Below are 288,358 nucleotides of genomic sequence, written 5' to 3'. Positions count from 1 at the left end.
ATCGATATTTAATGGCCATTGTTCGGCCCTCTGTTTCCTTTAGAACTATTTTTTGCTCCTTTCTGAATGCCTCGCAAAGAAAAACGGGTCATTTTGCGCCTTTCGGGCTTGCTGGGGGTTGCGCGATGAGGGTCTTTCCATTTTGGCCCATTTCCCGCAGCCATGCGCGAATAGTGCTAGGCGCTAATCGCGCATGAAAAACTGCCTCAGAATTTGAATCCGGGCTTCCTAAGCACGATTTTCACCTTCGCGCCTTTTTTGCTGATGACATCAGCATGACGTCAGCGGGTGGGACCCAGTACGGCGGATTACGTCAGCATGATGACGTCAGCAGGGTGACGTCAGCATGTACGGCGGGTGATGTGGCAGTGACACGGTGGCAGTGACGTGGCAGGGTGAGTTGGCAGTATGGTGGCAGGAGGCCGACGCAGGCAGATGACGTCAGCGGGTGACGTGGTGCTGACGCAGGAGGGCGGAAGCGGTTTTCGGTTTTGGGCGCACCGCCTTTGGGCAGACGGCGGTATCGGAGGATGGGCTCCGCCACGGCCGAGAGGGCGACGCGTGGCGGGAGTACGGCGGCAAAACCGCCCATCTCCCGGACGCTAACCATCGGCGGGTTGGGGAATGGGAAGGCCCACCCACCATTGATCTGGGGCGCGGACGATCGGACGGTTGGCGGGACGGGTAAGGCGGCGGGGGAATAAGGGATCGGGGCCCGCGGGAATATTCGCATATTAATATTGCGCGGCGGGGGTTTAAACTATGGTTTTTGTGGGTTTTTGTGTTAGTTTTAAGCGGGGGGAAAAACTTAATGTTTAATAAAACTTTTAAACATTAATCTTTGGGAAAATGACTGCAGGGGTAGAAATCGTGAGGTTTTTAAGGGCGAAGGGGTGGGTAAAGGTTGTTATTCTGACCAGGTGTCAGAGTAACTCCAGGACACGGATGGGCTAATAACAGCCCCAGATGAACTGCTACTTCCCAGACTTAGATGAATAGGGCTATAGTGCCAGGGAGGGGGTATTATTATATTTTTGGGATTTTTATATATAGTTTTAGTAGGGGAAGGGGAAACCGATAGGGAGCTAGATAATAGAGTTAGGAGTTAATATGGAGATGACAAGAAAGCGCTAAGGTAAGGGACCTTAGGCTACAGAGGGAAAATAGAACTTGTAGAAAAGATATGAGTGCCTCTAAGTAAAGCAGATCTGTTCTTAGGCAAATGTTATGAAACATGATGAGACTAAGAGGCTCAAGCAGATCTTGACCTCTTCAGGGAAATTAGTAAGTGTTTTGGGGATAAGGAAGAATGGGGAAGTTAGAGATGTCCATCTTGAGCTCCTGCAGATGAAAACTGCCTCCAACTTGTGATCTTAATAAATATGATACTTGACAACATGAAATGGATCACAAGCCATGATTCTGCAACCACACAGCTACCTACCCAGCCTACCTTCCTAACATTTTTTCTTCTTTTTGGGTGGGTGCACTTAGACTTGCAGACCCTGATTATCCTTTTTTTTTCTTTTTGACTGCCCTCCTATCTAAATCTAGCCTTATTTCTGCCAAGGGCCCAGATTAAGCAGTTGGGGTCCTTTGATTCTCTACCTATCTACAAATCTGCCAAGATTAAGCTGTTTGGACATATGTCATTCTCTATGTTCTAAAACAAGAAATTGAAACCTAGGGAGGCCAAGATTAAACTGTTTGGCCCTCCCTTTTATAGAACATTCTTCAAAAATGGTTAAGTCATCAAAATTGGAATACAGCAGTGGCACTTGGACTGGCACACTTTCATGGCCTTTTCTTTGACCTCGTTTGGAAATATGGAACCTTGTAGCATGAAAGATGACATATTTGGTATGTAAAAATGTCAATCATGAAAGATGAACACCTGTTGCAATAGGAGGCTAACAGTGGCTCCACTTGGGGATGGCTTTTCCTTGTGAAAAGCCAAGAACAGCAGGTTAGACTGCCTGATCTTCTATTGTTGTTGTAGATTAAAAAACTTCTTTATGCTGGATGTTAGATAATTGAAACTTTGTAATATGAACAACCTTCTCCTCAACTGAAATATTGTGAAATGCATAGCACTGCCTGCTTTCTTCTGCGTGCTTGCTATTATGTAGAATGTTGCTTGAGCATTGTGCCTTTGAAACAGTGTCAGAACATGGATCAAAACTGATGTGTTTGCCTTAGCCTCGGTCTAGAAACAGCTGCTGATATGAAACTTAAGACTGCAAGACTACAAACAGCTTCTTTTTGCCATGAATTGCTATGATGTGTCAGTGTTACTCTTTCTGTTTTGTTGAATTTAGTGCAGAGACAAAGCTTTTTAAAACTGGAATACTTGCATTGGCTGTGTCTTTACAAAATTTACTGCTGCTCCTCCACCATTCGGAAAAATAAACAAAGCGCTGATATATACAAATATTATTGTACAAGAAATATATACAGAGCTGCATCATATCCCTTAGAAGGGATCATGGTAATGTTTCAGCATACGACCATTAACAGGGCCTTCTTCAACAGAGTTGCCCTCTACAGATTTGAGAAAATATGTGTTATTTCCCTGAACAGCAGAAATAACAAATGGCCCTTTCCATAAAAAATCAAACTTGGCATGTTTGCCCTTGTATTCTCTTCGTGAGTCCCACCTTAGAACTTTGTCACCAATGTAGAAATCCTCAGCCTTAACTCTCTTATCAAACATCTTTTTGATCTTTTCTTGCAAAATTTGAGCTCTGTCATAAACTTGTTCTCTGGTTTGCTGAAGATGAATGGTCTGATTAATCATTCTTTGAATGTCATTTGGTTCAGCCTGAATTTCCTGTAACAATCTGATAGTAGGGATGCCCAAGGATGAAGGAAATCTGGCCTCCATGCCATATACTAGCTCATAAGGGCTCATCCCAATGGATCTCTTTGTTGAAAGTTTGTCTGCCCATAGGGCATTTACCAGCTTTTTGTGCAAGTTCTTCTTGTTTTCTTCTAGCACTTTCTTTATGATGTTGATGAGGCTCTTGTTGGATGATTCGGCCAAGCCATTACCTTGGGGGTAATAGGCTGTAGAGTGGCCCAAGGTAATATGAAATTGGTGGCAAAAATTTATCATCTTTTTGGATTTGAAGGCAGCGACATTGTCAGTCATGATCTTCTCAGGGCAACCAAATCTAGAAAGGATATTGCACTCAAGGAATTGGATAATGATGGTGTCATTGGCTTGCCTACAGGGGATGGCTTCAACCCACTTGGTGAAATAGTTGGTGGCTGTTAAAATCCATTTGTGCTAGCCTGAGGAAGAGGGATGGATTTCTCCAATGAAGTCAAGCCCCCATAGTGTAAAAGGTTTTTTGGTTGAGATGGGTTTTAGGGGCAGGGGCAACAACTTTCTTTTGCCCTCAAAGATTTGGCATTTGTGACATGACATGGCAAACTTCTTTACATCTGCAAAAAGAGAGGGCCAGTAGAAACCAGCCCTTAAAATTTTATCAGTAGTGGACTTCCAATATAGATGTCCTCCACAGTCACCTGCATGGAATTCTTTCATGATATTGCTAGTTTCACTCATGTTTAAACAATTAAGCAATATACCTTCATGATTTCTCCAAAGTAATGCGCCATCTATGACACAAAACTTTAAAGCCTTCATTTTCAAAAATCTTTTCTTGGTTCTGGACAATCCTGGGGGAGCAAACAGGTTTAACAGTACAAAACAAATATCAGCATACCATGGGGATTGCAAAAAGGTTTCACTGATCTGTGGAGTCGCCAGCTCCTGTTCATTGTCCAGTTGGTTAATGTCCAAGGCTTGAAAGTTTGTTTCGGACATTAGTTTGGCTAAACCTTATCCCTTTATCAGTTTGGTTGGTTTTATTTCTATGTCATACTCAAGGATGTTTGCAATCCACTTGCCTCTTTTGCCTTCTAATCCCTCTTGAGTCAATATGTCTTTTACAACAACGTTTGGGACATAGGCAATCACATGTGAATATAAAATGTACACTCGGAAATCCTTGATGGCCTTAACAAGTGCATAGGCCTGCTTCTCCATGATTGGGTACTTCAAAGGGGCATCTCTTAAGGCTCGGCTGAAAAAAGCAATTGGCTTTTCAGCTCCCTGTTCATCCTTTTGCAGAAGGACAACAGCTATAGTATGATCAGATGCAAATGAAAATATGATAAAATCTTTGTCAAACTGTGGGCTGGTGAGGACAGGGGTTTGGGTTAAGGCAGATTTTATACTCTCAAAGGCCTGCTTGGTTTCAAGAGACCATTTTACCTTGGCATCCTTTTTTAACATGTTGCTTAATAATCTTATCAGCTCGGCTAGATTTGGAATAAATCTCCTTAGGAAATTGATCTTTCCAAGGAATGCTTGCAGCTCTTTTATGTTTCTTGGATATGGGATTTGGAGGATGGCTTGGATTCTTTCGGGATCAATTCTAATCCCATCTTTTGATATGATGTGGCCAAGTAATTTTCCTTCTTCAAGGCCAAAGAGAGACTTCTTGGGATTCAGGGAAATGCCATATTTCCTACATGTCATGAATATTTGCCTTAAGTGTTTGAGGTGCTCTTGATCAGATTTGGAAAATGGGGTCAAGTCATCAAGGTAGACAACTAGGAAATCATGTATTTCTTTGGCAAATGCAATATCCATTGCTCTTTGAAAGGTAGCACCAGCGTTTTTAAGTCCGAATGGCATCTTTACATACTTAAATGTTCCCCAGGTGTAGTAAAGGCTGTCTTGTCTTGGTCATCTGGGTGAACAAGTATTTGATTGAGACCTGAAAATCCATCTAGCAAAGAGATTCTAGATGACCCAACTACTCTTTGTAGGATGTGATCCATCTTGGGCAAAGGATAGTGGTCTTTTAGGGAGACTTGGTTTAAATTTCTCAGATCTACACAAAGTCTAATCTCACCTGTTTTCTTTCTTGTGGGAACAAGATTGGATACCCATTCAGAAAATCTGATGGGTGCTATGATACCTGCTTCAAACATTCTTTTCACTTGCTTTTCAATCAAAGGGAGAAGCACAGGATTGATTCTCCTCAGTTTTTGTTTGAAGGGCTTCTGGTTTGGTTTTAAAGGAATGGTGTGTTGAATTACTGAGGTGTCATAGGACTTCAAGTCCTCATAACTCCAAGAAAATACATCTTGGAACTCTTTAAATAAATCAATATACTTGGGCTTTTGATCAGGTGGCAAATTTTTGGATAGTTTAATCATTTTTGGCTTCTCTGCTGTCCCAATATTGTGTTCCTCTATATCAGAATTTAATGGTTGCATTTTTGGTTTTTTAGGAACATCATTTGCATCAAACATGTCTTCTAATGGAGTTAGGCCGGCAGGTAGGAAGTTATCTTTTAAGTTAATGACTTCGGCCTCTGTTTTGGCTATTTCCTCCAAATGCATTTGTTTCAGCTGTTCTATGTTTGTTTTGTTAAAAACAGTTGGGTTCAGGATTTGTTTGGCTGCTGCAGCTGTTACAGCCCGCTCGTTTTCATTTGTTTGCTGTTGGGCATCGTTCATAGCATCCATGTCAATGTTAATATTTGCAAATTAATGCTCAAGAGCGAGGAAATTATTAATCTGGGCATCATTTTCGAACACTTTCCAATCTTAGCCCGAAAAAGGGGTAAACGTATACTGAGACGACGCCAATTCTTTTAATTTAACGAGTTCGAAAGGACAAGTACTCGACAATCTTTTCATTTTTCAAGAGTCATAAAAAAGCTTAAAGATGACTCCTCTTGGAGGAACGAGTGGTATAAAAGGATAGCAACTGGTTCCTATGATGATGGAATTGCTCAAAACATGTAATGGTCAAGAGGATGACTAATAAGACCACTCATTGCATATGTTCCTCAAGAAAGGGTAACTCAACCAAGTGAAAGTGAATGATCGACCAAAGAGATGGTGGCGATGGAATGGAACAACCAAGGCTCATCTAGCAAAAAAAATAGGCTGATAAAATGGCAGTCATGAGAGGTAAAAATAGAAATGGTTGCATTTTTACACAAGCTTGAAACATAAACAAACTATGCTTGGGTTTGGTTTCATTTTTTACACAAGCTTGAAACAAAGATAAACTATGCTTGAGATAAGTTTTCATGCCCCCAGCATAATGACTCAATCCAAGGTACATGCCCCCCAAGCTTCATCTCATTCACTAAAGTAGACTACTGGTTACTAACAGGTGGATGGAATGAAGGATCACTTACGAGATCAAGTGAAAGACTCGACTGGGATTTTATGAGATCTAATTAAAGACTCGAATTGGAAGGATATTTGTTTCAGTTTTTAACGATCTTGACATAGGAAAAGAACCATGCTCATGAAGACCTATTTCATTTTTTAACGAGGTTGACATAGTAAAAGAACTATCCTCATGGTCCTTGTTTCATTTTTTAAGGAGCTTGACACAAGACTAGGAACTTTGCTCCATGGATACCTATTTCATTTTTTAATGAGGTTGACATAGTAAAAGAACCATCCTCATATCCCTTTTTAAGGAGCTTGACACAAGACAAGGAAATCTGCTCCATGGATACATGTTTCATTTTTTAACAAGGTTGACATAGTAAAAGAACCATCCTCATATTGTTGGGTGTGGAGCCCGATTATCTTCTATATTCAAAGGTATCGCCGCATTGGACCCCAGTGCGTAATGGGGCAGCAACACCGCCCGTAAAATATTCATTGCAGGGGGGGTCTAGGGCCCCCTGGCGGGGGGATTGATGGCAGCGCCCCCGAAGCTAAGAATAGATGTAAAATTGCCTTGTAAAATCTTGTAATTTCGTAGTCAATTTGGGCCATTCATTAGGCGGAGATCTGATAGTAGAAGTTATGTTTAATTTAGGGGTTTTTTCCCTAGAAGGCAACCCCTCGCTATATATGAGTGAATTGTATTGCGTCTATGTACAGAGGTATTCTGAGTGTGGAAGAGAGAGGACATTGAGAGCGAAGAGGGAGTTACAATGGATCTGCTGTAGGTTGTATCTCTTCAGTTTGCTGGATAATATAAAAATGAGGACTGACTATTTCTCCGTGGATGTAGCCCAAACTGGGTGAGCCACGTATATCTGTGTCTCTCTTGTTTTATGTGTTCCTGTGTTTATATTTCTACAATATTTTATGTGTTCCATTGCTCTGTAATATATAATTTTCTAACACATATCCCTTGTTTCATTTTTTAAGGAGTTTGACATGGGACAAGGAACTCTATTCTAAATCCTTTATCACAACCCAAAAGAGGCCATGGCTTCTAAGAGGTTCTCATCAGATGGGAGAACAACACTCTGGAAGGGATACATGTCTAGGGATCTAAATGAAAAATTAGGCTCCAATGCTCCCAGCACATGATGTACTACATCACCTACTATATCATCAGTAGATGTGGGCATGGAATAGGTAGCCACGTAATTAACCTGTGGCGGGGGTGATACCGCTTTCATATAAGAACCATTTAGGGATGATGGTTGATGGGGAGTTGATTCAAGACCAATGAATGTAAGCTGATCAATGATCTCTATGATTCCTTCATGCGGGAAACACATCACTCTAAAGAGAGAAGAGACAAGAGCTTCCATGACATAAACATAGTCACAACCAAGGAGTAGATTAAAATATAAAGGGCCTTGGACAACCATCACGTCTATATAGATTGTCTTTCCTCCCAAAGCAATAAGTAACTTAGGAAGGTTCCATAACGGTTGACTAGTTCCTCTGTTAAAAGCTAACATGTTCTGGGTGATGGGGACAAGCTAAGGAGGACCTAAATCTTGCCAAGTATTTGAGGAAAGGATGCTAACAGATGCGCCCTCATCTATAACTATGCTAGGTATGACCATATGATAAGCCTGCACTATAATCTGGAAAGGCACATAAGTCGGAACACGATATCCTGCCAATCGACTCCAATAAAAAGAAGTGACTAAACTACATGGAGGGGGTGTCGTAGGAAAAGGAGAGCCATCCTCTTCCTCTATGGGAATAATAGAATTTCTCTCATTCACTTCAGGAATGGGAGGATTTCCCTCCATTTCATTCAAAACTAAAGAAACTAGAAGAACCTGAGTAGTATGAGGTTCACTCTCTACTGGAAAGGTACAGTTAACTAAAGGTGGAGTCAGGTCTACTGGTTTCTCAACTAATGGTTGGTCAAGAACGGACTTACGAGACTCACTTTCAGAGAGAGTGGGGTTGACCAAAGATGTCTTTTGGCCAATCACTATATCAACTAGTGAAGGATTAGGGGAAAACTTCTAATACCTAGTTGGAAGACGAGGTTGAGAAGCTTTAGGGTTTTCCAACTCTTTGGAAGCTTCATCCATAAGAGGACAAAGGTGAATGGGATGATTACCTTCACATGACTTACAGGGAAATTTCACTTTTCCCTTTTTTTCCATGGGATTTATTGTTACTAGCTGAGGTTTTGTCACCAGCATGATCGCCAGAGGCTGGTGACAAAGGTCGATGTGAACTTGTCGACCACACTTCTAAGACCTTGGGAATACTAAGACAATTTTGAAGAAGGTGGTCACCCTTACATAACATGCAAGGGAATTTTACTTTCCGGAGCTTGTTGGAAGATTTTTCTTCATTAGCTGCATTGGTAGCAATGGTTGCTTGGTTGCCTTCTTGCTTATTTTGATTCTTCTTCTTCATCCTCTTCTTGTTCTTCTTAGCTTCCTGGTTACTAGAATCCAGAATTTCACAAGCAAAGTGGAAGAATGAGGTGAAGAAATAGGAGAAGAAGGTGAGGGGTCAACTTTAGGATCAACATGAGGTTGATGTTGTTCAAGTGGAGGAGAACTTTGTTGTGTGTGGAGCATGCTTGTTCAGAGGTATTTGTTTCAGCTGGATGTATGCCCCAGGAATTTTGTACACCCCTCCACGCGGGGGGGTGCGGGGGCCAGCGGTCCCCCGAAGCTAAAAACAAATGTAAAATTGCGTTGTAAAAGTATAGTAATTTCTAGTCAATCTGGGCCGTTCATTAGGCGGATGATCTGATGGTAGAACTTATGTTTAGTTTAGGGTTTTTTTCCCTAGAAGGCAACCCCTCTCTTTGTATGAGGGTATTGTATTTGAGGCTGTGAAATAGATGTGTATTCTGTGAGTGAGAAACAGAGAGGTGAGACTGTGAGAGAAAACAGAGGATATTACAGCGGATTTGTTGTAGGTTGTGTCTCTTCATTTTGCTGGATAATAGAAAGGAAGGACTGGCTGTTCGGGGTGGACGTAGCCCAAATTGGGTGAACCACGTATATCTGTGTCTCTCTTGTTTTGTGCGTTTTCTGTGTTTATATTTCTGCAATATTTTATGTGTTCCATTGCTCCGTAATATATAATTTTCTAACAAACTTGGTTGAAAAGCAGTTTGGACACTCGGAACCTCCGAGGTTGAATATAACCAAATTGGCAGACCAATGGTTAATCCAGGAAGGGACAACATCGCCATATAGGGAGCACCAACATTTCCAAAAGAAGGAAAAGGAATAGGATTTCCGTCAGGGGGATTTCCTTGGTTGGTATACTCGGGAAATGTTGCCATTGGTATCAACCTAAGATCTACTAAGAAGTATTTCCACAGGAAGGATATTGTTCTACGGTCAATTAATTGATTTTTGAACTTGAAACAAAAACTTTGCCTTTTCATGTTTTAAGAATCAAGAAAAGGATGAAAAGGTGACTCTAGTCGCTTTTGTAGGTTTAGCGAGCTTGAAAGGACAAGTGCTCGATGATCTTTTCAAATTTAAGGAGTCAGAAAAGATTGAAATGACCACTCAAGTAACTCTAGGCAAAAAGGAGTGCCAAGTAACCATGAACTGCAATATACACCTTAACAAATAAATTTACCAAGGACTTGACTTATGTGTAGGCAATCTCCCCGAATGCTGTGTTTGGTGTATCATGTTTACAAGGTGGCAGACTCGACTTCCTATGGATAAAGGTTTGCAACCTATGAGGGTCTCCCTTTATATACTCGATGGTACGGGGAGCACAATTCCGTGCTAACATTGTCTAATGCAAGAGCGAACAACAACTTCTGAGTTTTATAAATGCTGGAACACGTCTCTAGCCTAGACCACTAAGTATGAGAGTTAATTTTTCAAATTCTCCTTAGATTAATTAATAGATTTAAAAGTTAATCTTGAAATTATGTTTCGATTTCAAGGCATTAACGATGTCACGTGTTCCTAAAATGCAGCTAAATGATGAAAAGGAGATCCTTTCATTCGATGAAGGCTACCTATTTAGGGAAGAGAAACACCCAAATCATGCATCAAACAAGAAACAATGCATCAATGACAATTTTCCAATGCTAAATGCAAAACATGAAATCTAATCTTTCATTTCATAAGAAAATGCAATGCCAAAATAAAATATTAAAGTGATCTACCTTAAGATATAATGATGATTTCCTTTTCACTTTAATGCAATCAATGTAATCTAGTGCAAAAGATCAAAATAGAATGGAAACAAATCAATAATCATGAATATCTCTTTCACATTAATGATTTTGAATGCAACAAATGCTTCGAAAACTACTTAAAAGATAAACACTTTCACTTTCGCTTTTTGAAACACAAAATTCAAAGCAAATACTTCCTTTCTGTTCAATCAAAACAAACAATTTGTAATCTATTGCTTTCCAAACAAAACTAAAGTGACCTTCAAAGAATCTACTCAATTCGACACTAATGAAAACAACTTAATACCCAAGAAATAAAATTTATTTGCAAAAGACGTCCAAACGCAAAAGAACTCTTTGAACAAAGGTAATTGATCTCTGTAGAGAAGACCAATGAGTGAATGAAGGGTGACCTAGAAACCCTAGGAACCCTAGAAAGCGAATCAAGCTTCAAACACACTTAAACAAAATCAAGAGGCAATTGTAATCAGACAAACATGTCAAGCAAGAAAAGGACACTAAAATCACACTGGTAAGCCATTGACAGAAGGCAAAATACTGAAAACAAGAAGACAAACCTTAATTTTCTTTAACCTCTAATATCATCGCACTTGTTAAAAGAGAAGCAACGATCATCGCTACTGTAATCAACATATCCGTGATGTCATCACGATTTTCAGGGACAACACCACGATGGTCAAGAAAGACAAAGAAGAAAAAAAAAATCTTCAAGAGCAGCACAAATTAAGAACCTTCAAGCAATTACTAGAAAGTGAAAATAGTTAAAGACAAGCAAACAAGTCTGGGAATGGTCGATTGGTCAAACTCATCACAAAGACAAGGTGAAGGATTGAATGGAAAGGATCATAGGCTCCCCAAAAAATTCACCATTTTTTTTGTCTAGGCAAATCCTCTTTGCGGACAGAGACGATCCCTCTAGCCCAATGAGTGGGTCTAGAAACCGAAGTGACAATCTACCAAACACTTCCCTAAGTTACAATTGAAAAGAGAAATGAAGAAGATGACTTACCTCGTTCTGATGCTATTTTGATCTCCTTTGTTGAAGACCTTGAATCACTTGCATCATGGGCTCGTTCCTGCTACTCTCAGTTTTTATGCACCTGCACAAGATATAAATACACAATAAGGCATGAAAATACACATAACATATTCAAAAGCAACATACTTAACTGATCAAGGAATGTTAAGCTAAATGATACATGAGCATACAAATTTAGGGAAAATGAACCAACAATTGTATATTAATAGAAAATAAGGGGAAGCATACAACCAAGCCTTGATGTTGATAGACTCTCCTTGAATGAATATCCGAGTCCAAGCTAAGCTCTCCGAGCACTCATTCTCCAAGCCAAATGAGTAGCATATAGGCACAATCTTAGCATAAGGGTGAAAATAGACATAGACCAACCATTTGGGAGTGGGAGAGGATGAATATGTAGGTTGGGAAAGGGAGTTAGGTTCTCTCCAAAGATAGGAGTAGGCCCTTATCTTAAGGAGGTAGCTCATAAGGATAAGACCAAGAGGAAAAGTTGGGAGAATTCAACCTCATCTATGCCAAACAACCTCAAGCTCGCCGCTCTGGAAGCTTCTAGATCACGAAGTTTCTCATCCTCTTTGGGAAAATTGCCTTTTTGGGATCATTGCAGGTATACAAGTGAACAAAGCGATGCCATCGGGGGTCAGGTGTAGTGCAATAGGTGATCATCGTTGTTTTTAGTCTCATAAGCGCGATGATTATCAAATTAGGTTTTTTGAGCTATTTCTTTAAGGGAAAGCTCAAGGCATTCTCCAATGAATGTCTTAGGAAGGATCTGAGTTGCATAAATGAATGAGTATAGTGCATAATGGTCATGTTTAGGGAACTTCGGAGTATGTCACAGGGAAGTGCAGGAGGCGTGACAAAATACTGTGTAACATGGGTGTAACTTAGAAGTTGGATCAAATGAGAAATATGGAGATAACAAGACCTAAAAAATGAGTCAGAAAGAGGGCCAAAGTTATAGAGCCAAAACTTCTTTCATATCAAACCTTGCTAAGATGAGGATGAGGTTGTAACATTGAATTAATGGTGCAATAATGAGAGGTTTATCTCAATATTCATAACATAGTAGAAGAGAAAAACATTTTATTTTCCTAATCGAAGTTAGAGGGCCATGCCCAAACTTGGTGGTAAAGCAAAATGGAGACACTTAACCTAGAGGGTGATCCCTTAATAAATAAGTGGGTGGTATTTAAAAGCCTTCTTAAGTCATAGTTCTACCCTATTGGGTAAGAAGAGGGCTAGTGAGTGTTAAAAATAGCAACAAGAAATTCCAATTTAATTTGTCCTTGAATTAAATTTTGAATTAAATCAAAATTTTATTCTCATAACCACTCGTAATAGTTAATTAAGTTAAATTGACCTAATTGACTTAGGAAATTCGAGTTGGAAGTCTCTCTAGAGTCATGTAGAGTGATCACTAAATTTTATGGGGTCAAGTTGAGCTCTTTTAAGTTGTAATTAGATAACTTAGTCTAACTGAGTGATAGTCAGTTAAACTAGTTCTAACTGTTGGAGGAACTAGTAGGAGTTTAATAGTGGGGAAGTGCAGAAATGCATCCTCTGTGCTGCACTAGTTAATCGAAGATTCACTCATAAATAACTCATGCGTGTCAGTTCAGAGGAATGCCCATTTGAGATTAGAGTTCAGGAACAAGGTTGTTGGCATTATGATACATGTGTTGTCCTTGATGGCAACTCACTCACAGGTTAGTTCATATTTGATAAAGGGAAACTCACATTGTAATAGGTCAATTCAGAGGTAACAAGCCAATGATACAGAAGATCAAGAAGTTGGAACAAAAGACTACAGATCGGAATCAAGAGGTTGAAGAAAAATGATGTTTTAAGTCACTTTAAGTTGTATATGCAGGTTCACCTTGTCAAAGTAGCATATACAAGCGGGTTCACTGTACAAAAGGAACGTATACATATGCACGCACTTTCGCAAGAGGAAAAGCGCTTATGGGTTGGAAAATTAAGGAAATTTAATATTAAAGAATACCAAGGGTCAATACGATGGTATTAGCCCACAATATTGAGCGGAGTAATGATTATTTGATCCCGTCCAAGAATACCATAGGTTCTAAGTGTTGTTTTGGTCTGAGGTATTGAGAAAGGACAAAAACTATATAAGGAGGAGAAGATCAAAGGGCCAAGTGTGAAAGTGAAAGGGTTTTTCATGAATACTTCTATCTGAAGTATATCTTATGTTGTAAGGGCTATGGTTATGATATGATCTGAAATATCTTGTGCACCTTTTGATACAATGTTGGATTAGGATCATGAGACCTGAAATGACTTATCATTGTATGATCTAATAATTGTTGGGCTAGATCTGAATACTAACACATGTTTTATCCTATAAATGTTATGATATGGGTATGACTGAAGTTTGGAGTAGCTGTGAAGTTTTAAGTTAGGATTTGCAGATATATACACTGGTTTTCCTTGGTGAAGGCACGTATACACGCTGGTTCAACTCTTCCAAGTAGCATATGCAAATCAAAAGCCTGTTATTCAGAAATGACCGATCTATCTGATCATTTCTAATGTTTTACTACTGTCTCTCAATGGTGTCTTCTTAGATCTGAAAGTAGAATTGAATGTATAAGGAGATTGAGTCTGATTGATTGATTGATTAAGTGAGAAGGGTGATCTTTGCTGCTGTCTGTATAGATCTCTGTAATTTGACAGTAGATCTTCAGAATGTTACTGGTTGATATAGTTTTGATTCAAAGGTTTTTATGAATCAATAATTTTGGAGTTATACAGGTTTGGTTAAAGGAAGTAGTGTATACACGCAGGTTGGCTTCACTAAAGTAGCTTATACATTCTGACATATGGTTTTTGAGGTTGAAATTGGTTCTGGATGATGATGCAGGTTTCTAGGTTCAGCATAGCATTATCGTGACAGTGATCTCACTTTTCAGATTAACTGATTGTTGGTTGATGAAATTATTATTTAGTTTGAGCTTCAATGTTACTGATGGGTCCAGTGTGAAAATTTTATGAAACGTTGCCTTCATATTGTGTTGTTGTGTACCAGGAGTATCCAATCCAAAAATTTATGAAATGCGGTCCCTGGAGGAAGAGAGAAGGTCGTAGCCTTCTGTAGGTCGATGCATACATACTAGTAAACATATCGGATAGTACAAGAATTAGGGGGTTGTAGCTTCCTTCGAGTAGAAGCTGGAGAACAATAGAAGGTTGTAGCCTTCTGCAAGTGGGTGCATGCGTACTTGTATGAGTTTGCACCAATACAAGATTGTAAACAAATTTTCTCTATATTAAAAATAAGGCAAAGATGACAGTAGCAGGTGGTTTTTCTCCCGCATTGGGTTTCCACCTTAAATCTTGGTGTTCATGTGTGTTGCTTATGTGTGATGGTTTATTATGTTATTACTGCACATAGTCATTGTTTGATAAAGTAATGATGCACTGATTAAAGATAAACACATGATGCATTAACTGAATCATAAGTTCATTGGATATACGTTGGTTTCCTTTATAACAGTTGCGTACACACACGGGTTCACTTCACTGAAGTTGCGTATATAAATCTGATTATGAAATGAAAAATTATTGAATTGCAAATATTTATTCAGCCCCCCTCTCATTATTATTTCCAACAATTGGTATCAGGGTAGGTCCTTTAGAAGAAGCTTGATCGCTTGAAGGGAATCTCTCAATATGAACAATCACGAAGGCATGGGATCTATCAGAACACCAATCTTCAACAAAAACAACTTAGTATATTGGAAGATAAGTACCAGAGCCTATCTTTAGTCTCTTGGAGCTGATGCTTGGGAAATTGTGGAAGGAGAAGACCAATTTCCAACAGCAATACCCACAGATACACCAGGAAAGAAGTTATACGAAACCAATGTCAAAGTCGTTAATTATTGGGAATTCTTTCAGAATCAGAATTCGTGAAAGTCATGCAGCTCAAGACAAACAAATAAATATGGGAAAAAATCATTCAGAGCTACGAAGGAGACTACCAGGTAAAACGTGCTAAGCTCCAAACTCTTAGAATTTAGTATGAAACTCTCAAGATGCATAGTGATGAAAGTATTGCTAGTTACTTTTTACGAGTAGATGAGATTGTAAATCGTATGAAGAATTTGGGTGAAGAAATAAAGGAGGCTACTTTAGTAGAGAAAATTTTGAGATCTTTGTCTTGTAAATTTGAGTCAAAAGCATCTGCCATAGAAGAAAAGCAAGGTCTCAATCTATTACTGTTGTTCAACTTCATGGAATTTTAACTGCCTTTGAAATGAGGAAAGGAGGTCCATTAGATATTAGAGAAGCTGCTTTCAAAGCTTCAAAAAAGGGAAAAGAAAAGGAATATCACAATGAATTTGGATATATTTTAGAACAAGACGAGGTAAAATTTGTAAAGAAGCTTCAATGGGGTTCCAGGAGATTTAGAGGTAAGATTCCATTCAAATGTTTTTCTTGTGGTAGAGTTGGCCATTATGCTACTAAATTTCCTCGTAAAGATAATCATGAAAAAGGAAAGGAGTCTGCAAAAGGTAATAGAAAACAATTTGTTAATAGAAGAAGTTATTATACTCATGAAGATAGTGATGGATTGTCTAATAGTGAGAATATGAATTTGAACAAGATTTTAAACTACTCATGGCTTATGACAATGATGATTTTATGGATGCCTTAGAAGAGGAAGATTTTCTTGAAGAAATCACTAAACTCAAAACCTGTTTAGAAGAAAGGAATATGGTCATAGACACTTTGACACATCAACTCACTGAAAGAGAAAAGAACAATGAAAAATTATAAAGTGAAGTAGTGGGTCCAAGAAAAGAACTTGAGAAGACTAAATCTCTTAATCTTAGATTTGCTAAAGGATTATAAACTTTAGATGAAATCATCAAGGTTCAATGTTCTCCTCTTATAAATACTGATATTGGATATATTGAAGAAACAACCCAATCAAAAAAGTCATCATCCATCACGAGAAGCTATCTTGATGCAACAAAGACCAGTGAACAGTGCGTCAATCTTCAACAAAAGCCTAAAGGTACTCCTTACGTAAATCATGCTCATTTTACTCCAAGGGTGAACATCAACAGAAGCCTCAACCAAAAGGTAAACAATACCGAAAGATTTTACCATCACAGATGCTTCTTTAATGGACAATGTTTTTCATGCCATAACTTTGGGCATAAGGCTGCCCAATGTGTTGCTTACAAAATGAAAACAAAGGAGAGTGACAGGAATAAAGAAAATATCTTATAATAACTTTTCTCCTCTCGAAGATGAAATTGAATGTTCATTTTGCAATAACTTTGGTCATGAAGAATCTAAATATAGGAGCAAATTTCGGCCAACAATTCAAAAGGAGCAAAGATCATCAAATTCCAAGGTATGAAGAAAGAAGGAATTTCAATAAGAAATATGTGGCATAGCTCTGTTTGCAGAAGGAAAATAAAATCAGTGGTACATTAATAGTGGATGCTCTAAACACATGATAGGTGATAAAGATAAACTCCTTTCATATAATGCTTTAGAAAAGGAAAAAATGTATCTTTTGGAAATGACACACCAATTGTCATTAAGGGTAAAGGTTCTGTTTATTTGAAAGAAAAGGTTAAACCTGGAAATGTTATGTATGTTGATGGTTTACAGCATAACTTTTTGAGTGTCAGTCAAATGTGTGATCAAGGAAATGAAGTTGTGTTTCGATCAAACGGATGTGCGGTTCGTAAGATTTATACAAGAAATATCGTAATCAAAGGTAAAAGAACTCCAACCAATCTGTATATACTAAAAGGAGGTCAAAGACAATGCTATCAAAGAAAAATATAAGAGAACTGGCTATGGCACAGAAGATTGGGGCATCTAAGATTTTCTCAAATAAGAAAAGCATGCAGGCTCAAGGCGTTCGTGATCTTCCAAATATCAGCATCCCAGAAAATACCATTTGCAAACCATGTCAAGTCGGTAAGAAAACCATAGTTCATTTCAATGAGAAAGAAGGATCAGCAAGCAAGCCTCTTGAACTCATTCATACTGATTTGTGTGGGCCAACAAGGAAAAAGTCACCTCGTGGAGAAGAGTACTTCATTTTATTCATTGATGATTTTTCTAGAATGTCCTGGATAGGTTTACTACAGCATAAACATGAAGAATTGAAAAGTTTAAAGCCTTCAAGTCTTTAGTTGAAAATGAATCAGATCTAAAAATCAAATGTCTCAGATCTGATCGAGGAGGATAATTCATATCAGATGATTTTTTATTTTATTTTTGTGAACAACATGGAATAAAAAGACAGTTCTCTGTTGCCAAAACTCCTCAACAAAATGGCGTGGTGGAAAGAATGAACAGAACAGTTCAGCAAATGGCTCGAGCCATTCTTGATGAATTTGGAACTCCTGCCACCTTTTGGGGTGAAGCTGCATATATTTCCGTAAATATTCTCAACAAAGCAAATGTTCAGGTAAATACTGATCAAACTCCATATGAACTTTGGTATGGTAAGCCTCCTACTATAAAACACTTCAGAGTTTTTGGAAGCAAATTTTTCATCAAAAAGACTGATGAAAAACTTGGTAAGTTTGAACCCAGAGCAAATGAAGGAATTATTCTTGGTTATTCATCTATAAGTAAAGGATACAAATGTTATAATAAGAGACTTTGAAAAACTGTTGAATGCATTGATGTAGTAATTGATGAAGCATGCAGGAATCTGGAACATATGAAATCAACAAAGGAAGATGACAATGAGGAAGATGGTGAATAATTTCCTGTATCAAATCAAAATGATATAGAGGAAGAAACCAATGAAGCATCAGAAGAAGATACAATTGACAGGGAAATGAATCCATCTAGGTATGTTCAAAAGAATCATCCAAAATCTCAAATTCTAGGATAAAGAGGGTTTGGAGTACAAACAAGAAGAATTGTTGCAGGAGCTTCCAGTTATCTAGCATTACTGTCCTCCATAGAACCACATAATGTTAATGAAGCTAGAAAAGATGAATGTTGTGTTAAGGTCATGGATGAAGAACTTGACCAATTTGAAAAGAATGATACTTGGGAATTAGTTCCTAGAATACACGATAAAAATTTTATAGGAACAAAATGGATATTCAAGAATAAGTTGAATGAAAATGGAGAGGTTATTAGAAACAAACCAAGACTTGTTTGTAAAGGGTATGCTCAACAAGAAGGTAAAGAATTTGAAGAAACTTTTGCACCTGTTTCCAGACTTGAAGCCATAAGAATGTTTCTTGCTCTTTCAAGTTTTTGAAAATTCAAATTGTATCAAATGGATGTAAAATCTGCATTTCTGAATGGAGATTTAGAAGAAGAAGTTTATATTGAACAACCAGAGGGATTCATTCTAGGAAATGATGCAAAACTTGTATGCAAGCTCAAAAAGGCTCTATATGGACTGAAATAAGCTCCAAGGGCCCGGTATTATCATCTTGACAAATATCTACAACAACAAGGTTTCACAAAAGGATCTATAGACAACAAATTATACACAAAGATTGAGAATGATAAGTTGCTAATTATTGTTGTTTATGTTGATGATATCATCTTTGGTAGCAATGAAGAATCTCTGAGTTAGAACTTTGCTTCTGTTATGAAGCAAGAATTTTAAATGTCCTTACTTGGTGAGCTAACTTATATTTCTTGGTCTATAAGTACAACAAACAAAATATGGTATTTTTCTTTCACAAACTAAATATCTCAAGCAGATTCTGAAGAAGTACGGAATGGAAGATTCTAAACCAATATGTACTCCGATGGTAATAGGATGTAGTCTCAGTTCTAACAATGAATCACCTATAGTAAATCAACCAACACACAGATCTATGATTGGAAGTCTACTTTATTTAATAGGTACCATACCCGATATCATGCATGCAGTAGGAATTGTTGGAAGGTTCCAAGCAAATCCAAAGGAATCACATCTTTAGGTTGTAAAAAGAATATTCAAATATCTCCAAGGAACTCAAGACATTGGTCTATGGTATGCTAAAGAAACAAATCTCACTCTTCATGCATATACAGATGCGGATTTGGCAGGAAATTTTGATGATTGAAAAAGCACTAGTGGAGGTGCATTCTATACGGGATCATGGTTAGTGTCTTGGTTTAGTGAGAAACAAAGTTCGATTTCCTTATCTACAACTGAAGCAGAATATGTGGCTGCTACATTTGGCTTCAAAAAATGACGTAGGTAAATCCCTGCAAACCCAGAATCATACTATGAGTAATCCATATAAAATACATCTCAGAAAAAACCTACAAATCCTGGCCATTTCACAATCGTTTTTTTCACACCAACATTGACATTCCCCTTAAACCAATGGCGCCCTCCATGAGACCGACTCATCAAACTGAGGTTCTAACATTGATTCGAATCGAGCTTTCGATTCAATCCTTTTCTTCAAGGTTCGATACATACACAGGTTTCACAAACTGATATTAACTGAAGAGGATTTCAAAACCTCTGTTCCAATACACCTTTGAAACTGCGCCTTTTTTTAACCATTAAAACACTTTCGATCGGCGATCCTGCAGCAAGCGTTTCAACCTGACTCAATTTACAGAACTCAGGCATATCTATATGACTGGGGCTAGAGTGGATATATAGATCTGCGCTAGACCATCATTTCCTTCCACCTAAAAACTGTCCACACCAAACCTCAAATCCTGAAATCTTCATCATTCTCATAAATAATATCAACATATATATATTGCTGGATTCAAAGAGAAGTGCGCCTTACTGTTCGCCTTTAATCAGAGTTCAAATATCAATCAGCAAAACATAATCTTACTGTGGACGCAGGCATATATATGCATGTTAAATCCAGATTTCAATTGGCAAATAACACAATGTAAATTACCGTGGCCGCAGGCATGCATATCAAATCTAACTCATATGATTTATGTCCAACTTATGTCACACAGCAACTGAGGCTATACATAAATATATAACAGTTATGGTTTGTAATTCATTCTCAGCCCTGGTTACACCACGAGTCCTTTCATAACCGAAACAACATATGGAGTACATAGAATATACCCCACATAGCCTACAGCCCGTAGATACGGCCTACAACATGTACATACACCTTTTCCCCATATGCCTGCATATAAGGTTTTGTAATGCGGCCTTTTCAAACTGCGTCCACACTTTAAACAGTGTGCCTGGAAATCAATTCCACGCTTGCTCAACACCGGCTGTATATTCGGCAACAACAGCTCCTACTCTGGAACTAATGCGCTGTCTGTATATTTTGTACTGGTCATATATTCGCTTCTAAGTTCTGAACCTCGGCCTCTGTTACGCTATACAGCATACGGCATTCACATGCACATACCACCGCATGGACATACAGCTCTCCCCATATATCTTTGCCTCTTGTTTCCTCCGGTCGATGTATATATAGTTGTATCTGCTCACCCAACTATGGTCTTTGATAACCAGTAACGAATGGCTCAATTAGTAATGATGGCTTCATATATATACGACACCGATTTACTATAGGCAGTCTTTGATACATGTATATATATCGGTCCTTATAAATATAAGTCGCATCTACACATATATACTTCTGCTCCTGCGCATATGTATATAATTCGCCTTGCATATGCCCTATACAATTACATGCGGCCTCCAAACTTGGACTGTAACGTGGTCATTAATGCTATCCTTATAACATTATGCTAGCCATGCGCATACCATGGACTTACCATAGATGGCCCTTTAACATATATATTTTCCACGCTATATATATGTATACGCTAAGGCATACAGCGTTACTCCTTCCTGCGCAACCGTGGGCCACGCGCTGGATGTTCTTTCCTCCCCTCTAATATCGCCGCTTGGCTCTTACTTAACCCAAAGTCTCATACATATATAGCGCAGATATAATGCAAACCAACTTCCGCTGTCAATGATGGCTCAGGCCACGACTTCCGCTGCGCCAGAACTTTGTTACACTGTATTGGAATTGAAATAATTTCCTCTGACCGGAATTCGGTGGTACACCAAGAACAATACCCAGAGTTATATATGCACCACAACAAATAAACATCAAAGCAATATAGCCATGAATACACAGTATTCATGCGTTGGGAATTAGAACCATCCGATGTCCATACAATTCGAATTCAACTTGATCATATTCACATTAAAACAATATTCAGAAGAGCTTTACATTCATGGCCAGATATACAATCTATGGCCCTTTTACACACTGCCAGAAGGCTCTCAAGGAGAACCCTTCCTTACTTCTCACACCCACTCTCTCCAACTTTTTCCTGTTTACACAATTTAAAAATATCATTAAATTAAATGCTCAATCCCTTCAATTCCTCAACAAACCCTTAAATCTCTCAACATCCCTAAAGGATAGCTCTTTATCCCTAAAATCCTTCCACTAATTAAATTCCCTCATATCCTTTTATTAAATAAAAAGATATTTACAATAGATCCTCACATTTTCCTATTTTACTCAAATTAATTTAATAAAATATTAAAAATCAACACACCCCCTTTAATCACATATTTACAATGAAAAAAATGGTCTTGATGCTCCTGCATCAGACTTCCAAGGTTGAAAATGACCATGATCTCCAGATCATGCTTTTTAAATCTCTGTCCACCTGGATCCCACACTTTATGCTGTCTTGCTCCACTTGCTGCACTTTCACAATCTGTCTCTATTTTAATTTTGCTGCTTCTGCTGCTTCTCTTCCTTGCTACTGCTGGTCTCTTCCAGGGTTCTTTTGTCATCAGTCTTCTGATACTTTCAATCTCACGGTCTATTAAATCTCCCGACTGTTGGTTTCTTGCTGCCTGCTGAGCTAAGACGGCTTGCTCAGTTTGTACTGTCACTTGTTGACTTCTTGCTTCTATTCTTGTTTCTGTTCTGACTTGTTCAGTCTTCATCGCCACCCAATCATCCATGCCCTCTTGTTTTCTAGAACAGAAAACTTCTTCCTCCTTCATTTGACTTCTCAATTGAGTCAAATGTTCTGCAACAATACCTGCATTCATAAAACACTTGTTAGAATAAAAATCAGAAGGCATCAGTGCCTTGTCCTCCATTGCCAGCACTTCAGTATGCTGTTCTGAATTCTCCTCCACCATGAGCACATCACTATGCTGATTCTCTTTGCCCAAAGAATCCTCTGAAGAATTCCCAAGACTGTCAACCAGTCTTTCTCCCACATCATCTGCTTCCATACTATCTTTTTGTACTCGTTCACTATACTGAACTCTTTCTTCTGCCATCTCCCTGTCATACTTCGAATTTTCCAACAAATATTCTAGCAATGCAATTTCTCTGTGACATTGTTGAAGCATAACATCACCATCACTTACAGTCCCTGCATTCATACACAACTTGTCAGTTTGAAAACTACAAGTTTCAACAGCCTTAACCGTCGGTTCATATACCAGCTCTTCCAGCTGATCATCTTCTTCATTCACATGAACTTCCTCTTCAACAAAATCTGTAATCACATCACAACTGTCAGCTATAAAAACACAAGAGTTCATATTATCCAGCTGATCTGGATCTGCCCAATAGTTCAAGAAATCATCAATGATCTCCTCCTCTGTTTCATCAATGTAAACCTCCTCTTCCAACTCAGCTGCCCTGAGTTCTTCACGTCTCAATTGTACATCCATTATCTGCTCGAGCTTTCTCAGTTCTTCTGTCAACTGCATGTTTATCTGTCGATCTCTTTTCTGTTGTAGCCTCTGCCACTTCACTTTCTTTCCCTTCAGTGGAAAGATCCATCCTCTATTCTGGTTTTCCTGCTCTTGCAACCATTCCTCTAGTACCTGCAATTGCACTTTCATCACTGCAATCTCTCTTTCTCTGACTTCTGTAGTCATCTCATCGCTTTGGCATTCCTTTGAACCTCTTCTTTGATCCTCCATGATCATCTTCTCACTTGCCATGAGTTGCACTAGCCTCTACGACAACAATCTCTTCTGCTGTCACTTACCTCACCAAGCCCTCCTCACTCAGTCTTTTGGTAAGTACTGGTTCACTGCCTCTGGAACCTCATTGAGCACTCTCCTCTGCTCACTCTGCTCACTCTCTAGGCTGTCTCTTCAACTCACGTTCTTCTTCAGGACACTGCAATTGTCCTCCTTATCCAGACTTTAGCTGAATGCCAGGTTCAATGCCATCTTCTCTGCAACCAGAAACTCTCATCACAAATGTCAAATCAGAAAAAAATCATTTCACCTTCAAGATCCTATTGATCTCGCTTCATCTCCCACCTGCACGGCATCTCTGTGCTGCAATCATTCATCAGTCTCAAATCTGATCTTATCACATGCAATAAATAAAAAAAAAACTTCCTCCTTCAAACAGAGCTATTCTGGCTCTGATACCAAAAATGACGCAGGTAAATCCTTGCAAACCCAGAATCATACTATGAGTAATCCATATAAAATACATCTCAAAAAAAACCTACAAATCCTGGCCATTTCACAATCGTTTTTTTCACACCAACATTGACATTCCCCTTAAACCAATGGCGCCCTCCATGAGACCGACTCATCAAAATGAGGTTCTAACATTGATTCGAATCGAGCTTTCGATTCAATCCTTTTCTTCAAGGTTCGATACATACACAGGTTTCACAAACTGATATTAACTGAAGAGGATTTCAAAACCTCTGTTCCAATACACCTTTGAAACTGCGCCTTTTTTTAACCATTAAAACACTTTCGATCGGCGATCCTGCAGCAAGCGTTTCAACCTGACTCAATTTACAGAACTCAGGCATATCTATATGACTGGGGCCAGAGTGGATATATAGATCTGCGCTAGACCATCATTTCCTTCCACCTAAAAACTATCCACACCAAACCTCAAATCCTGAAATCTTCATCATTCTCATAAATAATATCAACATATATATATTGCTGGATTCAAAGAGAAGTGCGCCTTACTGTTCGCCTTTAATCAGAGTTCAAATATCAATCAGCAAAACATAATCTTACTGTGGACGCAGGCATATATATGCATGTTAAATCCAGATTTCAATTGGCAAATAACACAATGTAAATTACCGTGGCCGCAGGCATGCATATCAAATCTAACTCATATGATTTATGTCCAACTTATGTCACACAACAACTGAGGCTATACATAAATATATAACAGTTATGGTTTGTAATTCATTCTTGGCCCTGGTTACACCACGAGTCCTTTCATAACCGAAACAACATATGGAGTACATAGAATATACCCCACATAGCCTACAGCCCGTAGATACGGCCTACAACATGTACATACACCTTTTCCCCATACGCCTGCATATAAGGTTTTGTAATGCGGCCTTTTCAAACTGCGTCCACACTTTAAACAGTGTGCCTGGAAATCAATTCCACGCTTGCTCAACACCGGCTATATATTCGGCAATAGCAGCTCCTACTCTGGAACTAATGCGCTGTCTGTATATTTTGTACTGGTCATATATTCGCTTCTAAGTTCTGAGCCTCGGCCTCTGTTACGCTATACAGCATACGACATTCACATGCACATACCACCGCATGGACATACAGCTCTCCCCATATATCTTTGCCTCTTGTTTCCTCCGGTCGATGTATATATAGTTGTATCTGCTCACCCAACTATGGTCTTTGATAACCAGTAACGAATGGCTCAACCAGTAATGATGGCTTCATATATATACGACACCGATTTACTATAGGCAGTCTCTGATACATGTATATATATCGGTCCTTATAAATATAAGTCGCATCTACACATATATACTTCTGCTCCTGCGCATATGTATATAATTCGCCTTGCATACGCCCTATACAATTACATGCGGCCTCCAAACTTGTACTGTAACATGGTCATTAATGCTATCCTTATAACATTATGCTAGCCATGCGCATACCATAGACTTACCATAGATGGCCCTTTAACATATATATTTTCCACGCTATATATATGTATACGCTAAGGCATACAGTGTTACTCCTTCCTGCGCAACCGTGGGCCACGCGCTGGATGTTCTTTCCTCCCCTCTAATATCGCCGCTTGGCTCTTACTTAACCCAAAGGCTCATACATATATAGCGCATATATAATGCAAACCGACTTCCGCTGTCAATGATGGCTCAGGCCACGACTTCCGCTGCGCCAGAACTTTGTTACACTGTATTGGAATTGAAATAATTTCCTCTGACCGGAATTCGGTGGTACACCAAGAACAATACCCAGAGTTATATATGCACCACAGCAAATAAACATCAAAGCAATATAGCCATGAATACACAGTATTCATGCGTTGGGAATTAGAACCATCCGATGTCCATACAATTCGAATTCAACTTGATCATATTCACATTAAAACAATATTCAGAAGAGCTTTACATTCGTGGCCAGATATACAATCTATGGCCCTTTTACACACTGCCAGAAGGCTCTCAAGGAGAACCCTTCCTTACTTCTCACACCCACTCTCTCCAACTTCTTCCTGTTTACACAATTTAAAAATATCATTAAATTAAATGCTCAATCCCTTCAATTCCTCAACAAACCCTTAAATCTCTCAACATCCCTAAAGGATAGCTCTTTATCCCTAAAATCCTTCCACTAATTAAATTCCCTCATATCCTTTTATTAAATAAAAAGATATTTACAATAGATCCTCACATTTTCCTATTTTACTCAAATTAATTTAATAAAATATTAAAAATCAACACACCCCCTTTAATCACATATTTACAATGAAAAAAATGGTCTTGATGCTCCAAGGAACTCAAGACTTTGGTCTATGGTATGCTAAAGAAACAAATCTCACTCTTCATGCATATACAAATGCGGATTTGGCAGGAAATTTTGATGATTGAAAAAGCACTAGTGGAGGTGCATTCTATATGGGATCATGGTTAGTGTCTTGGTTTAGTGAGAAACAAAGTTCGATTTCCTTATCTACAACTGAAGCAGAATATGTGGCTGCTGCATTTGGCTTCAAAAAACTACTTTGGATGATGCAAACATTGCAAGATATTCAAATCACATGTTCTCCACCCATCTCCATTCTATGTGATAATACAAGTGCCATTAGTATTTTGAAAAATTCAATCATGCACTCCAAGACCAAGCACATACCCATTAAATACAATTTTCTACGAGAACAAGTGCTTGAACAAAAAGTTAAATTAGAGTATGTTCCCTCCAAAGAACAGGTTGTTGATATATTTACCAAGCCACTTCCCAGAGAAACATTTGAATATCTCAGACACAAGCTGGGAGTAGTTTTTGCATCATCCTGCTATTAAATCCAGTTTTCGGAGGAATGGTTCCCATATGCGGGTTTGATGAAGAAGAATCATGTATATACGCGAGTTTCTTTGGCTGCAGGAGCATATATGTTTTTCTGATAGAAAAACAGTGGGTCAGACTCAAAATTAGTTTCTGACATGGATGTTCAGTCTGATATTGATGGTTATAGTCTACTGATATGGTTTGCTCGTTGTTATTTATTTGACTGATGAAGATGCCTTGATGAATGATTTGTTGACAATGCACATGTAGAACAGGTTTAGGGGGATTAGCCTTCAAAAACATTATACATTGTTGGTATAATGGTTGCTGAATTCAACTACGGTTTCAAATATTAACACCATTTGTTGTAAAGGTCATGTAAAGTTCTATGATGTAATGATATGTCTCTTTCTGTCACAGTCTATTAATGAGTCATTTTGGACATATAATATAATTTATACTCCCATTATTCATGGGAAAGATGATGTAATAATTGCAAACTTTCAGTCATGTATGAACATTTGGTATATCCCCACTTGGTTGGGTGATTGATGTATGTATGAGTCATTGGTGATAGGAAGGTCATACTCACATAGTTGAGTTATAGAGTCATGTTATTCTTTTGAAAAATATCTCTGCAGACTCTGCATGTACTCAGGGGGAGCATGGACAACATAGTGTATCTCAAAGGGGGAGAAGATCTTGGTCCGCCCTTTGCCCTTGATGTCAACGAGGGAGAGTATCTTGGTGTTGTTTGATATATCTAATAGGTTCTACAACTTGATGTAATAAACACAAATATGGTTCCCATCAAGTCCAAAGGGGGAGACTATTGGCATTATGATACAGGTGTTGTCCTTGATGGCAACTCACTCACAGGTCAATTCAGATTTGATAAGGGGCAACTCACACTATAACAGGTCAATTCAGAGGTAACAGGGTGTTATCAGGAAAACTAGTGTCCATTCAGAGCTACTAGTCCCACTAAGACGGGTAGCTATCTTAGAAACAAACAAACTAAAGTTACTTGTGTTTTCCTTTATGAGAGATAGATGAGAGAGAAGAAGAGAGTACCAACCTCAGTCTTTCACTTGGCTCCTTGCTTGTTTCCTCCCTCCTTTGATAGAGCTTTTCCACTCCTTCCTTAATTGTCTCGCTTCAAAGAAAAACATGTAGAGTCAAAGCAACATAATACCGTCAAAGCATAGAGATCTATAACCATAAACAATATAGGATCAGATATATATTAACCATACAAATGCATATATCAATACAAGATTCAGAAATATACAAGAATATGGAGGAAAACTCAAATAGATTTATTGATAGAAGTAGTAGAAGAGAGGATTACAACCCATTGGTCTGACCCAGCGCCATCCTCCCAGCATGAAAGCCCTCTTCACCTCATGAAAAGCTAGATCACCCAACACTATGATGTTTCACAGAGAAACCAACAGCGCTTCCTTACAAAATACAAAATTCCAGCCTTTGGATCTCTAGGATGAGGGATCCATATATAGATATTTGCAGGTGGGTGAGTCAGCTTCTGGGGTTTTGATTAGTGTCATTTCTTTGATAGTTCTTGGTTCCACTTGGAGATTTCATGATCTCTTACTCATCCATGGGCGAATTCAGAGAGGAAAGTGTCAAATGAGAAGTTTCTAGAAGATTCTCTGGGTTTCCACCTAGCAAACTGCTTCTGCCATTTTTCTGCTCTCGCTCATCACACCCTACAGAAGGGATTTTCAGTATGAATCACACCCTCTATGTGTAACAGGTGAGATGCATCACACCCTCAGCATGGAGTAGTCTGTATGGTCCAATTTTGACCAGTTCTGAGCAGTTTTTCAGGGAGAACTTCTGGGAAATGATGTGATAAGCTGACCTTGTTCCTTTAGGGTATGAAACAACACTTTTAGGAGCTTAGAAGCCCTTGGTTTATGGACATATATGATTGGGGTTCCAGTGCCCAAATATGTCTATAACAGTTGCCCCCTAAAGCATGAGTTCGTAAATCTTCTGATGTCGGGTGAAATGCTTTATCATGAGGATCCGAGGTTTTTCGAAACTGGAAGGTGACTTGTAATAAGATAGAATACAATACATCATATTCATAATATTTTCATGATCTAGCTAAGGTGTGCATTCCCATGCTCAGCTTTATTAATTCATTTTCATGTACATAGGACAGACAACCGTCTGTGTGGCAGATTGATGATTCTGGTAGAGCCATCATCCCTTAGCTTGGATGATTATCTGTGCAGCTATGATGTACATTTGATGTCTTTATTTTCCTGAATATATCGCAGCCCGGATGGATGAAACTAGATCCGGGGTCTTCAAACTCGTCCAATCTTCGCCCTAAGTACAAGTTGATCCATGTGAAAAGATGTACTGATGTTGAACATGGAAATACATCACCTTACCAGCCAATGATGTAAGCTGTTAACAGGCGTGAGAGGAATCACCGATAATGATGATGACCCTAACGGTACTGCAGTACAATTCACGTGGTGTGAATACATGAGTCGATGTTGAACACCACGTAAAATATTTCGGTCGAAGGCCATTGATGTATAGCTGTCGCCAAAAGTGAGAAACTTGCCATTGAGGCATGCAAGCTTCAAAGTACTGAAAGGGTTGTTCCTAAGTCAACTTCTTGGATAATGAGCTGATGTCAACAAGAAGTGACCCGTCGTAGGAGGGCCTTAATGAATCCCACATCTATGACACGGAACGGAGCAAATGATTTTGCGGAGGTGAAAACGATCTGATGATACAAGGTTCAGGGTGGCGGTCATGAAAGAATGGAGCGTGAAGGTATTGCAGCGGATGAGGCGTAAGCTGGGTTGGTGAATTCTCTGAGCGACTTCTCTTGAACATATCGGCGACACTGAAATGGATTGGTAGCATTAACCCCAAAAATGGATGGTACGGAGGACCAATGGTGATATGACCGGTGAATGGAATAACCCAACCCGACTCAATCATGGTGATGGAGTGAAAGTGTCATGTTCAAGAGCGACCTACTACTAATAAAGTTTCTTCAAGTTTTCTTCCCAATTTTTCCCCAGTCATTTATGAATAGTACCTCTTTATTTTTGTCAAGCTTGAGGATGATAACATATGCTTGTTCTATAATTTGCCCTTCAGGCAAACCTGTCACTATGTTTTAACGAGCCTAGTGACAGTGAAACTCGCTCTTGTCTGTAATGGACAAGTTTGTCGCTATTGTTTTAACGAGTTTAACAAAAAAGATAACTCGGTCCTTTTCAATTTTAGAGAGTTTGAAAAGAAACGGAAAGGAAACTCCAGTAATCCTTTTTCATAGTATAATCCCTTAAGTCCTAAAAAGTATAAAATGATACGAAAGGGATGACTTTTCCAATCACTTTAACGAGCCAAAAAAGACAAGTGCTTGATATTTTTGTCTAATGATCCCTCAGGTCCAAAAAGATTAAAATCTAGAGGAGGGATGGCACTTCCAATGACTTTAACGAGCTGGAGAGGCCAATTGCTCGGAAATCTTTTTATATTTTAAGAGCTTAAAAAGAGCTTAAAAGAGACTCATCTTTGAGGAACGAGTGATATTTTCGGGTGGCAGCTGGTTCCAGGTAAGGTTTGGAACTTTTCAATCATGACAGTGTAAAGAAAGTGGCTAACAGAATCACTCTTCGCAACTGTTCCTCAAAAGGGTAAATAATTAAGTGGAGGCGGATGATCGGCTAAAAAGTGCAGGTGATGGTATGAACACGACCAAGGCTCAAAAGCTGATAGTAATGCGATCACAAAGGTTATTTATCGGAAGTGGGTTCATTTTTTAATGAGCTTAAACTCTGGGGGAACATATGCTCATAACTAGGTTTATTTTTTAACGAGCTTGAACTTTGTGGGAACATTGCTTGTGCTAGTCGTATAATAAGGATATCTCTCATCAATAGGTTCATTTTTTAGGGAGCTTGTCCCATGAGCAACTTTGCTCCGGAACCTTTTTTATGCAATCTAGGAACGACCCACCTACGAGGTTAAAGGGTTGAGAGCCTATAAACTACGAAAATAAAAAGTCGTTTTTCACTTGCATGCAAAAGGTTTGCATGCCCCCAGGTATAAATAGAAGTAGAGTTTCCAGGTCACCATATGGAAGCTCTCGTATTTGCAATATTGCTCCATCTGCATTTGCAGACAAAACACTTCCTTGGCTCTGTCCATCGAAATAGACAAAGGTGAATGGTGGGACACATCCACTCACATAAATTTGACGAGGTAATATTATTCCAATCTAATCCCATTTTCCTAAATGCATGGGTCTGTCAGACTAGTCATATATCCTCCGCGGAAACCTACCCTATACCTAAAGTTTTCCTGCCGAAGCAGACCAGGGTGCATGCCCCCTGTGTTTAGTCACATTCACCGATCATCAGGTGGACGGACTAGAGGTTGATGAGACATTCCTTGTGCAAAAAGACCAGTTAGGGATGGTAATTGACTATTAGCCGTGTTTGAACCATGAAATGAAAGCTGGTCAATGAGCTGGACCACTCTGCCTTCATATGGGAAACACATCACCCTAAAGAGTGAGGAAACAATAGCTCCCATGCTATAAATATAGTCACGTCCAAGGAGTAGATTATAATTTAATGGCCCTTGGACTATCATCATGTTTAGATAAATGGTTTTCCTTCTCAAAGTTATAGGCAAATTTGGAAGGATCCCTAATGGCCGACCGGTTCCTTTGTTGAAGCTTGACAAATTTCGAATCTCAGGCAGAAGCGATGGCAAACCAAGCACTTTCCAAGCAGTTGAGGAAAGGATACTCACAGAGGCCCCTTCATCTATGATTGTACCAGCCATGATCATTCTATAAGCTCATACTATGATTCAGAATGGTACATTAGATGGTAGGTGGGGTCTCCCTAGTAGATTCCAATCGAAGGAAACAACTAGATTGCTTGGAGGAGGGACCGAATAGACGGCCGGATGAATCTTTGACGAACTTCCTTCCTGCGGTAAAGGAACAGGTAGATTGCCCCCAGGTTCATCGGATTCTGGGTTAACAAAAAGAATTTGAACGGTGTCGTTCTCAATCTTTTTGGTGACTGTATCATCTGAAGATAGACCTTCTGAAGACAAGACTGGGCCGACTGCCATCTCAACCTGTTTACTTTGGTCCTGTGTGGACTCAGAGGGTTTATCTTCAATGATAGGTGCTTCAACCAACAACAAAGGTGTGTCAATTGGATTTTCAACTAGTGATGGACTCGGCAAGAGTTTCTTGTATCTAGGAGGAAGCCGTAGCGGTGAAGTAGGACGGTTATCCAAGACTCTTTTAGCTTCGTCCAGGAAGTCACAACAGTGGAGGGCATGATCTCCTTCACACAGTCTACAAGGAAATTTAGATCTTCCTTTTTTTTCATTGACTTCGTTTTCACTAGTTGACAGTGTACTCTCAACACGATCGTCAAAGGTTGAGGACACTGGATTGTGCAAGTGGGGAGACTAGTCCCTTAAGATCCATGGGATGCAAGGACAATCTCGATGATAGTGGTATCCTTTGCAAATGACACATGGATATTTAGGTTTGGATGGTGCAGTGTGTGGATTTTTGCCAGATGATGCATGGCTACCCCCTTTCGCCGTTGGCTTCTTCTTCTTCTTCTCCTTCCATTTCTTCTTCTTCTCAGTTACTTGGTTTTTAGTTTTACTAGCTTCACCAAGTGAAGAGGAAGAAGGAGATGGAGAAACAAACGAAGTAGAAGGTTAGGGGGTAACTCTAGTATCATCTGGTTGCTGATTTGATTGCTCAGGAATCACAATGTTTTGAATGACAGAGGTCGAGAAAAGCCATATTGGCAGGCCAATTGTAAGTCCTGGAAGGGACAATGTAGCCATATGAGGTGCACCAACATCTCCCCAAGAGGTGAAGGGACTAGGATTCCCCCCAAGGGGAAATCCTTGATTGGTGGACTCCATTTTCTCAATCTAAGACCAACGAGGGAACAATGATGTTATTTCGATTAAAATAAATTTTATGATGCTTTGACACAACTTGCTTTTCCAATTTTGAAGAGTCGAGAAAAAGCTAAAGATGACTCTAGTCGCTTTCGATTTTTAATGAGCCTGAAGTGACAAGTGCTCAAATGGACCTTTTCTTTTAAGGAGTCTAAAAATGAACGAAAGTGACTACTCTAGAAATCTAGACAGAGGGATTACCAAACCAATCGCAAAACTACATAATAATTTTTACGTACGGCAGTCAATCTTCCCGAATGCTGTGTTCAGTGCATTGCGATCGATAGGGAGGCAGACACAGCTTCCTAAGGATAAAGGATATAGCCTATTGTGGTCTCCCAAAATATACTCGACGGTACGTGGGAGCATAAGTCCGTACTGGCACTTGTCGTATCAAGGAGGAGGAATCACCCAACCTACGATGAAAATGATAGTTACCAGGCTTTACGATGCCGGAATACGTCTCTAGCTTAGACTTCTAGATGTTGTGCGTTAGGTTCCAAAGAATTTTTATGTTCATTGAAGTTTATTTTACAGTTGATCTTTCTTAAGAAGTTTTCCTTTAAGGTTCACTGCGTGATGTAGATATACAATTCCTAAATATGCAATCTAAGATGATAAACAATCGTTTACTTTCTTTTTGCAATGAAAATCCTAGCTACTAAGGAAAGAGAAGTAAAATTATTTCAACATAGAGCAGAGAGCACACACTAAGATGCATTGTCCTAAATCAATTTCCGCATGCAGTCTAAATGCAAATGCACATGCATGTATTTTTTTTTCAGTTTCCTTAATGTGAGAATGACAAAAAGAAAACTAAGTACAGATCTGAACTATCTTTCCTCAAAGCGACACTTTAGCAATTTCTTTTCAAAAACGAAAGGAAGATTTAGACGACACTTTCAATTTCGACTTGAAAACTACTTTCGACACTTCAAAGAATTGATGATCCAAATAAAATACAATAGCAAAAGTTTAATCGACTATCTAAAAGAGGAAGACTTTACAACACTCTTTTCTTTGACTGAAAACGACACTTGCGACACTTTCAAATCAAAAGACGATAGTTCGATTAAGCTACTTTTTGCAAAGGAGGAATGTAAATGATAAAATAATACATAAAAAAACATTCACATTACTTATCAATGGAGGTTGAATAATGCAAAGGAAGAGAGTTTCAACAGTGGTATACTGATCACAGACAGCAAAACTACTGAATAAAGCTGAAGACAAGGAAGAGAAAACCAAAATCTGGAAGCAGAAACAATCTCACCTAATCATCGCACCTGTAATACAGGGAAACAGGGATGCATCTCACCTGCAGCACACAGGAGGTGCGATGCATCCAAACTGCCAATGAGAGATAGTGCGATGGTCCAGGGACGAGACTGAGCTTGGTTTTTGCTCACAGTTTGCAGCTTAGTTTAGGGATTTAGGCTGAGCTAATGATAGGCAATAAACACAAAGCATAGGGGCTGATCTAATGAGGTTATTTGAGCTACCACTAGGGCACCTAGGATGTTTGCAAGTCAGATGTTCAGTTCATAAACTAACCCGGAGATTGACTGAAGCAGCGTTGATCTACTTTGCAGTTGCATAGCAAAAGCAGTTTGAAGGCTATTTGGTTTAACTTCAGGCTCCGTCTGTAGTTTATAAAGCAAACAATAGTAACTAACAATCACACTATTCGCTCCCCAGCGGAGTTTCCATTTTTTTATTGGGAAAACTAGTGTCCATTCAGAGCTGCTAGTCCCACTAAGGCGGGTAGCTATCTTAGAAACAAACAAACTAAAGTTACTTGTGTTTTCCTTTATGAGATATAGATGAGAGAGAAGTAGAGAGTACCAACCTCAGTGTTTCGCTTGGCTCCTTGCTTGTTTCCTCCCTCCTTTGATAGAGCTTTGCCACTCCTTCCTCACTTGTCTCGCTTCAAAGAAACACCTGTAGAGTCAAAGCAACATAATACCATCAAAGCATAGAGATCTATAACCATAAACAATATAGGATCAGATATATATTAACCATACAAATGCATATATCAATACAAGATTCAGAAATATACAAGAATATGGAGGAAAACTCAAATAGCTTTATTGATAGAAGTAGTAGAAGAGAGGATTACAACCCATTGGTCTGACCCAGCGCCATCCTCCCAGCATGAAAGCCCTCTTCACCTCATGAAAAGCTATATCACCCAACACTATAATGTTTCATAGAGAAACCAACATCGCTTCCTTACAAAATACAAAATTCCAACCTCTGGATCTCTAGGATGAGGTATCCATATATAGATATTTGCAGGTGGGTGAGTCAGCTTCTGGGATTTTGATTAGTGTCATTTCTTTTATAGTTCTTGGTTCCACTTGGAGATTTCATGATCTCTTACTCATCCCTGGGTGAATTCAGAGAGGCAAGTGTCAAATGAGCAGTTTATAGAAGATTCTTTGGGTTTCCACCTAGAAAACTGCTTCTACCATTTGTCTGCTCTCGCTCATCGCACCCTACAGAAGGGCTTTTCAGTATGCATCACACCCTCTATGTGTAACAGGTGAGATGCATCGCACCCTCAGCATGGATCAATTTGTATGGTCCAATTTTGATTAGTTCTGAGCAGTTTTTCAGGGAGAATTTCTGGGAAATGATGTAATCAGTTGACCTTGTTCCTTTAGGGTATGAAACAACACTTTTAGGGGCTTAGAAGCCCTTGGTTTATGGACATATGTGATTAGGGTCACAGTGCCCAAATATGTCTATAACACAGGGCAATGGTATAGAAGATTAGGAAGTTGGAACAAAGGACTACAGATCATAATCAAGAGTGTTAAGGGAAAATTTAGTGTTTCTTCAAACGACTAACCCCTAGACCTAGTAGCAAGTCTAGAACAATAGTTAAAGTAATTCCAATGCTTTTCCTATAGCTAACAGATAAAAGAAAGAGGAACAAAAGAACAAACCTGTATCTCTCGCTCGATCCTTCTTCCCTTTGACTGCTTTCACCACTCCCTTCCGTACTTAACTCGCTTGGAAGGTACCTGCACACAAGCCGAGACATAAAACCATCAAAGCATACATATCGATCTGTTAACTAAATATATTATAGAATTGAAAGTACAATATACATCACATAACACGTGAATGGAAAAAAGCATAGAACTCTTTATTCATAGAAGGAAAGATTACAACCTGTTAGGATATTACGACACATAGGAAATTGTTAAGTACAACTTGGTCTAGTATAGAGTTAGGTAAAGTGTGTTTCTTTACTATGTACATTTTGTAACTTACAATCCGATGGTCACGATATGTAGTGATCCGACGATTCATTCTCTCCTCGGTATTACCGACACTTGATCTGTGGCTTAACACCCGATTGGTCCATGATCTCTATTTAAAGAGCATGGAGGGTCATTTGTAGGGTAATCCGTTTATGAGAGAAGCATATGTAAATTTTCATTCTTTTATTAATAAATTGCCTGAAGTGGCCGCATTGGCTCAGGCCGTGGACTGTTTCCCTCTTTGAGGGTTTTAACCACGTCAAAATACTGGTGTATTGATCTGTGGTCTGTTTGTGAGCGGTGTCCTTTGGTGTTCTGTCTGAGGAACTTACCCTGTAAATTCCTACATGGTATCAGAGCTATTTTAGGGCCGCGTCCGTTGGTGATCCAAATCGGAAGCCGGTAGAACTGCATCCGACAACCGTTTCCTAGATCTACTGTTTCTGACTGCTTTCGGGCCGAGAGGACTGCTATGTTGTGTTGGGAGCATCTGTTCCAGTGAGGAACCCCTTTCGTTTCACGCGAAAAGGTTTTCGGTAGCCCTAGCTGCGTCATTTTTAAGATCTGGAGGTATATAGTGCTTATTTGCAGTTTACAGTCATTTTCTCTCTGTTTATTTCAGTTTCAGTTTATTTAGCCTTTTTTATTACTGGATCTGAACCTTTCATTTCTGCGTATGCTCTTTGCCCCGCGACTCTGTGCGATCTGGGCAAATCAGAAATAGAAAGGAAGGATTTTTCTCATGCGTATGATCTTTTCCGCTGCGCCTTAGTGTGATCTCGGAAAATCAGAAACATTGAGAAAAATATTTAGTTTCCGGCTAAAACTAACTTCGAGCCGTAAGGTTCGTATTTTTTTGTATTTTCGTGTTGGGTTTTGTGTTTTTTGTTTTCTAGGGAAAAAGAGCTTTCTCAAAGCAAGCACGCAACCCAAAGCTTCACCCCCCCCTCTCTCTATCTCTCTAACTTTTTGTATAGCTCACTTGGTCCAAAGCTAATTTATGAGAGTAGAGGTCTTGGGTTCAAGTCTCCATTTTGTGGGGGCGGATTTTTCATTTCCGCACATTCCTGCACTTCGTCGGCGACTTCATCAAATTTTTTTCAAAAAGCCATAACTTCTTCATCCGGAAGCCGTTTTCAGAACCGTTTTTTTGAAACAGCCTAATTTTTCGAGATCTTTCCATTGCAACACTTAGTTTCAGCATCTATAGCTTCAAATTTTTTTAAATGGAAATTCCATGCCAAGTTATTCTTGACAGCACCAACTACTTCCAATGGTGGTCCTACATTGTGGATTTACTTAGAAGTAAAGGTCTTTAGAGAATAGCCACAGGCCAAGAGACCAAACCAAAAGATGAAGACAAAGCAACTAAATGGGAAAATAGGCAAGACCAAGCACATGGGTTGATAGGGATGTCTATTTCTCCAGATCTTAGATTCCATATTGCAGAACTTGATACTCCTGATGAAGCAATGAAACAGATTACTAAAGTCTTTGGAATTAAAAATGAACTTAAAGCCCATCAACTTGAAAATGAATTGCTTACATTGGACCCCAATAATTTTTCTTGCATTGAAGATTTTTTGTCCAAGTTCAAGACCCTTAGACTTCTCTTGGAAGGTGTTCAGGTTAAGAAAGAAGATAGTAGCCTTATCTACTCCATTCTTACTAAGTTGGGACCAGCCTATTCTGTGTTTGTTTCCACCTTCCATTCTACAAGAGAAGTCTTCATTTCTCAAGGACAAACCTACAAGTCACCTTCCTTTGATTCCTTTTGTGATTCTTTAATAAGAGAACAAGAAAAACTCTTACACCTTTGTCTTCTTCATCTTGGAAACTCTTCTAAGAAAGCGTTAGCCACCCAGAAACAACCAAATCCAAAGAATCCTAAGAAGTTGTATCCTAAAAAGAATGGTCCTAAACCAAACAAGGGTCCTAAGCAATTTCAGCCTCAAAATGAAAAATCATTTCAATAAAATGATAAGACAAATAAAAATAAAGGGAAGAAGACTGATAGACATTGCAACTTTTGTAATCGAGATGGCCACTTAGAATCCAAATGCTTTAAGAAGATGGAAGCCTTGGAAGCAGCAATGAAGAAGCATAACATCCATTTGGAGCACTCTTCAACTTCAACTTCATCTTCAGGAATGGCACTTTCTGCATGTGGTTGTCAAACATCTCGGTCTGGCTATGCACTAAATGTATCTTCTTCTTCTCATTCTCATGAGTGGCTCATTGATTCCGGAGCTTCTTATCACATGGCCAAAAACAAAGCCACGTTTTCTTCTTTAAATGATTGTAACACCAAAAATATATATGTTGGTGATGATATATCTCTTAGTGTTGTAGGGACTGGAACTGTTCATATAGACAATGGTCAGTTTTATGATGTATTATGTGTTCCAACCTTATCCTACAACCTTCTATCTGTATATCAGATAACTCATTCAGGTGAAGGTAAAATCGTTGAATTTTCACCTCATGATGTTGTAATTAAGGACCTAAGAGATCTTAGACAGATTTTAGCTACTGGCATTGCTGATGATTCTACAAGGTTGTATAAGTTTCACAACTTTGGGTCATCAAATCTTCCCTCAGTATTTGTTGCTCATAATGATGAAGTGAGCAAACTTTGGCATGAGCGATTTGGTCACTTAAATTATCTCTCTCTTCAGAATCTATGTAAAGAAAATATGGTGACAGGTCTTCCAATGGTATCTTGCAGAGATGGTGTTTGTTCCGGATGTGTACTCGGAAAACATCATCAGGACAATTTTGAAAAATGTGCCTCTTGGCATGCCTCAGCCCATTTACAGCTCGTGCATAGTGATTTATGTGGTCCACTTCCAGTTGCTTCATTCTATGGCTACAATTATTTCTTAACTTTCATTGATGATTTCTCTAGACGCACTTGGGTATACTTCTTAAAACTCAAGAGTGAAGTATTTAACATGTTCTTGGCTTTTAAGGCCTTTGTTGAAAAACAATCTGGACATCAAATTCTTAAGCTAAGATCTGATAATGGCGGAGAATATGTTAAAAACACATTCATCAACTTTTGCACTGAGAATGGAATTCAAATGCAACATACTGTTCCATATACTCCAAAACAAAATGGTGTAGCTGAAAGGAAGAATCTCACCTTAAAGGAAATGGCTAATTGTATGCTTCAATCTAAAGGACTTAGTCTTAATTATTGGGCAGAAGCAATTAACTGTGCAAATTACATAATAAATCGCACTCCTACTAAGGTTTTAAAGAATATCACTCCAGGAGAAGCATGGATCTCAATTAAACCAGATGTAAGTCACTTTTGTGTTTTTGGAAGTGAAGCATGGGCCCATATTCCAGATGAGAAACATAAAGCTTTAGAACCTAAGAGTGAAAAATGTATTTTTGTTGGATATTCTGAAGAAGTCAAAGGATATAGAATTATTCCACTTAAGTCCAAAAATGTTATCATTAGAAGAGATGTAAAGTTTGCTGAAAATATATCGGCCTGCGAGCCTAGTTCGACGGATGTGCCACCTCTCCCTATCTCTTCTACTTTTGAAAATATTTCTTCTTCAGATGATGAAAGCAAGGATGAAACTCCTCCCCCACCTTCTCAGGATCCTCCTTCAGCTCCTCAGCTTCCAAAATGGGTTCGTGCTACTCGGGATGCAGCGGGTGATCTTGCCGGTGATCCTACAGATCAACGACGTACACATTCTCAGTTCGATAGAGCCTCTTCTTTACTGGCTCAAGATTCAGTGAATTATGACCTTGACACCTTTGCAGAAGCTTCAGGCCATCCAGATTGGGAAGCAGCTATGAATGAAGAATATCATTCATTATTGGCAAATGATACATGGGATCTTGTTCCTCTACCCAAGGGACGAAAACTTGTTAGATGCAAATGGGTTTACAGAACCAAGTATGGACCAGATGGGAAAGTTGATAAACATAAAGCTCGTCTTGTTGCTAAGGGTTTTTCACAAGTTGAAGGCATTGACTACACTGAAACCTTCTCCCCTGTTGACAAAATGAACTCTATCCGCCTTGTTCTTTCCCTTGCTGCTTCTTTCAAATGGGAAGTCCATCAGATGGATGTTAAATCCGCCTTCTTGCATGGGGACTTGCATGAAGAAATCTATATGGAACAACCTATTGGCTTTATGGAAATAGACTCCAGCCTTGTATGTCGGCTTAAGAAATCCCTTTATGTTCTCAAGCAAGCTCCTCGAGCTTGGTATGCCAAAATGGATAACTTTCTTTTAGAATCTGGCTTCTCTAGGTGTCATTCTGACAATACTGTCTACACCAAGAAAGTGGGCAAGTCTCTTATCATTCTTGTTCTTTATGTTGATGATCTTATCCTGACTAGTAGTGATCCCAACCTTATAAACCATGTGAAGTCTAGCCTTAAAAGGAAGTTTGAAATGACAGACTTAGGACTCTTACATTATTTTCTCAGTCTTCAAGTCTTGCAATCCAAGGAAGGTATTTCCCTTTCTCAGTCCAAGTATGCCTGTGATATTCTACGCCATTTTCACATGGAAGACTGTAAGCCAGCCCCTTATCCCTTTTAGTCTGGAGTCAAACTTTCAGTCACTTGTACTTCTCCTGAAGTTGATGCTACCTTATATCGTCAACTTGTAGGAAAACTTTTGTATCTAACCCATACTCGTCCTGACCTTTCCTTTGCCGTTGGCCTTGTTGCTCGGTTTATGTAAAACCCACATGAAAGTCATTGGAAAGCAGCTAAAAGAATACTTCGTTATGTTCGAGGTATAGTTCAGTTTGGGATTCATTACAGTGCCGAAGCAACTCCTCTACTGGTTGGTTTCACTGATTTCGATTGGGCTGGTGACCCTGATGATAGGAAGTCTACTATAGGTTATGTGTTCACTCTTGGTTCAGGACCTATTACATGGGATTGCAAGAAACAAGGTGCCATTTCTCTTTCTTCAGCAGAAGTAGAGTATCGTGGTGCCATAGAAGCTAGTAAGGAAGCCTTGTGGCTTTGTCAGATCCTGTCAGAGTTTGGCTTTCAGCAACAACATCCGACTACACTTTGGTGTGATAATCAAAGTGCCATTCAGCTATGCAAAGATCCAGTCCAACATCAGCGCAACAAACACATTGAATTGCACATGCACTTCATCAGAAATCTCATTCACGACCATGTTCTTGAAGTGAAATATTGTTCAACAGATGATCAAGTTGCAGACATCTTTACAAAGGCTCTCACAGAGGCGAAGTTCACTAAACTTCGATTTATGGTTGGAGTTCAGGAAGTTGTCACTAAGGGGGGATAGGCTCTAGTGCCTCCTTCCTTCTCCTATTGTGTCATATTTGTAAATCCTTCAATCCTATCCCAAGTTGTTCTTAAGGGGGGATGTTAGGATATTCCGACACATAGGAAATAGTTAAGTACAACTTGGTCTAGTATAGAGTTAGGTAAAGTGTGTTTCTTTACTATGTACATTTTGTAACTTACAATCCGACGGTCACGATATGTAGTGATCCGACGGTTCATTCTCTCCTCGGTATTACCGACACTTGATCCGTGGCTTAACACCCGATTGGTCCATGATGTCTATTTAAAGAGCATGGAGGGTAATTTGTAGGGTAATCCGTCTATGAGAGAAGCATATGCAAATTTTCATTCTTTTATTAATAAATTGCCTGAAGTGGCCACGTTGGCTCAGGCCGTGGACTGTTTCCCTCTTTGAGGGCTTTAACCACGTCATAATACTGGTGTATTGATTTGTGATCTGTTTGTGAGCGGTGTCCTTTGGTGTTATGTCTGAGGAACTTACCCTGTAAATTCCTACACAACCCATGTAAATGCATGTCTGATTCAGCGTCATCCTTCTAGCTTCAAACCCTTCTCTCCTCATGGAACAACAATTTGACATGATAACATTACTCTCTCTAATAAACTCATCCAAACAACATTTCCTTAACTCAAGAAGTTTCAACCTAGACTAGCCTTTGAATGCTTGGTCCTTTTATAGATGAATGGAGGAGGTTAAGCCATTAATGGCCCTCATGAATGCTTTGCCATAATTGGGAAGTGGTTCCATGGAGGAAGGGATAATGGATTAAGGTTCATTCATCTCCTTCCTAAACCAAAAGCGAGCTCAATCCTTCTAGAAACCTATAGAAGCATCCATTGGATGAGGAATCCAATGGATTCATTTCAAAAATTTAATGGATCTCGCTCAGCGCAGGTAGGACAAGGCTAGGTGCGATGCATAGCACCTAGACAATGTAGTTCCTGCAATGCATTGCAGCTTGATAGAAGGCCACCTGCGCTGATCTACTTAGGGGCATTTTTTGGATGAATGGTGACATGGAAACTCTTGGGAGGCAGGCATGATGTAGGTTAACTTCATTAGGGAATGAAAACAACTAAATTTGGTGTTGATGGACCCTAATAATATGGATCTGGAAGTGGTACTTTCCAAGCGAGTTAAGTATGGAAAGGAGCAGTGAGATCGGTCAAGGGAAAGAGGGATCAAGAGAAAGTTGCAGGTTGGTTCCTTATAATATTTCTCTTATCTCTTGTTTACAGGAAAAATAGTGAATTGTTTTAACTATTGTTTCTAGGTTAGCTACCAAACCTAGAGGGTTAGCATTTTTTAGAAACACTAATTATTCCTGAAACAAATTGGCGACTCCCCTGGGGAACATTTTCCCTTTTTTTGTAGTTTAGTAGCCTTTCGGGAATAATAAGTGTTTCTAAAAAATGCTAACCCTCTAGGTTTGGTAGCTAACCTAGAAACAACAGTTAAAACAATTCACTACTTTTCATATAAACAACAGATAAGAGAAAGACTATAAAGAACCAACCTGCAACATCTGCTTGATTCCTCACTTGATCCCTCTCTCCCTTGACCGATCTCGTTGCTCCTTTCCATACTTAACTCACTTGGAAAGTACCTGTGCAATTACAGAAACAAAGACTCGTCAAAGCATAATGATCTATTATTCATAAATAACATAGAATCAAAAGTATGATAAACATATGAATGCATTGATAGATTACAAAGACATAGGGGAAAAATCTTGAAAAGCTTTATCAATAGAAAGAAGGATTACAACCCATGATTTTGATCCATCGTCATCCTTCTAGCTTCAAACCTTATTCACCTCCTGATCAGCGAGACATTCCAACATTACCACAATACTTAGACTTAATACTAAAACCATCAGCATCTCTTTACAACTCAGAACTATTCAGCCTCAGATCTTTTGGATGAGTGATCTATTTATAGATGAGTGAAGGAGGTTGGGTCATCAATGATGATGATGAATGCCTTTCTATTTTTATCAATTGGTTCCATGAAAGAGGGAGATAGGAGGTTGATGTTTCCTAATTCCTTTTGTCATCCTTGGGCGAACTCAAAGGGGCAGGTGGCACTTGAGAAGCTTCTAGAGGTTTCCCATGGATAGGGAATCTTCAAACCCTCCTGGAACTTTGCCCAAGTTCTCTCATCGTAGGCTAAAGAGGGACTAAGTGTGATGCATAACATTTAGTCAGTGTGGCACCTGCAATGCATTGTAGCCTGATAAAAGGCTTCCTGCAATGATCTCTTTAGAGACACTTTTTGGATGTATTTTGTGATGGAACTTCTTTGGGAGTGAGGCATTCTGATGACTAACTTCTTTAGGGCATGTAACAACTATATTAGGGGTTTATGAACCCTAATAACATTGACATATAAGTTGGGGTTGATGTGCCCAAATAAATCTGTAACAGTTTCCCCCTAAAGCATGAGGTCGTAAATATCTATGTCGGGTGAAATTCTTTATCCTAAGGATATGAAGTTTCGAAACGGAAGGCGACTTGCATCAATTACAATACAACACATCATGATAATTTGATTTTTTCTCATGAATTAGCTGAGGGAGGCATTCCCATGCTCAGCTTATAAACTTTCATTACATGTACATAGATCAAATAGTCGTCTATAGATATAGATTTACGATTCTACAGATATAGATTTGTGATCCATGATTAGGATGACCATCTGTGTAAAGCCTTTGTACATTTGATTTGGTACTCCTGAATATATCATAGCCAAGATGGATGAAACTAGATCTGAGGTCTTCAATCTCATTCAATCTTCACTCAATGTACAAGTCTAACAATGTGAATAGATGTTCTAAGGTCAAACATGGAGAGACATCACCTGATTACCAGCTAGTGATGTAAGCTGTTAACAGACGCAAGAGGGATCACCGATAATAATGATGATCCTCAAGGTACTACAATACATTTCACATGGTGTGAATAAATGATTTGATGTCAAACACCATGCAAAATCTTTCAGTCGAAGGCCATTGATGTCAACCTATTGCCGGAAGCGAGAAACTTTCCATTGATGTATGCAAGCTTCAAAGCACTGAAAGGGTGTTTATGAGTCAACTTCTTGGATGATGAGCTGATGTCAACAAGAAGTGACTTGTTGTAGGAGGGCCTTGATGTATCCCACATCTATGACATGAAATGAAGTAAATGATTTTGGAGATGAGAATCGGCTGATGGCACAAAGTTTAGGAATGGCGGTCATGAAAATGAAGGTTTATAATATTGCAACAGATGAAGTTTTAACTAGATGACTTCTCTTGAACATATTGGCGACACTGAGATGAATTGGTAGCGTTGACACAAAACAAAAGTGATGGATGGTGTGATAGACCAACGATATGATAACCATCAAGCTGAATGACCCAACCCAAATAGTCACGGAGATGAGGTGAAAGTGTCATGTTCAAGAGAGACTTGCTACCATAAGTTTTCCAAGACTTTTCCCATTTTCCCCAATCATTGATGATCAGTACCTCTTTATTTTTATCAAGCTTGAGGAGGATAACATATGCTTGTTCTATAATTCACCCTTCGGGTGAACCAATCACTATTTGATGTTTTAATGAGTCTAGCGAAGGTGAAACTCGGTCTTGTCTAGATGGACAAGTTTGTCGCTATTTTAAAAATTTTAACGAGTTTAGCGACAAAGATAACTCTGTCCTTTTTGTGTTTATAGAGTTTGAAAAGGGACGAAAATAAAACTCTATAAGTTCTTTTTCTTAAAATAATCCCTCAAGTCTGAAAAAGCATAAAATAATAAAAGAGAGATGTTGTTTCCAATACTTTAATGAGTTGGAATGGACAAGCACTCAACAATATTTTCTCATTTAGAGAGTCTGAAAAGAGTTTAAAGAGGAATCCATTTTGAGGAATGAGTGGTTTCTCGGGTATCAACTGGTTCAGGTTATGTTGGAACTTCTCAAAACATGTTGATTTATGTGAAGAGGCTGGCTAATAAGACAAATCATTGCAATTGTTCCTAAAAAAAGGTAAAACAATCAAGTGAAAGTGTATGATCGGCCAAAGGGATGGTGGGGATGAAAACAACCAAGGCTCATCTGATGAAAAGGCTGATAAAATGGCATTCACAAGGGTTAAAATGGAAATGCATTCATTTTTAGACAAGCTTGAACCATATGGAACTATGCTTGGATTCCGTGTCATGTTTACACAAGCTCGAAACAAAAAACTATGCTTGGATTTAGTTTCATTTTTACACAAGCTTGAAACGAAAAACTATGCTTGGATTTAGTTTCATTTTTACACAAGCTTGAAACGAAGAACAATGCTTGAGATTGGCTTACATGCCCCCAACATGATGAAAGGGAGAGTCTCTTGTAACCAAATGGAAGTCGCTGTGGTGAAGCACGATGGTTACCCAACACCTTTTTGGCTTCGTCCCGATAGACAAAGGTGAATGGGGTGATTCCCTTCACATAACCTACAAGGAAACTTAACTTTTACCATTAGGTGCATGCCCCCCAAGCTTCATTTCATTCAACTAAGTAGACTACTGTCGAGCAGTAAAAAGGGTCTTTTTCACCTCTATTTACCCTACATTAATTTTCAATCCAGGAACAATTTGTTATCTCAAAGAGTGTACTTAGTTTGAGGTGGTCATTTGTCAGAGTAATGCTAGTAGTATAGTGTTCTCAATACAAGAGTAAATGGATGCTTGGAATGAAATCTACTTGCAAAAAGAAACCTAGGACTCAAATTATGCATTCAGAAAGCTCCAACAATTTATTAGTCAAGGGTACAGTAACGATAACTCTTCCCTCTATAAACTGATGCAATCAAGAAGGCATTCAAAGGAAGGATCATCAAACTGGGAACTAGATAGCGTATGTCGATGTTCACTATAGTCTCAGACCTTTTGCACACCAAAGCAATGATGATCTTCAAAGGACAAGAAATATAACAACAACTATCTCTATAAATAGGATTGAACAACAAAACCTTAACCTACAGAAATGAATGCAACAATCATTATAATCTACAGGAATTAGTAACAGTTTTTGAATTGAACAACAAACAGAAATGGAACATCATACTATCAGAAATAAAGTATAGAATAGAAACTTAAATCTGAATGTACAGCAACCCAAGTTAAACACGCGACACACTTAACATTAAAAGGAATAGTAATCTGAGCTTCGCTACAATACGCATGAATCTATAAAGTAACATCAATTGTAACAAAACAACAATCCCGAATGAACAACAGTCACAGTTTAAGAGTAAATCATACAGTAGTACCAATTTAGGAACATACAGTGAGGTTAATCTGTAATCGAATGGAAATCTGTAAGGAACAACAATGTTGTATCAATTGTCAAAAGGAACAACAATGCGATACAATGCTAGAATGATAACATAACATTCTTGTTACAGATAAAATATATTTAATCAAGTATATATGACAAAGATGATATGTAAAACAATAAAACACGTCAGATTACTGAACAGAGTAAATGAAAGAAATCAAACCACACATGAATCAGAAATATGATACAGGAGCAAGTGATCCACCAGGGCCAGGCCCTTAGCCTCTAGAGACTCACTACTTAAAGCTACTCCAGAATCAATAATAGAACAACAACCAGGTTTTTATATTAAAACATTAAACAGAGTTACAATGAATCACTCTTCAAAGAGAGTCGATGATCAAAGTTCAAGTATCAAGGAAACTTTCATAAAAATAACAATAGTTCTCTCCCTCCCCAAGCTAACAGTGCTACCCCTTCTTATAACAGCCGAGCGGCGATACCAACAAAGCAGAGGATTGTTAAGATAGCGATCCCTCAGGATCAAAGGATCCTGAGGGATTTGTCATGCTGTTAATTTGCAGTTATCCTTTTGTTCTTTTACGCTGATTGGAGATCTCCTTTTCCTTTTTTTGGCTGTTACGCTCCAATTTGGATTGCCTTGTTTGAACGCGGTTCCCTGCCAAAGGGACAACAGTTAACTTGGTCTCGTTCTTTCCTTTGGGATGACAGTCTTCCATTTTCTCCTCTTTCTGCATAGAAAAAGGGTAATTATTAGTTATTTCATATTACATATAAATCTTCTAAATTTTATCATATTCTTTTGTCATATGCCTAGCTCATGATGTGAAAAGGTTGTGAGTTTTGAAGAAAAGATAGCAAAGGAAATGAAAATAACATACCTTCTCCAGTCCCCAACACACCCCCCTACTTACCCTTTTTCATGCCCTCATGAAAACATTGTAGTTGACATGCAAGGCGGTGAGAGAGTAGGCTGGAGATGAGATCTCATGAGGAGGTCTACAGCCATGATGCCTAGCTAGGTGCTCAAAAAGATGTCCTGTCTGGCCCTCAGGAATTTCGTATAAGGCTTGGTATCTTGGTGCGGGATGCCAAATGACCAAACTTCGGAATCTACAACCTAACCAAGATGGCCCTTCCCTCAAAATAAGATCACCATAGAGGCCTAAGCGATCAGCAGCTAACTTAAAGTTCTCATAATTAAACGGTTCTCTGAGTTGGATATTCGGATTAGAAGTCTGATATTGAAATTTAACAGTTGCAATGGAAAGGTATTTGATTGTAAAAAAGTATTCTATCCCTTGCCGATTGATTGCTGTCTGAATGGGTCCCAATGCTTCAATCACGCCCGGAGTCCTCATGAGGTTCCTATGTTTATTCCATAACTGTAATGGATCTCTAGGCCCAGCTCTTACCCATAAGTCTAATCCGTTTTCTTGTCTTTGGAAGGCATTATAGGCTTTAAGCCATTTTATTTGATTAACTCCAAACAAAATAAATGCCTGTAGTTGGATATCCCCAACGAAAGGGCTGGGATTCTACTCTATTTCTTGATCTAACACAAGGTTATGCAAATAGAACTCGCATAATAATCTCTGAACCTTTACCCCATAGTGCTTACAACAATTTATGAAATCATCAATAGTGTTAATTTGTATAGGGGCTCCTGCTTTGACAGCCTTAATTTTCAGTTGCAAATATCTTTCCATTAAAAACAAAGCATAATTCTTAGCAGGCGCTCTACATGCTAGGACGTTAGTGTACAAAGAGCATAAGGTATCCATTTGTTTGATAACTAAATCTAACCTATGAGTTACCTTTGTGACTCTTTCTTCTTCCTTTTTCCATCCTTCAAAAGCCTAACTTTCGGATAAATTGACATTCCTTAGCTGTTGTTGTAATTATTCATACTTTTCTCGAGAGATAGTTTGTTCTGTAAGTTTTTCTACTGCTTGCTGGGCTTGCATCAAACCCTCTCGTAGGGTTACTATCCTCGGGTCACTATCCCACATAGTAGTTGTAAGCGGGAGGTTCACTTGAATCTTCTTATTGCGTTGTTCCGTGGTTATGGTTCAAATTTCCTCAGAGGACTGTGCCTCTGTCTGAATTTCTTTCTCACAGGCCGTTATGTCATATGTTTGAATTTCGACATGGGTAACAGCTGAATGCTGTTCCTTTTGATTTTGAACAACAAGCTGGACCCGAGTCCTCTTAACCTTTTTCCTAAGGGGTTTCGTTGGAGTGGTTGCATGCCTTACCACCGAGGTCCTTTTTGCTCTCTTCCCCATATTCAAAATCTTGATTTGTTGTCAATGTCGCGCAATTACTTTGAGCAGTCTTTGCTGTTCCTTTCATAATTTTTTTGATTTCTTCCGTTTTATTGGAAGGAACAACCGTTCGTGAATTCGATCCTAGATTTTCTCCTTGACCAATTTCTTGATTTTTCTCTTGGGGTGCTTCGTCATTATTATGCTGATCGGGTCGTTCGGGGGTAGAAACCCTAGCTTGCTCTGCAATCTCCTGGGTAACTTCTTCTTCCCCCCTCTCTTCTTCATAAACTTCTTCTGGTGCGTTCTGACTTAGACAAATTGTTCCTCTTCTTCGTCCTTAATATTTTTCTTTCCAGATGCACTTTCATCACGGCTAGAGTGATTCTCTTCTTCTTCTTCCTCGTCGCATAACTCTTCGGATGCACTCTTATCGCGAACATAGTGCTCTTGTGGCAATTCTTCAGTGTGGAGGTTTAGTGGGCTGAGAGGTTGAGTATATTCTCCCATGTTGGCCAGAATCTGGGCCAATTCATCCTCTCACAGTGGATTTTGCAACGGGCTTTCCTCACATTGCTTTGTTTCTTCTTCAGCCTGACCAGATTGTTCGGTCTCTCCCTCTGTTTCTTCCTCATCATTCAATTCTCTTTCGTTCTCTCCTCCTTCCAATTGCGGGGGTTGCTCATCCCCTGAATCAACTATTTCCACCAGTTGACTGGTGTTCCCTTGGGAATTTTCCAGCCTCCCTCTGATCCATGCCAATCTGATGGATTTCCTTCGTTTCAATGGTCTATTTGATGTACTTGTAGTATGCTTTCGTTTGGGGGTTGGAAAATCTAGTCCCCCGTCTATTGTAAAAATTAGTTCTTCCCAGCTGCTCTATTGCTGAGCAAGACTGTAACTAAATATCAATCGTATCAACCTCGTGATGACTTACTACCGATTATACATGGCGAGATTTCTTCATGCTTCGGGCAACATCATGTAATAAAGAATTTAAAAACGCAGGCAAATTCATAGTGCATCTTTGTTTTAATACAGCTAAGAGCTTAAGGTGGCGTGGTCTTACCACGTCTTTTCTGCCTTCACAGGTAATGTAATTTTGAATTATATTTTCTAATTCTGCCCATGGTTCTCCCAAGGTTGCTGGTAGAATTCCCTTTCCACTTTGAGTCAGGTTCTGACCTTCATCTTGGAAGATTTTGATGGCGTCTCACAGCCTTACTTTCCTCAGAGTCCACATGGATCCAGTGGTTGGCAGTCCCGAAACTTCTGCAATTATCTCGTCGGTGACTGCTATCTATCTCCCTCTTACCGTGGAGTGATATTCTTGCAGGTTCTGCAAAAATTCAACTGTCACGGTCTCGTTGGACTGTTGCAGACGATCGAGATAGACTATCCATCCTGCGCTTGTTAGAATTTCTCGTGCGGCATCAGAGACTGTCAACACTTGTGGTTCTCTACGAATTGATCTTCCTCCCATGCTTAGCAAACTGTAAAAACATAGAGATGGCAATGGAACAACAGGCTGTTCAAGCTGTTAGCAACCACAGAGAAAATGACGGAACAACAAGCTTGTTTAGAGTTCAAATTACTGCTAATTGTTGCAGAGCATAACACAGAAATAATTTTGAAACAACAAGCCATGCAAATTGGAAAACGATATACCGTTAAGCCTTGCTATTCCCAAGTAAAAGTTCTCCGAATGATAAACTGACACGTATGCCAGTGAATTATGAGGTCACCTGCTCCCCCCCTGCAATGTGATAGGCCGTCCTCGGCCGTCAAATGAGGGAGTGGCGTGCTGGACTGACATGATACAGAGTCAGAAAGGAGCAGCGTATACCAAGATGCCATGTTTACAAGAACGAGCGGATTACCAAAATCGAGGTATATCATAGAATCGCTTAATAAATAAGAGAATGCCGTGATATGATGCAAGATTTGGAGGATAGGAAAGTTGGCGTGCACAAAAATTTTAGTGCAGTCACAATCAACTTTTTCCATCATGATTGATTGTAATAGATTTCATGTAATAGAGTTTCGAAAGAATTATGTTCATAATCTTATTTGGCCAATTACAATGGTAGAATAAGGGATTCATAAGTGCTACTGGTTAGAATGTGACCCCAATACCATCAACAGAGCTCTGTTGCCCACAAGTGTCCATAACCTTGACAGAGTTGTTTATTTCACCCATGGAACCATGATCCTTTGTGTATGCTCAGGAAAGTGCTGTGGAATGTCAAAATGGAGGCCATTATGCTGGCTTGGTAACTAGATAAATCATAATGCCATTCACTAGGGAGGAGTGAAAGGTGGGCAGGCCGGCTCGTGATGAGACCTCCTGTTCCAAGGACTTATTTATTTTTTTCTAATGTGCCTCTTGGATCATATCCCTGGTGTGGTGGCCATAATGGGAATGCCACTTCACTTTCTTCCTTATGATCATGGGTACGCTGGCTCTCAATAAGACCCCCTATCCTTCATTGACAAACCATGTTAGAAAATTATATAAACATTTTTCTTTTTATTATTTTTTTCTTTTTTTTTATAAAGTACTTTCCCTATTTATACACAAAGGATGGTTCAACACTCCTTAATAGTAGGGATGGTGGAAGAAGTCTTAACATCTCAATAGAAAAATATGCCCTTCATTCTTATTCCTTAATAATGATCAAAGAGGATTATGAGATTTTAGAAGGAACCATCATGATAAATATGACCAACCATATCGGTATTAGTAGAACAGTGACAACAAGATAATCAATAATTGTGTCCTTTCCTCTTTTCTCTTATCAATTTAGAGCAAATTCTTGTAAGGATAACGACTTTTTATGTAATTTGGTGATTTCAACATCTTCTAGTTCTCATATTCACATAAGTTATATCTATGTTTCAAAGTGATCTGAATGATAAAACACAAGAAAAAAAGAAAAAAAATAAAACAAGTGCTATGTACAAAATCGCAAGCAAAAATAAAGAAGAACTCGAAACTGCTGTGCACTAAGAAGAATATCAGCAAAGAAAACAAGCGTAAGCGAAATAATGCAAAAATGCTGTGTTTTTAGAAAAAGGAACAACGGAAAACGCAAGTGTTGTTCCTCCACAAAAAGGAACAACAGAAAACAAAAATGCGGCATGCAGAACAAAAATGTTGTTCCTTCGGGAAAAGGAACAATAGAAAACAAGAATGCTATTCCTTCGGAAAAAGGAACAGCAAAAACGAAAATGTGTCGTTCCTTCGGCTAAAGGAACAACAAAAACGAAAATGTTGTTCCTTCGGAAAAAGGAACCACAGAAACAAGAATGTGCCTTTCCTTCAGAAAAAGGAACAGTAGAAAACAAGAATGCTGTTCCTTCGGAAAAAGAAACAACATAAACAAAAATGCGTTGTTCCTTCGAAAAAGGAACAACAGAAAACGAAAATGCTATTCCTTCGGAAAAAGGAACAACAAAACACGAAAATGTTGTTCCTTTGGGAAAAGGAACAACAAAAAAATGCAAGTGTTGTTCCTTCCGAGGAGGAACAACAAAATGATGGAAATGCTGTTCCTTTTGAAAGGAACAACAGTAGTGCAAAAGTGTTGTTCCTTGAAAAAGGAATAGTAGAATGGTGAAAATATTGTTCCTTTCGAAAGGAACAACAAAGTGTAGAAGTGCCGTTCCTTGAAAGAGGAACAACAAAATGGTGAAAATGCTATATGACTGCAAAAAAAAAAATACAAAACAAAAGAATTATGTACAGTGTGTAAGAGTAGTGGAATTACTCAATGAACCAAAGGGGAGGAAGATTTATCTTCCTCAACCAGAATCTGCATGTCGGAGTCTTCGCGGAGTTGCTGGTAGAAGGATTCCCGAGTAAGTGGTTTGCGGTATAATCGAACTCCGTGGCCATTTTCCTTAAAGGTATGTCCGGATCCATCAATGGTGGTTAGAGTAATGGTGCCATTATCAGGTACCTTCTGGATTTCATATGGTCCCAGCCAGCGAGTCTGAAGTTTCCTAGGAAAATCCTGGAACCTAGAGTCGTATAGGAGCACCCAATCTCCTTCGCGGAAGACGTTCTTTGTAATGAGGGTGTCATTCCATTTGGCTTGCTGGTGTTGGATTATCAGTATGTTGAAGGGAAGAGAGCCTGATTTCATCTAGCTCATTGATTTGATGTAATCTATTAATTTGAGCCTCGTCTAGATCTAGACTGAACTTTTGTGTTGTTCGTAATGTCTGTATTTCAAATTCGATCAGAAAGATGGGTTCCTTTCCAAATACTAGCTGGTATGGTGAATAACTGATAGTACTTCTCCATGTTGTTCTGTATGCCCATAATGCTTCTGGCAATCTTGCAGCCCAATCGCGTCTGTGTGAGGCGATGGTTTTTGTCAGTATTTCTTCTATTATTTTGTTCGTGCTTTCCACTTGACCATTTGCCTGTGGGTGGTATGGAGTAGTAATTTTATGCTGAATATGATAGTTTTTTAGTGTGGTAGCAATTTTATTACCAAAAAACTGAGGTCCTCCATCCGTAATTATATCCCTTGGGAGGTCATATTGCACAAATATGTGGAATAGGAATTTTATGACAGAATCCTCTGTAGCTCTCAGTAATGCCTATGCTTCAATCCATTTGGTGACATATTCTATTGCTACCAGAATGTATGTTTTCTGATTTGACGATGGGTTAATTGGACCAACAAAATCAAGCGCCCATCGTTCAAATGGTTTAATAACTAGCTGTGGGTTCGAGGGCATTTCGTCGGCCTGTCTAGGGCGTCCTGCTCTCTGGCAGCTGTCACAAGCTTGAACGAACTTCTTTGCATCTTTGAAGATCGTGGGCCAATAATACCCTGTTTGTAGCACCTTGTGACCAATTCTCTGATCTGCGAAGTGTCCGCCACATGGTCCATCGTGACAAGCTTTCAAGATGTCAAAAATTTCATCTTCACGGACGCATCTCTTGATGTGCATATCTGCCCCTGTATGAAATAGGTAGCCCCTAATCCAAGAAAATCGAGTACTACGCTGGACAATCTGCTTTCGTTCATTGGGGGTCAGATGTTTTGGTAATTTGCCTACTGCTAAATAATTTGCAACATTAGCATACCAGGGTTTTTTAACATTAACAACGAACAAATGTTCATGTGGAAATTGATCCTTGCCTGCTGCTGCATCCACTGGTTTTGGCATTCGTGAGAGAAAATCAGCTACAGGATTTTCCTTTCCTGGTCGGTCCTTTATTGTGATATCGAATTCCTGCAATAAAATCAGCCATCTGGTTACTCTACTGTTTGTGATTGGTTTATTTGCTAAATATTTTATGGCAGAGTGATATGTATATAAAATAATAGGATATCCAGTGATATAATGCCTAAATTTATTGATGGCATGTATTACAGCTAAAAATTCCTTTTCAGTCACAGTATAGTTCAATTCAGCAGGAGACAAATTTTTGCTAATATAATAAATTGCATATGGTTTTTTATCTTCTTCCTGCCCAAGGACTGCTCCAATAGTTGTGTCTAAAGCATCTGATTAAATTTGAAATGGCAGGTCCCAGTTTGGTCCTCAGAGTACTGGGGCTGTTGACACAAGTTTTTTCAGATTCTCAAAAGCGCGATCACATTTTTCTGTCCAAACAAAGTCAACATTCCCTGCCAGTGCATATAAAGGTGCAACAATATGAGAAATATGTTCTATAAATATCCTATAATAACCAGAAAATCCAAGAAAATTGCGTACCTTTGTTTGAGTGGTAGGAGTGGGTATTAACAAAATTATTTGAATTTTGGCCGGATCTACCTGTATTCCAGCTGCTGAGATATAATGGCCTAGAATGAGTCCTTCAGTCATCATCATATAGCATTTTTCATGGCTCAGACAGAGTCTGGTGGCAATGCATCGCTGCAACACTTTTTCTAGTGTGTCCAATGCTGGGTCGAAATCATCTCCGTATGGTGTAAAATCATCCATATATACTTCAAGCCCTTCACTTATTAAATCTGAAAAGATTCTGAGGATAGCCCTTTGAAATGTGGCAGGGGCATTGCATAGGCCAAAAGGTAACACTCTGTAGGCAAATGTTCCCCAAGGACAAGTAAAAGTAGTTTTGTCTTGGTCTTCAGGGGTGATCTGAATCTGATTGTATCCATTGAAGACATCTAGGAAAGAAAATAATTTCTTTCCTGCTAACGTATCTAATACTTGGTCAATGAATGGAAGGGGAAAGTGGTCTTTTTGTGTTTCTTTATTTAGTTCTCTATAATCCACACAAATCCTCCACTTCCCATTCTTCTTTGGTACTACCACTACAAGCGGAGAGACCTATTTGCTATCGGAGATAGGGTAAATAAAGTTCACATCTAAAAGTTTTTGAAGTTCAGCTTTTATAATGTCCTTTAGGTGAGGGTTAAGTCTCCTTTTTGGTTGGCGAACAGGTCTTGCATCCTTTTCTATGTAAATGTGGTGTGTAAATAACTAGGGATCAATTCCTTTCATGTCAGGATAATCCCATGCAAATGCTTCTTTGTATTTACTCAGTAGCTGGATTAGCTTGTGTTCTTGTTCTGGAGTCAGATTGCCATTAATATTTAAAGTTTGTCCTGGCTCAATTTCTACAGTTTTACTATTTGATACAAAGGTATTAGGTATTGTTTGATCATGAGTATCTTTGAGAGGATCTTCTTCTAATTCATTATCAAATGATGCTTCTATCATCTGACATTGTATGTGGGATCTAGATTTAGCCTGGCTAAGAAAGTTGTTAATGACATCATCGTCTATTTGATCTTTGAAATCGAGGGAATCTTCTATAGTTAATGGGGATCTAATATTTTCGGTGAGGTATAATACAGGATGTTTGTTAGTTTTCATTATTGTGACACTTTGGCTGGGCTGGAGGATACAAGGCTAGATTCTTGATATTAGCTCCTCTAGTTATGGTCATACTGCCTTGTCAACAGCTAATATAAGCGTCAGTGGTTGCAAGCCAAGGTCTGCCTAAAGTCAATGGATGTCCATCAAGTCGGTTTTTGGGGTTTATTATCAGAAAGTCGGCAGGATACTCCCAAGAATCAATGGATACCATGACATCATGTAGTGTGCCTTCTGGCCTAACCGCAGATCGGTCAGCCAGTTCTAATAAAATGGAGGTTGGTTCTACTGATGTAAGGCCCAGTTTTTGACAAGCAGTGGTTGTTAGGATATTAATTGTATCCCCTAAATCAACTAAGGTATTTGCAAAAGTTTGCCCATTGATTTGTACTGTTACTATTGGATTTCCTGGGTCTTCATATTTAACGGGTGTTTCTTTTCCTGATAATAGGTCAGATAGGGTGCCAACTACTTGGACTGTTGGGTTATTTGTTATTCTCCTCGGTTTTTTTATACATAGTTCTTTAATGGTCTTTGCATATATTGAGATGTCTTGGATGGCTTGGAGGAGTGGAATTTTTATGTACAGATTTTTAAGTTCTCCCAGAATGTCAAAATCAGGATGTTGCATAGGTCGAGGTATAGTTAATTTTTTTGGGAATGGAGGAGAAGATGTGATTACTTGATTATGAGTTTTCTGCCTGATCACATCCTCTTCTTGCAGTGGTTGTTCTATAGGTAACTGATTTTCAACTTGAGCGGTTTTATCTCCCTTTGTTTCAATGATGCGCCCAGATCTTAATTGAAGGTCATTACACTCCATTAGATCGGTTCTTATTGGTGTTTCAATTATTTGGATGGATTGGACCGCTATGTTATTTGGATTAGCGTTGGGTTGGGCTGGGAGTTGCGGTCTTAAATTAGACTGGGGTTTTGTTGTAATGCTGGCAGTGTAGGTTGAGGGAGCGAAATGGTTCCTACTAGCTGATTCATCAGTCTTTGCCATTTTGTCTTCCAGGCTTGACTGTGTGAAGTAGGAGGGGACCATTGTGGTGGATATACATTGTTTTGCCAATATGGTGGGGTATAGGGAAAATTTGGCCAATTGGGTTGACTTGCTTGATTCGGCCATGGTGATGATGAAGGAAATGGTTGTTGTGAGCAATTTGATAATGGAGGTTGATTTTGCCACATAGTATTATATTGCTGAGCATGATATTGTGGAGGTTGAAAAGAAGAAGCTGGATCGAAGAACATACCTGATTGTCGTGGCTGCCATTGGTGGCGCTGATTGAGTAGGTACACCGGTTCTAGCTCTTCTTTCGCTTCCTTGTAGACTACTTTCAATCCAGGAAGTGAGGGACAACTCTCTGTAGAATGCTCTTTTGGACAAATGGTGCAAACTTGAACAACATCTAATGGACATTCTTTGTGGCTGTGTTTCTTTCTGCACCTGGGACATAAGATTGCCAAATTTTGTTCTGCCTCTGCTTGTTTCTGCTTGGCCTGCATAATATCAAGTTGCGTTGTCAGAGTCCCCAATATGTCGGTTTTGAATTTTTCTAATAAATTTCCAATTTCTGCGCGGGTTACTCCTTCCACAGAAATTTTGTTATCTCTTACGAATCGATCATGTTCTGCTGGTTTTAGTCTTGTGCTGCCTCTTGAACTCTTGATACATAAATTAATAATGTCAGCAAAATTTTCCTGATAAATATCTCCTTTTCCCATAATATTTAGTGTTTCAATCCATTGTTCCTTCATTCCTCTAATTAATGTTGTTTTTAATACATTATCAGGTAAGGGTAATGATGCATAAGGAGATCTTTGAATATTATACTGAAAACGCTCAACATATTCTTCTAATGTTTCATTTGGTCTAGCTACCATCTGAAATATTTCATATTTCAATTCTCTAGACCTGCAATAATCCTGATATTTTTTTAGAAAAGACTCTTTCATTTGATCCTAGTTATTTATAACACCACCACCCAACCCCATAAACCATCTTAAAGCAGCCCCTTTTAATGTAGAGGGAAATAATTTCAGTTTCTGGGGATCGGTGGTATAGTCATAACCTCTACATAGCACATCAAATTCAAACAAGAATGCATCTAGATCTTATGATGTAAGGCCATGGAATGTAGGGATATGCTGGAGAGGAATTGCTTTCATAGGAGCATTAGCTGCAATGTCCACAATGGGATATTACAGTGTAGAAGTTTGGGTGTTTGGCTGGTTTTGGGCCATTTGGTCAAATATGTGGCAATAATCTTCTGGGATGTCTAGGAGGGTATTCTTAGGCTGACGAGGGGATTGGCTTTAACAGGAATGGCCTTAACAACACTTCCTTTATCTGGGATGATGAGAGTTCCTAATGTCTCCGGGACTTTGGCTCTTGAGGTTCTTCAACTTCATTATGAATGATTTTTGCAGCACTTCCCTGATTTGGGCTGCTTAATGGCGGAATTATCCCAAGAGGAGATCTTGGTTCTTCAGTTTCCCCGGTTTCTCCTCTCCCTTCACAGAGGTTGCTAAGGTTCCCTTCTTGCAATGATTTTGGGCTAGAATTCTCAATTTCTTGAAAATCTTGCTCTTCGGTGTGACTATGCACCTCAGCAAAGGCTACAGATGGTGATCCTATGGCCTGAAGGGAACTAGTAGGTTGTCTAGAAGTGACTTTTCTAGGCCCTACTGAAGGCTGAGATTCTGCTTTCTTAAGGATTTCGTCTATAAAGGTTGATCGGCCAAGGGTCACCGACCCCTTAGCTTTATCAGGCTTGGGTAGAGGTTTAGGATTCTTTTCTGGCTTATTTTTCTTAGTCATGCACACAAATCAACTGCTTATTTCTACCTAAAGAAAACAACAATAAATTTGTAGGAAAGTGGGCGGGGGAGCAGGGCTATTACATGCTTCGTATGCAGGTTCTTACCTTTCGTTTTTAAAATCCAATTCTCTCATAGCAGGTTCTTACACTACTCTGTAAAAGAAACAAATGGCTACACTCTTCCCTGGCAATGGCGGAAAAATGTCGAGCAGTAAAAAAGGTCTTTTTAACCTCTATTTACCCTACATTAATTGTCAATACAGGAACGATTTGTTATCTCAAAAAGTGTACTTAGTTTGAGGCGGTCATTTTTTAGAGTAATGCTAGTAGTATAGTGTTCTCAATACAAGAGTAAATGGATGCTTGGAATGAAATCTACTTGCAAAAAGAAACCTAGGACTCAAATTATGCATTCAGAAAGCTCCAACAATTTATCAGTCAAGGGTACAGTAATGGTAACTCTTCCCTCTGTAAACTGATGCAATCAAGAAGGCATTCAAAGGAAGGATCATCAAACTGGGAATTAGAGAGCATCTGTCGATGTTCACTACAGTCTCAGACCTTCTGCACACCAAAGCAATGATGATCTTCAAAGGACAAGAAATAGAACAACAACTATCTCTATAAACAAGATTGAACAGCAAAACCTTAACCTATGGAAATGAATGCAACAATCATTATAATCTACAGGAATTAAGTAACAACTTTTGAATTGAACAACAAACAGAAATGGAATAGCAGACTATCAGAAATAAAGTATAGAACAACAACTTAAATCTGAATGTACAACAACCCAAGTTAAACACGCGACACACTTAACATTAAAAGGAACAGTAATCTGAGCTTCGATACAATACGCATGAATCTATAAAGTAACAACGATTGTAACGGAACAACAATCCTTAATGAACAACAGTCACAGTTTAAGAGTAAATCATATAGTAGTACCGATTTAGGAACATACAACACGGTTAATCTGTAATCGAATGACAATCTGTAAGGAACAACAATGTTATATCAATTGTCAAAAGGAACAACAATGTGATACAATGCTAGAATGATAACATAGCATTCCTGTTATAGATAACAATAATATTTAATCAAGTATATATGACAGAGCTGATATGTAAAACAGTAAAACATGTTAGATTACTGAACAGAGTAAATGAAAGAAATCAAACCACACATGAATCAGAAATGTGATATAAGAGCAAGTGATCCACCAGGGCCGAGCCCTTAGCCTCCAGGGACTTACTGCTTAAAGCTACTCCAGAATCAACGATAGAATAGTAACTAGATCTTTATATTAAAACATTAAACAGAGTTACAATGAATCACTCTTCAAAGGGAGTCGATGATCAAAGTTCAAGTATCAAGGAAACTTTCATAAAAATAGCAATAGTTCTCTCCCTCCCCAAGCTAACAATGCTACCCGTTCTTATAACAGCCGAGCGGCGATACCAACGATGCAGAGGATTGCTAAGATAGCAATCCCTCAGGATCAAAGGATCTTGAGGGATTCACCATGCTGTTAATTTGTAGTTATGCTTTTGTTCTTTTGCGCCGATTGGAGATCTCCTTTTCCTTTTTCTAGCTGTTATGCTCCAATTTGGACCGCCTTGTTTGAACGCGTTCCCTGCCAAAGGGACAACAATTAACTTGGTCTCGTTCTTTCCTTTGGGATGACAGTCTTCCGTTTTCTCCTCTTTCTGCATAGAAAAAGGGTAATTATTAGTTATTTCATATTACATATAAATCTTCTAAATTTTATCATATTCTTTTGTCATATGCCTAGCTCATGATGTGAAAAGGTTGTGAGTTTTGAAGAAAAGATAGCAAAGAAAATGAAAATAACATACCTTCTCCAGTGCCCAACAACTACACAAAGCTATCAAGTGGATAGAATGAAGGTTCTTTTATGAGATCAAGTGAAATAATCGACTAGGATTTTACGAGATCTACTCAAAGACTCGACTTGGAACTTTTCTCCAAGGGAACTTGTTTCATTTTTTAATGAGCTTGACACAAGACAAGGAACTCTGCTCAAATTCCTTGTTTCATTTTTTAACGAGGTTGACACAAGACCAGGAACTATCCTTGAAGACCTATTTCATTTTTTAATGAGGTTGACACAGTAAAAGAACTATCCTCGTGGGAACTGTTTCATTTTTTAATGAGGTTGACACAGTAAAATAACTGTCCTCGTACCCTTAGTTTCATTTTTAACGAGGTTGACACAAGACAAGGAATTATCCTCATAAGAGTTGTTTCATTTTTTAACGAGGTTGACACAGTAAAAGAACTATCCTCATACTCCTTGATTTCATTTTTGAAAGAGGTTGACACAAGACAAGGAACTATCCTCATTGGCCTGTTTCATTTTTTAACGAGGTTGACACAGTAAAAGAACTATCCTCATACTCCTTGTTTCATTTTTTAACGAGGTTGACACAAGACAATGAGCTATCCTCAGAAACCTGTTTCATTTTTTAACGAGGTTGACACAGTAAAAGAACTATCTTCGAAAACCTATTTCATTCTTTAAGAAGGTTGACACAGTAAAAGAACTATCCTCATAAGAGTTGTTTCATTTTTTAACGAGGTTGACACAGTAAAAGAACTATTCAAAGCGATGGTTTCTTGGTTGCCCTTCTGCTGAATTTGCTTCTTCTTCTTCTTCTTCTTCCCTTTCTTCTTCTTCTTAGCCACCTGTTCCATCAAGACATGAGGAAAATCCTCCAGCTCTTGTAACTTAGACCAGCCTTTGAATGGCTGGTCTTTTATAACTGAATGGAGGAGGTTAAGCCATTAATGGCCCTCATCAATGCTTTGCCATAATTGGGAAGTAGTTCCATGGAGGAAGGGATAATGGATTAAGGTTCATTTATCTCCTTCCTCATCCAAAAGCGAGCTCAATCATTATAGAAACCTCTAGAAGCATCCATTGGATGAGGAATCCAATGGATTCAATTCAAAAATTCGATGGATCTCGCTCAGTGTAGGTAGAACAAAGGCTAGGTGCAATGAATAACACCCAGACAATGTAGTTCCTGCAATGCATTGTAGCCTGATAGAAGGCCACTTGCGCTGATCTCCTTAGGGGCATTTTTTGGATGAATGGTGACATGGAAACTCTTGGGAGACAGGAATGATGTAGGTTAACTTCATTAGGGAATGAAAACAACTGAATTAGGGGTTGATGGACCATAATAATACGGATCTGGAAGTCAGGATTGATGTGCCCAAATTTTCCTGTAACAGTTGCCCCCTAAAGCAAGAAGTCGAAAATAAACATGTCGTGTGAGATGCTTTACCACTTGGAGAGAAGGTTTTGAAACGGAAGGTGACCTGCATCAGTTACAATACATATATCATGATACTTTGATTTTTTCTCACAATTTAGCTTAGGGAAGGCATACCAATGCTCAACTTATAAACTTTCATTACATGTACACATATAGTTGTCTACAGATATAGACCCATGAATGGATGACCATGAATGTAAGGCCAATGTACATTTTATATATTACTCCTGAAAAATATATCGTATCTTGGATGGATGAAACTAGATCTGGGGTCTTCAATCTTGTCCAATCTTTCACTCAATGTACAAGTCTAACCATGTGAATAGATGATCGAAGGTCGAACATGGAGAGACATTGTCTGATTACCAGCTAATGATGTAAGCCATTAACAGATGTGAGAGGAATCACCGATAATGATAATGACCCTCAAGGTACTGCAGTACATTTCACATGGTGTGAATAAATGATTTGATGTCGAACACCATACAAAGTCTTTCGGTCGAAGGCCATTGATGTCAACCTATTGTCTGAAGCGAGAAACCTGCCATTGATGTATGCAAGCCTCAAGGTACTGAAGGGGTGTTTCTCAGTCAACTTCTTGGATGATGTGCTGATGTCAACAAGAAGTGTCTCATCGCAAGAGGGCCTTGATGTATCCCACATCAACGACACGAAACGAGATAAATGATTTTGGAGATGAAACAATGACTGACGACACAAGGTTTAGGAATGGCGGGCATGAAAATGAAGGTTTACAATATTGCAAAGGATGAAGTTTTGAATTGAATGAATTCTCTTGAACATATCGACGATACTGAGGTGAATTGGTAGCATTGACCCAAAACAAAGTGATGGATGGTATGATAGACCAACGGTGTGATAACCTTCAAGATGAATGACCCAACCCACATAGTCATGGTGATGAGGTGAAAGTTTCATGTTCAAGAGCGACCTGCTAGCTAAAGTGTTCCCAGATTTTTCCATTTTCCCCAGTCATTTCTAACCAGTAATTCTTTATTTTTATCAAGCTTGAGGAGGATAACATATGCTTGTTGTATAATTTCACCCTTCGGGCGAATCCATCACTATTTGATGTTTTAACGAGTCTAGTGAAGGTGAAACTCGGTCTTGTCTAGATGGACAAGTTTGTCGCTATTTAATGTTTTTTAATGAGTTTAATGACAAAGATAACTCGGTCCTTTTCACATTTAGAGAGTTTGAAAAGGGACTAAAAGGAAACTCCATAAGTTTTTTTTCGTAGATTTGTCTCTCATGCCTGAAAAAGCATAAAACAATACAAGAGAGAACCTCTTGATCACATTTTATCAACAAGTACCTTTTTCGTAGTTAATCTATCTCAGCCTGAAGAAGGGGTAAAACTATACTGAGTAGATGTTGATTCTAATCCGTTAACGAGTTAGAAATGACAAGCACTTGACAATATTTTCATGTTTAGAGAGTCTGAAAAGAGCTTAAAGAGGACTCCATTTTGAGGAACGAGTGGTGTCTAAGGTAGCAACTGGTTCCGATGATGTTGGAACTTCTCAAAACATGTTGATTTATGTGAAGAGGATGGCTAATAAGACCACTCATTGCAATTGTTCCTCAAAAAAGGTAAAACAACCAAGTGAAAGCGTATGATCGGCCAAAGAGATGGCGGTGATGGAAAGAAACAACCAAGGCTCATCTGATAGAAAACACTGATAGAATGGAAATCACAAGGGTTAAAATGGAAATGGGTTCATTTTTACACAAGCTTGAACCATAGGGAACTATGCTTGGATTCGGTTTCATGTTTACACAAGATTGAAATGAAAAACTATGCTTGGATTTAGTTTCATTTTTACATAAGCTCAAAACGAAAAACTATGCTTGGATTCAATTTACATGCCCCCCGCATGATGAAAGGGAAAGTCTCCTGTAACCAGATGGAAGTCACTGTGGTGAAGCAAGACGGTTATCCAACACCTATTTGGCTTCGTCTAGATAGGGACAAAGGCGAATGGGGTGATTCCCTTCACATAACCTACAGGGAAACTTAACTTTTACCTTTAGGTGCATGCCCCCCAAGCTTCATTACATTCACCTAAGTATACTACTCATGGCTATCAAGTGGATGGAATGAAGGTTCGTATACGAGATCAAGTGAAAGACTCGACTGGGATTTTACGAGATCTAATCAAAGTATTGACTTGGAACTTTGCTCTAGGGGACCTTGTTTCATTTTTTAATGAGCTTGACACAAGACAAGGAACTCCACTCATATTCTTTGTTTCATTTTTTAATGAGGTTGACACAAGACTAGGAATTATCCTCATGAACCTGTTTCATTTTTTAAAGAGGTTGAAACAGTAAAAGAAACGATCCTCATATCCATGGTTTCATTTTTTAGCGAGGTTGACACAAGACAATGAACTATCCTCGACTTCTTTGTTTCATTTTTTAACGAGGTTGGCACAAGACAAGGAACTATCCTCATGCCCCTTGTTTCATTTTTTAATGAGGTTGACACAAGACAATGAACTATCCTTGGAGACCCTTGTTTCATTTTCTAACGAGATTGACACAAGACAACGAACTCTCCTCGATGGTCTGTTTCATTTTTTAATGAGGTTGAAATCGTAAATGAACTATCCTCATGGTCAATCACAACTCATAAGTGGTCATGAAGGAGAGAACAGGTTCCAATGCCCCCAGTACATGTTGTACAACATCATTGAATTGATCATTAGTTGATGTAGGTATGGAATAGGTTGCTGCATAATTAACCCTTGGCGGGGATGATACCATTGGTACAAAAGGACCAATTAGGGAAGATGGCTGACTAGGAGCCATATTTGGATCGAGAAATGAAAGTTGGTCAACGGTGACAATCCTACATTCATGTGGGAAACAAATCACTCGAAAGAGTGTTGAAACAATAGCTCCCATGTCATAAACATAGTCACGCCCAAGAAGTAAATTATAATCTAAAGGGCTTGGGACTACCATCACGTTCAAATAAACGATTTTTCCTCCCAAAGTAATGGGTAACCGAGGGAGGATCCCTAATGGTTGACTCATTCCTTTTTTAAAAGCCAACAGATTCTGGGTAAAATGCACAAGTGGCGACAAACCGAGTGCTTGCCAAGTAGTTGAGGAAAGGATGCTCACTGATGCCCCTTCATCTATAATAGTGCAAGATACAATCATATTAGAAACTTGTACTATGATCTGGAAAGGCACATAAGAAGGAAGGTGGAATCTTGCTAGTCGATTCCAATCAAAGGAAGTGACTAGACTACTTGGAGGGGGTACCGTAGAAACGGAAGGATTAACCCCTTGAGTTACACGAATTGGAGGATTTTCCTCCTGTATTGATGGAATAGGTGGATTTCCCCCAAGCTCATTTTAATCTAAAGAAACAAAAGGAACTTAAGTGGTATCATTTTCACTTTCTTTGGGAAGGGTATGATTTACTGAAGGTGAAATCAGGTTAACTGTTGCCTCGACTTGTTGATTTGGGTCGGGTATAGACTCATAGGATTCACTTTCAGAGAGAGTGGGCTTGACCGACAGTTGATTTTGGTCAGTCAATTCATCAACTAGTGAAGGATTAAGGGATAGTTTCCTATAACTAGATGGAAGTCGTTGCGGTGAAGCAGGACGGTTATCCAACACTTTTTTGGCTTCATCCAGATAGGGATAAAGGTGAATGGGATGATTCCATTCACATAACCTACATGGAAACTTGACTTTTCCCTTCTTTCCATGAATTTTACTACCACTAGTGGATGGCGTGTCACCAACATGATCTCCAGAAGTTGATGACACAGGATGATGTGAGGACCATTCTTCTAAGATCTGAGGAATATCAAGACAATTTCGAAGAAGATGGTCTCTTGCACAAAGTTTGCATGGATATCGAACTTTGTGAGGCTTGACAGATGGTTTCTCATCATATGTTGCATTCAAAGAAATTGTTGCTTGGTTGCCCCTTTGCTGAATTTGCTCCTTCTTCTTCTTCTTCCCTTTCTTCTTCTTCTTAGCCACCTGGTTACTAGCACCAATACTTTCACCAGGCGAAGAGGAAGAAGGGGAAGAAGAAACAAATGAGGAAGAAGGCAAAGGGTCAACTTTAGGATCAACTAGAGGTTGATTTTGTCCAGTTGGAGGTGTACTCGATTGCGGAGAAATCATGACATTTTGAACCAAGGAGGTTGAAAAAAACCATATTGGCAAGCCAATGGTAAATCCCGGAAGGGACAATGTAGCCATATATGGAGCACCAATATTTCCAAATGGAGGAAAAGGACTAGGATTCCCATCAAAAGGAATTCCTTGATAGGTGGACTCTAGATTTGTCACCATATGTTTCAACCTAAGATCAACTAAAGAGCAAGTGTGGAGAATGTTATTTGCGGTTAATTGATTTTAATGACACTTGGACACAACTTCGCTTTTCAGTTTTAAAGAGTCGAGAAAAAGCAAAAGATGACTCTAGCCACCTTCGATTTTTAATGAGCCTGAAAGGACAAGTGCTCAGATTATCCTTTTACTTTTAAAGAGTCGAAAAGGAATGAAAGTGACTACTCTGCAGACTCTAGACAAGAGGGTTTACCAGACAAATCGCAAAACTGCAATATACACCTTGGTGATAATTGAAAGAGAAATTACTAAGGACTTTACGTACGGAAGTCAATATTCCCGAATGTTGTGTTCGGTGCGTTGCGATTGGTAAGGCGGCAGACTCAGCTTCCTAGGGATAAAGGATTTCAACCTATTGGGGTCTCCCACCATATACTCAATGGTACAGGGAGCACAAGTCCTTACTAGCACTTATCGCATCAGAGAGGAGGAATCGCCCAACCTCAATGAAAATGACAGCCACTAGGTTTAAAGACGCCGAAACACGTCTCTAGCCTAGACCTCTAGATGTTTTCGTTAGGTTCCAATGCGTTATTAGATTAATTCAGATAAATTTTAAGTTTATCTTCTTTAGAATTTGCCTTTCAAGGTTCAACACGAGATGTTTTATGAAATTCCTAAAAATGCAACTAGAATGTGAAGCACTCTTTCCATTTATTTCAACAATGAAAATCCTAGCTATGAGGGATAAAGCATACAAGTACTTTTTGAACAAGTAACAAAGAGCAAAAACTAGATGCAATTCCCTAAACCATTCCTTTCAAGCATTCAAAAACTTCAAAATGCAAATTGCATGTATTTCTTTTTAGTTTCTCTTAATGTGAATGATGCAATAAGAAAAACTAATGCACAAACGATTCAGAACCTTTTCATAAAAAATGACGATTTACGACAATTTTCTTTTAAGAGAGAAAGGAAGATTGAATGACACTTTCAATTTTGAAGAAATGAAGCTTTTCGACACTTTTAATGAAATCAAATCAAATGCACAAAATAGATTAATCGATTAGCTATGAAGGAGGACTTTATGACACTTCACTTTTCAAAGAAAATTAGGACTTTACGACACTTTACTATCGAAATGAAAATCACTCAAAAACTACTTTTCTACAATGGATTGCAAATGATACAACAAATATATAAAAAACATTCACCATTCCTAGTCTAAATAGGACCAAATTAAAGAGATGAAGGGTGGTTTCAGAGATGAGAAATCATTCATATTCAACAAGCAATTCAATCAAAGATGAAAATTGAGAAAAACTTCAGTTCCTAGATGGGAAAACTGATCTTCAAGAAATCAACGTAGGCTGTCGTGATAGACAGTGCGATGCATAACACTGTGCCCATGCGGGAAGTGCAATGCATAGTAGGTCTTAGTTAAGGACAATGAGATGATTACAATGAGAAATTTTGAAGGTGTTTTTGGCTCAAATTCGATTCAATTTTCAGTGGATTAAACTTGTCTTCAATAAACAACAGTAAGTACAGTGTATTGGAATGTTCTAAGAGGCTACTAAACTACCAAAAAAGAGAAAAGGTTCCCCAGCGAAGTCACCATTTTGTTATGGGCAAATTTAGTGTTTCTTCAAACGACTAACCCCTAGACCTAGTAGCAAGTCTAGAACAACAATTAAAGTAATTCCATTGCTTTTCCTATAGCTAACAGATAAAAGAAAGAGGAACAAAAGAACCAACCTGTATCTCTCACTCGATCCTTCTTCCCTTTGACTGCTTTCACCACTCCCTTCCATACTTAACTTGCTTGGAAGGTACCTACACACAAGTCGAGACATAAAACCATCAAAGCATACATATCGATCTGTTAACTAAATATATTATAGAATTGAAAGTAAAATACACATCACATAACACGTGAATAGGAAAAAGCGTATAAATCTTTATTCATAGAAGGAAAGATTACAACCCATGTAAATGCATGTCCGATTCAGCGTCATCCTTCTAGCTTCAAACCCTTCTCTCCTCATGGAACAACAATTTGACATGATAACATTACTCTCTCTACTAAACTCATCCAAACAACATTTCTTTAACTCAAGAAGTTTCAACCTAGACCAGCCTTTGAATGCTTGGTCCTTTTATAGATGAATGGAGGAGGTTAAGCCATTAATGGCCCTCATGAATGCTTTTCCATAATTGGGAAGTGGTTCCATGGAGGGAGGGATAATGGATTAAGGTTCATTAATCTCATTCCTCATCCAAAAGCGAGCTAAATCCTTCTAGAAACCTCCAAAAGCATCCATTGGATGAGGAATCCAATGGATTCATTTCAAAAATTTGATGGATCTCGCTCAGCACAGGTAGAACAAAGGCTAGGTGCGATGCATAGCACCCAGACATTGTAGTTCCTGCAATGCATTACAGCCTGATAGAAGGCCACCTGCGTTGATCTCCTTAGGGGCATTTTTTGGATGAATGGTGACATGGAAACTCTTTGGAGGCAGGCATGATGTAGGTTAACTTCATTAGGGAATGAAAACAACTGAATTAGGGGTTGATGGACCCTAATAATACAAATCTGGAACGCGAGATTGATGTGCCCAAATTTTCCTGTAACAAAGAGGTTGAAGAAAAAGGATGTTTTAAGTCATTTTAAGTTGTATATGTAGGTTCATCTTGACAAAGTAGCGTATATAAGCGGGTTCATTGTGGAAAAAGAGCGTATACGTATGCACGCACTTTCACAAGAGGAAAAGCGCGTATGGGTTGGAAAATTAAGGAAATTTAAGATTAAAGAATACCAAGGGTCAATACCATGGTATTAACCCACAATATTGAGCGGAGTAACAATTATTTGTCCCGTCTAAGAATACCATAGGTTCTAAGTGTATTAAACTACGATATTGAGCAGAGTAACGGTTATTTGATCCCATCTAAGAATACCACAGGTTCTAAGTGTTTTTTTCGTTTGAGGTATTGAGAAAGGCAAAAAAATATATAAGGAGGAGAAGATCAAAGGGCCAAGTGTGCAAGTGAAAGGGTTTTTCATGAATACTTCTATCTAAAGTATATCTTATGTTGTGAGGGCTATGGTTATGATATGATCTGAAATATCTTGTGCACCTTTTGATACAATGTTGGATCATGATCATGAGACTTGAAATGACTTATCATTGTATGAGCTAATAATTGTTGGGCTAGATATGAATACTGACACATGTTTTATCCTATATATATTATGATATTAGAATGACTGAAGACTGGAATAACTGTGGAGTTTTAAGTTAGCATTTGCAGATCTATACGCTAGTTCACCTTGGTGAAGACACGTATACACATTGGTTTGACTCTTCCAAGTAGCGTATGCAAATCAAAAGCTTGTTATTCAGAAATGACTGATCTATCTGATCAGTGCTAATGTTTAACTGTTGTCTGTCAATGATGTCTTCTTAGATCTAAGAGTAGAATTGGATGCATAAGGAGATTGAGTCTGATTGATTGATTGATTAAGTGAGAAGGGTGATCTTTGTTGTTGTCTGTATAGATCTCTATAATTTGATAGTAGATCTTCAGAATGTTATTGGTTGATACAATTTTGATTCAGAGGTTTTTATGATTTAGTAATTTTGGAGGTATACACAGGTTTGGTTAAAGGAAGTAGTGTATACACGTAGGTTGGCTTCACTAAAGTAGTGTATACATTCTGACATATGATTTTTGAGGTTGCAGTTGGTTTTGGATGATGATGTAGGTTTCTGGGTTCAGCACAGTGTTTTGGTGACAATGATCTGACTGTTCAGATTGACTGATTGGTGGTTGATGCAGTTATTATTGAGTTTGAGGTTCAATGTTACTGATGGGTCCAATGTGAAAATTTTATGAAACGTGGCCTTCATATTGCGTTGTTGTGTACCAGGAGTATCTAGTCTGAAAATTTATGAAACGTGTTCCTTGGAGGAAGAGAGAAGGTCATAGCCTTTTGTAGGTCAACACCTACGTACTAATAAACATATCGACTAGTACAAGAGCTAGGGGGTTGTAGCTCCCTTCCAGTAGAAGCTGGAGAATGAGAGAAGGTTGTAGCCTTCTCTAGGTGGGTGCCTGCGTACTAGTATGAGTCTGCACCAATACAAGATTGTAAATAGATTTTCTTTATATTAAAAAGAAGATAGAGACGACAACAGTAGGTGGCTTTTCTCCTGCATTGGGTTTCCACCTTAAATCTTGGTGTTCACATGTGTTGCTTATATGTGATGGTTTATTCTGTTATTACTGCACATAGTCAATGTTTAATAAAGTACTGATGCACTGATTAAAGATCGACACATGATGAATCAAATGAACCATAAGTTCATTGGATATATGCTGGTTTCCTTAATAACAGTTGTGTACACAAGTGAGTTAATGTCACTGAAGTTGCACATATAAATCTAATTATGAAATGAAAAATGATTGAATTGTAAATACTGATTCACCCCTCCTCTCAGTATTATTTCTAACAAGTGTACTATTAGTTGTATAATTTTCCAAGTTGTACATATGGTGCATGCAATTAGCTGAGGGCTTATGGATGGATTGTGAAATTATGGAGAGCAGATTTCGCAATTAAATACAAACTAATTCTCTCAGGAATTGTGAAAGGAAGTAGGGGCTTGGAAGACAACAGAATTGGCTAAGTGTTGGCTTGAGCTCGCTTGTGAAGGAGAGAGTTAGATTGTACTAGTGTAGGAATTGTTCGGGTTGAACAAGAATTGTATTTTATTCTCAGATATTCTGGTTAATGCAATATAGATAGTCGGGGTTTTTAGCATTTACTTTCCCCAGAGAAATATTGTGTTATTTGCGATTGATATTCTTCCTTTTTTGCTTATTGTTTTCATCGATCAATTTTGGTTTCTGCTGAAGAGTAGAGTAGATTCTTGTCTTATGTTTTAGAACATCACATAAGCTATTGAATCTACAGTAGAAATCTACATAGAATCGAAGCTGAAGAAAATATAGAAGAGGAGAATTCAAGTTTGTTGTGTAGGTGAAATCAAATTTGCAAGTTCATACTTCCGAGTCAACAATATGTCATTCTATGGCCTGAGACTCGAGTATGCACTGGAGGGCAGCTCAAATTACATAGCTTTGAAGGACATGATGGAGGCAGTGTTGGAAGACAATGGCCTCAAGGAATCCATATATTATGACATTCCTAAGCCTCCATCATTTGATGCTAAAGATATGGATGAATGGAGAAAGTCTGTGGAAAAAGTGAGAATGATTATCCTGGAAGGAGTTCGACACTACATTGTCTCAAGTCTCTAGGGTAAGGACACTCCATACTCAATGTGGAAGGCATTGGTGAACCTATTTGAAAATAGTAGTGACCATAGGAAGTTGGCATTGAAGGAAAAACTCAGAAAGATCAAGATGGAGAAGGGTGACTCAATTCCGAAGTACTTGACCAAGTTCACCCATTGTCGAGATGAGATTCAAAGTGTCAGGATTATTGTTTCTGAAGATGATATGGTGAGCCTATCTCTTCTAGGACTTCCTAAGGGCTGACAGAGTTACCAAGACTTAGTTAATGGGAGGGAGAAGCTACTATATTGGGAGGAGGTGTGATCATATTTGGCACAAGAAAAGATTTGGCGGAACACCAAAGAAGGATCCTCATCAAAGGCTGATGATGAGGACAATTGTGCCTTAGTGGGTAAGGAATAGAAAGGGAAGGGGAAGTAATCCCCTTCTAAATCAATTTCTTGTCAGGGCAACAAGAAGAAGGACATGCCAAAAGTCAAGTGCTTTCATTGTCACGAGCTGGGACAGTTTTCCACAAACTGTCCGCTCAAGAAGCCTGGTAAGAAGCCCTCAAGAGGAGCAAAATGTGAGGCTCTTACCTCATAATTCGAACTAAAATTTACCCTCATCAATTGTATGGTGTAATCTATGATGAGTAGTGTGTGGTACCTAAACAATGGAGCTTCTTTCCACATGACCGCTAACAAATAGCTCTTCACTAACTTGGAGAAGAAGGATATCCAAATGCATATTGAGATGGGTGATGATGAGAGGTATAGCGCTACCAGGATCGATACAGTTACCATTCAAAGGTAGTCAGCTTCTCCTCTCACTTTACAAGATTTTATGTATGTTTCTGGTTTGAAGAAGAACTTGGTATCTGTTTCCATGGTTGAGGATAGAGGCTATGATGTGATCTATTGTAAGGGCAAGGCATTCCTTCAGCACATAGCCATAGGACAGGTGAAGAGGATAGGGGTTCGAGTGAAGAATCTCTACAAGTTGGAGGTAGAATATTGTGCTACCTTGAGCACGAAAGCAGAGAGGGTGCAAAGTCGAGACATCAGTGAACTGTGGCATAGGAGGTTGGGTCACTTGCACCATGACGCTTTGAAAATCATGCAACAAATTTCTACCAGCCTTCCCAAGGGTACACTTGAGCAGGTAGACACATGCAAAGGGTGTACCTTGGGAAAATACACTAAAGCTTCCTTTCATGACAAACACAATCGAGCATAGGTGATCCTTGATCGAGTTCACTCAGATGTGTGTGGATTGTTCTCTATAGAATCCACGACCAAGCACATGTATTATGTTATATTTGTTGACGATTTTCTTGTAAATGTTGGATCTTCTTGATGCAGAAGAAAGATTAGAATTTTGAAAAGCTTTGTGAATTTAAAGCATTGGTCAAGAAAGATACTAGTAGAAAAGTTAAAGCTCTCAGGAGTGAAAATGATTGAGAGTATGTGTCGAATGAGTTTAAAAACTTCTATGCAATAGAAGGCATTCGACGAGAGTTGATAAAACTTCATACCCCACAACAAAATTGGGTGGTTGAAAGGAAGAATATAAGCATTGTAGGAGCGACACAAACGATGTTGCATGATCAGGGCCTACCACTACACTTATGGGTTGAGGCATGCAACACAACTGTTTATTTGCAAAGTAGAATCCCTCATTGAATTCTTGGGATGAGTACACCAGAAGAGGATTTTTAAATGAAGAAACTAGATGTGGGTCACTTCAGGATTTTTGGTTCATCAATCTACCTATGTAATCAAATATGCACAGAAGAAGCTTGAGCCAACAAAAAAGTTGGGGATATTTATGGGGTACACTGATACACCTCACAACTATCGGGTGTACCTGCTGACCAACATGATGATAGTGGTTCGAAAGGATGTAAAATTCAATGTAGAGAAGGCCATGATATTTTCCCTTGAGAGGGAGCTTCAACTACATGTGGTTGAGGAGCTTTTAGCTACTAAGGAGGAACCTGGGATTGATGTGGAACAACCACATGCAGAGGATCAGGGAGTGGAGACATCCACTCATGAAAAGTCTTCCAGAGATGGGAGAAAGTGCACTAGAGAAGTTGACAGATTATTGCATGATGTTAGAGAGAATCTGGGAGCACCCACATCACAACGCAGGCAGAGGAAGTCACCGGAGAGGTACATTGGCTACATGGCTCTTATGAGCGGATGCGTAGAGACTGAGCCATCCTCTTTTGAGGAAGCAATGCAAAAACCAGTTTGGGTTGATGCTATGGTTGAGGAGTATGACTCCATTGTTAGGAGAAATGTTTGGGATGTGGTCCCAAGATCGACAGACAAGTTGGTGGTGAGTTCCCGATGGCTTTACTAGGTAAAGGAAGCAATGGATGGCAGTGTGGAAAAACACAAGGCCAAGTTACTAGCGAAGGGTTTTTCTCAGGTGGAGGGGATTGATTATGATGAGACTTTTGCTCTTGTTGCAAGGTACTCATCAATCATATCCATTTTAGCATTGTCAACGTAGATGGGATTGAAGATACATCATATGGATGTAAAGATAAAATTCCTCAACGACATGATTGAGGAAGCAGTGTATATTGAGCAACCTAAAGGTTTTGATAACTTCGATAGGGAATCGTATATGTGCCAACTCAAGTGAGCATTGTATGGACTAAAACAAGCACCACATGCTTCGTACACTGGGATCGATAGCTATTTCACTGGGTTGGACATCACCAAAAGTGAAGCACATGCGGAACTTTACCATAGTGTGGTTTAAGGTGAATTGTTGATTATTGTTTTATATGTTGATGATTTGATTCTGACAGGTGATGATAAGCTGATCAAGTCTTGCAAAGAGGATCTTGAAAGAGAGTTCGAAATGAAGGACTTGGGGCTCATGCATTACTTTCTGGGCATGGAAGTATGGCAAGGTGATGAGGAACTTTTTGTCTCTCAGGGAAAGTATGCCAACGAGATACTCAAAAGATTTGACATGGAGAGCAGTAAACCCATTGAGACTCCTCTAATTGGTAATAGGATGCAGGAGGATGATACTTCTGATGAAGTAGTAGAGGCTACTATTTACAGGCAACTTGTGGGTTCACTCATGTATTTGGTGAACACACGACCAAACATGTGTTATGTAGTTAAACAAATTAGTCAAGGGATGGTTAAGTCGACCAAGCTGTATTGGAAGGCAACCAAACATGCGTTGAGAACCCACAAAGGCACTACTCAATATGGTTTATGGTACAGACAAACAGAGGGGGTAAAGCTTCAAGGCTTCATCGATGTAGATTGGGAAGGGAGTTTGTCCGACGGGAAGAGCACATAAGGTGGGATCTTTAGTATTGGATCAACGATCATTTCTTGGTACAACAAGAAATAGAGATCAATTGCACTTAGTTCAGTAGAAGCAAAGTACATGGATGCTAGTCAAGTAGCTTGTGAGGCTATCTGGATGAGGAAGGTTCTTATTGGTTTGTTTGGTCAGCATATGAATCCAACCGTGATTTACTGTGACAACCAGAGTTGTATCAAACTCTCTAAAAATCTAGTTTTTCATGATCGGTCCAAGCATATTGATATCCACTATCATCATCTTTGAGATTGTGTGCAGAGGAGAATTATTTTGTTGGAGTACATTCTCACAGAGGAGTAAGATGTAGATATTTTGACAAAGACTTTGTCAAGATGAAAATTCGAGTTTCATAGAGGAAAAATTGGGGCATCAAATAATTCCTTTCTTGTTGAGAGGGGGTGTTAAAAATAACAACAAGAAATTCCAATTTAATTTGTCCTTGAATTAAATTGTGAATTAAATCAAAATTCTATTCTCATATCAACTTGTAATAGTTAGTTAATTTAAATTGACTTAATTGTCTTAGGAAATTCAAGTTGGAAGTGTATCTAGAGTCGTGTAGAGTGATCCCTAAATTTTAGGGACCCAAGTTGAGTTTTGAGTTGTAATTAGATAATTCAATCTAATTGAGTTATAGTCAATTAAACTAGTTCTAACTGTTGGAGAAACTAGTATGAGTCTAGTAGTCGGGAAGTGCACTAGTGCATCCTTGGTGCCACACCAATTAACTGTAGATTTACTCATAAATAAATCATGCATGTCAGTTTATAGGAAGATCCAGTTGAGATTAGAGTTCAGGGACAATGTACTATCAGTTGTATAATATTCCAAGTTGTACATATGGTGCATGCAATCAATTGAGGGTCTATGGATGGATAGTACAATTATGAAGAGTGGATTTCCCAATTAAATATGGGTTAATTCTCTTAGGAATTGCGAAAGGAGATAGGGGCTTGGCAGGCAGCAGAATTAGCTAAGTGTTGGCTTGAGCTGACTTGTGAAGCAGAGAGTTAGATTGTACTAGTGCAGGAATTGTTCGGGTTGAACTAGCATTGTATTTTCTTCTTAGATCTTCTAGTTAATGCAATAAAGATAGTCGAGGTTTTTAGAAGTTGGTTTCCCAAAGGAAATATTGTGTTATGTACGATTGATATTCTTCCTTTTCTGCTTATTGTTTTCATCAATTAATTTTGGTTTCCACTGAAGAGTAGAGTAGATTCTTGTCTTATGTTTTAGCATATCACATAAGCTATTGAATCCACAATAAAAATTTATAGTGAATTCATTAGCATTATTTATTGCAAAATATTATACATAATGCACAAGAGTACACCACTGAATTTAGAAAATTGGCCATTATGTTGGGCATATCTCCCAATGACCTAGATGTACTCCTCAAGTTTCTAGGTGGTCTACATAGTCATTTACAGAGGCAAGTGATACTCTCCAAACCTATAATAGTTGATAAGGTTTGTGTGCTAGAAAACTATTTGGAGAATATGGGTAAGAATAAAGGAGAACCAAGTGGTTCCAAGTAGAAATTCCATCAAGATACTTCTAAGGAGGGAAAGAGGAAGTGGAAAGGAAATGACATGAAGGAAGAAATCATTGCACATTAACATAAGTATCCAAACAATCACTGTTAGAACCATAATATCAATACACATTGAAGGTAAGTGTCGAAAAATACATTCATGGTTGAATCCAAAGCACCGCAAGAATATGCTAGAAATAATATTGTGCTATCAATGGATTCAAGAAACTAGGTAGAGAGCAAGTCAAATCTAAATGAAAAGATTATTTGCACCACTGTGAATAAGGAGATGAAATCTGAGTAGCCGCCATTGCAAGGAAGACGAGGAGATGAATAAAATCTTCCATGTTAAGATAAATGTCAATAAGACAAAGGAAAAAAAATTATTTGATTTTAGCATTGGCCAACCTCATAGTAAAAGATTTAGTTAGCAAGTTTTAATTCAAGTTCATGACCTTCCTCACCCATATTCATTGGAAAGGGTAAATAAGGACATTGAACATAGGGTTATTAAGTAGTATAAAAGAAAAATTTCCATAAGTGAACTATATTAATGAAGTAGAGGTATATGTAATAACACTTGATGTGGGTGGTGTAGTGTTTAGAATCCCCCACATGTTCTCGAGGGATGCAATCTTCATGAGAAGAGAAAACAAATACCACCTTATCAAAGATGGGAATCCCTTCATCATTATCACACACAAAGGTAAATTTGAGATCTCTACCAAGCCAAGAAGTTGAATATTTATAGTAGGGAGTATGTATTAATCTTCTCAATAGAGAATCAACTAGGGGATGAATTGGTAAAGTAAAGACATCTTTGGAGGGACCTACTAAATAGTAGAAACATAATTTGGAGGAATTTTTTTAAGTGTACAAATAATGTTCTAGGAGCCTAAAGGATTGCCACCTAAGAGGCAAGTGGAGCATGAGATACAACTGTTTCCAAACTCTCCATTGTGAAAGAATGGGATGTATAGACAATCCATTGTGGAAGCAGAGGTAGTGAAAAAATAATTGCAACGCCTATTAGTGTAGGCAATAATTCAACCAAGCACCTCACCTTATCCTTGTGGGTTACCTATCATCATAATACCTAATAATTATTAGAATTGGAGAATGTGTATTAACTACAAAGATTTGAATAAGACCTCGCCTGATACAACATCATATACCCATGATGAATGACTTGATAGATCAATTGTAGCATGCTGAGAACTTCACCAAGTTGCACCTGGAATCTACATACCACCAAATATGAGTTATAAAAGAAGACATCTAGAAGAATTCCCTCAATACAATTCAGGGTGTGTATGAATGGCTTATAATGCCTTTTGATTTATGTAATGCACTAACTACATTTCATAAATGATGTACTACATCCATTTTTAGAATCATTTGTAATAGTGCACTTAGATTATATATTAATTTATAGTTCTACCTAGGAAGAGCATTTCTCACATCTCATGTAGGTGTTCGAGACTCTAAAAAAGTACCAAATATTATAAAATATTACAAAATGTGCATTTTTCCAATAGTCATTGATGTATATAGGTATGTGATTGGTGGATCGGAACTCAAGATCGATCCTATGAAGATGGAGGCCATCCTCAAGTGGCCAATGGTTACTAATGTCATTGATGTTAGGAACTTGGTTTGGGTAACACAATACCTATTAACTTTTATATCATCCTTCTAAGCACTAGTTGCCTCACCTTATGCCATAACAACCATCGACATGAGTTTGTAGTGGGGGGACAATCAACAAAAGTATTCTAATAAGCCCAAATGAAATATTAATTGAGAATTTGTTCTTACATTGCCTGATTTGTAGAACCTTTCAAAGTGGGTATGGATGCAAGTGGATATATTATGGGAGCTATCTTGATGCAAGGATGTAAATTAGTATGTTATCATTATAAAATGTTTCATGGTGGAATCTTGAACTACCTTGCATGTGACAAGGAAGTTTATGCTCTTGCTACAATTATTGAGAAATGGAAGCACTATTTGATGGGCAAGGAGACCATAATCCATAATGATCACCTATCATTATAGAATTTGGAGGCCTTGTGCAAGCTTTAACAAACTGGACACTACAAGTGTAGAAATTATGATGTCTATTTGAAATTTCTTATGAACTTTTAATCAAAATCACATGACACAAACCTACTCTACTGCCCTGCGGAAAGTAATTTACAATCTAGAACAAAAATCTCAAACATGCAATAAGAAATCACACACATGCGAATAATATTTTTTTCCCAGGGAAAGAAAACTGATAAAAACCCCAATTCCTGCTTTCATTAATATGATTAATAGAGATGTATTACAATTTCTTTGCTCAACTGAGAACAACTTGGAAGTGCATAACCTATCTCTATGTTCACTAAAAGGCTCTGACCCAAACTTAGTAAACTTCTACCTATGCTTGAGATCCTATTTCCTTGCACTGTCCCTTGAGAAATTAGACCCCTATTATTTAGTAAATTCCTCAAATTGGTTTGGAAATTCCTCTAGGATGATGATCTGACTGCATTGTTGTGAAGGAAAATACCCTTTGTGGATAAAGGTGATCCCTCTAGCCCAATGAGTGGGTCTAGCAACAAACCAAACAATCTAATACTCACTTTCCTAGCTTATGCTTGATAAATGTAATGAGAATAGGAACCTACCTCGTTCTGATGCTAATCGTTCGTCCCTCAGTGATGGCTTTGAATCTTTCGCTCCAGGCCTTGCTCCTAAGTCATTCTTCATGTCCGGAAACCTGCAAGGAAGATCAAAGTACTATACAAGACACGAGAGCATGTACAACATACATCAAGAATTAACTACTTAATATATGAAGGAACATTAAGCTAATCACATAAATATTTACAAAATTATGGAAAGTGAACATCCGATGTATATCTTAAGAAACTAAAAAGGGAAGCATACAACCTATGACTTGATGTTGAGGCCTTCCTTTGGGTGGATTTCCAAGTCCAAGCAAAGACTATTCAAGCACTCCTTCTCCAAGCTAGAATGAGAAGCATGTAAGCATAATATCAACATAGGGATGCAAAAATAAATGAACAACCATTTGGGAATGGAGTGGGTAAATTTTTAGGAAGGGAGAGGGAGTTAAGGATCCACAAAAGAGGGAGGAAGGTCCACATCTCAAGGGGAAAGCCCATGATGATAAGATCAAGAGGCCCAAATGAGAGAGTTTGACCATATCAACAACAACCAATATCCAACTCATTGTTCCCAAAGGTTCTATTGAGCGAAGCTTCTCCTCCAGTTTGGGAAATCCTGCTAGGAGTTCAGCACGAGTGTTAATTGAGCAACCTGCCATCAACACAGGGAAGCAATGGAGAAAAACGCATTGATGCCAAAAATTAGGTTTTTAGGCAACTTTCTCCAGAATGATTTCATGACAACTTTCCTTTGATTCTTCAGGGAGGTTTTGGTATGTATATCATGATGGATATTCTGCACAGTAGTCAATGTTTTGGCACTTTGGGATATGGCATAGGAAGTGAATAGGAGACATGACAAAATACTGTGTAACATGCATGCAACACCTGAACACTCAAGACTAGTCTGCAACAGATGTTACACTGCCTTGGAATATCCACCAAGCCTAGAGAACTTGAATTATCTGCATGCACTAGCTATTTTGGGCTAATTGATTAGTTAATTGGATGATCACTGAGTTTGACTGAAGTACCATTTCTTAACTGGCCTGCCACCAGTTCCTTCAAAAGTTGGAACTAATTTAACTGAAAACAGTCTGTGATAACTGAACTGATTGCTACAAATTAGAAATCACACATGCTGAACTCAAATCTAACTCCTCCAACTTGAATTTACTGAGTAAACTGGGTGACACAAGCCATGTCACACAAGTTAACATCATCTAAGTTTTTTGTTGATGTGGAAATTCGAATTTTCTCAATTTAATTAAGGCAAAATCAAATTGAGTATTTCTTGTTTCATTTTTCAACAGTCCCTCTCAGTAAGAAAAGGATTATCAACCACACCTATCCTACACCTGTGGAACTCGAACTTCCTTCTTGACAAGGCCTTGGTCAAAATTTCAGCATCTTGTTCCTCTATCAGAATGTACTGCAACAACATTATCCGCCTTTGAACACAGTCCCGTAAATGGTGATACCGGATATCTATATGCTTGGATCAGTCATGAAAAACAATATTCTTATAGATTTTGATGCAACTCTAATTATCACAGTAGATCACAATTGGATCCATCATCTGACCAAACAATCCAACAAGTATATTTCTCATTCAAATCGCCTCACATGTTGCTTCACTTGCAACCATGTATTTTGCTTTTGCAAAGTTGAGTGCCACAAGTCTTTGCTTCATTCTGTACTAGGAAACCTCTGCAGACCCAACATTGAAAATGAAACCTGCCCAATCTTCATCTGTGATGCCAGAAAAATTCACTTCCTCTATTCGTTTGTACCATAGTCCAAACTAGGTAGTTCCTCTGATCTACTGTAAAACATGCTTAGTTGCCTTCCAAAATAATTTGGTTGGCCTAACCATAGCTTGGCTCAGTTGGTTGACTACATAGCACATATCTGGTCATTTGTTCACAAGATACATCAGTGAACCCACTAGATGTCGATAAATGGTAGCATCCACTTTCTCACTTGAAGTGGCATCCTCCTTCCTCCATTTGGTTGCTAGAGGTCATGTCTCCATGGGTTTGCAACTCTCTAGGTGAAATCTCGCTAGTATCTCATTTGCATACTTTCCTTGAGAGACAAACAATTCCCCATTACATTGCCATCCTTCCAACCCGAGGAAGTAGTGCATGCGACCCATGTCCTTCATTTCAAATTCTCTTGCAAGGTCCTCCTTGCAAGATCTGATCAACTGTTAATGACCAATTAAAATCAAGTCATCAACATATAAGATGATATAGGTTTGCATCTGCTTCACTTTTGGTGAAGCCCAAACCTATAAGATAACTATTGATCCTGATGTACCAAGCACAGGGTGATTTCTTAAGTTCATACACCGCTTGCTTGAGTCTACACACATGAGACTCCCAATCAAAAGTCTTAAATCCTTATGGTTGCTTGATATACACCTCCTCCTCAATAAATCCATTGAGGGATGTTGTTTTTACATCCATCTAGTGGATCTTCCACCCCATCTGCACATCCAAAGCAAGAATTGATCTAATGGATGAGTACATTGCTATAGGAGAAAATATATCCTCATAGTCAATCCCTTCAACTTGAGAGTACCCCTTGGCCACAAATATGGCCTTGTACTTCTCTATGATTCCATATACTGCCCGCTTAACCTTGAAGATCCATCTCAAACCCACAACTAATTTATCTGCTAGTCTTGGGACCATTTCCCAAACATTTTTCTTTATAATGGATTTGTATTCCTACACCATTGCATAAACCCATACAGGTTGCTCTACTGTTTCCTAGAAAGGGGATGGCTTAGTCTATAAGCTCAGTTATTAGAGCCATGTAGCCAATGTACCGATCTGGTGACCTTCTCTGCCTGCACTGATTTGAAGGAGCACCTACATTCTCCCTCACATCCTACCACTCGGGCTTCACTCAATGAACCTTTGACATATCACGTGTGTTCATGCCATACTAAACAATGCCCTTAATTTTACCACATATTGGAAAATACCTCTAAGAATCACCTTATTTAACCCCATACTAATATGAACCCAATACACCTTCCCAATTTAAAAAATCCCTACTTTCACTAGATATTGTAGGTATCTATTTTTTCATTAACATTCTTTATACCCCTTTATATTTTTTCATTAACTTTGAGCTCGATTTTTTATACCTGCTAATATAAAAACACTTTACCCCCTATTATATGCTCAATATATTATGTCATTTTTTCCTCAATATATATACTCAATATGAATGCATGTCGTATGATATTTCTCCCATAGTGAAGCCCCCGTGCATCCTGCACAAGTCTCTCAACTCCCCTTGTTCTTTTTCTGCCTTCTCTGGATGGCTCTACTTGAGTGGTTGTCTCCAATATCTACTCCTCAATTTGTGGCTGATCCAAAAATTCCTGAGGTTCCTCCTTTGGAGGTAAGAGCTCATTTTCTGGTGGGATCTAAATCTCCCTCTCAAGAGAGTACTCCATCACTTTCTCCTCATCAAATTTTACATCCCTTTGCATAATTGTCATTATGAGGGATGGAAAGTGCACATGGTATTTATGGGGAGTTTATGTGTAACCCACAAATACTCCCAATTCTGCTATCGACTCTAGCTTCTTCCTTACTTCTTTGGAGACATTGCAGTAAATATAGGCTCCAAAAATCCTGAAGTGCAACACATCTAGATTTCTCCTCGAGAAAGCGTCCTTTGGTGTAATCATGCCTAGAATTTGATGAGGACTTTGGCTTTGCAAATATATTTTTGGGTTAGATGCTTCAACCCACAAATGCAGAGGTAGGCCTTGGTCATGCGACATTCCCTCATTTCTCCCACAATACTATGGTTCTTTCTCTCAGCCACCCCATTATGTTGTGGGCTGTGGGGTGTTGTCAACTCTCGTCTAATGCCTTCTTTTGCACATAAATTTTTAAATTCATTCAACACACACTCACCTCCATTATTTCTCCTGAGAGCCTTCACCTTCTTGTCAGTTTATTTCTCAATCATTGCCTTGAATTCTATGAACTTGGAGAATGTAGCATCTTTCTTCTACATGGAGAAGATCCAACACTTCCATGAGAATTCATCAATAAAAACGATAAAATATTTGTGCCGGGCAGTGGAGGATGTCGAGAAAGGTCCACAAACATCAGAGTGGATCCTTTCAAGGATTGCATGTGCTTTGTTGTCCTGATCATGGAATGTGGATTTTGTGTACTTCCCCAAAGTACATCCTTTGCATACATCATGTTGCTCAAGTGATCCTTTGGGAAGGCCCATGGTTATCTGTTGCATAATCTTCAGGGTGCCATGATGCAAATGGCCAAGTCTTTTGTGATAAATTTCACCGACATCGCAGCTTTGCACCTTCTACGCCTTTGTGCTTAATGCAACACAATATTCCACATCTAGCTTATACAGGTTCTTCACACAAACCTCGATCTACTTCACTTGTCCTATGGCTATGTGTCATAGGAATTCCTTTCCTTTGTTGAAGATCACATTATAACCATGGCCTTCCAAAATAACCATGGCCTTCCAAAACTGCAATAGGGACAATATTTTTCTTTAGGCCCGGAATGAACATGAAATCCTTGAGCCTGAGGGGGGATCTTGAGTCCCTTTGAAAGGTGACTTTACCAATCCTTATCACACTATACCTTCCATCGTCCACCATCTCAATGTGCATATGCAAGTCTCTACATCTTGTCATCTTGTCATGTGGAACGATACACTTGAGTCCAAGTACCACACACTCCCCATCATTATCCTGTCCATGCATGCAATGAGGGTAAATTCAAGCTCGAAATGTGAAGACAAGACTTCACCTGCTACTCCTCCTGAGGTCTTCTTGCTTGCCTTCTCATGTGGAAACTTTGAGACATAGTGCTTGAATTCATAACAATGGAAGCATTTAATTTTGGAGAAATATTTCTTCTTGCCCCCTTACCTGGACTTGGTTTTGATTGATATTTCTTCTCTCTTCTCTTTTTTTCCTTTCCAACCAATGCAAATTTTTCTTCTTCCTCGCCGTTGGATGAAGTCCCATCTCTAGTATTCCACCTTATTTCCTCCTGTCCCAAATCGGACCATAAGCGCTCCCAATTCAGTAGTTTCTCCCTCCCATTCACCGAATCTTGATAGCTATGCAACCTCTTGGGAAGGCCCAGAAGGGCTAGGGTATTCTTCGGGGATGTGTTGAAGCCGCGAAAATCGGGTCTACAACAAGGGGGATACCCTCCCGGTCCGGACCTTGGTTGGCAGCTCCTTATCTGTTTGGTATAGCGGGTTCGAATGGGGATATGGGACCATTTTCCAAATCTATGAGTGTGTGTGTGTAGAATTTGATGTTCCTGATCTAACAGTTCTTAATTAAGATATTCTAATTCTAACTTTAATCTAATGCTATGCTATTTTAATCTAATAAGCAACAACATCTAAGTCTATACTAACCCGGGATGTAATTCTTCAATTATGCGATCTAAAAAGATTTCAAATAAAAACTGGTAATAAAGATCATTAAACTATTATGAGAAAAGAAATCAATAAGGATGAACCACTTCGCATAAAAAGTTAGACGAAACAGTTGTGAAAAACATATCGCATAATGAGCTATTCATACATTAAGCATAAATAAATAGTTATCACTATACAAAAGTGCCAAATGATAACTCAGGAATTCATGCAATAATACATAAACAACTAAAAACTGTATATCACTTTAACACATAAGCAAAAATGGTTAAGAGATAAAAGTACCATTTATAACTAGTCCTACTCATGAGCTTCAAGCGACAATTGATTTATCTCTCTTTGCTCTAACATCCACTAGGAGTACAAAAGTGCAACATCAGTAGCAGATATCAAATGCAAACATCAACAAATCCTGTTCCATTCATTCATCAAAACCTCCTCGGAGGGTGCAAAAGTGCATGTTCTGAGGACAAGTTTTTGATAAATTTCTAGACCCCTCTCTAAATGCATGAGAAGGGTTTAAATACTACTAACTAAATAACTTATTTAAAAAGATTCAGGATGCGGTTTAAATGACCGCCCTTTTTCTAAGCAAAAATAAAGCAAAACTATTTCTAAAAATTAAATCTAATATCTAACTATTTCTGCATTTGCTCCTTAACGTTGCAAGCATTCAGTATTTGCTTGAGTAGAGTCGGCTGACTGTCTTCCACTTTTGGTTGAGCTAAGCAAACAGAATTGGAAAGAGCTGGCACCATCTTCTCAGCAAAATCGATGATATGCTTGAGAGTCATCCACTGACTATGTGGCTTTACCATGTATGCCCAGTAATAATCCCAGTTCAACTTGGTTAACCCTTTGGATTGCTTCTGCCTTTTCTTTAGCTTTCTGTTTCCAGTTTGTTTTTTTATCATTGCTTTCTTGCAATTTTCGGGCTTACAGGTGACTGAGCAGTTAGAGGCTTTCCTTCTCGAGCAATTTTCTCAACGATGCGTAATTAGCGCTAGGCGCTAATCGCGCATCGGAAACTGCCTCCGTTCTTTGATCCGGGCTTCTCTGATGCGTTTTTCGCCTTTTGCGCCTCTTTCTCTTATCGGGTATGAAGCTCAAAATTTGTAAAAATAATGACCTCATGAGCTCTTGACCGTGAGCATTAAACTGTCTATCTCTGATATCAGCATCGCTCAGTACCCATTTAACCATGGTTGTATATGAAAGATCTGTAATGGATGGCTCAGTAGTATTTTGTGAATCTGCGGCTCTGTTGCATGCGGTATCTGTTTATAAGGGCGCCTTTTCTCTGTCTTTGAACATTGGAGCCTTACCCTTTTTCCTCATAGCTTACTACACATTGCTTTGTGTAACTTTTGTTCTTCGTTCCTACAGTTCAAAAGTGAGGAAAGAGTGATGATAATAAATAATGACAGGAAAGCTTTAAATGCCACGGATATGCATAAACATGCCATTTGACGTGAACTGGCTCTTCAAAAAACACAAAACCATATTTTATTAACAACTGGCGTGCAATTCATTTAATTATCATTAAAGCGCATAACCAGTCCTTGTTTTAAGGAAAAAACTTTTTCTTGAATATTGAGCCAGGAAAATCTGCGATGGAATATTTCTGCGATTTGCATCGCAGTATCGCATTTTGCTGTATCGCATTACCACAATTTCATCGTGTTGTTCTATCGCAAGGTTGTTTGATCGTAATATCGCAAATTGCGATATCGCAAGATCGCAGGTCGCTTGATTGTTTAATTGTTATGTGTATTTTATGCGACTTTGCGATATGCGATATGCGATATCACATATCAGTGATTTTAAGGTTTTCTAACGTGGGTGTTTATTAATGCATGCGTTGCGATGGAGTTCGCGTCGCAATCTCGCATTTTATCATTTTGACTCATAAGAAAATGCCCTATCATTCTTGGCGCGATGCGATATTTCTTAAGGAGTGACATATAAGCACTAATTGATTTTTTTTTTAAGTTTTTGACTAAGGGTCCCCACTTACATAGTGTTATTGCTAATACTAAATAAGGATGGGGGTTGTTGGTGGCCACAACAATTGGCGATTTACTTGGAAGAACCAGTTATCTCTGTTTTTCTAGACTTCCAAAACAGAAATTTTTTAGAAAGTTAAACTTTATTATGGAAAGATAAAGTACATTATGTTCTAACTTGTCAATGACACTTTGTTTCAACTAATTTCAACTTTAATTATTTGCTTCCTCAAGCTAGCCCTTGTATTTACATTAGTCATTACTTGGTCTTGTAAATATAAAACAAAGTCTTCTCTGTAAACAATTTTAAATATGCTCATTTGTCGTAGGTAGAGCCTCTGTTGCCAGCAGGCGTTTATAGCCTCGACAGGGTTACCTGTTACCCAACAATGATCCTGTATCCTACTTAAAGCAACTTACAACTCTCAAAGAAGAATCCACATCCACACTTATTGCTTTGATTTTCTTTTTACTCTTAAAGAACAATGTCTTGGTTTGGTAGCCAATTTATGACACAGTCATTCACTTGGTTTATAACTTTGCTGAACAAGCTGGCTCGTGATGAGACACCTTGTCTTTTGATTGCAACAATCTTGAGTCATTGCCCTGTTGTGGTGTACAGTATTTGGCAAATTCAGCAAGTTTATAATATCTGTGATTATGATAAGTCGGCTCGTGATGAGACCTCTTATTCTTCAAGATGAAGTGTATCCTTGGGTTGTTCCTCTGAAAGTTGTGATCTCTTTAGCAGGGAGGAAGTCATGGTTTCCTTAAGATAGCTTTGGACGACAATAGTAGAGTTTTTGGAAACAACTGTTCTACAGAGAATCTTTATTTTGTTATTGATACCTTTCATTGTACTGACATATGACAATTTCTTCACAAAAGGTTATTTTCATCAAACTTTATGAAGTTGAAACTAGTGTCATATCTAGGTTAGAGTCTTTAACTGTATCTATCAATAATAAAGATCAATTTTCCAAAAGATTTGCTATTTATACAAGTGAAAAATCAAAATCTGAAAGAGAATTGGTGTCTTGTTCATGAATGCCTAATGTAACCACTCACAACTCGTTTTATTATGAAAAGAAAAACAACTATTCTACAAAATAAAAGAATAATCTTCTATGGAAAATATTTCTTGAGAATTTGTCCGTTAACAGGCAAAGAGTCTTTCTTACCTGCTAAATCCTGTAACACAAACGTTGATGGACCTATGACTTCTACAATTTGAAAAGGACCAAGCCACATTCTTTGAAATTTTGTATGTTTTCCTTTCTCTTCATGAGCCTTGTCCCATTTTAAAACTAAGTCTCCCATCTGAAAATATTTTCTGGTCATTATGTTTGAATCAAAAGAGGATTTTACTAGTGCTTGACGATGAGCATGAGTTTTCTTAGTTTGTTCTCGTTGTTCTTCTAATTTGATTATTTCCATTTGTCTTAGCTGTAAGGAGGAAGTGGGTACTTCATCAATGTATTGAACTAGAGACAAAGAGGGAATTGCCAAATGAGTCGGAAGAACCACTTCTTTCCCATAAACTAAATTAAAGGGAGAAGTGCCGATAGAAGCTTTTTGCGTTATTCGGTCTGCCCATAAAGCATATATCAAAGCCTTATGCCAATTTTTATGATTTTGGTCAACTGTTCTTTTGATAATCCTGATTAGGTTTTTATTTGTAGACTCAGCTAACCCATTGCCTTGTGGGTGATAATTGGCCAAATATTTAAGTTTGAATCCTCTTTTAAGTGCAAATTCAATCATTGCATTTCCAGAAAAGTATGATGCATTATCAAACATTAAAGCGGAAGGCAATCCAAACCTGGTGATTATAAATTGATCTATGAACTCAATGATATTTTCAGCATTAACCGTCTTGAGTGGAACTGCTTCTACCCACTTAGTAAAATAATCTGTTGCTGTAAGGATATATCTATGCTGCTTAGAAGAGTGAGGAACGATCTCACCTATTATGTCCAATCCCCACTGACTGAAAGGTTGCTCAATGTTAACTGGCTGTAGTGGCAAGGATGGCTTCTTTTGTCTTCCAGCAGTAGTTTGGCAGACTTGACATTTCCTCACGTAACTCTGCGAGTCTTTAAATAACATGGGCCAGTAATACCCTGCGTGCAAGATTTTATGTGCAGTAGCATCTCCAGCATAGTGTCCGCCTGCTGGCCCATCGTGAAGTTCCTGCAAAACTTTTTCAGCTTCAGATTTCTCAAGACACCTAAGAAGAACAGAATCATAATTTATTCTAAAAAGAATATCATTTATGAGCTGATATTGTTTGGCTTTCAACCTTAGAGCTCTTTTCTTAGTATGATCGAGGTGTGAAGGAGCATACCCATTCTTAAGATAATAAATGATATCAGTGTATAATGACTCTGCATCGTTTAGGCTTACCTCGCACATTTGCACCTCTGCAGATGGAATTTCAGAAACTTGCGATGCTCTAGCTAGCATTTTGCAAAAGCCTTGGCCTCTTACAATGTTTGTTGGTTTAATCTCAATGTCATATTCCTATAAGGCAGTAACCCAATTGGCCCTTTTCTCACCCACATCCTTCCGTACTAGAAGATTCCTTACCGCTGGAAACGGTACTATAATTTTAGTATGGGTTTTGAGCAAAAAAGGTCTGAAGTATTTGACTGCCTTGAAAACAGCATAAGCTTGTTTCTCCACATCTGAATATTTTAATTCAGCGCCCTGTAAATTTTAACTGAAAAAAGCAATTGGGGCTTCCGCTTTTTCTTGATTTGCTTGAGTGAGTATCACAGCATATGACCTATCTGAGGCAAATGTATATAAAATAAAAGGCTCTGAAAAATTCGGAGTTGCTAAAGATGGAGTATTAATAATAGCTTGTTTGATAAGGTTGAATGCTTTGTGTTCATCTTGGCCCCATTTAAAATTTGAGTTCTTTTTAATCATGGCTTGCAAAGGAGATACGATTCGTGAAAAATCTGGAACGAATCTCTTTACAAAGTTGATCTGACCAAGGAAAGATTGCATGGCTTTTTTTTTTGTGAGGTAAGGATATTTCAGAAATCTCTTTGATTCTGTCGGAATCGATGTGAATTCCGGATTTTGACACTATGAATCCTAGAAGTTTCCCTTCACTTAATGCGAAAAAATATTTTTTCGGGTTAAGTGAAATTCCATACCTTAAACACCATTGGAAGATTTGTTTTAAATCTCTAAGATGGTCGCTTCATTTCTTGGAATACACGGTTATATCATCCAAGTAAATTACTACAGATTTATTGACTAAACCTTTGAATGCCATATCCATGGCTCTCTGGAATGTGGCACCAGCATTAATCAAACCAAATGGCATCTTTCGATAAGCGTATGTGCCCCATTTAGTTCTGAATGTGGTTTTTAATTGATCATCAGGATGTACCAACACTTGATTGTATCCTGAAAATCCATCCAAGAAAGACATTAATTCTGAGCCCGCCACTGCCTGCAATATCTGTTCCATAGGTGGTAAAGGAAAATTATCTTTTTGGCAGGCCTTGTTAAGGTTTTGAAAGTCAATGCAAATCCTAATATCTCGGTTTTTTTTTCTAACAGGTACCATATTGGAGACCCATTTAGAATGTCTGACGGGAAAGATTATTCTGGCTTTCAATAACTTATTGAGTTCAGTTTTTATCTGATTTTCTAAATTGGGATGGATCTTTCTCAGCTTTTGTTGGACAGGTTTTTCATTATCGATCATTAGAATAGTATGTTGGATGATGGAAGTGTCGTATGTTTTTAGTTCATCATAATTCCAAGCAAAAACATTTTTATATTGTCTCAAAAGATGAATATACACTAATTTTTCTTCAGGGGCTAGGCCGAGACCTAGATTAATGTTTTGTGGTTTGGCATCGGTTCCTAGGTTTACTAATTCGTAGTTCAAAGTTGAACTTTGGAGTTTTGAATTGGTAGACCTTTTAAACTGATCTTTCAAATCGTACAAGTATTCTAACTTGACTACCGACTTAGGTATAGCATTGTTAGTGCTATCTTGTTGCAATTGTCGATCATGTTGGTCTTCGTCAATTATTTGATTGGAGTAGGATCCTTCAGATGTGAGGAAATTTACGATATCAGGATCGTCGTTGAATACTCTCCAATTTGTGATGTTATCAGGAATAGATGGTCTAAAGATTAATTCTATTGAGAATCTATCTGGACTAAAATCTTATGAAGGAATAAGCTTAGAAGCTACGTTAGCCAAAAGGTCTGCACTTGCATTTTGGAGTCTGGGAATTGAGGAAATATTAAATGCTATAAAATGCTCAGTCAGATCTTGAACTAAGGATTGATAATGTTTTAAATGACCTGATAAGCAATGTATAGTATTACGTACTTGTCTGACCACAATCTCAGAGTCTCCGAAAACTTGAAGGTACTTGACATCTACCCGATTGCTTTGTACAACCCTTGGACCAAAGCCTTATATTCTGCTGTATTGTTGGTGCAATCAACTTCGAGTCTAAACGTTAGCATAATTTTATCTCCTTCTGGTCTAATTAGAACGCATCCTGCTCATGCTCCTTCGTTAGATTTATAACCAAAAAAAAATAATTTCCAAAACAAAGATTTATTTACAAGACTATATAAAAAATTGATACATTTTGAACTATCAGTTCGATAAATTTTTTTGACTTGGGACAAAACAAAGTGTTCTAAATAGGGTGACGTGTGAGCATTAAAATTGCCGAGGAAAGAATCTATTGAGTAATTTCCAATAATGCTACTGTTATATGCTACTGGTTCATTTTCCCCCTCTAGCTCCGTTACTATGTATTTCTAATGTAGTTCTTGTTCAACTTTTATTTGATTTGGTTTACCATTGTAGGGCAGCCACATGTGCGACTAGTCAGTTGCGAAGTATCCATGAAGTTTTTTTGACCAATCCTTGCTAAGAATTAAGCCATAAAATTCTGGAATATCAGCAACTAAAATGTCAATAACTTGACATACCTCTGGGTTGGATGACAGCGTTATGGTTACTTGATTTAGTTCGCCAATCACTTCAACTTGAGATCGATCCAGCTGAACTATGTGCACAATGGATTTCTGTGGTTGAACGTTTAACTTGGCACATATGGACTTTGGTAAAATATTCGATGAAGCACCAGAATCCACCAAGCAATTGTGCACATTTTTATTGAAAATTTCATAAGTAAGGAGAAACGGGGGAGTATGAGATCTCGATCTTCCTCCAATTAGAGCGATGTCATTTGGATCAATCTTATTGATTGCATTAGTTGGAGGTCTTCCCATGTTATGGGAAGCTTGAGAAAGTACAGCAACAGGCAAAGGTGCAACTGGCACATCATGTAATTCTTTCAACATTATCTTCTGTTGATGCTTTAACTTGCTCAATTCGTAAAGAGTGATGTTGGCCCTAGTATTTTTCATATCTTCTATAATATTGTACTCCATTTCATCCGACACGATCAGTGTTTTTGATGGAGTTGATGCATCTGTTTTGACTGGGCTGGTTTGAGTTGCTTTAGATGTTGTTTTCTTTGTTGCGACTTTATCCTTTATTGCAGAGCTTGCACTCTTTGGCTTAGGGATAGTTTGGGGAGGATCAAGCTGATTTTTACTTCGTGTGCTAACTGGGAATACTTCTTGATCTTCTTCTTGTGGGAGGATGAAATCCCACATTCCTTGTAATTATACAACTTCTTCTTCATTAGTTTGCCCTTCAGTGGCAATTTCCTCTTCCTCTTCTTCGGATTCAGCATTTGAAATAGCATTGGGTGGCTTTGAATCCGTTGAAGGGCCTCTTTTAAAAGCTCTGTAGGGCTTTTTTGAAGAAGTTTCTACTACTTGCTTCTTGATATCGACCATTTCATTGGAAATGGTCTTCAGAACTTTCTGCAATCCTTCCAAATCGAATGGATCTTTTGTTTGTTTCTTCTTGGAGTCTTCCTTGAAGGTGCCTTTCTTGGATTTCTGTTCCTCTATCGCGGATTTCTTTTCCAGGGCTATTATACGTTTCTCTACTGCTATTACTTCTTTCATGTTTTCGGCTAAGGTTGTTTTATTAGCCCTGTCCACGAAGATTGATATGTTTGATGGTAGAGCAGTGATATACCATTCACTTCGTACTTCTTTGCTGGGCTGGGAAGCAGTAGGAATTTTGTTTAGGATTTTATTGAAACGTAAATTGAAATCTTTGATAGGCTCTCTTAACTCGGCCCTAAGGTTAGATAGGTCGTTGATTAGCGTTGCCGTAGACCTGTCATCACCAAACTTGGTCAGGAATTGCTCTTGGAAGATGTCCCAACTAGTGATAGATCCAGAGGGTAATGAGAAATACCATGATCTGGCTGTTCCTTGCAGAGTATAAGGAAAAATTCGAACAACAACATCTTCATTAGTAACCCCATTGAGATTAATGGATAACATAAAGTTGTTTATATGCTCTTCTGCTAGCATGCCTGCCTCGGGATTAAACTTAGGCAACCATTTCTCAGGATGGGCCGGTATTTGACTCAAGGGTGCAGGCATTAAGACTGCCCCAGGGTTATTCCATGGAGATTGGGCCATTGCTGAACTACTAACAGAGGAAAGTGCAGAAGATGATCCCTGCGGTTGGGAAGATGAGGATACTACGATTGCAGATGATTGAGGAGGAGTTGTGGGGGTTCCAGTGGACGGATGGACAATGATCTGAAGTGGCGGAGTGGATGGTTGACTTCGCGGTGAAGAAGTTGAGATGGATGATGATGATGAAAGAGTCTCGCTATCGGACTCCTTAGGTGATTTCCTTGCTCTTTTCCTTGTGGGAAGAGGTAATTCGGTTGGTTGAACACCAAACTTTTCACTCTTTAATCTGGTCAGGGGATGAGCAGGGTTATATTGCGAAGTCACACTACCTTGAGATTTATCAAATCTTTGAGGAGAAATAGAAAATCGCTGAAGTTTGTGAATCAGAGATTCGACTTCAGGAGGTTCAATGGTAGATTGTTCTGAAATGTCAGGGTTTGTAGTAGCGGTTGATACTCCAGCGACTTCTAACTCTGAATTTAAGTGTAATGGAGAAGTCGAGGGAGATGGTGAGGGCGATTTACTCTCAGAATGGTATTCGGATTTAGATTTACTTGCCATTCATAGTTCAAGCCCTCCTTCTAGCGTCAAATATGTTGAAGCCCCAAAAATCGGGTCTACAACAAGGGGAATACCCACCCAGTCCGGACCTTGGTTGGCAGCTCCTTATCCGTTTGGTATAGCGGGTCCGACTGGGGATATGGGACCAGTTTCCCAATCTATGAGTGTGTGTGTATAGAATTTGATGTTCCTGATCTAACTGTTCCTAATTAAGATATTCTAATTCTAACTTTAATCTAATGCTATGCTATTTTAATCTAATAAGCAACAACATCTAAGTCTATACTAACCCGGGATGTAATTCTTCTATTATGCGATCTAAAAAGATTTCAAATAACAACTGGTAATAAATATCATTCAGCTATTATGAGAAAAGAAATCAATAAGGATGAACCACTTCGCATAAAAAGTTAGACGAAACATTTGTGAAAAACATATCGCATAATGAGCTATTCATACATTAAGCATAAATAAATAGCTATCATCGTACAAAAGTGCCAAATGATAACTCAGGCATTCATGCAATAATACATAAACAACTAAAAAGTGTATATCACTTTAACACATAAGCAGAAATGGTTAAGAGATAAAAGTACCATTTATAACTAGTCCTACTCATGATCTTCAAGCGACAATTGATTTATCTCTCTTTGCTCTAACATCCACTAAGAGTACAGAAGTGCAAGATCAGTAGTAGATATCAAATGCAAACATCAACAAATCCTATTCCATTAATTCATCAAAACCTCCTCGGAGGGTGCAAAAGTGCATGTTCTGAGGACAAGTTTTTGATAAATTTCTAGACCCCTCTCTAAATGCATGAGAAGGGTTTAAATACTACTAACTAAATAACTTATTTAAAAAGATTCAGGATGCGGTTTAAATGACCGCCCTTTTTCTAAGCAAAAATAAAGCAAAACTATTTCTAAAAATTAAATCTAATATCTAACTATTTCTGCATTTGCTCCTTAACGTTGCAAGCATTCAGTATTTGCTTGAGTAGAGTCGGCTGACTGTCTTCCGCTTTTGGTTGAGCTAAGCAAACAGAATTGGCAAGAGCTGGCACCATCTTCTCAGCAAAATCGATGATATGCTTGAGAGTCATCCACTGACTATGTGGCTTTACCGTGTATGCTAGTAATAATCCCAGTTCAACTTGGTTAACCCTTTGGATTGCTTCTGCCTTTTCTTTAGCTTTCTATTTCTAGTTTGTTTTTTTATCATTGCTTTCTTGCAATTTTCGGGCTTACAGGTAACTGAGCAGTTAGAGGCTTTCCTTCTTGAGCAATTTTCTCAGTGATGCGTGATTAGCGCTAGGCGCTAATCGCGCATCGGAAACTACCTCCGTTCTTTGATTCGGCTTCTCTGATGCGTTTTTCGCCTTTTGCGCCTCTTTCTCTTATCGGGTATAAAGCTCAAAATTTGTAAAAATAATGACCTCGTGAGCTCTTGACCGTGAGCATTAAACTGCCTGTCTCTGATATCAACATCACTCAATACCCATTTAACCATGGCTGTATATGAAATATCTATAATTGATGGCTTAGCAGTATTTTGTGAATCTGCAGCTCTGTTGCATGCCGTATCTGTTTATAAGGGCGCCTTTTCTCTGTGTTTGAACATTGGAACCTTACCCTTTTTCCCCATAGCTTCCTGCACATTGCTTTGTGTAACTTTTGTTCTTCGTTCCTACAGTTCACAAGTGAGGAAAGAGTAATGATAATAAATAATGACAGGAAAGCTTTAAATGCCACGAATATGCAAAAACATGCCATCTGACGTGAACTGGCTCTTCGAAAAACACAAAACCATATTTTATTAACAACTAGCGTGCAATTAATTTAATTATCATTAAAGCACATAACCAGTCCTTGGTTTAAGGAAAAAAGCTTTTTCTTGGATATTGAGCCGAGAAAATCTGTGATGGAATATTTCTGCGATTTGCATCGCAATATCGCATTTCACTGTATCGATTACCGCAATTTTATCGTGCTGTTCTATCGCAAGGTTGTTTGATCGTAATATCGCAAAGATCGCAGATTGCGATATCACAAGATCGCAGGTCGCTTGATCGTTTAATTGTTATGTGTATTTTATGCGACTTTACGATATGCGATATGCGATATCGCATATTGGCGATTTTAAGGTTTTCTAACGTGGGTGTTTATTAATGCATGTGATGCGATGGAGTTCGCGTTGCAATCTCACATTTTATCATTTTGACTCATAAGAAAATGCCCTATCATTCTTGGCGCGATGCGATATTTCTTAAGGAGTGACATATAAGCACCAATTGATTTTTTTTAAAATTTTTTGACTAAGGGTCCCCACTTACATAGTGTTATTGCTAATACTAAATAAGGAGGGGGGTTGTTGGTGGCAACAACAGGATGTTAAGACCGATCCCACCAATTTCATTAGTAAATTGTGTGAAATTTCTTAGATATTGTGGAATAGTGTCATTCTCATGGACCTTAATACGTCAAAGTTTATCCTTGAGCGTTTGCTTCCCATGGTCACTATTATTCTCGAACAACTATGTTAGTTCTTTCCACATTGCGAAAAAAGTTTATTTTTTGTGGAGATTTGAGACAATGTGATCCCGTACTCCCTCCAATATTACTGTGCTCGCCTTGGCTACATCTTTATTCCATTGAGTAATGTCCTAGGCATCAAATGCTTGTGGTTTTACAACATCTAACTTGATGTATTCTAGAAAATTGTCATCCAGTACCGCCTCCATGATATCCTTCCACGAAAAAAAATTAGAGGTGTCTTCCAAGGCATACTCAAGCCTTAGTCCATTGAATGCCATCTTCCCAGCTCTCAAGAAATCCTACTGCACTGAGCTCCAAAATTAAACCTCTTGAGAACAACTTCGAATTCCTACTCTAATTTGAATAGTGCTCTGATACCATGTAGAAATTATGATGTATATTTGCAACTTCTTAGGAAATTTTAATCAAAATCACAAGACACAAACCTAATCTATTGCTTCGTGGAAAGCAATTCACAATCTAGAAAAAAAACTTAGACATGCAATAAGAAATCACACACATGCAAATAGTGTTTTTTCCCAAGGAAAGAAAACTGCTAAAAACCCCAATGCCTGCTTACATTAATCTGATGAATAGAGATGTATTACAATTACTTTGCTCAACTGAGCACAACCTACAAGTGCATAACCTATCTCTCTGCTCACTAAAAGGATTTGGCCCAGACTTAGTCAATTTTTGGCTTTGCTTGAGCTCCTATTTCCTTGCATTGTTCCTTGAAAAATTAGGATCCTATTATTTATGAAATTTATCAAATTGATTGTGCAATTCCTTTAGGTTGATCATCTGACTACATGCAACAGTTGTACACTCAAGACTCGTTTACAACTAATGTCACATTGCCTTAGAATCTCCACCAAGCCTAGGGAACTCGAATTGTCTGCATGCACTAGCTATTTTGGGTTGATTGATCAGTTAAATGGATGATCACTTAGTTTGACTGAAGTCCCATTGATTAACTAACCTTCCACTAGTTCCTTCAAAAATTAGAACTAGTTTAACTGAACTAGTTTAGCAATCGCACATGTTGAACTGAACTCTAACTCCACCAACTCAAATTTACTGCGTAAGTTGGGTGACACATGCCATGTCACACAAGTTAACATCATGCAAGTTGTCCGTTGATGTGGAAATTTGAGTTTTCTCAATTTAATCAAGGCAAAATGAAATTTAGAATTTCTTGTTGCATATTCCAACAATAAGTATATGAGGTTTTTATAGCAATGTCATTTGATCATCAAATATAATAATGGCAACACCAATAAAGCCAACAAACATTATTTTAAGGACATCCACACCCAAGATCATAGTTTTGGGTACTCTTATGCACATGAAGCATTTCAACCATGATGCATACAAAGAGACATACATAGAATATGAGGAATTTAAATAGGTGTTTCATAAACTACAGGGCTAAGTTTATGCAAAATAAGGTAAAGCAAGATTTACTATGTTCCCTACAAGATGGGTTTCCCTACAACATAGAAAATATCTATGTTCCTATAGATGAAATATTGTAGCTTATCAGAGAGGCTAATACCTCCGAAGTTACAAGGCATTTTCACTTGGGAAGGAAAATACCAACTTACAAAAGTATGTGTATTGTCTTAGGACAGGAGAAAATGCAGTTTTCACTAGAGGATGCATACTTTGTTATACCAACAAGATTGATAATAGAAAGCAAGGTTTATACCATCCACCGCTTATTCCTACTAGCCCTTGGGAGAACATCTCCATGGATTTTATAGGTGGTTTGTGAATAAGGGACATGACTATTTTGTTTGTTTTAATTGGTAGGAATAGTAATGTGTGCATTCTCATGCCTTATAAAAAAAACATCAAGGAGCAAGATGCAAAAAACATGTTCTTTGGAAAGGTCTAGGCAAATTTTCAAATACCAAGGAGCATCATCTCATATAGAGATACTAGATTGATTAGTTCCTTATGGACTACCTTTGTGAGAACGTGGACACCAAGTTGAAAATATCCACAAATTTTCATCCACAAACAAATGGGAAAACAAAATTAGTGAATAGGACATTAGTTCATCTTTTAAGCTATAACAACCCTATGTTAAGCTTCCATGTAAACAAAATTAAACCAAGGTCATGGGACACATTTTCCAAGTTGGATGGAGGGGGAAAATATTACATTGGGAATCACTTATGGTTTATTATTGGCTATGGAAATTGGCATTGGCATTGTAAAAGGAAAAAGGAAATAAATGGTAAAAATTTAATATAAGAAATAAAGGAAAACAAGAGAAAAGGAAGATGAAGGGATAAGAATATGCATGCAAGGGAAAATGAAGGGAAAGTAAAGGAAAAAGAAAAGAAAAAGGAAAGAGTACGTTCACACACATTCTCAGATGTTCTAGCATTCACTTAGATAAGAGAAGAGAAACAGAGAGAAAATAAGCACTTGGACACAAGCAGGACTCAAGCAATCAAGGAAGGAATAAGCAAGGGAGCACAAGAGGAATATTGGACAATAACAAGCAAGGGAAGAAAATAGTTGTGGATTTGCAAGTAACAATGTGCATGTGTGATTTAGCATGTTGGGATTCGATGCATGGTCTATGAATTAGTTTAGTAGACATGTTCGCTGACATTGGCATGGGATTTTCATAGATTAATAGTGATGTACAACCTTGCCTTCGCCATTTTCTGGATAACCATGATGTAGTGGGTTCCCTGTTTTGGTTAAGCTTTGGATTGTTGGTAGATTTTGGATCCTGGTTGAGGTGGTCTTAGGAAAATTCCCAAGGGTTGAGGGCGGAGATGGGTTTCTCGTGGAACTCTTGAATGGTGGGTGGAAACAAGAAATTCATCTAGTTATGGTGAAGAAAGTATGAGGCACCCAAGATTGTGTTGGTTTTGGTGATTTCTAGACTAGTTTAGGTGAAATCACTGTCGTTGAGGGAAGAGGTGGTTTAGCCTTTGGATTCCTTGGTTGGTTCTGTTTTGTTTTATCCCATGTGATCCCACATTCATGCTTGGAATATGGCACGAGGGTGATTGACTGAAAGAAAGATTTGGTTAAGCCCGTACGAGGAAGTCCACAGACTTGGTTGGATTTATGCATATGTTAGCATGTATAATTTCTTATTGAGATCAATGAGTACATGTATTAGTTATTATGTTGATTTTATGATTGGTTTGTTATGGATTCATTCTGGTTAAATGCTGGTTATATGCATGGTACATTCTTATTATATGATGTGCTCTTGTTATGTATCTTGTTCATGGTTTGATAAGTTATTTGATGGTTATATGAATGCATGAGCTAACAAGTGTTGTTGCAACTAGTATGAGAGGGAAGTAAGCCTTCTTTATGATTTTATGATGAAACTAAGTAAATAGTGAACATATATGCATTCATGACCTTCAGTTATTATGTTTACAAAGTGTTTGTCTAAATGTTTATCATGTTTTTAGCAATATTGGGTAATATCTGGGCCTAAGTATAGATTATGTAGGCTTGTGATCATCATAGGTAGGGTTTTGAAAAGTTTTGGGCAGTGGCCAGTAGGCTAGCCCTGAAATTTTGGCACTGAATCCACAACCTTAGGCACAAAACTAGGTATTTTTGGCTGTAGATGCATGGAGAACGGATTGTACATGCAACTGGAGCCTTCTGGCCACATGGACTAGACTACCTACGTGCGGATGGGTTGTATTATTGGTAAAAATATAGTTCTAGGTGAGGGAAATATCATCAGTGGATGTTGTCTAACATCTGGGTGATCGGGTGCCCCTGATAGGTTGCATTAAGTTTTAGGATGGTAGACCCCACTTCCATAATTGGAACTTGGATGTTGGGTCATGCATAGTGATTCTTGTCTCATTTCTACCTTGGTGAGTTTGTAAAAGTAGGTAAATGTGGGGTGGGTTGTTACAGAGTGGTATCAGAGCAAAGTTGTAGCACTGGACATCAGGGTAAATGTAGATTCTTATGAATGCATGTAAGTTGTATATATGTTTTCCATGCATGCATGTTAACTACTTATTGATATTACTATTATATCATGCACATGATATGTTTTATCATGCTAATGTAAATTGGCATGTCTAGATACAATATCCTCACTAGCAGTAAGTTGAGGAATTATTTTGATTATGCTTTTATTTAGATAAAAATGCTGTATTATAAGAAACATAAGGCTAAGAGATGAAGAACATTATAGTGGATTACAGTTCATATGACTCTCCATAAAGGTCAGAAGAGACATTGGTGGGATGGGAGAGATCAGTTTGTTGAAAAATGTAATTAGGTTCGGTCTTCATAACAACATATATAATCATGATTATATGTATTTGATGTAAAGAGAAAAAATAAATTTATTATTGTCATTCTTGAGACATGGGTTTCATACTCAAGGAAATCTTTTTTATAGGTCAAGCACCCATTGAGTGCTTCTAGGGTTTATCATTCAGTCTACAAGTCAATTAAGTCATTGTCATGTATGAAAGACCCTTTTTAGGCATGTTACATATTGTAAAGAAAATTTGTGTAAAGTAAAAAGTGTTAAATAGACCATCTATGACCTTGTAATCATCAAAATATCAAGTTGGCCTTCATGAGTGGATAAGTCGGGCTACAGGCATTAATTCAACCTAGAAAGAAGCATATAAATAAGAAGACTATGACCTCATCTGAAGCATCATCCAATCAGTTCTCAAGAAGTTTGATCTAAAAGAGAAGAGGACGAAAAATGAAGTTGAATACTTAAAAAATAAAGATAAGGATAAAGCGAAATTTTTGTAATTGTTTTTGTGCTAGTATCTTTCACATGTGCAAAAGAATTAGGGCATCAATTGCAGTAGTAAGAACGAAATTACAACTACCTTAAGAAATCGAAATCAAGTGTGGAAAAGACTAAGCTTGCACGTCGAGTAATCAATAAGGAGGAGGCTATCCAAGTGAAGAGGAAAAAGAAGCAAATTCTTCATTATCATCCCACATGTGCCATGTAGGGTTTTGTAGTCAAAGTTGCAGAAGAAGTTATCGGGGGTCGAAATTGTTGGAAAAGTTGTTGGGGGTTGAAGTTGCAAAAATTGTTGGGGTCAAAGTTACTAGAAGAATGATTGACTTGGTCTTGTAGGGGACTTTGACAAGGGTTATAGGTCTTGTAATTTGTCATTTGAAGTTATATAAGAAGAGAATAATTCTTGTGGGTTTTCCTCTCAATAGGACAAGTTTTGGCCCTGGCTGATAACCTATATCTTGTGTCCTCTTGTCTCATTGTTCTTTATTTCTTGGTAGATGATAATTACACTAATTATAAACAAGTGAAATGAGAAGCTAATCAAGTTAAGTAAAAACATATCACAAGTAGTTATCAAAGTAATAGAAAACACCTAGCTACCCTAGATTTCTCAACATGGTATCAGAGCTAAGGTGACAAGACAAGTAAAGGATAATTGTAGAACGAACATCAAAAGGAATATCAAGAAAGGTCAAGGCATCAAAGAGGACATTGAATCATCAATAAGGGATACATAAGGGTCAATCAAACTAAGGAGCATCAAGGGAGACTACCCATATCATCAAAAGGATTATACCATCTAGAAGCAATAACAAGAAGAATACCAAAATAATATACTTTCAAGAAGAACTCTACACTCAAATAAAGAAGGAATACACATCTGAAGCATCTTGAAGTCCCTACATTCCAAGGAAGCAAGACAAAACATTTCCATATTAAAGGAATCAAGGTGATCTACCTCTCTTTGAAGAAGGAATCACATCTCAAGTATATTTGAATAAGAACATCTCTAGAAGAAGAAGTATTGACATCTTGAAGGAAACAATCATCACCAACTATCATCAAAATCAAGAAAGGCATCAAGTCAAAGATATCATCATCAGAGAAGCTTCTTCACTTGAAAATTAGGTACCTTTACATTTATTTTTGAATCCACTATAAAAATGACTTTAGTCTACAAGGAAAGAAACAAATTGGTTGGGTCATCAAATTTATTTTCATGGAAGAATAGGATTGATTTGATCCTCATAGAAAATGAAGTCATTGGACATGTTAAGGGTTCATTCACTAAACCACAAAAAAAAGAAGTTAAAGATATAGAAAAATATATGAAAGGGGAAACAAGGGCTCAAAGAATATTTATAGAATCAATCAAGGACTCCATCATCCCTTAGAATTATTCTCCATAAGCACTACAAGAGAGGGGATATCCTTTAAAACTAAGTTATACAAAATGAAGGTATCACAGGAAGATGGGATAGCCTCATATCTTATGAGGCTATCACAAATAAGAGACCAACTATAAGAGTTAGGGGAAATAATGTCCAACAAATAAATGGACACCATTGTGCTCAACACACTACCTGATGAATGGGCCAAATTTGCATCACATATCTATGGAAAGAAGGAAGCCACCCAATTCAGTGAACTCTGGTCATTATGTAAGATTGAAGAAAATAGGTTTAAGGAAAAAATCAATGTGGGACCAAATGAACAAGTTCAAGCATTTTTTACCATGGCTAGGAGAAAAGGAAATTTTGGGAGGTTTGGTCCTCAAAATAAGAAGATGATTGATATGTCAAAGATCCAATTCTATGGATGTGAGGAATATGGCCATTTCAAGGGATATTGTCTTAAACTCAAGAAGGACAACAAGAAGAGGAAAGAAAGGAATGAATCTCATGTCACCGAAGAAGTGGAAGAAATTGAAAAGAAGAAATCAAATAAGGAGGAAGTAAAACATCTCTAATATGACTAAGATAATATCCTTCATATAGCTACAATGGTAGAAAACATTATGATAGGATAAATCATATTAGAATATGGAATCATATTAGAAGCATACAAATGAAGCAGATAAAAACTCATGACACCATTATAGAAGCTTGAAAAGATAGTAGAAGTAGAAGTATACATGGTTATAACAGTCATCCCAATAGAAAGGAATTAGCTCCTGATAACCTCATTGAAAGCATGAAATGGACAACCAAAATAGTAGTATATATGGTTGGAATAAATCCATCTAGCATGATAAAATATAGAAAGGTCATCATACATAATCATTTTTAAGGAGCATTTGTAGAATGAGGATCATCAAGATCCTTCTCTAGAATCTTTATAAGAAGATTCAACTCAACTTGGAAGAAGCAAGTGTCTCATTGATAATCTAAATTCCATCTTGTGTGGGATCTATGGTTTAGAAATATGATGGTATGATGACAAAGTAGTGCGGTGTTTCAAGGTGGTTAAAGTAATTTCAAGAAAGGAGAGGAAGTTGTCGAAGGAATTCTAGACGACCAAAAGGAGAAAAGAGGTGTTATGCAGCAAGCTAGAAAAAAGATAGATCAATGACTTAAAAAGTATCCTCTTTGAGGAGGAAACCTCCTTTAAATTACATAAGTGAACAATTCTTGGATTATGAAAATGACAAGACGTCCTTTATATATATAGGAGTCTAAGGGGTCACAATAATTAGAGCCTACATAACAATAATAATGCAAAGGCATAACAATAACAATAGTGGGCTTCTATGGGGTACCACAATAACAATATGGGGGCTACATGGGCACAACAATAAAAATAAGGGTACACTAACAATAACAATAAGGGGGCTACACTAGTATTATAGGGACCTAATATGCCCCTATCCTTCAAAAAAGTGTTGTCCTCAATGCTTGAGTAATTCTGGATGCTTCTGTATAAAATTCTCATCCTGCTATGTGGAATCTTTAACTGGTAAGTTCTTCCACTTAATGAGATACTCTAAAATTGATCGATTTTGTAGTTGTTTCCTTCTTGTTTCTGTAACTGCTTGAGGCTCAAATATGATTTTTCCTTCTTTGTCAAGTTATGGAAAAATGTATGAACTGGAAGCTTGTCACCAATAACCTTCTTTAAGCATGAAACATGGAAAACTGGGTGTACTCAGGAAGATGAAGGCAGCTCCAATTTGTATGCCACAGTACCAATATTTTGCAACACCTTGTAAGGACCGTAGTGCTTAGGTGATAATTTTTATCCTTCTTAGGTTGCTTGAGAGACATTTGTTTGTATGGTTGTAGCCGTAAAAATACTTAGTCACCTACATCAAAACTTCCTTCACTGCGATGTTGATCTTCATGTTGTTTAATTTGATTCTACGCCATAGTGAGGTTATCCTTTAAGAGTTGGAGAAATTGTTGTTGATGCTTGATGTGATCTTCCACTGCTTGAACCTTAGAATTTTCTCTTAAAGATGATATGGTGGATGATATCCATAAAGGTACATAAATAAGGTCATTTTTATTGTAGTATGGAAGGAAGTGTTATACCACCATTCAACTAGAGGTAACCACTTGATCCATTGTGTTTGTTTATCATATATAAAGAAAAAAAAGATATCCTTCCAAACATTTTTTTACTATCTCAGTTTGCCAATCAGATTGAGGATGATAAGATGATCTATGAGCTAATTGAGTACCAAGACAAGAAGATAATTATGTCCAAAAATTTCTAGTGAAAATGGGATCTTTGTCACTTACTATAATGTTTGGGTTTCCATGAAGCTTTTGAATTGTTTCCATAAATGCAGTAGCAAATGTATTGGATTTAAAAGGATGAGATATGCACAAAAGTGTGCATACTTGGTAAGTCTATCAACTACCACCATGTTGACACTCTTTCCTTCAGACTTGGGTAAACCTATGACAAAATCCATTAAGACCTCCTCCCAATGCTGACTTGGAATCACTAAATGTTGTAACAGACTCGCGGTCTTAATCATCTCAACTTTATTTTCTTGGCAAACCAAACATTCTACCACAAACTTATGAATATCATATTTAAGGCCATCCCAAAAATATCCCTTCTTGACCATATGGTAAGGTTTTAAGAGTCCTGAGTGCCCTCCTAAGGGAGGGGTGTGCAATTCCAAAAGAATATTTTGTTTGAGTTGGGAATTCTTACAAAGATATAAGCGGTCTTTGTACCACAATGAATCATTTTTCTAGCTAAATGTATCATATGTACTCGAATCTTGCTGCAACTTTTCAATAAGTGACCAAACCTCTTAATCATTCTTCCATTCATCAAATACTTCAGTTATCCACTTAGGTTGGATACTAGAAATGGCACAAACAAATGCTTCCACATCCTCATCCTTTCTTGAGAGTGCATTTGCAACAACATTTTGCTTCCATTTTTTTGATGATTTCAAAGTCATAACTCAAAATCTTTGTCACCCATTTTTGTTGCTCTTCTGAAGATAATATTTGTTCCAAAAGATATTTAAGACTACAATGATATGTTTTAACCGTGAAATGTCTTCCCATTAGGTAAGGTCGCCATTTCTTTAATGCATGTAGTATTGCCAACATTTCCTTCTCATAATTAGGTTTGTGTAAACACATTCCTTTCATTGGACGACTTTCAAGAGAAATGGGCCTTCCTTCTTGCATTAAAACATCACCAATTCCATTTCCTGAGGCATCACATTCCACAATAAAAAAATTTGTGAAGTTTGGCGTATCTAAGACCAGTGCTTGGCACATTGCCTATTTAAGATGTTCAAGGGCCTTAATTTCTTCTAGAGTCCAAGAAAATTCATCTTTCTTCAGTAATGATGTTAGAGGTGTCGCTATTCTCCCATAATTCTTAACAAACTTGCAATAATACCCTGTCAACCTGAGAAATCATTGAATATGCTTTATGGTTATGGGGATTTTCTATTCCTTAATGGCTTTAATTTTGTTAGGGTCTACCTTAACACCCTCATGAGATACAATATGACCTAAATATTCCACTTCCTATACTCCAAAGAATAAATTTAGATGTTTTTGCATATAATTGTTTCTCCTCCAATAGTTTGGGCACCCTATCAACATGTTAAACATGAACCTTCCAAGGCTTGCTGTAGATTAGTATATCATCAAAAAATATTAACACAAAATTCCCAAGGAAGGGTTTGAAAATGGAATTCATCAAACCTTGAAATGTGGAAGGTGGATTAGTAAGGCCAAAAGGCATGACTAGAAATTCATAATGACCCTCATGAGTTCGGAATGTTGTTCTCATAATGTCTTTAGTCTTCATTCTAATTTGATGATATCCTAAACGAAGATCCAGCTTGGTGAAGTAAAGTGCTCCAAGTAATTCATCAAAAAATTCATCAATGATAGGAATGAGAAATTTATCTTTAATAGTGAGCTTGTTGATCTCCCTATAATTTGGACACATATGCCATGATCCATCCTTCTTGTGCACCAATACTACTGGAGCAGAGAAAGAAATTTGACAAGGTTGAATTATACCATCCTATAGCATTTATGCAACCATACATTCAATTTCACTCTTTTGGGCATAAGGATATATGTAAGGCTTGATGTTTGGAGGAAAACTTCCTGAAATTAAATGAATAGCATGATCATGATCGTGAATAGGTGGGAGGCCTTTGGGATTCTCAAACACCTTGGAATGATTTTCTAACACTTTTTGGAGATTTGGAGAAATAGATGATTTCGATGTTTGAACCTATAGTGAGTATAATTTTGTAATTACATTGCGTTTTTCATTCTTTAGAAGCTTTGTCATGACATTATAGATGATTATATTTCATGGTTTCCCTATGACACCCCTTAATTCAACTTCCTTTCCTTCCAAAATAATTTTTTTTTCTTGAAAATTGAAAGCTATCATCCCCAAAGATTGTAACCATTGGACTCTTAGTACGACATCAACACCACCCATTGGAATGGAATGCATTGGAATATTCAATACATATTCCCTTATGGTTAGCTTGATATTATGGAACTTCCAAAGCAATTTATAGTTCCTCCATTTACCACCATCACTTGACACTCTGGTACTAGATATAGGAAGCAATTCAATTGCTCGGTTATCTTACAATGAATAAAATTATGGGTACTATCTGAATCAATCAACAATATTACCTTTTTATTCTTGACATTTCCTTCTATATTGAGTGTTTGAGGAGTGGTAGTTCCTGCAAATGCATTACAAGATATGGTCATATCCATTTCTTCTTTCTCGGGGGTTGGTTCCTGGTGTAAATCCTCCTATTTTGATGTTTCTTGTTTTTTTCTTCCTCCTCTTCATAATCTATGTATAATAATTTCTTCTCAACACACTTGTGACCTTTAGTGTATTTTCTATTACAAGTGTAACAAATACCTTTTTCTATTTTTTCCTCCAATTGTTATGGTGTTAACCCATTAGGTTGTCGAAGATTATGAGCAACTACACTTCCATCATTATAGTTGTGAGTGGTAGACTTCCTTGTTGCCATAATTTTGCTTTCAATTTTTCTTGCCACCTTGAGCGCATTCTCCAATGAATCAGATTCCCAAAGGCAAACCTCATGTTGGATGCTATATTTTAAAGTCCCTGTGAATACATAAATTCTATGCTCTTCTGGAATATTGGTTACCCTGATATTCAATTTTTGGAAGTCTTCAATCTACTTCGTCATTGAACCCTTTTGTTTGAGATTTATCAATTGGCTAAAGAAGGTGTTGCTCTTTGTATCTTCATAATGTGTTATCATTTCCTCTGTAAAATTGACTAGGTGACAAGTGGTTCATGAGAAGAAAGCCATCTATAGCATACAAACTAATTGGGTTCTAAATATAGAGATGCAATACATACCTTTTGTGAGGGTTGCACATCTTGTAGATCACAATATTGCTCCATCTGTAGTATCCATGTTACCGAATCCTTGCCATCAAAATTCCTCATATCTATATTTGGAAGGTTCTTAAACCCCAAATTTTAGTCTCTAAAATCATAATTCATATTCCTTTTGTCCTCATAATCATTTTCATGCATTACCTTGTCACCACCTCGAAGCCTTTCTTACAACAACTTTGTCAATCCTTCCATTTTGACATTCATCATTGCTTCCATATCTACTTTTAAACCATTCATGTCACCTTTTATTTCTATTTTTAAACCATCCATGTCACCTTTTAATTCATCCATGTCCCCTTTTAAGACATCCATGTCATCTTTGGTGTCTCTTTGCGAGAGTGAAATTTGTTGCACATGGTCCCGTTATTTTTATATATCATGCTGTAATTCTTCCTCTTCATGCATCATAGTAGAGCTTTATGAGGGAATAATTGGTGTAGAATTCTTTTGGTTTGGAGGAATTTTAGAACCAAATACTGATATCTATGCTTCAATATGCCCTTTGAATCACTTCAAACTTATTTTTCAAACAAAAGTTATGCAAAATCTAAAAATACACACATTTTTCTTGCTTTTAGGAGCTCGATATTGAAATTGTGTATATCTATAGTTTTGGATTTACAAGGTTTAAAATTTGGCCTTGTGGTAGCCCTATGAATCTTCTTTCCAATGCCATAGTTCATACCAATATTGGATTCTTCAACATAGATTTATGCCAAATCTCCCACGATGACTTGATTATGGACTGGTTCAGTAGAGCGAAGTTGTACGGGATGCAACGTGTCACTTTTTCAACCTTCGGACTTGAAATTGCTACACGAAAATATATATTTTGTGCACTTTTAGCTAATTTTTATAGAATTCAAATCTAATTCCTGAAATGAAAGTTATGACGATTTTCCCTAGCTCACTTGTTTGAGACTGAATTCTTTAGCCTACAAAAACCCTAACTTCTTCAAACCATATCTTAGAGAAAATAGCGAAACAAGATCTAAAATCCTAAAACATATGTCACCAAGATTTCGGCTCTTCATGGTCACAATTTTAGATTTTGAATCTTTGTAGAAAAAAATTATAGAAAAAATTCCACAATGACCTGTTTAAAGCAGTGAAACCCTAGAATCCAAAGCCTCTGTACCAAATGTTATGTAACTAGCTAACAAAAAGATAGATCAACAACTTAAAAAGTATCGCCTTCAAGGGGGAAACCTACTTTACATTACATAAATGAATAATTCTTGGATTATACAAATTACAAGACCTACTTTGTATACAAAGGGGTCTAAGGGCCCACAATATAATCATAACTTACATAACAATAATAATGTAAGGGCACAACCATAACAATAGTGGGATTCTATGGGGCACCACAATAACAATATGGGGGATACATGGGCACAACAATAACAATAAGGGGGCTACATTAGCAATAACAATAAGGGGGCTACACTAGTATTATAGGGACCTAATAAGAGGTATCTATATATCTGATAGATTAAGTCATGTCATCATATAGTTGCAGATAACATGGGTAAATGCTATATCTCATAAGCATGATCGAAGAATACGAAACTCTTCCTTTGAAAATATGCATGAAGGTATATTTCTTGAACTAGTTCACATATTGACAAGATGAAATCAACATAATATGACCTCATATGGAATATGAGGTAGTTGATAATATGAATGACCTATGTATAGAAGTTCCTAGGAAGAAATATGTGAAGAAAGGAAGAAGAGTTCGTGAAAGATGTAACTATAGTCACACAAGATAATATAAGTGATACACATGCTAAGGGTAGAAGAATTGGATAGGATATATCCATAGAAAAGATATGAAGACCTTGATAAAGTCTATAAAGGAAGGAGACTCTTGACAGTTAGAGTCTTGGATATGTGTTTATGAATGTGCAGAATGTTGATGTTGCAAGAAAGAATATGTCAAGATGAAAGGCCATCATAAAAGGAAACTTTGATTTGATGTTCATTTTTATTTTTGAACAACATCTGGTTGGGTTGAAATAGGGCTACTGAAAGAGAATTATAGATGTCACTTACAACTAATACTCATGGTAGTGGATGAAAGATCCTAGAAGTAACATGACTTGGAAGAGGTAGCTATATGAAGAAAAGCTAGATGTGGACTAGAATATCACTTTCCAATGAAGAAAAGGCTAACATGACTAGTTATTCAACCCAATGGTTCATTGAAGGAAAGTGATGGATGGCCAATGACCTATGAATAAAATCTATAAGATGAAGGCTCCATAATAATTAAGATGGAATTCATGAAATCAAAAGGAGGAGCCCTACGAGCAACTGATAGTACCATGATCTCCACCAAAGAGTAGATAATTTCTATTGGAAACAAGTCCCTAGTTGAGAGGGAGGTTGGACAAGTCCTGGATTAAGAGGGAGCTTGACTATATTCCTTTTATAGGAATGTGTATATCCTCCCTAGTTGAAAGGGAGAGATAGAAACATCATTAATGTCTTCATGTTGTGAAGAAAGAATGAGGATTAGGTAAGCATATGATATTGATTATTATACTCTTTGAGAATGTGGTATGGAATCCAATAGCTAAGAGTAGTCTAAGAGGAGATTACTTGAGTATGTATATTTCAAGATAGGAATTGTCCTAAAAGGACATACCTTACGAACACCCGGGTGGGGTATGTTCCTTGAGAGACAATGATGACAGTGTCTATCAGTCATTGGTATCCCCAATCTTGTGCTTTGATCTTGTGGAGAGATAGAGCTGTTAGTCAAGGCCTTGATATGTGACAATGCTAGTTGGTATGATGAGATGCTATAGCATTAGCTAGGGAACTAGCTTATGGGATGGATTATCAATCTGACTCTTCTTATGAGAATTATTTAGTTTGAGAACGTCCAAGTACCTTGTATGGATTATGAATAAATCCCTAGTTAAGAGGGTGTGTTGAAATATGTAACTAGGTTCGGTCTTTATAATGAGATATGTAATCATGATTTTATGTATTTGATGTAAAGGGAAAAAATAACTTTATTATTGTCATTCTTGAGATATGGGTTTCATGCTCAAGGAAAATTTATTTAAAGGTCAAGCACCCATTGAGTGCTTCTAGGGCTTGTCACTGAGTCTACAACTCAACTGAGTCATTGTCATGTATGAAGTACACTTTTTGGGCATGTTACATCTTGCAAATAAAATTTATATAAAGTCAAAAGTGTCAAATGGACCCTCCAAGAATTTGTCATCATCAAAAAATAAAGTCGAACTAAAGGCAAAAATTCAACCTAGAAAGAAGCCTATAAATAAGAAGACTACAATCTCATTTAAACCATCATCCAATAAACTCTCAAGAAGTTCTATCTAAAAGAGAAGAGGAAGAAAAAGGAAGTTGAATACTTAACAAAGAAATAGAATGAGAAAGCGAAGTTTTTGGAAGTATGCTTCACACGTGCGAAAGGATTAGGGCATCAATTATAGCAATAAGACCAAAATTGCAGTTATCTTAAGGGACCTAAATCAAATGTGGAAAATAATAAGTTTGCAAGCCAAGTAATCAAGAAAGAGAAGGTTGTCTAAGCAAAGAGGAAAACAAAGCAATTTCATCATTATCATCCCACATATGCTATATAGGGTTTATGCAATTGAAGTTGCAGAAGAAGTTTTTGGGGGTCGAAACCATTGGATAAGCTATTGGGGGTTGAAATTGTTGGGGGCCAAAGTTGTTGGAGAAGCTGCTAGGGGTTGAAATTGTTGGGGGTCAAAGTTGCTGGAGAAGCTGCTAGGGGTTGAAATTGTTGGGGGTCAAAGTTGCAGAAATTGCTGGGGTCGAAGTTGCTAGAAGAAGTATTGACTTGGTCTTGGAGGGGACTTTGACAAGGATTATAGGTCTTGGAATTCATCATTTTAAGTTTTATAAGAAGAGAAGAATTCTTGTGGGTCTTCCTTCTTGAATTAGAACATCACCAATTCCATTTCCTAAGACACCGCATTCCACAATAAAAAAATATGTGAATTCTAGCGTAGCTAAGACCGGTGCTCGACACATTGCCTCTTTAAGACGTTCAAAGGCCTTAGTTTCTCCTAGAGTCCAAGAATATGAATGTTTCTTCAGTAATGATGTTAGAGGTGTCGCTATTCTCCCATAATTCTTAACGAACCTGCGATAACACCCTGTCAACCTGAGAAATTCTTGAATATGCTTTATGGTACTGGGGATTTTCTATTCCTTGATGGATTTAATTTTGTTAGGGTCTACCTTAACACCCTCATGAGATACAATATGACCCAAATATTCCACCTCTTCTATTCCAAAGAAACATTTAGACGTTGTTTGCATATAATTGTTTCTCCTCCAATAGTTTGGGCACCTTGTTAACATGTTGAACATGAACCTTCCAAGAATTGTTGTAGATTAGTATATCATCAAAAAATATTAACAAAAAATTCCTAAGGAAGGGTTTGAAAATGGAATTCATCAAACCTTTAAATGTGGAAGGTGGATTAGTAAGGCCAAAAGGCATGACCAAAAATTCATAATGAACCTTGTGAGTTCTAAATGTTTTTTTCATAATGTCTTCAGTCTTCATTCTAATTTGATGATATCCTGAATGAAGATCCAACTTGGTGAAGTAAAGTGCTCCAAGTAATTCATCCAAGAATTCATCAATGACAGGAATGGGAAATTTATCTTTAATAGTGAGCTTGTTGATCTCCCTATAATCCGGACACATATGCCATGATCCATCCTTCTTGTGCACCAATACTATTGGAGCAGAGAAAGAACTTTGACAAGGTTGAATTATACCAACCTATAGCATTTATGCAACCATACGTTAAATTTCACTCTTTGGGCATAAGGATATATGTAAGGCTTGATGTTTGGAGGAACACTTCCTGAAATTAAATGAATAGCATGATCATGATCGCGAATAGGTGGGAGGCCTTTTGGAGTCTAAAACCCCTTGGAATGATTTTCTAACGCTTTTTGGAGACTTGGAGAAATAGATGATTTCAATGTTTGAACCTATATTGAGTATAGTTTTGTAATTACATCGCGTTTTTCTCTCTTTAGAAGTATTGTCATACCATTATAGATGATTATCTTTCCTAGTTTCCCTGCAATACCTCTTAATTCAACTTCCTTTCCTTCCCAAAAAAAAGTAAAAAAAAGTTCTTGAAAATTGAAAGCCATCATCCCCAAAGATTGTAACCATTGGACTCCTAGTACGACATCAACATCACCCATTGGAATGGAAAGAATTGGACTATTCAATACATATTCCCCCATGGTTAGCTTGATGTTATGGCACTTTCCAGAGCAATTTATAGTTCCTCCATTTTCCACCATACTTGACACTCTAGTTCTAGATATGGGAAGCAATTCAATTCCTTGGCTATCTTACAATGAATAAAATTATGGGTACTATTTGAATCAATCAACAATATTACCTTTTTTTCTTGATATTTCCTTCTATCTTGAGTGTTTAAGGAGTGGTAATTCCTGGAAATGCATTACAAGATATGGTCTGATTCATTTATTCTTTCTCTGGGTTGGTTCCTGATGTAAATCCTCCTCTTTTGATGTTTCTTGTTCCTTTTATTTCTCCTCTTCACAATCTGTGTATAATAATTTCTTCTCAGCACACTTGTGACATTTAGTGTATTTGCTATCACAAATGTAACAAATCCCTTTTGCTCTTTTTTCCTCCAATTGTTATGGTGTCAACCCATTAGGTTGTCAAAGACTAGGAGCAACAACACTTCCATCTTTATAGTTGTGAGTAGTAGACTTCCTTGTTGCCATAATTTTGATTTCATTTTTTCTTGCCACCTTGAGCGCCTTCTCCAATGAATCAAGTTCCCAAAGGCGAACCTCATGTTGGATGTTATGTTTTAAAGTCCCTATGAAGACATCAATCCTATGCTCTTTTGGAATATTGGTTACGCTAATATTCAGTTTTTGAAAGTCTTCAATGTGATCCGCCATTGAACCATTTTATTTGATATTTATTAATTGGCTAAAGAAAGTGTTGCTCTTTGTATCTTCATAATGTGCTATAATTTCCTCCATAAAAATTGACTAGGTGACAAGTGGTTTACGAGAAGAAAGCCATCTATACCATACAAACTAATTGGATTCTAAATATTGAGATGCAATGCATACCTATTGTGAGGGTTTCACATCTTGTAGATCAAAATATTGCTCCATTTGTAGTATCCATGTTACGGAATCCTTGCCATCAAAATTCCTCATATCTATCCTTGGAATGTGGTGGCCCTTAAACCCCAAATTGGAGTCTCTAAAATCATAATTCATATTTTTTTTGTCCTCATCATCATTTTCATGGATTACCTTGTCACCACTTCAAAGCCTTTTTTGCAACAACTTTGTCAATCCTTCCATCTTGACATTCATCATTGCTTCCATATATGATTTTAAACCATTCATGTCGCCTTTTAATTCTATTTTTAAACCATCCATGTCACGTTTTAATTCATCCATGTCCCCTTTTAAGACATCCATGTCATCTTTGGTTTCTCTTTTTGAGAATGAAATTTGTTGCACGTGATCTCGTAATTTTTATATATCATGCTGAAATTCTTCCTCTTCATGTATCATAGTAGAGCTTTATGAGGGCTTATTGGGTGTAGAATTATTTTGGTTTGGAGGATTTTTAGAACCAAATACTGATATCTATGCTTCAATATGCCCTTTGAATCACTTCAAACTGATTTTTCAAACAAAAGTTATGCAAATTTAAAATATACACACATTTTTCTTGCTTTTAGGAGCTCGATATTGAAATTGTTGTATCTCTATAATTTCGGATTTCCAAGGTTTAAAATTTGGCCTTGAGGTAGCCCTGTGAATATTATTTCCAATTCCATAATTCATACCAAAATTGGATTCTTCAACATAGAGTTATGCCAGATCTCCCACGATGACCTGATTATGGTCTAGTTTAGTAGAGCAAAGTTGTACATGATGCAATGTGTCACTTTTCCAACCTTCGGACTTGAAATTGCTACACGAAAAACTAGAGTCTATTCAATTTCAACTAATTTTTATAGAATTCAAATATAATTCCTGAAACGAAAGTTATGACGATTTTCCCTAGCTCACTTGTTTGAGACTGAATTCTTTAGCCTACAAAAACCCTAACTTCTTCGGACCATATCTTAGAGAATATAGCGAAACAATATCTGAAATTGTAGCACAAATGTCACCAGGATTTCGGCTCCACATGGTCACCATTTTAGCTTTTGAATCTTTGTAGAAATGTTTTTATAGAAAAAATTCCACAATGACCTGTTTGAAGCAATGAAACCCTAGAATCCAAAGCCTCTGATACCAAATGTTATGCAACCAGCTAACAAAAAGATAGACCAACAACTTAAAAAGTATAGTCTTCAAGGGGGAAACCTCCTTTACATTACATAAATGAATAATTATTGGATTATACAAATGACAAGGCCTACTTTGTATACAAAGGAGTCTAAGGGCCCACAATATAATCAGAGCTTACATAACAATAATAATGTAAGGGCACAAGAATAACAATAGTGGGATTCTATGGGGCACCACAATAACAATATTGGGGCTACATGGGCACAATAATAACAATAAGGGGGCTACGTTAACAATAACAATAAGGGGGCTACACTAGTGTTATAAGAACTTAACAAGAGGTATCTATATTTTTGATAGATTAAGTCATGTCATCATATAGTTTCAGATAACATGGGTAAATGCTATATCTCATAAGCATGATCTAAGGATAAGGAACTCTTCCTTTGAAAATATGCATGAAGGTATATTTATTGAACTAGTTCACATATTTCCAAGATGAAATCAACATAATATGACCTCATATGGAATATGAGGTAGTTGATAAGATGAAGGAACTATGTATAGAAGTTCTTAGGGAACAATATGTGAATAAAGGAAGAAGAGTTCGTGAAATATGTAACTATAGTCACACAAGATAAGATACGTGATCAACATCTGAAGGGTAGAAGAATTGGCTAGGATATCTCCATAGAAAAGTTATGAAGACCTTGATAAAGTCTGCAAAGACAGGAGAATCTTAACATTTAGAGTCTTGGATATGTGTTTATGAATGTGTAGGATGTTGATGTTACAAATTGCAAGCAAGAATATGTGAATATGAAAGGCCATCATAAAAGGAAAATTTTTTTGATGTTCATTTTGATTTTTGAACAACATCTAGTTGGGTTGAAATAGGGCTACCAAAAGAGAGCTATAGATGTCACTTACAACTAATACTCACGGGAGTGGATGGAAGATCCTAGAAATAACATGACTTGGAAGAGGTATGTATATGAAGAAAAGCCAGATGTGGACTAGAATATCACTTTCCGATGAAGAAAATGTTGACATGACTGGTGATTCAACCCATTGTTTCATTGAAGGAAAGTGATGGATGGCCAATGCCCTATGAATAAAATCTAGAAGATGAAGGCTCCATAATAATGAAGATGAAATTCATGAAATCGAAAGGAGGAGCCCTACGAGAAAATGATAGTACCATGATATCCACCAAAGAGTAGATAATTTCTATTGGAAACAAGTCCCTAGTTGTGAGGGAGGTTGGACAAGTCACTGATTAAGAGGGAGCTTGACTATATTCCTTTTATAGGAATTTGTATATCCTCCCTAGTTGAGAGGGAGAGATAGACACATCATTATCATCTTCATGTTGTGAAGAAAGAATGAGGATTGGGTAAGTATATGAGATTTATTGTTATACTCTTTGAGGATGTGGTATGGAATCCAATAGCTAAGAGTAGTCTAAGTGGAAATTACTTGAGGATGTGTAATTTCAAGATAGGAACTGTCCTAAAAGGACATACCTTATGAACACCCGAGTGGGGTATGTTCCTTGAGAGACAATGATGATGGTGTCTATCAGTCATTGGTATCCCCGGTCTTGTGCTCTGATCTTGTGGAGAGATAGAGCTATTAGTCAAGGCCTTGATATGTGACAATGCTAGTTGGTATGATGAGATGCTCTAGCATTAGCTAGGGAACTAGCTTATGAGATGGCTTATCAATCTGACTCTTCTTATAAGAATTATTCAGTTTGAGAATGTCCAAGTACCTTTTATGGATTATGAATAACTCCCTAGTTAAGAGGGAGTGTTGAAATATGTAACTAGGTTCAATGTTTATAATGACGTATGTAATCATGATTTTATGTATTTTATGTAAAGAGAAAAAATAAACTTATTAGTGTCATTCTTGAGATATGGGTTTCATGCTCAAGGAAAATTTATTTAAAGGTCAAGCACCCATTGAGTGCTTCTAGGGCTTGTCACTGAGTCTACAAGTTGATTGAGTCATTGTCATGTATGAAGTACCCTTTTTGGGCATGTTACATCTTGCAATTTTTTTTTATATAAATCCAAAAGTGTCAAATGGATGCTCCAAGAATTTGTCATCATCAAAAAATAAAGTTGACCTAAAGGCAACAATTCAACCTAGAAAGAAGCCTATAAATAAGAAGATTATGATCTCATTTAAAACATCATCCAATCAACTCTCAAGAAGTTTGATCTAAAAGAGAAGTGGAAGAAAAAGGAAGCTGGATACTTAACAAAGAAAGAGAAGGAGAAAGAGAGGTTTTTGGAATTGTTTTTGGGATAGTATCCTTCACACATGCGAAAGGATTAGGGCATCAATTATAGCAGTAAGACCAAAATTGCAGTTACCTTACGAGACCTAAACCAAATGTGGAAAATAATAAGTTTTCAAGCCAAGTAATCAAGAAAGTAAAGGCTATCTAAGCAAAGAGGAAAACAAAGCAAATTCATCATTATCATCCCACATGTGCCATATAGGGTTTATGTAGTCGAAGTTGCAGAAGAAGCCGTTGGGGGTCGAAATTGCTGGAGAATATGTTAGGGGTTGAAATTGCTAGGGGTTGAAATTGCTGGAGAAACCGCTAGGGATCAAAGTTGCAAAAATTGTTGGGGTCAAAGTTGCTAGAAGAAGGATTGACTTGGTATTGGAGGGGACCTTGACAAGGATTCTAGGTCTTGGAATTCATAATTTTAAGTTCTATAAGAAGAGAATAATTCTTGTGGATTTTCCTCTCAAGAGGACAAGTTTTGGCTCTAGCTGATAGCCTATATCTTGTGTCCTCTTGTCTCATTGTTCTTTATTACTTGGTAGTTGTTTGATGATAAGAGAACTAATTATAAACAAGTGAAAGAAGAAGTCAATCAAGTTAAGTAAAAACACATTACAAGCAGCCATTAAAGTAAGAGAAATCAAATAATTTAGCTTCCCTAGATTTCTTAACACAATTGAACAATAGGGAGAGGGATACTCTCCTAATCTAGCATATACATTGAGAAGTTTGACGGAAGAATCTTAAGTTGGAAGGAAGATAATGAGAGGTTGATTGAAGAAAAATAAAGGCTTGCGAAAGCTGAAGAAAAACAAACTGAGGTTAATGCAATCATCCTCCAAAGCCTTTCAGATTTGCAGAAGTAGGGACAGTTGGGAATCAGTCATTGGAATAGATAGGAAGAAAGGACTAATGGTGCATGTTGAAGCAAATCTCAAAAAAGGCACAAGTTGGATAGGTATGGCACAATGATGAGTGGTAAACTATTTGATACACCTGAGAGGAGGGATAACACTCATGGATTTTATTCTAGCTCTTCTTCTAGGAGACATTATTTCCATCACTGCAAACATCATTATAGGGAGAGTGAGAAGGGATGATTTCCAAGAGATTTCAAGAAAGCCAAGCCTCCTAATTTTTATCATGAGTTGACTAAGTCAGAAGATACATAAGCATGGATTCTTGGGTTGAGGAAATTCTTTAAACTTCATGATTTCTCTGAAAATATGAAAGCCAAGATAGCCACTTTCAGTCTCAAAGGAAAATCAGATATATGGTGGGAAGATGTTAAGCATGTTATAGGCATTAGGGAAGAGGAGATGACTTGGGAAGAAATTAAAGGCTCTTCAGGAAGAATTAGTTGTCTGAGAGATATTATGATTTTAAGGCTAAGGAATTCTATGTAACAACCCCAAGTTAAGCTTCCATGTAAATAAAATTAAACCAAGGTCATGGGACATTTATTCCAAGTTAAATGGAGAAGAAAAATATTACATTGGGAATAACTTATGGTTTTTTATTGGCTATGGAATTTGGCATTGGCATTGGAAAAGGAAAAAGATAATAAATGGAAATTTAATACAAGAAATAAAGGAAAATAGGAGAAAAGGAAGATTAAGGGACAAGAATACGCATGCAAGGGAAAATGAAGGAAAAGAAAAGGAAAAAGAAAAGAAAATGGGAGAGAACATTGACACACACTCTTGGACGTTCTTGAATTCACTTAGAGAAGAGAAGAGTAAGAGAGAGAGAAAGCACTTGGACACAAGGAGGACTCAAGCAAGCAAACAAGCAAGCAAGGAACAAGCAAGGGAGCACAAGGGAAAGTTTGGACAACAAGAAACAAGGGAAGAAAATAGTTGTGGATTTGCAAGTAACAATGTGCATGTGTGATTTAGCATGTTGGGATTTGATGCATGGTCTATGAATTAGTTTATTAGTCATGTTTTTTGTCATTGGCATGATATTTGCTTGGATTGACAGTGATGTACAACCTTTCCTTTGCCATTTCCTGGATAACCATCGTGTAGTGGGTTCCCTATTTTTTTGTTAAGCTTTGGATTGACATTAGATTTTGAATCTTGGTTGATGTGGCCTTAGGAAAATTCCCAAGGGTTGAGGGTGAAGATGGTTTTCTCCTAGAACTCTGGGTAGGTGGGTGGAGATAGGAAATTCCTCTAGGTACGGTGACGACAATTTGAGGCATCCAAGCTTGTGCTGGTTTTGGTCATTTCTAGACTGGTTTAGGTGAAATAACTATGGTTGAGGGTAAAGGTGGTTTGGCCTCTGGATTCCATGGTTGGTTATGCTTTGGTTTATCCCATGCGATCTCACATTCATGCTTGGAATATGGCACAGGGTGATTGGTTGAAAGAAAGATTCTGTTCAACCCAATCTATGGTTGGGTGGTACAAAGATATCCTAGACTTGTTTGGCTTTATTCATATGTTATTATGTGTTACTTCTTATTGAGATCAATGATCACATGTATTGTTCATTATGTTGATTTTATCACTGGTTTTTCATGGATTCATTCTAGTTAAATGTTGGTTATAGGCATCATACATTTTTATTGTATAATGTGCTCTTGTTACGGATCTTGTTCATGGTTCGATAAATTATTGAATGGTTATATGAATGCATGAGCTAACAAGTGTTTGATGCAGATAGCTTGAGAAGGAAGTGAGCCTTATTGATGATTCTATGGCGAAACTAAGGAAATAGTGAACATATATGCATTCATGACCTATAGTTACTATGTTTACCATGTGTTTGTCTAAATGTTCATCATATGTTTGGAAAGTTTGGGTAATATCCAAGCCTAAGTATAAATTATGCACACTTGTGATCATCATAGAATGGGTTTTGGAAAGTTCTTGGCAGTAGCCTGTAGGCTAGCCTTGAAAATTTGGCACTGAATCTGCGACTGCAGGCACAAAACTCGATATTTTTGGCTGTAGTCACATGGAGGATGGCTTGTGCGTGTGGCTGGAGCCTTCTCGCTGCATGGAATAGACTGCATGCATGCAACTGTTCTATAAATCTTGGTAAAAAGATAGTTCCAACTCAGAGAAAGATCATTAGTGGATGTTGTTTGACACCTGGGTGATCAGGTGCCCCGGGGAGGTCGCAATAAGTTTTAGGATGGTAGACCCCACTTCCATAACTGGAGATTGGATGTTGGCTCATTGATCTAAATGGGAAAGTTAGTGTTTGTTGTGCTAAATTCCAATTCAGAATAGTAAACAAAGTGCTTGATGATTAAGAGGTAAATTGCAAGTTTTACATGAGTTTTTATGTCTTTATATGTAATTCATGAGCTTAAAACATGAATTAAAAAAAACACTAAACAACAACATAACAATAATACACTAAAAAATTGATAAATGAGTTCACCCCTCCTGGGCTACGTCTCCTTGGTCCAGCTTCTAATGGCTTGACCCAATCTCATTATGCTAAAAATACTTCAGTGATAAAGAGTACATAAAGTGTGCTGACCAAAAGAGTGGCTAGTTTCCCCTTCAAGGAAACATTCTCCTTCAAAGAAATCTCACTCTAAAAACATGACAACCTACATTCAGTCATGATATAATCGGAAAAAAAGGGTTCTCAAATCAAGACCCCAAACTCCATCTGATAATGAACATAACAAGTACAACAATTCACTTGAAGTACTAAAAGAGAACTTTCCTCAAAGACATAATGAGAAAAGAGAAAAATAAGCTACACCATGGATGTCTTAGTTGCTGCAAAAAACATATGAAGTCTAGAAAACCCCTACAAGGTCCTCTCCATTCTCAAAAGAATTCAAAAACTAATTCAACCCACTGGGAGATCCTAGCACCCATAGACTTAAACCTGCAAAAAGTCTCTTCAGAAGTGCTCCAATGTCTCTGAAAGTTGTTCCATTGGCTTCAGAAGACCCAAAAATGAATGTCTAGCCTCTTCCTGCACTTGAAAAGACCAAAAAATGAAGAAGTTATGTTTTCCCCAAGTCTTCATGCGAATCGCACCTCAATTTCCCCAAAATTTGGCACATATCCTACAATTTCACCCTATTTTCCGCTAATTGAGGGACAAGTTGGTGAAAATCAACATAAAACCGTGGAATGGATAATTTTTCTGCTTACGCCTTAAGTCTGAAAAAGTTGGGTCACATGGAGCAACGTTTCCGGGCGCTAAGGCCAACGGCCTGCCCTAGACAGTAGGGCCCCCACTCTGCTCCATCGCGGTCACATTACCCCCATACACCCATGGGGCTGGGGCTTTACCTTATGTGCCCATTCAAAAATCCTGCGTGGTTTGATAATTGTTGCCGAGTGTTCACATGGTGCTCCAACTGTGGTAGCATATAGCAGTTAAGTGGGGCGGTTAATCTCCGCCCGCGGTTCTCCGCCCAAGTCGTATGCACATTTAAATGGGGGGTTGGGGCTAAGCCCTGGCTCCCTCCCCCTGCAACTCTATAATCATAAACTTTAAATACCATTTTTGTTCCATGGTTTAATAATAACCATGGTGGCGTATTGGTATGCGGTGGTGTTAGTTGGATAGAGGACTTGTGTTCGACCCCCGTCTGATGCGCTTGGCCCTTTAACCAATTTTGCTGGCCCTCGGGTTGCCACATGGCGACCCTTGGCTGGGCCACGTGGTAGCCTGTGGTTAGCCACTAACCGACCAATCATGTCACAACACCTTAACGCCATTGAAATCATGCCACTTGGCACCACCTAATTCGCCAGAGGAAAATAGTTAATCCACAGTCACCCTTCCACATAGGCATGCCCAGTCAGTGCCACATCATTAGTACATATTGTTGATTGGACTATTATATTTTAACAAAAAATCGTCTGTTTTGAAAAATGAATAGAACTTTGCGGTCGTTCAGGTTCCACACTGATCTAAAAACTTTGAATTTTGAGCAAATTTTTGAGCACCTGATCACTCCTCCTCACCGGTAGCTTTTGGACCCCAAAATATCACTTTCAGTTGATCAACAGTCGAGGGTGTAGTTCCCTCACCTTTCCAATTTCGATCCATTTGGCCTTGGAACTTTTCAAGCTGATCTTGAACTATTTGATGTACCAATTGGATTTTCTCAATGAACTTCTTGGCTTGGTTTATGTCGCTATGGCCATAAATAGAGACATCCATCCCAAGAATGAAATCCAATGGCAATCTTCTGCAAAAAAATTACCAAGGATAAAATCCAAAAATACTTTGGCAAATAACACAAACAAGCTTCACATGGAAATACTTGTATAAATGAGTGCTTGACACATTTGTAACATACTGAATGTGTTGCAAGTACTCATCCCAAAGTTTAGGATGCTTGTTAAAATGTCCACAAATGGAAATGCATCTTACAATATGGAATAAATTTGACTTCCAAATTCCCATACGAATTGACTCATCATCAAGCCAAAATAGCATAACAATTCCAAAGAAATTATTGTTGCATATTGCTATAGACATATTTGGGCATTGCAACCCCAATCACATATGTCCATAAACCAAGGGCTTCTAAGTCCCTAAAAGTGTTGTTTCATACGCTAAAGGAACAAGGTCAGCTGATTACATCATCTCCCAGAAGTTCTCCATGAAAAAACTACTCAGAACTAGTCAAAACTGGACCATACTGATTGCTTAGTGCTAAGGGTGCGATGCATCGCACCTACTACACACAGGAGGTGTGATGCATACTGAAAATTCCTTCTATAGGCTGTGATGAGTGAGAATAGACAAGTGGCAGAGACAGTTTGCTAAGTGGATGATCAAGGAATCTTCTAGAAACTTCTCATATGACACTTTCCTCTCAGAATTGCCCAAGGATGAGTAAGAGATCAATGAGATCTCCAAGTGGAACCAATAACTATCAGTGGAATGACACTAATCAAAAACCCAAAGCTGACTCACACCTCTGGAAATATCTATATATGGATCCCTCATCCCAGAGATCCAGAGGTGAGAGGCTGGAATTTTGAATCTTGTAAGGAAGTGCTTTTGGTTTCCTGGTGGAACATCATAGTGTTGGGTGATCTAAGATTTTCATGAGGTGAAGAAGGGATTTCATGTTGGGAGGATGACACTGGGTCAGATCAATGGGTTGTAATCCTCTCTTCTAATATTTATATCAATAAAGCTATTCTCATTTTCCTCTACATTATTGCATGTCTGATAGTATATGCATTTGTGTGGTCAATATATATCTGGTCCTATATTGCTTATGATTGTAGATCTCTTCACTTTGAAGGTATTATGCTGCTTTGACTTTACAGGTACTCTTTGGAGCGGAGTGGTCAAGGGAGAAGTGATAAAGACTGGTTGGTGAGGAGAAGGAACAACCAAAGAACCGAGCGAAGGATTGAGGTTGGTATTATTTGATCTTCTCCTATCTACTTCTCATAAAGGAAAGTGAAAGTAACTTTAATCTGTTTTTTTCTAAGATAGCTACTCGTCTTAATGGGACTAGTAGCTCTGCGTAGACACTAGATTTCCCGATAACAAAATGGTGAATCCACTGGGGAGCGAATAGCTTGTTTGCTTGTCTATACTTGTTTGCTTTATAAACTTACAGACGGAGCCTGAAGTTAAGCCAGCTAACCTTCGAACTGTATTTGCTATGCAAGTGCAAAGTAGATCAATGTTGCTTCAGTCTATCTCTAGGTTTTTTTTATAAACTGAACAATCGATTTGCAAGCATCCTAATTGTCCTAGTGGTGGCTCTAGTAACCTCATTAGATCAGCCCCTGTGATTTCTATTTACTGACTATCATTAGCTCGGCCTAAATCCCTGAACTAAGCTGCAAAATGTGACCAAGAACCAAGGTGAGGTCTCATCCCTGGACCATCGCACTTTCTCCTCTTGGGAATCTAGATGCATCATACCTCCCGTGTGCAATAGGTGCGCTACATCGCACTTTCCCTGTGTTGTAGGTGCGCTGATCAGATAAGACCTCTTCTGCTCTCAGATTTTGGTTTCTGTGTTCACTCTCTTCAGCTTTATTCAGGAGTTTTTCTATCTGTGATCAGTATACCACTGTGGAAACTCCATTCCTTTGCATGATTTCGCCTCCATAGTACAAAGAATTGTGAATCTTTTTATGTATTGTGCGCCATTTACAGTTCTCTTTTATAAAAAGTAACATAATCAAACTGTCGTCTTCTGATTTGGAAGTGTCGCAAGTGTCGTTTTCAGTCAAAGAAAAGAATTCTATTGTTCTTGATGGTCAATTATACAGTTACTCTTGTATTTGATTTGACTTAGTAGTTTTTCAAGTGTCGAAAGTAGTTTTCAATTCAAAGTCGCAAAGTGTCATCATTATCTTCCTTTCGTTTTGAAGAGAAATTTGTTAGTACTGTCACTTTGAAAAGATAATTCATATTTGTACTTAGCATTCTTCTTGTCATTCACACATTAAGAAGGCTGAAAACAAATACATGCATGTGCATTTGGATTTATACTACTTGTTGGTTTGATTTAGGACAGTGCATCTAGTGTGTGCTCTCTGCTCTATGTTGAAAGAATATATCTCTCTTTCCTTAGTAGCTAGGATTTTCATTGCAAAAAGAAGATTAAACAATTGTTTATCATCTTAGATTGAATTTTAGGAATTGTATATCTACATCACGCGGTGAACCTGAAAGGAAAATTTCTTAAGAAAGATCAACTGTAAAATAAATTCAATGAACATAAAAACGCTTTGGAACCTAACGCACAACATTTAGAAGTCTAGGCTAGAGACATATTCCAGCGTCGTAAAGCCTGGTAACTATCGCTTTCATTGTTGGTTGGGTGATTCCTCCTCTTTGAGATGACAAGTGCCAGTATGGACTTGTGCTCCCACGTATCGTCGAGTATATATTGGGAGAACACAATAGGCTATATCCTTTATCCATAGGAAGCTGTGTCTACCGCCCTATCGATCGCAATACATTGAACACAACATTCAGGAAGATTGACTGTCGTACCGTAAAAAGTATTCTGCAGTTTTGTGATTGGTTTGGTAATCCCTCTGTCTAGATTTCCAGAGTAGTCCCTTTCGTTCCTTTTTAGACTCCTTAAAGGAAAAGGTCCATTTGAGCACTTGTCACTTCAGGCTCATTAAAAATCGAAGGCGACTAGAGTCATCTTTTGTTTTTTCTCGTCTCTTAAAAACTGAAAAAACAAGTTGTGTCAAAGCGTCTAAAAATCATTTAATTCGGAATCATTTTCCCCTTTATTTTTAGTTGATTGAGTAATCCACAATCGTGGAGGAAATTCAATCGAAACCCCGCCGTTCATGGAGACTTACGAGTCAACCGTCTTTGTCTCCGGAAACAAAACTATTCCGGACAAAGTGAACTCGTTTAACCGGATCAAAGTCCCCTGGTTTGGTTGGAACAAGTGTTCCGACAGCCTCAGAGACTCCGGTTACTCCAAACATTTCCGGTATCCCTGCCTCTATAGAAGAAATTCCGCAACCACAAGAGGACAGTAGAACTGATCCTAGTGTGACAATAAACACTTCTATTCGTGAACCGGATCCATCTACAACTGATTCGAAAGGTGTTATTCCCCAAACATCTGTCGCTGCAGAATCTATACCTTCTTCGGCACCATAAATATTTTATGGACCTGACGGTATCCCTCTTCCACTTGGATTGATTGCTATAGAAGAGATTGTGGAGGATCCTCCATCTAGTACTCCATTGCATTTTGGAGTTGGGATCACCCTGTATCCTTCTTCGTCAGAAATTAGTCTCCTGCAATCAGAAGTTCCTGAAGAATCACTAAGGAATATTTTGGATAGACTAAATATGTCTGAACAACCGTCTACATCTAGGACTGTGTCATCTAACACAACAGCAGCAGAACTTCTTGCTGCTACTCCGACAATGTTCGTTGGCATACCATCTGTCCCAACTAGCTCTCAATCACTGGACGGAGTCCATCCAGGGGCTGTTTCGACAGTATGGTCTGTTCCCGTTTGTTCGTTCAGAATAGTATCTAGAATCTCTTATGTTGAGTCTCAGCAAATTGATCCTTCGCAGTGTCAATTTGGGCAATCCAGTCCCCAAAGGCAAATCATTCCTTTGAGCACTGGATTACCGCCGTATGGAGGGCAGTATACCCTTTCATTGTCTCCTTCAGGAGAACAACCATACGAGAGTTCACAACAGAATTCAGGTTATGCTGGAATTACATCTAGCGGTTGGGTGCCAATCCTGCCTCAACAACCAAGAGTTGTATACTCGATGCAACAAAGTTTACCTATGTCAAATATCCCCACTACGCCGGCTATTGTGACGGTGTCGCAAGTACAAGCGTTGCCTGTTGTATGCCAACCTCAAGTTTCTCAGGTCGTAATACAACAACCTCTTGTCCCTACGACACAACCACAATCACCAACTAGTGGAATGACCCAGGTTCAAACGGGGACCATTACCCCTCATCTTGGTCAAACAGTCAGTATTGGACAACAACTCATGGCTTCACAACCATGGCTGGTACAATACCAACAACCACAATTCCAACAAGCTTATTGAGGATCTGAGCAACAAGTCTTTGCAAATAATGGGCAGCCATATATTCAAAACGGTCAACATCAATCATATCATAATGGTCATGCCCATCAACCTTACCAAAGTTACCAGCATCAAATGCATTATGCTGGAATGCAAATACCAACTGCTCATGCAATCACATCCTATCCTAGGTATGCTTCACCGAACCTGAATCAACAGTTGCCTTTCGTGGCGACTTTAGAGTTACTAGATCTAAATCGGCTAACGAACAATCCAATTGCTTATGCCCCCTAGTGGCCAGCGATTCCACATAAACTTCCGTCAGATATTCCTAAATTTAATGGAAATCATGATGACATTTCATCTGTGGTGCTCATCCAACACTCTCAATGGTGATTCGATCAGGCTTCACCTTTTTTAGCGAACGTTACCTGGTCCGGCAGCAAAATGGTATATCAAATTGCCTAGAGCTTCGTTTGATAACTTCAGTACCCTAGCCACAACCTTTTTAACCCATTTTCAATTACCTATAAGGTACGAAATGGGAACAGAGCTTCTTACCGATTTCAAACAGACAACGACCACTCACATATCTGATCATATTCACGAGTGGCGACGTCGTCGTAGAATGGTAAAAACATATGTTCTTGATCAGCTGGTAGCTGAATGGTTTATTAAGTCATTATTACCTTCTATTACGGAAGATGTGGCAAAGGGAGGAGTCATCACTGAAGAGCAAGTCATTGCTCATGTGCAATATCTAGACTTGTTCTATACTCAGTCTGGCATGCTCTGCGATAAAATACCTGATGCACCTAGACCAGAATTTTCCGTTCCTCCCCCTCCTAAATCAAACAAATACTCTCATGCCGGCAATGGCGTGATAAGTACGACTAGCACGAAAACCGTAAAGGCTACATCAAAGAAGGCCCGTACGGTTTCAAGTCAAAATGCAAATGAAGAACTTCTCGCCTCAGAGGTAAATGTCGTGTCGACTGACAAAGGCAAAGAACCGAAGCAACCAGGGGGCAAGAAGAAAAAGAAAGGGAAAAAGAAGAAACAGGAGGAGTCATCTCCTAAAAAATCTTCTCCAAACCCTTCTGGGCAAAGGAAACCCCCTTCGAGGTGTCAGATATGCGATGAGGATCATCGGACGAGAGATTGTCCACATAAAGCTGAAGTTAAGAAACTCTTTAAGAGTTCAAAAACCTCAGCGGTATTGACTGATCCGTTTCCAAACCCGGGAACCAATCTGGTTGCTAGTGACAATGCTTCCCAATCCCAAGTGCTTATGTTGTCTATCTCAAAGCAACAAAATGATGCTTTGATATCGACAAGGAATAAAGATTACGGGAATCCATAGCTGTCGAACAATAAGGCTACCGATCAACCTAGTAGTTCGACAACAACTTCAACTGAAGTTGTGCCACCCATCATTCCTGAACTAACGATAAAACCGACAAAGGGAGTAGTACACAAATCGACATTTAATCCTCGTGCCAGAGTAGCACAGCATTATAATATAGTGGAGGATCTGGCCCAATCGCCATCCGCTATGTCGACACTTGAGGTACTGCAAAATTTCCCTTCCCAAAAGCAGGCCTTATTATCAGCGATAGGTGGGATTGACCCAACGGATTCCAATCTTGTGTCCTTTAATCACAAAGGATATGACCCTCATTTACCAGCTCAACTAGCTTTCCTTATTAAAGTGAAAGCCCTCAACAAAACTGTTCATCGAACAATTATTGATGAGGGAGCATCTACATGTATTATGCCAATGAGTTGCTGGAAAACTTTAGGATCTCCACCCTTGTCGCGATCTTCGATGACATTAAATGCATTTGATGGACGAACATACACCCCATATGGGATTTTAAATAACTTGCAAGTCGAACTGGGGGGAAAAACAGTAGAAATTGATGTTGAATTTATCGACGGAAACCTCGATTACAACATCCTACCAGGAAGGCCCTGGATATATGCCATGGCTGCCATTGTGTTGACCTACTTCAGGAAGATTGCATTTCCCTTCCAAGGAGGAATTACAATCGTCGACCAACAAACATTTCTCCCCAACAGTTCACAAGTTACGGGAAGCATTCCAATGATCCACGGAAGCAATCATCCACTTCAAAATATCGGAGTAGGCCTCCTAAAAGACCCTGCCTTAATGGGTACTTTCACCCTACCACCTCCGAGTAATCTGGCGGAAGTGGCCACGGTGGAAACCTGTAATATGATACCTTCTATATCTAAAAGATTCAGAAGATTCCTGAACATTTTGACAGCATGGATCATCGCCATTTTAGAAATATTGTAGCAATCAATTTTCTTGGCCTGGGGGGCAAACCCAAATCAACACTCATCGAGTGTTTGGATAGATAGGTCTAAGGAATATGGCACCTCTTCAGATCCTTGGTCGCATGTAGATTCTACAGACGAAGGAATCAATCCGTCAATGATGATAGGAGAGGCACCATGAGAAGATTACCACCATCATTCCCATCTTTCGGATTACCACGAAGATTATTCCAGCAACCTTAATCATCCTTCAGTCTTTGATTTTCTATCAAATACTATAAATATGGTGGATTATGAAGATATTTCTTTTACTGTGTCAACCTCATTAAAAAATGAAACGATTCCCTTTCCAAATCGAGTCTTTGATTACGATCTCGTAAAATCCAAGTCGAGTCTTTCAAAGATCTCGAAGGTAAACCTTCATTCCAACCACCGTGTTGAATGTAATGAAGCTTGGGGGGCATGCACCTCGATTTGCGTTATTATGCTGGGGGCATGCAAACTTATCACGAGTAGTGTTACCACAGGGTTCAAGCTCGTTAAAAAATAAACCCGCCACGAGCAGTTTTACGCAAAGTTCAAGCTCGTTAAAAATTAAACTTGGCAATGAGAAAATGTTCCACTAGAGTTTAAGCTCATTAAAAAATGAACCAACCTCTGGTAAATAACCATTGTGAATGCATTATCATCAGCTTTTGAGCCTTGGTCGTGTTCTTATCATCACCCCCACTCTGTTTTAGCTGATCATATGCCTCCATTTGATTATTTACCCTTTTGAGGAACAACTGCAATGATTGATCTTGTTAGCCATCCTTGTGACACTGCCGTGATTGGAAAATTCTAAACCTTACTTGGAATCAGCTGCTACCCGAAATTATCACTCGTTCCTCAAAAAACAAGTCTCCTTTAAGCTCTTTTCATATGACTCGTAAAATATGAAAAGATTGCCGAGCGATTGACCTCTCCAGCTCGTTAAAGCTACCGGAAAGTGTTATCCATCCTCTAGATTTTAATCTTTTTGGACCTGAGGGATTATTACACAAAAAGATTGAGCGCTTGTCTTGCTCGGCTCGTTAAAATTATAGAAAATTCATCCCTTTCGTATTATTTTATACTTTTTCAGACTTAAGGGATTATATGATGAAAAAGGATTGTTGGAGTTTCCTTTCTGTCCCTTTTCAGACTTTCTAAAATTGAAAAAAGACCGAGTTGTCATTGTCGTTAAACTCGTTAAAATCAATAGCGACAAACTTGTCCATATAGATGAGAACGAGTTTCACTATCGCTAGGCTCGTTAAAACATAGTGACGGGTTCGCTCGAAGGGCGAATTATATAACAAGCATATGTTATCCTCCTCAAGCTTGATAAAAATAAAGAGGTACTGGTCAGCAATGACTGGGGAAAATTGGGAAGAAAACTTGAAGAAACTTTATTGGTAGCAAGTCGCTCTTGAACATGACACTTTCACTCCACGTCTGAGTCGGGTTGGGTTATTCCTTCACCGATCATATTACCATTGGTCCACCGTACCATCCATCTTTGGGGTTAACGCTACCAACCAATTTTAGTGTCACCGATATGTTCAAGAGAAGTCGATTAGAGAAATCACCAACCCATCTTGTGTCTCATCCACTGCAATACCTTTACACTTCATTCTTTCATGACCGCCACCCTGAACTTTGTATCATCAGATCGTTTTCACCTCGAAAAGTCATTTGCTCCATTTCGTGTCATAGATGTGGGATTCATTAAGGCCCTCCTACGACGGGTCACTTCTTGTCGACATCAACTCATTATCCAAGAAGTCGACCTAAGAACAACCCTTTCAGTACTTTGAAGCTTGCATGCCTCAATGGCAAGTTTCTCACTTTCGGCAACAGGTTTACATCAATGGATTTCGACTGAGAGATTTTGCGTGGTGTTTGACGCCAAGTCCCATTTTCACACCACGCAAATTGTACTGTCGTACCTTGAGGGTCATCATCATTATCAGTGATTCCTCTCGTGCCTGTTAACAACGTACATCATTGGCTGGTAATCAGGCGATGTCTTTCCATGTTCGACTCCAGAACATTTTTCACATGGATCGACTTGTACTTCGGGTGAATATCAGACGAGTTTGAAGACCCCAGATCTAGTTTCATCCATCCGGGTTGCAATATATTCAGGAAAAGAAAGACATCAAATGTACATCATTGCTGCACAGATGATCATCTGAATCAAAGGATGATGGCTCTATCAGAATCATCAGCCTGCCACACAGACGGTTGTCTATCCTATGTACATGAAAATGAATTTATAAAGCTGAGCATGGGAATGCCCACCTTAGCTAGATCATGAAAATGTTATGAAGATAATGTATTGTATTGTATCTTATTACAGGCCACCTTCCAGTTCGAAAAACCTCGGATCCTAATGATAAAGCATTTCACTCGACATCAAAATATTAACGACCTCATGCTTTAGGGGGCAACTGTTATAGACATATTTGGGAACTACAACCCCAATCACATATGTCCATAAACCAAGGGCTTCTAAGTCCCTAAAATTTTTGTTTCATACCCTAAAGGAGAAAGGTCAGCTGATAACATCATCTCCCAGAATTTCTCCATGAAAAAACTACTCAGAACTAGTCAAAACTGGACCATACTGATTACTCAATGCTAAGGGTGTGATGCATCGCACCTTCTACACACAAGAGGTGTGATGCATACTGAAAAGTCCTTCTATAGGGTGCGATGAGTGAGAATAGACAAGTGGCAGAGACAATTTTCTAAGTGGATGATCAAGGAATCTTCTAGAAACTTCTCATATGACACTTGCCTCTCAGAATCACCCAAGGATGAGTAAGAGATCAATGAGATCTCCAAGTAGTACCAAGAACTATCAGTGGAATGACACTAATCAAAAACCCAAAGCTGACTCACACCTCTGCAAATATCTATATATGGATCCCTCATCCCAGAGATCCAGAGGTGAGAGGCTGGAATTTTGAATCTTGTGAGGAAGTGCTTTTGGTTTCCTGGTGGAACATCATAGTGTTGGGTGATCTAAGCTTTTCATGAGGTGAAGAAGGGCTTTCATGCTGGGAGGATGATGCTGTGTTAGATCAATGGGTTGTAATCCTCTCTTCTAATATTTATATCAATAAAGCTATTCTTGTTTTCCTCCACATTCTTGCATATCTGATAGTATATGCATTTGTGTGGTCAATATATATTGGTCCTATATTGCTTATGATTGTAGATCTCTGCACTTTGAAGTTATTATGCTGCTTTGACTTTACAGGTACTCTTTGGAGTGGAGTGGTCAAGGGAGAAGTGGAAAAGACCAGTCGATGAGGAGAAGGAACAAGCAAAGAACTGAGCGAAGGATTGAGGTTGGTATTCTTTGATCTTCTCCTATCTACTTCTCATAAAGGAAAGCGAAAGTAACTTTAATATGTTTGTTTCTAAGATAGCTACCCGTTTTAGTGGGACTAGCAACTCTGCATAGACACTAGATTTCCCGATAACACATATAATTGATTTATACATCATTTTTACAAAATTCCCAATTGTGGGAACATGCAACAAGTGAAATACAAAATAAATGCAGTCTTTAATTAGAAAAATAGTCTAACATTTTCTTACCCAACCATGCTAGGGAATTTTCTTTCTGCACTTCACTTCCTTCTAGAACTGCTTCTGGAATGGTTATGGTGTGCCTTGCACATTCCTGTACCTTCTCCTTCTCAGGTGATTCCATTACATGTTTGTCCTTCTTTGGATGAAGATGTGGATGCAACTTCCAACACTTTCCAATCTAATGCCCACTTATGTTGCAATGAGTGAAATTTTTTTTGTGAGTTTTTCTTGGCACAAATATCTTTAGACTTGGATGAGAATTTCCCTTCTTGGTCTCAATTCCAATTGGCATATTCATCTTCTTGACTAATTCTTTCCTTTTGTGGCCCTTAGCTACACAATGGTTAGGTGAATAACAAAAAGTGCACGGAAAAACATTCCACAACATGTTATTCAAATCATCATGTTGTTTGTAATCATCAAAAGCCTTTGAATAATCAGGATGCTTATACCTCTTATGGTTTTCCTTTAGCTTATGAGCCTCGCGAGGAGAACTTGAATGGCGAGAAGAACCTGCATTAGTCTCTTCTTCAACTTTCTCATCTCTCTTTGGAGAGGTCTTGCATTTCATGTCCTACTTTTGCCTTAGAAACCAAGATGGTACCAATTCTGGATGAAAATCCTAACAATTTTCCTCCTCATGTCCTCTCTTATGAAAAAATGTACAAGATACCCAAGAGTTATCACTGGAATACCATTCTTCCTTTTCAACATAGCCCAAACCTTCATATCAAGGTCTCTCCTTTGCCTCAATTGGATGGACAATGCCCTGATTGTTCACTCCAAGGCCTCCTCCCTTGTAACCTTGTAACCCATCTTGGACAAGAACGTTGCTCCTATGCCTTTGCTATGCTTCTCAAAGGCTGCAAAAGAGGTTAAATAAACATTTTCATTTAAAGAAATTGCATGTAAATTCTTACCATTTTCCTCATCTTTCGACTAAGGGACAAAGATGCTCTTAAACTCTTTCCTAATTCTTGAGGTATCTTATTGGACTCTTGGTCTTTCTTCTTTGATCTCCTTGAACTTTGGCGCTGATAGAACCTCATACTCATCATGATGCAGAAAAAAGGTGCAGACATGACCACATTACTTCTCTGAGGGCCTTTTTTCACTAGCCTCTTGTGGGTACTCATTCAACAATTCCTCCTTCTTCTCTGCCCTAGATGAAGCGGTGGAGGGTGCTTCAAGGAAATATCCTTATGTCCCTGGTACATAGAAGGTGTCCTCCATTTGACAAGAGCCATAGGTTTCATTCTTTCCATGTCCACAATCCTGCTTAGTATTGGATGGACTCTTTTTTGCTTTGGTAGAACAATAATCATCATTCTATTCCTCCAGAACATTCTACAACATGAGGCACATCTCTTGCTTATCTTCCTCAGAAAATTCAAGTAGTCTTTTGAGCTCCATGTTCTCTTGTTGGAGAAATGTAATAATGTCCTCTGAATCTTGGAGACTATCATGATTTGAACTCATGCCCATGCTTACTAAAGCTTCAACTGCAATTTGAGGTAGAACTGGTGGTGGATATTGTGGCAATCTTGCTCTCTTACCCAAACCTTCTCCTCTCTTAAGCTTCAAACTTGTAAGCTTCACATTCACTTGCAAATGGTTAAATCCTCCCCGCACAAATAAAATCAAGAGCTCTGATACCAACTTTATATGAATGGGAAAGTTAGTGCTTGTTGTGTTAAATTCCAATTCAGAATAGTAAACAAAGTGCTTGAGGATTAAGAGGTAAATTGCAAGTTTAACATGACTTTTTATGTCTTTATATGTAATTCATGAGCTTAAAACATGAATTAAAATAAAACACTAAACAATAGAATAATAATAATACACTCAACAATTGATAAAGGAGTTCACCCCTCCTGGGATATGTCTCCTTGGTCCAAATTCCAATGTGACCCAATCTCATTATGCTCAAAATACTTCAGTGATAAAGAGTACATAAAGTGTGCTGATCAAAAGAGTGGCTAGTTTCCCTTTTAAGGATAAAATCTTCTGCAAAGAACTCTCACTCTAAAAACATGACAACCTACAGTCAGTCATGATACAATCAACAAGAAAAGGGTTCTCAAATCAATAGCACATACTCCATCTGGCAATGAGCATAACAAGTACAACAATTCGCTTGAAGTATTAAAAGAGAAGTTTCCTCAAAGACATAATGAGAAAAGAGAAACATGAGCTACACCATGGATGTCTCAAGTGCCGTAGAAAACATATGAAGGCTAGAAAACCCCTACAAGGTCTTCTCCATTCTCAAAATCCTTCAAAAACTGATTCAACCCATTGGGATATCCTAGCACCCATAGACTTAAAATTGCAAAAAGACTCTTCAGAACTGCTCCAATGGTTGTGAAACGTACTCCATTGGCTTCAGAAGACCCAAAAATGCATGTCTAGCCTCTTTCTGCTACTGAAAATACCAAAAACTGAAGAAGATATGTTTTCCCCAATTCTTCATGCTAATCGCACCTCAATTTACCCAAAATCTGACGCCTGTCCTATAATTTTGCCCCAATTTCCGCTAACAGAGTGACAAATAGGCGAAAAATCGGTGCAAATCATGGAACAAATAAATTTTATGCTGACACCTTATGTCTAGAAAAGTTGGGTCACGTGGGGCCATATGTCCAGGGCCTAAGGCCAACGGCCTACCCTCGCCAGCCGGGCCCCCACTCTGCTCCGCCACGGTCGCATTACCCCCATACACCCATGGGGCCGAGGCTTTACCTTATGCACCCATTCAAAAACCCCGCGTGGTTTCATAACTGTTGCCGAGTGTTCAGTGTCTTTCCGTTAGTAGTAGCATATAGAAGTTAGGTGGGGCGGTAAACCTTCACCCACGGTTCTTCACCCAGGCCATATGAACGTTTAAATGGGGGGCCAGGGCTAAGCCCTAGCTCCCTTTCTCCACAATTCCAACTTCATAAAATTTAAGTACCATTTTTGTGCCATGGTTTAATAAGAACCACAATGGCATATTGGCATGCGATGATGTTAGTTGGACGAAGGTCTTGTGTTCGACCCACGCCTGATCTACTCAACCCTTTAACCAATTTTGGTGACCCTCGGGATGCCACGTGGAGGATCTTGGGTGGGCCACGTGGCAACCTATGGTTGGCCACCAACCGAGCAACCATATCACGCCATGTCAGTGCCATTGAAATCATGCCACTTGGCACCACCTAATTTGCTGGAGGAAAACAGTCAATGCACAATCACCTTGCCAACGCTAGACAACGCCATGCCAACGATACAGACTACTGATTGGATGGTCATATTTTTGCAAAAAAATTCCTATAAAATGAATAGAATTAATTTCTGGGAGCATACAGAGTCCGTTTCGTGCGAAATGAGTTGCGTCAGATTCAGGACGATGAGCACAACGTGGTCATTCAAGTTCTACATCAATATGACAACTTTGAATTTTGAGCAAATTTTTGAGCACCTGATTAGTCATGCACAATAATTATTCTCTCATGTATACCTTAGTGAGCTTGTAAAAGTGGGTAATTATGGGGTGGGTTGTTTCAGAGTGGTATCAAAGCGAAGTTGCAGCACTGGACCTTAGGGTAAATGCAGATTATCATTCTTCCATGTTAGTTTTCTATATGTTTATCGTGCATATAGGTTAATTACTTATTGATATTGTTATTATATCATGCACATGATATGTTTTATCATGCTAATCTAAATTGGCCTGCACAGATGTAATAGCCTCGGCCCTCACCAACAATAAGTTGAGGTATGCTTTTGTTTATCTAACAATGACACACTATATGAAAAAGAGGGCCAATAGATGAAGAGAAGAATAGTTGTGTATAGTTCATATGACTCCCCGTGCAGGCCGAAAGAGACATTGGTGGGATGGGAGAGATAAGTTGAAAAGTAGGGAGAGTGAGACTCTCATGATCTAGCAGATATATTGAGAATTTTGAAGACAACGATCATAAGTTGCAAGGCAGACAATCAGAGGTTGATTGAAGCACAAGAAAGGCTTGCGAAAGCTCAAGGAAAGCCAACTGAGGTTAATGTAGTCATCCTCCAAATCCTTTCGTATTTGCAGAAGCAGGGACAACTGGGAATCATTCACGGGGACAAAAAAGAAGAAAAGACTAATGGTGCAGATGGAAGCAAGTCCTAGAAAAGGCACAGGTTGGACATGAATGATACAATGAAGAGTGGAAAAATCTTGGATACACTTGAGAGGAGGGATAGAACTCATAGATTTTATTCTAGCTTTGCTTCTACGAGACACTATCACCATCAAACCAACATCATTATATGAAGAGTGAGAAGGGATATTTGTCAGAAGAGTTCACGAGAGCCAAGCCTCCTACTTTTGATGGTGAGTTGACCAAGTCAAAATATGCAGAAGAATGGATGCTTTGGATGAAGAAATTATTTAGACTTCATGATTAGTCTAATAATATGAAAGGCAAGATAGCCACTTTCAGTCTCAATGGAAAAGAAAATATCTGGTGGGAAGATGTTAAGCATGTTAGAGGCATCAGGGAAGAGGAGTTGACTTGGGAATAATTTGAAATACTCTTCAGGAATAAGTACTTCTCTAAGATATATTATGATGGGAAGGCCAAGGAATTCTATGAGCTTAAGATGGGTTCCATGACATATAAAGAATATACAACCAAACTTCTAGATTTGTTGGGATATGTGTCCTATCTCAAGAATGAGAAAGCAAATATACAAAGGTTCATCAATGGATTGCTAGTATCATACAAAGCCCAAATTGAGTTTGTCGAGCCTCGGTCTTTGGAGGAAACTATCAGGAAGTTGAACCATTGTTATGAACCGTTAAAGTGCAAGCTTGAGTTCAAACGTGATTGGAAGGGTAATGAGAATACTAAAGGAAAATGACCTAAGAAGCTAGGAATATATTAGGATGCATGTGACAAGGAAAATGTGGCTCTGCATAAGAAGTTCAATACAACTGAGTGAGGACATGGCTCTCATCCTAAGGAGTAAAAAAATAAAAACAATAGCAGAAAACCATTGAAGTGTTAGACCTGTGGTGGAGACCATCACAAGAAGGTTTGTCCATCATATTGGGGTGGAAGACCTTAGACCTATAATTCTTAGGAGGCAAAAAAAGTTGGGGATGCAGGCTAGAGCATTCCCCTGATCTATGTAGTAGTGGATAACAGGTAGGCATATCATTAGGCATCCTTTGTCAAGATGGAGGATAAGATTTGTGATCAAATTGTTTCTATTTTGATTGATCATGGATTGAATTATAGCTATATTAGTTCTGGCCTAGTGGATTAGTGCCGGTTGAATAAGGAAGTGCATATGAAATCTTAGGTTGGTGCAGTTGGCTACAAGGAACAGGAGAATAATTCATCATTGGGTGACATCTTATGCATTTGAGCTTAATGGCATGCCTACAACAACAAAAATTGAATTTTATTCCTTTGGGTTCATATAGCATGCTTTTGGGAATGGAATTACTGTTTATTCAAATGACTAAGTTAGCTTTCTATGACAAGGCCATTGAGTGCCTAAATGAGGATGGAGAAAAGAGAGTCTTTCAGGGAAAGAAGAAGCCTACCATAGTGAGGATGGTTACAACTATGCAAACCGAGCGTAGTCACAGGAAAGGATGTTTATTGTTTGCATTACATGTTTCTAGTGACCAAGGGAAGGAGGATGAGGATGATGAAGTCCCAAGGAGGTATCCCATCTTACAACAGTTTCAGGATGTGTTTCCCACAAAGATTCAAAATCTTCCTCCTCATAGAGAGCTGGATTTTTATATTGAGTTAATGCTAGGAGCAACATCAACATTTAATACACCTTATAGGTTGAGCACACCCGAGTTGGTGGAATTGAAGTTGCATCTTAAAGAGATGCTTGATAAAGGATACATAAGGCCAAGTGTGTCTAGGGAGTAGCAATGTTGTTTGTAAGAAAGAAGGATGGTATTCTCAGATTGTGCATTGATTACATGTAGCTGAATAAGGGGACTATCAAGAATAAGTATCCATTGCCTCGGGTTGATGATTTGTTTGATCAGCTAAAGGGAGTTGCCGTATTTTTGAATATTGATCTGAGATAAGGATATCATTAGGTGAAAATAAAAGAAGAAGACATCTACTAGACTACATTTCGTAGAAGGTATGGGCACTATGAGTTTGTGGTGGTTCTTTTTTGTCTCACCAGTGCTCCAACCACCTTCATGTGTTTAATTAATAGTGTGTTGCGCCCTTACCTAGATAATTTTGTGATAGTCTTTATTGATGATATATTGGAATATTCAAGGAATGAGGAGGGGTATGCAGAGCACCTAGAAACAATATTGAGATTGTTGAGAGAGCATAAGTTGTACGCCATGCTTAACAAGTGTAGCTTCTTTCATACTCTGATTCATTACTTGGGATGTGTTGTTTCCAAGGAAGGGATAACAATGGATCCAAAAAATATCAAGGCTATCACGGAGTGGCCATCTCTGAAGAATGTGGATGAGGTCAGATCATTCATGGGACTAGCAGGTTATTACATGAGGTTCATCAGGAACTTCTTTAAGATTGGTTATCCTATCACATATTTGCAGAGGAAAGGGAAGAAGTTTGAATGGACTGCTGAGTGTGCAACTAGTTTTGATCAACTTAAGAAGTTGCCTACCAATGTTTCGGTTTTGAAGATTTTAGATCTTGATAAGGAGTTTGTGGTTTGTATAGATGCTTGCAAGGAAGGACTTGGTGGAGTCCTGATGCAGGAAGGATAGGTGGTTTTCTATGAATCATGAAAGTTAAATGAGCATGAGCATAATTATGTGACTCATGATCTTGACGTGGAAACTATCATTCATGCATTGAATATGTGGAGACATTATCTCCTTGGTAGGAGCTTCATTTTGATGAGTGATAATAGTGGACCAACGTACTTGTTTGACAAAAATAGCTTGAATTCAAGACAAGCTAGATGTTTGTTTAGAAACTTTTTGGCGAAATCACATAATTGATCATTTGTCGACGCGTTTCGAACCAACTAGTGTGGTTCATCGTCAGGACAAGTTGAAGATACAGATCCAGTATAGCGAGTTAAATAGTCCAAGCAGAGACTCCAACGGCTAAAAATACTACTCTCAGTGAGTTTGATTTTGAGATCAGGGACATCAAGGGCAAAGAGAAACGGGTTGCATATGCTCTCAGTAGGGAAGTACAGGTGAATCATATTTCAACTATGGGCTCGTATGCGGCAGATTTACAAGAGCATATCTTACATGAAGGGCAACATGATGAGAAGTACCAACAACTAAACCAAATATTACAATAATAAGGTGAAGGTGATAGGGATGAGGAGTATCACCTCAAAACATATGGCTTGCTTAGATTCAGGAGAAGGCTCTATGTGCCTGACAATGGTGAATTAAAGAAGCTCATTTTAAGAGAGTTTCATGTCGAGCCACATTCAGGCCACCAAGGGTACTAGAAGACTTTGAAAACTATCAATAAGTTCTACTATTGGCCTATTTTGAAGAAAGAGGTGGTTGAGTTTGTTGCAAGGTGCTTGGACTGTCAATAGGTGAAAGCTGAATGAAAGCATATAGCTGGTTTGTTGCAACCTATTCCAATTCTAGAATGGAAATGGGAGGTCATTTCCATGGATTTCATTACATGTTTTCCTAGGACATCTAGGAAACATGACTCCATCATGGTCATGGTTGATAGGTTGAGAAAGGTAGCTAACTTCATTGCAGTGAAGTCTACTAATTCAGCTAGTGAAGTGGATCAACTCTTCATAAAGGAGATAATGAGGTATCATGGAGTTCCTGAGAGGATTATATAAAATAGATATGCCAAGTTCACTTCCAGGGTTTGGAAGGAGTTTTTTATAGGCTTGGGGACAAAGTTAGACATCATTGCAACTTATCATATGCAGATAGATGGACAAACAGAGAGGGTTAACAAGATTCTTGAGGATATGTTAAGGATGTATGTCATGCACCAGTAGAGGAAGTGGGATGAGTATATTCCACTGGTGAAGTTTGCTTATAATAATGGGTATTAGGAATCCTTGAAGGTGAATCCATTTGAGGCTCTCTATGGGAGGATTTGTAATTCTACCATCAACTACAGTGATCTAGTGAACAAGGTATTGATTGGACCTGATAAGTTGATGGAAATGCAACAGGAGATGCAGGTTATCAAAAATAATTTGAAGGCAACACAGGATAGGAAAAAGAGCTATGAGGATCAACATATGGTATTCAAAAAGTTTTAAGTTAGGGAGAATGTGTACTTGTGTATCAAGCCCAAGAAGAGATCTCTGAATATTGGATCTTGTGCTAAGTTGGCATCTCAATATTGCGGTCCTTTTGAGATCCTTGAGAGGATTGGACCAATGACTTACAAACTTACTTTGCTACCATCCATGAAAGTTCATGATGTTTCCCATGTTTCATTGCTTAAAAGATATATACGAGATGTTCATCATGTGATTGATTGGTTTGTATTGCAGGGGGGGACTAGAAGGAGAGTTCCAACCAGACCAACAATGCATCCTACAGCGGAAGAAGATCATGCTCCAAAACTGAGAAATAGAGCAAGTTAAAGTGTAGTGGAAGCACTTTGGGGCAAATGAAGCTACATGAGAGATGGGCAATCATATGTGGACATTATTACTTCATTATATCCTTCATATATATATTATTGTAAACATTGCAATGAGTCGAGTTTATAAAGCTCGAATAAGAAATATGTTTGTCATGTTTTAAACAATTTTGGTTGGTCATAAGTGTCATTGAACACCAAGGACGATGTTCACCCAAGGGGGGGGGGGTTTGTAACAACCCCATGTTAAGATTCCATGTAAATAAAATTAAACCAAGGTCACGGAACACGTATTCCAAGATGAATGGAGGGGAAAAATATTACATCGAGAATCACTTATGGGTTATTATTGACTATGGAAATTGGCATTGATTGGAAAATACAAAAAGAAATAAATGGAAATTTAATATAAGAAAGAAAGGAAAATATAAGAAAAGGAAGATGAAGGGACATCAGTATACATGCAAGGGAAAATGAAGGAAAAGTAAAGAAAAATGAAAGTAAAAGGGAGAGAACATTCACACACACTCTTGGACATTCTAGCATTCATTTAGAGAAGAGAAGAACAAGAGAGAGAACAAGCACTTGGAAAAAAGGAGGACTCAAGCAAGTAAGCAAGGAAAAAACAAGGGAGCACAAGAGGAAGTTTGGACAACAACAAGCAAGGGCATAAAATAGTTGTGGAATTGTAGGTAACAATGTGCATGTGTGATTTAGCATGCTTGGATTTGATGCATGGTCTATGCATTAGTTTATTGGTCATGTTTGCTATCATTGGGATGGGATTTGCCTAGATTGACAGTGATGTACAACCTTACCTTTGACATTTCCTGGATAGCCATGATGTAGTGGGTTATATGTTTTGGTTAAGCTATAGATTTCTAGTAGATTTTGGATCCTGGTTGAGGTGGTCTCAGGAAAATTCTGAAGGGTTGAGGGTGGAGATGGTTTTCTCCTGAAACTATCGACAAGTGGATAGAGATAGGAAAATCTTCTGGGTATGGTGAATAATGTCTGAGGCATCCAAGATTGTGTTGGTTTTGGTGATTTCTGGATCAGTTTAGGTGAAATCATTGTGGTTAAGGGTAAAGGTGGTTTAGCCTCATAATTCCCTGGTTGGTTATTTTTTGGTTTATCACGTGTGATCCCACATTCATGCTTGGAATATGGCACGAGGGTGATTGGATGAAAGAAAGATTTCGTTTAGCCCAATCTATGGTCAGGTTGTACGTGGAAGTCCCATACTTGGTTGGCTTTATGCATATGATATTATGTGTTATTTATTAATAAGATCAATGAACACATGTATTGGTTATTGTGTTGATTTTATGAATGGTTTGTCATGGATTCATTCTGGTTAAATTTTGGTTATAGGCATGGTACATTCTTATTTTATGATGTGATCTTGCTATGGATCTTGTTATTGAATGGTTATATGAATGCATGAGCTAAAAAGTGTTTGTCACAACTATCTTGTGAGGGCAGTGAGACCTATTGATGATTCTCTGATGAAATTAAGGAAACAATTAAAAAATATGCATTCATGACTTATAGTTATTATGTTTACCATGTGTTTGTCTAATTGGTTATCACGTGTTTGGAAAATTTGATCAAGATATGAGCCTAAGTATAGATTATGCAGACTTGTGATCATCATAGACAAGGTTTTGGAAAGTTCTTAGCAATGGCCTATAGGCTAGCCTTGAAATTCAGACCCTAAATCCATAGTTGTAGGCACAAAACAGGGAATTTTCCGCTGTAACCACATGAAGGATGACTTGTGCATGCGACTGGAGCATTTTGGCCACATGGACTAGACTGCATGTGTACGGGTGGGCTGTAAAGCTTGGTAAAATGATAGTTCCTATTAGCACCTAAATCTGCCCTAGGCTGAAGGAAGGCAAAATTCAGGGTAACCACAAACCACGCTCAGTCCGGTAGCTAGCCCTACCAGAACAGGAGAGGGCTCTCTCCGAGCCACGCTCAGTGAATAGATAAGCAAAAAAATAGTCTGAGATGACTTACAATGAAATGTGACATGAAGAGATAGAACGACCAAGGGTTGAGGAGTTACTCGAATCATTACAAAATGGAGGTGAAGAGCCAACCATCAGCTACAGGTGCAGCGTTACAAACATGACAAATGGCTTGGGTGACCGTTTGCCTTCCTTCGCCACTTGGATAGAAGCCAATCTGGGGAAAAAATACTTTAAATGCCACCTTTGGTGCCAAAAAACCAAAGTGTAGATGAGTGGGCCCACTTGGAGAAGTCGCGAATCGAAAATTCGTGAAACTACAGCAAATTTGGCAATTTTTCCTCTGTGCGCCGCACCATTTTCTCTGTGTGTCGCGCTAATTTGGGGCCTATTTTGGGGCACTTGTAGGTGTTCAAAATGTGCCCAAGTGGGCTTGTTGGAAAGCTTGTCCTATCTACTTTCTAACCCAACTGGAATTTCTGAGTTTGGTGCTAATTTTCTCCTCCAAATCTTGATTCTCCCAAGACTGCTTCCTGTGTGTCAAAAAAGGGGCAGAGAGGCCATTTTTTGGGTGTTTTTGACCTCCTGGAGACTCAGATCTTGCCCAAATTTCTTGTCCAGGCACCAGTAGTCATGATTTTTCATGCTAAATCCAAAAATTCAAACCATTCATCATTTGGAGTTTTATATTTTTAGCGCCGTGCACTGGGAAGTGGCGCGGCGCACTGGGCTTGAGGCGGGCGCATATAGCCTGTGCGTAGCAGTTTTTGAAGGAGACTTTTGGAGGCATTCCAGGTGTCCAAATTGGGTACATGATAGCTTGTTGGAAAGTTATTTGAGTCTACTTTCCAACCCAACTAGAACTTTGCAATTTGGAGTTAATTTTCCTTGTCAAAAATCAAATCTCCCAAGACTGGTCAAAATGTGCCAAATGAGGCTGCCTAAAGGCAGAGTGATGTTATAGTCAACGTTTGAATGCCTTCCTCAACTCTAAATTGAGCTCATGATAGCTCATTGAAAATATATTTGTGTCTAGTTATCATTTGACTCATCAAGCAAGTCATTTGGCCAACTGATCTAGGAGAAAATTTGATTTTCCCAAGGTCACTTCTGAGGTGCATCAATTCTCCCGAGGCAACTATATTTTTGACATTTCTCCAACCCATGACACCTATGTAAAAAGTGAAGGAGGTTTTTCTTCCTTGGCATGTTGTGGAAAAAAAACTCTCTCAAATTTTCCAAATTCATCTTTTATTGCTCAGAAACATCATTTGAGTGAAACCTATCCTGATGTGTGGAACAAGGGATTTGTCGAAATGAAGCGAAATGAAGGGGATAGCAAGCTTCTAAATTCTTGAGGAAATTTTTGGAAGTAGGGAGGGATGTTAGGAAGTAGGGGAAAGTGAAATCTCAGAGATTGAGTGAGGGGAAGGGGTCCAAAAAGGAAAAACACAGGTCCAACCTAGAAAATTGCCAAGTTGTAGCAAGAAACTAGGGTTTGTGCGAAAATGAGGAATTTGGGGGATTTTAGTGATGGGAAGTGTTTAATAAGGTACATTATGGATAGGGAAAGGTGTATGAACATCAGGATACAAGTTTTTCCGATGATTTGACCATCCAAGAGAAATTAGCTTCAAAACCCTAGGAGAGGGAAATGAACCTTGCTTAGGCGTAATTGAAGCATGAACAAGGTGTAAAATGGCCCAGTGGAACTTGACATGATGATGAAAACCCTTTGAATGATGGTACACTCAGTTGAATGGTGACATGGAACGTCATTTGGACAACTTTGACAAGGGTAAAATCAAACCCTAGGCCTAATGCCTAGTGACCAAATTTTGCTTGAAGACTCACCGAAATGACAAAATTTGACCTTGACACTTTAAAATCACTTTGTAAGAGCATGTTTGATCACTGGAGAAAGGCTGCAAAGACTGACACTAACATTGGCTCCAATAGGGATGGCAGCTCCAGCTCCTTGGAGGTGCCAAGAACTACAGACCTTTGGGTGAGTAGAAAGTGCCTTCATCCATTGGGCTATGGATTCAAAGCACGGAAACTGACATTATGCAGACGAACTCTGACTGAAGACTCAAACTAAAAACCATAATAAAACCAGACATGACTAAATCCTAACTAACAAACTGGAAAGATGCTCATATTTGAGCTTATTCAGCAAACCTACCCTAATTACTCTTTCCACCACTCGGTCAAGTGAGATGGAACAACCAATGCAACCAGGTAAGCATTATGGCTGATATTTGATTTCTTCCCAAATGCTTTCTGATGCACAGGAAAAGGGAAGAATCGAAAGGCAGCTCCCATGGAAACTTGGAATCAAGTTCACTGCTGACAAACTTGCAAAGCATGAATTGGCTGGATGACTTCAAGAATATTGCAAAAGGATCTTCATAAGCATCGCCATTGATTTCCATTAACACATTACTGCTCTGGTCCAAGTAATCTTCATAGCTGGATATTAAACTTTTCCTCACATCTGCATTGTCTTTCTCTGATGATTGCAGAAAGCGGTCAAAAGGATCCTGAATTTCGTGAAGAACCAAACTCTGTTGTTGATTCCAAACAGAACCAAATCCTCCTTTATCAATCTCTTCATATGACTGCGAACTTTGGTATGGGCTATGAAATGAACAATCTCTTAAACAAGACAATGAAGGTGACCCTTGAAACAGATGAATATCAACATTTTCTTTTGTCTCCTGGTTGGCTGATGGAGAAGAAGTTTTACAGCAAACAAAATCTAACACATGAGAAAAAGGATCATCAAAAACTTGAGGAGACTACTGCGATGTATCTATTGAAACTGTATGACATCCTATTGGCTATTCATCCTTTTCTTTAGAGATATTACGAAGATTCTGCCTTATAAACTGAAATGCGTCGTAACACAAGGGTACAGAATCCTCTTGCATCATTAAATCATGTATTTCGGCTGCCTCACCTTCATCTGTAATCTAACCTTGAATTGTGTTTGGTGGCTGCAAATCTGGTTCTGTATCCAAAATGATTTCATGAATCATTTCAAGGGAAGATTTCTTATTAACGACCTGCTCAAAAATTTCGCCATTTCTTCAACATTAAAACTGAGAGATTGTTAATTTCCTACAAGCTTTTCATTTGAAGATTTACTATGCAATTTACCCCGCAAAAACTGAAATGATTCAAAACAGAGAGGTAAGGAATCTTCTTGTATCGTTTGATCATATAAGCCAACTTCTATGTCTTCATGTGAAACCTGACTATTAATGGCATTTGGGGGTTGGAACTCTGAATATAAGAAGTCTCGAACAAAGTTTTCATCTCCCTCAAGAGGATCCAAATCAAGATTTTTCAATAGCTGATGTCTGATTGCATGGAAATTATCTCTGATGAATTGACATGAATCAAAGCACAAAGGCAAAGATCCTTCACTTACTTCAAAATCTGCTGCACTTTCCTCATCGTTTCCATAGATGATATGCCTCGGTTGATCACTGTACTCGAGCTACTGTAAGCGAACTTCCTCATCCCATAAACTAGCTACTGATTTGTCTGCAAGATTAGCTTCTATTTGGAGAGCATAATCATCATCATCATAATGATCAAACTGAGGCAAATCGTCAGTATAAAACACGTCATCAAGCATACATGTCATATCAACAGGTATTTCTTCTCCAATATGATCTACAAAACAATCCTTATGACTACTGAGATAAGAAACAAAATGTTTTGGATCAGCTACTTGTTCATGAACGCCATTTTCATCTTTTGCAATCATTTTTCTCACCATCCCTTCTAATGCACTCACCAAAATGTCAAGCTTTTCCTCTGAAGGTGTAGTTTTCTCTAGATCCATGTTTTTCATCTCTTCTTCTTTCAACCTTGCCCTTCTAATCAGCAAATGAGCCTCTACATTTACTGCATTGTATTGCATCTCTTTAAGTGTTGTGATGTTATTTTCTCTCAGCTGAAACTCCATTTCCGGATCAAAGGCACCTGGGTAGTGCAAGAGAGCAGATCTAGGAGGGGGTCTTATATCAACCGGCATTGAATAATAAACTTGATTATATCTCGCTGAAAACTATTGTACTATCTCCCCTGGCAATCGTTTCAGCTGATTATACTCTTCTACGATAAGGAAAATGTTCTGTCCGATCCTCAATCTGTCAAGAAAAAATTTGATGAACTTCTGTAAATCTGTGATGCTCGCATCTGGGAGGGCTTTGAACCAACTCTTGACTTTGCCTTGCAAAGAAAGAGCAAAAAGCCTTATACTAACGTCTTCTTCATCAATTTCAAAAAGGTCTAGAAAAGTCTCAACATTCTACACATGTTGCTCAACATTGACATTCTTACATTCACCATTAAATCTTGGCAAGTATAGATCATAATTTTTGGGGAAAGCATGAAGAACAAAAGGTAAAACAAGAGGTTTATACCTATTTGGGATTATAACAGCTGTAGGGATATGTACAAGAGCTATGGGATCAATTTTGTTTTCTTTAGGCTCATCACTTTGCAGAGAATCATCATAAGGTGTAGGAAAAGTAAGGAGGCCAGGATCAAAGGGAAACTCACTATTTACACTTTTTGAATAGATCGAGTGAAGATTTTGATCACCTTTATCATACAACAAGTTCTGAAAAACTTTTAGGGCAGCTTCAAGAACAACGAAGAAGTAATTTACAAGAAAGTAGAGTAGAACCTGAATACCATTCCACTTTGGATACCCGAACTTTGTGCAAGAACCTTCCATTTTCGCAAAGAAAGAGTTAGTCCTCTAGTGGAGTCACCATGAAGCACCGATTGCTAGATTCTTTAGTGAATGGAGTCACTAGGGGAATAATTTCAGCCGTCTTCTGTATGATCGTTGTCCACCATCAACCATCAGATATGAACTTGAGATATGTACTGGGGAAAGACAATCTACAAGTAAACCATTTCCGTCCCCAGCTGAGTCGCCACTATGTTAGCACCTAAATCTGCCCTAGGCTGAAGGAAGCAAAATTCAGGGTAACCACAAACCACGCTCAGTCTAGTAGCTAGCCCTACCAGAACAGGAGAGGGCTCTCTCTGAGTCACGCTCAGTGAATAGATAAGCAAAAAAACGGTATGAGATGACTTACAATGAAATATTGATCTTAGGCTAGTAAGTGAATTTGGATACAAGAAACAATTTTTATGAATGACCGAGCTTCTGGGATGGTATGGGACCAATGATCAGCAAAGAACAGAGAATTTAATACAAAGGCACAGATTACTTCGTGAGGAAAGGCAGGCGGAAAGTGTAGCAATTTAGTTTGGAATAACGCGGAACGGAGAGATTGCTGAGGAGTGTGAAAAGGGCATAGGAACATGAATCCTTTTCAACAGAAGAAGAACACTGAACATGAAATTTTCCCACAGGCAGAGCAATAAAATTGAATTCTACCTAATCTCACTCAGAAAATTTCACTGGAAACGAACATGAATTGACTTATGAAACATAACGAAATACATATGAAAACATAAGAGACACATTTTCTACACTCAAAACCACAAGAATCTCATGAAACAGAGCCGCTTCCTTTCATTAATTCTCTGTCAAAAATACACAGTGACGAAACAGAGTTTCTTTACCACAGTCTCCCAGAAGTCACAAACCAACCAACCCTTTGCAAATAGCTTGCATACAATATATAGAATGTGCCATGAAGAGATAGAACGCCCAAGGGTTGGAGAGTTACTCGAATCATTACAAAATGGAGATGAAGAGCCAACCATCAGCTACAGGTGCAGCGTTACAAACATGACAAATGGCTTAGGTGACCGTTTGCCTTCCTTCACCACTTGGATAGAAGCCAATCTGGGGAAAAAATACTTTAAATTCCGCCCTTTGTGCCAAAAAACCGAAGTGTAGATGAGCGGGCCCACTTGGAGAAGTCGTGAATCGAAAATTCGTGAAACGGAAGCAAATTTGGCAATTTTTCCTTTGTGCGTCGCACCATTTTCTCTGTGCGTCGCGCTAATTTGGGGCCTGTTTTGGGGCACTTTCAGGTGTCCAAAATGTGCCCAAGTGGTCTTTTTGGAAATCTTGTCCTGTCTACTTTCTAACCCAACTGGAATTTCTGAGTTTGGTGCTCATTTGCCCCTCCAAATCTTCATTCTCCCAAGACTGCTTCCTGTGTGTCAAAAAAGGGGCAGAGAGACCAATGTTTGGGTGTTTTTGACCTCTTGGAGACTCATATCTTGCCCAAATTTCTTTTCCAGGCACCAGTAGTCGTGATTTTCCATTCTAAACCCAAAAATGCAAACCATTCCTCATTTGGAGCTCTAGATTTTTAGCGCCGCGCCACTAGGTGAAAACACCCTGTATTTTGCTCAAAAATTTGTCATGTGACCCAAAATGCCCCAAAAATGATCCAAATTTCTTGTCCGGGTACCAGTAGTCATGAATTTTCATGCTGAATCCAAAAATGCAAACCATTCCTCATTTGGAGTTCTAGATTTTTAGCGCCGCACATTGAAATGGCGCGACGCACTTGGCTTGAGGCGTGGCGCATATAGTCTGTGCGTAGTGGTTTTTGTAGGAGACTTTTGGAGGCCTTCCCGGTGTCCAAATTGGGCACAGGATAGCTTGTGGGAAAGGGATTTGAGTCTACTTTACCACCCAACTAGAATTTTTCAATTTGGAGTTTATTTTCCTTGTCAAAAATCAAATCTCGCAAGACTGGTCAAAATGTGCCAAATGAGGCTCCCTAAAGGCAGAGTGATGTTACAGTCAACTTTTGAATGCCTTCCTCAACTCCCAATTGAGCTCATGATAGCTCATTGGAAATATATTTATGTCTAGTTATCATTTGACACATCAAGCAAGTCATTTGGCCAACTATTCTAGGAGAAAATTTGATTTTCCCATGGTCACTTCAGAGGTGCATCAATTCTCCCGAGGCAACTATATTTTTGAAATTTCTCCAAAACCATGAAACCTGTGTAAAAAGTGAAGGAGGTTTTTCTTCCTTGGAATGTTTTGGACAAAAACCTCTCTCAAGGTTCCCAAATTCATCTTTTATTTCTCAGAAACATTATTTGAGTGAAACCTATCCCAATGTGTGGAACAAGGGATTTGTCGAAATGAAGCGAAATGAAGGAGATAGGGAGCTTCTAAATTCTTGAGGAAATTTTGGGAAGTAGGGAGGGATGTTAGGAAGTAGGGTAAAGTTAAATATCAGGGATTGAGTGAGGGGAAGGGGTCCAAAAGGGCAAAACACAGGTCCAACCTAGAAAATTGCCAAGTTGTAGCAAGAAACTAGGGTTTGTGTGAAAATGAGGAATTTGGGGGATTTTAGTGATGGGAAGTGTTTAATAAGGTACATTATGGATAGGGAAAGGTGTATGAACATCAGGATACAAGTTTTTCCGATTATTTTACCATCCAAGAGAAATTAGCTTCAAAACCCTAGGAGACGGAAATGAACCTTGCCTAGGCGCCACTGAAGCATGAACAAGGTGTAAAATGGCCCAGTGGAACTTGACATGATGATGACAACCCTTTGAATGATGGTACATGCAGTTGAATGGTGACATGGAACGTCATTTGGAAAACATTGACAAGGGTAAAATCAAACCCTAGGCCTAATGCCTAGTGACCAAATTTTGCTTGAAGACTCACTGAAATGACAAAATTTGACCTTGACACTTTAAAATCACTTTGTAAGAGCATGTTTGATCACTGGAGGAAGGCTACAAAGACTGACACTAACAGTTCCAACTCAGGGAAAGATCATCAATGGATGTTGTCTGACATCTGGGTGATCAGGTGCCCCTGGGAGGTTGAATTAAGTTTCAAGATAGTAGATCCCACTTCCATAACTAAATCTTAAATGTTGGGTTATGCATAGTAATTCTCATCTCATGTTTATCCTAGTGAGATTGTAAAAGAGGGAAGATGTGGGGTGGGTTGTTTCTTCGGATTTTAGGGGGGCCTAGGTTGTAAATGAGGAAATTATTTAGATTTCATTATTACTATGAGAATATGAAAGCCAAGATAGCCACTTTCAGTCTCAAGGGAAAAACAAATATCTGGTGGGAAGATGTTAAGCATGTCAGAGGCATTAGGGAAGAGGTGATGACTTGGGAAGAATTTTAAAATATCTTTAAGAAGAAGTACCCGTCTAAGAGATATTATGATGGGAAGGCCAAGGAATTCTATGAGCTCAAGATGGGTTCCATGATAGATGAAGAATATACAACCAGATCTATGGAGCCATTGAGATATGTGCCCTATCTCAAGGATGAGAAAGCAAAGATCCAAAGGTTCATCAATGGATTTCTAGTATCATTCAAAGACCAGATTGAGTTTCATGAGCCTCGGTCGTTGGACCAAGCTACCAATAAGTTGAAGTATTGTTATGATTAGTCAAAGCACAAGCCTGAGTTCAAGCGTGCCTGGAAGGGTAATGAGAAGACTAAAGGAGAATGGTCTAAGAAGCGAGTAAGATCTCAAGACGTAGGTGATAAGGAAATTGTGCCTTCACATAAGAAGTTCAATACAACTGAGAAAGGACATGGGTATCAACCTGAGAAATAACATAATAAATATAATGGAAAAAAACCATTGAGATGTTGGACCTATGGTGGAGACCATCATAGGAGGGATTTTCCATCATATTAGGGTGGTAGGCCTCTGATCTATAGTGCTCAGGACGAACAAATGATTGGGGATGTAGGCCAGAGCATTCCTTGGATCTATGTAGTAGTGGATAACAGGAAGGCAGATCATCAAGGATCCATTATCGAGATGGAAGGTAAGATTTGTGGTCAATTTATTTTTATTTTGATTGATCCTAGATCAAATTATAGATATATTAGTCCTGATCTAGTGGAACAATGTCAACTGAATAAGGAAATGCATGCATAATATTGGTTGGTGCAGTTGGCTATAGGGAGAAAGAGAAGAGTTCATCATTGGGTGAAGTCTCGTGCATTTTAGCTTAATGGTATGAATACAACAACAAATCTAACTTTTCTTCCTTTGGGTTCATATAACATGCTTTTGGGCATAGAATGACTGTGTATTCACCAGACTAAGGTAGATTGCTATGACAAGACCATTGAGTGCCTAGATGAGGATAGAGAAAAGAGAGTCCTGTAGACAAAGCAGAAGCCTAACTCATTGAGGATGGTTACAACTGTGCAAGCCAAGCACAATCATAGGAAATAATGTTTAAAATTTGTAGTACATGTTTCTAGTGACAAAGGGAAGGAGGATGAGGATGTTGAAGTCTTGAGGAGGTATCCTATCTTACAACAGTTTTAAGATGTTTTTCCCATAGAGATTCCAGAGTTTCCTCCTCATAGGGAGGTGGATTTCTCTACTGAGTTATTGCAGGAGTAGCACCAACATGTAAGACACCTTACAATATGAGCATGCTTGAGTTGGTGGAATTGAAGTTGCAGCTTAAAGAGATGTTTGATAAGGGATACATAAGGCCAAGCGCGTCTCCTTGGGGTGCACCAATGTTGTTTGTAACAAAGAAGGATGGTAATATTAGATTATGCATTGATTATAGGCAACTGAACAAGGTGACTATCAAGAACATGTATCCATCGCCTCAGATTGATGATTTGTTTGATCAACAGAAGGGAGCTGCAATATTTACAAAGATTGAACTGAGATTAGTATATCATTAGGTGCTTATCAAAGAAGAAGACATCTACAAGAGTGCATTTCGTACAAGGTATGGGCACTATGAGTTTGTAGTGGTTCCTTTTGGTCTTACGAATGCTCCAACCACCTTCGTGTGTTTATTGAACAATGTGTTGCACCCTTACCTGGATAAGTTTGTGATAACCTTTGTTGATGATGTATTAGTATATTCAAAGAATGCATTAGATAAATTTTGATGCCTAAAATGGGCCTCCTAAGGAATATTATAAAATAATAGTGGAAATAATAAAATAAGAATAGATTACCTCATCAAGTTTTGGAGGGAAAAAATAAAACTACTTTTTAAAATCATATTTTCATGTTCTCTCCCTATGATTTTACTCAAATTTCAAGTGGAATCACTTGTTGGATGCATAATTTAATTTTGCATCCAAGGAGTACCCATGTTACATAATTTCGATGGACCCCACAACACGGAAAATGTGAAATACTTGAAAAAACATGATTGCAATCACATTTTTCTCATGTATTTCACATTTTTTGTGTAGTAGGGTCCATCATAGGTATGCAACATGGGTACTCCTTCGATGCAAACTTAAATTCTGCATCCAATGAGTGCTCTTGCTCGAAATTTGAGTAAAATCACAGGGAGATAAGTTGAAAATATGGGTTGAGAAAGTAGTTTTATTGTTATTAATTTATATTTTTTACTCCAAAAATGGTGAATCAACCCCCATGGTTGACATCATCATATTGAATCCTATTGGTCTTTATAAGGTTGTTTTTGTTGTACATTTTTGTTTTGAGGCCCATTTTTTACCTCAAAATTTCTCTAATGGAGGAGGAGCATGCAAAGAACCTAGCAACAGTATTGAGATTGTTGAGAGAGCATAAGTTGTATGCCAAGATCAATAAGTGTATCTTCTTTCAGACTCTGATTCATTACTTGGGACATGTTGTTTCCATGGAAGGGATAGTAGTGGACATATAAAATATTAAGGCTATCATGGAGTGGTCAGCTTCGAAGAATGTGGATGAGGTAATATCACTCATGGGACTAGCATGTTATTATAGGAGGTTCATCAAGAACTTCTTTAATATTGGTTATCCTATCACATCTTTGTAGAGGAAAGTGAAGAAGTTTGAATGGATTGTTGAGCATGCAGCTAGTTTTTATCAGTTGAAGCAGTTGCTTACCAATGCTCCAACTTTGAAGATTGCAGATCCTAATAAGTTGTTTGTGGTTTGTACAAATGTTTACAAGGAAGGACTTGGTGGAGTCCTAATGCAAGAAGGACAAGTGGTTTTCTATGAATCACGAAATCTAAATGAGCATGACTAGAATTATGCGACTCATGATCTTGAGTTGGAAACTATCATTCATGCATTGAATATGTGGAGACATTATCTCCATGGGAGGAGGTTGATTTTGATGAATGATCATAGTGGGCTGAGGTACTTGTTTGACCAACCTAACTTGAATGCAAGGCAAGCTAGATGGTTGGCTACTTTCAGTAAGTTTTATTTTTAGATCAGGTATGTCAAGGGAAAAGAGAACTAGGTTGCAGATGCTCTAAGTAGGAGAGTTTTTGTGAATCATATTTCAACTGTGAGGTCTTATGGGAAAGATTTACATGGGAAAATCTCAAATGTAGGGCCACATAATGAGAAGTACCAAAAACTGAAGTAGAGATTGCAACAACAAGATGAAGGTAATAGGGATGAGGAGTATCACCTCACAACATACGACTTGGTTAGATTTAGGAGTAGGATCTATGTACCTGTAAATGGTGAATTGAAGAAGCTCATTTTGAGAGAGTTTCATTTGAATCCATATTTAGGCCACCCAGTATACCAAAAGACTTTAACAACTATTACGAAGTTCTACTATTGGTTGAATTTAATGAAAGAGGTGGTTGAGTTTTTTGTAATGTGCTTGGAATGTCAATAGGTGAAAGACGAATGCGAGCATCCATTTGGTTTGTTGCAACCTATTCTAATTCCACAATGGAAATGGAAGGTCATTTCCATGGATTTCATTACAGGTTTTCCTAGGACATCAAGGAATATTGACTCCATCAAGGTCGTGGTTGAAATGTTGAGCAGGGCAACTCACTTCATTGCAATGAAGTCTACTAATTCAGCTAGTAAATTTGATGAAGTCTTCACTAAGGAGATAGTGAAGTTCCATGGAATTCCTAAGAGGATTATATGAAATAGAGATGCCAAGTTCACTTCAAGGTTTTGGAAGGATTTGTTTGCAGTCTTGGGGATAGAGTTAGCCTTCAGTACAACTTATCATCTACAAATAGATGGACAAAGAAAGAGGGTTAACATGATTATTGAGGATATGATGTATGTCACCCATCATAAGAGGAAGTGGGAGGATTATCTTCCATTGGTATAGTTTTATTATAAAAATGGGTATTAGGAATCCTTGAAGATGAGTCCGTTTGAGGCTCTCTATGGGAGGAGTTATAATACTCCTATCAGTTGGAGTGATCCAATGAATAACGTGTTTATAGGCCTTGATATGTTGAGGGAGATATAGTAGGAGATGTAGGTTATCAAAAAGAATTTGAAGGAAACACAAGATAGACAGAAGATCTATCCAAATCAACATAGGGTATTCAAGGCGTTTCAGGTTGGGGAGCATGTGTACTTATGTATCAAGACTGAGAAGAGTTCCTTGAAGATTAGATCTTCTGCCAAGTTGGCACCTCGGCATTATGGGCCTTTTGAGATCCTTAAGAGGATTGGACTAGTGTCTTACATACTTTCTTTTCCACCATCCGTGAAAGTCCATGATGTTTTCCATGTTTCATAGCATAAAATATATATAGAGGATGTTGATCATGTGATTGATTGGTCCTACAATGGAAGAAGCTCATGCTTCATAACCAAGCAATAAAGCAAGTTAAAGTGCATTGGAAGCACGTTGGGCTCAATGAAGCCACATGGGAGGTGGTTAATCAGATCTGGGCATTATATCCTTCATTATTTTCTAGTTGAATAAAATGAGATTTAATGATCTATGTTTATAAAGCTCCAATAAGCAACATGTTTGTCATGTTTTCTGCACTTTGTCATTGTAAATACTATAATGAGTTGTGTTATAAGGTTTCAATAAGCAGTAGGTTTTGTTTTTAGTAGTTTTGGTTGGTCATAAGTATCATAAAACACCGAGGATGGTGTTCCCCAAGGGGTAGGGGTTAGTAACAATCTCGGGTTAAGCTTCCATGTAAATAAAATTAAACCAAGGTCACTTGACACTTATTTCAAGCTGAATGAAGGGGATAAATATTACATTGGGAATCAATTATGGTTTATTATTGGCTATGGAAATTGGCATTGGCATTGGCAAAAGGAAAAAGGAAATAAATAGCAATTTAATATAAGAAATAAAGGAAAATAGGAGAAAAGGAAGATGAAGGGACAAGAATATTCATGCAAGGGAAAATGAAGGAAAAGTAAAGGAAAAATAAAAGTAAAAGAAAAGAAAAGGGAAAGAGAACATTCACACACTCTCTTGGAAATTCTAGCATTCACTTAGAGAAGAGAAGAGCAAGAGAGAGAAAACAAGCACTTGGATAGAAGGAGGACTCAAGTAAGCAAGCAAGGAACAAGCAAGGGAGCACAAGAGGAAGTTTGGACAACAACAAGCAAGGGAAAAAATAGTTGTGAATTTGTAGGTAACAATGCACATGTGTGATTTAGCATGTTGGGATTTGATGCATGGTCTATGAATTAGTTTATTGATCATGTTTGTTGTCATTTGCATCAGATTATCCTGGATTAATAGTGATGTACAAGCTTGCCTTTTCCATTTCCTAGATAGCCATGTAGTGCATTCCCTGTTTTGGTTAATCTTTGGATTGCCTGTAGAATTTGCATCTTGGTTGAGGTGGTCTTAGGAAAATTCCCAAGTGTTGAGGGTGGAGATGGTTTTCTCCTGGAACTCTCGACAGGTGGATGGAGACAGGAAATTACTTTGGGTATGGTGAATAAAGTCTAAGGCATCCAAGTGTGTGTTGGTTTTGGTGATTTCTAGACCAGTTTAGGTGAAATCACTGTGGTTGAGGGTAAATGTGGTTTAGCCTCAAGATTCCTTGGTTGGTTCTATTTTGGTTTATCCCATGTGATCCCACATTCATGCTTGGAATATGGAATGAGGGTGATTGGATGAAATAAATATTTGTTTCAACCCAATATATGGTCAAGTGGTAGGTGGAAGTCCTTAAATTGGTTGGATTTATGCATATGTTATTATGTGTAATTTATTATTGATATCGGTGAGCACATGTATTGGTTACTGTGTTGATTTTATGATTGGTTTGTCATGGATTCATTTTGGTTAAATGTTGGTTATAGGAATGGTACATTCTTATTTTATGATGTGTTCTTGTTATGGATCTTGTTCATGGTTTGAAAATTTATTGAATTGTTATATGAATGCATGAGCTAAAAAGTGTTGTTGTAAATAGTATGAGAGAGAAATAAGGATTCTTGATGATTATATGATGAAACTAAGGAAATAATGAACAAATATGCATTCATGACCTTTAGTTACTATGTTTACAAAGAGTTTGTCTAAATTTTTATCATGTGTTTAGTAATATTGGGCAAGATCTGGGCCTAAGTATAGATTATGCAGACTTGTGATCATGATAGACAAGGTGGGTAGTGTCCTGTAGGGTAGCCCTAAAATTCTAGCACTAAATCTGCGGCTGCAGGCACAAAACTGATAATTTTCAGTTGTAGTCACATGAAGGATGACTTGTGCATGTAGCTGGAGCCTTCTAGCCGCATGGACTAGAATACATGCATGCGGTTGGGATGTAAATATTGGTAAAAGATAGTTCTAGCTAAGGCATTAGTGGATGTTGTCTGACATCTTGGTGATTATGTGCCCCAGGGAAGTTACAATAAGTTTTAGGATGGTATACCTAACTTCCATAACTAGAACTTGGATGTTGGGTCATGCATATTAATTTTTGTCTCATGTTTACCCTGGTGAGTTTATAAAAGCAAGTAAATGTGGGGTGGGTCGTTACATAAGTAGTTAGAATTAGAAGCATAAAAAGACGTAGGAGGAAATGTTGATTTAAATTCAGTACTCTCATAGTCGATCTATCCATACTTATACCAATAAGTCCCCATTGAAACTTTATATATTAATTTACAACCTTTTCCCTTAGATGTTGTATATGGATAGCAAGGAGGAGTGAAGGAGTACACCATAGGAAAAACATTGAGGACTACTTTTTTTTTGGACAAGATTAGGTATATTCATTTGCATGTACATGAGGCACTAAAGAAGTCATAAGAAAAGTACTATGAATTGATAAAACATTCAAGGTGGGAGTTAGAGTTTGGTTATATCTAAAAAAAGAATGGTTATAAGGTCTTGGTAGGAAGATCAATGCTCTATGGTATGGTCCTTCAAAAGTGTTAAATAAGTGTTGTGTTGTACAACAACCCCCCATTTCATAAAATGTTTACTTAAAAAATCATAATATGAAATGGGTCCCTTCTAAACTTAGACGTGTGAATAAATTGGTATTAACCCATCATTAGAAAAACCCTCATCAAAAGGTTCAATGGAAATGATATATTTTAAAATAAACCTTTTTGAATAGAAATAAAGTCGGTCTTTTAAATGAATATAAAGTTCTTTGTCATTGCGATAAAGCGATCGCAAGATCGCATATCGCAATGATAAGGAAAACATATATAAAGACCCATTGACTCACTCCGATCCGAAAAGCAAATAACTATCGGATATCGGGTAAGGCAAATCACAAAGTAGAATGAAAGAGCCTCCCTCATTTATCTGATACGATATTGCCATCGGCAATCGACGGTAACAACCCAGCACATGATTAATGACATATTCAAATCCCCCGATGCGATAAGGCATATCACAATCGACGATTGGCGAAGTTACAATGGCATAAGTAATAAGACCCGAATCCATCCCTGATTGCGATGCGTTAAATCAAGGCACGTGTTTCGAAAACGTAATTAAAAGGCTTGCATGCATTGTATCACCTTTCGGTGATTGAAAGATATTTTGGACAAATATTAAAGCCTTTCCATTCACATTACCAATCGCCGATTGCAATTTACTTTTGAGTATCTGCCAAAGAATCTAAGCCACGCTTGAATGGATCATTCGTCATATAAATGACATAATGGGTATTTAAAAACTCCTTTACCATGATTGACAGGTTAAATGGCTAATTAATGAAGCAGTTATGGCGAGATTTTCCTTTAGATTGTATCTGCGATAGTTTCACTATAATCCATTATTATCCACTGATTGACATAATTCTTTCATATTGGTTCATACTAGCTATTCTCTGTATCACGTTGGTTTCATTGCTTGTGCAGAACTCCACCGAAATAAAAAATTTGAAACAAATGGGAAAGAAATCAAAGAAATCCGTAGCAGCAGCAACTCCTATAGCAACAGTGCAGCCAGCCAATGATCGAGGACCAAGCAAAAAAGGGTTAATCTCAGACACTATGTGTCTTGGCCTTGGAAATACTAGTTGGAAAAGCATCTACAATTTAATTGAAGCAGAGGAGCCTGAGGAAGTATCGGAAGAAGCTACTGCAGACTCAACTAATAAATCAGAAGCTTCCCTCAAAGATTTAGCTGATTCATATTTGCGTAGAATAGCAGCGTGTGAGAAAATTCTTCCATACACTGATGTAGTGAGATGGGTGGTAGAAGAAATTCCAGTTTCAAATAGAACGTTTTGTACAGTTGATGGAAGGATTTTTGGCTCATTTCAGCCTGATGACTTAAGGAAGATGTATCACTTACCCGAACCTGAAAAGAAAGACAACAAAGCCTTTCTTGAAAAGTTCGCAGATGAGAACGAGACTGAATCGGCCCCAATTAAGCAGTGGAGATAGAATCCCGCAAAGCACAAACATGAATCAGCAAGTAAGTAGTCTGTGGAATCATTGTCTTCTCCTTACTGTTACGCTGGGGCAATGATGTGTAGAATGTGGGGAATGCATGACTCTGCAAAGTTCACTATTGAAATGGTTCCTTTAATGAAGCAGCGGTTAATAGTTATGTGATGGATTGTGCAAACATATTGTTCGACAAATTAGCCACTGCAATTCTAGAATTTAGATCAACTTCACGCAAAACCACTAGGACCATTCCCCCTTTTTATTACAGTGCCTATATTATGGATATTCTTTGCTTTAATTCTGAATATCCAGTACTCGGGTGGAGATGGACTCCCCAAGACCCTAAGCCAATCCACATTTATCATCAGATGTTATGGAAGGCTCAATATAAAGACCATTTGTACCAAATCTGTAATGGTTTCATGTTGCCTATCTATTATGCTATTTTTGATAAGCCCACCCCAACAATTTCCGAGGAAGCAGGGATGGACTTGACTGCTGTAGGAAATTGGTTCGGAGAAGACAGGTTCACATATATAAGGCTTTATGGTAGCCTTGCAAGACGCCATGTCCTTCCTCTGTATGTACCTAATAAGCTGTTAGCTCGAAATTGGCCTACCAGATAACAACAGCAGGAACATCCAAAACTCTTAGAACTTCTAAAAAGCAGGCGATGTGATCCAAGGAATGTTGCCTATAATGTTCTTGAACAAGCCAAACTCACAAAGTTTGATCATGAAGAAGATGAATTTGATGACCTATTTTCCTCAGCAGAATCATTATTTCAGGTAAAAACATTGGAAAGATGAGATATAAAGATGAAGGGCTGGTAGAATTCAATAGGCTCAGAGAATAGAGGTTGCAAACTCCGCCTCTGGACTTATTAGCTACTACCCCAGCAATCCAGTCAAGCAAGCTTGAACAACAAATTGTTGACAAACCTCCTGCTATGGAGAAGATTCTCGAGAAAGGAAAAGAGCCACAATAGGAGAAAGAATAGGAGAAAGAACAGGAACAGGACAGTGAACATATCGATATAGATACTCAGATTGATCCCAAACTCCTTAAAGAATGGCAACAATTATATTATATTATAAGCAATCCTGAAAGTTCACAAGGATTCAACACAACTCAAGTAACAGTTGGTCAGGAGACAACAACAACTACGGTTCCAATTGAAGGAACCAGTGGCCTACCCACCAGCAAAGATGTAGAAATAATTCCTAAGGATCCATCTGATCAAATTGTTTTGCAGACATAAGACATACCACCATTAGATGTCTTTTACAGTCCCAAACATAGGGATGTAGTAAAAAGACAAAGGAAAAGGAGAAGACTTGATCAATCTTCCCTTTTACCAGCACAAACAGAGATGGCTAATGTGGTATGGAAAGAAGAATTCAATCCTTCCAAAGATCTCACAAAACTTTCTCAGTATGCCGGAGCCTACTCGGCAGCTACTATGGATAAAGCATCGGAAGTAAGTAATTTACTTAAGGAAAAAGAACAAACAATTATTTCATTATAGTCACAGGTATCCGAAAGACAACAAAAAATAGAACAGTTAGAACAACAACTATCAACACAACAACAGATAAACAACCAATTAAATGAGCAATTGCTCAAGGAGAAACAGAGGATAGACCAAAGCACAATACAGAAACAAAAAGAATTATCATCTGCAGCATTGACCAAGCTGAAGATAATGAATGAACAAATGAGTAAGACAAAAGATGAGCAAATCGCTCAACTATCACACCAAGTAGAAAAGTTCAAGAGTCTTCCTCAGCCAGCAGACTTTAGGTCCGAAGCTCTCCAGATCAATAAAGCACTGGTTAAACAGCTAAAGTTGTTATGTCATAATATTTCCCTTGTTGAGCCCCTCTGTGAGATTACTTCATCAATAATTGACAAATCAGTCAACGCCAGGCAGGATTTGGAACAGGCTAATGAGACTTTAACTAACTTTCTTGCTTGGCAAGAAACTAGTGAAGGGCAAGCTACAAATCTGCCTAAAATTCTAGAGTCACACAAAGAGATTGTTTTCCTAGAATGGCAGTCACAATTGATGAAAGCAAAAAGAGAAACCTCAAGATGCAGATCACAACCAATAATTTAATTGAGTTAATCAATGATACTCTTTATCCGTCCAACTTGATTTCACAGTGCACTCCAGGTAAATTGCCATCAGCCAAAGTATTGGAACAAAAACACAATCAAGAATTGGAGAAGAACGAAAGGTTAATAATCGCCGGCATCCAAAGTTTAACTTGGGATACCTTTTGGTTTTTCCTAGTTAAACCATACAGTCAAAGGGCAACACTCAAATGTTTAACCGATGCAATCAGTTACATGATTCCCGAAATCCATGATGCCAAATATTCAGCCCAACTGCATTCTCTTCTGAGTCACCCTCTAGAATTGCAACCAATGATTGCTATTTGCCAGCTCAAGCCAAAGGAAGATCGACCAAAACAATGAATCATGCTGCCGACTGCAAATAGGCCTATTTCAAGGAGATTCTCATGATTTAGTTATACCACCTAATAGCATTTTTATTTCATAATTAGTTAGCTTAGATAGTATTTATAGACCCTTTCATTGTTTTATAAAGGGTCCTTAGTTTTTGTATAAACTCAAATTAGGAATTCACACTATTGTGCTTCTGATATATTTTTATGAAGACTGGGCCAATATTCTGAATTTTAATGAAGAAAGCTTTGATGAGATGTGCAATATTTCTTTGTTGTGGAAGCGTTTCTAAGTTAGAAGAAGGAATCTGAATGCGATTGATATCGGGAGTGATCAAAATAACATATGGTACTATTATCTATGCTTTTGCTTCATTCTTTCATGTGAATCAACATTTATTTAATCTTTCTATCATTGGATATATGTATGTGTTTTAATAGCAGTCCTTATACTTATCACTATTGAATTTCTAAGGAGTGTTATTCTTTCAATCATATTTATGTCAATGATATATGAAGAATAGTGTAATAATGTTTTCATGATTACTTTGTTCAACTACTTGAAAAAAGTAACTATCATATGAATAAATGTCTTTGTTTACCAATAGAGTCATCTATATGCTTGTTTGTAGATAAAGATCATCAAACGTTACACTAAAGCAGAAATTTCCCAGGATAGGATAATTGTTTATAATTTTACTTTTTAGATTAAATAATTCATCCATTATCATTATATATTAGAGAATCAGCCACTTATCCATCCTATCTACAAATTATTGGGAAACTGGTCCCATTATTTCCAGTCGGAGCCACCACACCAAACAGAAAAGGAGCTGCCTTTAAGGTCCGGACCGGGTGGTTTTCCCCGATGTTGTTGCAGCGATTTTTGAGGCATCAAAAATAAGGTGGATGATAATGCTTGCAAACTCAATCTACCCCCATATATGTGCATTGACTCAATGGTGAATGTAGAAAATACGAAACTCTACTAACCTTCCCTTTTGAACTAGGAACCTATTGAGCAAGGATTTTTTTACCTTAGAGGAATAATTTAGCACGAGAAGCAAAATAATCAACATTTGTATCCAAATAAACAACTTTGCAAAATAAATCCATTACAACCAAAAGGGGGCAATCTAAAATTTGGTAGGTTGGGTTGAAAGGGAAACTTTTGGGTGAGGCCAAGTGGTACTCCAAGGAGAAGGTAGAGGAAATTTCCTCATCTCCTTTAGTAAAATATTTTTGGGGCCAAATGCTTGTTGAGATGGGGAGTTATAATCCATAATGGATCATTATTTAATTTTTCATATATTTTGGTACTTTAAAGATGGAAAAATTGGAGTTGTTGGTACATTTTATGGTCGGGTCCTGCTTTGGTGATTTGGGGTATAGAACCTTTCAGAGTCTATTTCAAGTATTAAATAACTGATTTTGGGATCAAATCTTTCAAACTTAGCTACTAGCCTTTCTAGAATTTAAGAACCTTACAACATAATGAATATAACCTCAATGAGAGTTTGTATGTGGATGTTATTCCTCTTTCAAGTTGGTCCACCCTGTTATGCCTCTTTCAAGTTGACCCACCCACACATGTGAAGCTAGTTACGTGTAAAATTTCAAGAAGACTATAAATGGTCGAAAAATGTAACATTATTGGGGTTTAATGCATTGAAGACCCTAAACCTATCCATATATTGCTATCAAGCTACGTTAAATACCAGGTTGCTAGAAAATGGAGGGGTTCCATTCTTATTGTATTGTTAATTGTTCTATAGTTGAGCAAAGCATCTTGGAATAAGGTATTGAAGCAAAAAAGAGGAAGTGGAAGATCCAATAATAGTTGTATTGGCCATAGTGCCATATCAAATCTATAGTGAGTGGCCATTTCTTTGTATTTTCATTTCATAACTAAGAAGAAAGGAGTAGAGCATATGCCTCACCGTCTCATTGAGTTTTTCCTGTATTAGGTTTTCCTAGAGTGCATCTTGTGTTCATTACATAGATGGTGTGTTACTTGCTTGTCTCCTTCATTTTAGTTTTAGTTTTTTTAGTATTTCATGCCTTAAGCTAGTAACACTAAATATATAATGTAAGAAAAACACAATTTAATAAAATATTTCATAATATTATATGATATGTTTTGAATTTCTCCAATGGAGTATTCATGATAGTTTATAGATTAGGTATGGATAGAGGTTTAAAATTATATTGCAAAGAAAATGATGTAGTCAACTCAACAACCATGATCCAATGGGTTCATTATTTTCTTAAAACTTGGCTACTATTAGCTCCCAAGCACCTCCACTCCTCACTTCAAGGGTATTACTATTTACATAATATTTACTTACATTAAGCCATCTCTCTCTCTCTCTCTCTCTCTCTCTCTCTCTCTCTCTCTCTCTCTCTATATATATATATATATATATATATATATATGAATATTTATGAATTTGACATGTTTAGGTAAAAAGGGGTGCCAATGCCAAATTTCTATGTACAATTTGAATTGATATGAAAAGGATCGCCATATAAATTTACATCTATTTTGTATTAATATTTACATAATATTTACTTACATTAGGCCATCTCTCTCTCTCTCTCTATATCTATATATATATATATATATAGATATATGAATTTGACATGTTTAGATTAAAAGGGGTGCCAATGCCAAATTTCTATGTACAATTTGAATTGATCTGAAATGGATCACCATATAAATTTACACCTATTTTGGTACTCTATGAGTGGAAAAATGGATTTCATAGCTTGTGGGGATAATTATAGGGGTAGGCATTTTTTTGGAATTTGGGGTCTAGAAACTTCTAGAGTCTATTTGAGGCAATCAATTGCATTTTTTTGGGGTTAAAACCTTCATTTTCAATCAATTTTTTTAGTCTCTCAATGTTTTTTCATACACTGAAAGCTTCCCAGCTATACAAATATCACCCCAATTATAGTTTGTACGAAGAAGTTATCTCTCTACCAATATGACATATATTGTTGACGATTGTGGTACTAAGTGGATGCCACATTAGCTTCCATTACTCACACATGTGGAGTTAGCCATGTGTGTACTTCAAAGAATATTCTATATGGTCTAAAACCCTAAGCTTAATAAACAATTGAGGCATGCAAAATCTTTTAGCCTAATCGTGGACAAGTGTGAGGGCATCATTAAATATTCAAAAAATAGCAAAGGAAGAGGTTCCATTCCTATTGTATTGATTATTGTTCAATATAAGTTGAGCAAAGGAGTGGATACTGGAGTAGAACAAAGGAAGTAGAAGATCTTATTGTGGTTATACATGCCATAGCGTCCATGGTGTTAGTGTCAGTGTCTTCACATTGCCATTAGTGATCTGATCTTTTGCATTTCATAGTAGGAGTCCCATACTGATGAGTTTTCATTCCATTAGGTCATGGATTCAATGATGGTAAGGTTTACTTCAATTTTCCCTCATGATCTATACTTGCTGATCCTCTTCCATATATTTCAATCATGGCTCATGTTCACTCTGCAGTTTATTTCATTAGGTCTTAGGGTTTGGTCTCATTAGGGTTTTAGGGTCCCATCATGGTCAAATTCAGTGATCATATGAAAATAATGATAAAAAAATACATGAAGAGTCCAATAATGATTTGTAAAGCCATAATTTATCATATTGAAAGCCTAACATAGTTCTCACCTCAAAACTTGTTTTGAGGTGAAAATAGAGTATTTTGTTTTTATCTTCATTTCTTATGTAATTTTATGTTTCCATATGTAATATTGGTTCCCAGTTGCTCCTAAACATCTTGTGATGTTTCCAAGCACCTACCACTACAAAAATCAAGTCACCTTGAGCACCAATTTACCTGCAAAAGCACAAGAGAAACAAGCACTAAAAACCTAAATTCCTTTGCCACTGAGCTAGGGTTGGCTATGGGAGCAGAGATATCTGAGTAGAGGATGCATGAGAGATATCAGAAGCTATGAGGCCATTTCATATCATCAAACATCAGGTCTCCATCATTTGTTGAGAAGTCATTCCAAGGAACAAGCCATTCGCCACACATAAGTGACGATTTTTCATCAAACTATGTTTCTGAGCAATAAAAGATGAATTTGAAAAAAGTGAGAGGGGTTTTGTCCATCATTGACCCAAGAAGAAAAACCTCCTTCAATTTTTACACAGGTTTCATGGTTTGGGAGAAATGTCGAAAACATCATTTGCCTCAGGAGGGTTGATGCACCCCTGGAGTGACCTTGGTAAAATCAAAGTTTCTCCTGGATGGAATGACCAAATGATTTTATTGATGAGTAAAATGATACTTAGACACAAATATCTTTCCAATGAACTATCATGAGCTCAATTTGAGTTGAGGAAGACCTTCAAAAGTTGACTGCAATAGCACTCTGCATTTAGGCAACCTCATTCTGCACATTTTGACCAGTCCTGGGATATTGGACTTTTGATAGGGAAAATGAACCCCAAATTGAAACATTCAACACGCTCTAGAAAATAGACTCGACAAGGCTTCCAACGAGCTATCACTTTCCCAATTTGGACACCGGGAAGGCCTCCAAACGTTTCTTGAAAAAGGTGTTGCGCTTTGAGAGGGTGGCGCTACGCTTTGAGGAAAAATTTCCAGTGCAAAAAACAACTGGCTCTGCACTTTGAGTAAGGCGTTGTGCTTCTGTAGGGTCGCGCTGCGCTTTGGCCAGTGAAGCCAAAAATCACTCCAAACTTCAAGTTTCACTCAAATTTCCTCCAATTTCATGTTTTGCAAGTAAGTACTCCCTCCTATACAGTGTCTAGATTGCACATCTCATGTTTTGAACCTCTCCTCCTTTCTTATTGCTAAACCCTAATCCTCCTCCATAAAACCTTAATCTCTTTGTTCATTTCACTAAAACCCTAATCTCTCTATTTATTTCACTAAAACCCTAATCTCTTTGTTCATTTCATTAAAACCCTAATCTCTTTGTCCATTTCACTGTTTAGCCTCAAAACTCAAGCCTTTCACTTATCATTTGCTCCATCCTCACTTACTTTTCATCACTTATATTTCAATCCCATAAACCCTCCTTTTACCGTTACAATTTGTGTCCTAACCACATACATTCACTCATAAACCCTAGGGCATACCCCTCACACCATTTACATTGTCCCATCTACATTGTCAACACTTGTGTAATTAAATAGTTAGTTCAATGAATAGAGGAAGTGATTCTGACTATGTTGAAGAGACAGTTGGGTCTTCAACTCATGTGGAAACAGGATATGAATACCAAGAGACAAAAACTGCTAAGATACCAGTGTTCTTGACCTATCAGAGAGGGTCAAGGAAGTTGTTTGCAGCTGCCGGGCAGGTGTTTACTCCACAAGGTGTGGAAGGGGCTTTGCCTTCTTCGTCAGCAAAACAGGTACAGGTTGAGAAACTGAGCAAAGGCAAGGAGAAGATACTAGAGGATGACTTGGATGATGACCAAGAGAGGGAATCCACAACACCATACCCATCATGGAGTAGAGATCATTGATTTAGAAAGCCAAGATGAATCTACAACTCAAAACATGCTTAGGATGGAAAAGGATGCACACATTCGAATGTTTATGGAAACTATATCAAGGGGTAGATATATCATCGCATATTTAGAGTAGGAGAACAAACAGTTGAATTATAAGTAGGTCCTCATGGAACTTGAGAGTCTGAAGATGAAGAGGCAAAATGGCCAAAGAGGCTCATGTCAAGTTTACTCCTATTGAGCAAGAGATTGAGAATGATAGGGAAACATGGCTTGAGAGGGTCAACATACATCTTGAAGGGCTGATTGAGAAGGCCAATAGGGATAAGAAGATGCTCCGACACATGGCCTACCATTACATGACCCACAACAAAATCTGCAATATGAGGATTAGGAAGCTAAAAGCTAGGTTGAGGAGAGCCTTAGAGGGCAAGAAAGAGCAATATAGGTTGGAAATATTAGCTGAAGCCTCACTAGCCCATCAAAGTAGCTGATGGTGGTGTCCCATGCCAAATTTGGGCAAGTTTTGGAGACTTTTTGCATTTTTCAAATTTTGAAATTTTCAACATAGAAAATTGGCCCACAGTGGCGCTGCACTTTTTCCTGGAGCATCATACGGAGAAAAAGTTTGTATTTTTAGATTTAGCATGATGAGAACATACACCCTGGAAAGTTTCAGAAGTTTTGGAGCAAATCTGGGTCACCAAAAGGTCCAAAAACTACCAAAAAATGACCTCTCTGCCTCTTTTTGGACACACAGAAGCAGTCTTGGGAGATTCAAGTTTTGATGGGACAAATGACCTCCAAATTAAAAAATTCCAATTTTTTCTAGAAGCTAGACTTGAAGACCTTTCTAATGATCTATCATGAACTCAATTTGGTTAAGGGGAAGGCCTCCAAAAGTAGGTGGAAAGTGGCGCTACGCTTTTGACCAGTTTGCCCAGAAAATCAAAATTTTGCCTGGTTTGACTGTGGATTTGTTTTCTCTCTCCTCATGAATGATTTTAATCATGTAATTAATGACATGGCATGTAAATGTGATGGTAAAATAATGTTAGAAGGTAGATTCATTAGTTATAGGTGGTTTTGATGCTAATGAATCAGTTTCCTTACTTATAGAGGTAAATTGTTTGACTAGCTATATTCCAGTTCTTAGTTGGGAAATGGTTGAAACTGCCCCTCTTCTCATGGATTCGACCCCTGATGGTTAGGATGAGTGGTTTTGATGTCTATATTATGTATTTTATTTTTCATTGGCAAGGGTTGGACTCACTTGGATGCTCTGAGCTTGATTGTACACCATTGTAAGTAGTCTGGCAAGGAAATTAATAGGAATTGCAACTATTTTTATCAGATCCCTGTGGTTTGGTGTTTTAGCATAGTTTCTTCTTTTGTTATTAGTTGTTTACACATTTTATGTATGCCATCATCTATTTCACTACTTCTAATTGAATGATATCAAGATAGATAGGTAGAATCCAGTGTTTGCAGTGCTCTACCTTGGGAAATCATTCATTATTCTATGTTTTCTATTGTTTGAGAAGGATCCATGATTGCCACATGCCCTCCTCAGCTCCTCACCGCTCTCAGCCACCTCACTTCACTTAATTTCAAGTGCTAAAGCCTATACCTACCTTGCCCCATAGAACACCCTGCATTCTGACCTAATTTCCTAGACCTAAATTGCCTAGCTCCATCTGATCCGTCAAAACATCAAAAAATTCAATAAAAAATCCTCTGAGCTACTATAGCTAGCCTAAAATCCGTATCTGATCCAGTCATATTGACTGAGATCCTAAAGGAGAGAGCCCTCTCCCAGCCTAGTAGGGATAGCTACTAGGTTAAGCGTGGTTTGTGGTTACCCTAGAATTGCCTCCCTTCAGCCTGAGGAAAATCTAGGCTCTAACATAGTGGCGACCATACTGGGGACTTAGTGTTATGTTCCTCAGCAAAATGTATCAAGTTCAGATCTGATTGTTGATGGTGGACAACGATCAGACACAGGAAGGCTGAAGTCATTCACCTGGCGATTCTAAATCAGTTTTGAGATCAGATCCAAGGACTCCACTGGAGGATGAACCTGACCAGCAGAAACATGAAAGGACAATATGGAAAGATCAGGTATTCAAGTTGGAATTTCATCCAAGACATTATGTTCTTTGTTATAAATTATTTCTTCTCGTTTCTTGAGGATGTCAGGAAGGCTTTATGAAGTATACTGTATTTGAGAAAAGATCCTAGACCTGCATTGTATTCTTTCCCTTTGAAGATTGTGAATAAAAAATATTCGCATGCCTTTGATCTTGATCAAGACCCTTATTCTAAATCTTATGATGACTGTCTTCAAACTGACGAGCCTCAAGAGACCAAGACTTATTCTACAAATTTTGTATATACTCCTATACCTTGTAAAATTCCAGATAGATACAAGCCTTTGATTTTACCTCCTATATCCCATGCTTTCCCATTACCTATATCTACCAAGATTTGATGGTGACAACATCACTGCTGAGAGACATGTACTGAATTTTGAGTCTTTTCTTGACCTCTTTGAAGTTGATGAAGAGGATGTCAGTATTAGGCTTTTTTCTCTTTCTTTGCAAGGCAAAGTGAAGAGTTGGTTCAAAACCCTACCTGATGCAAGTATCTCAGATTTCCAACAGTTCGTCAAAATTTTCCTCGACAAGTAGCTGGTCAGACAGAACCCTTTTTTTATTCTAGAAATGTATAACTAGCTGAAAAGACTGCTAGGTGAGACAATACAAAAATTTTCTGCCAGATTTAACCAAGTGTATTTTTTGATTCCTGCTAATATAAGGCCTCCTACTGGATCCGCTCTCTTGCACTACTCAGATGCCTTTGATCTGGAAATGGAGTTTCAGCTAAGGGAAAGGAATATTGCAACACTTGAAGAGATGCAAAACAATGCAGTGGTTGTAGAGGCTAATCTGCTAATCAGAAGGGCAAAGTTGAAGGATGAAGAGAGGAGGAACATAGATCCCAAGTTCAGTATTCTCCATCTTCACCTACTCTTTAAACTGTGAGTGATTGGTGGTCTAAAGCCTTGTAGTCTGGGGGTGTTCACCCATGTCTGGGGTTAAGCATAGTAGAAGTGGTTATCTGGCTTGAATATGCATCATTCCTTCCATTCATCAACCATTTTCCAACATTTTTGTTGAGTTTGTAATGTTCTCGAGCATCTCTGATATACAACCTAGGAGAGTTTCTTGGGGTGATAACAAGTAGCATGGAAAAAAAAGCTTTGCTGACTTGTTCAACCACTTGTCTACCTGTTTAGTCACTTGTTCATCCATTTATCTTATCACTGATGTAACAATAAGAAATAAGTAATCTTTACTCGGAAAAAGAGTTAGATAAATAGTCAAAGAAGATTTGAAATCTAAAAAGAACTCTATCATTTACTTAAATAAATAAAAAATTACGACACCATCATAAATAAATAGAAAAATAATACAATAAAGAAGTTCAAGATGCATATACTGCTTGGTTTATGTAGTTCAAGATAAACCAAAAATTGAAGTTGTGGCTTGTCGATGGTGCTAGACCGCCAAAATGTAAGGGGATTTCCGTGGTAAGAAGTCCCAATTAGACCTCAGACCATTTTGTGTAGGAGTCCCATCAGTGGTTCGTACGGTAATGCATTGACCGCAATTTCACACAAATGTAAGTAATATTTTTATGTTGGTAGCAAGGATGTGACAACTGCAACAGTCCAAGGAAGGTGCATGAGAGGTTCTAACACACTGAGGGAGAGGTGAGTGCGCGCCTTGGAAACCGGTAATAGTATGCGGCTTGGAAGGGAACGCACAAGCGAAGATGCATCACAGGCTAGAAAGTAATTTAGTGAGCAATGCAAAGTGATGGTTAAACCAATGGCACATTTAAGAAAGATTCATACATACATATATAGAATAGTCCATACATGCATGCACAAGCAAAAAAATCCATATATCATTTGGAGTAAACCAGATAGCATAGAATACAATACAACATATACATGAAACATGTTGGCTCTCTTATATTAAGTGTAAGTTCCAGTTATACAATACATCCATGTCCAACCATTAGTTCCAATAGTGGAATGTTACAGCCACAGCTGCCTACTTCTCCAAAGAGATGTATTAGCTTTGCGCAGTGGAGAAGCCAAGGCTCGTTACAATACTGTCAAATCTTTCTCTAAGATACTCCTATTGAAGCTTGGCTGACCAAAAGCCTTTACAATGAGTTATGAGGTTCTATTTATAACAAAGGGTGGGGTGACCCTTGACATTCCTGACAGTTCATCTACCCTCGTGACTCTTCATCTACTCTATGATTGTTACATCCAAGTATTGACACTTGAACTTCCACTTGACACGACGTTACATCACAATGCACATGTGTTCATGTGAGACAAAATGGCTTGAGAAAGCCATCCAAGACATCACTGACACTCGGTCCGTTGTGGTGAGACCAACTCTTTGACATGCTTGTGATGGTGAAGGTGGTGATCTGATGCCAAGCTTGGTCGTTCGTGATGGTGTGCATGCACCCCATGGTGACATCTTGCTGAAGCGAACTCTTACCTCCATTGTATCTAGGTACATTGGTGTGGCACCTTCATCCAACTCGTCTTCTAGCATGTCCATGGTCTTCCTGGTGCAATCCAACCGGAAACACACTCATGCATAGCGTCCATGCTTATCTTCCAGTGTGTGTTGGTGGTCATGCGCATCAACTGTCAACTACATGCTTAGCTCCAGTCAGACTTTCTTCTTGTCTTCACCTTGGTGAGTGTGTTCAATGTGTTGGATTGCATGCATGCACACAATGACATGCATGTTGGTGAATCCATTGCATGCAATCAACAACACTGCTCACCATGTATGCTTTCCCAAGACGGAGCCTTCTTTCCCCAAATTGTGAAATGTCGTCTCAGTGAAGGCAGAGTCTGGGCCAAGGTTGTCCAAACTCGCCGACGGGCAACTAAAAGAAAATACGACAGTGAATGCATGGTGACGCTAAGTGAAAACAAAAGTGATTGACAGTGCATGCAAACATTGAATGAAAGATTCAGTAAACATATCAACATGCATGTGGATGAAGCGAGTTGCCAAATCGGCGACCGTTCGTGCAAAACAGTTTCATGCATGCGACAGTAGTGAGATAGAAATGAAAACTAAAAAGATGCTAGTACAAGCTAGTATGTATCAAAATGACAGAAAACACTCAATTAAATCAAGCAGAAATCGTTCATACGAAGCGAAACACAAAAAGTGCCAGAAATGCAAAACAAGACATGGAAAGTGGGCTTACCCCAAAACAGCTGAGCTGAATCTGCCGACAGCTCCTAGATGCGATGTGGGATGTTAGTGCTACAAGGTTGATGTGAGGAATGAGCTCTACAACATCTAGTTGATTAGTTTGGATAAATCTGAGGCTATGGCGTGCATGCCACAAATCTAGGGAAAGTGACACTTGGTGGGAGGTTTATGAAATGATCCTTGCATGTAACCTCCAACTACCAAAAATAGATATCTAAAACAAGGGATGCCTTTGTATGCTACCTTGGGAGAACTAGCCCATGCATGCAAGTTTGTTTTGCTCGGTCCCAGAGGGAACTGGTCAACTCAATTACACATGCAAGAGACTGCTCAACTGCTGGGAGACAATGTGCATTTCTGGCTGGGAGTTGGGCTGGCTGCTTAGAATATTTGGGCAATTTCTGGGTAGAGCAGTTGATTGCTACCCAGATTTTGTGCAAATTTTGGGCTGAGAAGCCCAGCTGGGAAGCATTGCATAATTTTCTGGGTGAAGCTTACTCAACAGAATTTCGAATTCTAGGGCCTAGTGGGTTGCCAATCAGGATTGCACAATTTCTGGAGGGAAGGTTGGTTGCCCTCTAGATTTGTGCAAATTCTTGAAGGAGCTGCTCAACTTGTTGTTTGATGCCACAACATGGTCTTTTCTCCAGAGACCACTAGATTTTCTTCTCCACTTTCAGGAACCACATAACTGTTGCACCCATCAACGACAGTGCTACCTTACAGCTTGTACTGAGTTCTAGTCTAAACTCCTTGCATTAATACCAGTGCTCCCTGAACCATCTTGCAGGTATCCTTCTCGGACATTGTTTTTACACCTGCATCATCCAACTTGCTTACAGAAATCAGATTTATGGCCAATGCAGGAATACGCAAAACACCCAGAAGTGTTCTAACCCTTCCACCTTGCAACTTCAACTTTATTTTTCCGCGACCAATGATTCCAGCCTTCCTATCATCCCCTAATAATACATCACCACCATCGTATTTCTCGTACTTGCAAAACCACTCTCTATGGGGAGTGAAGTGAAAATATGCACCTAAGTTAATCAACCATGCTTCATGATCTACATGTGTACTAGAAGAAGCCAAGTACACATCTCCACCTTCATCTGAGGTGGTTTTCACCTCTATAGAAGGGGCATCATTACATCCCTTTCCTTTATCTGGAGCTTTAGATTTACAGTCCCTTTTGAAGTGCCCTTCCTTTTCACATTTCCAGCACACCACCTTTACAGGTTTTCTTGGAGGTTTATATCTCCCACTCGATGACTTATTTTTGTTTATGTTCTGGGACCGTCCTTGTATGGAAAAGGCATCACCATTTTGGATCTCCATATTTTTCCATCTCATCTCTTCCATCAGCAAGGATGAGACTATTTCATCAAAATGCAAGGTAGTTGCATTGCTACCTATTGCAATAACCAGACTATCCCACGAATCTGGCAGAGAACACAACAAACTGATGCACTTATCTTCATCTGAAATTTTAATATCAACAGATGCTAACTGACTTACCACAATATTAAACACATTTAGATGCTCTGTCACCAAGTCTCCATCTTTCATCCTTAGGTTATACAACTTTTTCCGTAGGAACAATTTATTCACCAGAGACTTAGATTGGTACAAAGCCCCTAACTTTGCCCACAAAGCCTTTGCCGTAGCTTCCCCTGATACATTCAACAATACTGAATCTGAGACACAAAATCGTATTGTGCTCTTTTCCTTCCAATCCAATTTCTTCCATTCTTCATTGGACACTCCCATTGGTTCAGTACCTAGATCTACCGTGATCCACTGATATTTATCCACCAACAGATCCTCCATCTTGAGTTTCCACAACTCAAAACTCTGACCATTAAATTTCTCAATCTCTATCTTTCCACTGCTCGCCATCTTCTTTCACCACCAGAATCGATCTCATAGATCTCCCACTGAATAGGGTCTACCACAGGCCCGAGCAAAACCCCTCAGCAACAAAGGCATCCCCTTGAAGCCAAAACAACTCTGATACCAAATGTAGGTTTTAACCCCGTACAAAAATTACGTACATACGAATTCTAAAACACATGAAATAAAAAATGCGAGAGCATAACACATAAAACACATATACACAGAGATTTCCCCTGGATCCAAAAACCGAGACTACCAGCTTGATTTTTCATTATGTTCCTTTCAACGCTATAATACATATTTATACATTCCAAAGCATCCAATACCTTGGACTGAAAACCATCGCGTCCAATACCATGGACCAAAAACCATCACATCCAAAAAACATGTGCGAAAATCATGCACAAAACCATCGGTAGGTCCGCCCAACCTAACATAGGGTCCAAAACCAAAATTTTCCGAGGCACTGCCTCTGACCCCATAAAGTGGGGTTACGAGTGCCCTTCAAACCCCCTGTTAACTACGTGGAAAGAATATAATACAACCCAACACAGGCACAGTTGTTGTCACAAGTGACTATCCGCCTTCACCTCATCAAACAACTCCACCATCGCAGAGTGATGTGGGAGATCATGCACACACCTCTGTTGAACTGTCACATCCTCGCACCCCACTTGATCTGGATATTTGTGCATATTTGTCTTGCAAGCTTGTTGGATGTCATGTGGTTTCATTTCCTCGACCTCTATCCACGCATTTTGTTGATCCTCCGGATTGTACTATCTCGTGTTCTCCCATTTCGGACTCCTCACCTGCTGTGAACGAGGATCAAGTTGTCGACGGAGTTAGTGTTATGTAGCCAACCTGCACCATCATTCATGATGAGTGTGTGAGGGAATCTAATGAAGAACTCACAGTGAAGGATGAATCCCTTTCAACCCTGCCTCATCCGCTTCATCCTGACATCCCTTGTGATTCTGCCACTGCTAATTTCCCCCGTGAAAACCCATTTTTGGATGTTTCTACTTTTGATCATTCATATGACACTTCGGATGTCATTCTGTCATTACAGTGTGGAGAGGATACATATTCCTTGGAAAATCTATCCAATCTGTCATCTATCTTTTCTGAAAACATAGAGGGTGAACATATTTGCTTCTCATCTACCGCTCTGCCCCGATTCATCAAATCATGAGGATGCTGACAAACATCCTAAATTTTATGATCTTGGTTGTCGTGATCTCTTTACTTCTTCATCTAATCACGATGTTGATTCAATCATTGTTAATCTATCTAAGACACTGATCTACCATGATCTATCTGTCAACGAAGTTGAAACCTCGGAGACTGTCGAGCCACTTCATCCAGAGATGACGGTTATGTCAGGCCCTCGCTTACTTGAGGCTTGTTTCACTTCTGGTTAGGAAATTGTTGAAACACTCAAGGCTTCTCATCACTCTCTGTTTTGCATTGAAGATCAACGAAACAACCAGATTTCACTTCCTCCACTCGAACTACATGATCCCATTTCTCATGCATTGGAGGAATCTTACACGGTAAGCACACATGCACAACATAAGTGGTATACCTTTATCACATTTGATACATGTCACAATCAAGAGAATGCACACACTCAACATCTTCATGTAGTGTAGCACATCACCATGGCAGCTCCACAGAGTGCATGTCATGCGCTTACACTCATATTTGTTTCGTGGTCACTTGTAAACTCAGAGTGTGTTTGTCTTCATTGTTATGTCTTCTTGTTTGCTAATTCACATAGTTGTCTTGTTCGTGAACCATGCTGTTGAGTCTTGAAAATTTCATTCATTTGCATTATACTTTCACTATTATGTCCATTATATCACCTCCATTTCACCTCCATTTCACTACTATGTCACCACATTCATCCCACTTTCATTATCATTGGGCCACCTTTATGTTTTTCCAATATTTATTATTTCTAAGCCTTTTAAGTGAATTTGTGGTTAAAAATTAGAAAATAATGTGCATATGCTTATACCTAACAAATGGGTTGAGGTTGTTGACATGTGTAGATTGAAAGGAGACTTCTAGAAGACCCTTATGTGGCACCCCAAGGCAAAATTCGAATTTGAGTGGAAAGAATCATGGGATTATGAGGATATGTGTCACATCTCCTAATTGTATTGTAACTCTAAGAAGACATGTGTCTTATCAGTTCCTATTTTGATTAGGACTCTAGAGGTAGAGGGAGAGATTCATGGACTATCATTAATGAGATGGCTCTCATCTTTTTGTATAAATAGGAGATCTCTCTCCTTCATTTGTTAGTCCTTTTTAGTCTTTTAGTTTCTAGTTCTCAAGTTTGTAGTTCTTCCTTGATGGCTTTTGAAAGCTTTTGTACTTTGTACTTTTGAAGAAATTGAATAAAGCTTTGATGTTCTCAACATGGAAGGAGATGTGAAGTAGATGTCATGGAGCATATTAGGATGTAAGGTAGAGTAGATTTCATTTTGTAAATATTGCTTTGTAGAATGTAAGGTAGATTAGATTTTTCATTCATGCAATTTTAATTCATGCAAGTGTGTTTAATTTTGCTTTGATTTCATGACTAGTGGCATGTGTGATCATCTTGTCTATGTTGCCGACCTTTATTTTTCTGTAGTTTGATTTTCATTAGTATCATTTCTTTAACTTGCACTTTATTTTTGCTCTTAGATATCAAGTTGTTCATCTATTGATGGTTCTTTTTCCATAATCAAATAACTTTATTTGGAGCCAAAATATCACTTAGTACAACTTGGTTTAGTTTGCTTTAGGACTCACATTGCTGACTTGTTCATAATTGTTCTCACATGATAAATCTAGCTGAAAGGCAAAAAGGTTAAGAAAGGTTAAAGTAGTGTGATTTGTCTCCTTTATGTAGTGTCACTTAGATTTTACATTTCATTTTCATTTTAAATCAGCAGCAGAGATACTGGGCCGATGTCATTAGTCCTTTATTTGATGTCTTTATTTTCCTTTAAGAATTTGATTTCATAGGTAGTAGGGGGCCCCTGCCTTGTATAGTTGTCATTTCATTTTTGCATTTTATTTCACCATGTATATTAGCTGTACATAAATTGCTTTCAAGTTGATTGTAGATTAGTGATGCACATATCCTTTTAATGAACTAATGACGTGATAGAATCATCTTGTCCTTTTGCTGAAGCAGCAAGGATACTGGGTCTCATAGTCATTCTCTCATTATTTGATTATTGCATTTTATTTCGATTGAACTAGTTGTTTTAAGTTGCATTAAACACTTTAGAAAAGCAACAAGAACAAAACCCCAAAAACAACATAAACTATAAAACGATGAAGTAAGAGAAAGGTTAACTAAGCACATATAGTGCACCACACTTCATCAGTTTACGATACCCGGATTGATAATTTATGTAGAGCAATTTAAGACATTAAATTGACTAGACACATGCCTTCACCAACATGGGTCAACCAATGTGCCAATCGCTGCATTGGAAGTATCACTTCACATGAGATGGCCCATGCACCGTTAGCCTAGGAGTAGAAGTAGTGTTTGCTTGCATGCTTGTTTTCTTACTTTCTTTGTTGGTTTGTTCACTTGCTTGCTTATTTTCTTACTCGCTTTTATTTCACTTTTGCTTTTTCTTCTACTTTGCTTTCTTGTTTGTTTGCTTGTTTTGTTTGTAGGTTAGTTTCGCATGAAACCATGTGTGACTCTTGAAACAAGCTGGGTAAAGTACGAGAGGACTTGTACAACTATCCACATTTGGTTATCTGTTGTCCGCTCTCTTATGCAAGAACTTGTTGTCTTCAGTCCATGATACATCAAGGAAAAATACATACTTTTCGAAGTGAACCTTGGTGAAAACACAACGCGTACGTTCTCACTAGTATCACCTACTCTAGTCGGTTATTTTTTGGGTTAACCCTTGTCAGCTCAGTCAAGTAGATTAAGGTGAGGGGGAAACCTTAATAGGCACATCAAATGTATAATAAACTACTTCTATGTAGGAACAACCTCTTCTTCTCTCAATAAGTCAAGATCCCTCTTTTGCCTCTGAAATGAATAAGTTCTATGCATAGTTATGAAGATGAAAAATGAAAAATGAAAAAGTGAAAAAGTTTGAAAAAATGAAAAATGAATAAGGTGAAAGAAGAGAAAGGCTTCCTACATAGAGAGGTGATGCAAGTAACTCCACCGGGGTACTGACCAGGCTCACTGGCAGTGGAGCCATGCTTGTGTTCCTATGTGACTCCATCGGGGTACTGTCTAGGCCTGCTGGCAGCAGAGCAACACCAGAGATGAAACTAAGACTCTGACGACTATACTGCTTGTGCACCAATATACCCCTCAACCCCAATTGAAACAACTGTGTTGTGTTGGCTTGGAATGTGTGTCAATCGACCAAGAGCTTGGAAGATGCTACATCTTACAATCAAGCTAGTGTGAAACTGAGACAAGCTGACAATTGAACAATACTTCTGGAGCTGTTAGACTTTCTTTTCATGAACAAGGTCCATTCAGAGAGCTGGAGTTCTACTAGTGTGTCACCAAGTCTTGTAGCAGCTATAACCACCCTCTAAAATTTTGTCTGAGCTTTGTTTTGGAGCCTCCTTACCAACCTTCACAATAGCATGTTTTGCTTCATCAAGTACACAAGCTCCAATGATTTTCTTGCAGAGAGACAACTTGTCAATCAAACCTTGATGCATTACCCTCACAGGCTGTTCATCCAAACTTGGTACAACAACAAGCTGAGCAGCTCCTTCAAGAATTTGCACAAATCTAGAGGGCAACCAACCTTCCCTCCAGAAATTGCGCAATCCTGACTGGTTGCTCGCTGGGCCCTAGAATTCGCAATTCTGTTGAGTAAGCTTCACCCAGAAAATTATGCAATGCTTCCCAGCTGGGCTTCTCAGCCAAAAATTTGCACAAAATCTGGGTAGCAGTCAGCTGCTCTACCCAGAAATTGCCCAAATATTCTGAGCAACCAGCCCAACTCCCAGCTAGAAATGCGCATTGTCTCCCAGCAGTTGAGCAGTCTCTTGAATGTGCAATTGAGTTGATCAGTTCCCTCTGGGACTGAGCAAAACAGACTTGCATGCATGGGCTGGTTCTCCCAAGGCAGCATACAAAGGCATCCCTTGTTTTAGAGATCTATTTTTGGTAGTTGGAGGTTACATGCAAGGATCATTTCAGAAACCTCCCACCAAGTGTCGCTTTCCCTAGATTTGTGGCATGCACATCATAGCCTCAAATTTATCCAAACTAATCAACCAGATGTTGTAGAGCTCATTCCTCATATCAACCTTGTAGCACTAACATCCCACATCACATCTAGGAGCTGTCGGCAGATTCAGCTCAACTGTTTTGGGGTAAGCCCACTTTCCATGTCTTGTTTTGCATTTCTGGCACTTTTTGTGTTTCGCTTTGTATGAATGATGTATGCTTGATTTCATTGAGTGTTTGTTGTCATTTTGATAAATACTAGCTTGTACTAGCATCGTTTTAGTTTTCATTTCTATCTCACTACTATCGCATGCATGAAACTGTTTTGCATGAACGGTCGCCGATTCGGAAACTCGCTTCATCCACATGCATGTTGATCTGTTTACTGAATCTTTCATTCAATGTTTTCATGCACTGTCAATCACTTCTGTTTTCACTTAGTGTCACCATGCATTCACTGTCATATTTTCTTTCAGTTGCCCGTCGGTGAGTCTGGACAACCTTGGCCCAGACTCTGCCTTCAAAAAGACAACATTGCACAATTTGGGGAAAGAAGGCTCTATCTTGGGAAAGCATACATGGTGAGCAGTGTTGTTGATCACATGCAAGGGATTCACCAACATGCGTGTCATTGTGCGCATGCATGCGATCCAACCCATTGAACACACTCACCAAGGTGAAGACAAGAAGAAAGTCTAACTGGAGCTAAGCATGTAATTGACAGTTGATGCGCATGACCACCAACACACACTGGAAGATAAGCATGGACACTATGCATGAGTTTGTTGCGGGTTCGGTTGCACCAAGAAGACCATGCACATGCTAGAAGACGAGTTGGATGAAGGTTCCACACCAATGCACCTAGATACAACGGAGGTAAGAGTTCGCTTCAGCAAGATGTCACCATGGGGTGCATGCACACCATCATGAATGACCAAGCTTGGCATCAGCTCACCACCTTCACCATCACAAGCATGTCAAAGAGTTGGTCTCACCACAATGGATCGAGTGTCAGTGATGTCTTAGATGGCTTTCTCAAGTCATTTTGTCTCACATGAGCACATGTGCATTGTGATGTAACGTCGTGTCAAGTGGAAGTTCAAGTGTCAATACTTGGATGTAACAATCATAGAGTAGATGAAGAGTCACGAGGGTAGATTAACTGTCACAAAGGGGAATGTCAAGGGTCACCCCACCCTTTGCTATAAATAGAACCTCATAACTCATTGTAAAGGCTTTTGGTTAGCCAAGCTTCAATAGGAGTATCTTAGAGAAAGATTTGATAGTATTGTAACGAGCCTTGGCTTCTCCACTGCGCAAAGCTAATACATCTCTTTGGAGAAGCAGGCAGTTGTGGCTGTAACATTCCACCATTGGAACTAGTGGTTGGACATGGATGTATTGTATAACTGGAACTTACACTTAATATAAGAGAGCCAACATGTTTCATGTATATGTTGTATTGTATTCTATGCTATCTGGTTTACTCTAATGATATATGGATTTGTTTGCTTACGCATGCATGTATGGACTATTCTATATATGTATGTATGAATCTTTCTTAAATGTGCCATTGGTTTAACCATCACTTTGGATTTCTCACTAAATTACTTTCTAGCTTGTGATGCATCTTCGCTTGTGCGTTCCCTTCCAAGCCGCATACTATTATCGGTTTCCAAGGCACGCACTCACCTCTCCCTCAATGTGTTAGAACCTCTCATGCACCTTCCTTGGATTGTTGCAGTTGTCACATCCTTTCTACCAACATAAAAATATTACTTACGTTTGTGTGAAATTACGGTCAATGCATTACCGTACGAACCACTGATGGGACTCCTACACAAAATGGTCTGAGGTCTAATTGGGACTTCTTACCAGGGAAATCCCCTTACATTTTGGCGGGTCTAGCACCATCAACAAGCCAAAACTTCAATTTTTGGTTTATCTTGAACTACATAAACCAAGCAGCATATGCATCTTGAACTTCTTTATTGTATTATTTTTCTATTTATTTATGATGGTGTGGTAATTTTTTATTTATTTAAGTAAATGATAGAGTTCTTTTTAGATTTCAAATCTTCTTTGACTATTTATCTAACTCTTTTTTGAGTAAAGATTACTTACTTCTTATTATTACATCAGTGAGAAGATAAATGGATGAACAAGTGACTAAACAGGTAGACAAGTGGTTGAACAAGTCAGCAAAGCTTTTTTTTCCATGCTGCTTGTTATCACCCCAAGAAACTCTCCTTGGTTGTATATCAAAGATGCCCAAGAACATTACAAACTCAACAAAAATGTTGGAAAATGGTTGATGAATGGAAGGAATGATGCATATTCAAGCCAGATAACCACTTCTACTATGCTTAACCCCAGACATGGGTGAACACCCACAGACTACAAGGCTTTAGACCACCAATCACTCACAGTTTAAAGAGTAGGTGAAGATGGAGAATACTTACCACACCAGCAGATGCACAAGACCATGTGATGGCTGGCTGCAACCAATTAAAAAGGTTTGCAAATCTGTTTCTTAATGCACAGACAGGATGACAACTCTCTGTCACTAAGCAAACAGAAACCTGAATAATACATTTACTGAAATAAACAAGACTTTGACACAAAGGTGGGATGACAACCCATCTAATGCCAAACATCAAGAATTCAAGACAAATGCATAACAGGCACAACCTGGAACAAAGAAGAAGTGGAAAGTGAGCAATTAACAGCAAAAGAAGCTTGTATTAGCTGAAAATGAAGACCATACGATGCAGCTATCACAGTAGTTACAGTCTCCATAAGTTGAACCTTACATCAGAATAACATTCATCAACCCTCATTACATCTCTTTTTTGGGTATATATAGAGTTTCTTTACAAAAATGTTCTGCTGTTCCATGCGTGGAGGGGTCATAATGGACCACCAACCGCTTTAACTATCTAATATGGGTCTCTGCTGCAATCTGACTGTGTCTGCGAATGAATTTGACCTTCTCGGATGTTCTGCTGTCCTTCTTGAGCTGGTAGAGTGTAATATGAAACAAGCTCCATAACTGATAAATGTTGTGACCGGCTCGAGGCATGTCCTTTTCCTTCTCGGCCATCCTGCTTGTTGAATGCGGTGGTTGAAGATTAACTGCACAGAGTGCTGAATACTGGCCACCTTCGTCCTTTTGGGAGCATGAAATGGTTGAGCGGTGTTGTCGATGCCCATGATTGCTTCTCGGCCTCTATCTCCTGGAAGTTATTTCCCATCCTTTGTTTATGTGATAGAAAGGGTCTTCGGGCCTCTGTTATCTTCTAAATACAAACGGGTACTGCTTTATGCTATAACAGAGAAATGATGCAACTGTGAGAAATCCTACCAAATCTGCTTCTTTTGGACTCCAAAAGTCCTCAAGTATGGTTTAATTGTCTATCAGGTCTGCCCTTGGGTCGCTGTCGCCTATCGCAGATGGCATGTTCCCTTCGTTCCCTTGTTCCTGGAAATACTTGAAAAACACGGGAAAAAACATGAAAAAGGCCTCCCTCCGGACTTCAAATATTTAAACAATTTCATTCCGGAAACCCATCGGGTCCGGGTCTTATCATATCACAAGGCTCCAAGGCTCCCTTTGGTTTCTGCCAATAGCAATCCGGCGATGTAATGTGGGCCATCGATCTGTGCGTGTGATCGACAGTCCATATTGCATCGCTGGTCGCAATCGCTCAATGCACACTGTCTGCGCCGATTTGCCTCCATCGATGCGATTTGCCGATGCGATACAACGATGCGATAAAGCGATGCGATCCGGTCGCAATCGTTGATCGCTCAATGCCTTAGCCCCTTTATATAAATAACATAGCTCCTCGCCGATGCGATGTGGGCCGTTGATCTACGTGCGTGATCGACAGTTCACATTTAATCGCTAATCGCGATCACAACGCCTCTCCTGTCCACGCCGATTGACACTGCTTGCCTATGCCAATTGCGATCTGCCAATTAGATCTGGACCGTTGACTGGCCAGATCTAATGGCTGCTGTGCCACCATCGTTTAAGCCTGCGCCTATGGGTTTTTTCATGGTTTTGTAGTGTTTTCGCCTCCCGATAGTGCATTGCCGATCCTCCAAGGGCTCTCCTCTTGCAACTATTTCGATCGGTGGATGACCTTTGACCAAAATTGGAGATTTCAACAGCATGCATGGATCCCTTGGCATGATTTTAAGTAGATTTGCATACTTTGGGAGTGTTTTTGGATCCATTTTTATCCTTTTGTATAACAGCGCTAATACTGCTTCCCCCTCTTTTCCACATTTTTACGATTTTATTCGAAGGTAGTTTAGGAATTCTGGGTTATTTTAGGAAATTAAGGGTTGTTCTAATAAAGGATTCTAACATTTTTATGGTGGGTTATTGGAGAAAAACGTTGTTAGAAGTGAGGAGGTATTGGATAATTCTATTGGAAAATAACTACCAAATTCATTGAGGCCTGTTGAGGATGCCAAGCTAAAGGATTTGGTGGCTCAACGTTGGCCTTAGAATTGGAATGTTAGTGATTTAATTGCCTTTCGTCAAAAGTGTTTCAAGGGATGTCTAAGACCAATGACCACTTTAGAAACTCCTTGCACGAGGGAAACGACATAATTGTTGTTTCCATGGAAATCTCTAGGCTCTAGATTTGATAAACTGCAACCCCTTTGCTTAGCACCCTAGCTTTTTAAGTCCCTGTATATCCGCAGGTTTGAGTTTTTGTTTTTATATGTTGATGATTTTGTATTGATTTCTAAATTGGCCCATGCACTACGAATACACTGATATGCACTTGAGAATTTTTGTAGAGCAGTGGGGATTCAAGTCAATACTATCAAGACCAAAATAATGATTTTTCTCTAATAAAAGGAAGTAGAGTCATCATACGTTCTTCTTTGAAGGCAACATTATTGAAAAAGTAAATGAGTAAAATTACCTCGAGATTGATTTCAACAACAAACTTAATTGGGAAGACTGCAGAAAGAAAAGAATTTTAGGAGGGTGGAAAGTATTATATTCTCTTCAAAATAGATGTAGAGAGGCAGAGTAATGGGATTGGAAAACGATTAGAGTGCTTTTTGGACTCCTAGTTTGTCCAATGATGCTATATGGGTGTGAATTGTGGGCTAGCAACACCCCCATCTCAAAATGGAAACAAATTGAGAAAATCCAAAAATAATTGATCATGAGCGAGTTCAAAATAAAAAGTTTGGTATCTTATGGGATAATGTTGAGTGAAACAGGAGCAACTCCCATTGATACAATTTCTATGGTGCATCTCATAAGATATATAAAAAGGATTGAGAAAATAGGAGTAGGTAGATGGCCTAATGTTATCATCAATGAAGGCACAAGTGAAAGAAATAAAACATGGATGAAACAAAAATAGCTAGTGCATGCAAGTAATTCAAGTTCCTCATTTGTCATGGAGATTCCAAGGCAGTGTAACAAGCATTTGTAAACTAGTTTGAGTGTACAGGTATCGCATGCAGTCAGATGATCAACCCTTAGGAATTGTGTAATCCATAGAAGAAAATTCCTAAAAAATAGGGGCTAATTCCTCAACATTTTCGCAAAGAAATAGGGGCTCAAGCAGAGGCATAAATTGACTAAATGTGGATAAGAGCTTCTTGTTGAGTAGAGAGATAGGTTATTTAATTGAAAGTTGTGCTCAGAGCAGACAAGCAATTGTAATACATCTCTATTCATATGATTCATGCAAAGATGCTTGAGGGGTTTTTCCTAGTTGGGGTCCCCTAGAAAAATATTGTGCATGTGTGGATTTTCTTATTGCATGTTTGTGAATGTTGTTCTAATTTGTGAATTAAATTATGGAGATCGATAGAATAGAAATGTATCTCTTGATTTTAGATTAAATTTCTTAAACAATTGAAATTCTATCACCCAATTTCTACATGGTATCAGAGCAAGATTCACATTAAAATAGGAATTTCGAAGTTGTTCTTGAGGAGTTTCGAATTTGTAGCTTCAGTGTAGTAGGATCTCTTCAGAGTTGGGAGAATGACCTTCAATAGAGTGAGATTAGAGTGTGCCTTGGAAGGAAGCTCAAATTTGATTGCATGGAAGGATCACATGGAGGTGGTGCTTGATGACAATGGCTTGTTAGAATAAATCAAGAAAGATGTCGCAAAACCAGTGGAATCTAATGCCCAAAACCTATCCCAATGGAAGAAGGATGTAGCCAAGGCAAGGAGAATAATCTTGGAGGGAGTGCGAGACCATATTATCTCAAATCTCCATGGGAAAGAAAATCCTTTTGCAATGTGGAAGGAAATGACATAACTATTTGAAAATATTAGTGACCATAGAAAACTAGCCCTCAAAGACAAACTTCGAAATATCACGATGCAGAAGAATGAAACTATTTCATAGTACCTCACTAGATTTACACAAGTTCAGGATGAACTTGGAGGGGTTGGTGTGAATGTTGCAGAAGATGACTAGGTGAGACTAGCTCTTATAGGCCTTCCCAAAAGTTGGAATGGCTACCAGGACCCGAGAATGGGAGGGAGAAACTACCCAATCGGGAACACTTATGGTCCAATTTGGTACACGAAGAGATTAGGCATAATACCAGAGATGGAATCTCATCCAAGGGAGAGGATGAATAAAATTTTACATTGGTTGGAAAGGGAAAGAAGGGACAATGGAAGAATTATCAAACCAAACTAGAATCCAGCCACGGGGACAAGAATAAATACTTGTCCAAAATAAAAAGCTTCAAATGTCATGAATTTAGGCACTATGCTACAAAGTTTCCACACAAAATTTTGGCAAGAAGAACCCAGGCGGAGCAATATGTGAAGCATTGGCTTCACAGTTTGAGCTAGACTTCACCCTTATCAAATGCATGGCCAACACTGTGATGGGGAGTGTGTGCTACTTGGACTCAGGTGCCTTATTCCACTTGACATGGTGTAGAAATTTTTTCAGTGGCCTGGAGGAGAAATATTTCCAAATGCATATTGAGCTTGGGGATGACATAAGGTACAATTCTACCAGGATTGGATCAGTAACCTTTAAGAGGGAGTTGGGATCTCCTCTTTGCCTCAAAGATGTCATGTTTGTTCTAGGGATAAAGAATAATCTCATCACTGTAGTAGCTTTGGAAGACCATGGTTACATTGCGATCTTTAGCAAAGGGAAAGCATTCTTGAGACACATAGACACAAGATAGGTGAAGCAGATCAAGGTTCGTGTGAAGAACTTGTATAAAATTGATGTGGAATAGTGTGTTGCATTAAGAAGTAAGGCAAAGAAAGTGTAAAGCCATGATGTCGGTGAATTTTGGCACAAGAGATTGGTCCATTTGCATCATCGTTCCTTGAAGATTATGCAAAAAATAACCACTGGCCTCCCTAAAGGAGAACTTGAGCAGCAGGATGTCTGTAAAGGTTGTACCTTCGGGAAGTATGTAAAATTCACATTCCATGATCGAGACAACAAAGCACATGAAGTCTTGGAAAGATTCCACTCTGATGTTTGTGAACCTTTCTCGATAGCCTCCATTGTCAGACATAAATACTTTATTATTTTTATTGATTATTTCTCAAGGAAGTGCTAGATCTTCTTCATGCAGAAGAAGGATGAGACATTCTCCAAGTTTGAAGAATCCAATGCATTAGTTGAGAAAGAGACTAAAAAGAAGGTGAAGGCTCTCAGGAGTGACAATGGAGGTGAGTATGTTTCGAATGACTTCAAGAATTTATGTGCAAAAGAAGGCATTCGAAGAGACTTGACAACACCCCACAACTCACAACAGAATGGGTTAGATAAGAGGAAGAACCAAAGCATTGTGGGGGCCACGAGAGTTATGCTACATGAGAAAGGCCTTCCATTGCATTTGTGAGCAAAGGAATGTAACACAGAAGCCTACTTTCAGAACCAGAGTCATCATCAGATTCTTGGTATGATTACATCGGAGGAGGCTTTCTCAAGGAGAACATTGGATGTGTCTCATTTCAAAAATTTAGGAGTCTCTGTTTACTGCCATGTCTCGAAAAGAAACTTGACCCGAAACCAGAGTTTGGATTTTTTTGTGGGTTACACCTAAACTCCACACAATTACCGTGTGTACTTAACCTCCCTCAGAATAACAGTTGTGCGAAGGGATGTAAAGTTTGATGAGGAGAAAGTGATGTGGTGCTCTCTTGAGGGGGAGCTTTAAATCCCACCAGAAGAGGATATTTAAGGTCCAAAGGAGGAGCCTAAAGAAGCTATGGAGCATCCATAAATGGAGGAACAAAGAGGAGGAAAAGTGGATACATCCACTCAAGTAGAAAAAAACCAAGGAAGTTGATATATTAGTGCAGGGTGTGAGGGAGAATTTCAGAGCTCCTTTAAATTTGTGCACGCAAAGGAGGTCACCTAAGCGGTACATTGGTTACATGGCTCTAATGATTGAGCTTGTGGAGATTGAGCCATCCTATTTCGAGGAAGCAATTGAGAAACTTGTTTGGGTTGATGCAATGGTGGAAGAATGCAAATCCATCATGAAGAACAATGTTTAGGAAGTGGTCCCAAGGCTAGCAGATAAATCAGTTGTGGGTTCAAGATGGATCTTCAAGGTTAATCATGCAGTAGATGAAAGCATAGAGAATTATAAGGCCATATTTGTGGCCAAAGGATTCTCTCAATTTGAAGGAACTGAATATGAGGAAACCTGTGCTCCTGTGGCAAGGTATTCATCCATTAGATCAATTCTTGCACTGATTGTGCAAATGGGGTGGAATATCCCCCTGATGGATGTAAAAATAGTATTTCTCAATGGTAATATTGAGGAGGAGGTGTACATTGAGCAACCAAAAGGTTTTGAGACATTTTATTGGGAGTCTCATGTGTACAGAATCAAACGAGCATTGTACGGTGTCAAACAGGCACCCCGAGCTCGGTACACTAGGATCGACAGTTATCTCACTGGATTGGGCTTCACCAAAAATGAAGTGGATGCGAACCTCTATCATATCTTAGTAGAAGGTAAACTTTTTATCATTGTTTTATATGTTGATGGTTTAATATTAACAAGTGATGATAGTTGATCAGCTCTTGCAAGGGAATTTGATATGAAGGACATGGGTCTCATGCACTACTTCCTTGGGCTGGAAGTATGGCAAGGTTATGGGGATTTTTTTGTGTCTCAATGCAAGTATGACATTGAGGTACTGTAGAGATTTTGCATGGAGAGTTGTAAGCCTATGGAGACACCTCTAGCGACCAACTAGAGGAAGGAGATGCCACTTCAGGTGAAGAGGTGGATGCTACCATTTATCAACAACTAGTGATTTCACTGATGTATCTTATGAAAACATGACTAGATATGTTCTATTTAGTAAACTAGTTGAGCTGAGCTATGGTTAGGCCAACCAAATTTTATTGGAAGGAAGTGAAGCATGGCTTACGATATCTTAGAGGCACTACCTAGTATGGATCATGGTATAGATGGACAGAGGGAGTGAAGTTGCGGGGCTTCATAGATGCATATTGAGTAGGAAGTCCATCTTACCAAAATAGTAAATCAGGTGGAATTTTTAATGTTGGGTCTGCAGCGGTTTCTTGGTACAATAGGAAGCAGATATCAGTGGTGCTCAGCTTGACAGAAGCAAAATTAGGAGCATGGGAGGCGATCTGGATGAGAAATATACTTGTGGGACTATTTTTTCAGATAATGGATCCAACTGTGATCTATTGTGATAATTAAAGTTGCATTAAGCTCTCTGAGAATTCAGTATTTCACCATCGATCCAAGCATAGAGATATCTAATAACATCATTTACGAGAATGTGTGTAGAGGTGGATAATGTTGCTACAATACATTCTGATAAAGGAACAAGATGTTGACATATTGACAAAGGCTTTGTTAATAGGGAAGTTCGAATTCCACAAGTGTAGTATCAGGGTGATTGATAATCCCTTTCTTGCTAAGAAGGAGTGTTGAGAAGTGTAGCAAGAAAGTCTCAATTTGACTTTGCCTTGGTCAAATTGAGAAAAATAAAATTTCCACATCAACAAACAACTTGGAGGTAGTTAGCTTGTGTGAAATGGCTCTTGTCATTCAGTTAGCTCAGTAAATTCGAGTTATAGGGCTTGGAGTTTAGTTAAGCATGCGTGATTGCTAAATTTTAATGATCCATATCAGTTATTTCCAGTTGTGTTCAAGTAAACTAGTTCTAATAATTAATGGAACTATTGGAAGGTCAATTGTGCGGTGGGACAATAGTCTAACTCAGTGATTATCCAGTTAACTGATCAATCAACTCAAAATAGCTAGTGCATGCAAGGAATTCGAGTTCCTCAGTTGTGGTGGAGATTCCAAGGTAGTGTATCAAGCAGTTGTAAACTAGTTTGAGTGTACAGGCATTGCATGCAGTTAGATGATCAACCCTTGGGAATTGTGAAATCAGTTGGAGGAAAATTCCTCACAAATAGGGGTTAATTCCTCAGGATTTTCACAAGGAAATAGGGGCTCAATAGAGATGAAAATTGACTAAGTTTAGGTCAGAGCATCTCATTGAGCATAGAGGTAGGTTATTCACTTGCGTGTTGTGCTCAAAGCAAACAAGTAATTGTAATACATCTATATTCATCTGATTCATGCAAAGAGGCTTGAGAGGTTTTTCCCAGTTGGGTCCCCCTAGAAAAATATTGTACAAGCATAATGGAGTGCATCAGTGCTAGTGGGGTACTAGCTCGCAGATCCTTAAATCTCAAATTAAATATGCTTGAAACAAGCCTCCACCTATCTTGTAGCATAGGATCCGTATTCTTATTCCTCCACCTAGAAAAACATTCCCTATAAACCTGCTTGATCATGGAGCAATCCTCTAGTCTAATTGTAAGAGTGGGATTAGTGCCATCATTAAACAACCTAACATACTGTGAATCCTTCTTATTCATCTTTTACATGAGTCTTAATTCCCTATTTTTAATTAAATCAAGCTTCATGGGATATGAATAATAAGTGGGTTTCCTTGGTCCAAAATGAGGCTACCTTCTTCTAAATTTTCACCTTTGTTGGTCTATTCATCAACAATTTGATTGTTTTCCCTTTTGATGTGATGAAAAACAATAGATTCAAAATTTTGTATTTGCAACCATATTCTCATGATTAATGGCGAAAAATATTTTCTAGGGGAGTTTTTTTTTATTTTGTACAACTTTTGAATTATAATCATTAAATTGCCAAATACTATGAACTATCAAATTCCTTTTTCTAAAGCAATCCTCAAACCTTGCCATAATGCTAAAGGTTTTTCTTGATTATTTGTTGACCATCCTAAACCCCAAGCAAATTTCATCACTATTTCTTCATCGGGGATATGTATGATCCCTCCTGCTTTTGCCTCCCTTAAAATCTCATTTTCTTGTCTGTGCATAAAAATATTGATTTTCTGCATAAAGAACAATTAATTATTATCAAATCTGCATTTTCTTGGTTAGTGTTCAACCTATTTTGATTTTTTGAATTTAAATTGCCCATTTATTTTTGTAAATTTGTTTTCCTATTACTCTTTTTGATCTATTATATGTTATAGAAAATTTTTAAGAAAAGAAAGTCACAAGCTTCCATGCCAGTAGTTCAAGAAAATAAAATGAAAATGAAAGCATTATAATCCCAGGTCCTATGGATTCCAACTTAAATCCATCCCTAATATCAAATACGACTTTTAAAACTCAGGATGCAGGTAAGCTTTCATGGGAACAAATTTTAATTTCTTTGAGGAAAGAGGATGGGTAGAGTCAAATAAATCAAATGGTGAATCTTCTTCAGACTATGAAGCAATTAGGAAAATTTAATTGCATAAAATCACAACTAGGACAAACATTTTTCCATATTATGATATGATAAGTTGAATTTTAACTCATGCTCAGATTCCAACTTGCTCTATTGTTGATCATAATCACAATGGTGTTTCCTCTTGGAAACTTGAAGTCCTTAGTGCCATTTTCAAGATTAATCCTCCTAAAATAATTTTGAACAAAGAATTTTTAGATGAGTTCCTTTCATTGTACTAAAAAAGAAGAACATGGATTACAATTTAGTAATTAAAAGTTGGCTCCATGACCTAGAGGGATGCAAATTAAAAATAAGTAAAGATTACCCAATAGCAATCTTCAAAAACTCTTTGAGACATATAGCCAAGATGTTTTCTAGGATATATGAAGAAGCAAATCATGAACATTGTAAAATAGAATGGGTGCTTCTCATATATGGAATTCATTAGCAATAAAAAAGATTCAACTAGGAAGATATTATGTCTCAGAATATCTCAAAAGACATTAAGGTATCTTTAGCTTCTCCTCTTAGGCTTGAACAAGGCTTTTTTAGGTTTGGTTATCTCATGGATGTTGTTATATCATCAATTTCATTTCCATTGATGGAATGGAGTTATTCCCTATACCATCAACAAACTATTCAGGATTATTGTGCGATATTATAGGAAAGTAAATACAAACAACACTTTTATGATATATGCAACAACATCTTGATTCCTGTTCATGAAATTTTGTTTGGGAAAATCCCTCAAAGATTTAGTAAGGATTTTCAGTAAGCCTTGTCTCAAATTGGGAACTGGTTTATAGAAGATTTTTATTTTATTTTATCGGGATTTACGGAAGTGAGAGGACCTCATGTATTACCAAGATACATACCTTATAGGTTATCCATAACAGAGATAGATAATCAAACTACACTTCATGGCCAACCTAGACTGTTGATAGATTGTAAAAGAAAATATGGCCTAGTTTCCCTACTAAAATTTGTCATATGGTGCTAAAGGATGGGGGACACGGTGTAGTTGAAGCAGAAGAGTTAAAGAACATTTGGCTACATTCATTGCCTTATTTAAGATATTATCCCAAAAATGTAATTATTAATCATTACAAATCGATAATCTTGTCAAAATCCTTTCAACATCAACAACTACTTTATGATTATGTTTTTTTTATATTGATGATTTTGATCTAGTTGCACAAAGAGGTTGCTTCATGGATGCAAAAGAAAACGTTAAAGTACAAAAGTTCAGAGAAGACACTTATGAATATTATCTCAAACAAAGAAGTCTCTATACTGTATCTCCTCTTGAAAATTTAAAATTGTCTAAAATTTTTACTTTTTGATTTACTGATACTCCTTCAAAGCATAACTCTCCATTTATGCAAGATAAAAATATTGGAGTGTCAAAATCTCCAGTTTCACTTGATTTTTCTTCTTTATTACAATCTTATGATCCATCTGATTTAAAGGGAAAAGACAAGGAAAGAAAGGTAAAGGAGCAATTATAAAAGTATCAAAGCACAAGGAAGAAGGGGTTCAAGAACAAAGTGTTTTTATGTAGGAGAAATTGATAATTTATGTTGAGCCACTTGATCAACTAGATCAGCCAGAAAGTCACACAAAAATGGATTCTTCACAAGATGAATAGGTAAAAGAATAAAGTGAAGCTCAACAAATTAGTCAAATAGTTGTTGAAGACATTAACAAAGAGGTTCAACAGAGTTCATTGAATGTAACTCCAGAATTTTAGAGCATTCATAAGGAGCCATTTCAGAATGTTTTATAGAACCCTTAATCATCCATGCAGCTATAAAATATTTGTCTACAGGGGTTTCATTGACTCCATTTTCAACAAACATTCCAGTTGCTTCCTCCATTTTTAAACCAATTACTAAAATGGTTCCATCCTTAAGTGAATACTATTTTAATCCTCAAACCAAATCAATGGTTAAGAAAACTAGGAAGAGGAAAGATGATTCTATTGAGATTGTTACAGAATTAAGTTGGTAGGATTCAAGTGATCATAAAGACAAAGTTAAAGAATCAACTCAGGTCCTTGGAGCATTATGAATTATACACAACATACAGATAACAATTTATTTGAAAAAAGTTTGAGCAAAATTAAGGAGCTTGAAACGAGTCATTTTACAGTTCTTAGAGAGGGTTTTGCTTTGAAAAATCAAGAGATAGAATAAAAGCATAATTTTGATAAGTCAAATCTAGAACAAAAATGGAAAATAAAATTGGTAGATTTAAACTATTAGCATGCTAAAAAAATTGAAGATTTAAAGAAATATTAAGAAAACCAGATTGCAATTCTTAAGGAAGAATTAGATAATAATATAAAGGTTATGTTGACGGTGCTGGACCCACCAACATTCAGGGGATCACCCTAGTATAAAGTCCCAACTAGACCTCACACAATTTGGTGTGGGAGTCCCATCTGGTATGATGGCCCGATTTCCATTGTCTCAAGGGTTTGCCTCAACTCTTGCTTGTCAACACATGAAAGTGGTTTTCTTTGTCTTCGAGAAGTGAGGTTTGCGTGCTTGGTGAGTGTAAGTGTACTTAATTCAATGGTTCTTTCACTGTGAGGGGAAAAAGGTGAAGATGAGTTCCACGTTGAAAGGGATCAGCCCCAACTCGGCTAGGAACACACAACACAAAGGACATACACAACTTCCAGTGGAGCAGTCCACTCGGATGTGACAGTCACAACATACAAGGTAAGATAACATGTACAACACTCATGGATCAGTTCGAGATGGGTGCAATGGTTGTTACAACAAGGTTCATGTGAAAGGTCTGTCTGATGTCTGATAGAGCAGTTGACACGTACGAGACATCATTAACAACATATGAAACACATTTCCATTAATAGATTATGCATTACAACAAGTGAATCAGTTCAGCTGTAGAACACATGGTTAAAACAACATGCATTACAAGTGTTAAAGATCAGTCTTACAACAAATACAATACATGTGTGAAAACATGCTGGCCTGTTGACAGGCTTCTGAATTAAACGAAAGTTCCAAGACACATCGTTACACCATACATCACTAACCCCGTCAGTGGGGCGTCAGAGCCACTACTTACTCCTCAAAGAAAAGATTACAGACTCTCTTGGCTATGTGGGAGGAAGTGAGCTAAAAAATTCCTCTCATGTAAAATGAGGGTGGTATTCATAGCCAAGGGTGAAACTGACCCTTGTGGTTGTTCGAATGCCCTCATGATCGTTCGAATTCCATGACTTTCTGACTTACATGAATCTATGTTCAATGAGTGGGTCCCTTAGACTTCCACGTTACATCACATTGATTGACAACAAGCCCATAATATAGATGTGGGAAACATGACTCATGACTTGACTCGACATGACTTGACATGACAATATTGGTACATTCAAGCTGCTGCTGGAGTGCATGTCGAGCTAGAGTGCTGTTGAGTGATGGATCTCTTCATGGTGTATCATAGCTTTACCTCTGCATGGTGAAATGCATGGAGTCTTTGATGGTCCTTGGTTTTCTTGATGAAGCTTTAGCATGTTGTTCCTTGCTTTCATGTTGGAAGGCTTGATAGGCCCAATTGTTCACGGAGGTGCATGTTTGTCACGTTTGTCCACTTCACATGCTTCGTTCGTTCATATGTTGGTGAACTTGTCCATCTATAGGTGCTCCTTTTGTTCATCCAATTCGTTGTCTTAACATGTTTTTTGGTGTACTTGTACCTGTAGTCACTCATGATGAGACAACATCAAATCCAAAACCTCCTAGTATACCATGACACATGATCATTCAATGCGGGTGACTGGGAGAGGCAGTAGGGCTGTGATGTGCGATGATGGCTTCGGGAAACTGTCGATCAAGACTACGCAAGAGTCACTGAGGGATGGAGACAGTCAATCTGATTTGACAGTGACTGTCTGCAAGGTATGGCTCGGTTGGGAGGAAAAATTGCGCCAATTTTGGGAGGGACAGTCCGGGCTGCAGGAGGGCAGGGCAAGCATTCTCTGCGCATTTTCTAGAATGAATGATTAGCAGGGGCTGGAAAACCACATTTGTGCAATTTTCTAGAGGAATAGGTCAAGTTACATGAAGGGTCAACAGGCAGGGATTGCACAATTTTTCTGGGGAATTGCCTGGGAGACTGGCAACCAGAACTGCACAATTCCCAGAGGGAATTTCCAATTGGCTGCTGGGGTCACTGGAAGCCAGAACTGTACAATTCCCAGAGGTAACTGATAGTGGGCTGCTGGGGTCACTGGCAGCCAGAACTGCACAATTCACAGAGGGAATTTCCAGTTGGATACTAGGGTCAATGGCAGCCAGAACTGCACAATTCCTGGAGGGAACAAGTGGTCTTTTGCTGGGAGCTGCTGGCTAGGAAAGCTATACTAAGGCTGGGAGGCCAGACTCCTGATCATCTCTACATAATTACTGAGCTGAGCTAACTAATGGGAAATGGGAGGCTTGCTCATGAGCACTGTGAAATTTCTGAGATGAACAACCAGTCAACTGTCTGGGTGGCCAACTTGAGTGCTGTTTGAGTTGCTTGCAGGCATCACAACTTGAAAGAAATAGCTTGGTGCTTCTGCGCTACTCTGGTTGACAGTTGATCAAGTTAATTAGTGAGGAGTCTGGTCGTCAGAACTCCAAAAAAACTGAATAAGTGTGTGAATAGTAGAAATATGCATAGGTGATCATGCGAACACACACTCACATGACTTGATGACGAAACGACAGAACCATCCGGACACACATGTTCAACATGACTGACAGACGGTGTAAGTGAAAAGTGCGACACTTGTGATTGATCATTCATGATCAAGATGACACTTGCGCGATAATGAATGTGACTCCATGTGTGAGTGCGATAGATTCTTTCATGGTGAACATAACAAACACATACGAAGTAAAGAATTTGAGCATAACCAGAACATAGTCGCAAGCATGACTTAGACGTAAACATGCAGAGACTTGAGTGCAATAAACAAGCAAGGAAAATGTAAATACTCACATGAGCTCATGAAGTTAACCCGAGTGTGTGCATTCATCAAGTGAAACTCTCCAAGGGAGGCTCCAAAATTGGTGTAGGCCAAAATTTTGGAGGGTGGTTGTAGCTGCTACAACACTTGGCGACACACAGGAAGAACTCCAGCTTCTCTGTTTCTGTTCATTGCTAGCATATGGCCTTGGTCTTTCAGGAAGTATTAAATTGTTGTGTAGGTTACTTTAGTTGCCCCACTTACCCCATCGATATACATGGTTCACCCTTTCCCAACTAAGTCAAACAAAATCAAAAGTTTAGCTTAGATCTTAGAGTTTCGAATCTAGGAAGGGTAGTTTAGTTCGCAAGTTGAAGATTTTCAAAGTATAAGTTTTCATCTCTGGTGTTGCTCCTGCTAGCAGGCCTAGATAGTACCTTGACAGAGTCATGTAGGAACACACACATTGCTCCACTTCCAGCGAGCCTGTTCAGTACCCTAGTGGAGTTGCATGCTTCACCTCTTTGTGCAGGAAGCCTTTCTCTTCTTTCACTTTTGTATTTTTTAAGAGAACTGTACATAAACGCTTATTTATTTTTAGGGCGGAAGAGGGATCCCGACTTATTGAGAGCAAAAAAGGTTATTCCTTCAGAGAAGCATGTAAGACCTCTGACATATGTTTGCTCATTTAGATTTTCCACTTCTACATTTCTATTGGTTAGATTAGCTTAAACACACAGAGCCGAAAGCTGAGTACATGCATGGGCTTCCCAGTGTGGACACAGGTTCATGGTTGGACTAGAGCTTCCCTTACAAACAGTTCGTATTTTCTATCAGGACTTCATCGGTTGAAGGTTGTAAACAAGCATAGAGAAAATGGACATAAGACGGGCCAAGTGCTTCAGTGTCACAAGTCTCTTCAAATTTCAGCCACATACTCTATTCAAAATCCAGAACGTAGTAGTTGTCAACACTTATTTCCAAAAACAAAAATAGTAATATATCAACCAAATAAAATGAACATGAAAAAAATAGTAAGAACAATAAAACAAAGCGAAAGAAAAAAAAACCAAATGAAATCAACAAGTAGCAAGTAGACTATGTACATGGTACAGGCATGACCGCACCTACTGAAACTAGTGTTTGAGGACTTGGCCTTTGACAGGAAGATTATCAATCCTCCCACTAAGTGATTGCAAATGATAAGTGTGTGAGCCAAGTTTCTCGTCGACCAGTGCCAGTCCATAGAGCTCCGCTACCGGAACCTAGTGGCATTCCAGGAGACCATCAAGTAAAGACAACACCATTGTTTAAGGTATTGTGTGCAACATGGGCTCGAATGATGGCACAGGGTAGTTTTTTTATTCTGGAAATGATTCAAGTTTCTGAAATCAATACGTAAGAGGATCCTCCTAGATTTCTTATGTGTAGGATTTGAATAAAAAAACCAAGTATGATAAAAAACTTTGCAAGTAATCCAAACACTTAAAATTTTAGTCAATATTTTTGGCAAAAGGAGAACAAAAAACATGTATGTGTTACCTATTCTTAGCTTCAATGGCTTGTCTCCTCCTTTACCTAGAATCTCATGCTAGATTGCTCGTGCGCAATGGGTACTCAGGTCATCATCTACTTGTGGAAACCCATCTTGGTACCATTTGATCAAGTGGTCAACAGTTGGTTCCTGCTACAATGTGTAACTTATACCAAGATTGGCCATCTTCGGATCATGGTGGGTTCCCAGGTGGCTCTATTCGTTTATGGTGTTGGTCCTTCGTCTGTTTACCACAAGTGCTTCAGCATCATAGTTTGTGACTTTGGACTTCAAAAAACTTGAAATCACTCATTGTTCATTATTTTGGATGGCGGAGATACACTCGGTCCTTGAGCCATTATGTCTTCCTATTTTTCCAAGACTCATGGCCCACAACTTGTCTGTATATGGACCGATCGACATGCTAGTACTGCTGCTACTATCAGAAAAAGAAAAAAAAAATTGTACAAGTTTCATTATCATCAGTTGGGTGAGGAAGGAGTCCCAACTACTCCAATAAGGTTGGGGTTGGCCATGTAAGATAACACTCCAATGCCTTTTCCAGGAAGCAGTTGCCAAACATGAGTTCTACGAAGGCCAATGGTTCGTTCTCGTCGTTAAGGGGAGTGACATTGTGTTTCACATAACTCTCCGATAACACCTAGATTTGGTTGCATCTGCCCTTGTATGGAAGCCACATGTGGGACTAGTCTGTGGCAAAATATCCATCTATCTTTCTGGACTAGTGTCTGCTGAGCAGTAGACCATATACTTCCGATATGTCCACAACAACTATGTTGATGCACTAGTGGACTCGAATGTCATGGGATAGTCGGATGATCATGTCTTGTAGTTCACCAATGGTTGGTACTAATGTTCTATCAAGTTGGATGATTCTTGCAGATGTTTCTCTCCATCGTGCATTGATCTTCTTAGCAATGGAGAGAAGCATGACATTGGCTGCCACTCCAGAATCAGCCAAGTAGTTGTGGACATTGTAGTTGAAAAATTTGAATGAAAGTAGGAATGGGGGGCAACCTGAGTTTTCTTCTTCCATCTGGAGTGTATTGAGCACAGTGGATAGTGATCCGGGATATGTGCTTGCTCCCTTGGTGGTGGAGGCCGTGCTGTATGTTGTTGTTTGTCAAAATGCACGCATCAAGATATCTCATTGACTCTGGACAAAATGATTTTTTCTTGAGTTTTCTTCATGTCATCGACTATGTTGTAATCCAAAGGTGGTAGAATCACCGAGGTGTTCGGGGTGGAACGGATGCTCGTGCTGTTCGACAGATTGTCCTACAATTTTCTACCTATGGACGTGTTCTTATCCACTGCTGTCTTCCCAAACTTGCTCTATGTTGGTTTCTTTGAGGCAGCTGGTGGGTCGACCTTCTTTATAAGTTGTATCACCTTCTCTTGCATCTCCTCAAGTGTAGGGGCAACCCCTTTACTCCTAAGATGGTAGCGATCATTTTGCTTTTGGGGCTGCTTCTTGGTGTTATTCTTTGAGACTACTTGCGAGCACTGGTATGTGTTCACCACATGGCCCCAAACTTGGTGCTTCATCAAGTGCAACCTCTTCATTATCATTAGTGTCTTCCAGCTACTCCTGTATCTCGCCATCCACATCAAGCGTATGAGGAAAGACAGAAGTAACAAATCGCTTCCAATCTGAACAAGAGTTCTCGGGGTGAAATTCTTCATGGAAGGAACAATACTGATCCAAGAGGATCCATCGATCCGATTTTACAGATGTCCAAAGTGTTGTCATCAATGTTCATGGGTTTCGTTCAGTGTCGTCGTCGCTTCAGTTCAGTTTCGACAGTGTTGGTTATGATCAGGCTGCTCAAGTAATGTTCGTAGTTATGGTTTTATGGCATTCAGTAGAAATGGTTTAGCACCTCGTTGTCGAATTGAGTTCATCGACAGTTCCCCAGGGTTTGGTCGACGACATGTGTTTTGTCGTTTTACTTTGTAGGATTGGTGTTGACATGTGTAGTGTCATCCATCGCAGAGGTTTGATGTGTCGACATGGTTGTCATCATGGTAGAGGTTCATTGTCCGGGTTTTCATTCCAAAGACAACTAGGTTCGATGATGTGCATGGTTTTTTGTCGTCACACGCGATTTTATGTCATATAGTGATAAAATATTGTAAAAGGATTTTTATATTCTAGACCTAAAATCCTAATCCTACATTTAAGACCTAAAACCTATGCTAAAACGCCATTAGCCTATGCCTAAATCCTAACCGTGTTCTACATTAAAACCTAAGTGCAAGTTATAAATCCTAAATCCCTAAACCTACCACATTCAAACCTAACTCTAAAACCTTTCATTAGCTCTCGGGTTATGTGTTTTAATGTAATATTAACAAACATTACAAATAAAAAAATCAAATTAAAACACAGTCCCTAACCGCTGGACTAAGACGCAGCGGGACCGATGTGAGTAGTCAAAGGCAACGGTTATGGTGGCGGAATATCGTAGTTGTGGTTAACTATAACAGATCCGCATGGGTAACCAGTCGACATGTGACATGTTTGAACATGACCGCCAATGGTTATGGTTCCAGGTTGTAGCGCGAAGTTCTCAACTTAGCATAAACTGCCATAGTTACGGTTAGCATGCCCGAAAGACATGTGAAAGGTGCGATAACAGTGCGGGTAATTCTCCAGGAATTTAACCATTACCGCCATCCATCCTAATCACATAGAGACTATTTGTTTTACGCTCGATTAGCTGATAGCTAGTGGTCGACATGTTATTCTAAAGTTCGAAAGTGGGTTTTTAGTGTTAATTTGTTTGAAAATTAATTAAAGAACCATGACTAAGCCCTAAGGTGGCAAAAAAAACCAAATCAACCTTGGAGTCAGCACATTCATCCCTGAGTTTAGACAAAGTGGTTTTATGCACCTACAGGCCTTTTTATGACAGATTTTGTCCATGAAGAAGATTAGAGTGGAATTTCAGTTTTCATGTGCAGGTTCTGGAGGTTAGAGGCGAATTTTATTTTCTGAGTTTCAGGAGCATCGGGATTCGGATTTGGAAACCGTAAGTGGGGTTGGAAAGCTGGTTCAGAGAGCTATTAGATGGCAGTGACCAAAAGTGCCTATGTGCACATTCAGTCTAGCATTTTTACTATGTAATCCACTTCTTCTTCTCATTCCTAATAAAATGGTCGCCCATCTTGAAAGCGGACCCAGAGACGTAGTCCATTAGGGAGGAACTTCGTAATCAATATCGATGTCTGGTATATCTATTTTTTCATTGTTTACACTACTTTTTTGCATCATTCTTATGGTTTATCAGTTGTCGTAAAGTGTTTTGCTCTAGCAATTTTCCTTGTTTTCCATGCTTTTGGTTTTCATTCAATTCACTAATGGCTAATAAACTCTACATCAGTATTTAATATATGATCATATTAGACCATATAATTTGGTATCAGAGCAGGTTTTTGATTGTAGAGTTGCCATTGAATGTTAACCAGGTCTAAGTCGCAATGAGGAGAAGGAATCCTTGAGTAGATCAATCCAGAGATTGGAAAGCAACGAGTCGTTCAGAAAGCAACCATGTCAGGATCTGATGCAGGAGAAAACACTGAGACTAAGATGAGTGAGGAACAGTTTCAGCAGGCGTTCTTAATGATGCAACAGATGTTGGGAGAATTGTACGAAGATAAGAAGGCAAGAGATGCAACATCCTCCTCGAAGGCATCAAAGAAGGACAAAGGTAAAGGAAAGAATGATAAACCTCCTTCACCTCCGTCATCTCCATCATCCTCTTCTTCTTATTCTTCTTCTAGTGCAGAATCTGAAATGGATAAGAAGCCTAAGAAATCATCGCTTTTAAAACTTGATGTTAAATTTGAGTTACCTGTTTATGATGGTGAAATGAATCCTGAAAAGTTATATAACTGGATAAAGCAGTTAGAAGTGTATTGTCGCATTCAGAACATTTCTAAAGATAAAACTAAAATTCGGTTAGCTACACTTATAATGGGGGGAATAGCTTTAATATGGTGGAAAAGAAAAACTCAGTTAGATGTTAAGCATATAGGAAAAGTTATCTCTTCATGGTCTAAGTTTTTGAAAGCTCTTAGGAAACAATTCTATCCTTTAGGATACATGCAGCAAGCTATTATTGATTGGCAACATCTGAGGCCGGGTAAAGGACAGAGTGTTCAGGAGTTTACTCTGGAGTTCAAGAAGAAAGCATTGGTGCTTGGTATTTCATTGGATACACGAGAAACTTTGTTAAAATATATCGGCAGTTTACATTCATATTTGCAACATACTTTATTAAAGTTTAATTCTGATGATTTTTGATGAGGTGTTTGTTTAGCCCATACATATTGAATCAGCTGGCAGACCATTCAAGTTGTCATCTCAGTGATCCAAAGAGATGGAAAATAGAGGATCCAAAGATAGTAAGGGGAACATTTCAAAGAGAAAGAAATCAGCGATCGTTCAAAAGGAAAGACGTACCTGTTCTCATTACCAGAGAATCGGTCATGATGAATCAAGGTGCTGGAAACTTCATCCATAACTTAAGCCCAAAAATTTCCTTAAGGAGAAGGATGAAAAGAAGGCCATTGCAACAGTCCAGCAAAAGCTCGGTTCAGATTCAGGTGATGAAAGGAGAATAACCGCCATGGTTACGAAAGGTAAAACTTCTGATACAGGTTCAAGTTCGAAATCTAATGTATCTTCTTCAAACATAAATTCTCCACATGAGGATAAGCGAGTTAGATTATTCCACATAAGGATAACTTCTAAGCATACAAATATTGACATAATGTTTGACAGTGGGTTACAAGCAAATTTAATATCTGAACATATAGTTAATCAATTGGGATTGGAAACACGAAATCATCCAATACCATACCCATTAGGTTGGATTAATAAATCAAATCAGATACATGTCACAAAGCAGTGTCAATTAAAATTTGCAATTACATCTAAGTACATTGATGAAGTGGAATCAGATGTGGTCCCAGCAGACATTTGTGGAGTTTTCCTAGGGAGTCCTTATCTTTATGATAGAGATGCAGTCTTTTTATAGAAGAGAACATAAATATCACCTAAAGAAAGAAGGGGTTGAATTTATTGTTAGGGCAAACAAAGTCAAATCAAACTTGGATTTAATTGTTTCAAATCAAGTTATGCAGTTTATAAGTTCAAGTAAGTATGTACTCATGGTTATTAAGGAACAACATAAGGTTGATTGTTTAAAATGTGAGATTCAGTTTATAGATCAATTGGTTAAGGTGGTTAATTCTTTTACAAGAAATCTTATTCATGAATAGGATAAGCAACATGAGATACATTTAATGTCCTATAAACATCTTCTTAAACATAGAATGAATCTCGATTCATTCATTCAACTAAATTATAGAAACTATCATCATCAGTAGTGTATTGTAGGGAATGGTACATGTGAGTCTAATCAGAGACTTGTTTCAGATGGTATATTTATTTTCAGTTTCAGGGGTGCAGGCCAGTATTGGGAAAAGTCAGTGTCGCATTTGTTTAGTATTGCATCATTGTTTCATGCTTTTAGAAGTAATGAATCCTCTCTTCAAGTGGGGAGGAAGTCTATAAGTTTTCATGACAAATAATTTTCAAAAGAAGATCTAAAGTTTCCTTACCATGGTTTGAAAACTAATGCATTAAGTGAAAGTGAAGTTAATGGAAATATCAGTTAATAGACATAGTGATTCAAGTAAATCAACAATTACTTAGATTCTTTCAGAATCAAACTAAGTTGCAGCAGTCTTTTCATCACAGCTGGATGAGTTATGGGTAGCGAATTCACTTGGTAATCAGTCAACAGGAAAGTAAATCAAGTCAAGTAGTTGATATAAAATCAAAATCAAAGGAGTCTTTGAAAATTTCAGTTATTCCAGAAAGTAGATTGTTAATATCCATCAGATGTATTGAACAAAGTTCTACAAATACTATTTTCAAAGATGTTTCTGAATCACTAACTCATGATTCTTCATGGAAAGAATTCAATTGCCATGTTGATAACAGGTTGTTTGCCCATTGTCGCAATTTGGCCATACTGCGAATGGAAGAAACAGGTCACCGAATCAAAATGTATCATGGTCAGCATCATCAGGATCATCACATGTAGATGATTGATCAAATGTATTGGTACATCGTCAGGTCAATATGGAAAGAGAGGGAATTCTACCCTCATCGACTATTTAATTAGTCAAACTTTTGTGGTCCAAAAGATTTCAAGTGGAGAGGAATTATCCAAGAGGATCCATTGATCCGATTGTACATGTGTCCAAAGTGTCGTCATTAGTGTTCATGGGTGTCGTTCAGTGTCGTCGTCGCTTCAGTTTAGTTTCGACAGTGTTGGTTATGATAAGGTTGTTAGAGTAATGTTCGTAGTTATGGTTTTATGGCGTTCAACAGAAATGGTTTAGCACATGGTTGTCAAATTGAGTTCATCAAAATTTCCCCAGGGTTTGGTCGACGACATGTGTTTTGTCGTTTGACTTTGCAGGATTGGTGTCGACATGTGTAGTGTCATCCATCGTAGAGGTTTGATGTGTTGACATGGTTGTCATTGTGGCAGAGGTTAATTGTCCGGGTTGTCATTGCAAAGACAACTAAGGTCGATGATGTGCATGGGTTTTTGTCATCACAGGTGATTTTATGTCATATAGTGATGAAAGATTGTAAAAGGATTTTTATATTCTAGACCTAAAATCCTAATCCTACATTTAAGACCTAAAACCTATGCTAAAACACCATTAACCTATGCCTAAATCCTAACCATGTTCTACATTAAAACTTAAGTGAAAGTTGTAAATCCTAAATCCCTAAACCTACCGCATTCAAACCTAACTCTAAACTCTTTCATTAGCTCTCTGGTTATGTGTTTTAATGTAATATTAACAAACATTACAAATAAAAAAATCAAATTAAAACACATTCCCTAACCACCGGACTAAGCCATAGCGGGACCGTGTACCATGTGAGCAGTCAAAGGCAACGATTACGGTGGCAGATTGCCGAAGTTGTGGTTAACCGCAATGGAGCCACGTGGGTAATCAGCCGACATGTGACAGGTTTGAACGTGACCGCCGATGGTTACGATTTCAGGTTATAGTGTGGAGTTCTCAGCTTAGCATAAACTGCCAGAGTTACAGTTAGCATGCCTGAAAGAGATGTGATAGGTGTGATAACAGTGTGGGTAATTCTCCAGGCAGTTAACCGTTACTACCATCCATCCTAATCACATGGAGACTGTTCATTTTACACACAGTTAGCTGACAGCTAGTGGTCGACATGTTACTCTAAAGTCCGAAAGTGGGTTTTTAGTGTTAATTTGTTTGAAAATTAATTAAAGAACCATGACTAGGCCTAAGGTGTCCCCTAAGGTGGCAAAACAAACCCTAAATCAACCTTGGAGTCAACACATTCATCCTTGAGTTTAGCCCAAGTGGTTTATGCACCTGTAGGCCTTTTTAAGGCAGATTTTGTCCATGAAGAACATTAGAGTGGAATTTCAGTTTTCATGTGTAGGTTCTCGAGGTTAGAGGCAAATTTTGTTTTCTGAGTTTCGGGAGCATCAGGAGTCAGATTTGGAAACTGTAAGTGGTGTTGGAAAGATGGTTCAGAGAGCTATGTGATGGAAATGACTAGAAGTGCCTGTGTGCACATTCAGTCTTGTTTTTTCACTGTGTAATACACTTCTTTTCATTCCTAATAAAATGGTCGCCCATCTTGAAAGCGGAACCAGAGACGTAGTCCATTAGGGATGCACCCCGTAATCAATATCACTGTATAGTATATCTGTGTTTTCACTATTCACACTACTGTTTTGCATATTTATTATGGTTTATTAGCTGTCATAAAGTGTTCTGCTCCATCAGTTTTCCTCATTTTCCGTGATTTCGGTTTTCATTCAATTCACTAATGGCTAATCAACTCTACATCAATATTTAATATATGATCATATTAGATCAGATACTTAGGATAAACACATTGATCAAGTTGGAACATAGGCTTTTGCACAAATTTGGAACTGAACAAACTGTTTCTTGATGAGCTGGTTGATGAATTGCTTGCCTGTCTTTGTTTGGGCAGATGACTGTTCGCGAATATGTCCGTTTTCCGTTGCTTGAGTTCAGAAATTTGGTGGTCAAGTTCTTGACAAGGTGAGTGAGAGTCTCAATGTTAGTTTCTTCCTAGTCTCTACCTTTACTCGTCGTTTCTTGGGGCTTTCTGCTCGCATCCTTGGAGTATTTCGTTGATTTGTTATCCTTGATGACTCCAATGGCGCACAAGTCTTTCTCAACAACAATATCCTCTTCGCAGCTTTCTAAAAGTGTTGGCTTCGCAGCTCGCTTGACAAACTACACAATGGTGGTTGGCAGTGCAGACGTGTAATAGTCAACAGTGATGGAGTCATGAGGTTTGGTGTCTGTTGCAAACTTGTTCAAAATATGCATAAACCTCTCATTTAAATCTTTCACTTTCTCTTTTCCCTCCATCTTGAGGCTTCAAAATTCTTTGAGTAGCATGGCTAGGGTCTTGTCATCAACAGAATTTTCAAGGAACATACATTTGAAAGAACCCTAGTTCTGTATGGAGTTGGGTGGAAGGCTATGATATCAAGGATTTGCGCAGCCGTCCAAGGTAAATGGAAACAATCTACATGCTACGTCATCATAATGTACCTCAAGGGTTTGTAGCTATAGGTATAAGTTGTCTAAGTGGTCTTCTGCCTTCACCGCGTTGTTAGGGTTGAACTTGATTTTCATTCTCTCTGCTCACTTCGACATCTTGTGCAAAACATATGGGAGAGCCAATGGTCCTTGAGTCATCCATTCAAGATTTGGGTCAACCATCTCTTCATCCTCTTCATCCTCTTCATCTTCTTCCTCTCCTTCAGAATTTGATGGTTTTGGATCTGAGTCTGCCAGCTTGTCTCCACCTCCTCCACTACCTTCCCTCTGCCTCCTATACCAGAGTTTGATCCCAAGACCACAAGAGTGCCTTGTTCATCTTCAAAGAAGATTTGAGGTTCCTCTCCATCTTCAATATCTTCTTCCAAACCTTTAAGAGTAGAAAGGAATACTTCTTCCATTGATGATACAACAACCCCTATGGGAGTGGCTTTTGGCTTCTTAGATGCATGTGGAATATATTATATGCTTGGGATCAGTCCGCCTGCTTTCGCGAACTGGTGAGTGATGGGATGGATGGAGCGAAGATGTTGATACGAAATTTTGTGTTCAATTATGGGAGGTGAGGAGTAACCAACTACTAAGTCGTGAGAGAGGGAGTGCGAGTTACTACCTTGACCAGATGGTTGATGAGTGAGTGTGAGGGGAGTTTCAGCCATGTACAACTGGTTGCTCTCCTTCTAGCGCCAGAAATGTTGACGGTGCTGGACCTGCCAACATTCAATGGATCACTCTGTTTAGAAGTCCCAACTAGACCTCACACCTTTTGGTGTGGGAGTTCCATTCGGTATGATGGCCTGGTTGCCATTATCTTAAGGATTTGCCTCAACTCTTACTTTTCAACGCAGGAGAGTGGTTCTCTTTGTCTTCGAGAAGTGAGGTTCACGTGCCTAGTGAGTGTAAGTGTACTTGTCTCAATGGTTCTTTCACTGTGAGGGGAAAAAGGTGAAGATGAGTTCCAGGTTGAAGGGGATCAGTCCCAACTCGGATAGGAACACACAACACAAAGGACATACACAGCTTTCGGTGGAGCAATCCACTCAGATGTGACAGTCACAACATACTAGGTAAGGTAACACGTATAAGACTCACAGATCAGTTTGAGACGAGCGCAACGGTTGTTACAACAAGCTTCATGTGAAAGGTCCGCTTGATGTGTGGCAGAGTAGTCAACACAGACGGGACAACATTAACATCATATACAACACATTTCCATTTATAAATTATGCATTACAACAAGTGAATTAGTTCAGATGTAGAACACATGGTTAAAGCAACATGCATTACAAGTGTTAAATATCAGTCTTACAACAAATACAATACATGTGTGAAAACGTGTTTGTCTTTTGATAGGCTTCTGAATTAAGTGAAAGTTCCAAGACACATCGTTACACCATACATCACTAACCCTGTCAATGGGGTGTTGGAGACACTACTTACTCCTCAAAAAAAGATTACAGACTCTCTTGGCTACGTGGGAGGAGCTGAGGTGAAAAAGTCCTTTCATGTACAAATGAGGGGGGTATTTATAGCCAAAGGTGAAACTGACCCTTGTGGCTATTCGACTACCCTCATGATCAATTGACTTCCATGACTTTTTGACTTACATGAATCTATGTTCAACAAGTGGGTCTCTTGGACTTCCACGTTACACCACATTGATTGACAACAAGCCCATTATGGAGATGTGGGCAACATGAATCATGACTTGACTCGACATGACTTGACATGAAAATGTTGGTACATTCGAGCTATTGCTAGAGTGCATGTCAAGCTAGAGTGTTGCTGAGTGATGGATGTATTCATCATGTATCATAGCTTCACCTCTACATGGTGAAATGCGCAGAATATTCGATGGTCCTTGGTTCGCTTGATGAAGCTTTAGTATGTTGTTCCTTGATTTTATGCAAGAAGTCTTGACAGGCTGACTTGTTCATGAAGGTGCATATTTGTCACATTCATCTGCTTCACATGCTTCGTTCATTCGTCTTTTGGTGAACCTGTCCATCTGCATGTACTCCTTTTGTTCATCCTGTTTGTCGTCTTGACATGTTTGTTGTTGTACTTGTACCTGCAGTCACTCATGATGAGACAACATCAAATCCAAAACCTCATAGTCTACCATGATACATGATCAGTCGGATGCAGGTGACCAAGAGAGGCAATAGGGCTATGATGCGGGATGATGGCTCAGGCAACTACTGATGAAAACTGTGCAAGAGTCACTAAGGGATGGAGATAGACAATCTAAGTTGACAATGACTATCTACAAGGTCTGGCTCGGCTGGGAGGAAAAATTACACAAATTTTGGAAGGGATAGTCCGGGCTGCAGGAGGGAAGGGCAGGCATGATCTATGCATTTTCTAGAAAAAAGGGGGCTGGACAATCAAATTTGTGCAATTTTCCAGAGGAATGGGTCGGGCTTCATGAAGGGTCAATAGGCAGGGATTGCACAATTTTTTTGGGGAACTGCCTGGGAGACTGGTAGCTAGATCTGTGCAATTCCCAGAGGAACTGCCAGTTGGTTGCTGGGGTCACTGGCAACTAGAACTGCGCAATTCCTAGAGGGAACTGCTAGTTGGCTACTGGGGTCATTGGCAGCCAAAACTGCGCAATTCCTAGAGGGAACTACCAGTTGGCTGCTGGGGTCACTAGCAGCCAGAACTGCGCAATTCCTGGAGCGAACAAGCAGTATGTTGCTGGGAGCTGCTGGTTGGGAAAATTGTACTAAGGCTGAGAGGCCGACCTGCTGATCATCTCTGTGCAATTTCTGAGCTGAGATGACTGATGGGCAGTGGGAGGCCTGGTCATGAGTATTGCACAATTTCTGAGATGAACAACCAGTCGACTGTCTGGGTGGCCAGCATGAGTGTTGTTTGAGTTGCTTGCGGGCAGCGTAGCTTGAAAGAACTAGCTTGGTGCTTCTGCACTGTTCTAGTTGATAGTCGATCAAGTCGAAAGCAGGGTGATGGTTTGGCTGTCAGTGAGGAGTTTGGTCGTCAGAACTTCAACAAAAATGACTAAGTGTGTGAACAGTAGAAAGATGCATAGGTGATCATATGAACACACACTCGCATGACTTGATGACGAAATGACCGAACCATCCAGACACACATGTTCAACATGACTGACCAACAGTGCAAACGACAAGCACGACACTCATGATTGATCGTTCATGATCAAGATGAATCTTGCGCAACAGTGAATGTGACTCCGTGTGTGAGTGCAATAGATGCTTTCATGGTGAACACAATAAACACATACAAAGTAAAGACTTTGAGCATAACCAGAACACAGTCACAAGCATGACTTAGACATAAACATGCAGAGACTTGAGTGTAATAAACAAGCGAGGCGAATGTAAAGACTCACAAGGGATCATGGAGTGAACCCGAGTGTGTGCAGTCATCAAGTGAAACTCTCCAAGGGTGGCTTCGAAATTGGTGCAGGACAAAATTTTGGAAGGTGGTTGTAGCCACTACAACAGGTTATTTCCTTAATACACAAGGAATAAATTAAATCCTTGCAACAACAATTAAATAAAAGTCAAGATCTAGTTGCAAGTGTCAATTTTCTAAAGGAACTGGCCTTATAGGTCAATTAGAAATTGAAGAGAATTCAATTCAACTTTTTCAAATAACTAGACATTTTTTTAAAATTATGTACTTGGCATCCCTTAGTGACAAGATTGAATCAATAATGGAGGAAGACATGCTAATAAATCATTGATTTGGTTAGATTTTTCATTGGGAAAGACGGTTCAATCTTGATAACATTGTAAATTTTTTCAAGAAAGACAAAAAGACTATGTTTGCCTCATTGAACCATAGAGATTCAAACAACACGGAGATCAAAGAATGGATTGAAGAGGCAATAAAACTTTGTGATTATGATTCTGGATTAGATATTATAGAGGAATTCAAAATGACTCAACCTTAATGTCTCTAAAAAGAAGTACCATCAATAATTAATCAAGAAGAAGTTGAGGAAAAGAGATCATCAAATGAAGATAACATCAAGGAAATTAGTATGCGGGATGCATAGGTTATTCAAGAGTTTTTACAATTTCCTTCTTAACGAATGAAATTGATATCTAAATTCTCATCAAAATACAACCGCAAGAAAATGTATATCGAAAATCTGTTGTCCAAGTGTAATATCAACATCGATAATTTTGTCCCAATCCATCTCCAACAGATTTTTTAAAGACACCCAGAATGGTTTGGATACATCCAAACAAATGTTCCTAACAAAATGTCAGTTGATTCATATCCAACCCCTCAAATTTAGGATGAAGACTAAATGGCCACCCAATACAAAGCAAAGATGTAATAAACTGATAGGATTTGTATTTTTGTTTCTAGTTTTATTAAAGAAAATATTTAAGATTTCCTATTTAGCAAAAAATAAATCTTATCCTTTCTTTTTCATATTTATAAAACACTTTATGATGGAGTAAGAGTTGGAAACTATTGCATTTTAAGACTTTGATTGTGTAATCAGCCTTTTAATGGTTAATATTTTAAAGACCATTTCAGATATTGATGTGTTCTTGGTGTTGTGAGTTAAATATTTTGTGATCTATTTTAATTTCTTAATAGTCATTGCTAGCATTTATCTTCTCTGCTCATTTTCATATCAATTTCTACAAAATATTAGTATGTGCTTGTGATTATTTCTTTCGAAACAATTAAGTACAATTTATTGTCGAAATTGTTCATTATTCAAATTTGTTACATGTCTCTCATTCATTGACATAATATCTGATTTTGGAACTTTCGTTTAGCAATTTTCTCTCGCTAATGAGATACATTTATGTTTTTGTTATTAAATTAGTTTTTGTTTCTATTATTGCATGCAAATAAACATAAAAATTGCAAAAAAAATATAATCAATTTTTCATAATCTCTTTAGATCATAGCCCAAACATCAATCTAAGTGGTTTATTTGGCCCACACTGTGTCAAAATTATCACCAACCCAAAAATCCATAGTATTTTTCCAAGTATTTTGTTTGGGTGATTCCCCCCCCCCCCACCCCCCTCTACTGTTCAAATTGTTCAAGCCAAATATGCACACAAATAAAAATTTATAAAAAATTGTTTATAGTAAATTGTTAATATTAGTTTATGTCATAGATTTTCCCTAAATTAATTTAGTTTTTATCATTTACTTAGGTGTTGTAGCGGCTACAACAACCCTCCAAAATTTTGGCCTGCACCCAATTTCGGAGCCTCCCTTGATAGTATCACTTGATGACTACACACACTCGGGTTCACTCTGTGAGCTCATGTGAGTCCTCTCATCCGCCTTGCTTGTTAATTTCATTCAAGTTTTTTCATGTTGGTGTCTAAGTCATGCTTGCAAACATGTTCTGGTTATGCTCAAAGTCTTCGCTTTGTATGTGCTTGTTGTGTTTTCTATGAAAGCATCTGTCGAATTCACACACGAAGTCACATTCACTGTCGTGAAAATGTCGTCTCGATCAATGAACGGTCAATCGTGAGTGTCGCGCTTGTAACTTGCACTGTCGGTGAGTCATTTTGAACATGTGTGTCTGGATGGTTTAAGTCGTTTCGTCATCGAGTCATGAGAGTGTGCGTTTGCATGTTCATCTATGCATCTTTTGATTGTTCACACACTTAGTCATTTTTGTTGAAGTTTTGATGACCAAAATCCCCTTTAACAACTGGACCATCATCCTGCCATCGAATCGATTGATTGTCAACCAGAACAACGCAGAAGCATCAAGCAATTATTTTCAAGTCGCACTACTCACAAGCAATTCAATCCACTTTCATATCGACCACCCGGACAGTTGGACCCGACAGCCACCGAGGGACTGACTCCCCTCAAAAATTGCGCAGAGAACATTGATCTTACTCGCTCAGCTGACTAAGGAAATTGAACAGACAGGCCGGACAGACACCAAGTGCCCATCCCTGTATCCCTCAGAAAATTGCGTAGTTTTCCCAGTCAATCATCCCAGTAGTCGACCAACTGCTCATCCAAGAAATTGCAGAGTTTTCATGAGAAGGCCTTCTGCTGCCCAACAGTCCTCTCAGCTCAGAAATTGCGCAAAGATGATTAGCAAGCTAGCCTCCCATCTTGAGTGTAGTTTCCTCTACCAAAGGATCCTAGCAGAAGACTGCCAGTTCCCTCTAGGAATTTTGCAGTTTCTGCTGCTAGTGACCCAACAGCCAACTGCCAGTTCCCTCTAAGAATTGTGCAATTTTGGCTGCCAGTGACCCCAATAGCCAACTGCTAGCTTCCCTCTGGGAATTACACAGTTTTGGTTCCCAGGCTCCCGGGCAGTTCCTCCCAAAATCTGCACAATCTCTACCTATTGCCTGCTCATTCCGAAAACTGCACAGAGCCTACCTACCTTTCCTTCCTTCAGGTCGGACCATCCCTCCCAAAATTTGCACAATTTTTCCTTCTAGATGAGCTAGACCTCCTAGACAGTCACTATCGACTTGGATTTCCCATCTTCATCTCTCAATGACTCTTACGCAGTTTTCATCAACAGTGGTCAGAGCCATCATCTCAGTTCACAACCTTGGTGCCTCTTCTGATCAATTTCATCCGAAATGATCATGTGTCATGTTAGACTAGGAGGTTTTGGATTTGATGTCGTCTCGTCATCAATGAATGTAGGTATAGGTACACCAAAAAACATGGCAAGATGACAAATGGGATGAACGAGGTGAGCACATGCAGAAGGACAGGTTCACCAATGGATGAATGAACGATGCATGCAAAGAGATGTGCTCGCGAATGGATGATCAGGAAAAGATATGTTCATGGATGTACGGATGAGAAAACATGAAATATGTTCTCACAAACAAATGAACAGACGAACATGCACCTTTCACGAACAGATGAGCTTGACAAGCCCTCCAACATGAAAGAAAGGAGCAACATGACTAAGCATCATCAAGTGAACCAAAGACCATCGAAGACTCCACACACTTTTCCATGCGGAGGTGAAGTTTTCATACACCATCAAGACATCCATCACTGAGAAACACTATAGCTCGACATGCACCCTAGTAGCAACACGAATGTACTAGCACTGTGATGTCGAGTCATGTTGCCCACATCTCCACTATGGGCTATGTTGTCAATCAATGTAATGTAACAAGGAAGTCCAAGAGACCCACTTGTTGTACAAAGAATCATGTAAAGTCAAAAAGTCATGGAAGTCAAATAGTCATGAGGGTAGTCGAACAACCACAAGGGTCAATTTTCACCCTTGGCTATAAATACCCCCTCATTTGTACATGCAAAGGACTTTTCACCTCAAATCCTCCCACATAGCCAAGAGAGTATGTGATCTTTCCTTTGAGGAGTAATTAGTGGCTCTAATGCCTCTCACATGGGGTTAGTGATGTATGGTGTAACGATGTGTCTTGGAAATTTTGGTTAATTCAGAATCTTGCTACCAGGCTAATACGTTTTCACAAATGTATTGTAACTGTTGTAAGACTAATCTTTAACACTTGTGATGCATGTTGCTTTAACTTGTGTTCTACATTTGAACTATTTCACTTGTTGTAATGCATAATCTGTTAATGGGAATGTGTTGTATATGATGTTAATGCTCTCTCGCCCGTGTATACTACTCTTCCAGACATTAGAAAGACCTTTCACATGGAACTTGCTATAAATGACTGTTGCACTCGTGTAGACTAATCCACTGAGTGTTATATGTGTTATCTTCCCTTGTGTGTTGTGACTACTGTGTCCCTGTGGACTACTTCGCCAGAAGCTGGATATGTCCTATTGTGTTGTGTGTTCCTAGCAGTGTTGGGACTACTTCCAATCAACCTAGAACTCACTCTCACCCTCTCCCTTGACAATGAAAGAACCATTGACACAAGTGACACTTACACTCACCAGGCATGCAAACCTCACTTCTTGAAGACAAAGAAAACCACTATCCTTTGTTGAAAAGCAAGAGTTGAGTCAAATCCTTAAGATAATGACAACTGGGCCATCATACCAGATGGGAATCCCACACCAAATGGTGTGAGGTCTAGTTGGGACTTCATCCCGGGGTGATCCCCTGATGTTGGCATATACAATACCGTCAACATTTTGGCGCTAGAAGGAGGGCCAAATGACAAGCTGACCCCGTACATCTGGGTTGAATCTCTTACCCATGAAGAATACATGATTCATGCTCCCGAGGTGTTTCTCTCATTTATCCCTTAATCAGTTATCAATCCCCGATGAGCTCCTCGATCACTTGTCCTTGTTAAATTTTGACGGTGAGGACATAACATCCGTAACTGAGAACATTTTTGATTTTCTTCATTTCTGTGAATCACATGAAATCGATAGTGATGAGATTGTTTGCATACTCTTCTTCCTCACCCTTAAAGGTCGTGCTAATCAGTGTGTCATGCCCTACCACCTGCTTCTGTCCATTCCATTCTCACTTTCGTCACGGAGCTCCATCAAGCCTTCAATGAGTGTGACCACCAAGATGTCTATGAAAGACTCTTGTTTAAGAATGAATCCTGGCGAATTAGTTGAGGGCTTTGCTACCTCCTTCCTTCACCTATGTCATGAAATTCCTGAACAGTTTGTGGACCTTGACTTCATGAGAGAAGAGCTGAAACGCTTGGTTCATGTCTCTCGAAATGGTGAACTTCTTGATTTCCCTTCTTCCTCAACTATTGCGGATCACGAGACACCTCATGTCTCAAAGAGGGTGCCCCCTCATAGCGGTTGCAAAGTTAAGAAATTTGCGCAACAGGTTCCCATATTCTCATTTGTCTCCTGCCCCAACGGAGGAAATTCTAGAATGGTTAGGAAAGTCTATCGCGAAAAATCATCCCTCCATTTTGCAAGAGGACCTCACTGTTCCTAACCCAAGTCTGGATTCTAATCTACATCTCTCTGATCCTCCATCATCTACAAGCCACAACTCCTTGCACCATGACTCGCTTGAGCGATCTACTTCACAAGCTAGCTGCGCGCACTCTCTTGATTCTCAAGCTGCTGGCTCAAGTTTTATTCATGTGCAAGGTAGTCTCATCATACAAGTGGAGGAGTAGGACAGTGAAGACACAATCAATTCCTCTCAACACATTGAGCTTCCATTCCTGATCGATCCTCGATCCACGAATCGTGGTGAAACATCATGCACAATCTATTCTTTCGATCAACCTCCAGTCTTGGGCTGTCATCACTCCCATGCTTCCATATGTTGTGATGAACACCCAAGCACATCTTATGATCTATTGTCATCTCATGTACACTCTAACTCAGATCTGGAATGTGCAGTGATCAAAGCAGACATCCATATCAAAGATTCATCAATGCCTCAATTGCCTGTGTGTCCTATCATTCACAATGCATCAACATGCGTCAGAGACACTCCACATTCTCTTGCTTCTTCATCTTTTGAGTTATCTCCTCGATCAACACAAGGCAATGAGATTTTCCATGATGAAAATAGTTTCAACACAGAGGACTCTTCCCACCCATCATCATCTTGTGTGTTGCATGAAGACAACTCATCAAGTCAGCTTGCTAAAATTTTTTATGAAGCCTGTGACAGAGATGGCTGTTATCCTAAGAGAACTTTTGAAATAAATAACAACAACCATCCTCAAGCCATGCATCATTTGGTTCACATCCCAAAATACAATTTTCCAATTTTGGAAAGTTTTGGGACATGACAGGGAGTCGAGACACTTTAACATCTATTGATGGTTATGTTAGGACCTCGTGTTCAAACCAAATCAGAGCTTGTTTTTCATGCACAATCCATCTATATGCATAGTTGCACTCGATGTGTGTCACCGTGTAAAGAATATTTATTTTTTGGGCTATGATATTTCAAAATTTCAGATTTTCGCTAATGATCGAATCCATGAGTCCATTACAACATGTCTGTCTTCATGCACCTCTCTTACATCCAATTTGGGTTGGGAGTGTCCGTCCCTCATCCAATCATGGGACAGTGAAGTTGATCATCTCTATCCAGAATCACACTTATCATATATTCTCTCTCATAATCAACTCCTTGGTCTTTTTGCAAATTTTTCATGTCAAATATGCCCACTCATCACACCAGCAATCTCCCTGTGTGATGACGAGCGCACAACCTATCGCGCGAATCAAGTTACTCTCATTTCACCACACCCCAACCGGTTTCACACATTCACAGTGCTGGCATCCTTTCTACATTTCTGTGATGACCATGATGCCTACACACTTTTTCACCAGTTGTAGGTGGGTGTTCTATCATGCCTAGTGCACAACAAACTTGGTTCCCTCATTCAAAGCGTTCGTACAATTGTTCAAAAGGTTTCTTTGTTCATGTCAAATTGGGAATCCAACATCTCGACCAACTGGTCTGATTTCTTTTCTATCTTGCGTGGCTATCATGTAGTTTCATTTTCCCAACAATACATCCAATGACAGTCACTTCACGCACTATGATCTTCACCATGTAACATCTTTCTTCTTAGAATTCTGTCAAGAAAGTGAGAAACTTTGGCCTGCACTGATGGCTATGGAAGGCCCTCACTGTTTTGACATGACTGATGAGAATGACTAGATCTATCTATCTGTATCATATTCCCATCGTGATCCCCTCTCTCAAATAAGGAATCTATCTACTCAAAGATCATGAATCTTTCATAACAACCATCACAAATTTTATGATCCAATTGCCGAATGGCTAGAACAATCTTACTTGGCCAGTCATGTTGCAGGCAACAAGCTTTAGTCCTTCCTCGCACTCACTGAGAAACTTGGTGCAGAACAACACACACTCGCATGAGGCATCTGAGGTTTGTTGAAAAATGGTAGTCACGAAAGAGGTAAGCATGTGTGTTGGGTGGTTTTGACACATTCTTCTGCCCACAGGAGAGACCTTCTCTCTCGTGTGCAAGTTTTTCAAGTTTTTTCATTTTCTGTTGCACATTATTTTTTATCTGTTTTAATCGCTTGTACCTTTGTGACTGCAGGTCGGGTATTGTTATCAGGAAATCTAGTGTCTATGTAGAACTGCTAGTCCCACTAAGGCTGGTAGCTACCTTAGAAACAAACAAACTAAAACCACTTTCGTTTTCCTTTATGAGAAGTAGATAAGAGGGGAATAAAGGAGACCAACCTCTGTCTTGCGCTTGGTTCCTTGCTTGATTCCTTCGCCTTCTAATAGACCTTTGCCACTCGCTTCCTTGTCTACCCAGCTTCAAAGAGCACCTGTAGAATAAAAGCAGCATAACACTATCCAAGAACATAGATCTACTATCATAAACAATATAGGACCAGATATATATTGACCACACAAATGTATATATCATCAATCATACAAGAATGTGGACGAAAACTTGAATAGCTTTATTAATAATCAAGAATAGCAAAGAGGATTACAACCAATTATTCTGACCCAGCATCATCCTCTCAGCAAGAAAGCCCTTCTTCACCTCATGAAAAGCTTAGATCACCCAACACTATGATGTTACACCAAGAAACCAGCAACACTTCCTTACAAGATACAAAATTCCAGCCTCCGGATATCTGGGATGAGGGATCCATATATAGATGTTTGCAAGGGTTGTGAGTCAACTTTTGAGATTTGATTAGTGTCCTCTCTTTGATAGTTCTTGATTCCACTTGGAGATTGATGATCTCTCACTCATCCCTGGGCGAATGCAGAGAGGCAAGTGTCACAGGAGAAGTTTCTGGAAGATTCCATGATCCTCCACCTTGCAGATTGACCCTGCCATTTGTCCACTCTCGCCCATCGCACCCCATAGAAGGGCTTTTCAGTATGCATTGCACCTCCCGTGTGTATTTAGGTGGGATGCAGCGCACTTTAACCATGGAGCAGGTGAGATGGTCCAGTTTTGACCAGTTATGAGCAGTTTTTCATGGAGAACTTCTGGGAGAAGATGTAATCAGTTGACCTTGTTCTTTTAGAGGTTGGAACAACACTTTTACGGACTTAAGAGCCCTTGTTTAATGGAAATTTATGATTGGGGTTGCAGTGCCCAAAAATGTCTATAACAGTTGCACCCTAAAGCATAAGGTCGTTAATCTGTTGATGTCAGGTGAAATGCTTTATCATGAGGATCTGAAGCTTTTTCGAGCTAGAAGGCGACCTCTAATAAGATTCAATACAATATATTATCTTCATAATATTTTCATGATCTAGCTGAGGCAGGCATTCCCATGCTCAGCTTTATAAATTCGTTTTCATGTACATAAGACAGACAATCGTCTGAGTGTAGACTGATGATTCTAGTAGAGTCATCATCCCTTGGATTAGATGATTGTCTGTGCAGTAATGATGTACATTTGATGTCTTTATTTTCCTGAATATATATCACAGCCTGGATGGATGAAACTAGATTCGGGGTCTTCAATCTCGTTCGATCTTCACTCAAAGTACAAGTTGATCCATGTGAGAGATGTTCTGGAGTCGAACATGGAAAGACATCGCCTGATTACCAGCCAATGATGTAAGCTGTTAACAGGTGCGAGAGGAATCACCGATAATGATGATGACCCTCAAGGTACTATAGTACAATTCACGTGGTTTGAATAAGGGACTTGGCGTCGAACACCACGCAAAATCTTTCGATCGAAGGCCATTGATGTAAACCTGTTGCCGGAAGCGAGAAACTTGCCATTGAGGCATGCGAGCTTCAAAGTACTGAAAGGGTTGTTCCTAGATCGACTTCTTGGATAATGAGCTTATGTCGACAAGAAGTGATCCGTCATAGGAGGGCCTTAGTGAATCCCACATCAATGACACGGAACAGAGCAAATGATTTTAATGGAGGTGAAAACGATCTGGTGATATAAGGTTCAGGGTGGCGGTCATGAATGAATGGAGCGTAAATGTATTGCAGTGGGTGAGACACAGGTGAATTCTCTAAGCGACTTCTCTTGAACATATCGGTGACACTGACATGATGGATTGGTAACGTTAACCCCAAATATGGATGGTGTGATGGACCGATGGTGATATGACCAGTGAACAGAACAACCCAACCCGACTTGGATGCGAAGTGAAAGTGTCATGTTCAAGAGCGACTTGCTACCAATAAAGTTTCTTCAGGTTTTCTTCCCAATTTTTCCCCAGTCATTGCTAACCAATACCTCTTTATTTTTGTCAAGCTTGAGGAGGATAACATATGCTTGTTCTATAATTTTCCCTTCGGGCAAACCCATTGCTATGTTTTAACGAGCCTAGAGATAGTGAAACTCATTCTTGTCTGTATGGACAAGTTTGTCACTATTCGGTTTTAACGAGTTTAACGACAAAGATAACTCGGTCCTTTTCAATTTTAGAGAGTCTGAAAAAGGGACAGAAAGAAAACTCCAATAATCCTTTTTCGTCATATAATCCCTTGAGTCCGAAAAAATATAAAACAATATAAAAGGGATGAATTTTCGGTACTTTTAACGAGCCGCACAAAAGAAGCGCTCGATCTTTTTGTGTAATGATCCCTCAAGTCCAAAAAGATTAAAATCTAAAGGAGGGATAGCACTTCCGGTCCCTTTAACAAGCTGGAGAGGCCAATTTCTCGGCAATCTTTTCATATTTTACGAGTCAGTTGAAAACAGCTTAAAGGAGACTCGTTTTTTGAGGAACGAGTGATAAATTCGGGTAGCATATGATTCCAGGTAAGGTTTGGAATTTTCCAATCACAGCAGTGTCACAAGGATGGCTAATAGGATCACTCTTCGCAGCTGTTCCTCAAAAAGGGTAAACAATCAAATGGAGGTGAATGATCGGCCAAAACAAAGTGGAGGTGATGATGAGAACATGACCAAGGCTTCAAAGGCTGATGATAATACATTCCTGATGGTTGTTTACCAGAAAATGGTTCATTTTTTAATGAGCTTAAACTTTAGGGGAACATTTGCTCATTTCCTATGTTTATTTTTTAACGAGCTTGAATTCCGTGTTAAAACTGCTCGATCCAGTCGCATAATAAGGATGTCTCATTTAAAAAATGGCATTTTTTCAAAGCTTTGCCCCGCATCCTTTCTTTATGCAAATTAGGAAATGACCAATCCTACGAGTTTAAAGGGTTAGAGGACCTACAAATTTAAAAAAATAAATGGTCGCTCTTCGCTTGCATGCCAAAAGGTTTGCATGCCCCCAGGTATAGTGAAGTAGAGTTTCTAGGTTACCCCTCAATTTGCAGACAAAAAATTTGTTTTATTGGGAAAGGCCTACCTTTTAACAGAGGTATCTTATTCCGGTTTAACCCCATTTTCATAAATGGATGGGTGTGTCAACCAGTCATATATCCTTCGCGAAAACCTACCCTATACCCAAGGTTTTCCTGTCGAAACAGGCCAGGGTGCATGCCCCCTGGGTTTCAGTCATATCCTCCGAATCACTCACGCTCAGCAGGAGGACAGACTGGAGATTGATGAGACATTCCTTGCGTGAAAAGACCATTCAGGGATGGTATATTACTATTTGCTATGTGTGAACTGGGGAATGAAAGCTGGTCTACGAGCTTGACCACTCTTCCTTCATGCGGAAAACACATTACTCTAAAGAGTGAGGAGACAATGGCTCCCATGCAATAAATATAGTCACGTCCAAGGAGTAGATTATAATCCAAGGGTACTTGGACTACCATTACGTTCATGTGAACGGTTTTCCTTCTCAATGTTATCGGCACATTGGGAAGGATCCCTAACAGTTGACTGGTTCCTTTGTCAAAGCCTGTTAGATTTCTCATTTCAGGCAAAAGCGGTGGTGAACCAAGCACTTTCCAAGCAGTTGAGGAAAGGATACTCACAGAAGCCCCTTCATCTATGATGGTACTGGCCATGACCATTCTGTATATCTAAGCAATGATTCAAAATGGTACACTAGCCGGTAAACGGGATCTGCCTAGTAGATTCCAATCGAAGGAAACAACTGGGTTTCTTGGAGGTGGGACCGAATAGACGGCTGGATATGACTCTGACGAACTTCCTTCCTGTGGTAAAGGAATGGGTAGACTACCCCCATGTTCATCGGAGTTTGTGCTTATGAAGAGAATTTGGACGGTGTCATTTTTGTTCTCTCCGGTGACTGTATCATCTGAAGATGGATCCTCTGAAGGCAAGACCGGGTCAACTGCCGCCTTGACCTTTTGAATTTCGTCTAGTGTGGATTCAGAGGGTTCATTTTCAATGATAGATGCTTCAGCCGGCCACAATGGTTTGTCAGCCGGATTTTCAACTAGTGACGGACTCGGCAAGAGTTTCTTATATCCAGGAGGAAGTTGTAACGGTGAAACCGGATGGTCGTCCAAAACTCTTTTAGCCTCATCTAAGAAGGGACAATGGTGGATGGCGTGATTGCCTTCACACAATTTACAAGGAAATTTACATTTTCCTTTTTGTCTAGGGGCTTCATTTTCACTAGTCGACGGTGTATTTTCAACATGATCATCAAAGGTTGATGACACTGGATTGTGCAAACAAGGAGACCAGTCCCTTAAGATCCGAGGGATGCAAGTACAATCTCGATGATAGTGGTCTCCTTTGCAAATGACACATGGTGGTTTAGGCCTGGACAGTGCAGTGTGTGGATTTTCGTTAGACGATGCTTTGTTTCCCTTTTTCGCCATTGGCTCCTTCTTGTTCTTCTCTTTCTTCTTCTTCCCCTTCTTCTCGGTTACTTGATTTTTGGCTTTACCAGCTTGATCAAGCAAAGAGGAAGGAGGAGAGGAAGAATTGGACGAAGTAGAAGGTTGGAGGGTAACTATGGTATCATTTAGTTGCTGACTTGATTGTTCAGGAATCATGGTGTCCAGAACGATAGAGGTTGAGAAGAGCCATACGGGCAAGCCGATTGTCAATCCTGGAAGCGACAATGGAGCCATATGGGGCGCACCAACATCTCCCTAAGAGGAGAAAGGACTAGGATTTCCCCCAAGGGGAACTCCTTGGTTGGTGGACTCCATTTTTCTCAACCTAAGACCAACGTAGGAAAGGTGATATTTATTCTGATTAAAATAAATTTTAGACGCTTTGACACAACTTGTTTTTTCCATTTTTAAGAGTCGAGAAAAAACAAAAGATGACTCTAGTCGCCTTCGATTTTTAATGAGCCTGAAGTGACAAGTGCTCAGATGGACCTTTTCCTTTAAGGAGTCTGAAAAGGAACGAAAGGGACTGCTCTGGAAATCTAGACAGAGGGATTACCAAACCAATCGCAAAATTACAGAATACTTTTTACGGCACGGAAGTCAATCTTCCCGAATGCTGTGTTCAGTGCGTTGCGACCGATAGGGCGACAGACACGGCTCCCTATGGATAAAGGATAAAGCCTATTGTGGTCTCCCAATATCTACTCGACGGTACGTGGGAGCACAAGTACGTACTGGCACTTATCGTCTCAAAGTGGAGGAATCACCCAACCATCAATAAAAACAACAGTTACCAGGATTTACGACGTCGGAATACGTCTCTAGCCTAGACTTTTAAATGTTGTGCGTTAGGTTCCAAAGCGTTTTTATATTCATTAAAATTATTTTACAGTTGATCTTGCTTAAGAAATTTGCCTTTCAGGTTCACCGCGTGATGTAGATGTACAATTCCTAAAATGCAATCTAAGATGATAAACAATCGTTTAATCTTCTCTTTGCAATGAAAATCCTAGCTACTAAGGAAAGAGAGATGATATTATTTCAACATAGAGCAGAGAGCACACACTATATGCACTGTCCTAAATCAAACCAACAAACAGTCTAAATGCAAATGCACATGCATGTATTTGTTTTCAGCCTTCTTAATGTGTGAATGATAAAAAGAAAGCTAAGCGCAAATCTGAATTGTTTTTTCAAAGCGACATTACTAACAAGTTTTTTTTTTCAAAACAAAATGAAGGCAATGACGAAACTTTGCGATTTGGAATTGAAAACTTGCTTTCGACACTTGAAAAACTACTAATTCAAATCAAATACAAGAGTAACAATGTAATTGACTATCAAGAACAATCGGATTCTCTTCTATGACTGAAAACGACGCTTGCGACACTTTCAAATCAAGAAACGATAGTTCAATTACGCTACTTCTTTGTAAAGAGAACTGAAAATGGATCACAATACATAAAAACATTTACAATTCATTGCACAATGGAGGTGGAATAATGGCAAGGAAGGGGGTTTCAACAGAGGTATACTGACTACAGACAACAAAACTCCTGAATAGAGCTGAAAAGAGTGAACACAGAAACCAAAATCTAAGAGCAGAAGAGGCCTTGTCTGATCAGCGCACCTGTAACACAGGGAAAGTGAGATGCAGTGCACCTACTACACTCGGGAAGTGCGATGCATCCAAATTCCAAAGAAGAGACAGTGCGATGGTCCAGGGATGAGACTTCAACTGGGTTCCGAGTCACAGTTTGCAACTCAGTTCATGGAAATAGGCCGAGCAAGTGGTAATTAGTAAATAAATCATAGGGGTAGATCTAAGGAGGTTACTAGAGCCACCACAAGGGCAATTAGAGAGTTTGTAAATCAATTGTTCAGTTCATAAACAAAACCCGGAGATAGACTGAAGCAACATTGATCTACTTTGCACTTGCATAGAAAATGCAGTTCGAAGGCTAGCTGGCTTGACTTCAGGCTCCGTCTGTAAGTTTATAAAGAAAACAAATGTAGACAAACAAACAATCTATTCGGTCCCCAGTCGAGTCGTCATTTTGTTATCGGGAAATCTAGCATCTATGTAGAATTGCTAGTCCCACTAAGGCTGGTAGCTACCTTAGAAACAAACAAACTAAAACCACTTTCGTTTTCCTTTATGAGAAGTAGATAAGAGGGGAATAAAGGAGACCAACCTCTGTCTTGCGCTTGGTTCCTTGCTTGATTCCTCTCCCTTCTGATAGATCTTTGCTACTCGCTTCCTTGTCTACCCAGCTTCAAAGAGCACCTGTAGAATCAAAGCAGCATAACACTATCCAAGAACATAGATCTACTATCATAAACAATATAAGACCAGATATATATTGACCACACAAATGCATATATCATTAATCATACAAGAATGTGGAGGAAAACTTGAATAGCTTTATTAATAATCAAGAATAGCAAAGAGGATTACAACCAATTGTTCTGACCCAGCATCATCCTCTCAGCAAGAAAGCCCTTCTTCACCTCATAAAAAGCTTAGATCACCCAACACTATGATGTTACACCAAGAAACCAGCAACACTTCCTTACAAGATACAAAATTCCAGCCTCCAGATCTCTGGGATGAGGGATCCATATATAGATGTTTGCAAGGGTGGTGAGTCAGCTTTTGATATTTGATTAGTTTCCTCTCTCTGATAGTTCTTGATTCCACTTGGAGATTGATGATCTCTTACTCATCCCTGGGCGAATGCAGAGAGGCAAGTGTCATAGGAGAAGTTTCTGGAAGATTCCATGATCCTCCACCTTGCAGATTGACCCTGCAATTTGTCCACTCTCGCCCATCACACCCCATAGAAGGGCGTTTCAGTATGCATCACACCTCCCGTGTGTATTTAGGTGGGATGAAGTGCACTTTGACCATGGAGCAGGTGTGATGGTCCAGTTTTGACTAGTTCTGAGCAGTTTTTCATGGAGAACTTCTGGGAGAAGATGTAATCAGTTGACCTTGTTCTTTTAGAGGTTGGAACAACACTTTTAGGGACTTAAGAGCCCTTGTTTTATGGACATTTATGATTGGGGTTGCACTGCCCAAAAATGTCTATAACAGGTATGCCTACGGTGGCTTCATTGGAAATTTCATTTCACATAACCCCGACCATTTAACGTAGGAGTAGGAGTAGTGTTTTCTTTTTCACTTGTCTTTGATTTCTAGTTTGCTTGATTTCTAGTTTGCATGATTGTTTGCTTGCTGACTTGGTTGCTTTGCTTTCTTGTTGTTGTTTTCACTTTGTTTGCTTTTCTTACTATTTTTGTTTACGTTTGTTTTGTTTTCTTGGTATATTACAATTTTTGTTTTCGGAAATAAGTGCTTCCAACTACTACGTTCTGGTTTTTGAATAGAGTATGTGGCTGAAATTTGAAGAGACTTGTGACACTGTAACACTTGGCCAATCTTGTGTTCGTCTTCTCTGTGCTTGGTTATAACCTTTGGCCGATGAATTCTTGACTGAAAATTCAAACTGTCTTCAAGGGAAATTTTGGTCCAACCATGAACCTGTGTCCACACTGGGAAATCCCATGCCTATACTCAGCCTTCTGCTATGTGTGTTCAAGCTCATCCAACTAGTAGAAATGGAGAAGGGGAAAATCTAAATGAGCAAACCTATGTTAGAGGTATTACATTCTTCTTTGAAGTAACAACCTCTTCTACTCTCAATAAGTCGGGACCCTCTTCTTCCCCAAAAATAAATAAGTGCCTATGCACAGTCCTCTTGAAAAATACAAAGGAGAAAGAAGAGAAAGGGTTCCTGCGCAGAGAGGTGAGGCATGCAACTCCACCGGGGTACTATCCAGGATCATGGCAGTGGAGCAATGTGTGTGTTCCTACGTGACTCCACTGGGGTAATGTCCAGGCCTGCTAGCAATGGAGAAACACCAGAGATGAAAACTTATACTTTGGAAATATTCAACTCGCAAGCTAAACTACCCTTCCCGAATTCAAAACATTGAGATCAAGTTGAACTTTTGATTGTGTTTGACTGAGTTGTCAAAGGGTGGACCATGTATGTCCATGGGGTATGTGGGGAAGCTGAAGTAACCCACAAAATGATTCAATACTCCCCAAAAGAACAAGGCCCTATGCTAACAATGAACTGAAATAGAGAAGTTGGAGTTCTACCAGTGTGTCACCAAGTGTTGTAGCAGCTACAAACACCCTCCAAAATTTTGGCCTGCACCCAATTTCATAACCTCGCTTGAGTGTTTCACTTGATGATTGCACACACTCAGGTTCACTCCATGAGCTCATGTGAGTCCTTGCATCCACCTTGCTTGTTCATTTCATTCAAGTTTCTGCATGCTGGTGTCTAAGTCATGCTTGCGACCATGTTCTGGTTATGCTCAAAGTCTTCGCTTTGTATGTGCTTTTTGTGTTTGCTATGAAAGCATCTATCGCACTCACACACAGAGTCACATTCACTGTCACGAAAGTGTTGTCTCAATTAATGAACAGTCAATGACGAGTGTTGCGCTTGTCACTTGCACCGTCGGTTAGTCATGTTGAACATGTGTGTCTAGATGGTTTGAGTTGTTTGGTCGTCGAGTCATGAGAGTGTGTGTTTGCATGATCACCTATGAATCTTTCGATTGTTCACACACTTAGTCATTTTTGCTGAAGTTCTAATGACCAAAATCCCCTCTGATAGTTGGACCATCATCCTGCCATTGACTTGATCGACTGTCAACCAGAACAACTGAGAAGCACCAAGCAAGTATTTTCAAGTTGCACTGCCTGCAAGAAATTAAATCCACTTTCATATTGACCACTGGGATAGTTGGACCCGACAGTCACACCGAGACTGACTCCCCTCAAAAATTTCACAGAGGCTACTCACCTTACTCGCTCAACTGACTGAGGAAATTACACAGATAGGTTAGACAAACACCAAGTTCCCATCTCTCTCTCCCTCATAAAATTGCACAATTTTCCCAATCAGTCATCCCAACAGTCGACCGACTGCTCATCCAAGGAAGTTCCTCCCAAAAACTGTGTAATATCTGCCTGCTGACCCTTCTAGTAGCCCGACTTGTTTCTCTAGAAAATTGCACAATTTTGGCCTTCCAGCCCCTACTGCCCGCTCATTCTAGAAACTATGCAGATCCTACCTACCTTTCCTTCCTTCAGCCCGAACTTTCCCTCCTAGAATTTGCGCAATTTTGACTTCCAATCGAGCCAAACCTCGCAGACAATCATTGTCGACTTGGATTGCCCATCTTCATCACTCAGTGACTCTTGCACAATTTTCATCAGTAGTGCCTGAAGCCATCATCCCTCTTCACAACCTTACTACCTCTCCTGGTCACCTACATTCGAAATGATCATGTATCATGGTAGACTAGGAGGTTTTGGATTTGATGTCATCTTGTCATGAGTGACTGTAGGTATAGGTACACCAACAAACATGTCAAGATGACAAATGGGATGAATGAAGGGAGCAAATGTAGAAGGACAGGTTCACCAACGGACGAATGAACCATGCATGTGAACAGATGTTTTCATGAACAAATGATCATGCAAAGATATGTTCGCGAATGGACAGATGAGCAAACATGCAAGATGTGCTCATGAATGGATGAACGAGCAAACATGCACCTTTCGAGAACAGATGAGCCTGACAAGCCTTCCAACAAGCAATCAAGGAGAAACATGCCTAAGCATCATCAAGCGAACCAAAGACCATTGAAGACTCTGTGCACTTTGCCATGCAGGGGTGAAGCTATGGTACACCATGAAGATATCCATCACCCAACAACACTGTAGCTCGGCATGCACTCCAACAACAACACAAATCTACCAACACTGTCATGTCGAGTCATGTCGCCCACATATCCACTATGAGCTATGTTGTCAATCAATGTAATGTAACATGGAAGTCCAAGAGACCCACTTGTTGCATAAAGAGTCATGTAAAGTCGAAAAGTCATGGAAGTCAAACAGTCATGAGGGTAGTCGAACAACCACAAGGGCCAGTTTTCACCCTTGGCTATAAATACCTCCACATTTGTACATGCAAAGGAATTTTCACCTTAAATCCTCCCACATAGTGAAGAGAGTCTGTAATATTTTCTTTGACGAGTATGTAGTGGCTCCAACGCCTCTAACATGGGGTTAGTGATGTATGGTGTAATGATGTGTCTTAGAACTTTTTCTTAATTTAGAAGCCTACTACCAGGCCAACACATTTTCACATATGTATTGTAACTATTGTAAGACTAATATTTAACACTTGTGATGCATGTTGCTTTAACCTGTGTTCTACATTTGAACTATTTCACTTGTTGTAATTCATAATCTGTTAATGGGAATGTGTTGTATATGCTATTAACGTTGTCTTGCCCATGTAGAATACTCTCTTGAACATCAGACATACCTTTCACATGGAACTTACTGTAAACTACCTTTGCACTCGTGTGGACTAATCTACTGAGTGTTATATGTGTTATCTTCCCTTGTGTGTTGTGACTGCTGCATCCATGTGGACTACTCTACCAGAAGCTGGGTATGTCCTATTGTGTTGTGCGTTCCTAGCAGTGTTGGACTGCTCCCAATCGATTTGGAACTCACTCTCACCCTCTCCCTCGTCAGTGAAAGAACCATTGACACAAGTGACACTTACACTCACCAGGCACGTGAACCTCACTTCTCAAAGACAAAGCAAACCGCTCTCCTGTGCTGACAAGCAAGAGTTGAGGCAAATCCTTAAGATAATGGCAACTGAGCCATCGTACCGGATGGGACCCCCACACCGAACAGCGTGAGGTCTAGTTGGGACTTCATATTGGGGTGATCCCCTGATGTTGGTGGATCCAACAAGATCAACATGGCTATACTCACCTCAATAGTGAAACTATGAGAGTTTGTATTACCAACATATCGACCAAGCTCCATCATTTCACATATATGATTTGATTTGTTTTGAGGATGATCTCTTAGAAATAGGAAAACTATATGTTACACTAAAAAATGTCACCATGACTACTTACAGTTAGTATGGCTCAAATCAACAGTCATGCTACCCTCTTAGGCAAGTCTTATGCCTCTCCTATCCATCTCAAACTCAAAGAAGAGAGAAAGTCTTGTAAAAAATGTGTTTATCTCTGGGGTCGCAGGTTCTCTCTAGCCTTACCTGCGGGGACGCTCACAATGTTCACAAAAGTTGCGTCCTTGGACGCTCTGTATGTTAAGGGACAGGTGCGTCCTTCTGTAAAAGGCAAAATGCGCGAGTTTCAACTTAAAAAAGTTACTTGTGGTTACTTCTAGAACTTTCTAGAGGTCGGTTTGATGAAATGGATGCGCCTCCAGTTGGTTCATGTATCCCTATTAAGGAGGAACTTATCCCATCAATAAGGGAGCTATCCCACCCAAAGAGGGGGATTATCCCATTGATGGTGGACCTGAATAACCTCTTTACAGCACTATAAATAAAGACATTGAGCCAGAGGGAGGGGAGGTTGGAGCTATACATTTTCTTTGGGTAAATGCTGCAGGAATTAGGACTCCCATTTAGAACCTTGTGAGGAGAGATTGTCTTTGCTTGATTCTACTTGGAAGTGGGTGAGCTTTGTCAAAGTAGAGGAAAACCCTTGATGGACCCTGGGAGGAACTTGCACAACACCAAGGCCAGGTTGTAAGAGTTTCTTTGTTTCGTTATTAATACAAACTGGTTTATTTTTCTCAATAGCTTGTGTTAATGAGTTATTTCATGTGTTCCTTGGTCTGCATGTTGAATATATGTTTTATTATATGAAATGCAAGTGCTTGGTAATTGTTTGATTGTTTGTGGTTGCAGGAATTGACTTGAAGGAGGAGCTCATCCGGATCGGCAAGGACGGACTACAACAATAGCGTTTTGGAATAAGGTAAGCCTAAACACTTGTAGTTTTCATGTTTTAAAAGGTATATTTAGAGAAAGATCACTCCATTTTGTCTTGTTTGTCGCTAGAGAGTTTAGACTCCTAGGGAGGTAAGTTGTGTCCGCACAAACGACTTTTTCCGCACCGACAAATTGGCGACTCCACTGGGGAATCCATTAATGAGAAAGTCTTTTCCTTTGTGTGAACTTTGCTCTGAGAAAATCATTTTTATTTTCTGGTTTTTGACTGTGAGAATTAGTATTTGGGTGGCTTAGCTTTAGATTTAGTTAGATTTGGTTTTTCTTAACTTTTCCAGAAGGACGCACCCTCTGAGTACTGCACAGTGCGTCTTTGGACGCGCTGTTGCCGTTTGCACAGAGCGGGCCCGCACCTGTTATAACGGGTTGCCTGCGTCTTCCTGTAAAATTTAGGAAAATTCCTTTTTTTGCTTTAATTGCTTTTAGATTTTGATTTTTCTTAGTGTTTTCTGCCCAGATCCTTTAGTACCCTGTCAAAAATTTTCACCTGAACTTGTTTTGTGAGCTTTGAGTGTTTTAGTGGATTTCAACGAAGTTTAGGCCTAGGGTTTGATTTTTCAATAGGTCCTGTAGTGACTTTGACGGTAGAAAGTTGTCCAGCCTTAGATCTCTCTGGTTAGTCAGCCTTCTTAGAAGTCGGGCCTGTCGTAAAGTCTCCTTGTGTGAGCAGCTTACCATTTAAGTTGTTTTGGGTCAAATTTCGAATTACTTGTTTATAAAGTGTTGATTTCCATTTTACAAAAGAACAAAAAGATTAGAGTTTTGTTTTGGCTAGTTTTTGGTTCTGCAATAAGCTAGTCCTTGATTTGATTGTGATCAAGTAAAACACCTTAGAATAATCATTGTTGGTTTTGGCCTCGTTAAGATTGCTTAGAGTAAATTTACCTTTTAGTTTGCTTATGAGTGAATTTTCGTAGATTTTAATAGTTGTTAAGATTGATTTTTGGTTATATTAGATTTATTTGCTTTATTAAAAGAAAAATACAAAAACATCTTCTTTAAAAGTCTTGTTTCAAGTAGCTTTTTGTTTTTGAAAGAGAAAAAGAGTTTTTTCGTGCATGTAAAGAGCGGTCATGTTTTTATGCTTGGAAAAGACAAACGAATTGTTTCTTTGATTGTCTTCAATTAAGAAGTTGCTTTTATAAAGATTGCATTCTCTCAACTTTTTAGTTAAGCAATTCATCGAAAAAGTAAAGTAGTGGGTAAATCATCCTAGGTGCATTTTGTAGTGGTTTCGAGTCGAGTCAACACACCACTGGTTTCACTTCCATCACCTTTTGACTTAAGAAACAACCTTAAAAGTAACGCTTAAATTAAAATCAATCTAGTAATTTTTTATTTTTCTAGGGCTCTGAAACACCAACATAGCTTAGGCTAAGGTCTTGGAGTAGGTGAGTACTTAACTCTCCAAGACTACAAAACCAAACAGATAGTTTATCTTGAGTAGATTAAATCCAATTGTTTCAGTTGCACTCTGGGAAAGCTCCTCTTAAAGGAGAAGCACGAGCTCGTGTCCGAACCAGTGAGGGGATCATTCCCCCCTCGTTGGGAACGACGCCAGACAATACGTATTACAAACGGTAAACCTCGGATTAACCATTGTCGAGGAGCCAGGGGTCACTTATCGGTAAACCTTGGATTATTGTCAAGGAGCCGGTAAGGGGATTGAGCTTGTTACTCTGCCCTTGCGTGCTGTCGGAGTTTAGACTGTTCCCCCAGGTGTAATTGTTGTGATTGGTAACTTTAGTGACCATAATCTTTAGGGTTCTACCGAGGTGACGGTGGAGGGAAGGTCCCACTGTACCTGGAGCAGACGTCGGTTATACTCACTTGGATTTTCCGGGGGGTTCACTTCACTTCGAGACGGTTAAAGTGGAGGAACTTGTGCCGGTCTATTCATTAAGCAGGTTGCTGGGGTAACTGTTCCACCCGCCATTTCTGTACTGAATCCTGCGAGGTTGGGCCTAATCACCAACTAGCGCTTTTGGTCCGGAAGACTACTGTTTGTGTTTGGTTTGACGCTCTAGATTCTTTAGGCGTGTGCTTCAAATTTGTTTGCTTCTTTAGAAGACTTTAGGTGGTTTGATTTGAAATTTTTACTTTGTTTTCGTGTGTTGTAGTTAAAAATCTTTAATTGTGGCGGAATTACCGAGACAGTCCCGTCGACTTCGGGGCAAGTCTCCTGAGATTGTTACCAGAATAGATTTGTTAAGAAAACTCCGTAAATCGCGGGGTGAATCTCCTGAAGACATTCCGGGTCAGTACGAAGGGTTAAAGGTCCTTGTAACTCCTCCTAGTGACAGTAGAGTAGGTTCACCTGAAGAAGGAGAATCTTCCTTGGTAGTCCATCCAGATTACCAAAGTTTAGAAACAGGTTAAAATCCCGAAACTGTTACAGTTTCCGAGCTTGCTGGTAGTTTTTCATCTGCCAGTGAAACAGGCGAAGAACCTGAAATTTCCGAACCTGTTACTCCAACTTCTAGTGTCCCTGATTCACCGAGAATAGAAAGAATTATCACCGAAAATCTACCTTCTGGTTTGATTGCTATAGAAGAACTTGCTCCAGAAGAAGATATAGGTGTCTCTCACCTTGAAGGTCAACTTACTATTGATCTAAGAGAGCGTGAATCCATCTTTTACAGTCCTCCTAGAAGTACTTCTTGGTACCTTGCGTTAACCAATTTTTTAGACAACTCAGTCGGTTTTTCTACACCTCGTACTCCTTTTCCACCTGGAGGTATTCATACTCCTGTAAATATGTCTGGTCAGTCGTCCGTGTTTACACAAAGTCCTGAATCTTTTTTACATGGCGGTCCTTCTGTTCCCATTGGGTATCAGTCACTTTCTGGTACCTTTGCAGGGGCATCTCCTCAACCTGTTGATCATGGGTTATTTGCTGGAAACAGTGGTAATATACCATTGGGTGTAGGAGACATTTACATGATGTCAGGTTCAGTTCCCGTTTCCCAACCTCAAGGTGGCCAATTACCGCCTGGGGGGCAACCGCAGTTAACGCCTGGAGGGCAACCTCAAGGTACACAAATCGTGTCTGGGGGGCAACCTCAAAGTCAGTATGTACCTATGGTGCAATACTTGCCTCAAGGTCAACCTCAGCCTCAATATGTACCCCAAGGTCAACCTCAGTATCAATATCAACCTCAAGGATGGCAACCCCAAGGATGGCAACCTCAAGGGTATCAACCCCAAGGTTATCAACCTCAAGGGTACCAACCTCAAGGTCAAGGTCAACCCCAGTATCAGTATTTACCTCAAGGTTATCAACCTCAAGGTCAATACTCAAGTCAAGGTTATCAACCGCCTCAAGGTTAGTCATATGTTCCAAGTGTGGGAACTGCACCTTACAATTATCAATCCTACCCTCAATCTGGTTATGGATCTCAGTATCCTCAACCTGTTACGGGTCAGTACCCTGGAATGTTAGTGTGGGATCCATCACAGGGTCAACAGGTGTTGCAGCCAAGTGTACAGATGGTTCCTCAAGCTGGACAACCCGTAGTTTCTGGTCCAACCCAGCAACCGCAACCTGTCCAGCCAAATGTTCAAACTTCTGTAGCTTCGGTAGTTACTCAGCCGTCAATTGCACCTAGTACTCCATCTCAAACGGCTGCTGCAACTATCGCTACATCTACCATACTTACTTCTGGAGTATCGACGGCTCCAGTTTCTACTGTCCCTGTTACCACACCTCAGACATCTTTACCGTTGTCTGGATCTACGATTCAAACCACGGTCCAGATGCCTGTTGGTCAGCCTGGTATAAGTACGGTTGTCACTACTCAACCTCAATTTGTTCAACCTCCGTACCAGGGACAGTACCAACCTGGGCAAGCTGTCCAACAACCGGTTTACCAGTATCAACCGTATCCTGGGTACACTTATCAACAACCTCAACAACCCCAGTACGGTCTGGTTAATCCTGGTTTTCCAGGAGGATATAATATCCCAAATGCGACTCCTGTTCCTAGTTATCCTGGATATCCTCCTCCTGGGGCTGGTATTGTGACCCAGAGTTTTAGAGATCCTAATCGACAGTTACCATTTATTACAACTTTGGATTTACCCGACTTGACGCGCCTAACGAACGATCCAATTCAATATCTTCAGTTCTGGCTGCCAATGCCAAATAAGTTGCCCAGCGATATACCCAAGTTCGAAGGTAAGTCTGGAGAGGATCCGTCCAATCATGTGATGACTTACCACCTCTGGTGTGCTTCGAATTCTATCTCAGATGATTCCATCCGCTTACGTCTTTTCCAGCGTACACTCATTGGTCTCGCGGCCAAGTGGTACATTGAGTTACCACGGGCCTCTTTTTACAACTTTAGCCAGTTAGCTACCTCGTTCTTAACTCACTTTCAGTTGCCGGTCAGATACGATAACGGCACGGAGTTATTAACTTCACTAAAACAATCGACGTCCACGTATATTTCTGATCACATTCATGAGTGGAGACGTCGAAGGAGATTAGTGAAAGTTTTTATCCCGGACCAAATCTTAGCTGAATGGTTTGTCAAATCATTATTACCGAAGATTACTGAAGATGTCGCTAAGGCCGGAGTAGTTACTGAGGAGCAAGTCATTGCTCAGGCACAATACCTTGACTTAGTTTACACTCAGTCGGGTATGTTACACGAGAAGATTCCGGATCTTCCAAAGTCGAATCAAATCGCTGCTGCTCCTTTGGGATCTCATGCCGCTGATGGTATGATTGGTATCGTGACTACGAAGAGCAAGAAGAAGTCTTCCAAGGCTTCAACTACTCCAATTATCACTTTGCCTGATTCTCCGACAGGAGAGTCTTCTCCTGAACTCACCGCCGACATTCACGCTGTAGAGTCATCTACGGCCAAACCAAAAAACGGTGGAAAGAAGAAAGGAAAGAAGAAGGCTAAAGCAGACAAGGCTCCAAAGGAGAAAACTGAAAAGTCGGAAACCAATGACGAAAAACGCAAACCTCGATATCCTTGTCTTATTTGTGAAGAGGATCATTTTACGAGAGATTGCCCTCATCGGGCCGAGGTCGTAAAAATAGTCAAAGGTTCTCCCACTCCTGCTGTGTTAAAGAATCCATTTCCAGAGCAGGAGAATAAGATGATAGGTTCTTCTTCGAATGCCAGTGAAGAACCCATTTTGATGATGTCTCATGTGAGGATTGCGACTCGATCGCAAGATTATGGTAGTAAGGCTCCTGTTGATGGCAAGGAAGCAGAATCTTCTCACTCTAACCCATCAACCTCAGCTCCTGGTTCCGATCCACTACAGATCGAAAAACCTAACCCAGACTTAGTGATTAAGCCGCCCGCCAAGGGTGTATTCGAAGGTCTGCTTTCAATCCACATGCGAGAGCAGCCCAGAATTACAACATTGTTGAGGACTTAGCTGTTTCACCTTCAGCAATGTCGGCACTCGAAGTGCTGCAATCATGCCCAGCACAACGGAAATTGCTTTTGTCGGCTATCGGAGCTGTCGATGTTCAGGACCCGAACCTAATGATCTTTGATCTAGAAAATAGTACGCCACGTCTCCCCCATCAAATGGCTTTCCAAATTCCAGTGATAGTCAAAAACAGGCCTATTCATCGGACTGTGATTGATGAGGGAGCTTCTACGTGTATTATGTCGATTCAATGTTGGAGATCGCTTGGTTCTCCTTCGTTGAACCAATCCCCCACCATCCTTAAGGCCTTTGATGGCCGTGGGTTCCGTCCGTTTGGTATTCTACAAGAATTGCCTATAGGGGTTGAAGGTAAAACCGTTAGTCTGGATGTGGAAGTGGTTGATGCCCCTCTAGACTACAACCTTCTTTTGGGTCGAAGTTGGTCATATGCTATGACAGCGGTCGTTTCATCGGTCTTCAGAGTAATTAAGTTTCCACATAATGGTAAGATCGTGACTATTGATCAGCTGACATACTTTTCATCCGACCCAGCCTCTTCAGAGAGTATCCAGCATGTTGGTAAAACGACAATCCCTTATAGGGACGTTGGTGTAGGTTTAGTTAAGGATTCCGGTTTACTGGGAACTTTTCCTCTCCCTCCACTCAGCGCAGATCCTTCGTTTGCAACCATTCATATGATTACATCAGAAAACATTATTTATGATGATCCTTGGTTCGTCCCATCTGACTCTGAGATAGACTCACTCGGTAATGCTATGCCTTTGAGTCCATATGAAATTGCTTATGAAGCTCTCATGTCTTTTACTGACTTTCATTCAACCGAAGTCGACCAAATGAATGTGGTCAGTGAAGAGTCACTTTTCACCTCACCCTTAGAACGGATAACGTTTCCCGAAGTCGTGTCATCTGACGAACAACTTCGCGAAATCCTAAGTGTAGATGATCTACCATGGGAGGATCTCCATCACAGATCTTCGTTTTTACCTAAGGATGATGCATTTGAAAATGATTATTCATCTATCTTTACCGCTGAATATGTCAAAGACGCTCAGGATCCAACGAAACATTCTGATTCAGAGTTGAATTTAGGGAATATTTCTCGTACTATTCCCATTGATATTTCAGTGAAGCCCGGAATCGAGGAAAACATTCATATAGGTGCCGCATGTACTGAAGAAGAAATCCAAACTTACAAGGCCCTATTCCAAGAATTCCGCGACGTGTTTGCCTGGTCTTACGAGGAAATGCCGGGAATTGATCCTGCCATTGTTGTTCATGAAATAAAGACCTACCCGGATGTTAAACCCGTCCGGCAACGGTTGCGTCAAATTCACCCTCGAAAAGCGGCTGCGATTAAAGCAGAAGTTCTAAAGCTGTTGAAAGCAGGTTTCATTTATCCGATCCCGTTAACGGATTGGGTATCGAATATTGTTCCGGTCAATAAGAAACAAGGAACAATAAGAATCTGTATCGACTATAGGGATATAAATCGAGCTTGTCCAAAAGACAACTATCCTACGCCTTATATCGATCAAATTATTGATGATTGTGCCAGAAGTGAAATGTTTTCCTTCATGGATGGTTTCTCGGGCTATAATCAAATCAATATTCTACCTGCCGACCAACCAAAAACGGCATTCATTTGTCCATGGGGGACATTTGCTTATTGCAAGTTACCTTTTGGGCTTAAGAATGCTGGGGCCACTTTTCAACGGGCGATGTCTTATGCATTTCATGACATCAAGCACATTGTGCAACCCTATCTCGATGATTTGCCTGCTCATTCTTTACATCGAGCTGATCACCTTGTCCACCTACGAGCAATCTTTATGAGGTGTAGGCATTATCGAATTCGGTTGAATCCCCACAAGTGTGTTTTCTGTATAGAAACAGGTCAATTGCTGGGATTTGTTGTTTCAAAAGCCGGCATTCGCGTCGATCCCTCGAAAGTCGAGGCTATCATCAAATTGCCTCCTCCTTCGAGTTTGCGCCAACTCCAAAGTTTGCAAGGGAAAGCGAACTTTTTACGCCGATTCATCCCAAACTACGCCGAGGTCACTAAAGGTTTTACACGGTTGTTGAAACAGAATGCACAATTCTTTTGGGACGAGATTGCCCAACAATCTTTTGATGCACTTAAACACGCGTTGACCCATGCACCGTTATTGCATCCTCCCAACTACAACCAAGACTACTTCTTATACCTCGCAGCTTCGCATTCCACCATTGGAATGGTGTTAGTTCAAGAAGATGAATTCGGAGCGGAGAATGTGATATATTATCTTAGTAGGACCTTGAATCCCACTGAGCTAAAATATTCGCATGTGGAGAAATTGGCCCTGGCAGCCGTTCAAGCTGTCCAGCGTTTCCGTCACTACATTCTTCTCCGCAAAACTACAGTTATTTCGGATTGCAACCCTATGATTTATATTTTGACAAAACAACTGCTAGGGGGCAAGTACTCTAAATGGATTGTCATCCTGCAAGAGTTCGACTTGGAGTTCGAGAAGTCCAAGTCTAAGAAATCCTTAGTTTTTGCGGAATTGATGTGTGATTTCCCGAGTGCTGACACAGAGACTGTGGCAGAGGAGTCCATTGCGGACGAATCTTTGTTTCTTATCAGTACTGTAGATCCGTGGTACGGGGATATAATCATTTATCTCCAAACCCAAACCTTTCGGCCTGAAGCTTCCAAAGCAGAACGTCGAAAAATTCGGTTTCAATCCCAGCCATACAAAATTATTGGAGATACACTTTATCGCCGGGGGGCAGACTTAGTTTTTCGACGTTGTTTAACTCACGAAGAGGCTGAGAGGGTTTTGAATGATTGTCACTCTGGAGCATGTGGCGGTCATATGTCTGGGTATGCCACAGCTCAGAAGGTGTTGCGCGCTGGCTATTTCTGGCCGTCTATGTTTAAGGATTGTATCATTGCAGTCAGGAAGTGCCACAACTGTCAAGTGTTTGATCGCAAGATGCGCGCTCCACCTGCTCCTCTCCACCCTATAATTGCCGTTGGTCCATTCGCCAAATGGGGTATCGACTTTATTACTTGTAACCCTCACTCGGCCGGGGGGCATGCGTATATCATCCTTGCGGTTGATTATTTTACTAAGTGGGCCGAGGCGATGCCTACATTCGACGCAAGCGGCAAAACAGCTGCAGTTTTCGTATTCAATCATATCATAACTAGGTTTGGTGTCCCACAAGCAATCATTACTGACCATGGGAGCCATTTTCGAAACGTCATGATGACTGAGCTTACAAGCCAGCTTGGTTTGCGCCACGATAGCTCTACTCCTTATTATCCGCAAGCCAACGGTTTGGTTGAGTCTATCAACAAAGTTCTAGTTATCATGATCCGACGAACCATTGGTGTTCATCGGTCGAATTGGCACAACATGTTATTTTCAGCGCTATGGGCATACCGAACCTCAGTGAAAAATTCAACAGGGTTCACTCCTTTCCAGCTAGTTTATGGCTTAGAAGCTGTGTTACCCATTGAATGCGAAATCCCATCACTTCAAATGGCTGTCGAATTACTTCCAGCTACTTCCGAAGAGGAGAAACGTTTATTGTACTTGGCTAAATTAGATGAGACTCGACGTGACGCTACATTGGCAATCGAGACTCACGCGAAACGAATGAAAGCTCAGTATGATAGAAATGTAACCCCTCGAAGTTTTTCGGAAGGAGACCTAGTACTATTATATGATCAAGCTAACGATAAGCTAGGTGCCGGAAAATTCGTTCCCATGTGGCATGGGCCCTACATTGTAAAGCGAAAGCTAGCAAAAGGGGCTTATGAGCTAGTTGACTTTGATGGGGACTCTTTGGGTAAACCCAGAAATGGACTTTACCTAAAGAGGTATTATGCTTAAATGATGGGTATGGAGAAATTTTTAGATAGGTTAGATTTTCTTTCTAGCTAGCAAGTGTGTTAGTTTAGTCAGTGTGCTTAGCTTAGAGAGTGTGGTTTTTCGTCGTTATTCTGGCTTATCTTGGTTTTACTCTTGATATTGCAGATGTCGACGCCTCTCCAAACATACATTGGATTTGCTGATGGTGCTTGTCGTAGTACACGGAACATCTCTTCCGCAGCTTGGGTTATCTATTCGCCCTCTGACGAGTTAGTTTCTATGCATGGGGTAAGCCTCGGTCAAACAACGAACAACATTGCAGAATACAGTGCAGTGATTGAATTATTATCCGAATCTATTTCATTTGGAATTCGACGTTTGATAGTGAGGTTAGATTCTGAACTTGTTGTATTACAGCTTAATAGAGTTTATGCCATTAGGAATCCTGTGTTATTAAGGTTGTTTTTGAGAGTGCGTCTCTTGGAACGTGAATTTGATTACATTGAATATCAACATATTCCAAGGTCTTTGAATACATTAGCAGATGCAATTGCTTCTCGAATGTTGGACAGACATTTACGATAATCATGCAAGTAAATTAAAAAACATTTCATCACATATGTTAAACAAGATAAGCCGGTAATAGTGATATATATAGATAGAAGTGTGTCAAAAAATATATACATCGTCTTCGATCATAGGTTGAAAACACCTTATGATCGGCAAAATGATAGTACAAAAAGTCAAAATGTCACATGTGACTACAAAAGTGACTAGTCAATCACTGGTGGTGCTCTCTGTATGACACCACTGCGCGGGCTACCTTACGCAAAAATCTCCTAAACGGTCCAGGGACCGCGACTACGAAGCGCTGAAGCCGGGTAGGAATGTCATCCATAGTAGTCTCAGGTATATCTGCCGTGAGACGCTCTAGATCATGCTCCAACTCAGCTAGTACTTCTGCAGCCGCGTCCTGTGGGGCCGGTACCGGTGCAGCTGGATGTAGTCTATCAAAAGGCCGGAGGTTGGCTGGACGCTGTGGACCAACATCTGCATTTTGAAAATTTTACTGTTAGTTTTGAGACGATATATATGAAAAATAAAAAAAATACATAATTAGAGAACTTGTGAAAATAAAAGTACCTCTGTCATCCCATTGTTCTCCCGGTGGAAGAACCATGTCCGGATCACCTCTAAAATCCACTCCGGCATACGGAAAGTCCTGTATCGAAAAAACCTGGTCCTCTAACCAGTGAAAGTAACTATCTGAGAATCGAACCACTGTCGCACCCTCGTCAGGATGCCGGGCCATCACCGCAACCCATCGTATCAGCTTTGGCTCCGAGGACCCAAGATATCAACAGTGAGTTGCTGAGGGATCAGCATTGGAACTCTCTCCAAGGCAAAGCTCACGACTAGAGGCCCATATCCAAAAGTCTTTAGTCGTCCGTTCTTTGCCTTGGTCAGTTGGCTCTTCATATGAGCCGACACAGCTTCACACCAGTTGAAAATGGTGCCTTGGTAACAGTCAATTGCCATCCGCATTTGGGATCCGGAAGCAATGTGTAAAGCGGCCGCGCCGCAAATTCTGGTAACCGTGAACGCTATGACTTTGAGTTCAGGCAGAGTGATGTGTTTTATCTCTATGCCTTTTGAATGGTGAGCCCCAGGTGTGCACCACTCGTCGCGGAGACTATCAAGGGATTGGCCACCCGGCCTAGTCCCCGCAAGACTGAGTTGCTCACCTCTGTTCGGCAAGCCAGTGAGAAAGTATACATCCGAGGGCTCTATCTCGAGCTGGTGCCCTCCTATGTAAAAGCATTGTTCTTGAACGTTCCATCGCTCAACCAGCCATTCCAAGAATCTTACCTGGCCCCTCATGCCCGGTATGGTCCAATATTTGTATAATCCGCATGCTCTTAGGGCATCCAGGGAAGGTTGATGATTTATTGCAACTTCATCATCCTCTACATGCTCTCTTTCTCTCCAATCTAACATGGTTAATACCCTACACATCAGAAATAGCAATTAGAAATTGATTTGGGAATTTTTGGTAGTTTTTTGGGGAGTTGGGGTTTTGAAATGCGCACTTCTCGGAAGACGCACCCCGGCTTTGTAGCACAGGGCGCCCGGACGCGGCTGGCCTGAAGGCGGGCCGCGTCTTCCGACCATTTTCCCGTATGAGAAAAAGTCGGGGGACGCGGGTCACCCGAAGGGCACCCGCATCCGCCGAGAAGCGCATTCCAAAACCAAAACCCCCCCAAAAAATGAAACTAAGACCTAAAAATTAATTCTAAACAGATAGAAATGCAGAGTAGGATGTGTAAAATACCTGGATAAGACGGCGTTCGATTCCGACGGTCGGATTTTCCGCAGCGACCACGGGAAGTTTCTTGTCAAAAGCTCCTTTTTTCAACCTCAACAGTCAAACGGTAAAAATGACATGGTAAAAGGTCTTTTTATAGGTTTTTTGGATGAATTAGTTCATTTTTTACCATGAAAAGGTGTTTTTCGATGTATTTTTGCCTATTTTAAACAGGTATGAGTAATGTGTTGCTTTTGTGCAGGACAAAGGGATTTCGAGGGAAATTGTAATTTTTCACAAACAAAAATATCAGAGTCATCTTTTAAGCCCTTTTCTGACTCCTAAAACATGAAAAGATCGCCGAGCGTTTCTTTTACACTCGTTAAAACGGAATTAAAAGACGGTCCCCTTTTAGCTCTTTTCTGACCGCAAAATCAGGAAAAGATTGCCGGGTTTTTGTCGTTTCAAACTCGATAAGGAAATAAAACGACGTGTCCTTGATCGCTTTTTACTTTCTAGGTCAACGACACTATTATGAAAGTACTCCTTGGTCGCAAGATCAAGCGGTTCCCCCAGGTATTATTTTATACTTTTTCGGGCTTGAGGGACACAAATATACGAAAAAGTTCAACGTGGAGTCTCCTTTTGTTTTTTCAGACTCTCTAAAAATGAAAAACGCCGAGTTTCTCCTATACTGGGCTCGTTAAACTTTTACAGTAAAGGACCTGTTCAATTACAAACAGGAACGAACCACTCCTTCCTAGGGTTCGAATTTAAACTAGGTTGGACTCGTCCGAAGGATGAGCTTATAATCAAGCATATGTTATCCTCCTCAAGCTTGTTAAAAATAAAGAGGTACTTGCCAGAAATGGTGGGGGAAAAGAGAGAAGAATGAACCTGTTTGTTACCTTTTGTCTCAAAAGAAACTTTATTACCACTCTTGAACACGACACTTTTCATTCACCTGGGTTGGGAAATCTTTTACCTCACAGTTGACCAAACCACTTCGAAAGTCTTTAACCGGGTTCCGGGGATTAACTTTGAGTTATTCGTCACCAAGCCATCTGTCGTGTCGTTATGTGTTCAAGAGGTCTGCAAGCAAAACTTTCATCTGCATAATTCTTGTCATCCATTTGACCATCCCTGAGTCAGTCTTTACAGCAACATTTCTTCAACTTGAACAATGATTTCGTGTTGCGGGCTTGCCTGCAACGGGTCGCTTTCTATCGACATTGACACATTATCTAGAAAGATGACTTAAGAATCGACAGTACCTTGAAGTCTGCATGCATCAATGGCAGGTTTCTCGCCTTTGACGTCAGTTTACATCATTGACTTTCGATCAAAGGATTCCGTGAAGTGTTCGACATCAAAACATCTATTCACATTTCACGGGTTGTGCTTGGTACTTTGAGAACCATTGACATTACTGGTGGTCTCTCTCACGCTTGTTAACAGTTTACATCATCGACTGGTAATCAAGTGGTTTCTAACATGTTCGACATCAAATCATTTAATCACATGGCTAGAATCGTACCAATTCGGGAAGTAGAAGTGAAGACCCTGGATCTAGTTTCTACCATCCAGGCTGCGAGGAGTTTTGTATTCATTATCTATGTAGACTAATCATAAACAGATGGCTGCGTCCATACTGTGTCTACAAAAGTCTATAAAAATGATGTACTGCAAGATCATTCCTGTATCAGAATAGTTAGTCCATTAGTTAAAGTTTTGAATCTAAGTATGGGAATGCCTACCTCAGTGATGGTATAATCTTATACATGTATTTTGTGTTGAAAATTGCAGGTTCCAACCAGGTCATCCACAAGACAATCCTTGAAATGATAAAGCGCTTCACCCTTCCTAGAATTACAAAACCCTAATCTATTCCAGGCTTCGCACTTTAGGGGGCAATCTGTTACACTAAAAAATGTCACCATGACTACTTACAGTTAGTATGGCTCAAATCAACAGTCATGCTACCCTCTTAGGCAAGTCTTATGCCTCTGCTATCCATCTCAAACTCAAAGAAGAGAGAAAGTCTTGTAAAAAATGTGTTTATCTCTGGGGTCGCAGGTTCTCTCTAGCCTTACCTGCGGGGACGCTCACAATGTTCACAAAAGTTGCGTCCTTGGACGCTCTGTATGTTAAGGGACAGGTGCGTCCTTCTGTAAAAGGCAAAATGCGCGAGTTTCATCTTAAAAAAGTTACTTGTGGTTACTTCTAGAACTTTCTAGAGGTCGGTTTGATGAAATGGATGCGCCTCCAGTTGGTTCATGTATCCCTATTAAGGAGGAACTTATCCCATCAATAAGGGAGCTATCCCACCCAAAGAGGGGGATTATCCCATTGATGGTGGACCTGAATAACCTCTTTACAACACTATAAATAAAGACATTGAGCCAGAGGGAGGGGAGGTTGGAGCTATACATTTTCTTTGGGTAAATGCTGCAGGAATTAGGACTCCCATTTAGAACCTTGTGAGGAGAGATTGTCTTTGCTTGATTCTACTTGGAAGTGGGTGAGCTTTGTCAAAGTAGAGGAAAACCCTTGATGGACCCTGGGAGGAACTTGCACAACACCAAGGCCAGGTTGTAAGAGTTTCTTTGTTTTGTTATTAATACAAACTGGTTTATTTTTCTCAATAGCTTGTGTTAATGAGTTATTTCATGTGTTCCTTGGTCTGCATGTTGAATATATGTTTTATTATATGAAATGCAAGTGCTTGGTAATTGTTTGATTGTTTGTGGTTGCAGGAATTGACTTGAAGGAGGAGCTCATCCAGATCGGCAAGGACGGACTACAACAACAGCGTTTTGGAATAAGGTAAGCCTAAACACTTGTAGTTTTCATGTTTTAAAAGGTATATTTAGAGAAAGATCACTCCATTTTGTCTTGTTTGTCGCTAGAGAGTTTAGACTCCTAGGGAGGTCAGTTGTGTCCGCACAAACGACTTTTTCCGCACCGACAAATTGGCGACTCCACTGGGGAATCCATTAATGAGAAAGTCTTTTCCTTTGTGTGAACTTTGCTCTGAGAAAATCATTTTTATTTTCTGGTTTTTGACTGTGAGAATTAGTATTTGGGTGGCTTAGCTTTAGATTTAGTTAGATTTGGTTTTTCTTAACTTTTCCAGAAGGACGCACCCTCTGAGTACTGCACAGTGCGTCTTTGGACGCGCTGTTGCCGTTTGCACAGAGCGGGCCCGCACCTGTTATAACGGGTTGCCTGCGTCTTCCTGTAAAATTTAGGAAAATTCTATTTTTTGCTTTAATTGCTTTTAGATTTTGATTTTTCTTAGTGTTTTCTGCCCAGATCCTTTAGTACCCTGTCAAAAATTTTCACCTGAACTTGTTTTGTGAGCTTTGAGTGTTTTAGTGGATTTCAACGAAGTTTAGGCCTAGGGTTTGATTTTTCAATAGGTCCTGCAGTGACTTTGACGGTAGAAAGTTGTCCAGCCTTAGATCTCTCTGGTTAGTCAGCCTTCTTAGAAGTCGGGCCTGTCGTAAAGTCTCCTTGTGTGAGCAGCTTGCCATTTAAGTTGTTTTGGGTCAAATTTCGAATTACTTGTTTATAAAGTGTTGATTTCCATTTTACAAAAGAACAAAAAGATTAGAGTTTTGTTTTGGCTAGTTTTTGGTTCTGCAATAAGCTAGTCCTTGATTTGATTGTGATCAAGTAAAACACCTTAGAATAATCATTGTTGGTTTTGGCCTTGTTAAGATTGCTTAGAGTAAATTTACCTTTTAGTTTGCTTATGAGTGAATTTTCGTAGATTTTAATAGTTGTTAAGATTGATTTTTGGTTATATTAGATTTATTTGCTTTATTAAAAGAAAAATACAAAAACATCTTCTTTAAAAGTCTTGTTTCAAGTAGCTTTTTGTTTTTGAAAGAGAAAAAGAGTTTTTTCGTGCATGTAAAGAGCGGTCATGTTTTTATGCTTGGAAAAGACAAACGAATTGTTTCTTTGATTGTCTTCAATTAAGAAGTTGCTTTTATAAAGATTGCATTCTCTCAACTTTTTAGTTAAGCAATTCATCGAAAAAGTAAAGTAGTGGGTAAATCATCCTAGGTGCATTTTGTAGTGGTTTCGAGTCGAGTCAACACACCACTGGTTTCACTTCCATCACCTTTTGACTTAAGAAACAACCTTAAAAGTAACGCTTAAATTAAAATCAATCTAGTAATTTTTATTTTTCTAGGGCTCTGAAACACCAACATAGCTTAGGCTAGGGTCTTGGAGTAGGTGAGTACTTAACTCTCCAAGACTACAAAACCAAACAGATAGTTTATCTTGAGTAGATTAAATCCAATTGTTTCAGTTGCACTCTGGGAAAGCTCCTCTTAAAGGAGAAGCACGAGCTCGTGTCCGAACCAGTGAGGGGATCATTCCCCCCTCGTTGGGAACGACGCCAGACAATACGTATTACAAACGGTAAACCTCGGATTAACCATTGTCGAGGAGCCAAGGGTCACTTATCGGTAAACCTTGGATTATTGTCAAGGAGCCGGTAAGGGGATTGAGCTTGTTACTCTGCCCTTGCGTGCTGTCGGAGTTTAGACTGTTCCCCCAGGTGTAATTGTTGTGATTGGTAACTTTAGTGACCATAATCTTTAGGGTTCTACCGAGGTGACGGTGGAGGGAAGGTCCCACTGTACCTGGAGCAGACGTCGGTTATACTCACTTGGATTTTCCGGGGGGTTCACTTCACTTCGAGACGGTTAAAGTGGAGGAACTTGTGCCGGTCTATTCATTAAGCAGGTTGCCGGGGTAACTGTTCCACCCGCCATTTCTGTACTGAATCCTGCGAGGTTGGGCCTAATCACCAACTAGCGCTTTTGGTCCGGAAGACTACTGTTTGTGTTTGGTTTGACGCTCTAGATTCTTTAGGCGTGTGCTTCAAATTTGTTTGCTTCTTTAGAAGACTTTAGGTGGTTTGATTTGAAATTTTTACTTTGTTTTCGTGTGTTGTAGTTAAAAATCTTTAATTGTGGCGGAATTACCGAGACAGTCCCGTCGACTTCGGGGCAAGTCTCCTGAGATTGTTACCGGAATAGATTTGTTAAGAAAACTCCGTAAATCGCGGGGTGAATCTCCTGAAGACATTCCGGGTCAGTACGAAGGGTTAAAGGTCCTTGTAACTCCTCCTAGTGACAGTAGAGTAGGTTCACCTGAAGAAGGAGAATCTTCCTTGGTAGTCCATCCAGATTACCAAAGTTTAGAAACAGGTTACAATCCCGAAACTGTTACAGTTTCCGAGCTTGCTGGTAGTTTTTCATCTGCCAGTGAAACAGGCGAAGAACCTGAAATTTCCGAACCTGTTACTCCAACTTCTAGTGTCCCTGATTCACCGAGAATAGAAAGAATTATCACCGAAAATCTACCTTCTGGTTTGATTGCTATAGAAGAACTTGCTCCAGAAGAAGATATAGGTGTCTCTCACCTTGAAGGTCAACTTACTATTGATCTAAGAGAGCGTGAATCCATCTTTTACAGTCCTCCTAGAAGTACTTCTTGGTACCTTGCGTTAACCAATTTTTTAGACAACTCAGTCGGTTTTTCTACACCTCGTACTCCTTTTCCACCTGGAGGTATTCATACTCCTGTAAATATGTCTGGTCAGTCGTCCGTGTTTACACAAAGTCCTGAATCTTTTTTACATGGCGGTCCTTCTGTTCCCATTGGGTATCAGTCACTTTCTGGTACCTTTGCAGGGGCATCTCCTCAACCTGTTGATCATGGGTTATTTGCTGGAAACAGTGGTAATATACCATTGGGTGTAGGAGACATTTACATGATGTCAGGTTCAGTTCCCGTTTCCCAACCTCAAGGTGGCCAATTACCGCCTGGGGGGCAACCGCAGTTAATGCCTGGAGGGCAACCTCAAGGTACACAAATCGTGTCTGGGGGGCAACCTCAAAGTCAGTATGTACCTATGGTGCAATACTTGCCTCAAGGTCAACCTCAGCCTCAATATGTACCCCAAGGTCAACCTCAGTATCAATATCAACCTCAAGGATGGCAACCCCAAGGATGGCAACCTCAAGGGTATCAACCCCAAGGTTATCAACCTCAAGGGTACCAACCTCAAGGTCAAGGTCAACCCCAGTATCAGTATTTACCTCAAGGTTATCAACCTCAAGGTCAATACTCAAGTCAAGGTTATCAACCGCCTCAAGGTCAGTCATATGTTCCAAGTGTGGGAACTGCACCTTACAATTATCAATCCTACCCTCAATCTGGTTATGGATCTCAGTATCCTCAACCTGTTACGGGTCAGTACCCTGGAATGTTAGTGTGGGATCCATCACAGGGTCAACAGGTGTTGCAGCCAAGTGTACAGATGGTTCCTCAAGCTGGACAACCCGTAGTTTCTGGTCCAACCCAGCAACCGCAACCTGTCCAGCCAAATGTTCAAACTTCTGTAGCTTCGGTAGTTACTCAGCCGTCAATTGCACCTAGTACTCCATCTCAAACGGCTGCTGCAACTATCGCTACATCTACCATACTTACTTCTGGAGTATCGACGGCTCCAGTTTCTACTGTCCCTGTTACCACACCTCAGACATCTTTACCGTTGTCTGGATCTACGATTCAAACCACGGTCCAGATGCCTGTTGGTCAGCCTGGTATAAGTACGGTTGTCACTACTCAACCTCAATTTGTTCAACCTCCGTACCAGGGACAGTACCAACCTGGGCAAGCTGTCCAACAACCGGTTTACCAGTATCAACCGTATCCTGGGTACACTTATCAACAACCTCAACAACCCCAGTACGGTCCGGTTAATCCTGGTTTTCCAGGAGGATATAATATCCCAAATGCGACTCCTGTTCCTAGTTATCCTGGATATCCTCCTCCTGGGGCTGGTATTGTGACCCAGAGTTTTAGAGATCCTAATCGACAGTTACCATTTATTGCAACTTTGGATTTACCCGACTTGACGCGCCTAACGAACGATCCAATTCAATATCTTCAGTTCTGGCCGCCAATGCCAAATAAGTTGCCCAGCGATATACCCAAGTTCGAAAGTAAGTCTGGAGAGGATCCGTCCAATCATGTGATGACTTACCACCTCTGGTGTGCTTCGAATTCTATCTCAGATGATTCCATCCGCTTACGTCTTTTCCAGCGTACACTCATTGGTCTCGCGGCCAAGTGGTACATTGAGTTACCACGGGCCTCTTTTTACAACTTTAGCCAGTTAGCTACCTCGTTCTTAACTCACTTTCAGTTGCCGGTCAGATACGATAACGACACGGAGTTATTAACTTCACTAAAACAATCGACGTCCACGTATATTTCTGATCACATTCATGAGTGGAGACGTCGAAGGAGATTAGTGAAAGTTTTTATCCCGGACCAAATCTTAGCTGAATGGTTTGTCAAATCATTATTACCGAAGATTACTGAAGATGTCGCTAAGGCCGGAGTAGTTACTGAGGAGCAAGTCATTGCTCAGGCACAATACCTTGACTTAGTTTACACTCAGTCGGGTATGTTACACGAGAAGATTCCGGATCTTCCAAAGTCGAATCAAATCGCTGCTGCTCCTTTGGGATCTCATGCCGCTGATGGTATGATTGGTATCGTGACTACGAAGAGCAAGAAGAAGTCTTCCAAGGCTTCAACTACTCCAATTATCACTTTGCCTGATTCTCCGACAGGAGAGTCTTCTCCTGAACTCACCGCCGACATTCACGCTGTAGAGTCATCTACGGCCAAACCAAAAAACGGTGGAAAGAAGAAAGGAAAGAAGAAGGCTAAAGCAGACAAGGCTCCAAAGGAGAAAACTGAAAAGTCGGAAACCAATGACGAAAAACGCAAACCTCGATATCCTTGTCTTATTTGTGAAGAGGATCATTTTACGAGAGATTGCCCTCATCGGGCCGAGGTTGTAAAAATAGTCAAAGGTTCTCCCACTCCTGCTGTGTTAAAGAATCCATTTCCAGAGCAGGAGAATAAGATGATAGGTTCTTCTTCGAATGCCAGTGAAGAACCCATTTTGATGATGTCTCATGTGAGGATTGCGACTCGATCGCAAGATTATGGTAGTAAGGCTCCTGTTGATGGCAAGGAAGCAGAATCTTCTCACTCTAACCCATCAACCTCAGCTCCTGGTTCCGATCCACTACAGATCGAAAAACCTAACCCAGACTTAGTGATTAAGCCGCCCGCCAAGGGTGTACTTCGAAGGTCTGCTTTCAATCCACTTGCGAGAGCAGCCCAGAATTACAACATTGTTGAGGACTTAGCTGCTTCACCTTCAGCAATGTCGGCACTCGAAGTGCTGCAATCATGCCCAGCACAACGGAAATTGCTTTTGTCGGCTATCGGAGCTGTCGATGTTCAGGACCCGAACCTAATGATCTTTGATCTAGAAAATAGTACGCCACGTCTCCCCCATCAAATGGCTTTCCAAATTCCAGTGATAGTCAAAAACAGGCCTATTCATCGGACTGTGATTGATGAGGGAGCTTCTACGTGTATTATGTCGATTCAATGTTGGAGATCGCTTGGTTCTCCTTCGTTGAACCAATCCCCCACCATCCTTAAGGCCTTTGATGGCCGTGGGTTCCGTCCGTTTGGTATTCTACAAGAATTGCCTATAGGGGTTGAAGGTAAAACCGTTAGTCTGGATGTGGAAGTGGTTGATGCCCCTCTAGACTACAACCTTCTTTTGGGTCGAAGTTGGTCATATGCTATGACAGCGGTCGTGTCATCGGTCTTCAGAGTAATTAAGTTTCCACATAACGGTAAGATCGTGACTATTGATCAGCTGACATACTTTTCATCCAACCCAGCCTCTTCAGAGAGTATCCAGCATGTTGGTAAAACGACAATCCCTTATAGGGACGTTGGTGTAGGTTTAGTTAAGGATTCCGGTTTACTGGGAACTTTTCCTCTCCCTCCACTCAGCGCAGATCCTTCGTTTGCAACCATTCATATGATTACATCAGAAAACATTATTTATGATGATCCTTGGTTCGTCCCATCTGACTCTGAGATAGACTCACTCGGTAATGCTATGCCTTTGAGTCCATATGAAATTTCTTATGAAGCTCTCATGTCTTTTACTGACTTTCATTCAACCGAAGTCGACCAAATGAATGTGGTCAGTGAAGAGTCACTTTTCACCTCACCCTTAGAACGGATAACGTTTCCCGAAGTCGTGTCATCTGACGAACAACTTCACGAAATCCTAAGTGTAGATGATCTACCATGGGAGGATCTCCATCACAGATCTTCGTTTTTACCTAAGGATGATGCATTTGAAAATGATTATTCATCTATCTTTACCGCTGAATATGTCAAAGACGCTCAGGATCCAACGAAACATTCTGATTCAGAGTTGAATTTAGGGAATATTTCTCGTACTATTCCCATTGATATTTCAGTGAAGCCCGGAATCGAGGAAAACATTCATATAGGTGCCGCATGTACTGAAGAAGAAATCCAAACTTACAAGGCCCTATTCCAAGAATTCCGCGACGTGTTTGCCTGGTCTTACGAGGAAATGCCGGGAATTGATCCTGCCATTGTTGTTCATGAAATAAAGACCTACCCGGATGCTAAACCCGTCCGGCAACGGTTGCGTCAAATTCACCCTCGAAAAGCGGCTGCGATTAAAGCAGAAGTCGAAAAGCTGTTGAAAGCAGGTTTCATTTATCCGATCCCGTTAACGGATTGGGTATCGAATATTGTTCCGGTCAATAAGAAACAAGGAACAATAAGAATCTGTATCGACTATAGGGATATAAATCGAGCTTGTCCAAAAGACAACTATCCTACGCCTTATATCGATCAAATTATTGATGATTGTGCCGGAAGTGAAATGTTTTCCTTCATGGATGGTTTCTCGGGCTATAATCAAATCAATATTCTACCTGCCGACCAACCAAAAACGGCATTCATTTGTCCATGGGGGACATTTGCTTATTGCAAGTTACCTTTTGGGCTTAAGAATGCCGGGGCCACTTTTCAACGGGCGATGTCTTATGCATTTCATGACATCAAGCACATTGTGCAACCCTATCTCGATGATTTTCCTGCTCATTCTTTACATCGAGCTGATCACCTTGTCCACCTACGAGCAATCTTTATGAGGTGTAGGCATTATCGAATTCGGTTGAATCCCCACAAGTGTGTTTTCTGTATAGAAACAGGTCGATTGCTGGGATTTGTTGTTTCAAAAGCCGGCATTCGCGTCGATCCCTCGAAAGTCGAGGCTATCATCAAATTGCCTCCTCCTTCGAGTTTGCGCCAACTCCAAAGTTTGCAAGGGAAAGCGAACTTTTTACGCCGATTCATCCCAAACTACGCCGAGGTCACTAAAGGTTTTACACGGTTGTTGAAACAGAATGCACAATTCTTTTGGGACGAGATTGCCCAACAATCTTTTGATGCACTTAAACACGCGTTGACCCATGCACCGTTATTGCATCCTCCCAACTACAACCAAGACTACTTCTTATACCTCGCAGCTTCGCATTCCACCATTGGAATGGTGTTAGTTCAAGAAGATGAATTCGGAGCGGAGCATGTGATATATTATCTTAGTAGGACCTTGAATCCCACTGAGCTAAAATATTCGCATGTGGAGAAATTGGCCCTGGTAGCCGTTCAAGCTGTCCAGCGTTTCCGTCACTACATTCTTCTCCGCAAAACTACAGTTATTTCGGATTGCAACCCTATGATTTATATTTTGACAAAACAACTGCTAGGGGGCAAGTACTCTAAATGGATTGTCATCCTGCAAGAGTTCGACTTGGAGTTCGAGAAGTCCAAGTCTAAGAAATCCTTAGTTTTTGCGGAATTGATGTGTGATTTCCCGAGTGCTGACACAGAGACTGTGGCAGAGGAGTCCATTGCGGACGAATCTTTGTTTCTTATCAAACTTGTAGATCCATGCCGAGCCATTAAGTTTTTCTAAGTCCCGTATCTCCATTTACTCTCTGAATTTGTGCAAGCGAATAGGTAAAATTCATTCTTGTGGTTATAGTTGTCCTGGGTTTCTTGTTACAGAGGCTTCCATAGGATCAAATCATATCGATTTCCCACTGATCCATGCCTGCATTCAATGGCTTAGCTACCGACCCATACACCTTCAAAGCTCTGTACCATACTATCGAGACATCACTGCATTAGGACTTCTAGTCTTAAAACATTATAAAACAGTGAGCTAGGATGTCCCTTGGCCCCCTTGGTTTAACGCCTTATTGCAGTTCTCATCATATGACCGGGAGTAGTGACTTGATGCTTAGCCTTGAGTCACTAAGACCCTTTGTTCTAGCTCGGGGGCTACTTTTCCTTTGTAAATGGTTTCGCATCCTTGGTCCTTTAAGTTCCTCTTACCTGAGGGCCAACGTTTAGATTAGAGCCCCTCAATCGATGTTTTCAAATCAGGGATTTAACTTGAAGTGATGCGACATTTTAATTTCACCCTTTGTGCTTAGCCCTTAGTTTCTTTGGCTCTTTATGTGACTGCGAGACAACCCCTATATCAAATCTCCTTTATCGACGGATCACAATTAGATGTTTTATTTTGTGTAACAACATGCCTCAACCTGCAAACGTTGATTTGTGATCTCCAATGTTATGTCATCCTCTGCCACATGTCACCTTGTGAGTGGTGACATGTATCACCCTATTTTTACCCCTCAAAAAGTTGAATCTACATGCCATGTGTATGTCGTATTGCCACATCATGTTGACATCAGCTATCCCATGTTCCTTATCGGGACCAATCTTACATTGCTACGCATCCCATTGGAGGAGAGAGAAGAGGCCCAGTTTTGCATAGTTTTACATTGAAATCCCTTGTTAACCTACATTAGGCCCTCCCCATCACTTTAACACTGAAGGCACAATCTCGATGCTTTAACACTATCGACATTCACTGATCGCAACTTTGTTAAGATTGACACTTTGAAAACACTGATCATTGATCATCGATATGGCTTGGACTCGTTGACTACCGATATGTTGATATTGTTCTAGGCCTTAGATGTGTGGGACCTTCGATATGTCGGGACTTCCGATTTACAGGATCGCCGATATGCTGGGACCTAGGATTTTACACTTAGGCATTTTCTCCTTGTTTTCTAATTTTCAAAGGGAAACTTCAATCTGCACTAGCTTTTGATTCCAGAGTCCATTCCAGGACTTCCACATATTGTTGGAAAGCTAATTCCGAGCACTATCCAATGGAGAGGGTCTGATTTATCTTTGAGATATTCTGTGGCTTGGAAGATGGCTTCATACTTCACTTCTATTTTGCACTTTGGGAAACTGAAAACACATTTTACAGTGAGTGACAACACAAGCTATGATTCCCTTAATGATTCTAGTAAAATGGCCAAGATTTTGAAAGAAATATGGTCTTGAAAGGGTGACAGGATGATATAAGCAAAAGTTTCAATTTTAATGTTGGGGAGGATCCATTGTTCGAACTTATTGTGAATTTTTTTTTACAGCAACAATTTCTTCCAAAAGAAGTAGAAGAATATATTCTTTAGAAAGCATAATACACCTCATGGATTAGATAGAAGATTAGATAACTCATGGCTTAGATAGAAGAAAGAAAGAAGAAATTGCTTCTCCAATGAAGCTTGAGAAAGGAAAGATAAAGGATGATCTCACACAATGAAAATTAAGATGCTCCAGTCTTGAAGTAAACCTTGGAACAACTAACTCAACATTTAACCCTAAAAAAAAACCTCAACAAAAATGAGAGTATAATTCTAGAGGGTTTCTTCAGCTTCATAAACCCCTATTTTCTTAGCATTTATAGTTAACTTGGTGTCAACGGTGGTGAAACACAGTTTGGAAACACATATAAATGCCTCTTTCCATTTATTGGAGAGCATGGTTCCTTTTCTTGGCCACCATGTCATTAAATTAATGGTAAAATGGTACATAACCCTAAAATTCTAGGAACCATTGCAAATTATGCTCTCTTAGGGATTATTTTCATGACATATGTGCTTCGAGCTCATGGATAAAATAGTTCAGAATAGATGGGGTGATATCCTATTCTTGTACATGAAGAACATGATAGACTTACTAACTGACCTCTTTCTACTTTCCCGTCACATCTAAGACCAACAAAAATTTGGTTGTAGTTAGAAACAAATTGAGGAATGAAGCACATCTGAAAATAGACCTTACCTCTTAAATATGATTGTGCTTCAAGAACAAAGCCCTACAAAATTGATGATTTTGGATCTGAAGCAAAATGAGAGGTATACGATTGCAACTAGCAGGGGTAACATAAATAAGTAAAACCCAAAATTGACTCAATACTCTTCGAAAAAACTCATGCTTCCCCCTCATAACAAAGTTGCAGAAGAAGGAAGGCCGAGGGCAAGCAAAGGAGAATGTAAATGTTTGAGGTAGGGATTTTGATATAAGGTATGGTTTGTGATGGTGAAAGGGAGCTTTAGGCGTGAGCATGTGAGGATCCAATTTACTACCAAGTCGAGCTCTTTTTTGTATAAATATTAAATTTCATGCACATTCTGAAAATAAAGTATTTTCTTTAATTTATTCACAAGCAAAATGAAAAATATCAAAATTTCCATTTTTTTATATTTCTCTTTTTTTAATAAAATAAAATAACAATAATGAATGAACCATATGAAAAAAAAATAAAAATAAAAAAACTATTAACAATTGTGTTGTATCCTTCAAAACAATATTTCAAAATAAGGTAGATAAATTACCAAAGAAAACTAGAAAATACACCAACAATTACACCAAAGGGAAGCATTAAGATATAAATACAAAGTGAGGTTTGAAGTATGAAATTTACTTATTTATTTGTTTGGAAAAATACTATATTGATTGAGGAAAAAAATAATAAAAACAAATTTAAAACATAGTGTACATTATAAATATATTAACCATAATTAATAATTTTATTTTTAATATTGCGATACAAATTCATTTGTTTATTTTCTACTTTTAATTAAAAATAATAATAATTTATAAGTTCTAATCAACAATAGACTCATGTACTAATGTACGTACATGATCAAGTTATTAATGTCCATATATATGAATATTTAAAAAAATAAATCTCTATAAGATAATGAGACTGTATAACTAACTTTTTGTAGTAGCAAGTGAATAGAAATATATATATATATATATATATATATATATATATATATATATATATATATATATATATATATATATATATATAATTGTCACAAGAATTAAAAAAAAAACAACAACAACAACAAATGACTTGTATTATTTTATAGTACTATTATTTGCATATGCTCACTAAGGTTCAAAATTGAAGTGGCCATTGCCATTTAATAGTTCTTTAGCCAGTTATAGAAAAACATAAAATTATTTCTGATGAAAATTTAAAAAAAAATACTTTTCAAATTTGAATTGTTTTATTATTATTATTTACAATTAAAGGATAAAGGGACTTTTATGTTCTACTTGTCCTTATTTTAAGGGATTTTTTCTTTATCAATCATTTTAAGATATCAGGACAATTACAATGATAAGAATTTTAAGTAATTTTCCCAATATCATGATAGTTCAAAAAAAATGATTATAATGTAGAATCTTGTTTTTATAGATATCATGAATGCATCACCTATTTATTGTAATTACGTTTTAGTAGTTTACATTGAAGATCAAGATCTTTGATTGTGATGAATCCTCTTGTTACTCACAAAGTAGAAACAATTCCAATTCAAATTAGCTCTCTGTCCTTTCACTGTTTGCATTTCCAAACATTACCTATCTATCTTCCATGGCTCCACCTACTAATGTTCTTTATATCTACTCCACTTGCTTGCACTTATTTCTTGCTTGGATCATGAATAATACTTTCAAGTATTCTTTATGCTTACTTAATATGAGGGCACAATAGTAGGCACAATGGATCAAAACTGATTCATTGTTGGTTTCATTTTTTTCATTATTAGAAATTCAAAGTTGAATAATTAGTATTCAATTTAAATACTCATTTTTGTTGACAAAAAAATATTGCTATTGTTGTGTTCTTTTGAAGATGGTGTTCTACAACATAATGCACATGTGCACTGACTACTAGGTTTATTATTCTTGTGGCAAAAAATTCTAGTAGGTTATAATTCTCTTATGGACATTGTATTGTTGGAGGCTATAGATAGTTGTTTTTATTGGATATCTGTAAAATAATACTATATTTTGATTTCCCTTTAAAAAAATTGCAATTGTTTGATATTTACCATGTAAGAAATAAGAACAATTTCATCGTGTTTAAGGAATGACATCCAAGAGATGAAAGAGTAAATGGTCTTATTGAATTCCTTCCATATAATTTCTATATAGAGCATAAGTAAACAATCCAGTTGAATTCCCTCCATAATATTTGTCCATCTAGACTAGAATATTGGTTAATCAACATTATATGTGCTTACTTGTTCAATTGTACTTGGAGTTTTGACTTGAAAACAAGATTCTTTGTTTGAGGTTCAACAAGGTGGAAGGTGTAATGTGAGGTATGCATGAGGTTTTAAATTATTTTTGGTTTTCATATGGAGTGAATAATTTATTTTAACTTGTTAATAGTGAAAAGATGAAATAAAGTTAACCCTTAATATTGAAATGTAACCCTTCCCTTCAAATTTGATCCCTGATACTTACCATTTTTTTCATTTGTTGGTTATCTTACTTTACCTATAGTTCTCTATCCTTCTCTATCTACTCTTGGTTGTATATTTTATACTACTATATATATATATATATATATATATATATAACAAAGGGCAGAGAACAATCACCCCACAGAAAACCAAAAAACACTTTGCCGCATCAGAGGAGAAAGGATAAAAAAACCACTTCCCTATTGAGGGAAGGAAGTCTAGGCGACCCCGTGGCCCTGTTCAGCCTTGTCTATATAACGAAGATATAATTGATATTCTTCAGAGTTACTGTGATCGACCACTGACCAGAGCCCCTGCTCCAGTCTTAATCCTACTTTTGATAGGGAATCCATGAGCTGATTCCTCTCCCTGTAGAGATGAGTGCATGTAAAAACATTAAACAAAGAGATACGATGAAAGACTTCTTCTAGAATAGGAAAAAGATATATGTTCCTGCATGCCTAAGTTTTTTTCACCCAATTGACAATTAATTGAGAGTCCCCATATACCTATAAAGAAGTACAACCCTTTTCTAGAGCATATAGAAGAAGATATTTGCACGCCATCAACTTTGCCTTATTATTTGTTACACTACTGAAACCCATGGAGATATGGAAGGAACATGAGAATGCCATGAAAAAATCAAACCCTCCATAACACATATGATTTCACTCTTATGCAACTCCATCAGAATATCCCCATGGCACTGAAGTATCAGGATGTTCCTGAATGATAATTCTAGGAGCGACGTCATCTTTGGATTGAGGGAAATGGCTTAAGATGGTCAACCCTTCCCTGACCACCTAGATAGGAGAGGAGAGTTGGTGCCTAAATATTTCTTGGTTCATGGCGATCCAGATTCCCCAATCAATCGAGTAATTTTATCATCTTTCCAAGCCCTCCATTCCTCCTCTATAGTCTCCCCAACACAAAGCCAAAATTTCTTGGATGCTTGTTGAAAAAGCTGGTAAACGTCTCAAGAAAAAGGGAAATCAATGAATAGATGTTTTGAGGATTTCCCATTTTTCTTGCATAGTGGAGACTGGCCTGGTCTTATCATATACTTGTGCTACATCACTTCCCAAGTTGGAGCCTTGTTATTTAAAATTCACCACATGAACAATTTAGTTTTTGGAGGACACTTAATTTTCCACAATGACTTCCACCACCCAATTTACCTCCCCATGACCTTTCTCTGAAAGGAGAAAAATGTAACCAAATTTTGGGGAGTATACCCCCTTTTGGGTTGCTACCCACACCAATTCATCCTCCCTTTCTGTAATTTTGATATGGCATGCTCTATGAGCTTCTATATATACGAACCAATACTCTGCCTACTAGCCTCTACTGATAGCCACCCTTGCCTCCATATAGTAGTAGACCCTGGATTAGCAATTTGGACCAAACTGGAAAAACCACGATCCCGCAAGTTCTCTATGACTAGCTATGGTAGTCAAAAATTGTCTCCACAACTAGGCTAGGGGTCCTAGCCTATCCGCACCTTTGTACCATTTCCAACTCTCCAAATCAATCAGACCAAAGGAATTTAAGGTTTCTCTCCAAATAATAGAACAATTGGCTCTCTCCTTTACTGGTCCTCTAATATAGTCCTCCAGAGGACTTGGCAATATGTATTTATGATAAAAAAATGAAGTCCACAGGTTCTTACAAGAAATCAATCGCCAATCACATTTTTCCATGAAGTATTTTGAAAGCATAATTTAATTTTTTACCCCTCACCCTCCCATTGCTTTCGACAGAGCTAAACATTTCCATTTTACCCAAGGGAGAATCGCCTTCTCACTCTGACCAACCCATAGGAATTTGAAGCATATACAACTAGCTTTTTCCAAAATGCATTTCGAGATCCAGGCCAAAGACATCCAATATACTGGTATTGATTCAAACACCGATTTCACCAAGAATAATCTTCCAGTTGTAGAAAGCCATTTCTGACTCCATATTTTCATCCTTTTCTTCAACTTGGCTAAGATCCAAGCCCAATCCTCCTTGATGTATTGATTTGGTTTTAGTTGAAATCCCAAAAACTTGAAGCCTTCATCCAACTGAACTAGGCCGAAAGAAAAGAAATTTCTCAAAACATGAATCTCTTCTTCCTCTAGATTGTGCACATGAATGCAAGATTTTCGGTCATTTATCAAAATTCTTGTTGTTGTCTCAAAGAGTATGAGTATAGTTTCTAAAGTATCCACATCTCTCCTATTCCAATTGTAGAAGATTAACACGTCATCCACAGAAAGGAGGTGTGTAATCGCATGTCCTTATGTGATCTGAATACTAGAATTTCACCCTCTTCTAGTGGCATCTATGATTAATCTGCTGAGACCTTCTGCCACCAGCAGGAACAAGAGAGGAGAGGGAGGGAATCCCTAACTTAATACTATTTCATCCTAGAAAAATCTAGAGGCTGAATCATTAACAAGGATTGCAAAAGACACAACTTGTAGGCAACTCATGATCCAAACTGTTGTTTCCCAGTTTAAACCCACCCGAGTAAGAAGCAACCAGATGTACATGGAGTTGTCTCTATTATATTCCATTGAAAAGTCCATCTTAATAACTACCCCCTTTATTCTTATGGTTTTTAAGCTATGAATGCCCTCTTGGGCAATCACAATGGCCTCTTGAATATGTTTCCCATCCAAGAAGCCAATTTTTTCACTGGAAATAACTTTGGAAAGGATAGGCTTAATTATTAATGTAATAGTTTTGGAAATGACCTTGTAAATGTTATTGCATGGGGAAATGGGTCAGAAATTTGATATATTCCGAGGATTGTCTAATTTTAGAATTAGGGAAATAAAAGTAAAGTTGAAGCCTGAAAAGACTTTTCATTCTCACCTTGATTCCTCAATTACCTGCAGGAGATCCCTTCCAACAAGGCCAAAGGGAGCTTTGAAAAATTCAACCCCCCATCCGTCCAACCCAGGGCTTTGGTATTTTTTGAAATACTAGAGCACTACCTTCAATTCTGCCTCTGTAACCTCCTCCTGAAGAGCTCAATTTTCTTCTTTTTCAACAAAACTTGGAAAAATCAGGGCCACCTGGGGAGCCTATGCAACTGAGGAACCTTGAGGATCCTTCAATAAAGTTTCAAAATGAGCCTTCCATAAAATTCCCAACTCATTAAACCTTGAAATATCACTACCTTCATCATTTACCAAACTCCAAATGGTATTTTGGATTTTTTGGTCCTTCAAAGGCTTGGAATTTTTTTTTTGTGTTTTCATCCCCATTTGCGAGCCATAAGGACTGAATCTTTAACCTCCATGCTACTTCCCCGACTGCTAGTAGGGATTTTATTCATCCTTCTAGTATGAAGAATAGCTATCTAGATGCAACATCATTAAATACTCCCCCTCGACTAAGCTACTTCTTGTAGTTGCTTCTCCAGCTCTTGTAGTTCCTGCTCCTCATTTTTTCTTCTCTAGACATCCTAGTCTTTTATCACCTTCTATAAATTATTTGAATTTGCAGTGAATTTCACCAAGGTTGAGGCATCCTCTCTAACTACAAAGTTATTCCAGTGGAGTTTCATAAGATTAATAAAATCCTCGTCTTGTAGCCATTGGGAATTCATATTAAAAGGGGTCGCTGGCTTAAGACCACCGTTCCTAATCTCCATAAAAATTGGAGAGTGATCTGATTCACCTTCACTACCCACCCATTATCTAATTGGGGGGAGAGTGTTACACAACAATTTGTCACCGTCCCTATTACACCTCTCCCGCACACTGGAGGACTCATTCCGGGACCTGTGAGAAGTGACATGACCTGAAAGCACTTGCATCATATTCCTCTAAGTATGAGCTTCATATGCCCTGAAGACATCTCCTGCAAAATACCCCTGAAAACAACTCTTTTTGCATTAGCGCGGGTCCACAGTTTACTGCCCACGCCAATGAGGGAAATCCTCTAAAGAGGGTGCGCTATTGGCGCTTTGTCTCAGAGTCGCACTCGCGCCAACTGAATTGAGTAAAGTTTTTAACCAACAAGCTCCCGAAGGTTCTCTTCAACTCATTCACCAACTGAATCTATGTTGAGCTAGGATGGTTTGGCTTCGAATCTCCATAGAAGGGAAAGTGGTTTGCCACCTTTCATGGAAGTTTCCAAGTGATAAAGCTAATCCCATGAATAATGTGGTTGATCCTATCTCTTTCCTCTCTATCTATAAAAGCTTGTCTCTATGCCTTGAGCAAGCTAGTTACAGTGGTTCTAGTTCTAGTATAGTGATAGAGAATACCAGGAGTTCAAGAGTTTGAAGCTGCAAGAGCCTTCTTTGCACCCATAAGGCCAAATATAAGTGAGGAGATTCTTGTCACCAAAGAGAGAGAGGATTGTTCCCATCCCAACGAGCTTTGTAAGACTTGTGTAGCTGACTACCCAGCCAAAGGAGGATTTGACGCCAGAACAATGGTTGTATTCTTCTTTGTTATTTATCAATAATAGATGACTATCATTATGGTTCCACTCTCATTTGTCTTATGATTGATGTTGAGTTATATCTTTTTGACTGATATATAGTTGCATCTATCGGATTTTATGCTTGTATTTGTGTTGTTCTTTGCATGTGCATGTGTCCTATCACGGAGATCGTGGGGATCGTGACCGGCCGAGGCAAAGGAACGAGGGCGACGTCTCTTCTACGAATATTAGCATTAGAATCCAAGTAGGTTCTCATCATCCACTTTTAATTTGCAATTAGGAAGTTGCGTGATAGCATTGTTTGATTGTTGCTAGACCCGGTCTGGGCTAGTAGGGATCGTCTCTGTCCGCAGAGAGGATTTACCTACACAACAATTTGGTGACTCCACTGGGGAGTTAGCTTGTTGTTCGATTTGTAAACTTTAGACAGAGCCTGAAGTACGGCCAGATAGCCTTCGAAACGCTATTGCTTTGCATTAGCGAAGTAGATCAATGCCACTTCAGTCAATCTCCGGTTTGGTTTACGAACTAAACAACTTGGAGTTTGTCTTGTCTCTTTGGTTTCTCTTGTTTTGATTGCTTAGATAGCTTTCTGGGTTGGATGCTCTGTTGTCTCTTGCTGCCTGGTTTGTTTGGATACTATTAACCAAGCCCTGAACTGCTCGTTTTTATTTTTGGCTTAGCAAGCTTGATTAGCACGCTTTTTAGTCTGACAGTCGCGCCAATTGGCGCATGTTGCTCTAAGACAACCCGCGCCAATCCCCTATAAGCGCGAGTTACAGCCTGATAGTCGTGCCAGGCCTGTTAACTTTTCCAGTTTGCTTATTTTCGAGCCCTCTGAGCTTGGATTTGTATCTTGCTGCACCTTTTTCAATTACTGGAGTGTGTTTGATCCTTGTTTGACTGGTTTTAGACCTCCATCCTTCAGGTGTTTGCCTCTTTCTATCGATTTCACATTTTAACCCTAGGGCATCTAGTGGCCTTGTGTATCGAGCCTTTCGTAGGAGTCTTAGGTTCTTTGATCATCCAGTCAACTTTGTGATTACTCGTTTGCATTTGCTCAGTAGTTGTCAAAGCTTTTTCTTGTTATTCAAGTGATTTGCTTCTCTTTCGCTTGGGTTTCGCTTGGCTTCGTTTGGGCTTAGATCACATAGCTCATAGAGGTCTTTGTGCTTTCTTCTTGGTTTGAAGGACTGTCTTGGTGTTTTGGGGATTTGATTGTGTTCTCATTGAGTGAAATTTGTTTCTTTTACTCGGTGTTATTATCTCTCAAAATTTGTTTAGTGCACTTTACCATTGAAAAGAAAACGAACAAGTCTCTTTTGCGTTGAATTAGTTAATGGAAATTAGAGCTTTTCATTGATTAGTGATTTTGGAAAAAAGGAAAAGTTTCGTTTATTGCCATTAGCTGCATTAGAGTGGTTCTTGATTGTTTGTGGTCATTTTTGTTTGTGTGAAATCTCTCAACCCTCTCGTAGTTAGCATTCATCGAACGAAATGATACTTTTTGGCATATAGCTTGCATTTAGGGAATTGTGAGAGATTACATACGGTAGGACCTGGAAATCGAAACCTAATCAAAGATCAAACATAAAATGAACTGAATGAACTTAAAAACGCATTGGAACATAACGCTCACTGTTTAGAAGTCTAGGCTAGAGACGTGCTCCGGCATCGTTAAACCTAGTCACTTTTGTTTCACTTAAGGTTGGGTGATTCCTCCTTCCGTGACGCAACAAGTGGTCTAGCACGGACTTGAGCTCCCATGTACCATCGAGTATATGGGGAGACCCCACTAGGTTATCATCCTTGATCCACAGGAAGCCATGTCTGCTGCCTTACAAGTCGTAACGCACCGAACACAGCATTCGGGAAGATTGACTGCCGTACGGGAAGTCCTTGGTTTTCATATGACTGCCAAGGTGTATATTCAGTTTTACGGATTTGTTTGGTAAACCCTTTGCCTAGTTTCTCCAGAGTAGTCACTTTTGATCCTTTTCGGACTCCTTAAAAGAAAAGGCTCACTTGAGCACTTGTCACTTCGGGCTCACAAAACATTCGAAGGCGACTAGAGTCACCTTTTTGTCTTTTTCTCGACTCTTAAAACATGAAAAGGTCAAGTTCAGTTCCTTTGTCTTAAAATTTATTCGGCCGCGTTCACATTTACCCGGTTAGATCTTGTTTGCGTTAACTTGAGTAGGCTTCTTTTCATTCTCGATGGAAACTTTTCTGGGGTTCACCAACCCAGGGATCCCCTCTGACGGGAACCCTGGTCATTTCGCTCCTTTTGGAAATGTTGGTGCTCCTTATATGGCGACGTTGTCCCTCCCAGGGTTAACTGTTGGGTTGCCGGTTTGGTTGTTCTCAACCTCTTTGCTCCCTGCCATCTCACCGTCTAGTCAATCCGTCCCTCCACCTGAACAACATCATGATGATTCTAAGGTGGATCTCTCCCCTTCTACGCCCACTTCTACGTCCTCATCTTCTACTTCACCTGGTGAAAGTCTAGATTTGGGTAACCAGGTGGCTAAGAAGAAGAAAAAGAAGACGAAGAAGAAGAAGGCTCCTAAGGGAGAGGTTACAAGTGCAGCTACCCCCTCGAGTACACCTGAAGTCGGGCCCTCTTCTGCTCCTCCGCGGAAGGTCAAGTTTCCTTGTCGATTATGCAAGGAGGACCATCTTCTTCGTGATTGTCCTGGCATTCCCAGGGTACTAGAAGTATGGTCTCGCGATCCGGCCCACCCCTCATCGTCCTCTGAAGCTCACGGCGATGCTACCTTATCAGTCGGGAATGGTAAGGGAAAAGGGAAGATTCGAATCCCCTGTAGACTTTGTGAAGGCAATCATCCCCTTCACCTTTGTCCACTCATGGATAAAGCCTCCGGTGTCTTGGAAAGTCTTACAGCTCCTTCACCCCAACTTCCCATTGGTTATCAATGTCTCTCTGTACCTCCAGATCGTTCCCCGGCTGAAAAAGAGATTGATTCATATTATTTTCTTGTCCAGTCTCCTCTTCCCGAACCTGGCTGTGCCCAGCCTGTTCCAGACCAACCATTGGTCGGAAAGAGTGTCGATTCGAGTTCACCACCCATCGATCACTCTGTTTCGGAAGAGCATCACGCCCATGTTCTTTTCGTCTCTTCATATTCTCCTGAGTCCCGAAATGACTCTCCTAACCCAGCTGCTCCCGAAGGTTCTCCTTCGGTTCCTTTAGCACATGGGGGCAATCATACGATTCCCCCACCAAGTAGTTTGGTCGCTTCCTTTGATTGGAATCGCCTGATCGCCGGTCGCCTTCCATCCCATATGCCTTTCCAGATCACAGTACATGCCTGTGCTAAGGCAGTACCTGGCACTGTTTTGGATGAAGGGGCGTCTGTCAGTCTTATGCCGTACACTACTTGGCAAGCTTTAGGTTCCCCGCAGCTTGGGCCAGTCACTCAGAATCTGTTGGCCTTTGACGGAGGAGCCTGTCCATCTCTAGGAGTTCTCCCGAAGTTCCCTATTAATTGGGAGGCAAAACCGTCTATGTCGATGTCTTGGTTACCCAAGGTGTTTTAGACTTTAGTCTTCTCCTTGGTCGCGACTATGTTTACGCCATGGGGGCCCTCATTTCTTCGCTTTTCCGTGTGGTTTGCTTTCCGCACGATGGAAGAATTGTGACTATCGATCAAGTGTCATTCGTTAGTCCCCCGATGCCTCCTGTGCCGTTGTCGTCCCCTCCTAGTTTTCATACACCAGTTGCATCTACCCCACCACAGATCAACTACGTGGCCACCTATCCCGTGCCTAGATCCAGTGATGCCGCCGTCGTGCATAGTGTCCTGGAGGCATTGGGCCCTGAATTCCAAGATGTTGGCCTTCCATCAGGAGGGGCACTCTTGGGAGCCTCAACTTCCTATTCATTATGGTGAAGTTCCAATGGAGCATAGTTCCTTTCCAGTGTCAAGCTCCTTAAAAAATGAAACTAGGTGTCCGAGGATAGTTTTGGTCTTGTGGCGACCTCATTAAAAAACGAAACAACATGTTCCGAGGATAGTTTTGATCTTGTGGCAACCTCGTTAAAAAATGAAACACGGGTTATGAGGATAGTTCTTTTACCTGTGTCAACCTCGTTAAAATAATGAAACAAGAGCTCGTGCAATTCGAGCGTAATAACAGTAATGTCAACCTTCACTCCATTTTTCAATGGACTGAAGCTTGGGGGGCATGTACCTCGAATTGAGACACCATGCTGGGGGGCATGCCCGTTCCTTTATTTTCAAGCATAGTTTGCATGTGTGTGAGTGCTTTTAAGCTTGCATAAAAAATAAAATCATCTTCAAGCATAGTTTGCATATGTGATTATCATGTGTGTTTTCAAGCTTGTGTAAAAATAAAACATATGTGTGTGTAAATACATTTCACAATGGGTCGTTTGTTACGCAACTGATACATTAGATTACATTTTGTGTCAAATATTCGCATAGAATATAACACATCATCACATGTGAAAGATCCATCTAAACCATAAGCATATGTATATATATGTGTGTGTCATAATGTTTGCACCGCGTGCGTTACAAAACCCAAAAAATAATACATGTTCATCCTCATACATCCTGGGACGACATGTCCCTCAAAAAAATATATGCATGGAAAAGCCTAGAAGTCTAGTCGCGGTGGTGCTCATGATAGCACGTCACCGCGCGCACCAATCATCTCAACAGACGATGAATGCGAGTCGGCACCCCCACTGTGTGCCTCTGGTATGCAAAAGGCACGTCTGCCAATCTAGCGTAACCCAGAATCCCTTGGGTGAGTCCCTTGAGATTCTGCACCAGCTCTTCCCCCACGGCACCTCCTGCTTGAGGGTCAGTTGCGGGTTGGCCCCTCCGCGCTATAGGAGACAGGCCAGCTAGTCGCTTTGCGCCTACATCTGCATATACATACGACTGTCATCAGAACATGCATGTATTAACAAAAAAAATGAAAATACATAAAACAATTAAAAATGAAGAAATCATACCTAACTCCTCATCCCACTCCTCTCACTTTGGCAGTGGGAGGTATGGATCCCTGATGAAGTTAGTCCCCACGTATGGCCAATCCTCCACTACGATTAGCTGACGACGGAGCCATATGAAGAACTCGGGCCGCCAAGACATCTGCTGGCCCCCTCCTCCTCTGGGCATCAGTGCTGCCTAGCGGGTCATCCTAGGCTCTCGTGGCAATGGATCAGCCACTACAGCTCCCTGATTCTGAAAGAGAGGTAATTGTTCCAAGAAGAATGACACCACAATTGAGCCATACCCGAACTGTTTCACTCCTCCACGCTTACACTTTGTAAGCTGTCTTTTGATGTTGGTAGTCACCGCTGTAGCCCAGTCAAAGATGATGGGGCTGAGGCATTCTGTCGCTAGTAACAGATGATTCTTGCTTGCCTCATGGGGTGCCTTTACCCCAGCTGCACGCGTGATGGTGAACAGTATCACCTTAAGAACCAAGTCCTGGATGGTGGCGATATCCACCTTGGCACTGTTTCTCCCAAATTGTGCCTCTGGACACACTCGGGCCTTCACTTCACCTATCTTCTCTCTAGAAGGTCTGCTTCCGGTCAAAATAGGGTTCGCCCCTCTCCGTGATAGCCCAGTAATGAAATACACATCAGATACGACCAGCTCTAAGGTTTGGTCCCGTAAGCGAAATACTTGGTCATCGGCATCCCAAGCATCAACTATGAACTGTAATAACTCGGGCTGAGCTCGTAGGTAAGATGTGAGGAAGAATTTCTTGAGGCCACAATCCCTCAAAGCGTTCATGCATCCCTCATCCTCTATAGCCAAGGCATCTACGGCATCATGTTCCCATTCTTTCCATTCCACCACCATTTTTGCTTGTTTCCTGCACCCACAAGGATGAATAAATCATTATTAGAACTCTGGTGAGCTTACAAATCGGACAAATTTTAAAAATAATGACAAAATTCCATGTAGAAATTAGGTCGCGCGGTTGGCGCGACTGTTTCTAAAACAGTCGTGCCAATGGCGCGACTGTTTCTAAAACAGTCGCGCCAATGGCGCGGCACCTTTGGGCAAATAACCCCATTGGCGCGGATCCGTGCCAGATACCCACGCCAATGGGGCACGGCCCTAAATTTTAAATCCCTCCTTGCAGAGGCTCAATCAGGGAACAAAACGCGTAAAATAGGTACGGAAATGGAGCTAAGGAAAGCGCGTCTTACCTGGAACCGACGAAATCCCGAATGGTCGCACAGATTGGTTGAAATCACCGTCCGAAGTTTTCTCCCCAAATGGACCACTCCTACTATTCAAGAGGTAAAAAGTAAAAGTGATTCTATTTTTTACATTTTCACCATATTTATAGACTTTTTGACTTATTTTTAGGTTTAAAAAAGTTATTTTTTGAATATTTTAATATATTTTGGTCAAGAATGGGTTTTACACTTCTTGTGTAGCGACAGGTCTTTTACGCAACTTTGATGGTGAAACGAGTTGTATTTTATACTTTTTCAGACTCAGTAAATACATGAAAAAGTCACTGTGGAGTCATCTTTCAGCTCTTTTCTGACTCGCTAAACATGAAAAGATCGCCGAGTTACCCCTCTTGACTCGTTAAACATGAATAAGAGGTAGTCGTCTTTAAACTCTTTTCCGACCGTGTAAAAAATGAAAAGATCGTCGGACCCTTGTCGTTTCAGGTTCGTTAATGGTTACGAAACGACGTGATATCGATCGCTTTTTTACTTTTTTAGGTCGGTACCACTACATATACTCCTCGATCGTAATGATCGGGCGGTTCTTTCGAGCATGGTTTTATACTTTTTCAGGCTCAGGAGACACAACTTTACAAAAAAGGACCCCCCTGGAGTTTTCTTTTCTGCCGTCTTTTCAGACTCTCTAAACAAGAAAAGACGTCGAGTTCTTCCTTTGTCAGACTCGTTAAAACTTAATGACATCGGATTCTGTCATGATGACGCCTTCCAAGCATATGCTATCCCCATCAAGCTTGTCATCAAAAAATAATCAGGATACTCGCCAGAAATGGTGGGGAAAATGGACCCATAATTGTCATCGTGTCGGCAGTATGTCGCTCTTGAACATGGCACTCGTCTGCTTTCGTGTCTAGGTGGGGACATCTCATCTCGTTTTTACACTAGCATCCGTGGGTTTGGGTTATCCTGTTTGACCTCTCATCTTCTCATTACCTTGTCACCATGACCTCTGCTCATTTGATGTCAAATACTGCCAAGTCCACTGTCGTGCCGCCGATATGTTCAAGAGAAGTTGACCTCTGCAGAATTACAACCTCCCTCTGATACCTCACATAATTCTGATTCACCACAACATCTTTCCTCTGTCTCGTGTCAATGATGTGGGAAACATTATGGCCCACCTTTGATCAAGGTCACTTCCTGTCGACTTCAACTCATTATCCAGGAAGCTGATCTAGAGACTCCCTTCCGGTGCCTTAGAGCCTGCATGCCTCAATGGCAGGTTCTTCATGTTCGACGAGAGGTTTTCATCATTGGCCTCCGATCGAATGATTCTACGGGTGTTCGACGCCAGCTCATTCATTCACACGCCGTAGATTGTACCTATAGTACCTTGAGGCCCATTGTCATTATTGGTGGTGCCTCTCGCGTCTGTTAACAGTTTTCATCATTGACTGGTAATCAGACGATGTTCATGCATGTTCGACTTCAGCTCATGTATTCACATGGTTGAACTTGTACTCTGTTCGGGTCGAGATGGAGCGCAAGACCCTGGATTTTGTTTGTTGGGATCCAGGCTGCGATTTGTGGCTTATTATGATCTTTACATGACTCATTCACTGGATGGCTGCGACCATGCCTGAGTCTATTTATCGATCCTCTTTGGATGGTTGCGCCCATACCTTGGATATAGATTGTTATGTACTCTGTTATGGATGGCTGTGCCCATACCACACATATATCATGTACTTGAGATATCAGTTGTACTTCTTTACGCAGGTTCTTCGGTGGCCGTGTTTTCAGTCATGCATGTTCTTGTAAAGCATTTCACCCCTCTCTCTCCCTCGGGCCTCATGCTTTAGGGGGCATCTGTTACACAGCAATTTGTCACCGTCCCTGTTACCCATCTCCCGCACACTGGAGGACTCATTCTGGGACCTGTGAGAAGTGACATGACTTGAAACCACTTGCATCATATTCCTCTAAGTATGAGCTTCATATTCCCTGAAGACATCTCCTGCAAAATACCCCTGAAAACAGCTCTTTTTACATTAGCGCGGGTCCACAGTTTACTGCCCGCGCGAATGAGGGAAATCCTCTAAAGAGGGCGTGCTATTGGCACTCTGTCTCAGAGTCGCACTCGGGCCAACCGAATTGAGTAAAGTTTTTAACCAACAAGCTCCCGAAGGTTCTCTTCAACCCATTCACCAACTAAATCTATGTTGAGCTAGGATGGTTTGGCTTCGAATCTCCATAGAAGGGAAAGTGGTTTTCCACCTTTCATGGAAGTTTCCAAGTGATAAAGTTAATCCCATGAATAATGTGGTTGATCCTATCTCTTTCCTCTCTATCTATAAAAGCTTGTCTCTATGCCTTGAGCAAGCTAGTTACAGTGGTTCCAGTTCTAGTATAGTGATAGAGAATACCAGGAGTTCAAGAGTTTGAAGCTGCAAGAGCCTTCTTTGCACCCATAAGGCCAAATCTAAGTGAGGAGATTCTTGTCACCAAAGAGAGAGAGGATTGTTCCCATCCCAACGAGCTTTGCAAGACTTGTGTAGCTAACTACCTAGCCAAAGGAGGATTTGACGTCAGAACAATGGTTGTATTCTTCTTTGTTATTTATCAATAATAGATGACTATCATTATGGTTCCACTCTCATTTGTCTTATGATTGATGTTGAGTTATATCTTTTCTGACTGATATATAGTTGCATCTATCAGATTTTATGCTTGTATTTGTGTTGTTCTTTGCATGTGCAGGTGTCCTATCACGGAGATCGTGGGGATCGTGACCGACCGAGGCAAAGGAACGAGGGCGACGTCTCTTCTACGAATATTAGCGTTGGAATCCAAGTAGGTTCTCATCATCCACTTTTAATTTGCAATTAGGAACTTGCGTGATAGCATTGTTTGATTGTTGCTAGACCCGGTCTGGGCTAGTAGGGATCGTCTCTGTCCGTAGAGAGGATTTACCTCCACAACAGAGAGAATCACTCAGATCCTCTGAGACAAGAAAACAATCCAATCTCTTAGCTACCCCTTCCTCCCCAACCCTCCTATTCCTTTAGGTGGCTTGGAGTATGACTGGCTAAATATCGATGAGGTTTGATAAACTTAGTTTACACAGGAAGTACTCTGATAGAAAATTTGGTCTAGTCCATGACCCCTATGTCTCCGCACTCCCAATATAAAAATTCAGGTCTTCTCGTGCTATCAACTTTTGCCTCTTACTGAAATAACTATCAAATAATTTATCCCAATAGCTAATCTTGTTTTGACATGGACCATAAATATTGATTAAAGTAAACTATTCATTAAGTTCTAGTGAATATAATTCTACACCAATACCTCCTTATTGACCCCAGGAGTTCGTAACCTTTATAGACATGTTGCTCCATCTCAAGGCCAGATGCTTGGACCTCCCCAAGATGTATATTCTTAGAAAATTCCATTCCTTTAGAAGAGTCTCTAGGCTTTTACAGATCACATCTCCTTTCCCTAGGGCTTCTCATAGAAGTAGAAATTTAGGTTTATTTAGTTCCAAAAGATGAAACTGAGCATGCTTCTTTGATAGGCATGTAGTCTCCCTACAATTTATGGAAAAAATCCTCATTAGGTAACTTCCTCTAAGGGATTTGAGCCTCTAACTGCCCCTTTTTATGGATTGTTGTCTACTAGCAGCCAGATCCTCCTAAGATTGATACTTTGCTCTAGACAGAAAAGACCTTCTGCCTCTCCCCTTATTGCTTGTATGTACTAATAGGACCTTCACCAACACCCCCAATAAGCCTTTTTCAAGTGAAATTACATTTTTGGACCAAATACTATATCGACCTTCTCCCTTTTGGGAGGACTCTGAAGAGCTCCTAGAGGAGGAAATAACCAGAGAAGGAAAGGTAGCGACAAACTGAGTAATTTTACAAATAACCAGAGGCAGACTCAGTCTAGGTTTCACAGGTCTTTGGGACTTTGAGTTATTAGCAAAAATATCATATATTGAAGACACATGAACCAAAATCTTAGGTATTACAGTTATAGCATCAGAAAAATCTAAAACGAAAGTAACTAGTGGAGTGTTACCTAGTCCAGTAGAAGAAGAGATGTCTACATGCAAGGTTGGAAAGCATTGAATCATTGATGAGCTCCTTCTCACTGCTTTTATAGACCATGGGGTCCCAACTCCATCCCCACTTCCTCCATCTGATACCAATGATGTCCTACTACCTGAGTTGACCACTACCTCCTCTCTTGAGTTTGTGTCCTCTTCCTCCTCCTCTGAATATCTATTGGGGGTCATTATCAAAGGGAAATTACTCACCAAATGACCATATGCATGGAATCTCCAACAACAAAACAAAATCCTTGTATAGTCCAGTATCTGGACTATTTTTTCCTCACCTTCTTCCCCCAAAGCATTGTGTGGATACAAACTAGGCTATATATTGATATTGAATGGAATGCGAGCCATCGATTTCTCACATGAAGTAATATATGACTAATCATATTGTTGGGCCTTGAAATTGTCATTCACTTCCATTACATTTTCACTTATATTTCCATATTGTCACCTTCACTCCACCTCCATTTCATTACATTTACCTTACCATTATCATTATTGGGTCACATTTATGTTTTTCCAAACTTTATTAATTCTTAGCATTTTTAAGTGAATTTATGGTTAAAAATTAGAAAATAATGTGCATATGATTATACCTAACAAGTGGGATGAGATTGTTGACATGTGTAGGTCAAAAGGAAGCTTCTAAAAGACCCTTATGTGGCCTCCTAAGGCCAAATTCGAATTTGAGTGGAGAAGATCATGGGATCATAAGGATATGTGTCTCATTTCCTATTTGTATTGAAACTCTAAGAAGATATGTGTCTTATCATTTCCTATTTTGATTGTAACTCTAGAGATATAGGGAGAGACTCATGGACTCTCATTAATGAGATAGCTTGTCATCTTTTTGTATAAATAGTGGAAGTTTTCTCCTATCATTTTATGTGTAAAGTCGGGGAATTTCTCATGTTTTGAATAAAGAAAAAGGCTTGCATTTGGAGATTCTCAACTTTCCATCCTCATACTTTTGGATTTGCCATCTACAATGTGTGAGATTTATTTGTTTTCATAGATTAATATGCTTTCATAGATTAAGATTAATTGCTTTCTTAATTACTGTGTAATCTTATGCTAATCAAAGCATCTCAAGAAAGTAATTTTCTCTTTTCCAAAATTGGACTGTGTTTGAAGCATTGGAGCATATAGTGATCTTAGTTTTCCTTTACATGTTTTTACAATGCTTTCTTAGGATTAAGTTTTACATTCACTGTTTAATCTTATGTAGAGCATTTCAAGAAGGTAGTTCTTCCAAAATTGATTGCTTGAGGCATTTAGAACAGACAGTGATTTAGTTTCCTTTCTCATGCTTTTATCATGATTTTTAGATTAAATTTCTTATCTATTGTGTCATCTCATGTTCAACATTTCAAGAAGGTAACCCTTCCGAAATTGATTGCTTAAAAACATTAGATTACACAGTCATTGCAAGTTTTTACATGCTTTCTTTATGCTTTCCTAGATCATGTTTTCTTTCATTTAATGTATAATCAAGTACTTAATCACTTCAAGAATATTGCTTCCTAAATTGAATGGTTCATGGGTATTTTATCATACAATAGATCATAGTTTTCCTTTCCATTTGTTTTAGATTGTCATTGTTATTTTTCTTTCAGTCCATGAATAGAATTAGTTTGATTTTGATCAAGAGCTTTCAAGGATAAGAAAGGAAGTGATTTCATTTTCATCTTGTCATATGAATGTAATTGTATTTAGATTAATGCTCTGTTTTTCATAGATTAGTTCAAGTACATTTCCTTTTCTTCCTTATTTTTCATAGTTTAATAATTTCATTTAGAGTAAGTCCTAGTTTAGTTTCTTTCATCAAAACATTTAAATATTTCATCTAGAAGCATAACTTTCATTTCTTAGATTAATTTCCTTAGGCATAAGAAACAAAACCTAAAAACAACATAAGAACATACTCAACGAAGTAAGAAACAAGGTTAACTAAGCACATATTGTGCACTACACTTCATCAGTTTACTAAACCCGGTAGATAATTTATGTTAGCAATTTAAGACATTAAATTGACTGAACACATATGTCAAAAAATCTCCCAACTATCTGGAAACATCTCTAAAAATCGCCTCATGCTAATATTCCAAAGGTAAACTTGCCTCATCGACATTTTGTTTGATTGTTCTCTTCGTGCATCGAAAATTGGGTGCCATAATTTGAACTGAACTCATGAATGAAATATCTACCAGTGAACCTCCTAAACTTTGGCTGTGTCTTCCTTGTTTGTAAAGGAGGGTCGAATCTAGCCCTTGGCCAGATGATGAATCTCAACCTCCCCCCTACATTTTGGATTGCTGTTCTTCGCTACCCACTTCCTGAGACTTTTCAGCCCAATCCTTTTCCCTCCAATATTCCCCACCAATGTTTTCTCTCCCAATTCTTTGACCTACAACATTTTAATTTCTTTACCTAACCACAGTTTGACATGAAACCCCTCTACCTGTTTTTAACAAATGTTTTTATTTGGAACCTGAGGAACTTCTTCTTATCCAAATGCTAGGATAGATCTCGAGGGACTTAACGGGCTTCCTACTATTCACCCTTCTACATGCACCCAACAAACTTTAGAGCCCAAACCCACGATCTTCCCTGAAATCCCTACCATTGCTCCAGCTCTAAAAGCACTAAGAAACCCCATAATTCCTTGATTATAGATAAGAATTTCAGCAGCACCTCCAAAGAAATTAGAAAATTCCCTTGATAACACTCCCAAAGAGATGCCAAAGGATTGTAGGAGCTCCCACTAAAAAATGGCTTCCCTGAGACAAATGTAATTGATTTTCCATTACTACAAATCAAGTAGCCTTGTCGAAATCCAAAGGAGATTCCAACCCCACTAAAAATATTGTAACCATTTGATGGATAATCACTAGAAAAGAACCATGAACTCCCAAAAGTCAGGAACGTATACACTACACTAAACTCACCAAACAAAGTCTCTTGAACTAGATGTTCCAAAGAAACGACAAAAGGCCCTTACCACACTAGAGTGAGATCTGCAATTACTATGCCCAAAAAAATTCAAAACTGATAAAAAAGGAGGAACAACTGAAGCCTTTGGGAACTCATCTTGAAAAAATAGTTTTATCTTTAGAGATTTGTAAAGGAGATAAGGTAACTTCTCCTACAGTTTTCAGCTGCTCAGGGTTGCCTTGTGGTAATAAAAAACTGATGATGTCAGAAAATTCAATGACATGGTATAAATGGAGACATCAACATCTTCCCTGGGCTCGTAGTCCACAAGAATATCCTTGTATCCCTCCACATTGTCGGTAGTTATCCAAGAAAACCGTGAAACAATCATTTTCTACCTAAAAAATCAAGCTAAAGAACCACAATAGCAGGTTAAACTACTATCATTCACTGGGTGACAAGGTAAAAAACCAACAAGAAAAGAAAGAAACCCTCACTTAGTGAAAAATAAGGTAAATAACAAGTCAAAGCTTCCTTAACAAAAAAGCATACCCTTCTTTATGCCACAGTGTGAAAACCATCTTGCTTAAGATCAGTGCTCCTCATCACCACTTGCCTGCTTATGGCCCAAGCAAGGTCATAGCCCTTTTCAGACCTCAAACCCTAGACATGGCTAAGGTTCCTTCCTTTCACCTTCATCCTTCCTTAACTCTTTTTATTTATTTATTATATGTTTGTAATACTTTTCACTTCTATTTATTTCTCTGGCATAAGTATTACACCAAAAAAACCAGTTAAAAAGACAAAAAAAGACCCTTTCTCTAAGTGAAAGTTTCTAGTCTCCATATAAGAAATTCTTGATCTATTAGAAGCTCACAGATACTTCCTTAACCTCATAGGTTGATATCATAGATGTGCATTTCCTTGCTCAAATAACACTATTTTCTTGCTCATAGATATTGACTGATTTTTCTTCCTTATGTTGGTACCTAATGCAATGATCATTTGAGTTTGAATTCTCCTCAGACTTCTTTCCTATCATGTCTTGTAGAGACTTAAGAGCTTTCTCAAAATGAGTGAAACACTCATTGATTTTGCCAATGGATTTCTTGTGGTTTGTGCATTGATGGTAAATAAAACCAAGTTTAGAAGAGCATCGATCCTTCCATTGGTTATGCAACATCCTAATTTGAACCAGCTCATCTCTAATGGTGTTGCAGTGGGACAACATTAGGTTGGATTCATAGAATAAGGATTGGGGACTCATAAAGATTAGAAATATGGAGAGAAGAATGAGGAGAGAAGGCGCTACAGGGAAGTGAGGAGAAGAGAAAGGAAGGCCCGCTGCAGGGGAGCGAAGAGATGAAGAGGGGAGGCTCATTGTAGGGAGGAGGAATGAGAGTTAAAAGGAAGCTCGAAGCTTCGATGGGATGGGGCTCATAAGGAAATGTGATGGATGGAGAGGAAAAAATGGAATATAACGAGAGAGGAGGGTCGATAAGGAACTCGTGAATCCTACGGAGATCCACACTTAGATATTTGGCCTTCTTAAAAGACAAGGGATGTGAAAAAGAGGAGAGTCCCTTATCATCCTAGGAGATGGATCTTTGACTGGGAGAGATTTCATGAATATTTTGACATAGATAGGCCTTAGGAGGGGATTGATTTTGGATTTGTTGAGGTCCAATTGTGAATGTGAAAATATGAGATATTATGGAATGAATTTTAGAAAGATATCCTCATTGATTCTGACCTCTCCTTGGGGTCTGGTACAAGCTTTATTTTCAATATCATCAACTCTACTATTGTTTTCTTTGAGAACATGATAGTATGAGATCCCTCCAATATTTTTCATCTAATGTTGTATTCTGGAAACTATTTGAGCTAGGTAAAAATTCTTGGGGTTCATTTTCTTGACCATTTGCTGGATAAGTATAGCTGAGTCACCAAAGACAATTGGATTCATATAGTTTCCATTGAAAAGAATATGTGATCCCAAAAAAAGCCATAGGTCTCAGCTTTGTTATTTGACTCAATACCCAAACCCCACTCAAATATGATGGAATTTGATTCCAAATGATCATTTATGATACATCCAACTCCAACAAGACCAAAATTTTATTTGGAGGCACCATCAAAGAAGAGACAGGGCCTCTTGAGAGATTTTAACCAAATTGAGAAATCCCGCTCTTTCAACCGAACCATCCATCTATCAGATCCGAGGGGAGTTCTCATGGGAAGATAAAACAAGCTTGGAGGTTGATCCAGAACAAATTTGAGCCAAAGTATTTCTTCCTCTTGAAGGAGCTTGTCATCCATTTTTTTTTTCCCTTTTGATAAGATGACTTCCATGGAAAGACTCCAGGTTTTGGCTAGATTTTTCTAACTTTAGGCTTTATATTTTGGAAGATGCACTTGTTCCTTGCTAACCAGATCTGCCAGCATAAGCAAGATGGAAGGAAAGTCCATAACCACTTCAACATGTTCTTATTTTTAAAGGGATAAGGGTAGCTGGAATTCCAATTAGCAAAAACATCAATTAAGCTAAGATTGGAGTTGGCATGGAATTGTAGAGGGCTAACTAGGGTTTTCCAACATTTAATAGAGATTTCACAAGTGATAAATAAATAAATAATTGTTTCCTTTGCTTTAGAGAAAAAGGGGTAGATGGAGGGACCGTGAATTCATATTTTTCTAAGATTAACTGTTGTAAGAATTTACCCCTTGAGCATGGTCCATATAAAAACTTTGATTTTTTGGAGGCTTTCAGTTTTCCATACTAACTTCCAGAGAGGCCAAAGTAGTTTTTGATGATCTTCTTGTAGTTTCCAATACCCATACTTAACTGAATATTCATAAATTTTTGGATTCCATTTAAATTTATCTTGATGTCTAAAGCTAAGTGGGGCTACTCCCTTAAGATGGTGTAGAAGAAAATTCCATTGTTGAAGAAGCTCGGGGAGGAATGTTGGGGGATTCCAACCATCCCATGAATTGTCATGCTCACTCCAAGAGGAAACTTGATCAAGAGTTAAGATGCGTATTAAGAGGGAGGATGACTTGAAGTTAAGAAAGGGGGGGATTTCCCATGATGCTATCAGTCCAAATGTTTATGTCATGCCGCTCCCCCCCAGGGATTCTGGAGGTGTTAGCTTTGATTAAAGGCAAAGATTTTTTTGAAAAGTTTCCGTTTTTGGGAATAAGGCCTGGTAGGTAGTTGTGAAGAGAGAAGATGGTGCCGAGAGTAGTTGATATATTTGTGCTCAAGCACTTGTTTCCACTGGTAGGTTTCACCTGAGATAAGCATCCATGAGTTTTTCTTCCAAAGAAATGTTCATCAATATGGGGAGCCAGATATAAGTTCCTTGATTCTCATAGGGGGATGTAACTTGTTTCCAACTGAACAAACTAAATTTCTTGGTCTTTGCTTTTCCTACCTGCCTTAGCAGATTTCTTATAATTAATTTAATTTGATTTTGGATCCCCGCTGGAGCTTGAATAATTGTGAATTGATATAATGGGAGGGAGGAGAGGATTGATTTAATCAGAGTTAATCTCCCAGCCAAATTGAGCCATTGCATTCCCCAATTCTGCATTTTCTTCTTCATTTTGTCTACTATGGCATACCAAACCTCAACCTTCATGACATCTTTTGAGATTGGTAAGCCTAAATGCTTGAAATGAGACCAATTTGATTTGAAGGGGATACCAAAAATTTGGGAGATACACTGAAGAGTTCTAATAGGGGAATTCCATCCAAATATACTACTCTTTGAGTTATTTAGAAGACCTCTTGAGGCCTCCAGAAATTGATCCAAAATGACTTTAAATATTCTAGCAACAGTGCAAGAGTCTTCACCCATGAACAATGTATCATCAACAAATTGAGAATGATTTATACTCTTGACTCCTCTTTTGAATTGAATCCTAGCGATAAGACTGTTATGCCTACTGCGTTCTAGCTTCTGGCTTAGAGATTCAACCATTATAATGTAGAGAAAGGGAGAAATAGGACAACATTTCCTGAGGCCTCTGGAATTTTGAAAAGAAATTCTAGGTCTTCCATTAATTAAGGGGGTTGTACAAAGCCCTTGGATACAAGATTTTATAAGTTCAATGAAGTCTGAAGAAAAACCAATTTTTTGGAGGAAAACTAAGAGGAATAAATGGCTAACTCTATCAAAGGCATTGATCATGTGAATATTTAAGATGGAAACTTGCTCATTTCTGGATAGAATAGAGTGAATAACTTCTCGGACCTATAGGATATTGTCGACTATTTTTCTATTTGGAACAAAACCACCTTGATTTTCAAAAAACAAGAGAGGGAGGAGGAGTTTGAGTCTACTTGCTAAGATCTTCGTTATGATATTCTAAGATTAATTACACAAGGATATATGTCTAAACCGATGAAAAGAGGTAGGCCTAATTTATTTAGGAATAAGGACCAAGAAAGTAGAGTTGGTATTGCCTCCAATTTTGCATTTTTGAAAAACCCAATGAATCATCTTTAGGAGACATTTTTTAATGAGCTCCCAAAATGAACGATAAAAGGCGATAGAGAAACCATCAAGCCCTGGAGCTTTATCAAGGTGAAGATTCCATATCGCTTTTTGGAGCTCCTCTTCTTCTATAGGCTTAGTTAAAGCAACATTAGCCTCATCCGAGACTAGATTTGGGATAAGTCTTATGAAGTATTCATAATTGGTGTTCTCTTCTTCAATAACTAACAATATTTTAAAGTGATGGTGCACTTCTTCTTTAATTTCTTCCTACCCTTTAATTTCAGAATTCCCTTCTCCCATAATTATCTCAATGTGATTATTTACACTTCACATTTTGGGAAGGTTATGAAAGAAATCAATATTCTTGTCATGAACCTTAATCCATAAATTCCTAGATTTAATTCTCGAGGTTTCCTCTCTTCTATTGGTCTTGTAGATTTCCAATAGATCTCTTTTTCTTTCAATTGCATTTCTTTTCTAACTTCTCCAGCTTCCATACATGCATGGACTTGATTTAACTACGATTGAAGCTCGAGTTTCTTTTGTTTTGGATATTTGCAATGGGATCTAGTCCACTCTTTAAGTTCGATCCTGACTTTCTTTAGCTTAGTTTCCCAAATGTAGCTTGGAGATCGATTGATGCTCAATTTCCATGTTGAAACCACTAGCTTCTGAACCTCTTTAATGGTAGACCACAGAGGATTATATCGAAAATGGAGTGGAACGAAGTTTTCATTTTCACCAAAACTAAGAGAGATGGGCTATGATCAGAAGCCACGAGAAAAATAATTTTTGAAGTCATTGGTTTAGTGCCAGAGATGAGGCTGACATGAATTAGAAATATGTCCAATCTTTCTTTTATATTGCCTGGACTTGTTCTTCTATTGCTCTAGGTAAATTTGCCATTCTTAGGGATGATATCCATTAGATTTTGGGCTTCTATTATGCTCTCAAGCTTATCTATATAGGGATTTGGCTGGAAGCTACCTCCACACTTTTCTTTTGCATTCAAAATCAAGTTGAGATCACCTCCAACTATTACATTTCTATTGACTTCTGAATCTAGTTGATCAGCTAAGGATTTCCAACATTGATCCTTATCTCTAAAATGAGAGGGGGTGTAGAGGTTGAAAATGATGATTTGGTTTCCAGAATATATATCTATATACCTATATATATATATATATATATATATATATATATATATATATATATATATATATATATATATATATATATATATATTGTTTTGTTTTTTTTTGATCCAGTGTTTCTCCTTAAGCGAACAAATTAGGTCCTAGGAAGAATGTTTCCACATTATGCAAATACCTCCAGAAGCTCCTCTAACATTTAGTGCCATTCCTTCAAAGTTCTTTATTTTTTGAATTATCATATTCATTTCTTGTTTTGTTGACTTGGAATCTTGAAGTAGAAGAATATCAGGGCATTTAGTTCTTATTACATTTACTTTCAAGGGGTGCCCAAGGTCTCCACAGTTCCAGGAGACTAGATTCATTATTTACTATGTGATGGAGTTGAGGATCCTTTTCATCTCACTAACTGATTTAATATTTCCTTGTATCCATCACCTTTTTCAATATAGGTGTCCATTGGTTGCTGAGTTCCCATGGCCATGTATTTTTGCACTGCTTCATCTCATATTTCCTTGTTTGTTTTCCTTCCATATTTTTTTTGGTTCTCAGGAAGAGAAAGAGTTTCTTTGTATTTGTTTCTAGTGATAATACTTTGAAAAGAGGGGAAAAGAGGGATTGCAAGGGGACAAGGAGAATATAGAAGAGGGAGAGGGGGAGGGGGGGGAGAGGGAGCAGGAGAAGAGGAGGGGGGAGAGGTAAGGGAGGGATAAGGGGTGAGAGCCTCTACATCATCACATGTAGAGGGAAAGTCAAGAGGAGAGGTCAAGGAGGAAAAAAATGGGAGTTTAAAGGTTGGGAAGGTGAAGAGGATTGGGGGGGGGGAACCCATGGAGGGGGTTCAGAAGGGGTTGGGATAGAATGCTTTGCAGGTTTATTTTTAGATTCTTTTCATTTGACAAGTTCCCATTGAGTTTCTTGTGTTTCAACTGTTTTGTTTGCTTCTAGATCTGGATATCTATTTTCAAAATGACCATATTTATGACATACATTTCATTTGAAGTGAAGTTGTTCATAATCCAGTTGTTGAATGTGAGACCAATTATCAACCTTGATCTTCACAACCTCTGGGAGTCCTTTTCCTAGGTCGACTGCCAAAACAAATTCGAGCACACACATGCATGTTTTCTTTTGGCTAACTTTTGTCAATGTATTTTCCAAAATCATTGTCGATAGCTTTTACAGAATCATCTCCCCAACAGTGAAGGGGAAGGTGAGGAAGACGAACCCAAACCAGAACTGCGTTAGGGACATCTAGTTCAGGATCAAAATATGGAGTTCATCTATTCAAATATAGTCATCCGGTATCCATGAAATAAGGTCCATTTCTGAAGATAATATCTCGATATTCCTTGGATTTGAAGTAGAAAGTGAAATATCCCCCTCCACAAAAAGGAATAGAGATTTGGCCTTGGGATTTTGTAGCCTAGTTCCTTTCCACCCATTTCTGAACCATATTTGGAGAAGGCTAGAAGCCAGTGAACTGTTTAACTAGACCTCGCTCAACCAGAGAAAGAGTTTCACTACGAGGAATAGAGGGAGGAAAATTCATTTCTAGGATATCTTCCATCCTTTTGATGAACTTAGAGACCGAAGGATGCTCATGGGGAGATCCAAGGGAAAACATGAGGTTGGAGAAAGCCAAATAAGTCGCATCATAAAGGGTCACATGAGCAGGGTGAGCCCCTTCCATATCAGGCTTAGGAGGGGCCATCAAGGGAGGGAACAGAGGGAAAATTGAGGTCACAACAACTTAGGGGAGGGCGCAACACGGGAGAGCTAAAAACTGATGCAGGATTTGTCAATTTAACCAAACATAACCTAATAACATTCTCATTATATATTATGGAACTAGGGAGGAGGCCTATCTTTGAGAAATGTCCAACCTAACACAAAATTACATTACTAAATTTTGGAAATTTAGGAATACCTTCCGTGAACAGGATTTTTGTTGGATTGAAGAACTCTGAGAAAAATTGTCCTGGGTTTTTTAAATTTGCCTCCAATCTAGCAAGTCTTGAGTGCCAAAAATTCCACAAGAAAGAGTGCTTTACCCACCCTTACACCAACTCAATGAAAATATGGAGCTTGAATTGGAGCTCTTCGTAGAGCTACTAGAGCGGGTCCTATCTTAATGCCACAATTGAGACATAGAGCCGAACTAGAGCCAGATTCACAACTCACTGGGGAGATATAACCTTTGGGGAAAGGATCATAGGATGTAATTCTTTTGAAGGATTTCATCTTGTCAATTTAACTCTCCAATATTTTTCGATCCACATGAATATAATCTCCATCAAATTAATATTCTTTTTGCATCGACCATAGAGATACAACATTGTTTTCCATGAAAGGTAATTCCAATTCTCAAGTGGATGATCTTTGATATCTCAAACATGCGAGACAGGGAGGAAGGTCATTGCATGACATTAGATGAGATTTCCTGACACATTTAATATATAATTCATGCTAGCAAAAGACTTCTCATATGCATGGGTGAATGATGGGACATCATTACAAGGGGCAGGTAGAATTCGGGAAAGTAAATGAGTGGGATGGAGGAAATAAATGAGACTACTTAAAGCTACTTTCAATTTACAAAAAAAGCGGCGCCTTAAGATAATCCACATGTTGTGTGTCATATGTGCCATTAGGGAATTAAATTTTTTATCTTTGATCATTAATCTCGAGTTCAAATTCATCCAAAGAGCAAGCCTGGTTTGCCTTCGTATCAACCTGAATACTGTTAGTCCTGAGAATGTGGAATGAGTTTCTAGAATGAAAAAATACAAAAAACTTTCGATTCTCAAGAGAATCCTAGCCAAAGAGTTGTCTTTTAGGTTCTTTCCATTATCTAGATATTGTATTAAAAGTAAGGAATCACATAAGATAATTAAATCATCAACCCCTTTATCTTTAGCGATCAGTAAACCTTCAAGGATCATGTACATTTCAACTTGGTTGTTTGATATTCTTCCTAGACATCATACAAACCTAACTTCAATTATTCCCCGAGGATTGATTAAAATCCCTCCCCCTCTTGCCACCCCTTAAAATGAGTGTTAATTAATTATAAGGTAGATTAAAAAAATGTTAATTAATTTAATAGCTAAAGGTAAGAATATTGATTAAAGTGATTTAAATGGGATTATGTTTAATTATTAATGAATTGGCTATATGATAGGGATTTAAAAATAATAAGTGTGTAACTATGGGTAGTTAGCAAGCACATGGTAGCACAAAGTAAAAAAAAAAGAATATTCAACTACCCCTCACTTTTGACCATATGGAACGCCCCATCTTGACCTAGTATTTCATGTTTTTATTTATGAATGTTATGTAATATTGATGCATTTTAGTTGGACATATAAAATTACTTAGATAAAACACTTGATGGATTAGGTTTTATTAATTAAAGCATTTGATGTATGAATTATCGAAGTTATGCTTTGTTTGATGGATGGATTACTTGGATATGATTTATCTAGTGAAAGACTTATCGAAGTTATGATCTATTTGATGTAAGATTTACTTCCAATATGTTGATATTAATTTTAAAAAATGGGTACATGGATACAAGACTTAATAACATTATGATTATGATCACTTGTTTATATATATATTTTGTTGTTATGTATATGCATGGATGAGAAATAACATGTAGATTGGAAAGAACTATATGATAGTCAACATCCGTGCTAGTGACTGGGGGATGTCGAGACATCTAATGAGGAATGGTATGATGTAAATTATTCTGTTACATTTTGTATCTACTTGATATGAACTATTATGATACGGGGAAAGTGCACATTGCTGGTGACATGACTACTTGACTATATTATTTGATGACATGTATCCAACTAGTGTCATAGTGTAGTTCGTATTAGGGTGTTGACCCTAGTCTTTTAAGAGGGATGGAGGAATCTTTCACCATGTAAACTCCAAGTCTGGAATCATGAGAGGGTAATGATGGACACACTCCCCTAGTTGTGTGATGATGATTTCCAGTTTCATGCTGGGGAATTTAGGTTGATATAGTCGACACTTTTGTCATCTTGGTTATATGAGTGGTTAGATCGGTATAGTGGATGCCATAGTATATTGTAGCAGAGGATGGATAATATGAGAGCAAAAGTAAGTTAGGGAGGATAGTAGGCTATATGTTAGTTTAAGATTATAGATGGGAAGTGTCATCCTTGCTTGAATTACTAAATTTGAATTCTATATATCTCTCTACTTGTTTATGCCTTATTGTCATACTACTTCCAGTCTGCTTGTAACCTTTCGACTCTAATTTTGGATTAAGTTTTTTGAAGGAGGGGTGTATGTAATGCCCTACTTGATCCTATTATCTTACCTTATCTTATTAGCCTACCTAATGAGTGATTGAATTTTGTGCTTAATTCTAATAAGTATTATTAGTATACATAAGAGGTATGTGCATGCTAGCTACAATGCACACCTTACACAAATACACTAGTATTCTAAAGCTTAAAGTGTTGAATGATTAAATAAATAAATGGTTAAGCTTGATTAATGGCTAATCATGATTGGTGACTAATAAACCTTAAAACATGATTTATAATTAATGATTATATTTTAAATGTTGAAAATAGCAACAAGAAATGCTAAAAATAGAAGTGCTAAAAATAGCACTACTATGAATAGCAGTTTGGGTACCAGTGCTGGATTGAGCAACATGGAATGAAAAATGGAAGTGCTAAAAATAGCATTCTATTTTTAGTAGTTCGGCATGGATTCCTATTTTTAGTCAGTCCCTGGACTAAAATAGGAGGTAAAATGTGAATTTGAACTTAACAGTTGTTTGAAAATAAATTAATTAATTCACCATGAGTTAATTAGTTGTGAAAAATCAAACATGAAGTCTATGTGAGGACATGCAACAGTTTCTCTATTAATTGAGGAATTTATCCATCAGTTAAAGAGATAAGTATGAATTCTAATTTGAGTTGTAATTAGTTGGCTCATTTAACTGAGTCAAGTCCAGTTAGATTGATTTAAACAGTTTGTTTAAATTAATGTGAGTTCAGTTAGTTAATGCATGATTGCATATAACCGCTGCACTTCAGATAACTGAATATTCTCTCATGAATAACTCATGCATGTCAGTTCAGACAGAGACCCAGTTGATATTAGAGGAGATAGTGTACTATCAGTTGGATGGATTTTTCCTACAAAGAAAGCTAATCCATGGAGAAGGATTTATCTCCTCCAGGACTGTGTAGTTGGATAAGAGGTTAGTGAGTATGTGAAGAGGCCAATTCACACAAGTGGCTGCACTGGACCCCAATCAAAATTGCGCAAAGAAATAGGAGGCTTGGAGGGTATACCAGAGGTTAGATAGAGGCCTTTGACTATCTATGAGCAGCAGAGGTATTGCAGAGAGAGCAGGACAACTTTTGAGCTAATTCTTTTTGTAATATTGGCTATATTTCCACTTGTATGATAATACAAAGTTGGGTTTTAGGCTGAGGCTTTCCCCGGGTTATATATTTTGTGTTATGTGTGATTGATTCCTTCTTATTAGTTATATGTGTTCTTATTGATGTTGCTCCGCTAAATTGGTTGTAGAAGTAGATCAAGTATTTTGCTTTAGTATATTGCATTATCAGGTGATCTACAGGTGGGAATTTCTACATGGTATCGGAGCTAGCTGATTTGTAGAAAAATTCTACATGGTATCAGAGCACAGGTGATCAAGGAAGAACAATATACAAGAAGGGAGAAGTTTTAAGTTTGTGATTCTTGAAAATAGAAATCGAGTTCTTATCACATCTCTATTTATCCTATGGCGTTTAATGGTTTGAGACTTGAATATGCCCTTGATGGCAGTTCAAATTATATAGCCTGGAAGGATTGCATGGAAGCAATACTAGAGGATAATGGTCTAAAGGACTTCATTGATCAAGATGTCCCCAAGCCGACTGGTGCTGCTGAATTGGCTGAATGGAAGAAATATGTGGCTAGAGCAAGGAGAATCCTTCTGGAGGGAGTTCGAGATCACATAGTATCGAGTCTCCATGGGAAGGAGACACTGTTTTCAATGTGGAAAACATTGAAAGATATATATCAGAATAGTAGTGATCAGAGGAATCTGGCACTGAAAGACAAGCTTCGGAAGATTAAGTGTGAAAAGGGCGACACTATCTCTACGTATCTGAATAAGATTACCACATGCATGGATGAGCTTGGAAGTGTATGGATCGCGACAGATGATGATGACATGGTGAGTCTTGCACTCCTCACTCTTCCTAAGAGCTGGCATAGCTACCAGGACTCAGTTAATCGAGAGAAAAACTACCAGATTGGGAACGAATTTGGTTAGATTTGATGCAGGAGGAGATCAGAAGAAGCACCAGAGATGGTTCTTCATCCATGGAGGATGAAGAAAACTACCTTAGAGATTAAGGCGAAGAAGG

The sequence above is a fragment of the Pinus tabuliformis genome, chromosome J (assembly GCF_031772625.1).
Source record: "Pinus tabuliformis cultivar Carrire ecotype Pingquan chromosome J, CPIR1, whole genome shotgun sequence".
NCBI classification, from domain to species: domain Eukaryota; kingdom Viridiplantae; phylum Streptophyta; class Pinopsida; order Pinales; family Pinaceae; genus Pinus; species Pinus tabuliformis.
The sequence above is the reverse complement of the archived record's forward strand: the minus strand, read 5'-3'. Positions refer to the sequence as shown.